This window comes from Cyclopterus lumpus, chromosome 21 (genome assembly GCF_009769545.1).
Source record: "Cyclopterus lumpus isolate fCycLum1 chromosome 21, fCycLum1.pri, whole genome shotgun sequence".
Lineage (NCBI taxonomy): Eukaryota > Metazoa > Chordata > Actinopteri > Perciformes > Cyclopteridae > Cyclopterus > Cyclopterus lumpus.
Genome location: NC_046986.1, coordinates 16,039,927 through 16,328,284, shown reverse-complemented (window position 1 = coordinate 16,328,284; position 288,358 = coordinate 16,039,927). Strand labels below are relative to the sequence as shown.

The 288,358-nt window shown below is 40.1% G+C and overlaps 1 protein-coding gene across 1 annotated transcript; it reads left to right on the top strand.

Annotated features, from left to right (window-relative positions):
* Positions 1-70,820: 70,820 nt before the first annotated feature.
* On the top strand, positions 70,821-243,707 carry lrp1bb (low density lipoprotein receptor-related protein 1Bb). The gene is made up of 91 exons (XM_034561869.1): positions 70,821-70,992; positions 87,449-87,586; positions 114,795-114,914; positions 115,519-115,647; positions 119,703-119,960; positions 120,951-121,113; positions 125,718-125,940; positions 127,752-127,944; positions 128,105-128,248; positions 129,451-129,687; positions 130,005-130,185; positions 134,020-134,239; positions 134,781-134,970; positions 136,837-136,959; positions 137,292-137,435; positions 138,801-138,926; positions 139,665-139,778; positions 143,377-143,457; positions 143,544-143,714; positions 145,041-145,223; positions 148,916-149,116; positions 151,387-151,632; positions 155,124-155,321; positions 155,933-156,137; positions 159,838-160,002; positions 160,337-160,581; positions 164,098-164,229; positions 164,398-164,625; positions 164,974-165,148; positions 165,440-165,534; positions 169,752-169,901; positions 175,171-175,311; positions 175,430-175,555; positions 175,769-175,900; positions 177,809-177,943; positions 178,225-178,354; positions 178,705-178,831; positions 178,990-179,141; positions 179,793-179,917; positions 180,131-180,502; positions 183,011-183,200; positions 184,916-185,120; positions 187,435-187,627; positions 189,700-189,825; positions 190,868-190,996; positions 191,147-191,266; positions 191,889-192,002; positions 192,199-192,348; positions 192,576-192,698; positions 195,668-195,787; positions 196,675-196,803; positions 197,257-197,379; positions 199,012-199,152; positions 199,388-199,575; positions 200,749-200,932; positions 201,025-201,110; positions 203,996-204,118; positions 207,896-208,077; positions 208,321-208,520; positions 208,847-209,035; positions 209,179-209,327; positions 209,582-209,675; positions 209,921-210,037; positions 210,626-210,745; positions 211,563-211,682; positions 213,863-213,979; positions 215,063-215,169; positions 217,019-217,151; positions 217,479-217,585; positions 217,716-217,848; positions 218,162-218,284; positions 218,471-218,593; positions 220,142-220,282; positions 220,571-220,705; positions 221,130-221,249; positions 221,446-221,687; positions 222,054-222,277; positions 222,983-223,089; positions 224,734-224,850; positions 225,107-225,280; positions 226,974-227,099; positions 227,530-227,694; positions 234,241-234,402; positions 234,991-235,165; positions 235,522-235,626; positions 238,205-238,318; positions 240,121-240,197; positions 240,866-240,956; positions 241,269-241,419; positions 242,610-242,684; positions 243,567-243,707. Exons 1-91 carry the CDS (start codon positions 70,821-70,823, stop codon positions 243,705-243,707), a joined length of 13,890 nt encoding a protein of 4,629 aa, XP_034417760.1.
* The last annotated feature ends 44,651 nt before the right edge of the window (positions 243,708-288,358 follow it).

Below are 288,358 nucleotides of genomic sequence, written 5' to 3'. Positions count from 1 at the left end.
GATAACAGCTTTAAAACAGCTGACCCCAATAATGACTGAATCTGGCTCAGGTGATAATTCCAAACAATACTTGATCTTAATGACTTGAACTGAACAAAAAAACACAATCCCAACAATACAAGTTAGACCCATTTCAAACAAAAACATGACCTCTTTAATAAAAGAAAGGGCTTTTTACAATAAATTAAACTCGCGAATTATAATAACTTGAAATATCTATACGTCTCTTCAATATGAATTGGTAACAACCAATATGTGTTTTTTCTATGATTTGATTCATGGCCATTTATTTGCAATGGACGGCGGAGATTGTAAGTAACCCTGAATGACTCTGAGAAGAAGCTTACTTAGTTTAATTACCTCCATGAGCTGTGTGTCACAACCACTGCTAGTGCAATTGGTAAACAGGCCAAGTGGGTGTCATTCCTGCAGCTGCCTGATGGCTCCAGCTATTTCATAAACCCAAAGGTCATAATCATACAAAATGTTGTCTGTACAGTCGGAAAGATTTATTAATCTAACACATTACAGACTCAGCAGAATTGTGGAGCAAAGTGATAATATTTCATACATGAAAGGTTTTATGTCCTAGACTGTTTTATTGGTTTAAAGTGTACCTGGATCCTTTTGTATATGCAATGATGAATTTAATGAAGTGGCATGCCAAATTGTTTCTCAGTGTTTCCTTCATAAGGAAATCCAAATAGAAATGCATTGTGTATACACATTAGTTTCTGCACCAATGAGCAAGAAATAATTGAACAATGTGTTTGTAATTAATATTGCATGGAGCTGTTATCTGAAGATGAGAGAATGACAAAGGGCACTTTGTGATCCTTCTCTATGATTTTCTCTTGTTGACTTGTGTGCACAGCTTCGCGACAGCATGACAAGCATTTTCGCAAGAGCTGTTGTCATAGCCTCAACTGCACTTGTCAAGTCTGATCTGTCCGACCTCAGTCTAAGAGAGAAAAGGGAAATATGAAGAGGAAAAATCACATGTGAAGTGTGCTTACTTTACACAAGCCAGCTTTTCTCTTCCTCTGGTCATGTTTATAGACTGTATAAAACATGGATGTAGTCTCAGTGACGTCACCCATAGGGTTAGTTGTTCCAAAATGAAGATCGAAGTGAGGGGCTCCGACACTGTCGCCATTCTTGGCAATGACAAAACCGACTAATTGAAAAAATTGTCAAAGAGAGAGAGCATGGATGGAGCTGAGGTATGAAGAATGAAGCCTGATTGCTGAAACACACCCACTATAGCTTGAAGCTACCAAGCTAGCTAAGGCTAAAAGATTAAGCTAAACTGTAGGCTACCCTGTGTAACCAGATAACATAAAACCTGTGGTCTTGTGGCTCCTAGTTGCAAGTTGGTACTAACATATAATAAAAATAATGCTAATGTTAGAATTTGAGTCAACAAAAAGAAACTGGAGCCTGTGACTTTACTATTCAATCAATCAATGTGTTTACCAAATGAAAAGCACAAGGTAACATTACAACTTCAGTCAGTCGCAATCCAGTCAGCTCCTTCAATTTGTGCATTAACGGAATAAAGCACACACCTCCTCCTTCTTTCTTGATTCATCTGCTCTGTCAGATCGGTGTGTAGAAGAAGAGTCACGGTTTAATGGCGCTCTTACAGGATTTAGCCCCATTTCACAGACATTACAGTTCTTGAAGTAACTGATAAAAGAAGGAAAGGTCATTATGTGATCCTGGCAGCATTTTAATTTTGACCCACTATAAACCATCATATCGGTGTTGTTTTACTTTGAACAAAAACATTATTCCACCAAATAAGAACCAAAACACAATATGTGATGTTGACTTGACGCACTTTTTCAAAAGGTTTGTTTACCTTGTTATTGGTATCCAAACCGGTCCTCTCTGTCCATCAGTTGCATATAGCTGAACTCAAGATAGCTACATCATGATACATGACCAAACTATTATTGCTGACCAGATGGCAATTATGACCAGATCAATTTATGAATGGCTCTGGTTGGATTTGGCACCAATGTTCCGTGACGCAATGACCCTTCCTTCTTATAGCTTCCTTGATATCCCGTTTAAAACACCTGCACAGTGCCCAGTAGGATGCCGGGGGTAGAATTAACCTCACAGAAAGCCTTATTTGTCTCGTATTTGCATGGAAAATTCTCCAAAAAGCACCAACACCACAAACAAGGCTGAACGCTCAGGGTCAGTGACTCGTATTAGCCGAGGTGACACCTAACAGACAGCTAGTGCCAGTGGTGGCATCCACCTGTCACTCAAAGCGGCTCAGCTTTTATTTATGCATAATTCTGAGTCTATGTATAATACAAACGTGCAATCTTGTGTAACTGGGAAATCATTTTTTGTTTTTTTTACCAGTCTGAAAAACCTGTTTATTTCTGCTGTAATTCGGAGTATTTAAACATGGGGGTCCATTGGGATTGACTCACTTGGCCATTTAACAGACAGCCGGGGTTTTTTGCCTTCATTTTTCAGCCTTGCAGGTTGCCACTTGGTCATATAATGAAATAAGTTCATAAAAGAATACAATATTCATCCAATGTTTTTGATCCATCAACCTTGTTTGGAGAAGAGTTAATGCTGCATAAAGGGTGAGCATGAGGAGAGAGAAAGGGTGGGGAGAGGAAACTCCCCAACATGGTGGACTTTTCCCCCAGCTTTCCATCAATCATATAGGAGTAGGCCATTAGGCAAGGCGGCAAGCCACAACCAAAAACTGTCAGCTTCCATAAATGCTATCAACACAACTCATGCAAGATAAACAACAAAGAGAGCAGCAACGGAGAAGACCGAGCAAAGACAGCTAGACAGGGTCTTGATGGCTAAGCTGAATGCGAAGCGGTCATCTGGAGATAAAGTCTCTACGAATGATCAGCTGCGTATGCCACTGCTGATGTAACATGAAGATCATGTTCCTTATCTCAAGGGTTCCTTTTGACTGACTTTCAAGTTTGGCATGTATGTCAATAAACAGATGGCGCCTGTCTGTGGATGCATCCTGGCTGACAGAAACCATGCAATCCAACTGCAGGTTGTGGGTTTACTTGTACAAACAGAACTGCTGTTGAGGTTGAAACCACCTCATTGTTTGAGTTGAACTCAGTGAAACAAGAAACCACAGAAGAGCTAACCTAAAGCATTTACAGGTTATGGCTGTATCAACTCAAGTGCTTATTGGAAATATTATTTCATTTGAAAACACACTTTGAATGGGTTAAAGTTCTCAGACTAAAATATGGTACTGGATAAAATACATGGAGCATACTTTAGCATTCCCTGCTTTATCCTATATTTTAACTTGGACCATAATTTACAAAACAAGACTCAAAACTAGCGATTGAGACCAGGCCCTTATGTTTGTAATGTTTACTGAGGTAATAAATCAAAAGAGAAGTAAGGTCATTGTCTCGTGGACTTGTATCCAATCAGACTTCTTATTGCAAACAAAGGAGTCGCCCCCTTGCCGGCCATTTGAAAAATTACAAGTTTAAGGCACAGTGAGCATTAACTCATTAATGCAAATATAAATGCTGCACTGCAATTATGCTTTGACGTTATTTGCAGATAACAGAGCTGAAGTTAACACATTGGTACAAAACCATACTAGTGTTCTTTTGCCCGCTCACTAGTACAGTACTGGGGACTATCACAAACCTTATCTGCATATTTTTAATAAAGAGTGCATGTTTTACATCTCAGTCCATCATAATAACACCATTCAATTCCAGTCATTTCTAAAAGGTATAAACAGTAATTCACCCTTGTGATTGAAGCAGCCGTCTGGGTTATTATTGGAATACGACCAAGCCAATAACTTGTTCCCCAACCATCGTAATCCAGAATACAACTGAGAGTCCTACTGTTCATGGGCCACACACATTCATAATGTTTTCACTGTGAAGAACCTCTCCCTTAATCGCTTTCTTTCTTCAGAAGCCTCCTTTTAGCGAGGGCTTGCTTTATCTCATTCATTACACAATACATTCACAATTAATTTCATTCATCTGCCTGTTAGCTTGTCAGAATAATGTAAAGCTACAGTTACACTCTCAGACTCTCTCCTGTCCCGCTGGGCATTTTGCCTCTTACTTGCACGTATGGATGCACAGGAGGAATGTACGAGAGAGAAAATAGCAAAATTAATTACGTTTAAAAATAACCAAACTCAAACCAAGCATGCAGCTATTATGACCTGAGGGAACCTGCATATTATGTTTAGACCCATCAAGCTTCAGCTGTGTTTGTGAGAAAAGCCTCTCCGTCCATGCATTATTTCTGTCTCTGGAGCCAGTATGACTCTGATGTTTGTATAACAGTGAAAACTCCAAACTGCCCATGTAGGAAATAAGGTCATAAACTCAGTGAAACAACTTTACTCACCCATATACTCTAAAGTCACTGCTTTTCAACTTCTCCCTGTCTATTGTAGCATTTCTTTTACTTAAGTCTGATAATACTGCACACACATGATATCATGGAGTTGTGGTAGCAAATTACAGAATTGATCAGGAGCTCAGCAGGCAATTATCAGTGTAAGAACCATGGTGCACAGCATATCAATGAGGCCAGACAGAGAAAGGGGAAACAAATCCTTTTTCCTGCAACACATTGCTAATATTCTACATCGTAGAGCTGTTTTGATGTCAGTACCTGGGAGACATGTCCCGATCACCATTCTATCAGATATCCCCTTCTGATCAGAGGAAACTGATATCTGACCATTCACAAAGGCATGATAAAAAACGTATAACAGATAATTTCCTCCTCTACAGTCACCTCCAAAATCCTCCTCTCTCTATCTCTTTTTCTCTCTCTCTCTCCCCTGCTGTTCTCTTTAGCTCTCCCATGGTACTCTCTCCAAGGTACGACAGACAGAAAACCAATGTTGAACCAGACATAACCACCGACATTATTGGCGTGCTGTTCCCTCCAACGAGGAGACGACAACAATGAGGCTATTCAGTAACCTTGCTGGGAAGTTGGTAGCCGCTGCTTGTTGATATAGGCAACTCTCTCTTTCTCTTTCCCTTACCGCCTGACGACTTGGAAAAGGCAATTAATATTCCATTGCTGAGTAGAGGCTTTCATTTTAGGCTGATCACGTGGCGCATGCTGGCTGCCACCTCCCCACTCTTAGAAGTCCGATAATTACCTATTTAGATGTTGCTGAGGAGATTTGTGTGTGTGTGTGTATGTGTGTGTTCCTGCCCTGCGCGTGTGTTGGCCTGCTGCCACTGCTTGTGAAAAGAAGCACCATGAAGTGGATCTGTCACTATGAGTTAGAGACTAAGGATGGCTGGCAACCAAGTTAGAAGAAAAAAAGGCACAAGACACTTAACTGAACCATCAAAGCCTCAGAAAAAGATTGCGTATATTCGTGCTCTGCAAAAGGATTCACACTCTTTTTTTCGAATGTCATGTTTGCTGTTTTTGAGATCCTCCATATACAGCATCCCACAAATGTCATTAGTGTCTTGGTAATAATGGTGAATTTATTCGTAAGCTGTCATATTTCTGCGGTTAATGGGCTCCACGTGGAAGCTGCTGAGGTGAAGGGCTTTCTGAAAGGTCAGCTGACTCAACACTGCTGCTTACCCCCTTCAGCTCTACCTACCCACACTTCGTAAATCTCAATCAGGGATGGGAACCGTGGCCATTCATTAGCTTGGTATCCAGCGGCTGTCTCTTTCATCTCACCCCTCACGCAACTGCTGCTCGTTTTTCTCCCATCCTTCCTCCCCTTCCTTCGCACGAATACTTTCCATGGACCCATGGAAGTAAAAGGGTCAAACTGCTGGGAAACTGCAATTGAACCCCTCTAGCTCACACAAACACTCACTCCGACCTCCCCTCCTCTCCCCTGCTGCCTCCGTATCACCCTCCGCCATGTTGAAACTATCCCGATCTTTCAATGTCTCCTGGCTCTGCTCCTCTCTCCTCTCATTTTTTTCTCCCCTTTCTCCTCTTCTGCCAATCAGTGGAGCATTTCTCTCTGAGCTACTTGTGGAAGGAAAGATTGACAGCGAGCTGCATTGTGTGAGCATGTGCTTGTTTGTGCGAGCACGCGCATATAGGCAACAAAGCCCTGCACTAAGCTGAGGGCGGCTCCAAGGTCTCCCCCCCTGAGGCACAGCTGAGATTGAGTTCATTATTCAGGAGGAGTGGGTTCCAGCTGTGGAAGGAAAGACATGGCGAGCTGCTCTGTCTGTGCTGTGGCTCCTCCAACCCGGCTGTCCACTGGGAACCAGCACAAAATATTGCAACGGAGAAATGGTTTAACTGTCACGCACAACGGACGGATAGCATTTGGGCTTTTTTTTCCTAATAGTGAAGGCTGGCTCTCTGTTTACTGCACTGTGTTTATCACACTATGTTTACATTTTATTTGTCCTTTTTGGGCTGTAATTGCATTGGTTCAAAGCAGTATGGAGAATTTAGTGCCTACAATGTGAATATGATGTACACAAGGAGCAGCACTTAACCAGAATCCTTATGTATCCCTAGATGGCAGTAGTAAGTCAGTGCATTGCCGTCACAAAGACAAGTGTGTCTTTGAATGTGTGTGTGAGCTTGTGTCTGCTTGTTTGTTTTCCCTTGAGGTTGATAAAGTGTGTTGGTATAATTTTAAAAAATACATTTAAAAAGCAAGTAATGATAGAAGAAAAGAGATATAGTATTTTCAAAATATTCTTGGTGCCATGCTGTTCCTCAGTTACAGGACCAGGGATTCTCCTTCACTCATGAATGAATAGAGATTGCGGAATTTTTTTTTTTCTCCCAGTTTTCACACGAAGGCAATTAGCTTGAAATTGCTTTTTTACAATTGCTCGTCAAACAGCTTAGGACATGCGCAGGACAAGGCATCATAGCTACTCTGTAGTCGTGTGAATTAAATGCACAATGTTCATTTCCTCTTAAATCTGCATGCAATTGCCTTGGGGAACCAGCATCATCAACTCTTGCACAATGACGTATGTTTGTTTACACTGACACTGCTGCTGAGGACTTCTGTGGGATACCAACAAGTAAGAAAGAAATCGGCCATATCTGGTAAAAAAAAAAACCACTCATAAATCAGTTTGATGGCAGTATAACCGGCTGAATCCCACCTACGGCGAACAGCTCTACCCTCACATTATCCTGACAGGGTGCAACAAAGGTGCAGTTTATGAACGCCTTTAAAAAAAGAAAGAAAATGCAAGTCATTTTCAGCATGATGAAAGTGCAGTGATTCATGCAGCAAATGGCCTGTCATCCCACTGCTTGATTAACAAGCACAGAGACCCTGGGGGACACCGATGGATCAACATCACTCTGCGGCCCTGCCGGAGCAGCACTCATCCTCCACAAAAAGACGGAACCAACCTCCATTTAGTGCATTTCCTCCTAATTACTGTCAAACAATATAAAAACACACGTCAGATGACATTTGCCGGCCATTCCTCACTTTAAAACATTGTTTCTGACTTCCGAGGGGGAATCGTGTGGTAACGCAGCTGAGAAGATTGCTGATCCTACAGTACACGCGGAGGCAAAGAACCACAACTGCGAAGCTTTCAGTCTGATAATGAGCATGCAACTATGACAGGGCCAAACAAGTTCAATAGCTTCCGCTAATTTATTTATTTCTTAATTTGTTTTTTTCAGATTGGAGGATACCGCCATCATCCGAAGCAAGAGTAGCTAAGCGCTGCCAAGTGCGGTGTGAGAGCTGGCATGGTGATCACTCACGTCAGTCAGTGAGAAGACCTCCAAGGGTGTGAGAAAACGACTCACTGAGCGTCACTCCGTACTGTATGACCCCGGGGTCACGTGGGTTGTGTATTGCACAGTGTGGACCCATGACAGGTGGACAGGCCCCATCCAGTGCTCTATGTGAGACCCTGTACAGCAAGTGAGTGACACGCAATGCATGAGTGGCCATCAGCCTGCCCTCTATGCAATTCAGTGGTAAGACTGCTGCTAGCTTTTGATTCCCTCTGACACATCTGCACTGAAGCCAAACCCGCTGTATCACATTGAGCATTCATCCTATTAACAGGTGCATGCCTCCTGTGTGCATGGCAACACTCAAATTGACCCAAAGGGAAATGTGAACTGATGTGATTATGGATTGGTGGACGACTTTTGTTAATTAAGGCTAAAGGTGAAAAGAAGAGGCGGATAAGTACACCACTTCCATAGTGTACACATAGTGCATATGACTCATTCATAATATAAGTAGAACACTTTATAATGGTCTGAAAAAAGTTGAGGCAGTACAATCAAAGTGTAGCTACTGTGAATACAATGTAAAAATGCAGTCTGCTCTCAGCATTCAAGGAAAGAAAAAAAAAGAAATCCTCATGAAATTTTTTTAAAGCAGAAAAACAGTACAATCCTGGCAGCGAGAAATAGCAGAGATCCTCAATGTGATACGTCCTTGAAGATGTGGACTACCTCACTCTTTGTGACAACTCAATAATAAAACATGACAGATCGTTCCGCATGAAAGTTAGGCATGATGCCATCTCATCTGAGATACATCTCATTGTCACCGTAAACAATGTTTCCCTTAATGAATTTATGACGGTGTGACAGGACGTGGCTGCTTATATTTGAGTAGCACTAATAGTGTGGTTCATCGGCGGGTAATGAATATGTGTCGTGGTATCGACATGGTATTTCTTTCCGACAGTAATGTAGCGCTTAGTTTACACATGCCATTAGTTCAAGATAGTTATCAACAGGAGCTATACTGAGTGACTTCACTAGCAGTCTTCACCTATTTGTATAATATCTATTACTTGCAACAAGTCTATTCTCATCGCTAAAAGCACTACAGGACATGTAGTAAGCTAATGAAGAGAACAGGCCTTTTAAAGGTTCAGAGTGCTTGCAGAGGTACGTGAGCTGGATTATAGTCTGCCGTGGCCCAACCGTGGGCAGTCTGCTGTATTGGCAATCTGCTAAATGGGCAGTCTTCTGTATGGGCAGTGTGCTGTATGGGCAGTCTTCTGTATGGGCAGTGTGCTGATGGGCAGTCTTCTGTATGGGTAATGTGCTGTATGGGCACTCTGCTGTATGAGTAGTCTGCTGTATGAGCAGTCTGCTGTATGGGTAGTCTGCTGTATGGGCAGTCTGCTGTATGGGCTGTCTGCTGTATGGGTAGTCTGCTGTATGAGCAGTCTGCTGTATGGGCAGTGTGCTGTATGGGCAGTCTGCTGTATGGGTAGTCTGCTGTATGAGCAGTCTGCTGTATGGGCAGTCTGCTGTATGGACAGTCTGCTGTATGAGCAGTCTGCTGTATGGGCAGTCTGCTGTATGGACAGTCTGCTGTATGGGCAGTCTGCTGTATGGGTAGTCTGCTGTATGGGCAGTCGGCTGTATGAGTAGTCTGCTGTATGGGTAGTCTGCTGTATGGGTAGTCTGCTGTATGAGCAGTCTGCTGTATGGGCAGTCTGCTGTATGGGTAGTCTGCTGTATGAGCAGTCTGCTGTATGGGCAGTCTGCTGTATGGACAGTCTGCTGTATGGGCAGTCTGCTGTATGGGTAGTCTGCTGTATGGGCAGTCTGCTGTATGAGCAGTCTGCTGTATGGGCAGTCTGCTGTATGAGCAGTCTGCTGTATGGGCAGTCTGCTGTATGGGTAGTCTGCTGTCTGCTGTATGGACAGTCTGCTGTATGGGCAGTCTGCTGTATGGGTAGTCTGCTGTATGGGCAGTCGGCTGTATGAGTAGTCTGCTGTATGGGTAGTCTGCTGTATGAGCAGTCTGCTGTATGGGCAGTCTGCTGTATGGGTAGTCTGCTGTATGGGCAGTCTGCTGTATGGGCAGTGTGCTGTATGGGCAGTCTGCTGTATGGGCAGTCTGCTGTATGGGCAGTGTGCTGTATGGGCAGTCTGCTGTATGGGCAGTGTGCTGTATGGGCAGTCTGCTGTATGGGCAGTGTGCTGTATGGGCAGTCTGTTGTATGGGCAGTCTGCTGTATGGGCAGTCTGCTGTATGGGCAGTGTGCTGTATGGGCAGTCTGCTGTATGGGCAGTCTGCTGTATGGGCAGTGTGCTGTATGGGCAGTGTGCTGTATGGGCAGTCTGCTGTATGGGCAGTCTGCTGTATGGGCAGTCTGCTGTATGGGCAGTGTGCTGTATTCACTGGGATGCACATTTCCTTACCTTTTACTTCTGATACACTTGAGCAGTACAGGAGAGCATTTGAAAAGCAGCTGACAAAACAATATCACCTGAAAGTTCATTTAGTGGCTGTTCGGGAGCTTTCTATCATAGCAGTTTTTAAAATGTATTTATTGAATATTAACATTTAATTTATTTTCCTAAATACTCTCACAACGTCTTGTTCATGTTACATTAAACATTTTAGTCGACAAAACTATCTCATCTCAAGTCTCTTTACCAGCGGTTCTAGTAAACTCCATTTACTGGTGAAGATCCTGTGATATGATTGTGACACACAGCTGATTTAATTGTCCTCATTGAGTGTGTTGACCTTTTGACCTCACACATCAGCAAACAGAGAAATTATGGCATAGCTTTTGTTTCAGTAAGCTACATTAGTTTATATTTATAGCATGGACATCTATTTAACTTCTGTACTGTCCTACTTGGACTTACCGGTGCTGAGGGTACCGCTTCCGCGACAGGAATAGACTAATCACATTTCACCAATTGCCCAGCACATCTGCTTTTTGTGCTTTTGTTATAATATGTATACTAATAGTTGTAGTTCAGGTGTTAATGTTGGTCTTTTTGTTATCTTTTTTAAATCATGAATGGTCTGATCAGTCATTTGTTATGATCCCTTTCGGCTTAGTTGTGTTTTGTTTTTGTCAGGTCGGTTTAGGCTCTTGAGGTCAGGCTGAGTTCTGTTTATTTGTCCTATTTTATGAGCACAGAGGGTGTTGTTGCATATTTTGGAAATACTTTCCTTCAATTTGGGGTTAATAAAATCTTCTTTTTGACAATAAACCCATGTGTACTCATGCCTGCCAGCGAGGTTCCTCGCAAGACCTTCAGAACCGCTCAACAGACATTGAGGTTTTATCAACTTCTGTTTCCAAGGGCATGCATTTGTGTGGAAACGTGGTAACGGCTTATGGCAGTTGAAAGACATGGATGCTTAAGCTAGTATAATATACACTACTATGACCACAACACCACCAGTGGTCAACAACTCTTATGAAGTATAGTTTGCTGATCCGGCTGGGAATCAGGAAGGTCTGGGATCAGACAACAGCGCTGGGGTTTGGAGCTGCTACAGCTAACCAATAACTGAAGGGCTGTCTCCCGAGCTGCTGCCCACTCTCTTGCTGGCAAAGTTCAATTATTCAAAATAACCAATACAAATGATGTGGTGTAAATATTTAAGTTGAACAATTCAAATACAAATCAGTTTCTAGTGACACATATTTCTAACAATGGAAATGTTCTCTCCTGCGTGAGCGTTATCAAGACACATTTGTTGCGCCTCTATACTAATGTACTCAATGCATACTTCTTCCAATATTTTCATCATTAACCTTTCAGCTAGCTCAACGTGTCTCTGTTGCTGAATTTGACTGCGATGGTTGACCAAAGAGATGTTTATCTCAGGAGACCACATCCACAACGTTTTTTCTTGCTGAGCTTCTGGTTTTTTTCTCCTGTGAAAAAGAACCATCCTTAGAAAGGCAGCAGCAACACAAACACCTGTTTTTCCATGAACTGCTGGTGCATTATAAGCCAAAGAAGCCCTGTTGACCACAGCATCTCACATGGTCTTACATCATTGTCAGGTGATCCGGATTTTTCACATCAATGCTAAATGACACCAGATTGCAGTGTTCTCTGTGTGGTCCGAAGGGTGACAGTTTGAGGTTTCATTAACTGTTAACAGCTCACTCTTTTAACACTTTGCTTTTTCATAAAACATAGACTTATAGGGTGCAAGCTAATTCCCTAGGATAGGGTTTAGTCAAGTAAACAGACGACTGGACTCAACGGTGAGAGCCAATGCTACTCATGCACATCTCATCCTACATTCTCTGACTTTTTCTTCTTTTATGAACCCCCCCCCCCCCCCCCCCCCCCCTCCGAACCACCTCAGACTGACACCCACTGCACTGACTGCACGGCTAACCAATAGGCTATGATGAATTTCAGACGAGCTGCGCCACCTTGACAGCATTAAATCATTGAGAAAAGACAGGGAACGTACTCATTCCGTACCCTCCTACACTCCCACCCCGCCTTCCCTCCGTCCCTGAGCCTCTGACTCTGATTCCCCTGCCGTCTCCGGTGCGTCCGTTCGCTGTTTGGAGCGGCAGTGTGCATGTGTCGCGGAGCGGAGGGAGCGCTGCACTGTTCTGCGCACTGGTTCCGCTGGACATCACCGAAGAACGGCGCCCGACAACCCCCGGGTGGTGGTGGAGGGGGCGACTGGACCCGGACCGGGAGCAGGAGCAGGACCGGGAGCATCACCGTGGCTCTTTATAGCCCGCTCTCCGAAAACATGTCCGAGTTTTTTCTACTCGCATTTCTAGCCCTATTCTCGGGATTATTTCCGTGCGCCGAGCCCTCGGCAGTATCGGGCGAGGAGAGAGGTAAGGAAGAACCGGGCCGTCGGGGCTGCGCAGTCCGGTGAAACTTGGCACCGCGGGCCGTCTTAGAGCGGTCTCGTTCCGGCCGCCAAATGTTGTACGGCTGCTGGATATAATAAAAAAAAATGCTGTTCCACAGCCACAATTCATGAATGATAAAGAGTTGATCATCTACAATTGCCAGTTGTTCTTGTTTTAGTCTCGTGTTGGCTGATGCACTGGAAGTCTGCATTGCCTATTGTCATCCAGGATGTTCAAACGTTGCGTTGCAATGCGTGTCAGCTGATGAGCCACAAACTACGGCATCACCTGTTTTTGTAACATTATTGAACTTGCGGAGCTCTCGCATTTCTGCATTTTCAGGAACCTTGTTGGGGTTGAATAGATTCGGACTGCGGGCGCGCAGCAGCGGCGCATCCTCCGGTGCAGCAGGTGAACATCATCCCGGTGCCAAAGTGTGTTTTGTGCAGCTCGTGTCTCTGCCGATCATCACGACATCGGATGGAGACACACTTGATAGGAATAGTTCTGCACGCTCAACTCTGCATGAGCAGTGTCGCGTGCCACCGTGATGTGGGAAACTCAACATATCGACCATATCGTATTTTAATCTGAATTAAATCAATCTCATTGTGACAGATTTTCTGTCAGTCAAAATGACAGAAGCATGCTGAGTGCTGTCTCACAGTGAGTACCACAATGGGCAGTCTTCCTCTTGGTGTCATGTGGGGTGCAAGGACCGACTCACTTCACCTATTATACTATTTTATTTTTAGAACGGAGTTCAAGCACATCGTCGGTTTATGTAGTCTACATCTTACACATTCGTAGAAGGCTAAGGTTTAAAAAGTACCAGGAAGTTTTATAACCATGTGGATCCACAAAAGAGGAAAACATTGCATACTTAATTATGATGGAAATGGGATTTCTTGCTCATTCTGCTTATGCCTTCACTTATTTTACACTGGCGTTACATTTTTTACCGGGTTGCCATTTGAGGTTAGACATGCTGAATTATGGGCACTGGTCATACTGTACTTACTGTATAGTGTCGGAACAATAGCAGTCATGCACATGAAGCAATTAAATGCACAGTGAAACATAGTTGAGCCATCGATTGCTGGCCTCGGGGCCACAGTTCCCTCACTTCTTCATTCTCCAGCATAGCAATGACCTGCTTGGCTGTTTGTCAGACTGTCCCAAATGTCACCAAATGTCCCCCCTACACAGCGTGGAAAACGGGGACTTTGAGTCTGCCCGGCAATCACCGTAGGCAAGAAAAACACTGTTTACCTCTCTCTGTGCATGAAATGAAAAGCTGAATTTGTCTCCTGCTCTGGGGTGTGGGGGTGGGGAGGGAGAAAACACCCATCTGCATTTTTAAAAGATTGTTGGGGTTTGTGTTTGTCAGCACTGCAGCACTGAGCTTTATTAATTTAGCTTGAATCAAAGTAAAGACGTACGTGCCAATTGGATTGTCTCCTCTGGGCTGGACTGAGAACAGTTAAGGTGAGATATGTTCAGAGACACAGACGCAGATCTGAGAGTACGGTTGCGACCTGCATCTTTCTTCCGTCTGTAAGCCGATGCCATCCTGCTCCTCTGCATCGGGAATAAATGAAAGCTCTCCTAGTTGTGTCTAAATGGACACTAATGATAATAGCGTTTCTTATTTCTTCCAACACCAGAGCTGGTTGTTAGCCCAATTAGTCCAAAATGAATTTCCTTTGTGGTAGCGGCATTGTTACGTTGAATGCCAAGTAGTGAGCCCATGGTTTTCTCTGTGTGAATTTGAAGTTTTTCCAGCACTTTCGCAGAATGGCAATGTCTCTTCAAGATTCCACCAATGTGTCCCACTCCTAATCACTTGCGTCCATCTAACATTGAGCAGGCGGAACTGGCCAGGCCGGCATTACAGCACACTGCTGATATGATACAAAGACTTGAGAAGTTTAGATACAACAGGCTGCTTCCTCTTTATTATACAATGCTGAGGTCACTTACTAAGTGACCTAAGCACCAGATAAGCATCACCTAGCACAAACAGCTCAAGGTTGTTTGAAATGTATACCCCATTTAAAAGATGATAGTGTAGTGGAAGACACAGATTGGTCCATTCACTTATGCAGGAAAGGCCGCCTTTGGAAGCTAATTAGGTGAGATAGTGAGATAGTATCACAGAGGTGTACGTGTACCTGTATGTGTGCAAAGGCCAGCACAAAATGCAGATAAATAGTCCTTACTTGTTTTGGATAGTGTTTTCAAATTCGCATTTATGCAACACACAAGATATGGACTTCATCAACGCGGCATTTTAGGATCATAGCATATGAATATAGCAGAGAGAATTATGTGATATTATCGAAGTGTAGATCTTAATGTGCTCTGTTGCGATCTGGCAGTAAAAAACGCTGATTTGTTCATTGTGTTACCTGGATGATCTTGAAAATGATATACATTTTTTGTAGTATTGTCCTGTTATTTTATTGAGACCAACACAATATTTAGTTTCGTCTGACCCTCCCTAATTAAGACTTCACTTCTGATTTAATGGAGACATTAAAACAAATAATTTATTAGACTATTTTCAAAGTAAGAAACAGTTGAACATGTTAGATTGGTGGGTGGTCTATGCCTTTAAAGATAGTTTAAATCATTTTAGAATTCACACTCTGTGTAGAGGAGGACTCTTCCGTATGTGCTGCTTCGATTTTGACCATTCTTTTTAAAATCTGTCTCTTATGAGTCCTCTAACCTTATGGAAGTGCATCACTGTCCCGCTTAAAGTCAGCAAGTTACTTGGAAAAAAGCCTCAGGCTGTAACTTGTATTTCTTTCTTCTATGTGGTGTATACAATGTTAAAACAATTCTGCAGATAAATAGACGTACACACTGGAAGATACATTTTTTATACATCAGTGTGTCTTGTAATCCAATGTAAAATGGTTTTAAAAACCTTCAGTAACACAACTAATGTTATAGTATTTATAGATATCTCTCAAGCACAAAATGGATTTTGACAAATGTCCCTTATTATATGCACCATGATAGTGTCACATATTCAGTCCGAGTGGGGGTCACGATCAAACTATGCCTCAGTTAGAAGATGGAGTCTTAATTTGATCAACAGATCATTCAAAAACGGGAAGCTGCATTCACCTTCCAAAGCTGTGTAGACACACACAATATATTTTAAGTGGAGATACACAACCGCACCTGAAAGCTCAAAACAGTTGGCACAGTGCTGTTTCATTCCCATTGGTTGCTGCAAGTCTCTGCAAGTCTCTAAATCTTCTGCAGCCCACAAACTGTAGTTTTCTGTCAATGGAGCGCAAGTGTTTTTTTACATATCCCTCAGGGTTCCCCCTGAGGGATATGTAAAAAAACACTTGCGCAAATGTTGCCTCACCTATGACTGACAGGACGATTGTTTCAAAATCATCTCAGAGTCCGGCAGCAACCATTGTGTCTTGAAACGTGCAGCTGCAGGCCACCGGTAAGCTGTTGTCTTTAAAGGGAAGGTTTTGTTTTTCATCCCCTCAGTAGTCGGAGTTGGAAGAAAAAAATACTGTGAGAATCACAGATTCTGCTTTTGACTACAAAATCGAGGGACACATTTATATCGATTTTAGAATCAAACCACGACAGCTCTATTCAGTCTCTACTGTTTAAGAGTTAAACACTGTTCTTATTCCACTGAATCACTGTGTAATCAAAGCCAGAGTGTTGGTGTTACAGCAAGGGGCACCATGCCACGATCCAGGGATTTAGGCATTAATAATCTCTGACATCTGCACAATGACTATCTATAACTCTGCTTCCTTAGTGCTGCTGAGTTAAATAAATGTTCACTCTACTTAATGTCACCATTGTATCCGTACGCATTTAATAGATGGCTTGGAAGCAGGATATTGGTCACTAAATTGCAGTTGGACATGATATATTGCAACGAAATGGAGATTATGTAAATCACTTCTCTTTGGCAACACAAAACCATAAATGCCTACTGTTCTTGATGATCCTGAGGCCTTCCTGTGACATTCAGCCTACACTGACTTGGTGTTGTATAAGGATCAGGGCATCGTCTTTAGAAAGCTGCTGGACAGTGACTAACGGTTAACCTTCAAAGGTTGGACTGATTTCTGTTTTCATAGCTGTTTTACGTCTTTTTCTGGAAAGTATTAACACAAAATGAGCCCGCCAGCTGCGAAGACTCCTTCGGAGCTCGATTTTCTGTCTGCATCCTGTTCTGAAAGTGTATACTTCAGCAATAGGTGAGCCTCAGGACGGAAGGTGGCTCACACTCACCCGGTAAACTTGTGCAGTGTGCCCTTACTGGTGTTGTTGTTGGCATTCACGTCCCATTTTCTGTAGTTCAAGTGCTTTTTGTTGACTTTTGCTCTCTGACTTTGTCTCGTCTGGAAAACCAGACGAGTCGTCATAGCAGTCTGTCAGCCGGTAGCATGTTGAGAAGGTCAGCTGCAGTTTGTACACAAAGCACTTTCATCAAACCTCAATGTTTAGTTTCCTTTCCCAAAGAAGTACTTCAAACATCATGCTAGTCATATCTGGTGACCTGAGGTTTCTATGAGCAAAGTGCTGAGACAGCATTTATGCAAGAACGCATTCAGTCTTTTACAAGCTATGAGAAGACATTAGGACAGCTGACACATCTATGTGGTGATGTCAGCGAAGTGTTGCTGTCACTGATATATCTCAGGGCAGAGGTGAAGTATAGCCTCAAGCTCCAAGAGGCAGCTGTGACGGCCCCCACTCGTTTCATTATGCTATGCAGTGTGCTGGTGGAGCCGGGCGGATTCCTGTAGAACAAAGTTATCGAACGAAGCCATTTTGATAGTGTCACCTTTGTAATATCACCTCTCACAGTTCTAATGGGTTACAATTGAATCCGTAATGGATTGGCTCGGGTTGTGAAAGCCATTGGCTGTAAATTGACTTGTGGCATTGATTACCAATAGCACGAGGAGTTACATTTTTGACCCACATGATCGATTTGTGTGGATGTTCTGGGCAGACCTAATTATGTGGGTGGCATGGGGTTTCGTATTAGATTTTTACGAAATGTTACATCATTTAAAATGATAAAGTCTTTTCTTCAGAGCAGCCCCATATATCAGGAGTTGAATCCAAGAGCCAGGCTCAGCTGTGTACTGAAATGGCTGCTTGATAAAAAAGAAAACAAGTGTAGATACATTATTAATAGAGGAAAGCATAACTGTTTTATTACTAAATATGCTAATGAAATTTGGGGCTCATCAGGATGGTGGCGAGATAAACCGCTCCCCTCACAAGTCGCGATGAGTATGAGATTATTAGTGGGTGATCGGTAAGATATAATGCATCATAAAATTCAATGTAAGGGTGATGTAATGTGCCTGGTGAGAAAGATAAAGAAACAACCTATGCACAAGCAAGACCATCTGCTCAAACTTTAGTTTAGTTCTCCGCTCTACCAGTCCCAGCTGTGGAGACATTGGTACAGCTGTCTATTTATAAGGCATTCGTAGGTCTATGTATTTTACTTGGGATTTTGTATGTATTTTATTCTATTTAATGTTTTGTACTACCTGCACCTTGAGTCTGAAATAAAAGTTTCATTGAAACTATGGAACAACGTCTTTCACTGCATCATTTCTATGGCATAGAGGTGATACTCACCTTTTATTTCAGACTCAAGGTGCAGATAGTACAAAACATTAAATAGAATAAAATACATACAAAATCCCAAGTAAAATACATAGACCTACCTACTCATTTCTATGGCATAGAGGTGAGTATCACCTCTATGCCATAGAAATGATGCAGTGAAAGACGTTGTTCCATTGGAAAGTAAATGTAAAGTTAGTATGCAACTAAGTGTGAAGAGTCATATTCTCGGGAGTGGGGTGAAAGGGTGAAGTGCTCGGTGGATGGAGCCAGTACCCCGAAGAGATGCCCCGTGCATAATGTTGTGTGCTCTGCATGCATCAACGTCCAAAGCGGCAGCAGTGGATCCTTGTGGATTGCACTTTGGCTCCCACCTTGTTCCTCCATTCTGTCTGGACTGGCCTTGAGGAACTGCAACTGTAGCCTTTGATTTGTTTATTTAGCTTTTGACCAGTTGGCTAACATTTGCACTGTGGTGTACACTTCAAAAGTTCACCCCAATACTTTGATAACAGGAGCTTTTTCTCGCAGAGGTTGTGTGGCCATGGGAAGAAGTCGTGTAGAGCACTGTTCAAATATATATAGGGAGCAAGGGAGCAGGAGCATTAAACTCACACTTTTTCTTTTATACTTTAACCTCACATTTAACTGGCTCTTCTTTATCTCTGATGGCCGCCGCCTATCCTTGCAAAAAGGACAGAGCTCCTTTGATTGATAAGCAGACCGGTTGGCATGCAGTTGGCTGACCTAAGTCATTTTATTGGAGGTGCTTTTCCATTGTTCTGTACTTTATTGAAGTCTTCAGACAGAAAAGCATGACACAGAACGTGTTATAGTAGTGTTCACGTTAACTCGATGAAACATACTGTTGATTAAAAAAGAGTTTAGGGGCTCTCCTTTTCCAAGAGGTGGCAAAGAAGTAGCCATCTCTCGCAGGAGCAACTCACCGTGCTTGCAGAGTTTGCTCGCTGTTGTTTGAAGAAGCTGTTATACTTCTTGGCACACTCGCATCGACATATTAAATTGGCAATATGGATATCCCCTGGTTAATGTATGAGGTTGTATGCACTGTGCCTATGGCCCAGCCCCAACAACAAGCATCCCGCTGATTAATACTTTAAGATTTGATTCATCGCTTTGTGCTGGGAGAACATTTCCTTTGAGTGTCCATACAAGACACAGCAGAATTTAATTCAGGTGAATAGTCTGGAGATGGATGCTCTGCTGTGTCGCAGGCCTACTTTGGGATTAAAGTTTCTGCAGAAATTTTTTTTTTTCTAAATGGTAAATGCTCGAACACACCTGACATTGATGGCTGACCAGATCCACAAAAGGCAAATTGCTCGGAAAAACTGGCTACCTCAGGCAGACCATGACCTATCTGCAGGTCAGAAGTGCTGGTGTCGAGCCCCGAGTGGCAACGGTGGTGGCCAGAGGACCAGAGTGAGGGCTGCTGAAGCCTGGCTGGGGACTCTCTCTCCCAGCTGCCACCTGGCACAGACCGAAGGCTCAGAGCTCCATCATGCAGACTTGGCCCAGAAAACCAGAACAGGGGAGGGATTCATCCATCCCCCAACACGCCTCGTTCTGCAGACAAACCTAAGGCCAGTTGGTGATGGTACGCCGTGTCCTTCTTAAAAGAAAAATTGGCACACTGGGCAATATTGAGACATTGAGGTGTATCATTTTAATGTCCACCTGTACTAATCCATCATTTTCCTGTATGCATTCAAACATAAAAAAAATACTTACCCGGTAACCATTAAACTACAGAATGGAAGATATTTTCTCTTTTGCCTGATTTGTTTTGGAGTCTCACAAGCCATTGCCTTTTAAAGACCTGTAAAATAGTTCTGCCATTAACCAGGAGACAAATACAGAGAATGTAATGAAGATGCAGGGCAGTGTAAGGTGTGCAGTATTTACAAGAGGCATAGATCATTAAAGGTTTCTTGGGTATGCTTGCCAAAGGCAGACCTTCTCTCACACAAACATTATATAGATTATTATTATTATTATTATTATTATTATTATTATTATTATTATTATTATTATTATTATTATTATTATTATGATGTAGAGTAGACCAAGGACACACATCCACAAACCAGGCTTTTCTAAAATGGACTGTGTGTGTGCCCTGTGTGTGTCATGCCTGGCTTCCCTGGCAGAGCTCACTGTAGCCCGGTCCAGCTAGATGGAAGATAGAAAGTGAAATCATTGGCATCATTTTCACGCCTGTGTGCAAAGCAACGAGTGGCTACATCAAATGTGCAGCCAGTTTGTTGTCAACTGCTCTGGGCTGCTCTAAGAATATCTACTCGTCGGATTCTTTCAATTTTCAAGTTGGAAGAGCCAGCAAAAGTCCATGTCCAAGCCTGACGGTGCACTAAAAGAGATTTTTTGGGCCTAAAATATTTGTGAGATTGCCACTATGGATGAATAATTTAATGCACTTTCATGGCATAGTGCATGAATTGGAAATAAAAGATGAAACCGCACTGTTGCGCCTACTTACACCTGCATGCGGCAGAAACACAATTCTCTCTCAACAGCTGTGATACTTTTAGCCCGTGAGGGTTTGAGTTCAGTCTTGTGGCGGCACTATCACTGAGTTACTTTGTGTTAAAATTAGATTGCCAAATACATCATCACCAGCTGTCGTCAATCTGATTCAGAATTGTTCCCTAACATGCTTCCGAGCTGCTATTGATCTCTCCCCCCCCTCCCCCCCCCCCTCCCCTTACCCCCTCCCCTTCACCCCCTTTCGCTCTGCGTTGGAGTCCTATTAACTGCGTTCCCATCAATCACAGTTCACCCATGTTTGTTTGTAGTCTTTGATACGATTAGAGCAGTGCTCCAGCACTCATGCTACGTGGTTTTGTGGTTTTCTCCTGTTCCATTTCTCTTGTCGGCTGATTTGAAATGCGTGCAGTCGCTCCTCTCTTGCTTCAGTGATTTGCCTCACTGCTCTGTAGCAGAGACCACAGATTAAGCACTTGGGCCTCAAACATGTCTGCTGTCACAGGTATCTCTCACTGCTCTTTGCCTGATAAGGGACACTTGTTCCCGAAACAGCCCTTTTCCAAGAAGAAAACATCAGAGAAATATATTAAAAAAAACTCTGGACTTAGTGAGATTGCATATGTTTCTCTTAGAGATTACATTTGTATGATTGCTTTTGTGGTCTTGGACATTACAAGGCAACAATTAAAGATTCGTGGCCACATGTTTTTTTATTTATTTTTGTAGAATGATTTATGTTCTTCCTCATTTTTCTTTTTACATTTCTTACTTTTTTTCCATTAAATTATGATTATGCCAATTTGTTCATGCATACAGCATGATTACTCATGTTTTTAAGAAAACATGCACTTGCATCCCTTTTAAGATGTTTTAAGATGGCTATTTTGCTTCTATAATATGTCTTCTGTCATATTAGTGGAAACAAAACTTACAAAATACACATTTCACTGTTTATTTTAATTATTTGTCTATTTGCATCTGTGTATTTACTTTAAATAATAAAAGTTTTACTAATTTTTCCTGTAGTGTCGGGCAAAATGTATTGCATTTTACCTTTTTAAATGCCACTTTCTCAATATTTGTGAGCCAGAATTCTCCACTTCAGTAGCACTGTTTCATCCAATCTATATTCTGAAGTTTTGAGGGGTTTGTTCATACATCATTCATAGCTTTTTTTATTTTTAAGGTTGCTTGGCCTTAGGGTCACGGGGCGATCACTTGCGCCTTCACGGAGCAGGTTACAGACACAAAGTATCAATGTACGCTGAAAAAATCTGCTACAAAATGGAAACATTTAAGGTTAACGTATATGGTGGAGTGGGTTGAGCAGTTCCATCTCCAGAAATCTGCCAGCAGAAACACAGAAGTGGCAACCTCTCTCCTGAGCAATCGGCAACAGGAGGAAGTGGAACAACCGCCCCCCACTCACACACACACACTGCAAGCCCAGTACCGGTAATTAAGTACAATGCCAGCCTGTGATGAAGAAATAAATACGCTAGCTGCGAGTGTACTCTGTCCCACCAAAACCACCTCAGTGTGTGTTAAATTCCGCTATGGAAATGTATGTAAATGAGAAAATATTTATTATGATTATGCCTCATTTGTTTATTTAAACATGACATTTCAGAAAACTTGTAATACAAAAAAATATTTCCTTAGTGTGTCTCCCCTTGAAAACATCATGCCAGACCTCATTCACTCCTATTTCATGTCTACGAGACTTCTAATTATTATTAATTCTGTGATAGTTAAAGCATTATAGCGTTTGTTTCAAGATATTAAACTAAAACGGAGCTTTAAAAGGTCTGAATAGCTCTAGAAAAGCTTGTCAATATTTAATACTCATCCCAAGTCATGAATCAATTAGGTTTAAGTTACTATTTCATAAATGTCTTTTATGTTTTAAAATTAGATCTATTTTTATATTTACTCAATTCTTATTTACCACTGGATCCCTCATAATGTGATGTCTAAAGTATAACAGATTATACCAGCATGCATGAAGCAAAAGGCAGGGAAACATATGGAGATATCGCAGTCAGTCACAGCCTAACACACACTCTCATTCACACTCTCCTTCACACCTAGGGTCACTTTTGGATCTCCACTTCTCCAGATTTGCATATATTGGGTCTTGGCAGGAAACCTGAACCACTTGGAAATATGAAAAGCATTGAAACTTCACACAAAAGAGACCAGAGCCTTTTTTCTTCTTCTGCGAGATGACAGTGCCAGCCTCTTAGCCGCAAAGTTCACATTAGGAACATCCGTGTGAAATATTTAGAGTGTGTTGACCTGAGTGAAGTTAAATTCAAAGAATATAACTTTAATATATCCAAGATTCAAAATCAGTGTGACTGTGTACAAATGTCTGCGACCATCTGTGAGCGTTATTGAGTGGGCAGATATGTGTGTGGAGATCGTATGTTTTCAGGTGTGCAGCAGTAATTAGGTGTAAATTAAACTTCACATGCAGTAGGAGGCGGCCAATCAATGGTAGAAAATGATCAAGTAAAGGTCAATCCAGGATAGCGTTCAATTATTGGAAACTCATTAGCTCATAGTCACCGGCATCATGAGAAATGGCTCAAAATGTTGATTTAATGCCCGAGGTGTTGAAAAAATTGAATAAAGTCCTGCTTGGTTATAGAAAGGAGTTTTTTTAATTTATTGGGGACACGTGGCCCCTGTTGTTTCGTTAAATGCAGTCACATTTAAGCATAAAAATGAATGTAAATTAAATCATTTGTAATTTATTTTTAAAGCTGTGGAACAAACTGCACCTAACAATATTTGCATATTTTAGCGAGCATTTTCAGAAGAAGTGATAGGTATTCCCAATGCAATTATCACCATAATGTGTGACGGTCTTTTTGGCAAAAAACAAAATCCCACAGCAAACATTATGCCGAGTGTTTCTCTTTTCAAACGAAACACTTCCTTTGTTTCAGCAATAACACGTGCGTTGAGTGACCAAACACAATTTAAACTCTGACATGTTTTATGTAATCCAGGCGCGTGCTGCTGACCGGTTTGTGTTTAGCCGGGTGCACTTAGCCGGGTTAATGCTGTGTGACCGATTGTCTGACATTATTGTTTCATCATACTACAGTACAGGCTTCTGTTATTGTTTTAATATGCTATCTCTTTTCTCTGAGTGTCTGTTTTTTCTCTCTCCCTCTCCCTCCCTCTCTCTCTCTCTCCCTCCCTCTCTCATGTTCTGCTCCTCTTTTCTTCCCTGTTCAAGGAATTAATAGCCTTCAGTGGATACAAATCAAAGGCATAATTCTAGGAAAAAGCACATTTTACAGTTTGGTGGGGCCAGCTGAACAGACGGCAGCATAGACAGCACTAGTAACAGTATTTTAGGGTCGGAAGGAAAAGTGGCGGAAAAGTGGCTTGGAAATGTTTAATCGCTGTCGAGTGAAGAAAGCGCCACATCGCTTCAGGCTCTGGTGACATTCACGTTGATGTGCATTATGCTTGCGCACTTGTTCGAGGCAACAGATTGCTCAAGGGTTGTTTGGTGAAATAGGTGTTATTGCAGTGTTTGGGTCTTGATTCATGTTTGTTTGCTGGCAACAGTGTGAAATGCCAGACATTCATGTACAAACAGCAGTTACTGTGCAGTTCTTTCTTTTGAAAAAAAAAAAGTTTGATGTTTGATGAATCGTTGTCAGTTCTGAGTGCTCAAGCCCTTGAAGCCAGAGACTGTGTCGTATACGTCCCAGCAGAGACATAGCTTCTGTTCATTAGAGAACCACTTTATCTTCATTAACCAGGGAATGCCAATAGAGGAAATAGGGAGCATTTTACCATAAAGAGAAGTGAGAAGCATCACAATTAGCCACCCTAAGGTTGACAAAATTGTGTCAGTTTCCTTTGTGGCTTTTGTGGCTTTTCTTTCTTTCTTTTTTTTATTGTCAAATTAAAGGAAATTGCTTTCCAGAGTCAAAAACACAGAAGTAGGGCTTAAAGAAAATCATCTATCAAATGAAAATGCAATTTCAGACTTAAGTTAAATATCCTGCCATTTTACCATTAAATGTTCAAGTCTAGGTTTCCTTAGCATGTGCGTTAGGATTAACTTGAACATGGAAAGACATATGAGAAATTGAGCCCCAGAAACCTGACATCTGTGACGTCTGCACAGAGCAGGGCGGGTGGGCGGGCCTTGTGCAAACTTGATGTGAGAGCCTTGATGTCTGAAGTGCACGCTCACAAACCACACGGTGAAACACACAGAGCCAGCTCATGTCGAAGTTGAAGGGCACACTTTTTACCCGGTTTGAAGCAAAATGTAGACATTAATAATACATTAAAACACAGAAATAATGTTCAACATACGTTACATAAAGGCTACAGCTGAGTTGGCAAACACACATCTTTCATGCCTCGAGCGGCCTCCTCAACATGCATTATGCACAACTAAAACAGAACTGTGCAAAACTAAAGTAAGCATCATGCATGCTTATAGTATTATGCTTAGCATATTGCCTCTCAGACCGTTTATTAAATGACTCTACAAAAGACTAGCATATGTTCAATGACTGTTTTGTATATTTATGATACAGTATTTACTGTAGATTATTTTACAGATTCATGGTCATGATAGTAATGATGTGTAATATAGTGATTGTTTTCTCTCTTAATCGATGAATGGATTTATCTATAAAATATCAGAAAATAGAGAAAAAGCCCTATCATAATTTCCCAGAGCCCACGGTGTTCTACCAGTCCAAAACTCAATGATTCAGATTCCGATCAGAGAAGACAGAGAGAAAAGCAAGAAATCCTCTTATTTGACAAGCTGGGACGTGATAGTTGACATTTTTGCTCTGATGATGAATTGACTACCCGGCTAATTGTTTATAAAAGTGCATTCTTCTCATCAATACCTCAGCTTAGAAGCTGATATAAATCACAAACACCCCGCATTTACATTTTGACTTTAGTTCAGAGCCATAAATTTAAAAAGCCTCGCCTAGTGATGAAGTTGACTAATGTGACAGTGTTGATTTAGTGGTGATTGTTCTTAAAGGGCCTCATCTCGTGGCTCATGAGTTTGGCTCGATCAAACGTAGAGCAATTGCATTTTGCCCCGTGTTATTAACCCCTGAGAACGTACAACAATCAAGACGGATCTGTCGTACGCGCATTAATGTCTTGAGGCATAGGAATGACAGTAATTGGCTATGTGACTCTTCCCCTAATCTCCTACGCAGAGGTAGAAATTACCTGACAAGTGGCTTATGACTGAGCGACCTCTCCGCAGATACGGCTCACCAACGCGGCCTATAAACTGTGTTGACAAGTACGTCGTCTTGTCAGGAGTGTCTTTTCTGTGAAGCTCCTTTCAAAGTGACTACAGTAGATGACACAAAAAGAGGCCAAAAATAAACAGACTTGCAAGAAGAGTGTATTCAAGGGTTGTACTCATCAGTTGTGGCAAGCATGACATGACAGTTCTCATTTTTAGATACTCTCCTTTCTGACCTCAGTCTTGTTCATCTAACCAACATTTTCATGTCTGACTCAAATTTACCTCAGTGCTCTGATTCATCGTTCATAACGGCCGGTCACGACAAGGCACATCAGCTCCCTGAAGTCTTTGGTGTAGTAGCTGCATAAATGAAGTGTGGAGATATTTCCAGGCAGCCTGTGCTTGCATCTGTTTTTTTATTTTTATATATATATACTTTTTTTTTTTCGATTTCTCCGCCATTACTCTAAGCTCCCTGACAAAGTTATCAGAGGTCAGGCTCCAGCATCTGTCTGCCCAAGACACTCCCCACACAGGACATGTTGCTTATCTCCGTGGTTACAGTATCCCTAAGGAGGTCTCAGGGGGATGTCTTTGCCAGAATTGAATTTGACAACAGCTAAATAGAGATTTGAAATGCTAATTATGGTGTCATAAATTAAATATAGTGAATCACTATTGGCAGCAATATGAACCCTATTAAATGGATCATGCATCAATCAGATGTGGAAGAACAACGTTAAATGTACAGTTTCATATTTAGGGAAATGTACTTTCTTGTCAAGAGTTTGATGAGAAGGTCAACATTTTTCCGGTAAATACGAAGCTAGAGCCGTCACTCCAGTTATTGGGCTCCAACCAGAAAAACTTATTTTTCATCACTCTTTTTTTTCTCCCCAAATAAATCAAGTTATAATTTGTATGTAAACTAAGCTAACCATCTCCTGACCATAGCTTAATATTTAGCAGAAACGAGTGTGGTATCAATCTTCTCATCTAACTCACAGCAGGAATAAGTGTATTTCCCAAAGGAACTATTCATTTGAATGATTTTCATCCGCTTTATACAGGTGTGAACACAATGTTCAGGAGTAATTCGTTATTGTGATATATACAGATTTACGGTGCTCAGTATAGGTATATAGTAGGTGTTGTGAGAGAAGAAGCCAGATTGGTGCAACCCTGGTGACAAAGACTAGAATTTTAATGTAACGGTACCCTTTGCAGGTCTGAATGCTTTGATAAGTCGCTGGTATTATTGTTAAAGATATTGAACTGAAAGGAAGAAGAATAATGTTGCTTTCTTATTGTCGAAAAATAAGCATATTGCACAGGTCAGCTGGAGTATGATAGGAGCTTATGAATGTGTCATCTGATAGTCGAGCCCCGTCGCTCACATTGGGACATGAATTTAGTCCTGCGCTAGAGCGGTTCGAGGATGTACAATGTGCCATGCGTGCAACAGCAACCGGAGTTTTTCATTTAAATTGCTATCAAGGCCTAAATTTGGATGTTCATTCAAAGCCTGCGAGTCTTGGGGGGAGGGGTATTTGCATCTGCCCAGTACTCTGGTGTGTACAATTCCTCACTGTTGTATATTCTGCCAATGCAGAAAGTCTCTTATACCGCATGTTGAACTTCTGTTATGTGGCTTGTTTCGGAACATGTTCTTTGTATCTTTTTCAACAATTAATTGTTTTTTTTTGCTAACTTCAGCAGCTTTTCTATAATTAAAATGGACATGAGGTCTTATCTGTATTTTTTATTTTTTTGTCGGTGAGTAATGACAAATATAATTCTGGCTGTGATCCTGTCGGATATTAAAATGCTGTCAACCAAATCAAACAACTATCACTTTAAGGGGTGTTAGCCAGACAGTTTATTTCACGGGACCTTTCTAGCCCTGAAAATCTTTCATTTCCATAGCAGCCAGTGCAAATGTCTGCTTCAGGCAGTGTTTCCCTGTGGAACATGCGCTCTTCATTATTAAAGGCCCCTCGCCAACCATCCTCCACACTTCTCTGACCTAATGACTTTCTGGAGAGTGGAGCCACAGTTTAAAGCTCATCCCCGTTTTGCTCTTTCTCTGTCTTCTTCAGGAACGACAGCCAAAGCACGGCATCCTTATTTTTATGCAAAAATGGGAGGATAAGAAAATGCTATTGCTCTTTTGTGGCATTAAAAATGTATGTGCATTGACAGATCGCAGTCGAAAACTAATTTGAACAAGACAAAAGAAAACCGACGAGTGTGTTTTTCGTGACTTTTACCTAATTTAATTGTTAAATGTAAGTCTTATTTTAAGTGGAAGCTGATAGAAGATTCTTCTTTCAATATATACACTTTCTGCGGTGGCATTGTTTTGCTGCTTCCAAATGAAACCAAAGTCTAATTTGAAGCAACGTTACGTTTGAAATCTATTATTTACTTGTAGTTTGTTCGCGCACTTTAAAATATTAATATAAGGAACGTTATTCTTAAATGTTCAAGTACCTTATTGATAAGAAGGAAATAATTGTTTGTATCGTTCATTAGCAGCTTAACAATATATTACATATCCATCACCTTTCATATCAGCTGTTGTTTGAAGCACAGAGATCATTGCAGTTGCGCTGCACACTAAAGCTAGTTAGCTGTTGCTCGTCTGGATGCATGTACTCCCCAATAGTCAATCTCTAAAGCAATGCTTGTCATTTTCCTCATAATGACTCTCACTGTTTAATGAGGCATGTCTGCATTACATTTTTGCTTGTAATTCTGCACTAATTTACATCATAAGGTACACAGACTAGCAATTGCAGATGGTCGAAGTAGGAAACAAGCTGCACAGAAAAGGGGGTTGTCAGTAACTATTTAATGTGCATTATGTGTATTTCATTTAATAAAAATGTCAGAGCAAATAATAAATATAATGAAAAATGTGTCTTTTTTACACTGGGCATCAGTCTTGCCTGCACACACAGACAAGTAGTAGCATGTAGTAGCTCTACAATAATTACTGATGAAATACCTGATTTACAAAATTAAGTCAACTTAAAAAATAACTGTAGTTGTACCTCCTTATTTCTTCTTTTTCAAATATAGTTTATTATTGTGGTCTGATAATAGTTTTACTTGTAGGAGAGACATCTCAGAGGCCTCCAAAGCTTGTTCAAAAATATTGATCGTTTGTATGTACTACCCCATGATAGCCACCCTAAAAGGAAACAGTACAAGGCAATAAACTAAAGTTTTGTGTCATTGCTTTGAAAATATTATAGTTTTTTTTCAACATCTGTCTCTATGGGTCCTATCTTAATATCCCAGCACCTGCTATTTGCACAATACATTAAATGTTTAAATGAATGAATTATGAAACAGCAGAGGAACAAAAGGTCTCAGCTCACTAATGCGTAGAGCATTGCACTAAATTGCAATGTTTGCTTAAATATTGTGGGTTGTGGCTGTATGTGTAATGGTTATTCACAGCTCACATAGGAGTAACTTATGATTGTTATTTGACAATTGAGCCAATTCTGCAAGTTTTCTTTTTTAATTTACTTACTTTTTGTCATTGTATTATATTTATGTCAAAAACATTGTTGAAATGGATGCATTATTAGACTCTGATTGGTCCACCTTGTGTTTGGGAACTATTTTGTTTTAATTCTTCAAATAATACCACAGGCTGCAAGTGCATATGTTACACTGTTTTGTTTATGTATATCACATTGACTGTATGAAATCAAGAGTGTATAAATCAATATTAAAGCTTTTAGTCTAAATATTAATGTCTGCCACCACGTCCTTGGAGGGTGCTTTTCGCCATGTACATTAATTTTATGTCTGCAGTATACTTGCCATGTTTTACAGTCTGGAAAAGGACATCCTATCCTGTGTATGAAAAAGTTATCATCAAAATATTAGTCAAATTTGACACTGCATTTACCTTTTGTTGGTGTTTTGTTAGCTTTTGTTAAGACCACTACCATTACTAGTTGTGAAGTAATACATGATTTTACTAATTAGACCTTGCGTGTTTGTGTGTGTGTGTGTGTGTGTGTGTGTGTGTGTGTGTGTGTGTGTGTGTGTGTGTGTGTTTGATTGACATTTCCCTCACTCCACTGTTGCACCTGTTGGGGTGGGACACCATGTATCTTTATCACTCTTATTGGTGCATTAACTTTGTCGACCTCATTTACTCAAAGCAGAGGTCTAATCAACCAGTGTGCTGTAGGCTAAATGAAAACACCTGTGTGGGTGGTCGCTTCTAAAGCAAACTAAGATAACTATGCCACGCGATGTAGCTTAACTGTGGCTAACGACTCGTGGCTAACGCGTTGGACATTTGGAGTCATGTTTCTGACCAGCTAGCAAATGTAAGTCACTATTCACTCTCTTTTTTTTGGTCTCCTGCCAAAGATATCTGAGTCTTAAACGTTAGCTGCTAGATGTTTGATGTAACTAATTGTTTACTTTGTTAACCGTTTGGTGCCAGGAAGATAATGTTAGCATACTGTGGGTATACAGAGTGGTAACACTGGAATTTTATTTCTTGAACTTGGACTACCTAAATACGTGATCCACGTTAGAACTTAAGATGTTTTTGGCCAACGTGTTTGTGAACAATTAGCACTTAACGCTAGCTATCTAACACTACTGCACTAACTAGCTAACAGTGTGCGATGTGAAATGTTGCTCAAAGTCCAGATTGAGATAACGTTAGCTAGCTGGATTACTTTGAAGACTTAAAACAAAAAAAGTTCAATTAGGAAACATGGACATGATAACGATTTTTGCTTTCATTTTATTCAATGAAGTGTACTGAACCAGATGGTGCCCAATCCACGTGGCTTACTAGTGTGTGTGGTGATAAATATGGAAGTTCAAATCAAATTATCTTTACTGTCACCATTAGGCCAGGGGGAGGCCTGAAAACGCTACATTTTACTGCTATCGTTCATGAAAATATGAAAGCCGTTCTTACCTGGAGAAAGGAAAGGAAGCTCAGCTGCATTTGTAATTAACGCTAAGGGAGAACGTGAGAGAGTGTAACGTTATGAGGCACCTTGCCCTGTGGGGACCTACACCATTTCATATTTCATTTTAATAGCCGGTTGTATTTTGCAAAGGACCTTCACCTGCCACCTCTGACTGGTAATGTTACTGATCATAAATGGCAGTCCTTTGAGGAGAAAATTAAATTTTGTCACAATGTCTGGTATGCTGTGATCTGCTCTTGGTGCATTTCATTGTAAGAGTAATATTAAACTTTCACATGAAGGATTACGCTGAGTGAGTGTACAAATAAGAGGGATATTTCGTCAGAAATTGTGCTGTAACGTGATCGACCATGTAGAAGCTATTATTCAATGAAAGGTTGCACATTTTCTTTTATATTTGTGTCGTTGTGGCATGTTTGCAATTTAATAAACTCAGGAGAATCTTACCCTCCCTGCATGGTATACTAATTTCCATAGGCTGTGCAGTTACCTGTTAATCTCACAAGTGACTCTGAGGACTACAGGAAGAAGCATTAGTACAGCTGGAATCAAGCTGTAAAATGGGCAAGTAGAAGGTGAAAAATGTCTCCTAATAGAAAGCACTGAGACATTGTGAACCATTTCAATCAGCCTAGAGCAGCAGGAGACGGCAACTTCCACATTCAACATGGTTATAGATTGTTGCAATATGTGCAGCAGTGATAACAACAAACTACATCATGCAAAAAACCTGCTGCAAAAAACCTGCTGCTTGCTTGAAAAGCATGAACTTTTCACATTTCTTTGAATAAGGATAGGTCTGTCAACATGAGCAATACTTATCTACATTTTTATGAAAATCACAAAACAATAGCCAATGCTGAGGAGAGGATGAAGAACCCACTGACTGAAATACCAAACAGCCCTTGTGTATGTATGCATTGTTGGATATTGTATTTCCTTCATGTTAAGGGCATTTCAACAATAAACTCAGTCAGGTCATATATTGAAATGTAGGTTATTTGAGAAAAACAACAGGCTTATACACAGAGTAGCATAGCCATAAAAAACATCTGGATCCTCAGGCTGTACTATTGACATATGAGTCAAATGGCTATCGATACAAGCCTCATTATGGCTATTGAAAATTGACAGTAGGAAGGTCAAAGATGATGGTTTGTAGCTTTGGGCTATATAAGTGAAATCGGAACCATGTTTCAGAGTTCAGGTGCAAAACTTCATTTAAATGGTCAAAGATAAAGTCAACGTTTGGACACGGCTTACATTTTTAGAATCTAGTAATTGCAGCAACTGATTAAAAACTTCAAGCGGTCTTCTTTTTTTTTCGTGTATCTTTTCTTTAAAATGGGCTTCTCGTTGTTGGCTTATGGCATTACATTAATTAATTGTCCAACATATAACTGCATGTTATGGCTTTGCTGATCAGTTGTAATAGTAATGTGTTATAGTATGTGGCGCATTAGTTAAGCCCATCTTGGCTGTAGAAATGTTACAATGGGGCTTTTATGAAAATATAAACCTTTTACATTTGGTTATGCAGTTTAAGAAAACAAAAACATCTAACTATACTATTTTTGAAAGCTGTATCTTACAATTGCAAAAAGATGGCACCTGATTCTGATGTATTGCAACAGCGTACATTATACAGTAAATAAAAAGGTGTTGAACATTTCATCAAGGTTTATATTGTATAAGGAGGAATAGCATTTGGGAAAATAAGGAGCTGTATTGGAAATATCAGACCCTCAGCCTCCAAATTTAACTTTTCTGTCAGTGTGAATGATTTACCAGTTAGGAATTTTGCATGTATTTCAAGTGCAGCAATGCCATACATTTTTCACATTGAGAAACTCTGACATGGAATGATTTCTGCTGCTGTGTTTTACAGCGAGGCACTGTATTTTAAGACTGTGTAGGTGTCACACTATATACTATTGTCACTCTGACTGACTGGAAGACAACATATCATCTGCAGTTGTGCTGTGACACATTCTTTGTGATTTCATCACATCATTTTTGGCTCCGGAAGATGCCAGCGGAGAGCCTAGCTGGGGCCTTGCCACAGCATCCGGCTTACTGCTCTGTGGCTATGATGGGATTTACTGATAATGTTAATGTAGTCCAAGAGCCCCCCTGTACACCAGCGGCCCGTCTCCCACCCCCACCGGTGCCCACCAATGCAAAAGTGGCCCTGGACCAGAAAATAGAAACCTGACACACGAGCCAACACATTTAGTATGAAACATTGTTTACATTTAAACGGTGCCAATTTACTGCTTAAGAGCAACCATTATCAGTTCCATTGAGGCCAAGATAATTGACTGAGAATTAGATTTTCTCAGGCCAAACATGATTATGTTATGCTGGGTGTCTGCAAATGCTGATATGTTGCAGGTTGTTGAGGCTGGAATTCAATCAAAGAGGAACTATTGATGAAGCTTTTGCCACAGCTCTGAGAAACTTGCTCTTTTAACAGAAATTCAAAATGTTTTGACGAACAGATATTTGTCACATTGCACATTTGACATAAGTATAATAAGCGTACAAGTTTCTTTCCTCCCAGTCAGTCTATCCCAGTCTGACCATCCTATTATATCACCAGATATGATAACCTCTCTTCCAAGCACGGGGATGCAGTTTATCATTTGATTAATAAACTGCATTAATACCTACAATATTTGTCCAAGATTTTGTGTCTATGAAAGTGATTCTTAAAGACAAATGTCTTTTTCCTGGTAGTCAAGAATTTGATAACTGCTGATATTGAAAAAAAATAATTCCCCAGCTCTAAATAATTATTGTCCCTGTCCATCATTAGTGTTGTGTGGTGCTCTGAAGGAAACCTGTAGCAGGTGACATTGAAGCCAGGTGTAAGATGTCCCAGGTGGCATTTCATGAGTGCGGAGACAGGTGGCAAGGACTCTTCAACATTGACTTAGAGGAAAGTACATATTATTCGCTGTGCAATAGTTCAGACTGACTTTCACACTTTTACACTACACTAAAATTGTTACCCTCTTTTCCCAATCTCGCCTTATATCTTGGTCCCTGTTTCGTGGCAAATAAAAGATTGAATATCTCCTACTCCACTGCGAACACACTTTCTTATTAGATTGGCAGTTTGTATTTCTTTAACTCTGCTGTAAGCCCCGAAGACACACACTATGCTCTGATTTAATTGGCTAAATATTATGTTCTCCTTGCTTTATAGCCGTGTAAGATTATTCATACTACTTGCAAGAGGTTAACAAATCAGTTGTCACTTTGTGTGTTTACGCTAAATACAACTGCATTGCATTAAAAAGCTACATTTTATTATTGCATTATTTTCTGAAAAACAGTTTTTGGTCAATCTGCTGCTTCGGAAACTTCATATCTGGGACATTGTCAAAAATGAACCATTATAACAGTTTTTAATATAGTTTCTGAATTTAATGTATGTCATATTATTTTTACATAATATTGTAAGGCAGCATTCCCTAGGCCGTAATTAAGGGCAGAAAAATAGCAATTTATGTGATGGATAAGATGATGATGTTCATCCACTATACTGGCTGGCACATTATGTGAGAAGATAATAAGATCATCATTCACTGGATGCAAAGCCTTTAACATGAGTCCAAGGCAAGTCTTAAGTCAACAAAAGTGCTCAAACTTTAGAACATTATGGCTTTTTCTAGAGATTCCACTGCAAATGGGTTTCTACCCTCATTAGAATATTGGCAGTAAGATCTGCGATTGTGTTGCAGATATCATTGTCTTACCAAAGTCTTGAATGGACTGACAGACTGATAACCATCACCACTTATGCTCTGTTGCTAAGCAGATCAAGTTTAACGTCCACCTATGATACATATAGAAGGAATACTGTGATTAGGCTGAAGTATCCTCTTCATCCTGCACCAAAGCATACATTTTTTTCTAGATATGGAAAGGCCCAGTATTGTGTCAAAATAATATAGATTACTGAGTTTGACATTGGTAAAGTTTTTAGATTGTTTTACGTCACGTGTTGCAGTGAAGAATGCACTCACTATCCCTTGGCTGTAATGCTGTGTCATCGAAGGGACAGAGGCATTTCAGTGAATGGTTTCTAATCATGTCTAATGTTCCATGTTAGGCCTCTGTCCTCCCTCATCACAGAGGCCACACTAATGCTGCTGTTAAGTGTGTGTGTATGTGTGTTTGCAAGGCAGGGCTTGACAGCAGCACATTTGGCTTCTCAGTGGACCATGGAACTGCAACTCAGACTTGGAAGTGCTCAGATGTCTCTTCATAGCCAGGTCTCTTGGCGCGTGACCTTATTCCCTGTGACATTTTCAGCCATTAATCTGCAGACGTATTGTGATGGAGTACCTCTCTGGGGTTACATTGTGCTCATGTCGCACCATTTTCTCCATGGCGCAGAGGTTGCGCAACTCTGTGGTACTGATGTTAGGATGAAATGTAGCTTTGATTTGGTTATCTGCAATAGGAAGTTGCTGCTGAGGTCATTTACATTTTTCACGATATTAATATGATTAAATGAATGAATCCTTCATTTAGGCTCTTGATTTTGAAATTTTAGTCATTTGATTAATGTTAGTTTTAGTAAATTAAATGTTGATCTCATTTTTTAGTATAGATTATAGATTACATAGTTGCTCAATCACAATCATTTTTGCGAACGCATTCCTACTTATACACACTGTAAACACAATATAACTGACGCGCAAAGATGATGTTTTGTTCATGTCAGCTTACTTTTCTTAGACATGTGGGTGCATTGTTCTGGCCTGCATGCTTCAGTAGTTTGTTTCAGCTGTATTGTTGCTGCTTCTTGTCTCAATGTCAGGAGGAATGGATGCATTTAACACAGTAAAACAGTAATTTGTCCATTTGTCCACTTATATTTTACTTTTTTATTTAATTTGTGTCCGTTTTTTTTTGTCATGAAAAAAAGGTTGTTACTAAATGAACAATGTGTTAAATATTTTATTAGTATTAGTGAAAATGCAGTATGACCACTTAGCAGGAGCTGTTAATGGATTTATAGAAAATGAACAATATAAATTAAAAAAATATAAAAATATATATATTTCCACACTTTACCATAGCATTATTAGTTGTTTGGATACGTATATTACTAATTGGCTCTTTTAAAAGCAGCGCATTCCCGGAAAAATCGCTTATCAAACACACCATCTTGTTTCTTTAATATTCATTTGTTATTAATAATTTCAAAGAAATTCTTCTTTGTTTGACTTTGTACCTCATAGCTGAGTAGTTTTCAAAAGAGATTAGCTGTTTAGTGAATATTTATGGGATGTGTTTTGACAAAAGCGTCACTTCTGAGTTGTCAAAAGTGTCGTCCTTTTACAAGGACTAATCTTCCCATCACTGATGACTTCTGAATGCCTCTGCAGCAGAACATCTTCGCAGAGCATCGAATAATTATCTTGACAGCTGTGCTGCTTTCCTTTCTACTTACCACAGCTGTATTACAAATTCATATACAATTCATTTATTGTGTACTCTTCTAATTAATGCCAAACAGAGGAATTTACAGTAAAGTCTTATCAAAATGGTTCGTGCAGATTCTCCTAAGGGCCATGCTAGTTAGTGATTTTCTGTCTCTTGCAGGATAACCAGGGGAAGGAGGCAGATTTAGTCTGTCAGGTGTGTTGCAGTGAAAGGTTAGGCCTGTCAGACAGATTGGGGTGTGGAACAAAGCTGACAAATACTTACAGCAGCACATCTGTCCCCTTTCATTGACATTGCTTTATCTTGAGCAGTAATAACACTTTATAGATCTGTTGATGGACCGTCCAAGGCAGTCATTACACACTGCTCCTCTCTTATCACCACGGGCGAAAAGTTGTGTTAATGTTTGCTTTCTGTTCTGTGTGCATTGTGGCCACAGGTTGCAGTGAGCCAGTGTCTTGCAATTCCCGTTGATATGTTTTCCAATCAATGCTGCCAGAGAAAGATTTATAATCCCTACATGGGACATTTATTTTTGTGGTGTCAACTGCTACAGTTTTTCATGACGCTTTGGCACCATACACTCTGGCAGTAGAAAAAAGGGTTCCTCCCGAAGAAACGAACATATCCTAATTGCATGATAATAATGTCTTTCTCTGTCATCGACTCTTAAAGCCATATTGCATTGTTTGTCTTTCCATGAGGCATTTCTTGTGTGTGAGAAATGGTAAATCATAAGATGTCTTAGAGTGAGAGGAAGCTTAGTTGGAACCCCTCCTGAGCTCTGTTTACTCAAGTGACAACTTTGAAAAAAAAGAAGTACTTTTGTACTTTATTTTCATGGCAATAGAAAGCTAATTTGGATTCCAGTGGCACTCTGTCTTGACCCGACATGTGGTCTACAGCCTCCATCGTTTTTTGTGTGGGTATTGACAGGCGGGCCAGAAAGAAAAGCCACAGTATTACACCTCCAGCTGTTCCAATTTCTCATCTCTTTTGAAATGATGCTGCCGCTGCTGTAAGCTTGAAACTGAATTAATAATGAAGAAAGTCAATAGGTCTCGGGATCCTATTCTCCCAGGAATCACCTTGAAGTGACTTTGCTCATGTATGGAAATCCTACAAATGTACTGCTAAAGTTGGAACTATCTTTACCTCATTACAATGTGAAAATATGGTTTCATCATTGTTGTACCTCAAATTTGAGCTCCATAAAAGGGAGTGAAGGGCAGTTTCGAGGACAGTTAAATTCATGTCCAACAGCAAGTGGCCTCTGTGTATTTGTCCCCTTTTTTAAAGCAAACCATTTAAGGGAAACAGCTTCTACTACCCTGTCGCCTTTTTGTCGCATGTTTCCGTTGCATTCATTGTCCAAACCTTTTGCAATCTCTGTTGAGAGACATTTCAATTTCAGTCTGTGTAAGCACTCGGAAATGAGATTATTCTATGTCTGTTCTGTTTTCTACAAACTAATAAAATATGCATCAGCTGGATGCGATTTGGAGACCCGCTGATCAATACAGTGCCTATTTTTATGAGAATTCTCAGAAGAGAAGCCTTGTCAATCTGTCAGAGATCATTAGCAAGGCTGCTGGTGTGATAGATTGTGGCTCTGATGGGAAAGAAAATCAGGTAGGCCTGACATTAACATTACCAATTTTCTTTTACCAATTCATTCTGCAGAGAAACGGATTCAGTAAACACACAGCGGAAGTTTTCACTGCAGTAGCCCAGCAGTTCTGTCTTTGTTAAACACAAGGTTATCCTCGAACAGAATATAAGCCTCTGTGCATAATCCCCTATACATCTCACAGCTGTTTGATGCATTTCCCATTCATTTTATAAATTATTCCTTTATTGCAATAAAAAAGCCAAAACATTAACAGGACACTGGAGAAATACAATGATGAATATAGGACAATTACCAGAGTTTATTCAAAGGAAAGGGTTGTAAGTTATCTGGCTTTGTGTTGATTTGATGTGAGCGTATGTGTGTGTGTGTCTATAAAAGTGCACTCCTCTCCGTTGTCAGCGTTCGGTTCAGTTTGTTGTTTGCAAAGCGATAGCCATACATGCATATATCCATTCATACTGTACAAGTGTCTACCTAACAGTGAAAATCTAGAGAGGACCTATTTAAAAGTAGTCCAAACTGAACCAGGTGTTGATCGCTTGTGGCCCCTAACGGCCATTTAAGAGTAGTAAGGTGAAAGCAATCGAAGACTGTATTAAACAGTCAATAAAAAATGTTTTTAAAAAGTGAATCAGTGCAACCACAAGAGGTTCTTAAACATAGTCATAACAATTAACACAAAACATATTGGCTTATGGGTCCACAAGTATGCGAGATGAGCCACGGACATACGGACAAAGAAGTACACTTAGTACACTTATTGTCGCCTTGGATAAAAGCGTCAGCTAAATGACATGTAATGTAATGTAAAAGTACACACATGGCTGATAAAAAGTAAATGAATATAAACTAACAATACTACCAAAAATGTAAATATTAACACTACTACTATTATTACTAATACTACTGCTGCCACCTAGACCAATGCTCCTATGACACAGCAAGGCCGAGGCTGACAGGACCCCCGGGCCCCTGGCAGTGAAGTGGGATCGGGGTACCATCAAGGAACTCCAGAATGGATCAGCAGGGTCAGACTTGCTGGGTCGTCCGTATTGTTATCGATGCCTTTTGTAATTATTGGTATGAACTTCTCCTCAGCATTACTACCATGTTTCCAATTTAGTTATTTTGTTTTACATTATTGTGTTTTCACATGTGAATGATATCGATCTAGCTGTGGGTCGACCCCAGATCCTTATAGGAGGGAGCTGGCCCACTGGGGGCTTGACAGTTCTCAGACTCTAATGAGGAGGCCTGCTTTTTAGGACTTGGCTGTTGGATTCTGTTGTGGTTTTGGTTGAGGAGTGGCAGAAGGCAACCAAGCCTTCCTTTCCTTTACTCGCTCGAGAGATCCAACAGATTGCCCCAAATCGACACACTCCAGCTGCCACAGCCTTTTTTTACATTTGAAAAAGGAGTCTCCATCAAACTTCTCATGCAACAAGTACATATTAATAGCAAGATAATTGTGTTCTAGAAAAAGTTAGTAGCTGGACACTGAATTGACATGGAGAAATGTTAGGATGTCGAAGTTGCCATTCAATTATAAGTCACTTCCATTTTTACTTTAGTAGTAAAAGCTTCTCCCTCAGCATGACCAAAAGCCTATTTTAACCTTATAAATTGTTTTTCTAGCTGAAACCTGACATTTTCATGTAACCAGCAGGTGGAAATGTCACATCCAATTTGTTTCTCTTTTTATGTAATCCTTGTTTGTAGAATGCTATATTCACTTTTAGCCCAAATCATGACTATGACTAACAGCTGGCCCCGGTTTATTGTTTTTAGGGCGATAAAAGATGAGACCAGACAGCAGAATGAATGTTCAAAATGATGGAAAGTTCACTCTTTTCCACCTACAGAGAAGCAGTGTGGTTTGGAGATCTCACACACCTCTATGTTCATCACAGGGAAAATGCAAATTATTCAAACATATTCTTTGCGAAATAAATGTTTCTTCTAGCAACCCAATATCTCTTGCAATTATATATGCAACCCTAACCCACACCCACCTTTGTAGCATGTATGAAAAACTACATTTGCATTTAGATTTGTATAGCCGATATGAAAAATAATGTAATGTTAATGTATGATAGATCAGAGCAATGCATATAATAATTGAAGTGATATTTATATTCAAGACTTTACTGCAGATCATCTTTTTTTTTATAGGAACAAGCTATTACCATATGTAGAGATGCATGGGTTGCAATATTCTTGGCCGATTATGATTTTCTTTTTCAAGTCTTACCTGCTGATAAGGATTTTTGCTGATTCCAATTTTCTCTCCAAGAACTATAATTGACAGCAAAGCTAGCAAGGCACCTTTTTTTTCTTTTACCATTGTCCCACGACATGATGTCAACCTTCCTTAAGTCAGTGTAAACCGTCAAAAATTCGGAATGTTATCTCTTTGAACAAAAGAGCAGCCATGACATTACGTTACTTTTATATGGAGTTGTGGTCGGAGGCTTCCAGAAGGCCCATGCACTGCATGGTGACTGAAGCCCAATTATTTTTCATGCACCACACACGCTCTGTTTCAGAGACTGTGCTCATGGTATGCTTCTGTGTTGTGGCAGATGTGGATTAGATTACATCCACGTACATGCCATGGTGATTTAGCTCGCTTCTTCCTCCTGTTGAATTAAATCCATCAAACCCATTCACACACTGTCCAATAAAACCACACTCTCTCACATTTGGCCACCGAGCAGCTCCACTGGAGCAGAAGCAGAGTGAGTGTCTTGCTTTAGGGCAGCACCACAGTGGTACCGTAGTATTTCAGAGAGAAGGGAACCGCTATGTCTGTTTTTTATCTGGCACAAACAGAACATAATCTCAATAGCAGAACTGCTTTATACTGTGCCTTCGCACTGTGGAAGTGTGCGTGTGTGTTTGTGTGTGTGTGTGTTTGTGGCTAATGTCATCATTAGACATGGCACAATTCATTTACATATAAGAGGGAACATGTTGGTGAATGGCGGAACTGTTATTTGTCAGTGTCAGTTAAATAGGCCTATTTTAATTGGATAATATCAAACTGTATTTTGTGATCACCTTTTTAGACTTCTTTTTGGAGAAATAAGCAGTAAACATTTGCTCCAAAGTTCACAGTTGTTCTTCATTTACTTTTTTTTGGGATGCTGTACCTCGAGCGTACACCTTCTTGTGTGAAACCTGCTTTTGTTGTTTCCTGACGTAAGGTAACTTTTGATTGTTCGGGGGAGTAGGTGTGAAGCTCTCTCAACATGCCAAAGGCCAGCTGGTATTTTTATTAAATGACCTAGGGGGAATGGAACTTCTAACTTTGCTTTTGGCCGTCAATGTTAATGCTTTGCCCTTTTCTTATTTTGTGACGTGTTTTTGTACTGAGGACCTTGATTAGACTAAGGTGCCTCTTGATTCTCTTTTTTTGTATTTAAAACATTTCTGAAAGATATACTTTATTAAGGATATGCTATATCTTTCTTTTTTCTTTGGCTGGAGGCAGTTAAGTGTGTGTGTCTGAGATAAAACACTGCTCAATTACTGTGTTTGCTGGGTGTCTTTCTCAAAACCAGTGAGGGGGAAAACACATGCTCATTATGCTCTCATTTATGGTCATTGGAGAATCGGCAGAACACAATTCATCAGCTTGGGTCTTTGGTTTATCCCTGTGGTATTTTTCACAATTCTTAAATTTTTAAAGATGATAAACTAACACTTTAAATAACTGGTATTATCACATACTGTTTCCAGCAGGAAAGCTTTCCAACGATCAATGTATTTAAGTAGCATAAATGATGTTCATCAAGGAGCGCATGGACCTCTTCATCTCAATGACATACGATGACATGATGAGTTAAAAGAATGCTGCCAATCTCAATGGACCTTAATGGACCTCGTTCATGGAGGAGTACATTATGGCTGATCAAATGAAATGACTACTACTCACTGAACAATTACAGCATGAATGAAGTATAATCCAGTATGACAGTGAAATAAGTGCCTGATTGAATTTAGAACTTAAATGTCATATATTTTCACTTGTATTTTTCACTTTAGGTTTATAATTGAGAATATAGTGATGATTGTGTGTCCTTTTTAAGGGGCAAACGTTTATGACTACTCAACTGAGAATTCCTACAAAGGCAGAAATAATGGAAGACAGTGTTCCACCAAAGCAGAGAAAATTGCTTTAAATTTGGCATAGCTGGCACTGATGAGAGAGAGACAGACCAAGAGGCAGCTCAATTTTTTCTTTGCTCAGTCTTAAATATCTGAGGAGACGTGGCCAACATGCAGGTTACTGAGGGAGGGAGACTAGACAGCGAGCTTATCATGTCTACGGAGGGAATTGGGTGTGATCGGAAACACCTGAGTAATTTAATAAAGTATTGAGAAACCTTTGAATCTCACAACGCAGCAACAACTTAAAAAGTTGTAATAAACGTTCAACAGTTCTGTCAGAAGCGAGGCTTTTCTTAGTATTGCGGTGCAGTTGAGACTGATGGTTTAGGAGCCAAACCACCGTTAACTGATTTCCTGTGAGATTATCTGATCATTAAGCAGTGATTTAAACGGCCTTCAAAACATTGCTTTTACTCGACCAAGCTGGACTTCACCAAATTGAAGCTTGACTGAATGAAACAGCCGCTGTGTGAGCTGATATGATTGGCTGTCTGCCTTCACAGAGATTAAACAATCTACTGTATCGCCAGACTTGTATATTCCTTTTAGTTAATGTCCTCCACACTCTAATTGCCCAGAAATAAAAGGTTTACATCACATCAAAGTTGACAAACAGAAATGACGTTCAAAATTGTACATTTGTGTACTGGAATTGGTTTAGCACGTGTGTTTCTGTGCCGGGAAAAAAATAATAAGCAGCAGGCATACATCCGTGGGTGCATTAGTCATTGAGATGTCTGGCTTTCGTCCCACAGATTTTTCTCGACCGCAAGGACAAGAAGGAACAAGAGTCTGTGCGCTGCCACTGAATGATTGGCAGAGCTAGTGACAATTAAACTGTAGCTGTTAAGCAAAAGAAAGGCTTTGGATCATGAGAGATGTCCGCTAATGTCCTGCCTTTGTCGGCTGTGCCCCTCCAGGCTTAAACGGACAAGCTTTGCTTGCACCTGTGCCCGACTGTAGTGGGCAATTACGCTATCGCAGCTCCACGTCTGCTGTATTTCACTTCTATCTCTTAATTGGAAGAACTCTGGAGTCATTTTATAGCAACGATGAAGGAAATGTGTTGTACCTGCCTTCAGCTTGTAGAGAATAGAGTGAAAAAGAATAAGAATCTCTAGCTGCCTCTGTAATAAGATTTCACCCCTAGGACACCATTTTAATAGTCAGGGATAGCTCTCCCATTGAGGTTACTTTCATTTCACAGGCATGATGCATCTTTTGTGCTGGCTTTGCACAATGGGGATGTAAGATTTTCAGCTTTGTCATTAACGGCCCTGTATTTAAAAACTGCCATCACATTTCTGGAGGGGTTGCATTCACCGTATGAGCAAACGTGGAGGCCAGCCATATCTGATTTTCTTTTTTTTAATATATGTTTTTGCAGTAAATGAAGAATAACATTTCGGGTGAAGGATAGAATGAGGTTACAAATTCCTATCCTGTCCTTTCACAAGATTTAGCAGCAAATCACCTTCACTTGGATTGTGCAAATTACACGATAAATTATGCATAATGTTTTTTAATTGGCAGGTGGATGGTGGTTGTGGGATTTCATAGAGAATGTGTGATGTGAAAGGTGAGGTCATGTTGTGTCTTGCAGAGGCAGTGCTGGATGATTTACAGAGGGCTACCTGCTGTGCTGCCTCTCCCCTTCCAAACCCCCCCTCTCACCCTGCACTGCCTCCTGATAGCAGCCCGTTTACCCTCAGGCCAATAAGAGGGACATTTACCACATGGTCATGGATCTCTGATTCTCTTTCTGTATAAATAGTCTTAATATAGTTGCCCTTCTTACAATGAAGGTGTTGGAGAAAGGACATGCGTTTGCCCTCAATTGGTTATCCTACAGACACTTGAATGGACAAAGGTTGCCATTGCACCTTTTGAAATGTAAGCAATTTTCATCCAAATTAAAGGGTTTTGTTAATTTCTCCCTTTCAAATAGAAAATGAATACCAGAAACATTCTCATGTATTTCCACACAAAAGGGAGACGCATTGTCGAGAGGAAGTTGATTTTAAAGTTCAAAAGTCGGCAGAACAAAGACCCGAGGATCCGTCATGGAAGATGCGGATGTGACATGCTGACACCCAAATGTGCACCTCCAATCCACTCTCTGATCCTGTTTGACTGAAAGTAGGCTGGCATTTTTTGACTTTTTATGCCACGCTTGATTGTCCTGAATATGTGCATGCTCTCAAATAGACTATATGTATGAATTTATTATTCCAATAAGGGTGAGCGTTTTATATTACAAGTTAGTCAATTAAATACTTACTATAATAGGTAGCAGTGAATCCAATGGTTTTAGGTGACAACAGGGCATTTTTTATTTCATTGGCTCCATCTTTCAACTGAGATAACGGAGCCCTTCTGCTCCTCAGTGTAGCAGACATTTTGACAGTGTGATTAGTGAACTCCCTTTAAGAGTCAGTGGATGTTTACTGAGTATTTGGTATATCATTGTGATGGGCCTCTCTACAAACTACTGCAACACAGTGGTGCCATTGTAAATAATTAGAGCTGATTGAATTGTGAGAAAACAAGAGAGGTTTCTTTAGATAAGACTAAAGTAAATTAGTTTGTCTATTGAAGTTGGGCAGAAAGTGTAATTAAAGCTGATAATCCATGACTAATCAATGAGAAATCATGAATATACAGTTAATGATCATGGCCCAAATAAGTAATTTGTAATAGCCACTATATGACCTAACCTGCCTTGTATATTTTCCATCAAAGGCTCGACAAGGATAGCAACCACTTTCCTTGTAGATCCTTTTTTGGGAAGCTTTAAAAAATACTATAGATAAACTAAGTTGAATGAGAACAAAATGAAAATGAACTCAGCCTAGATAATGTGAGCACATGGGAGCAAATATTCAAAATGGCAGAAATAAATGACTTAGATCTTGTAAAACCCATCTGAACCAGATTTCAATATATGTCAAATTTTCTTTTGAAGATAAATCTGTGATCTGACTTTGAATTGAGACAATTAAGGAACAGAAGCTGCAACATCTGCTCGAGCAGATCCGCCGACATTGAGGGACTAAGCTGGGCTCTCAATGCTGTAAAATTGTTGAAGGGCTATTGCTTTAACAGGGAAGCTCTGAAATTCTTGTTGTCCTCAACTTCCTCTTTGGAAAAGTCTAACAGCCTACGTTTGCATCAATAGGGCCATTAGAGAAGTAATGGTTACCTTTGTTTAATTAGTGTTCCTGCCTCCATGCTGCAGTCAGATAAATAGACACAAATGCTTCCTCTGCACAGCTACACTCCAGTTGTTAACCCCAGACCCAAGCCGTCTCTCGCTGTCTGATGGTGGTGCATTCTTTTGTTTGTTATGTAATAATTGCAGCAGCAATTTGTAAGAGTAGTCTCAAAATAGGAGAAGGTGATTGAACATTGTTTTTTATCATGAATGACTGGAATTTTTTTACATGGCTAAAATGCCCTTCAGTAATGTGTTTCTAATTGGAGTACACCCATCTTGCAGCTTAATCCAACTAGGAGTATAATTACATTAACATAGTCAGAGACTGATGTTTACATGGACTTCATCTTACTCACATCACTGAATTAATCACATTGTGATTGGATTATCTGTGAGTATGTAGACAAATGTCAAGTTCAAAACGGATTGCCAATACTCTCTGACACAACTGCTTTCTTCTTTCGTTTTCTTTTCGGCTCCTTGCTTTGTGTCTGTCACGGCTTTTTTAATATATCTTGTCATCATGAAGATCAAAGATGCATTTGAAAGAAATGTTTCTTTAACAAGGTGTTGCTGGTATGTTGAGTAACTACAGAAGGGACAGCGCTCAACCTTTCTTCCTGTGTTGGGTGCTTTGATGGAAGCGCTGTCCGTGGTGCTGAAGCATAGGTCCTTAGTTTCATTGCACAAGGATGGGAACATTTAGTTTTCTGTGGCAGCAGTTTTTCTATGTGATTTATTTCATGAAATAAATAACAATTCATCCACACAATTTATTACATTGTGTTGGATGAGTTACGTTTTCCAAGCAGGTTAAAATGAATTTCTTTCCACTGTGCCCTGTAAGGCTTTCATAACATCTCAACATGTCAATGTTGAATTGGTTTTTGAATGAATGTTATTTACTACCTTTTTAAACTTACATCCCTAAATCACTGCATTTACTCACAGTCCCCGCAACGACAATTGTAAGATTACATTGACTTTATTAAATGTTGTAAACCAATGTGACCCGGCAGTAAAGTTGTCCTTTCTTCACACACTAGCTGACATTAGGGTCATTTCGCTGCACCTGGTTATTTACAGGTTTCACTGTATTCTGTTTTGAAGTCATGGCTTTGGACCTCATTTCTGTCAATGCTCACAGAACTAATGAGTCTCCTAAGAAGCCAACACATGGCCTGCCCACCTTGCCAACTGCTGAATAAACGGTGTACATGATGAAGGATGTGGTGCCAAAGTGCAACTGTTGCTACCTTCCCACCTGCTAGTGACATAGGTTCCCCTCTCTTTTGAAGCAATGCATGATGCGAAGGCCATCTGATGAGCTTGGAAGAGATGTACAAAGGCACAAGAGAGAGAGAGGGGGAGAGACGGGAGAAGTTGGGTGTTCATTGTGCTTCATACAATAATACCTTCTACCCTTTTGTTGGTCATATGGAAGGACAACGATTTAACGCTGTGAGTTTGAGACCACTTTGTCTCTACACTGTAACATCAAATGATGCTGTTTGTCCACCACTCTCCTAAAAATGGCAAGATAGCCTCCATATTTCATAGAGATTTCAGCCTGTCATTAATTCAGCTAGAATATAATGGTTGTGGGGGATTTTGAAGACTGAGCTGAAAAAACTTGTTTTGCTGCTCTGCTCTCGGATCAAAAAGATTGGTATTCTTAATGCACCAAACATCAAGATTGCATTGTGGCAATTCCGGAGACAAAGTGCCATGAGATTATTAGTAAGCCGAGAGTGTCGGTGCTTGTTTGTGTCTACGTGGAGCAGTGATTAGTGCTGATGCACAGAGGGAGGCCAGGATGAAACGTTTATGCCCAAAGCAGCCTCCGAGACCCAGCTAGCCTGCAGCCACACCCGCAAGGCACCACTGCACTCCTTTCAATATACCCGGGGGACTCGCTCAGAGGTGTGACAACTTTATTCTTCTTACATGCTGCTACAAAGTGACTTTGAGTGCAACCATTGGTCTTCAAAGGAAATGATCCAATCCGGTAATGGAAGGATATATTTTTCAATGACTATTTCTGTCTGCACATTAATCACACCATATGCCAATGCCAAGTGCAGTAAGACTGTGCATTAGGAAATGTGTTACGATATAACTACCTAATCCGATGTATTACACTGTTTATATTGGAGCAATTGAGATCACAAACTGAAGGTTCTTTTCAATATTTCTCAATTTCTTGGAAACTATGAATAGCAGCAACATGGGTAAGGATTGACCACCTTGACCCTCCTCCTTTCTCGTAATAGTATTGGAATTCCTGGATTTTAGTCTGTTATCCACCACTTTCTAGCTTATTTTTTCATTTTTCAAAGAACTCAATTGTAAAACTGTATGTCAAAAAAAGCAAATGTATTGTCGTCAGAGGGTAACTCTTTTTGTCATCGCCACAGAACCCTGTGGCAGGGATTGATTGCGGCATTTCTGATTCCTATGGACCCGCTGGGCTGTGCAAATGCCTTTTGACGTGGGGTGCATTCTTAATGTGTCAATTGAGACCTAAGGCAGAATTACCATGATGTAAATTACAGGCACATTATTCTAGTAGCAGAAAACAACCTGCATTTCAAGGATTTTGGGTGCATCTCTTGATGTTCGGCATGGCTCATTGCCTGAATCCCTAAATGGCAAATGTTGCCTGATGGATGCTGACTGTAAACACAAGTGTGATGTTGTGTTGATAACTTTTTTGTTTAAAAATATGAAACATATTTTTTTTGTCGAGAAAATACAACACAGTCCTGATTCATAGTTAGGATTTTATATAGTATCTTAACGACAAGCAAAAAAAGGTTAATATATCTATTGAAGGCTGTTTTAGGGCTTTTCTTAACTTAGTGAAATAAAAGTGACTACTGGGTTTTAAGAATGTACTTTTAATGATGTACTATTACATCATCTTAAAAGGGTGACATTGAGTTTCATTAAAGGCTGTTGCACTGAATTTCTGAGGAAGATAATTCTACAGAGGACATGGAGCACTGCGTCGGGGAACATAACTCGTCTAGCTCGCCACACCAGGGGTGAGGATGTAAAGAGCTTCTGTTTGAGCTAACGTACTGAGACTGAACCTGCATTCTGCCTGCATCTGATCAGTTTATCCTACACATGGGTTGATCATGCGTAGGGAAGCGACTGTTGCGTCGGCACATCACTTAATTTTGCATTGGCTTGGTGAGCACTGTCGTGCACCACTGTCCGGTGTCCCCGGACCTGTGGACGGCCAGGACAAAGCAAAATCTTCTGAATAGCAACAAAGGCTTCGTATTATGGTGATATAAATTCATTCCATTGTACAATTGCAATCCTCACAGCACCAAAGCTCTGCTTATCAACACGTACTCACGTAATAAAGCCGACCTGCGACATGTCAACAATAATAATCAATGAGAAGCAAACTCAAGTACACAGAAAACCAAAAAGAAACAATGTTTACAAATGCTGTTCTCATTATTTCCCTTTTAGTGTTCTCATAAGCTTAACTGACCTTCAGGTGATACTAATCATCTGTAGCTAATTACTGGTCTACCTGAGTAAACAATGTTGGTTTCCCCATACTGCACTATAAACATTAATCATGGCACACAAGAGGGGAGTTGTAATGAGTTAGATAGCAATAATTAAACTTTTAATTATTGACCATTGGTTGCACTACAAAGGACACTTGCGTTGGTAATTTGCGACGGTGATGTTTTCTAAACAGACAAGGCTGCCTGGAGCTTTCAACATGCCTCCATGGAGTTCTTTCAATAACCTTCAGAGTTGAGATAAACTGATAATACTTATTCAAATCAGACTGGATGCATATCCAAATCTCTGATATGCACGATATTACTGGTTGGAGCCAACTCACCGACTTCACAGGAAAAAAGACTTATAGCCCCAGTTTTTGCCACATGCATTACCGTTACATCATCAATTTGAGTCACAGAGTTAGGCATCCGATTTCCCCCCAAAATAAATACCCAGCAATCTTCAGCAAACCTCAGAAGTTTTTTAATACAACTTTTCCAGAAAGAAATATCCTTTCCTTCAGTTGCCTAATCCAAACAAAGGCGGTACATTCTTTTGTTTGTTATGTAATAATTGCAGCAGCAATTTGTAAGAGTAGTCTCAAAATAGGAGAAGGTGATTGAACATTCTTTTTTATCATGAATGACTGGAATTTTTTTACATGGCTAAAATGCCCTTCAGTAATGTGTTTCTACTTGGAGTACACCCATCTTGGGTAAAACAGTTTTTTAATACAACTTTTCCAGAAAGAAATATCCTTTCCTTCAGTTGCCTAATCCAAACAAAGATAGTAACCAGAAATATCTTTGCTCAATTGGCACAATGTGAGGCATATTCTTTTTGTCTTCAGGGATGTTACTTTACAAACGACATCATCTCCAACAAATTAATGAGTTTTATTGTGTTGTATAAGGAGTAGAAATGCCCCTCAAAACTAAACGAGAATCGGTTCCAAATTAGTGAAATACCAGAGTATCAATAGGATACCGAGTTAATGGTTCTGCTAACGACACTTTAGAAGTTACTGTGTGCATCGTCATAAAGCTCTCTCTGTCTCTATGTCGCTCTCTGCACGAGGGGCGGAGTTGTGCTTTACTCCGACACACAGCGACGGCTGCTCAGTGCAGCTTGAGACGCACATCATGGCAGAGAGAACAAAAAGAGCCAAAGTGTGGCTACATTTTACTCGAGTAGACGCTGAGAACTGTCGTTGTCGCAAATGCAAAAACACCCTCAAAAGTAAAGCAGGACATACCAGCAACAAAGCTCTATCTGTAAGGTAATACCTCCATGCTGTGGCCATCAATGGGCTTTCAATGGATGAACAAATACAAACATTCAGAAGTCTGGAACCAGACTACTTCTTTGTCAGAGACACAGATCTTTCCTATTTTTTTAGAAACCGTGTTTGTGTTCCGGTGGCTTGAGTGCCTTCAGTTTCAGTTATCTGATAGTTGTGACAGGCCAAGGTAACACATAAAATATGTCAGTGAATTGTACTGTGTTATCACCTGTCCATCTCATCCACTTTTCTCCGTTCTCTCCTTACATTCTAACCTTTCAGTCACACAGAGTTGATCAAAGAGAAACAGGCAGGGGGCATTAATAGACTATTTCCCTATGACTTTCAGGGGAAACATGAAAACTATTGTGTAACCTGCAAAGAAAAGGGGGCTCACCAAAACTGAGCCTTGATTGCATCTTGCAGGCTAGAATAAATAATTGATCCTTATGGAGTTTACACACACATTATTTCTAGATATTGACTTTCAAAGTAAATGTTCATGCATTTCAGGGTAGGTCAACTGGAAGCACATGCAACTCATCCTTGAATATATGTTAACAATGAAGAATAAAACTCTTAACGGATTTGTTTACACGTCAGACAACTTTTTCCAAGGAGGCATGTTGTCCAGATTGAAAGGCATCACCAGATGGTGGATGCTAGTGGAGAGGAACGGGCAGGGTGTATGTCACAAATGGGGAGGGGGAGTCTGTATTCAGTATTCAATATTATTAATTATTCCTCCAGCAAAGGTTGAACCATAGAGCTGATGAATCTTTCCTACCCCCCCCCCCTACCTAAACCATTACCTTCAAGGACCCTGGATAAGGCAGGGAATAGCATTGAATGAGCTTCTGCAGATGCTCCAGATGTTTTGTGACAGATGGGCTCTTCATGATCCTCCTGTGGGAGGTGATGCGCAGGCCTACGGTAAAAGACGTGACATGCTCACAAACATGGCGTTTGAAGTACTCTGTGGTCACTTCTGGTCAATACAGCCATATAGTTGCCTGCTAATGGAACATGTGGATTTATTGCAAGTCGCTATTAGTCAGTTTTTGCACATGTGAACGTGTCTGTCTGGTCTTTTATAAACACATATAGCAAAAAGTTACACATTCACAATCTGTATTTTTTTGTTTGTATTTTACACTTGTGTTAACCAAACAAGAGAGACTGGAAAAGACTGCTGTGTAGACTGCTGAGTGTATAGATATTCAATTTGGAGTAGTTTGCTCTAAGTGTTATTAGGTGAGGTCTGTGTGGGGCCGTTTCCATGGAGGACGTCACTTGATTAGAACCATTCATCAAGTCTGTGTGGAGTTTGATGGGGGTGAGGACCGAACTGGGTTTTGTCTCAAAACTTAATTTCATCTTCGCATTTGACAGACCTGCTCTACCCCATCGCTTATGTCGTGCAAAACTGTCCAAATGAGTCACTTTGCCGAGAATTGGAGTCCCTTTAGCTCATGACAAACATTCAGACTAATTTCTTGTTTGGCACCAAAACAATTACTCTCCCATTGTCACTTTCGTCTCAGCTCTTTGAGTTTCTCGCAGGACTAGCGCTGTTATAGATTAACTAAAACATGCAGAATAGATTAATTCTAGACCTCTATCATTCCATTTCCATCCATCCCTCGGAGGATGCTCACAGCTAATTTGCCCTTGAAGTTAAATTTTTTCTTGTTAAGACTGGAGGGCTTTTCTTTCATCTCAGCCTCGTCTGTACTGCATATTTCAAGTATGTAATGTATGTGCAGCGAAAAGGCCAAATGGAGCTTTGCATAGTGAGAAAATTGGATACACTGTCTTATTATTACGCAGGAGAGCATTTTTCTTGTATTCCGTGGACTGCCTGCTATGTTTGGCTAACATCTGCTGTCAGGTAGAGCTACATCCAAGACATTGTGCTTGAGTTTTGTAGCAAATGTCTCTACAAAGGTTACTCTCAGAAGTGCAATCAGAAAGTACAGGGTTCCCTTTCACTCCTGGCCTGAAGGGTAATTAAGAAGAAGTAACGCTGACTGAAGAAACACCTTGAGGATGTTTTGAACCATGAACAAATCTGTAGAAAACCAAATCTGTGGGACACAACTGAGCATCAATAATAAAAAACAAAGCTTTTCAAACCTTATTTTTCATTGTTGCATACATAGTATACACACATGAAATTTGAACTCTGCATTTAACCCTCTAAAAGCTTGAGGAGCAGTGGGGTGGCTGTAAAGCACCCGAGGAGAAACTTGGGATTCAGCGTCAAACTGTAGGACGCTTTGACAGGAAGACGGGATGAGCTGGGGATCAAACCGCCAACCTTGGACGACCCGCTCTACCCACTGAGCCCCACTGAGCTGGCATTACTCTACTACGTCTTTACAAAGCAAATAGTCGTTTGCTGCTGTGACGGCCCCTGACATTGCTATTGTTGCTCAAAATCTCAGAGTCAAGTCAGAGCCAGTGGGCCCCGTTTTGCAAAAGCTCTGTCCCCTTAAATTTTCAACCTTGATCTCAAACTTTGCAATGGTTCATAAGGGATTAAAAGGTCTAAAATATAATCTCAGGTCATTAAGAGCCTTAAAAGTAATCAATAGGTTATTTAAATCAATCCTAAAACAAACAGGGAGGCTAAAACAGGCAAAGAATAGTGGCTGTTTAAATGATCAAGGCACGATGATAATCTCTTTCATCTCCAAGCAATATTTGTATTGTAACTGAAATATCCCCAATCTAATAGATATTGAATCCTGCGTAGGTTGTTAAATCTATCTGAGAATTTCTTCCATTGTCTCTATTTAGGATTTGTATATGCAGTTCACCGATGAACCCCATGAGGGAGCCTGAAAGTTCGTATTGTTCTGACAGTTGGAACCTACTTAAAGCTTTGAATCTAATATGCATGAGTAGTGCAGAATACTTTCGGTTTGTTTTACTGATGAGAGGAAAAGGTTTTAGAAACACTGGTTGAGAGTGATGTAAAGTGTGCACTACGCCCTTGTTTTCCCGTCACCAATTAACACCATGCAACAGTGATTTAACAGCTTGTGAATAAACAATGTCTACCCACGACGCAACTGATCTGTTTCTAGGAATTTTCTTTCTTTCTGGTAAGGGATCAGGGTTTTAGCCAATGTACGATTGTACACATCTGCACGCGCACTGATTTCATGATAGACTTTGTATTTTTTGAACAGTTAACTAGTGGAAGTATATATTACAGACGTATCATTTATCTAATTCAATAGCATCTCACTGCTTAAATAAAAGCGTAGTAAACTCTGGTAAAATACTTCTTGTTTGTTGATACCGGGTGCATTTTATATATATGTTTCAGCTCTATACACAGATGTGATGCTCAAGATTAGCCTGATGGTCACTGTAAAAGCAGTAGAGCTTTCCTTTAAATGCTGGCATTATTCAGGCTCTGTGCCGTGGTCACTCAGAAACTGTGAGAAGTGGCCTCGGCCTCTGCTTCTTGGAGGTGAGGCGACAGGGTGATAGGGTTCAAGATGCCAGGTGGGAACACATTTCAGGCGGGTAGAACGGAAACTAAAGTCACCTTGCCGGGGGGGGGGGGGCAGTATCTGGAGTAACTTAATGTTGGTGCTGAGGACACAGAGCCAGTGACTCATGCTGGCCCAAGGCCACTGGTGTCTATCACCTTCAGATGGCCACTTGCCCATTGGTGAAGGGACACTTTGACTGCTGTTGCTCACAGACTCGGCCTCATGCACAGAACAGGCGGCAGGACATGCTGCCAACAGGGACATCTTTTTTTGCCGTTATTCTTTAATGAAAAATGGAAATCTTATCTCTGCATTGCGGACATTCACTGAACAAATTTTTAAATTGCAGATAGGTGTTTGACATGTGAAGACGCGAGTGGTGATAATATCATGAACTGATTTATTTCAGTAACGGATGGTAATCTGGCTTAGAAGTGACAAATGGACAAAAGAACAGCATGAGCTGCAATGTGCGGCCAGTGTTGTTTGTTTTTGGCTAAATAAATAAGATTGACTTGCCTTGACTTATACACATCCCAAATGTGTATAATGACCAATAATTATAAACGATTCACCAGGCCAATCCAGCATAACATTTAAATGTTCTTTCACTTCACTGTAGATAAGTGTTTGAGGGAAATCCAACGCAATACCTGATAGCTGTTTGTTGAGATACTGCAGTGAGCGGAACGAAGGGCATGTGGATCCTTGATGGTGTGTGGAGTTATTAATTGAGAACATCAATAATAACAGGCCCTGTTCCTCTCTCTCTCCCCCTCTCTCTCTCTCTCTCTCTCTTGAGGGGAACATTCATCATGTGAGGTCAGTGCAACAAGACAAGGGAAAATAGGGCAGATCTGGTCACAGTAAGCAGGGTCCTGCTGAACTGGAAATCTCCCCTCCTCTCACCGGAGTGACAAAGTGCCATAACATCAGCCACGCATTGGTGTGAAATTACTACAGCATGTTTCTGCCTGTGGTCATATGCATGGGTGACAAACCCAATCAGGTATTAGACATGTCTTTTTCTCCCTCTGTGTCCTTTTTTTGTCTTTGCACATTACAAACTAAAACTGGAATTAGGGCACACCTTGAGCACAGGAGTGAATCAAGAGTTTACATTCTGCTGAAAACAAATGAAGTAAGGAATGTGCAGTGAAAGGCCAAATGGAGCACATATTTAGTTGTTATGATTAAGGACAACCCAAACGTGTTTGTGAGTTTAAATAACTGTTTCTCCCAAACTAAAAACTTGAACATGAACACTTTGAGTCAAGTAGTGAGTAATGATTTTGATAGTTGACTAACAATGTTTGTTAATATTGTAATTACTTTTCTTTTAGTTCAAATAGTTAATTTTGCTCGTACCAACAGTCTTACTTTACTTATCATGATGACAATCTAAAATCTGCTGGCATTTACCTAAGGCCCCCTACTTAATGGAACCATTAAATCACCAGTTTTCCCATAGCAGCTATTAAGTTATTAAGTTAAGTTACCAAGTGCTGAATACCACTCCATATTGTCTGCTACAGCATGTAAGGGACATAACCCACCCTGTTTTTCTTGTCGATTAGATGATGAAATCCTCTGTGTGTCTGTGAGTGAGTGAGTGGATGCATCTCTGTGTTTATCAAGGACCTCTTGTGGTTGCGTTATGTCACACGTTCGCAAAACACCTTTTATTAACTGGTCGGTAGGGGCTGCAAGCTAGACACTGGCTGAAAACACTTTGCTCAGTTTTATTGTTTTGGACGGGTGTGTTCGGGTCACGAAACGACACACACAGCTGAGTGCATCGCCGACGCACAGCTCTGACAGCTTGATGAAGTAGCAGTGGGGGGGCGGGGCTTGGCACTTAAATGACTGGTCAAGATATCAGCTATCAATCATGTCTCATTATGATCTATACTACGTGGTTAGATTTTAAGCAGAAGTCCCACGCCACCCAAGAACCAGTATGAAGAGAATGCATGTTTACTATTTAGATAAGTATTCTGGTTTCATCCCTGACAACAATTGTCATTTAAAGCTTCTTCCTCATAGAAGAAGAAGCAGCGGTTGTATTGCCTCAGGAAGTTCAGACTTCTTAGAACGGACAGAACTTTGATTGTTAGGCTTTTGTTTGTCTGTGATGTGTTTGATATCTATAGTTGTAAAAACAAACATGGGAATAACTGCATTATTAACCAGGCCTGTAAGATCAGAGTGACAAGGCAGATATCTCTGCTCAAGCCTTTTCCGACTGAATGTCTGCTCCGTGATGAATTCCTTCCTCTGGTATAGAGTGCCATCTGGTTAAGATAAGGTCATGGAAAGTCCTTTATCCATCAGCCATTAACTTACTTAGCATGACCCGTTGTAAGCTTATATGCATAAGGTTTGTAACGTTGCTCACACCTTGTCTTTCCTTGCTTCTTTTTAGGGATCTTTACCTGTGTTTAATTTTCTGCCGAAAACTAATTGCTCTCTGGAAATAATGAATTGAACAAACTGAACAAAAGTTTTTCTCCCAGTGGTTAAATGACAGTACGGACATTCACTCATTAATAAAATGACCTATGCAGAATAATTAATCTATAGAAATCGTAAAATTTATTAAATATACAACTCCACATTCAGGAGCTCACGTCTGGCCTGATGTCACAGGTGCACAGGCTGTTTGGGCTTGGAGAATTTTTCCATGCTGTCTTGAAAAGATATTTTCGTACCAATGCTGCATAACTTGAGAGAAATCTGTAACGTCATCTGTACTTAAGCAAATAAAACAAAAACACAAACAGCTCAATTATATACAACTTCAGCTTTAAATCTTCTTTCATTCCACGGAAAACTTCATCCTAGGTTTTTAATCTTATTTTGTTTATGCCTCACAAACCTCAGTTGTCTTGAGGACTGAGGCTCATATTTTCATTTTCACTGTAGAGTGTTGTCGTTCATGCTTGTCCAATTGAACATGTTGTGTATCTGATAGCTTTCAAAGAAACGCACCGTTTTCCACTTAACTAAAGCAACACAGCCTACTGCATATTCAACCTATGGGGTACACGGGTCATGGAACTGTGCAGTCATTATTTCCATTCTCGAGTGTTCTCTTTTGATCTAGAATAATAGAGGGTGTCTGCAGGATCCCAACAGCATACAGTACAAAAAGTAATTGGCCTACAGGTTGGAAAGTGGTTGAACCCAAAGTTATTCATTGAATGAAGTCATATGTTGAGTCTGGTGGCACCACACCTGTTTCCTGTGCAGACATTTGGTGAGAGAGGCATGGCTGTACTGCACACTGAACATGATCATATCAACTGTATGGCTCTTTTTACAGGATTTAAGTGAGACAGCTCACTGTGCCAACATCATTTTGATTGTCAGCGTACAAGCTATAACACATTTTTTACTTCTTGTACATAATGAGGTCTTAATCAAAGCAATATTCCCACGGCCTTTCATTAAATATGTGTAAGCTTAAAATCAGGTGTTCAGTTCAGTTCAGTGAAGAATGTGTTTTTTCGTTGAGCCATTTAATATGAAAGTTTCTTCTTAGGCACAAAGAGGATGCAATTGTACTCACAGAAGCATTCCCCTCTTTTTTATTCATTACATGTTTTCTTTAAATGTATTCTTTTACATTGATTCACTTTGAACAACTTACATTTTAAATGACCATCTCATATCTCCTTCCAACACCCCGCTGTGCTGGCAACTGTTTCAAGGCATAATGGCGAACCGCCAATCCTTATTCATCAACCCTTATATAATCTTTATGTTCATGGTTGCATTTTGGATTTCTACTCGAACATGTTTACACGCTTCGATATTCAAAGATATCTCCTCATACAGTCTGCCTGAATTTATCTGATTCCTCCTCTGTCTTAAACACTGTTTTAGCACCTGCAGTTTAATTCCTTATAGATAACCTGATAACAAAATAAATACTTTTACATTCAGACAAGGTTTTTTTCAGCTGCTTTTTCAGGCTCTCAAGGTTTGTTTTCATTGCTTTCTGCTTAAAACAGGAAACTAATTAGAGAAACTTCAGAAAGACCCCCCCCCACCCCCCCACCCCCCATAACACTGTTTTTTTTTCTGCTTGTCACTCAGTCAATACATTGAGTACCCATTCAAAGTACAAAACCCTTTCTTTACCTGTCATCTCTGAAAGCTTGAAAGCCTCTCATCTTTTCAAGGGTATAGGCATTGCTATCATTTGTCTTGAAAAGCTTGAAAGCTTTCAGCTTCTTTTTACAAGAAGGAATCGCTATTATTCATTGAACAATAAGCAAAACAAGGCTGAAACGTCTTTGACGGAGAGGTGCAAGATGTCAGGGAAAATGTATAGCAGAGAAAAATGATGCCTACCTCAGATGCACTGATCAGTCACATTTTTAACAGACAATACACAATTATATTATATGCCATTTACTTCTATGGCAGGCACACTTTGACTGTCTAAAACGGGCTGACACTTTATTTCCAAATGGTTTCAGTTTAAATTGTTATATCCAGTAGGCAAATGGTTAATTTTTAACAGGGGGATGCTTTGCCCCCCCCATCTTCAGGAACACCGACAATGCCATCGATTGATCAACACACAGCCCAGAGAGAGGTTCTGCAGGACTGCTGGAACACAAGACTTTTAACAGATATTAATAAGCAGAGTCTTAAGATGTCAAGCACCTATTTACCTGCATTTTAATACATTTGTATCCACAAATTTATGGTGTAAATGTCTTATCTTTGGAAAGGGAAATACACATGTACCTCAGTAATATCCCATACTAATTAATTAGAGTATAGAGTATGTAAATGATTTTACATACTCCTGGACTTTAATAACTCACATGTGTTTCAGCGAGAAGAAAGTTGTAATATTCTGAGTCGGGTCACCATTTAATTTGAATTAAATAATACAATGTTCCCTCCAGGCTGCTGTGCATGACGGCATTGCTCCGCTGATCTGGTCGTATCCCGTTGACACCGTCAGGCTGACTGAATGTTTAGAGAGGCAGCTGTGCACTGCTCGGAGCTCACTCTTGACTTTATGCATCACGTTAATGGAAATTCAGGTTTTGCTTTTTTATTAAGGGCCATGATATAATCCTATAGCCATCCTTAGATACTATACATATATTTGAATGTTTTAGTGGTGGTAAATGTCTTGATGGAAGTAATTAAATATTGTAAAGTATACTCAAAGTCAATATATGAATGTTATGGGAATATAATACACAACAAACTGAGTTACATACACAAGGAATTAAAAAAAGTGTTAAATAGGCCATGAAATGCTCATATAATGTATTCTGAATCATTTGCACCCATTGGAAAACTTCATTTAATCATCTTGCATTAGATGTCTTGGAGCACATCATTGTTCAACACTTAAATCGGCCACGGATTGCTAATGTCATGTAGTTTTATGAATGAAGCTCCATATTCGGAGTGGCAATGCTCTTTATAGGAGGCGACAGATGCAGAGAGAAAAACAGCTGATTGTGGAAGAGCTTCTCGCTGGTTTTTAAAGCAGTGTTGGCAAAAAGCTGTACGATTAACAATATGTTTTTCTTTTTTGTTAAAGGTGGCAAACAGCATGTTTTATGAACTGTAAGACAAACATTTGGATTATATTGTATTGTTTAAATAACAGCGTGTGTGGTTCACTACTAATCTATGTGGTGATGTTATATGATGTAACTTTGTGTGTGTGTGTGTGTGTGTGTGTGTGTGTGCGTGTGAATTGTGTGATTGTTTTTTATTGACGCACTGCCCCTTAGAGTTTCTCGTTCCTGCATTCCTGCAAAGACATTAACAGAAATATCTGAAGTCTTGGCGCTGATGGATTATCCCTCTCCTTTGGTCATACAACATCAGTTTTAACACACTGCTGCTCCCACAGATCTGTGCTCTATGTTGCCATGACAACTTATTACTGCTATGTGGAAAAACCCCATGGTTCCTATACCCAGGCATCAACATGGTGAAGGTAAAATAACTCAGGCGTGGTGGACTGCTAATTTGTTGTTGCTATGAGTTGAAATAACCTGCTGCACTAACATGATTTGGTCCAATTATTATTTATGTTTTGCATTCATTATTAGACAAACACTAAGGTTGGCATTCAGAAGCACACTTATCTTATCTTTTTGTTGTTTGCTTTTCTCAGGTAAAGCAAAACACTTACATCCCGTTGTTGCTGCTTCGCTTCGGGATAGTTCATAGTTGTGTTTGTGTTGATTCCATGTATGGTGCTCTACATATAACCCAACCCCACACGTTGGCGACAACTTTGTTAATTAGCTGTATAAAGGTCATCCACAGCCAGACACTGGAGCAGTAACGCTGGGTTGTTATTGTCACACTTAATTAGACTGGAGAGCATAAGAAAAATCACTGCTTTCTCCGGACATTATTTAGTATTACGCTTCCTGATACTACTGTATTTCCCGGTCCGGTTCTTAAGGCCAAATCGAATTCAGCACGTATGAATTTGATCATTTTCACGAAGAGTGTAATAAGTCTTGACAGCTCCCTGCATATAACAGTATTATAGTGCTGTTGAAAATGAGTGAAAACATGAAATTGGATTAAGTGAATCAGATTTTGCATGCACAATATGAGGGGTGATTTGTTTTCATGTGAGAGTGATCATTACCAGGCCCTCCAAATAGTCATCTCATAATCTCTGAATCGTAACTGTCTGTTTTGCATGACAGTGCACATCAGATGACCTTTCTATTTTTTTCTCCCCCAGTGCCATATGTCATGAATAGTAGAGTCATGGAGCTGTCGCAGCTCTCTCCCTCACACAGTACTCAGTCCGTAGTGAGAGAGGAGGAGATGCTTAACAATCTCACATTGCTTATTCCATCCCTCCACCTTCGGCATTGGACACACATAATAGATTTTAATCAGGCAATAAATTATATCTGATCTTCCCGCTGTTGACTCACTTTCATGCCCCGAAGAGGCCGACCTGATCGACTTTCCTGATGGATTTCACTCATAACTGCCCGTAGGCCTGTTCAATACGGACAATCTCTTGCATATTAGTCGCATTCAGAGAAGACTGATGCTGTATTGGTGTTTTCTCTGAGGTTTCAACAGTTTATTTATGAAATACTTTGATCCTTTAATCTCTCGGAGCTGCTCATGGGAGTTTGGACAGATACATACAGTGGCACCAAGGAGACACTGGAATAATCAGTCTACCTGCAGGCAGAGACCTATATTCATTTTTATTTCTTTTTTATTTTATTTCTTCTTCTTATACATGTGTAGCTGCCCACAGGATCCTATCACTGGTGGTCTTAGACCGCTTTAGGGACTAGTGCAAATGGAATTAAAGGGCTCATTTTTAAGCTTTAAGTTAATGTCTTCTCCCCCCCTCTCTTTTTTTATTTATTTTTCTCAGCTGTGCATATTAAACAGTTGGATCCGTTAAGTTTAATTTTAACTCTGTATATCAAATCCAAAGAAAAGCCCTGTGACTTATGAACCGTCATTGAAAACAGTGAAAGTAGTGCCACCAGTCATCTCTTCCATTCCATCGCTCTGTTGTTTTACAAAAGCACCAAGTGACAGAATTAAAGGCTTTAGAAAACGTGCATACAGCAAACTGACATTAAATCTCCAAAGCTGTGAAGACTGCAGTCCCTTGTGTAAAAAATATTTCCCTTTTAAAATGTGACCTTTATCCAAAGAGAAAGGGCAGATGCACCCTTCAGGTCCATCATTTGACTGTCCTCTGTCCATCATCGATCACATTTAAGAATTAAGGTCCCATATGAAATGTTTGCCTCACCTGAGCGTTGCAAACTATAATGGGCATTAGCGATACAACTGCTGCAGTGAGCACTGAATCTGGACAACAATAGATTCACATTCAAATCTATTTGAATACATGTTCCCTTGTGTTCAGAATGTCCATGTAGCTCTGTCAAAATTGCAAGAATAGAGCTAACGAGGTCATGATTAAAAACGTCTGGCTTTGCTTTTACATTCTTGGTTCATTCAGAATTCTATAAGTGCTTGCTTGTGTAAGTCTATATTACAAATCACATTATATATCTGCAGGGCAAAAAGGCTGTTCTTCCTGTCTTACAGCTTTGGAAAGAAATGTAGATATTTTCTCTCTTTGGAAGCATTTATGGAGCCATATTAATCTTCGCTGCGGGCCAAGATGTGGAAAACACTCTGTCCTAAGCTTTGTTTAACAAGTAATATGTGTTGCTTATCATTTCCTTACTTTCATCAGCTTTGGGACCTGCGGCTGGTACTAAACACATATATATGTGCATTGGCATGTTGATACATAACAGATGTGTTTTTAGCTGAAATGCAACCCCCATGTCAATGTGTGAGGGACATTACAGTCGGCTTCAACGGTAATCATTGACAATTACCATGTGCCTGAAAGAAAAATAAACTGTTGTTGTCCCATTTTTATAGATGAAATGCCTCTATTTAGTGCTGTGGATCTTCAAATGTAAATGTATGAACACCAACTGAACGTGCTTCAGCTTTATCTCAGCTATATTTCCAGCATGGTTTTATCTATATCTTTTTGTCACTGTAAGTAAAAATACAGTGTATTACAACTGGCCACAGCTGTGGACAAAGATATTATATTTTTGGGTTGCCATCCGTCCGTATCATTCTCATGAATACAATTTATTCAGATTCGGCACCAACGTCCACTTGGACTCAAGGATGAACTGATTTGATTTTGGTAGTCAGAGGTCGAGGTCATTGTGACCTCACATTTGTCTCATTCTTGTGAATGCGATATCTCAGGAGCGCCTGGACTTGTTCACACAGAGTCATTGCTGGGATCTAAAATGAGAGGTATGCCAATTATACACGTTGGAAACAAGCCGATATTTAGATTAGATTAGAAGCCTCCTTTAAAATACAAACCAAAAGTAATGCCCATAATATTTGGAAACAGTAAGTGTGCAGAAGTAAATGTGTCTATCTTTAATTCTCAACTTTTTTGAATAAACATTAGCATTTTATTTGATGATGGCCAAAAAGTTTCACGACGAATGCAACCACAATAAAGGTAAAAAAATAAAACCCAGGTCTAATAAACCAGAGTTAATCCACTTACATGAGCGAGCCCACACTAATGTCACACCACCGTAACCTCAGCTTAGATTTTAAGTTGTCTAAGCGAGCTGTCCATATCTTCATATTCTTCACCCTTAGACATTTCAGGTGTTTTATAACTCCTTGAACTGCATACACTCTGCAATAATGAAAGTATCAAGCCAGTGCATTATATTCTTTTCAACGAAGAATTCAAGCTGAGTGTATCTGCCAATCATTAAGCTGTTTTACACTTTCTGAGATTTAATGATGGACTCAACATGTGAAAGTTATGCTGACACTTTCTGTACTTGCTAATGCCATATTGTGTCATATGCAACACCTGCTGGGAAGCTGTGAACATTGCAGCTGCAAGAAGAAATAATGTACTGCTACAAAATGCTGTTATACAATGGAATGGATTTGTTTTGGAGGACAATAGCTTGTAGATGTTTTTTCTAGTTTCTTCAGGGTAACATCAGAAGAAGAAAATTAATAGATTCAAATTGATTACATATTCGCCAAGTAGTTACTGCACTTGCTTTGTGAAAGTTACACTGAATTGACACTTGTGTTATGTCAAATACCTTGTTACAAGGGCTCTTGTGGCCCAATTGTACTAAAACGAGAGCTGGACATCATTTTTCAAATAAATTCCTTGTGTTGATGGTGCCACAGATAGGATAGGCGCAAATTAATAGGCTAGATTTTAGGGTGTATTCTTAATATACCTCAAAGGTACTAATTCTGTGGAGTTCATGCAAGTCTCAATGTATGTGCTCCATTGTTTGGCTAATCGCCACCGCTCTTTCCTGCGCTCATTTTTTATTTTTTTTTACGGCCTTTACTCCAGTTCAAACAGTTACACTGCTATCACGACTAAGGCTGGTTTGTGTTGTGAGGCACATTGGAAGAGACATGTTTGCCTTTTCTAATGAAACGAAGCTAATCAGATCTGCGTACGCTGACGCCCAGCAGTGCAACTTTGCAGGATTCACTGAGGAGTAAAGTGGAAAAACTTAAATAAAGGGCAAGTCCATCTTGATCACATGCTTTCATGGTTTGGTGGCAGGCAATGAGACAGAAATGTCACATTAGCAACGCCAAGTGGTTTATTGCACCATATAAACAGTTAAATAAAAGTGCCCTTTTGCTGATTTTGGACTATTGCATTTTTGCTGGTTATTCTCTAATCAATAACTTATTTTTTTACATTTGTAGACAGCTTGCATTTAATAAATACGGACTCAGCAAATAGTACAATTTACTGGATGGAAAATCAGGCTTAAATAAAATCCTTCTGTCAGTCCCATTCAGCCATTTATCTCGTATGTTTTAGCTCCTTAATTACTTCTAGTGAAGAGGCTCATGAAGATGTAAACGAGTAGGCCTGCAGCATGATAAATTCACTGTTTATACGCAATACAAATCAACTTCAGTGGATGGTAAGGGGAGAACATACTTTTTTTGTGTGTTAATTTTGTATTTTCTTAACCATTATTTATATGTGGGAGAGCATACTTATTTTGGGGATTTGGGAGATCTCTCTCTAATATACCACCCATTCCTCATTTCATGTCCCTTATTAGACTTTGATTATATTCTAGAAACCCTAATATGTATTTCGATCATTGCCACAATGTTCTTACTTGCAGTTTTCAAATGTTGATGATCTTTAATCAGGGGGGGTAATTTAGTATGTAGATGTTTATTCTGTTCAATTTTGTTTTACCATAGTAATATAATTTTAACCAATGTAATTTTCGGTTTCTGAGAGAGAACTTTTCAAACTGAGGTAAATGAGGTAATCAAGTTTGAGGTTCCAATGTGGATATATATAAGGATGTGGAGTTGTTAGATGATGGACAGCTCCCTTGGTGTCTGCAGTGGTACATTGGGGGCCATGGAGGATGTGATCCCTCACCATAACAACTCTCCCTCCACTCCGATAATGCCGTTTGATCTGGCAGCTACACCCGAAGCACTGACATGACCCACAGAGTATCAGCCGGCATTGGACAAACTCGGTGGAAACCTTGACTGGCACTTCACCCCTCAGTGATGACAAAACCCCCCATCTGCTTAAGCAGCTATTACTCCACCTGATTGGTAATCATGACATGGAGTGAGGCATAAATCCCTCAGACTGCTGCTGGTTAAGATAGAGGTCTTTGAAGGAACACGGTGATTAAGTGACCTTGGATGGAGCATGGAAAGGGGGCAAGGAAAGGGGAGGCTGAGGGGGATTTACTTTTCTATTATTGGCAGTATAATGACACATTCTCATGCAAATTACATTCATACATGTAGGCGGCATTCAAACCGGCGAACAGCTCAGAGCCCTTCAAAATGCGGTGAGTGACTTCTTACAGGAGTATACATTACAACTCACTTGAATGGTCTTATCAGCCTCAATCGTAATGAATTTGCACAAATTGAGATACCACAGGGTTCATTCATCCTATTTACCCAGATTCAGGTATGTGTAAACAAGCTGTCCCCAAGCAGCAGGTTTACTGCAATATCTTGGTAACTTTGATGTATCATAAACATTTATGTTCAAATGTTGGTGTGGTGTACCAACATGAGGACCAAGTGAAACGCTGTCACTCACAGCTACTTGCATGCTGTTCTTCAGAGGAACAGGGTGATGGCAGCCAGCAGGGTAAACAAGGTGGTTTTGAGTAATGTGAAAGAAGCATCAAAAGGTGGTCTTGGTGGAAACATTGCTATTTAAACACATTCAACTGTGTTGCACTGTGGAATCTTATTTCTTTTAAGCAGCTGTACATTGAAGTCTTACAATTGGGGTCTTACCATTTTGGACAATTCATTCAATTACTAAAATGATCCTTTTAAAAGTTATAACATTTCACAAGATTACTTCTCGCTGCCTTTAGTGGCACCAAAGTGCTAATCTACCTGGTAATTGTTTCTGAAATAGCCTCAATAGTGCTGTCTATTAGCCCGGCCCTCAAGACCCACTTGTCCTGCATGTTTTTGCTGCAGACCTCTTCATCTGATCCAATTAAGAGCTACACATTAACCAGACACCGTAATCAGATCAGGTTTGGACAAGCACTAAACACTTTTAAAATCCTTGCATGTGGTGTACCGTAAAAGGGCAGTAAAGAAGGTACAGCTTAAAATAAGTATTATGAATCATTCATTGTTTACTGGTGCAGGGAGTTATGCCAAGGAGCAGGAGGCCATTCTACTTTTGTCTTCATAAGCTTTTCATATGGTGCTGCCGTTTAATATTTTGTTGACATGCCCCTGCTGTTGTCGAGAAAATACAAGTGACCTCGCTCTGTGGTGTAGGTCAGGCAGCGTCTAATGAAGGCCCCAAAGTCTTACGGCATTGATTTCTTACCCATTTCATGCCTAGAATGCAGAGTTGTTCAGCGTTGCCATGGGGGGGATGTCCCCGGGTACTAACTGGCATTTCCCAGAGGCAGTTATACCTCGGATTCCATGAACACAATTACGACTCTCGTAATCATTATCATCATCATTATTTTCTCCCCCTGGTTATATTTTTTCAAAAGCATTGTTATCTTGCCATGACTTAGGGATTTCTAAGAATGATGTTTTTCAAATTTTTTTTAGGATCTAGAGGGAAGAGATGAGTGCAGCAAAGGTGACGTGCATATAGAACTGTGGGCATGCGTCCAGAAGAGCTGTGACATTCTCAAATTGTTCATCAGTCAGCGCAGTCACGGTTCTCTCTCTAGTCTTCATATTCTGATCAGAACTGACGTGGATGGCATTTAAATCTAAATACCACAAGGCACATGTCCATTCTAGAGATACGATTGTGATAACGATTAATTATCCAGGTATTAGGCATCATTGTGATGCATGGCACTGCGTTGGATCTTTTGGCAGATTACATATATGAAGATTAATACTGTTGTTATACTTAATAACTTGCTTAGTTTGGTTCATAGCCCTCTGCTCATACATAATGCATATATGACCTGCTGCTGGCCAGCACACTAAGTCTGCTTTGATAGTGTATGAGGGTTTACAATCACTAATCTATGTGCATGTACATGGATTGAAGTATGGGCTCAGTGTGTGTGTGAGCACATATGCAGACAGAAACTCTCCCAAGTGCATTTAAATACACCAATACACTTGGCCTCAATAACTTGTGAAACATTTATGTGTGATGTATTTTAACCTGTATGTTTGATTTATGTTCCCCAATCCATGTTTCTTTGAGCAGAATATTCCACCCTCATATACTCCGACTAATACATCATCAGTCTGACATCAGTGCTTTCGTCACGTTGTTTTGTTATGAAGTGTTTTTTGGAGCTCCCAGTTTCTCTCTCCACCAGATCTCACGCATTTCTCAAAATACCCCTACAAGTCCCTACTAAGACTATAGTCAATTAAATAATCTCATATTTCTGTCTTCAAAGAAATAGTTTGACATTTTAGGTATAGGATATTTCTTTATAGTTGATGAGGACATGTATCACTCTCAGGTGTGTCAGGGTGACGGAGGGAGCTGCTTTAGCAAACGGTGTGTAACACAAGTGTGATCATCAATATTTCATTAATTTGGTTACTTAGTGAGCGGTCTTTGTGCAAGCTAAGCTAACCTGCCGCTGGTGATTTCATGTGCAGTGTTTGTGTGTGTGTGTGTCTGTGTGCAAGAGTGATATTGATCTTCTCAGCTCATTCTTGCCAAGAGAGTAAATACGTGTATTTTTTATAAATGGTCCATAACACACACCAGAAGTTTAACCACCCGTGTTTGTTGTATTCGGGGTAGGCCTCCATTTGTTCTTGCTACCCCACCCCCCGCCATTATTTGAGAACCGGCGTTTATGACATTTACAAAACCAAGCGCTACCCATTTTTGTCTTAAATTGTGAAAAACTTTGCTGGACATCAGACATCATTGTAGCTGGACTTTGATTGTTTTTCGATATTGTACTCACTTCAAGAGTTTAAATGATCTTTTGTGTGAGAGTTTATACGTCCATCCTTTTCTTGTTTACCCCACACCACACTGGTTATTGGTTGACCTTGATCTCCCTGAATGCTGGCTGTGAACATAGGTGTAATGGACTATCAACGCCCCGACAAGTGCAAACACAGCTTGAGCCGAGCAAGTTAGATGAGCCGCAAATAGCTTCTTCAAGAAGCAGCTCCTTCTCAACCTGCAGCTGAAAGATAGGCCTTACAGCATGAGGAATATTCCTCAGCTCCTCACCACGGCTAACGTTTCATTCGCCACTTTGAGCTGTACACTGCTGCTTTTTTAACACAGGTTTTGTTTGAATAGGCCTGTGGCTTACGACTTATCCACTGTACCATATTGTGAACTGTGGGTCTGATGCAATTCAGGGGATTGTAAGGCCTTAGTGGTTCGTAGCTTACCTCATTGGAATATAACATTGTTTAGAAAGATACATGAAGACCTAAGCTCTCATGTAATTCAGACTTTAATAGAACTGAGCAGATAGGAGAGTGGATGCTATATAGCAAAATGTGAGATGAAGACATCTATAACGTATGTGTTGAGTAATCGGGTTAATACCGCCGAATTCAGAGCTGATCTCAAGCGAAACAAACTTGATCAAAATATGTGCTGCAAGAAGAGCTGGCTGGTCCTCCTTCAGCGGGTTTGCAAACCGTCTTCCCTGTTCCCCCGCCTCCAAATAACTCTTTGTTCCTCTATAAATCTGGCACATTTCAAAGGCTCAATGGCTTTAATGAGCCGCAATGTTGTGCCAGTGTTGGCTGTTGGGTGTCAGGAATGAAGCTCATGATAATGTGCCACTGTGTATTTCCCACTGTTATGGTAATAACCAGTTTTGTTTTTTCCCCCACTCACAGAAGGCGACTGCTGTTTTTTTTGGTCATTTTTATTTTTTTACTATGCTATTCCTGCCATTGCCACTCATTTGATGTTTGTACACACTTATCAGTAAATGACACAACGCTGTGCAATACTGCACCATGATATAGCTTTCTCATGCAAACACAGCAATATGTGGAAGAGAGATAAAAGAACAACGGACCAGTTACTTTCCCTCAGTCGTGTGTAATTGTGTGTTTTTTTGTTGTCCCCCGACAGCTGTGTCAAGAAGAGGCTGTTTGGAGAAGCAGCAGGGAAAGATGAATTGACATAAGAGGTCATTTGGTTGCCTCGTACTTGGCCCTTTAGCTTTCAAGGTGAAGTGGCATGAAAGGAGGTAGAACATCAATAGGTAACTGGCTGCTCCGAGGTCCAGGGGCAGTTTCTTTCATGGCTTCCATTGCAAGCTGAGAAAATGGCCTTCGCGCCACCGACCCTCTGCTTTTCAATGGAAATCAATTCCGCTTTTAAGGCTGTGGAGATATCCCTTTAGAGACTTCAGCAAGCTGAGCATGCCTCCGCAAACCTTGCTATTTTTTGAGAGAAAATGTAAATAATCTCGTCGCCATATTCATACGCTCATATGCAGTTCATCCGGTATGTGCTACAGACGCTATGTCGTTAGAAAAGGGCCAGTGTTTAGACTGAACTACCAGCATGTTTTGATGAAGATCAAACTATTGTGTGTTGCTTGATGATGGTTATGTGAAGCGTTTTTGTCTGCAGCCAAGTATCTTGGCTTAGCATAAAAACAGTCCATGCTATTATGAAGTCAACAGTGTTTTGAGAAATATTTGGCAAGATCCATTCAATATGTTGGTGCTGTTCCACTGTTTAGAAGCAAAATAATGTTCACAAGCCTATTCCTCATGCATTGTCGGGTTACCTTGAGACACCCCTTTCCCTGCTCAACATCACATGCATTTCATTATTTTTTTCTTTTTTCTTTGGTGTGCCCCTTTTTTAAATCCAGAAAAAAAGAGGGCTTTGAATATTTCAAAAGAGACCTTTCTTTAAATTGTAAGATTTCAGATACATTGCATCAGTGGGAATAAGAGGGGCAGAATAGATGAGATGTTTGACCTTTTCAGATTTGTCCCTGGGCAGTGAATTTGCTGGAGGATGCCGGGGCAGCGAGCAGCAGTGCGTTGAATTATCACTCTCACCGTTTAAACGCTGCAGACCTGATCTCCCACTTCTTCCTCCACTCCCACCACTAATGGGTTAAGAACACACTGGGAAAAAGATGGAGATAGAGAGAGCGAGTACGGGGGGGCGTCTGATTGTCTGTGGGTTAAGCTTAGAACAAAATTACAGTTTTTGCTCGTCACTGAGGAGAAGCAGCGGAGGGTCACATTGTGGCGTCAAATCTTTAGCAAAAGCTGGTGTCATTTTGCAGAGTGATCGAGCTGAGTTTCTGACAGCTACGGCCAGGAAACATGTCAACACTTTGACGGATGCTTGCTGTATTGAAAGGCAATGATGACTTTTTAGTTGACTGGGCTTTCACTGAACTCCATCCCCATCAATGAAAGCGCAACACCAAGGAGGCAAAAAGATAAGAACAAACTTGCCAAACTGCTTTGTAATAGTTTGCCGAGGCGCAGAGGACGTCATGTCTTTGTTGGAGGAGAGTGGCTGTCAAAATCACAACGTCTGGGCAGCATCGATGTCTGCCTATTCTGGTAGCGTGTTAAACTTGTGGGGTAGAGAAAGCATGGCAAAGAATTGTGGTTTTGCGAAAAACATACCACGGACAAACAGTCCTCTTTGATTGTCAACTTCTGACACTATTGAGCTGCAGCATCTTGAAAAGCATTGGCTTGTGTTGTTCAGCTTCATGTTTCCATGTATCATATAATAGTGGTCATTTTTGCCTCCTCACCAGACCCATTTACTGCATGTGTCTCTACAGAAAGTTCCTCTCCACTCAGACTCACGTTCAAGTGTACGCGCATCTTTTCTGGGGAAACATGCAATCAACCTGTTCACTCTCATCACCTCATGCTACATCTTCTGTCTCTTTCTCCACCCCTCTCCTCACGCCACCCAGAAGCCATCTTGTGTGATATCGGGGAGTTTCACTGTCACGACCAGGAAACCTGCATCCCTGAGGCCTGGCTCTGTGATGGCGAGCCCGACTGCCCCGACGACTCAGACGAAACTGACAAAACTTGTAAGTCTTTCATTCCATTCATTTCTCTCTAACGCAAAACTATCACATGGAATTCTGCCACATCGCTTCATTTGTCAGCGAGTGTCATTTTTATGGTATAGGCGCTTGTGTGAACATGCTTTAAGTGGTGTTCCAGTATGAACCCACTCCCCTCATTAACAATTCAATGCTAAGCTTTCTTTCACAAGGTGTTCAGCAGGTCACTGATGTTGTGTTTTTACCCCAAATGGTGTTCTAAAAAAAAAAAAAACACCTTATACAATCAGCTGGGGGCTCATTTAATAAACAGACCATAGGTTCCTCACTAAATGTTTGTGTATGTAGAAATGAGGAAATATATGTACATCATGCCTCGTATCCTGCCCTCTACACCCCCACATGCAACCCTAAATGGTCAATGCAAAGCACCTCGTGAGTGTTTGCCAAGAAATCCGCCTGCTGATCAACCAAGAGACCAAGAAAATAACTTTTACGACACAAAAGCTTGCGGACGAGATGGTCCCCGAACATTCGTTCCCTCCTAATTCTTCCATTCACGTAGTCCTCACAATGCCGGTGCATCCATCACCGCAGCATTACGTACGGGTGTCAGCACAGTATTTATATGACTACGTCCATCGGACTGATTGCTTCACACATTGCCAAAATGATCGTTTCAATCAGTGTATCACCCTCCCTGGATATCATTTGAAAATGGAAGTTTGATAGGTTAACACAATTTATTTATTCACCTTAGTTTTGTTATGGTTAAATTGGCCAGCAATATGATTGGCACTCGTACTGATGATATGCAGTGTAATGCAGTGTAATAGTCAGACTTCGATAATGTACACAATCCATAGGTGCAGGCTTAATCTTGTGAATGTGAGACAGCGCTGATGAAATATTGACCACAATTAGATTTTATATTTGACTTTGTTTATATATTTTACAATTGAATGGTGTTCATGTAATAGTTATGTCTCACTCGCTTAAGCATAGATAACAATGCTGGCAATATTAATGATGCCTTTCACATTTCAGTTCCCCAACGCACCATCTCCATCGCCAGTTTGCCCCGCCTCCATAGCGTGCGTACACACGGGTCAGAGTTTCCTTACAGGTGTACATATTTTCCTATCAAGTTTGTTTTTACAGGTCACCACTCTTGGATGGGAAGCGTCGTACACCTCTTTCAGGCCCCGTTTTTGTGCGTATGCAGCGGTTATAAATGAGAACCCTGTTTTACCCATGTTTACATGATGGAGTGTTGGCTTAACGATTGAGTTGCTTATTTTCTTACTGCCACCAGTGGCACATGATACATATTTCAGTGCAGCAAAATGGGGCGTGCCTCCTTTCCAGTGCATTGAACTCATCAAATTTGGTTAAAACCAGGACTGACGCCATGTCTATGATACAACACAACGCTGACTGCTGGGCTCACACGTATAAACTCCAGGACTTGATCCTGCAATTGGGAACTTGTATTATAGTCGAGCGGCTAAAACTGTGGCAGGCATTTTGGTACTAAGTGCATGTTGCCATGGTGTCCTGTCTTAGCCTTATCTTACTCTTTTGCATTTTTGATTCGACTACTTCCTCCAAGGGCAGGAAAGCAAAAAAAACGCTCAGTGTGGTTGCAAATGGGATTTTATTGGGAGTGCTGTATTATGTATTAAGTGGAAATTATGTATTATGCTGCGAGAAATCGGCTTGGCTGGTCTGACTGCAGTCATGTAAACCTTCATTTGTCCTTCACATCAGAATAGGCCGACGCATGCATGCTCATGGGTATTATTTATACACATCTGGGACATAGATTTTCTTTAATGGATAAACAGAAGAGTAATTTGACATTATTATGAGCTGGATTAGCTTCTGTAAATCCCAATGAGACTGTCACTGTCACACAGTGTGTCACTGTCACACAGTGTATAACAGACAGGACTTGAAAACCAAATTATTAACATTCACTCCAGGTTCCTCATAAGTGTGAGTTATTGGCAGTAGTTAGGACCTCATAGTTCTGGTAGTGACATCCAGGCATACATTGAGCACATTGCAGAAAAATGATTAATGCGTTTGCAAGAGTTCATATATTAGGTTGGCAATTCTTGGTGCAGAAAAAGATGGAAGAGTCGCTGCTTATGTCAAAACTATATAATGACCGTCACCAGCTGGTAACATATTCACAGCTGGTAACATGTTACCAGCTGCTTGCTCTGTAATGAAAGAATGCAATAGAGCGGTGGCTTGTTGAGGGAGTTTCTCATGTTGAGATAATGCATCACAACTCTGTGGCCAAGGCTGTACAAGGTTTGAGAAATACAGAGGGCCCAAAACTGAGCTTGCTCGAGGAGTTCATCCTTGATTTCACCTTTGAGACACATTTCTATTATAAAAATCGAAAACTATGCAAACTCAATAACAAACAGTATGTAAACATAAGCACAATGTGTGTTATGCAATCATAAATATATACACTAATGCTGTGTTATTGCATTGCATATTGAGTATGCTAAATTTAACCCAGAGGTTCCACTACTATAATCAACAAAAAAACATATATACAGTCTCTGTGGTAATTACATTGTTTGAACTGGATTACGGGAGTTTTGGTTTGTGCCAAACAGCACAGGGAAATAATGCTGATCCTATGGGCACAGTGGGTGGTACCTCCTCTTCCTCTCTAATCTCATCACCTGTGACACCTCTTCTCATTCTTTTTCTCTCAGTCTTGTTCCGTATGTCTTCCCTTTCCAGTTTTTTTCATTTCCATGTGTCTCAGTGAGGTTAGCACAGTGTCCATTGGTATTTACATTTAAATGTACAATATATTTTTTTCACCAAAATAAAGTTATTTTTTAGCAATTATTTCACAACTTTAATAATATTCACCTGATGGTAGATGTGGCTATATCAAGGCCGTAGCTATGAGTCAGGAGATATAGAAAAGAGATGGAGGGATGGATTTGCTTTCCTCGAGACTTCAAAAGTTTTTGTGCATCTGTTGCATTTTTCCCCTTAAGATCTTTGTGTTGCTGCAAGTTTTACGCATAGCCACGAATATCCGTTCACCTTTACTATCGGGTGCTTCTCTTATTGAATGCTTAATTTTCTTTTGTTGGATTGTGATGTGTGCCAGATGTTTTTCCAATGACAGACTGTCTAGGAGTGTTCAGAGGAGCAAATGCTATTTTTTTTTACTAAAGCCACACAATTTTCACACTCGGCCTGTGCAAATTGTTTGAAGATATTATCAGGGTATTCTTAGCTTGACTTGTGTCTGTATTATAAACTGAAGGTATGAGCTTTGAAAGAAGTGGTACGATGAAAACCTCTATCCAGTTGTGTTACAAGACATGTTTACATTTATTTAAGATTATTATTATTATTTGCATCAACTTCAATAAAACAAGAAATCGATGGAAATGTACAGACCCCACATTTTCTGACTCTAGGGTGAGCAAAACATTAGCAAAACATAATAGTTTATCTGTATATAGGACTGTTTCAAACTGAAAGACAAGGGTGAGTTATGCTATGCTATTACATTCAAAGTAGGTTAATGTCATATTTATTTTTACTGTATGCATAATTGGGTCTACGGGGTCTTTGTTGGCGGTTCCCAGCATATTTCTGATATCCTCTCCGATTGCTTTCTCGCTCACCTTTGATCTGTCACTCTCCCTTGGTGATACACGCTTTAAATATAATAGATATAATATAAACTCTACACGGTTGCTGTGGCCAAGTCATATAATCTCCAGAAGGCAATTCATTTTTACTTTGATTAATGCTGGCTCCATTTTTATTTACAATGCCTGCAGAAAGAAGACCTTGCATATTCATCTAAGAAATTTGGTACAGCTCATTATGATGGATTATATATTGATAGAAATGGAATTAGATCAGCTTTGCCCTGCAAACAGGAGACAGGATTTGAATGTATTCTGCCTTCTTGAGTGATAGCAAGGGCTGCAATAACCTGTGAAAAAAAGATCCTTTATATAGGATGATATGCACTGACCGAAGCCATTGAGGATTAAAAAATAAGCAAAGAAAGTAAAGGTGTAATAGCATCACTACTTTGATGTCAGAGAAATGTATTATCTTAAGTAAAAAGTAGGTTAATACATTACACTCCTTTCTAAAAGTAAAAAAGAAAAGAGTGCCTCTGATGGCCTCCCAGTTCCCTGTACTGGCTCGGTCAGGGAGATGTAATCACTGCATCTTCAAGGCCTGTGGGAATGTGGGAAGGGAAGATGGCCTTGGATTGCAATACCCAGAGACGAGAAGGAGGCAGCGGTTTATCCGTTCAGCCGTTCAGCTGCAGGCCTCGCGGGACTGGACAGCTGACGACTGTTATTCAGGGATGTCCGAAGAAAACCTGTGCGTAGTTCAAGCAAACACATTCTCACAGCAAAAAAAAATAAAGAGTCAAACCATTGTTGTGTTATGGGGCCAGACAGCATCTTTTGTGGTGACAGTTAAAGTGGAAAGATTGAGAAATTGCCTTGGATCATATTCTTAGTTTGTGTATCATACTTACAAGGACGCCTGAATGTCAGGGCTGTCTGGGGACTCACAGATCTGCTGTTTGCTGTGCATTTGAGATAAAGTGGGACAGCCATAATTCACTTTCTGTAAATATCTTCTCCAGTTAATTTCTTTAAAAAAATCTGTTGGTGCTAATGGCTGTCGGCATGCGGCTCTCTCCCTGGATTGATGCCACACGCTTGCAATCACTGTCTTAGAACTTAAATCCTTCATGAATCCTACAGGAGGGGATTTCATGGACTTTTGGCTTGTCTCAGTAGTGCTGCCATGAGGAGCTCTGTGAATCTGGGGGACGGGAAGACCAGTGAATCCTGTGATTGAATTGTCACTCCCAGAGGAAAAGACAATAAAAGGGGTCAGTGGCTGACTTCAAAAACATGGTCACAGAAGCGGTGTTTTATGGCTAGAGCTCGGCTCGACCCAATCAACACCGATGTTGATCTCGGTGTCCTCGAGGCACGGGGGATGAGAACTGTTCAAAGAAGGCTCTCTCTGGGGTTCTTAAACTTATTCCCCTTTGTAGACAAGGGAGGGCATGTCTCGGCGTCCCTTCCTCTAAAATCCTCAGATTCTCTATACTGAGTTCATCAGTATCCTACAGAGAGTTTGAACATATGCAGTAAGGCCCAGCACAGGGGTGCAGCGTGTTTATCTCATGGTTATGCCACTCAATATATTAGGGTTCACCGTTTTGTCTTGACACTTGTTTTATACATCTTATGTGTTCGCAGTGTCTGGATTCCATTGTATTCAAGATATGGTTTCCTGTCCCTGAATGCCACCTTGCTCCATGTTTGCTGATTCTGCATGTGTAGAAAGCTTGCCAACTTGTCACAAATGTATTTGATAACCATATGCCAATGTTGTGTAAAAAGCTTGTTTTGCTGACCCCGAATGGCTAAACACAAATAAACAACATAGCTTTGCTATAATAAAGTTGTTATTATGGAGCCGATATGACTTTATTTCTGAAGCAAATGTGAAATTCAATCATAAATCTGACATATTGTCCAGTACAATATGTTTGGTTGCAGTGTTTGTAAGTCTGGGTGGTGTTGTACCGCATCAAAGTCTTTTAGTTCTCTTATCATTATCATACCTTAATCTTAGATTTTATTTCACATGAACATGATATTTCCTAACTGTAGCCAAGCCGTTGATGTCATGTACAGCATGAATTATAAAAACATTGGTGCAGAATTCATGTTTGTTTGTATTTTCTGGCTCTGGACGCAGTTACAGTGAGACCCTTTTACAATCACAGCCAGATTCCTCTAAATATACCAGATCACTAAACCCAATCCTGATTGTGATGTACATTACTCCAAAATTAAACTCCTATATCCATTTCAACTTTTGGAAGCGGATGATGAAGCCTGCTTTAGGAGTCCAGATGATGTTTGTTCAGTACGTCTGTGATGAAGCTAAAGTGACCACAGTTGGTGTATTCCAGGCTACATATCAAAATCCTGCTGGGTATTTTATCTGGCAACTTCCGTATTGTAATAAATGTATCACAAATGTGTCTGGTTCCCACGAGAATTGGCGGCAGTTGGAGGTAATGTAGCGTAGCACCTTGTTATTGAGCTGAAGGACGGGGCCTTTTGCATTATGTAACGTTTATTTTCGCTCCTCTCCATCTCTCCCTCTCTGCTGATACGTAACCCTTCTGTTGACTCATCAAAAAAAAAAAAGGAAACAAAAAACATGCCATTATCATATACCGACAGTACAAGACTTTCAAAGTCTATAAGTCCTTTTTCATTTGCATGAATCTGATTTCACATTGCTGTCTTCTGTCAAAATTATTAGAAAGCATGCAGGCTATGTTATCACATTCTACAGCATTTAATGTGTAGTGTAATTTGATATCGTATTCAGTCTGACGCCTGATTTGAGATCAAATGCACCACATTGTCCTTCGCTATCAACCTGTTTAACCTGCTACACGTTCCTTGCTTGCAGGCAACGTAATCAGCTATTTGTTCTTTTTTGCAGCAGCAGCAGCAGCAGCAGCAGCAGCAGCAGCAGCAGGCTTTGAAATAAGACTTTTAATTTTCTGTTTCTCTCCCTCTTCCTCTCTACATTTGGAACAGAACTTATGTACACTTCCCCAGGCTTGTGCCATCTGTTTTACCAGTCGTTTCAGTAGGCGGGGAACAGACACAACAAATATTGTGTGTACTTGTGTGTGCGTGTGCTTGGAAACATTTCTTACCATGAAGGCAGTGGATACTTTTAAGTCTCTACAATTCTGTCTTCTGTCAAAAATGTGATCGTTGCATAAAAGAAAAGTCATCCTCTTTGCCCTTAACATGTAATCTAATCATATTCAGTTATGTGCTTGCTGCATCGCTCTGCTTCTGCAGTTTAGCACATTTCCGAATGTTTGAACATTTGTCTTTTGTCGAAACCATTAGTTTAAGAAGGATTGTCGTTGCCTGGTGACAATCGTGCAACCGCGCCATGTCTCATCCATATCAAAAGTGATGCACTGGGAGGAGCACATCTGGGCTTTGTCTTTGCTCTCACAGCCCCCATCTCAACAGCTAAACGGCACTGACACATTTTCCCTCTTGTACATCATCCTCGTAAGAGTATTATAAAGGACAGCGTACCAGTGTGTCACCTGAAGAACCAAAGAAAATAGAGCATATTTTAAAACCTGACATACTTGCCGTCACGGACCCAGTGTGACATTGAAGTACCAAAGTTGACATTATCTCCCCGCTGCTGCAGCAGAAAATAAAGCATCGCTACGATGTGGGCATTAACTCAAGAGCAAACCCAGTGACACATATTTGCCACGACACCCAATGACAATAATAGCCTCTAACAACACTGAGATGAGTGCTGTTCATCTCACAGTTTTACAATCGCCGGGACTTGACTTTTAATGAGCATGCATCAGTAAGATTGGCCTTTTATTTATTTATTAATCATAACTAATGGGTAGTCTATGGATAGTGAAATGCCTTCTCTCATGGCCGCTCTATAAACATGGTCAGAGACCAATAATTATTTCAAGAGAACTGGGTTAGTGCCAGAGAATATTTAGAGTAAAATACATGCCCTCCCACTTGCTGCGTGTAGTACACTCTAACCATGGTCCTCATTAAAGATGCCTTCAAGCCCAAAAAAAGGACTTATTTACTTGTTTATAGTCAATTGATTTACACTATAGTTTGAGCCCTGAGACTCATTACGTGGCGTGAAAGCAAAGTTCAAGGTTTTTCACTGAAACTATTACAACTAAATGGAAGAATCCAGAGCCAAAGGAGGACATAACTGCTCCTCCATTTTATTTGAAAGACATGTGGAGAGTTCGCTTCGTCATGTACATACAAAATTCAAACCGTATTTTAAACTGCTCATTTTACTGCCTTAATCAAAGTTAACTGTTGTACCGATAACAAAACAATTAGTAGCAGTAGTAGTCGTCAAAGAAGCATACTAGGAATACTGTTAAAAAAAATAAAGTGGAGCATTTAGCGATTAAGGAGCCAAATACTTCCCTCAGGAGTTGTTGGAGACCAAAGCAGAGCTAAAAGACGAGTGAACTTTTGACGTAAATGGCAACTAGTGCATAATAAGGTCAATATTGTGGTTAACACTTGTTCACCTGCCCCCAAGTGCTGCTTACATTTAGATGACTTCATGACAATTGTCTATTTATTTTGTCTGTGATAAAAGAATGCCAGCATTAAACACAACACTGTAAATTATCCTCCTAATGAGATCATTCCTCTCTGTGAATATTGGTTTTAGCCTCTCTGACTACAATATACTGTATGTATTATTCATTTGAAGCTGGCCTCAGAACAATTAGATTAGAACATTTGCATAATGGTTGGTCACAAAAGTATCTCTATTGACTAATTATGTCGTTGTTTTCCAAATACTGATAAATTGGCCTTTTTGCTGGTGTTTTTGCGTGGCATTTCTGAAGTGCAGCTTTACATTGTCCCGAGGCGAATCACTCCTCTCTGTGGACTGATCTATTGATTCGTTATTATACAGTAGAGCCAGGATGTCACGGATGCCAACACCTGGCTTCATTCCACCGAACAGTTGCGAGATTCTTCCTCTCTTTTGTATATATATTTTTTTTTGTTATAGATTTGATCGAATACTCCGCATAATTTACAGCAAATAATAGGCTATTGCACACAATACATTAGGAGTCGCAGGTGCTCTGTGATAGTGTTTTTCATGATTTTGCTCTCATTTACTGCAAACGGTGTGTATAACATGTAGCAAATAATACTGATGTGCATTTCTAAGGTAGCGGATCAATTTTGAGGGATACAATTTATTGTGCAATGACAAATCACTCATTTTTAAATGTTAATGCAACAGAGTAAAGGTTCAGGTTTTACATCAAGAGGAAAAGGCGAATATGTTATTTCTCAAATTAGTAACCTTGGATGCTGTCTTTAAGATGGAATACACATACAATGCAAATCTGACATTATGCAATAACATAGTGGTGTATTCACCCAGCAGTCTGCTTTTAATAGAATTGTCTTGTGTGAATATATTGAAGAGGGTTGACGCAACAAAAACCATAACGGCAATCATATCCAATACATTTAGCCTTTTCTTGACTTGATCATATTGATGCAATATATTGGCATAATACAATGATGATGATAATAATAGTAGCAAACATAGCAATAATAATAACAATGATTAAATCAATTAAAAAATATTACAATTAAATAACAATTAGCAAAGGAGCTACATCTGAGAAGAAGTACAATAATAATTAGAAACAATCTACAATAATATATAAAAACAATCAAATCAATAAATTACAAGTTAAGAACATGTTTATTAATGGTTTTAAGATACAAATGAAAATTCAGGCCATGACCCCTTTGAATAATGTTCATTTATAATAATATATACATATTATTTACGGTTGTCCAAATATGTTTTTAAGAAGGATTTAGAAGAGAATGAAGAGTTTGCCAGTCTGATGTCCTCAGGGAGGTGGGGGCCCTTACACAATTATGTCCATATTCTTTTATTTACATTTTGCCAAACATCATGTGGTGTAATCATAAACATAAAATAAACAAGTAAGGATGGGATAATCTCTCCAGACATGCATTTTAAGCTTTTAAGGCTGCAAAGGAACACAAGCTATTGCAAACTAAAGTACCTACTACTGTTCAGTTATTAGTGAAGCAATGCCATTAACTTTCGAAATAAAATATTGGTAAAAGGCAATTGTTTTTCATGTGACTAGACCAACACTGCTAGCAAATTGAATGTGAAATGATTCTTTGTTTTATCCATTAAGGGTATTAACATTTATGACGGCAGTGGTCAACAATGTATGGGACACGAAGCCAATGCAGTACAACACAGAAACGCAATGATCCTCAACATACGGAAAAGGCATATTGAATGTTCTTAATTCTCAGTTTGGCCTCGGTCCAAGTCAGCACGTGTTTTGTGTGCAGAAGACCAGACTGAAGGTGTAAAGCTGCCGAAACAAACACATGTCCTGGCAGAGCTTCACCAAATGCTGACCATGTGTTTTCACAAACATGCAAAGTCAAAACGTGTTTTCCCACCAGAGAGTTGTCCAGGGCCTGCTGTGCCATTGGCTGCTCCTCAGCAGCACCATGTGAGTAGTCAGTCGACTGATTGCTCATTGTCCTGTCGATGCTGAGGAAGTACTATACATAATCATTCATTTATGGCATCCACGTCTTTCTCTATGTGTATTGAAAATCACAACATGTAAACCTGAGGTCATACAGTTAGTTAGTTTCTTTCTCTGTCTGTGTAGAAGCTCAGTCCCGAGAGGTTCCAGCTAGTGGAAAGGTTTGTCTGAGGTCAGACAAATGCAGCGAAAAATAAGCTCTTTTGGTTGAGTACATAATTTCAAATGGCAAGGAGGTAAAGGTCACACAGGAAAATACTTCAATAGCCCTTCATATTTGTGCCTTTTGAATAGCAGAGCATGTCAGGGAACATTTTAGTTTATAACTGTCAAAATGTGCCCCACTGAAACGTAGTTCACTTTGTTGCCATGGAAGTCAGTTCCACATATTTTGGTTGATGCACTCTGTTCATGACAGCAGCAAGATAAGTCGTGCACCACCACATATCAGGAATTTGTCCATGGATTATTTGCCTTTGAGATAGGAACCAAGAGCTGGGTACAAACAGCCCAGGTACTCAAATCAAGCTGAGATACGAGGAAGATGGCTCGACAGCGCTGCTGTTGCATGAAAGTTATAAATATGTCATCCCTTGCCATCAGTTATTCAAAATAAGCCACAACATCACGAAGCTGTGACATCTTATAACCCAAACATCCTCAAGCTTTAAGCCTGAAAATAACAATGACTTCACCGCAGTCAGACGACATACAGAGAGGACGAGTTCACGGTTTTCCATGACTTCTTGATGCTTTAACTCGCATTAACACACACAAGGAGGCAAACAAGCAGAATAAATGAAATATTCATGGCTTGTTCACTTTAAATGTATTCTTCCACACCAGTGACGCGGTTTATCAACCCACAGATTAATGTTAACAACATTGAGCCACTTCTGTCATGGTTTGTTTTTACAAACTGCTGGTCCATGAATTTTGTGAAAGTTAACACTACTGTAGCAACTAATTACTACAATAGTTAACAGTGTGTGTTGGCAAAGTATATCATTCACACATGGTTGAATAATTTTCACTTTATACATATGAGAAACTCTAACGAAACCACACAGACGGTTATAATCACTGCATATGTTCATTGTGGGAAAATGTCTACACTGTTACAGTATAGGGAATAAACGACTCTTCTATCAAACAGTTACATCTAACCCAAACGCAAACAGAGGCTGAGAGTGTGGAGTAAATAAAGGATGTGTTGTGGGAACCAAGGGTGATGAGGATGGTGAAAGGTTGAGAGGAGCTGAGCTGAGCAGGCTGATGAGAGTGAAAACGTGGCGGGTGCGATAGCTCAAGGTTATGGTAACAAGCTGCTGAGGTAGGCTGGCAGGTAGAGGAGTCGTGGGTAATGATTCAGGAGACGCAAGGAAACAAGAGTAAGTTCAAGTAAATCAAACCGCACGAAGAAATAACCCTGATTGCGTCCAAGAACGGCAAACTTCCACCGCGGTCGCAACAACGACAGAACGAGGCCGATGTGCTGCCGAGTGACGAGCTTGATGGAAGGCAGGTGTTTGTAATCAGTGGCAACTGGAGGCCGGGAGAGGAGCGCCGTGCCCTCACGCCCCGAGGACACGCAGCCCGATTCTGATCCCCCACACAATGCCATACAGGCAAGTAAATACATCAAATATACCCTTGTATAGAAATACAGAACACTTTACAATCAAATTCACACAAAAAGACGACGTATTTATAAAATATTTATTATTTTTTACAGCAACTGTAACCCCACAATTTAGTATATCTTGAACTATGTAATAACACCACAATCATTCACTGCAATAATTCAACTGTGCAACACTGTAAATTCAAACTAATATTCTTATTTATTTGTACCATTCTTGCATTTTTACATACATATATGATTTACATATTCCTTATTTATATTATATTCTTATTATATATAGTATTGACATTATATTGTAGTGTAATGCTCATGTTTTTACACGTTTTGCAGATATGTTCTGATAATCTCTGTTATATATGACTTCTCTAAAATGGGAGCCACTGTAATGTAACGCCATTCATATATTCTATAAAGTATTTATATTTCTGATATTCATTTATAATTTTCTTGTGTGACAGAGGGAAGTTTGTCCTGAAGCTTGTAGCTGGTATTTTTATACCTTAGTCCCTAAAGAAGGGTACTTCATTCATCTTTGAGTGTGACTACAAATGGAGTTTATTCTGTCACGAAGGGAGAGGGTGGAGGAGTCAGATTGGAAGTAGGCCGGACTGACATGTCCAGGGGGGAGGGGCAAAACGCATGGGTGACTACTTTTAAAATACTGCACCATTTGGTGTATTGGTGTCATGACCAGATCCAGATGAAACTGCACTGCAACATTTTTTTAAATATTTTTGTCATAATTACTTTTTTGTTATAAAATACATTTTAGATTTTACATGACCATAGGAACAATTTTAGCAGAAATTAATTCTCCCTTCCAGCAAACTTTTTCTCTCAAAGTAAAACTTCTTTGCTGAGGTCATATATTCAACAAGACTTATTTGATATAACTGTGAAATTAATTTGTTCCGAAATGCAAACAGTACCGCAAACAGTACAAATAGACTTCCTCATCAAAGTCCATGCTGCTTGGCTTTACACCGTCATAGAGGTGGTGCTGCTCTGTCTTGTCTGGACGTTGAGTGTTGAAGCGTCAATCGTCTCACGGTCGATGAGAGACAGTTAGCAGACCTGCACAACACATCGATTGTCCCGAGTCTTGTTGTGCATCGGCGCTCGTAGAGCTCAGAATTACAAGCTCAGTTCAAATTCTATGCACCAAATGCACATTTAGTATTTTGAGCACTGCAGCAATTTGTTAAACAGTTGGACGGTACTGGTCAAAGTAGTGCAGCGAGTAAAAGCTACTGCTGTCTCCGCTGTTTCTGACATTTTGGCTTCGGTTCCGATTCACCAGAATGATCATCATCATGTTCATGAGTAGATTAGTGATTTATATCATCATCATAATAATGAGAGTGCATACAACTATGTCAGTGTAATTGTGGGATTGACCACTGTTGTAAAGGCGCTATGGGAAGTCTACATCGCCTCAGATCAGGCATCAGGCTGCTAATTTGATCATTCATTTAAACCGTCAATCAAGAAAATGCAATTGTCATTTCTTAGGGATATGATGAATTCCTCTACATGGAAGTTCAAGAAGCTCCTCATGCTGACAGGTTATTTTCTTGTAGGAAGTCATTATTACGCACAAACTGGCAATGGTTTAGATTAACATGATTATCATAATGAACATAGCTGCTTAAATTCCCCTCTAAAGTCTCTCTTTTGACATTTATTAATAGAGGTATTAGGTTTGCCAAGCAGATTCCTCCTCATTCAATCCTCAGAGTAGACGTACAGCAGCATGATTTTTAATTACGCCCTACAATCTAAAATCTAAATAATTTCTTAGAATTCTTTGCTGAAAATTATGTATTAGGTATGAAACGCATATTCAGTGCAATTACAACACAAATATGGGTTTACCTGCAGCAGTGCCAGTAATATGTGTGCAGTATTTAGACTAGATGGGAATGTAATAAGGCGTTAATAAATATTGATGATGGACTTGAATGTTTCATGCTTTACCTGCATAAGCATATCACGTTGCAATCTTTTCTTGGCTTACATGGGGAACACCTTCTTTTCCACGCAATGTGTTATGATTAAAATGGTATTTAAGTGTGTTTGCCCATTTCATCTCTTGGACATTATTAATTTATCAAACCATTACTGGAACATTGCAATTTTCATCTGAAGTGATTGAAGATTTATACATCAGGAATTGCCTAATACAACCGGGACCTGCAGTTTGTTCTATCTGTCTGTTTACAACTACGACAAATAACCGCAGTGCGACTGTAGTTTTGCTCCGGTATTTTCTTCCTCAACAAGTGAAGAAGTTAAGAAAGACGGGGGCGTCAAGCGTTGAAGATAGCAGGGACAATAGTTGGGCAGACTGTCCGGAGATTTAACGGCCGAAGAGCTGGACATATTCAGCCGCAAATATCTGGACATCCCGGATGAGGTCCGCTGAGATGGGCAAGAGTTTGCTGGCTCAGCTCCCTCCGCAGCGGGCTCTCATCCCGGCTCCCCGTTGGGCGCACTGGAGGCTGATGACGACGAGAGATACAAAGCTGCGCATTTGTGGCTTTCTCCATCTCCACCATGGCCAGGCATCATTCTATTTAGGTCGTGATGTATGGAGGCCAGATGTTTGGTCATTTCTAGCGTGGGTCTGATCTCAACCCGAGATGCCAGTCTAATCAACCAGAATAATGAACTCCTTGGTGGGTTTGCACGCAGGATGTTTGTTTAAAGCGCCATTCAGCACCTTGGATCTGGGAATCTGAGGGGAGAGAAGCTTGAGTCGCTATAGCTGTCTATGGAGGATGGCGTTGTGCTCGTCCCCGTTTGTACGACTTTGTGGCATCATCCAACACACTACAGTAGTCTGGGAATTGACGGAGAAGCTCTGAATACCTCAGCTGTTGAGAGACCATCTGTGTACCCCTGCATGACAGATCAGAGCCACTGAATATTCATGCACCATCCCTCCCCTTATCACATTAGATTAGAACCCATGTGGCGAGATAGCAAGGGGAGAGGCTGACAGCGCTGTTACGTTGTCAGAGACCCTTACAGCTCTGTGTTAAATAGCACATTTGCCAAATGGACATGTACTGTTGTGTGAAACTGGGGGGAATGTTGTGCGTTTACTTTTAGTGCAGTGAGTACAAGTTTCCTACGTGTTTTGAAATGTACGTCAGTTTAACACAAGGACCCACCATGTATTGAGTTTGATTCCAAATATGTGTGAAATGTCAGCAGTTCTTCCCTTTTCAGTTTTATAAAATGAACACTGAAATACAAGTCAAGTGTGTAAATAATACATTGTACACACTTAACATTTCCAAGGCCATTGATGACATGTTGAAGATGGAATCCTCATGTTATACTGTATTTATGTTCGGGTTACAGAGTAAAAATCATTGAGAAAGCTAGTTAACCCTGTATAAACCTTTATATATTTGTATATGCATGCACTGAACTGTATTTTCTAGAGTTAAAATTGTTTTGTATGAAATGTCTGAAAGGAGCACAGCTATCAAATGAAAAGAGTGCTTCAAAGACATTTTGGATCCCAGCAGATGAGGCTGCCAATTTGCTCATTTATGAAATATGAACTCTCAGAGACAAGGTCACTGATATTTGACTTACCTAAATATGGCATAGAAATGGTGTGAATCACTGGGTCTCGAAGAGATGGCCAAGAAATACTCATTAAAGAAGAAGCCTCTCCCGCAACGCTTTCAAAGCAATGAAAATGCTTTGGAGGAGAAACTAATATGAGTCATTATTGTGTCAATACAGATTCACAACTACTTCTACATATCCCGTCCGTAAATCAGCAGTGGATGACAGTCCTCTTTGTAATGGCCACATTAATTGCTGCATCTCTTGCCTTACAAAGTAGAAATGGATGCTCTCAATAAGTAACTGCCCAGTCAAGATGGTCCAAGTGCGCGTGGATGTGAGTTCCTAAGGGGGGGGGGGGGGGGGGGGGGGGGCTCCGGGGATTCGGACAGACCCCATCGCATGGGTGATAAATCTTCCCATTAAGTGGCTGTAGCGGCACATTGGTAATTGATATCAATGTAGTTAAGGTGGAGATATGACACATTTACAGTGCTGGTGCACTGGTCAGCTGTGTTTTATGTGCTCCTGTGGCTGCCATATGAATGAGGGTCACCTATGTGCCTCATGAATCCTTAAACAGCTGCTCTCCGCTGTTTGCCTGGCTGGCAGGGAGAGTTGGCTAGTTTGTTATTGGACTCCACCAGTGCGTCTGCGAAGCAGTGTGGCAAACATCTGTGCAAAGAACAATGCTGTGTGAAATATAAATATATTTGCATATGCATAGGTTCGCCCGCTGCTTTAAAAAGGGGTCTTGAAGTATCAGCACTTTGTATTTTTTGCAGGCAAACAAATTTCCTCCTGCAGGTTTTTTTTGACGACCTTATTAAACGATAATGACAATGAAACATGCAAATGTATTTCACATATGGTCTCCCAATGTAAGTGCAACTCCATATGCTGAGAAAACCTTGTTCAAGCACGTTTAGCTTTGCATTGAACTGATATTGTTCAAATAAATGGAGCTACAGGTTTGTTTTTTACACTTTGTCGTTTGTCTTCTTTAGGTGCGCAGGAGGTGGTGATCAGATGCCCCCTCAATCACAGACAGTGCATCGGGACAAAAAAATGTATTCATTTCAATAAACTCTGCAACGGGGCTAGAGACTGTGAGGATGGCTACGATGAAGGAGTTCACTGTCGAGGTAAGAGTTAATGATGCTTTCACAAACTGATTCCTTTTCGCCTTGGGTTTAGAATTCATAAATTCATACGTATCCTCATTATCATGTTAATTAATCAGTTCACGCTAATTTTATTTGGGTTATTAAGATTGTGGGATTTATTTTACACATTAAATCTGCATTACATTTGTAAAATATATATAGCTGTGGAAAAACGCTCTACTTTTACGCACAGTTAATAAAGATCATTATTATTCCAAACTTTAATCAAGTAAATTTGAGCGTCTGAACGTTTTTTATGATAATAGGAGTTCAGAGACTCTTTTCACATTCACTTAGATATGCATTGCTCAATCTTTCTATCATTGGGAACACATTCAACTCTCAATTCATGATGGTTGATGATTTAGCTAATTCATGAAATGGTGACATGAGCTGGCACTTTCTAACTTCTGTGGTAGAACTGGTTGCCAAGGATAATTCTCATCACCCTTCCTCTCAGAGCATGCAAGAGACTCAGCAGGACAGTAGCACCAGGTGATGTGTTGTACACAAGGTCTGGCGGTTGCTCTCACTCTTAGCAACTATACCAAGCTGCTCCGGACACCTGGCTTCTGTGTGACGGCAGCATCTGCTTTATGATTGCTGTTGCTTTAGCACAACAGTAGCCCCTGTCTTGCAGGGACCGCAACCTTTTTTTGACTGTACGACTCTGTGTGAGTGCTAGGTGCAATGATACACTCTCTGATTCACAGCGATGAAGAGTCCAAGACGGAACTGAAAACTTGTCCTCCAACGTCTCACTCCCTACTCTGTTGCTTGCATTGAAGGAGTTGCTTGGTAGAATGCCTCGGACCAGAGAATGGCATTTAATCGAGCTTGATTAAAGTGGACGCAACATTGTAACAGTATGCAGTTTGATTTAACATTCCCCATTCATGTTTATAGATCACTTAAAAATGGATGTACATACATTGATTCTCTACAACCGTTCTTTGGGCTGCAATAGCTTACATTTGATACCATGTTCTGGCTACTTTCCACATCTGCTGAATTGTTGCTAAGCTACACCAAATGGTCTTCAGGGTTAATACCTCAAGGTCTGCTCATCCAACCAAGCAGGATAGAAGCCTGGTTCAGGTTCTGTGTTCATGTCATGTCAGGTGTAATGAAAACCCCAAACCACACCTGCTGGAGTTGCTCAGGTCAACCGAGCTAGAACGCGCTGGCAGTGTTTGCAGGTTCCACGTGCCGCACCGCAAAAGTGTGCAGCAGTACTAAGTAGCCATAGTGATAATACATTTACAATGCTTGCAAATTGTAAATTAATCTCTCTATTACATATCCCCCAAATGGAAACCAATTAGACACTACTCTAATATAGTTCTAGCATACAATTAAACTAAGCCTCACCTATCTCTATCTTACTGGGAGCACTAAGGAGTCACTGCATTAGCCACTGGCTCTTAGAGAAGGTACAAGGTATGGAGATGGAAAGAAGATCAGACAAAGATGTTTTAATGGAATTTGTTTCAGATTTTTTTAATTTGCAACAGCACGAAGACTTCGCTAATGTAATTCAGTGCAGCTCGCAACCCAAGAGTAAAGAAAGAGGAACTGAGTACAGAAAAATAATAAAGCCAACCATATTTGTATATCTCAAAGACTCGAGACTAAAATAAAATAATAAAATATGTCCTTTAGCTCTTGTAAATTACAGTATGTTCAAATAGTAATAAAGACATATTTGTTGCTAATCAGAAATATAATTAATGTATCTCATAATGTCTTACTTTAAAACTTTTTATTTTGTTATTTGATATTACATTTTGTTGGCTTGAAAAAAATAAATAATTGTAAAGTAATCTGTATGCTGCATTTGTTGGTGTAATAATTTTGGTCTTTTCACAAGAGAAACTGATGCTGTAAAATGATTTCCCCTCTCTGCGACGAGTTAAATGCCACTCTTGAATTACCAATAAATCCAGAAGCACATGTGATTTCCTATGCATCAGCTGGACGTGCTGATGTTTCCAAGCCCACGACTACCAAACAGGAGATCTGCAGCATATTTCATTCTGTCACATTCCATCCTGTCTTTCAGTTTTCGTCTCACTGAAGAAGCCACCGTAAAGCAACCAACATTCATTTGATCTAAATAGGCGGCAAAATCTGTGTAGATATTACATATAAATATAAATACACTTTTTCAAGATTTCTAATGAAATTTGAGTAAATGTTTTTTAGTTTTAATAGATGTGGATTCACTCAAACTTTATAAATCAAGATGCATTTCAGTAAGTGGTGATGCATTTTAGTAAATCACACATTTTTCCAGTCTTTTCGCCCCTTGTTTCCAGTCTTTTCCTCTTGCCCCAAAATAGTATGTATTATCTCATTAGGTGCCAATAGTTTTTTAACCAAACTCTCTATGGCTCCATGGCTGCCATAACTCACATATGCTTTTGTGTTGATTTTCCATAGTCATCCACTTTCCATAACTTTCTCATAATCAACCCTAATAAATAACCTTACTATGGACTTATGTAGACCATAGATTATCTGACATTGCTTTTCACAGATTTATCTACACTATATTGGCCTTATCTTCGTTGTCTGTCCTTTTGTGATACTGCTGTGAGTTCCACACAGCACCTTGCATGGAATAGTTATGGCAACGGTGTATTCTAAATGTCAGCTAATACAATTAGAGTAAGATTGATTCTTTGTCTTGTAAATTTGTTGTCTTTCTATACACATTTTATATTTAGTGTTAAAGATACAGATTATATTAATTCCAGTATATTAGCTCCAACCTTCTGCTCCTTCACTCAGGGACACACACTGTGCAGTAGGCTTTGTCCCACACGGACAGACCAAACTCATTGGGAAGCAGGAGAAATTGAGGTCAGCAAAGAGAAGTTTTAGGCAACCAGCTGGGTCTCTTACAAAACTTTTTTTTCCCCCTCCCGTTCCTGCCCACCTCTTATGAATATACATGCTGAACATCCCGAGAGGCCTTGATATGAAGGTGCCCAGATGGAAAACCACCTAACTCTTTTCGTTCACCTTGAGGAAACTTGCTCATTCTTAATCACATGCTCATGGCTCTGCCGTGGGATCTCTGAAGTGCTTTCATTGAGGAAGACAAATGTCAGACTTAAATATACACAAATTGGCTTCAGAATTTATATGTTATCTTAAGGTCAGTCCCAGAATATGGTCTTCAACAAATATCTTCCAAATGTACCTGGTGAGTAAAATGAAAGACATGGAGCTGCTTGGAAGCGTTGTCAACCCGTATAAATTGGCATTAGGTCTCTTCTAGATATTATGAAATGAAAGCTTAATTCTGATGCCAGGCTCAATCCATCTTTGTTAATATATTTTACTCAATGTTTTCGATTCTTCATAATAGTTCATTCAGTCACCATTTTATTTTTGCCATTGAAAGCAACTCAAAAAATCAGTTTTTGTTGTGGGAACAAAAAGTGATGACAAAACCATTTTGCATTCTGCGTTTTTGAAACTGTGATGGAACTCTGCTGGAGACTGTATCATGACTCAATTACAGCCGAGAAAGATCAGTGATAGACTGAAGCCAACTCAACGCTGTCACACTGCTGCCTCTAAGTGAATGTCAGCAATACAACCGTGACTATAGTATCGGGAAATTACATAAGGTTATGATGAAAACCCAATTATATTTTGCTCAACACTTCATTTACTATTACACTATGCCACAGCAGTTATAGTCTCGGTTTTTGCATAACTGATGCTTCACTAATTCCTGCCGCCCCTTAAACGCGTAATTATAGCGTAGCATCGGATCAGAAATAGGGTCCTAAATTGCCGTCGTTTGTGCCCGTATGCCATATATGGGTTCCCTGGTGAAACAGTCTTCATGTACACTTCACCAATCATTTGTCCATGTTGCTTGTCTGCCTGTTAACGTTAGCCTGCTGCACTGCTAATGCAGCTAGCTTTGATTGGAGGTCCACAGGCTGCAGAAATGTATTATGTAATACACAGAGAGAGACTGCGAGAACATTAAGCCTCATTTGAAGCCATTTATAATATTGACTGTAGAAGATTGGATGCAGGTATCTGTTGTAAAAACAAATCGTTAAACTGTACAGAATTTAGAAAAAGGGTTTTCTTTGCTTGATTGTGTACCTTTTGATACATTAGCACCCAGTCACTACCTGGCTCAGGCAGGCGGTACGGGGAAAGAGACACAAGTTAAAATAACATCATTTATGTTATGTCTTTAGACTTTTGCACTCTTTATTGTTATGCACCAAATCACCAGGACAAATTCCTTGTCTGTGCTATAAACAGATTAATGCAGTGAGCGAGCAAAGAGAGAGGGAGAGAGAGAGACCAGATGAGAAATTGTTAGTAAAGTCCATAAACCCTTTCTCTGTGCCTCCTGACCACATTAAAGCCATTGCCTTTTTCAGTTTTATTATTGTCTTTGGCTAAATAATCCGTTAAGGCGTAATGACGCTGGCTGAAGCGGCCAGCTGGACAGTGTGTATTAAATTATTACAATCGTTATGATTCATAGGATTCACACTCTGGGCAGTTTACATACAAGTTATAGCTCTGCTACTGTTTGCAAACTGTGTACCCAACTTATATTTCACTGTCTGTCTATGAGTAAAGAGCTCTATTTTAAGGAGGGTTTTTGACATTTTGTAATTTACAATGAATTATGTTGTGGTATTAGACAAATATAACATATTCTTTCACGAAGGCTTTATGTAGCAACACTATTTAAACAGGTGATATGATATGATTATGGGAAAATAAACTGCTCTATTTAACACTCTGACTATGGAAATGTAATCCTGTGAACACAACACATGTATCTATTTCACAGTCAAACTTTATTTGAGTGGACAGATGACAATATTAATTATACAATATCAGAATCAGAATCAGCTTTATTGGCCATGTATGTGTGCACATACATGGAATTTGACTCTGGTTTCACGTACGCTCTCATTGTACATACATATTTAAATTACAATAACAGGATAAATATAAAGACATTAAAGACAATATTATATACTGTATTTTGAAAAGTTTGTATCAAACATGATCTGCAGCTTTGACAAACACTTCACAACATAAATATAGCAGTAATTGTCTGACGAGTAAAACCGTCTCACATTGATATCAGTAAATCCACCTTATGTTCTGTTAACATGCTGATTTCCAGGGTAATGTTAATGGCATCGTGTGCAGTGATGATGACACGGGGAGGCTCCTAAAGTAATCAATTTGCCAATTTTAGTATTTTTACATTTTTATCAGGCGTCTTTTCACCAGACGCAACTACCTGTCTGCTGTTTCACATCATCTATTCCACCCCCCCCCCACACATACACAGACACACACACACACACACACACACACTCCGTCTACATCAGCTACATGGACCCTGAATGATATGCAGGAAGAAATTATATGTGTGGCGTATAAATTGTTTTTAACATTTCAGCATGCAAACATAATCCAGTAGAAAATCTAAATACAAATGATTTTGAATAAAGGAATAATATAAGACCGTATCAGATCTGAGCTCCATATATTGCATCTCATCCTCGTAATACTACTTCTGACCTTGCTAACCCCCAGTTGTAATATCACGATGGTGGTGGTGGATACACTGCAACAAATATAACTGAGACTTTTTTCTACAAAAAAGTGCCATCAGATACACTATATACAGCTATATATGTGCCATTAATAGGCTATATTCACATTTACGGGTCTACGTATTGGCTTTAATGACTTGTATGCTGACACTAGTGTATCATAATTGGCACTTTCTCTGCATATTGTGTCATAGCGGAGAATGAATACAGACGATTTTGTGTGAATGCCCAGAAAGATCATCAGCATTAAGTTTTATTAGTCAGTTACATCATGATCTGGGCTCAGTTTTCATGGCAGTGTGGATATTGGCTTAAGCAGGGCTATGCGATTGCAGTCATGACCATGCAATACAGTGCTTTGCCCATTCATAAGGTGCTTGTGTGCCCTTTTCAGTGCACATGGTGGAAAGGAGAACATGCAATTAGATGGGAGTTGCATATAAATTGGAGCGCAACAACCAATAATTAATAAAATAGCTGTTTTTTTCCATCATATTTGTTTGTCACTGCTAGACTGGAATAAGGTGCTTTCAATTACTATAATTGGAAAAAAAAGAAGTAGTAAGTGCTCATATTCACTGAAACTACAGCACAAAGCCTTTTTCAGCAATAATTTGAGTTAATGATTTGGTTGTTTTTTTTAATACTGCCAGAATATACTTCTTATTTTCTCTTTATCTAAACATGAAATGCAGTTATTATTTACTTGCTGTAGATATTGCTCGTTCCAATTGAATGTTTATTTCAAGAACAGAATTGAGTGAGCAGCATTAAAAAGCTGACCGCCAACATGGACACCACAAGCAGCTCACAATGTCTGTAAGTACTCTGGTATTTTTATCCTTGACTGAGCTCGACCCCAACACTTACATTCATCTTCAGCCTCATTTAGTGGCTCATGAAAACTTGACATTATTGCAGAATCAGAAGGCACAATTTGTACATGGTGAAGTTTGGAGCAGGGGAAGACAAAATCCTACACAATATGATATCACAAACAGCCAACAGTGAATGTAATTCATGCTTGGTTAAAGTTCCAGCCTAAAATGAGTGAGGCAAATCACACACATAGAATACACATATCCAGAGCCCTGCTCTAATATAGTGTTCTGTTTAAGCTGTCACGCATGTGCTCACTCTCCCATTGCCAATGAAAGAGCTGCTTCACTGCTCACAATACAACCAGAGCTGCCACAGCTCTTGCTGGCGCTCACTGTTCCAATTCATCCCCTTTGTAGGCTCAGATTCTGAGGTTTTCCCCCACTGGGGAAGTTATGTTCTCCCTGATCGCTCTTTTCTCTCTTTGTGCTCAGCTTCCGAGTGTGATCTCTCAGGGAAAAATGAATCGATGTAGTGCATCAACTATTTAATATCTACGTTGTCTGATATTGAAACGTGGGTCGTCTGAATTAACTTTAATTCTCTGTTTTCTTCTACGATTGTTTTAATTTTAGGATTTGAACCAGAATCAGGCCCTACTGTCAAGGAAGGCTTGCAACAATTGCTAATATCAACCGAGAAATCAGTATGTGGATCTCATGAGCATAATGAATTATAAAGCTTAGATGTAATCTCACCCTCCATGTAAGGAGATCCAAGTCACATGCAAATTGTTGATTTAGATGGATAGATATATACTTTATTCATCCCCAGGGCGAAATGTGTTTGAAGCAGCAGCAAGCATGTTTACAATATATTGTAGTGTCACGGGCTGTCGCTAGGACAGGCTAGCCTGGGGCGGTGCAAAGAGAGAGATGAACACAGGCACGTCCAAGGGTATTTAACAAAAAGTCCAGGTTTATTTCCCATCCCACCAGCAAGGTAACATCCAAAAACAACAAAGTATCAAAAAAAAGGTCCAGTTAGGTAACACAAAACATCCCGGAGGAGAAAGTGGTTAATTAACCAAACAAAAACTCAATCCTGGTGAATCCAGGCTACGAGGTCCTCTCCCTTGTTGTCCTCTTCCAGGTGCTCGTGGGTTCACCTTCCGCTCTCCTTTCTCCTTCCCAGGTGCTCTCCCTTAAGTCTCCCAGCCCTGCCTCAATCAGGTGCCTTAAGCAGCTGCAGCTGGGTGAGCGGTGAGGCAGGCTGGGAGATGTAGTTTTTGCACTGGTGGCCACTCTGTAGCGTCCCTCCACTACCTGTCCCCTTGTGATGCCACATATCCCTCTCCCCGGGCCTGACGTCCTCGGCAGGGTGAATGAGCACCAGAAGGCATCACGGCGGGACAGGGCATCTGCGTTGCCATGGCCTGTGAATGACAGAGAAGTTAAACGGCTGGAGGCTTAAAAACCACCTAGTTACCCTGCTGTTTGTTTCCTTATTTTTTGCCATCCATTGCAAAGGTGAATGATCTGTTACCAGAGTGAACCTCCTTCCAAGCAGGTAATATTTGAGGGTTTCCAGGGCCCATTTCAACGCTAGGCACTCTTTCTCCACTGTGGCATAGTTCTTCTCCCTTGGCAGCAACTTCCGGCTCAAATACAGAACGGGGTGTTCCTCACCTTCCTTCATCTGGGCTAAGACAGCACCCAGGCCCATCTCAGAAGCATCTGCCTGGACCACGAACTCCTTGCTAAAGTCGGGGGCCATCAGGACTGGTTTCGAACACAAGGCCCTCTTCAGGTCGTTAAAGGCCTCTTCTGCGGCCGGGCACCATGTCACCATACGGGAATGTTTCTTGGTCGTCAGTTCGGTGAGAGGGGCCGCTATCACAGAGAAATCCGGGATAAAACGTCTGTAATAATTGGCCAGGCCCAAGAAGGATCTCACCTGTTTTTTGGTCAACGGCTTTGGCCAGTCTTGGATGGCAGCGAGTTTCGCATCCTGGGGTTTCACAAGGCCCCGCCCGATGGTGTACCCCAAGTAGTTGGTCTCCCCAAACGCCAGCCTACACTTTTTGGGGTTGGCGGTCAAGCCTGCCTGTCGGAGGGAGTCGAGGACCTTCTGAACCCGTGGTAGGTGGCTCTCCCAGTCTGGGCTCTGAATTACCACATCATCCAGATAGGCCGCTGCATATTCTCGATGGGGTTTCAGTACTTGGTCCATCAGGCGCTGGAAGGTGGCGGGGGCTCCAAACAGGCCAAAAGGCATCATCCGGTACTGCCAGAGGCCTCCCGGGGTGGCAAAGGCTGTCTTCTCCTTCGACCCTGGAGACAATGGAACCTGCCAATAACCTTTGGTGAGATCCAGGGTGGTTAGGAAACGTGCCTGGCCCAGGCTTTCAATTAGCTCATCGACACGAGGCATGGGATATGCATCAAATTCATAAATGTCATTTACTTTTCTGAAATCATTACAGAACCGGGCTGTTCCGTCCGGTTTGTCAGCCAGGACGATGGGGCTTGACCAGGCACTCTTGGATTCCTCAATCACGTTCAACGCCAGCATCTTCCTTACCTCCTCGTTAATCAGCTTCTTGCGGGCCTCCGGCACCCGATATGGCTTTTGGTTCACCGTTTTTCCCGGCTGGGTGCGTACCTCATGTTCCACCAGGTGGGTGTAGCCTGGGAGGGATGAAAATACCTCCTGATTTCCTTCTACCAGCTCCTTTGCCTGCTGCCGCTGGTGCGGAGAGAGGTCCGGGCCTAACTGCACCTCGTCCCGGGCGGGTTCTCTCGACTCTCTGGGGGAAAGGCCATTGAACAACACCTCTCGCTCATGCCATTTCTTTAGGAGGTTAATATGGTAGATTTGCTCACCTTTCCTCTTCCCTGTTTGTCGTACTTTGTAATTGACTTCCCCAACCTTTTCAATTACTTCAAAGGGCCCCTGCCAAGTAGCCAAGAACTTACATTCCACAGTGGGGACAAGAACTAGGACTCTGTCTCCAGGGTTGAATTCCCTGGGTTGTGCTGCTCGGTTATAGGCGGCCCTTTGATCCCTCTGAGCCTTCTCCATGTGTTCCTTCACAATGGGGAACACAGCTGCCATCCGGTCCCGCATCGCCCCCACGTGTTCAATCATGGTACGATGGGGACAGGGTTGCTCCTCCCACGTCTCCTTGGCGATGTCCAGAAGGCCCCTGGGTTTGTGAGAATACAACAGGTCAAAGGGTGAGAAGCCAGTGGAAGCCTGAGGCACCTCTCTTACCGCAAACAGAAGGTAGGGTAATAGCTGGTCCCAGTTTCTTCCGTCTTTGTCGATGGCCTTCCTCAGCATGGCTTTCAGGGTCTTGTTGAACCTCTCCACTAGCCCATCTGTCTGGGGGTGGTAGACCGAGGTTCTCACCTGTTTCACGTGTAACAGCGCACACAACTCCTTGGTGACCCTCGACATAAAGGGGGTCCCCTGGTCGGTAAGAATCTCCTTTGGAATCCCCACGCGGCTGCTGAAGAGGAACAGTTCTTTTGCTATTTGTTTAGCATTGGCCTTTCTTAAAGGGACGGCTTCCGGATAACGGGTGGCGTAGTCCACTATGACCAAGATGTACTGGTGCCCTCGGACACTTTTGGGCAGGGGACCCACAATATCCATGCCTACTCGTTCAAAGGGGGTTTCTATAATAGGCAAAGGGATAAGGGGGTTCCGGTACGTCGGTTTCGGAGCGGTGACCTGACAATCTGGGCAGCTGCGGCAGTAGTTCTATCTCCTTGTGGACTCCGGGCCAAAAAAACCTCTGTAACACCCTCTCTTTAGTCTTCTCTACGCCCAAGTGCACTCCCAGCAAGTGAGTGTGGGCCAACTGCAGAACTGTGGAGCGGTGAGGCCGGGGCACAAGTAGTTGCTCAACGATTTGGTCCTTACTTCTTGTTACCTGATACAAGAGGCCATTTTTCACTGAAAAATGAGGGTAGGAAGGGGTCAACCGGGTTCCCACCAACGTTCCCTCTAGGACCTGGACGTTTCTTAAGGCATTACCCAGAGTCAGGTCCTGCAACTGTGCGGTTCCATACTGACCTTTAAGGGGCAGTGTTTCTCGAGGGCCATCAGTGTCCTCCTCACTTGGCCCAGGTTGGGGCTCAGCGTCATCAGACTCAGCTCCACTAGAAGCTTCTGCCAAGGCTTGGACTGACACTAGAGGGGACAAGCATGGTTTGGCAACGTTAACCCAGGTTTTACTCAATTGTGGATGGTTCGACTTACGTTTGCGGGGCTCTCGACTAAGCTTCTTTAGGGCTTCCCTCCACAGCTTCCGGAAAGCTGGGAAGTCACGCCCGATCAGGACTGGGACCGGGAGGTCCCGGATTACTCCCACCTCGACATTAAACGTGCCCTTAGTTGTGGTCAGTTTCACTACGGTGGTCGGATACTCTCGGGTATCTCCGTGGACACAAACCACCGGGACGGGATCGCCTTGAGCCGGGGACGTTGCCTCCAAAACTGCCTCCTGGACTAGGGTCCGAGCACTTCCTGAATCGAGCAAGGCTTCTAGGTCCCGTCGATTCACCTTTACGGGGCACGTTGGTCGCCGGTCCCTACTTTCGCCCAGGAGGGCAGCAAAGTGGACATGGGGGCCGCTGGCGGATTCCGCTGTGGGCATGGGCTCGTCTAGCCTTTCACACTGCCAGGAGATGTGGCCGAATTTGCCACAGCGATAGCACTGGCGGGGCTCTGGGTTCCGGAACGCTCGTGGCTGTCCAGGTGAACTACCGCCTCTGCTGGGTGGGTCCGAGTGAGGGTTGGCCAGGGCCGGACCTCTTTGGCGACGCACACTTGGCCGGGCCGGGACAGAAGCCACCGGCGCTTCACAGGGTGATTGGAGCATGTCCGAGGCCGCCTGGAACTGTTCTACGGCTTCTACCAACCCTGTGGCCGTTGTTAACTTTTTTTTTGGTGGCCAATTATTTTTTTTGCCTCGTACGGTAGACCCCGTAGATACTTGTCCATAACCAGGGTTTCTATCATGTCCGCCGGGCTGTGTTTGTCCGGTTCCAACCACCTTTTCGCCACTCGTATCAACTCGTGCATTTGGGACCGGGGCGTCTCTCCGCTTAGGAAAGTCCAGTTATGAAACCGTTGGGCCATGCTAAATTTGGTGAGCCCCTGGCGACTCAAAATCTCCCCCTTTAACTGGTCGTAGTCGTGGGCAATATCAGCCTCTACATCTCGAAATGCTTTAAGGGCCTCACCGGATAGGAACGGCGCCAGAAGTCCAACCCACTGTCTCTTTGGCCACCCTTCTCGAGTCGCCGTAGCTTCAAAGGCATGAAGGTAAGCTTCCACATCGTCGGTCACGCCAAGTTTAGGGATGTAATCAGCAGCCCTGGGCTTCGACTCTGGCCTCTGCCTGTGCTCCTGCTCCTTCAGTTCATTAGCCCTGATTTGCTGTGCCAACAGGGCACCGCTGATTTCCTGCTGCGCCCTCTGGCTCTCCAACAGCATCTGCATCAGTGGCTTCATTTTGGATTGGTGGCCTGGGGTTTGAAGTTCTGAAAAAAAGTTGGGACAAGTCGGCAATATCTCCTCTCTCAATCATCCGCACTTTGGCCCCAGTGCCCGCATTCTCCACCACCTGTAGTGTCACGGGCTGTCGCTAGGACAGGCTAGCCTGGGGCGGTGCAAAGAGAGAGATGAACACAGGCACGTCCAAGGGTATTTAACAAAAAGTCCAGGTTTATTTCCCATCCCACCAGCAAGGTGTTAGGTAACACAAAACATCCCGGAGGAGAAAGTGGTTAATTAACCAAACAAAAACTCAATCCTGGTGAATCCAGGCTACGAGGTCCTCTCCCTTGTTGTCCTCTTCCAGGTGCTCGTGGGTTCACCTTCCGCTCTCCTTTCTCCTTCCCAGGTGCTCTCCCTTAAGTCTCCCAGCCCTGCCTCAATCAGGTGCCTTAAGCAGCTGCAGCTGGGTTGAGCGGTGAGGCAGGCTGGGAGATGTAGTTTTTGCACTGGTGGCCACTCTGTAGCGTCCCTCCACCACCTGTCCCCTTGTGATGCCACAATATACAATACAATCAAATAAAATAGCAGGGCAGGACATATTACATTTAAGAATTTAAAAAATGAAAGGAAATTAAAATTAAAAAAATTAAAATTAAAAAATGTAATTAAATTAAAGTGTATACAGTCCATCTAAGTGTATATAAAGTATATAAAGTGAACGTGGTGCAAGGTTTATTGATGTTGTTCAATTTGGTTGTGTTCGATCCTCCTGATGTGGGGGGAAGAGGTTGTAAAGTACACTACTGCCATTGTACCGTATTTTCCGCACTATAAGCGCACTTAAAAGCCTTTAATTTTCTCAAAAAACGACATTGCGCCTTATAATCCAGAGCGCCTTATATATAGATTAATTCTGGCTGTGCTTACTGACATCGAAGTGATTTTGTGTGGTACACGGCGCTCTGTCAAAATGTTTTAGTACGACTTTGGTAAACTACAAAGCCGCACCGCATGCAGCATTATGGTGCGTTCACACCAAACGCGTTGTGAATATTCACAACGCTTTACTCGCGTCAGTTTATTCGCCAGTCAAGTTGTGTTCATTTGTGGCTTATCTCGGTAAAAACAGTTATAATTTCCTCCATCCACCACGGTCGAAATAACCACTAGTTCTGCTTTATACTTGTTGTGGACATCCCATAAACGTCAGAACATCTAACGCCCTGGTGTTTGGGTTCATAACATCACCCGTAGGCTCACCCAGCTCGGGGAGTTTCACCGACTCCGCCTCGATAACTTCCGCTTCCAGCGATACCAGAGCAGCAGCAGCCCAACGGGCGGAGCATCTCAACGCTGATTAGCTGGCGAGTTGCGAAACTTTCGCGTTGGAAGTTGAAATATTTCAACTCTGGCGAAACGCGTCTATCGAAATGCCCGGCGAATTTCAACCAAACGCGTCTGTGCGTTGACTTTACATGGGATCCAGACGCGCGAAAAATTCTCAACGCGTTTAGTGTGAACGCCCCTTTACGGCTACCTTAGTCAGGAGCGGAGTAATACATACTGTGCTTCACCATAATATTACAGTGTGTGTGTATAAGGACCCCAAAATAAATGGCACCTGTCAAGAGACACGTTTACGACGCGGACTTCAAACTCAAGGCTTCAGTCACGCAGTAGAACATGGGAATAGAGCCGCTGCGAGAGAATTCAACATTAATGAATCAATGGTACGGAAGTGGAGGAAGCAAGAAGATGACCTGCGCCAAGTAAAAAAGACCACACAGAGTTACGCTAGCGTTTGATTTAGCTTTAGCGGTATCAGACTGTTTTTTTTACGTGTTACAACTGAACAACGTTGGGAGTTATTGTGAATACGACTGACTGTTCTGTTTCGCTTAATGCGCCTTATAGTCGGTGCGCTTTATATATGAAAAAAGATCGAAAATAGACCATTCATTGACAGTGCGCCTTATAATCCAGTGCGCCTTATAATCCAGTGCGCCCTAAAGTGCGGAAAATACGGTAATAACAGCTGTTGTTAGTGAGTAAAATAAAAAATGGTTGATGACACAGTTTGAGTTCAAGTTGAGTAAAGTATATAAAGTGAACGCGGTGCAAGGTTTATTGATGTTGTTCAATTTGGTTGTGTTCGATCCTCCTGATGTGGGGGGAAGAGGTTGTAAAGTACACTACTGCCATTGTAATAAGGAGCCTATATTACATATTGGTTATTTTTTTTAAATGTTCCTGTGAAAAATAAAAAATAGTTGATGACACAGTTTGAGTGCAAGTTGAGTGAAGAGTGCAATTCCCGAATCCCAACACCCACAATTAACTTACTGTACATAATTAACAGTATGTTAACAAGCTGTGTAAGTGGAAGTTTACAATCAATCAATGACAGCAGTCTAAGTAAGTAAGTAGCTACGGTAAGTTGATGGAATCTAATAACATTAAATTTGGCCAAACAGAAAAGAAACTGTTGGCTGTCTGGTTCTGTTATGTGCATGCAAAAGGTGGTTTTGTGGAAGAAGAAACAGCGCTCAGTATAATTTTTGTATTTCGAAAGTATGGATTGGGCTTTGTGACTTTATTTATTCATTTTTTATAAAGGAACCAACAGAGTGGTGAGTGTTTGTTTTCTCCCATGAACGGTGTTGTTGATTGCCTAGTGATCCTTCAGAGAGGTAGCTAGCAAGCAGCTTAACAGCTGTTGAGTGTAAAGCGTTGTCAGAATATCTCAGTTAAACTTTTAAGCACATCATATCATCTTTTGAAGCGTATCACATTAAATGCTCTTAATTGAGACATAAAGGATTCAGAGTCGTGAAACTTGAAAGCTCTTCCTGTCAGTGAAGCTAACATCAACATTAGCGTAAGCCGCGACAACATTATCATTAGGTGTTGTCAGTCTGATGTAAAAATATTGTCACGCCTTAATTTGCCAGCATTTTGTCGTGACTGGCCAACTATGCAGCTGTCAAAAATAATGTGATGCCACTTTTAAATGTCATGATTGAATTTGAGTAATGTCCAGTATCACTATCATATCTAAATAAACCACGGCTGCACGGTGGTGTAGTGGCTAGCACTGCCGCCTCACAGCAAGAGGGGCGTGGGTTAAATTCCCGGTCGGAGCGGTCCTTCTGTGTGGAGTTTGCATGTTCTCCCCGTGGCAGCGTGGGTTCTCTCCGGGCTCTCCGGCTTCCTCCCACAGTCCAAAGACATGCTGCAGGTTAATTGATCTCTAAATTGCCCATAGGTGTGAATGTGAGAGTGAATGGTTGTATGTCCCTACATGTGCCCTTGATGGACTGGCGGCCTGTCCAGGGTGTCTCCTGCCTTCGCCCTATGTCAGCTGGGTTAGGCTCCAGCGCCCCCGCGACCCTAATTAGGATAAGCGGTATTGAAAATGGATGGATGGATGGATCTAAATAAACCAGGCAAAGTTGCTTGGAAGTGGATTTTCTTAGTGACTGGTTAAAAACATCGAGTAAGAGAGAGAAACCTGTGAGAGTATCTCAACAGCAGGAAACTTCACTATTTATTCTGATTTTGTTCATGATAGCTTTTTTCATAGTGCTTATTGTTTAACTATAAAGTTACTAAATACAGGCCTTTTTTTAAATTTGCTGAAAATTAAGTGCAATATTAGTCAGGAGAATTGCCTTTTTTCCTCAAATTGTTCATCCTCGTAGTTCGAGTTACACTAAACACCGTACATATTTTACTGAGTATTCGGAGTACGGTTTTGCCCTTGTTAGTGTCCATATTTTAATTTATCCGAGACGCAAAAAAAAGGAACTAGTATAACAACAGGCCTTTTCCCCCACTTGGAATCAGTATTGTTGAACACAGATCCACCGGTAATTTGAAGTCACGGGACACTTTGTTGAAACACATTGTTAGGATTTGTTAAGTTGGGCTGCATCCTGACACCAAAAGCATTAGATGTTAAGCCACTAAATCCGTGTTTCCTCATTGAGGAATTGGATGTTATATATGCACGATACATATTAGCTCTGAGCTGCAAAAAAATAACTGATGCAGAAAGGAAAAGATGAACAAACGAACAAACATCCCTAATTTGCTTCCTAGAGAGCTAGTCGGTTGTGATTAAATATGAGATTGGACTTTCAGACTGAACCTCTGCCAGTCGCACTCCAACAGAAAAGTGTCGACAAAAATAATCCCCTGAATGCCGCTGAATGTTTGTGATGAGGTGCCGCTGCCTCTCCCAGCACTCTGCTTTCACAGGCTCTGCAATTTATTTGATTCGCAAATATATGGATCTATTTTTGCTACGTAAAGGTAATCTGGACTTTTATGCGGCGATCATTTCCGTGTCACAGCACAGCGCAACTTCTCAAAGGCAATGTGTGTTTACTTACCCTCTGCGGAGAACACACTGATTTAAGCTATTTGAGGATTTGAATTATAGTACAGGCTGAAAAGTAAGAAGGGAAAAAATCTCATTACTGACGTGGAAGTAAGAAAGCATCGTCACCCCGGTTCATCCTCTTCGGCAAACACACTGTAATTGTTTTTTCCGACTCTGAAATGATGACACACACACACACACACACACAAAAGAAACAATACAGAAAACATTAATATATGTTTCTCTTTATTTTCTAATGATAAAGCCTCTGAAAACAATATCAAACATGCACCTTCCCTCCCACCCTCTTGTCTCTGAACAACATTCAATTATCTCACTTGATTAACTTTTCAGTAGGACAACCCAAACAAACACTTTCCTCCAGAGTGAAGGAGCCTGTGATAAGTGATGCTCTTGTTACCAAACGACGAGGCACGGATACAGCTCAATCATCTTTCTAGTGCTTCTCAGTAGGTTGAAAATGCGCTGCCAACCAGCCTTGTAGACTGTAACATATTAGCATTTTTATTAAATTTGTGCCCCTCTAATGGATGGAACATTTACAGTAAGTAGTTAGTCAAAGTGATAGCTCTCCTCTCTGCGGTTGTACTCTGCAATGTGCAGGGCTTTTTAATGTGTTACTCCACCTCACCGTGGTCACTTTATAGACAATGAGGTTGTCATTTTTAATGGTGTTTTAATTCCTACTTCTGCTTTCGATTGAGATGCATCTGTTGATTTAAATCGAATTCCCAAAGAATTTGTCAACGGATTACGTATTAAACTCATCTCATTTTAAATGATCTGCCATATTTTGTTTTGCTGTTTGATGAGTAGTGGTTCCAAGTCTTGTTATCTTAGTAACACTGGTTAGGGAGCTGCCAGGCCCCAGTAGACACTATATAAATACCAGCAGACACTGGTGATCAGTATTTCATGCATCTTACTTTGTTGTTCCACAGTCTGGCAAGATATTGTCATTCGTATCAGTACTCGTCCTAATATGAGGAAACAATCTGGTGTCATCAGATCCTATTACAGCGAATTTTCTTCCTCAGGAGTGGTTTGAATTAAAATTTCATTGTTTGCTGGAAGATTTCGACACCCACACCCATGATGTGTCTTCCAATATTTAAGGGCATGTCAGAAGCCTGGCAGTGCACCAGTTCCAAAATCCCTCAGCGAATTGTGTTTTGAGGGATTAACAACATTTACTGTCACACTTGAGCCCTAGTTTGAGCTATGGGATTACATTTCTTGAAAACTGCATGTATATACGCATATATCTCTCAATTTATAGGGAAAATTATACCTTCCAGACCATCCGGACAGCTCCATGTCACATCAAAGCTGACACACTTAAGCTTCTCAGATAACTTTCTGAAGCCTTGTCAATAAATTGTGTCACTGCAATCATTGCTCATCTTATAGAAATGATATTTCCCTGCACACACTTCTGAAAACGGATGAATGATCGATCCCCAGGGAATTTATGACCCAATTTCACATTTGTGGGATCAATCTTGTCACTCTTGCCACCTAGGGCATAGCAACCACAGCTACAGACCTACCGAATGGGTTAAGCCTCTAATATGTGGGTGAGAAATCAACTTATTAAAGGTCCTTGAGCCAGCCATGGGGGCACCTCTGTGTTGGGTTTGCACATATATTTGGTCCCGCATTAATTACAGGCCTTGACCGCCACCAGAGTTTCTGCGAAAGACTGACTATACAGAGACTAAGGCCATCCCCAAATGGAAGCCATGATTAGGCCAGACGGGGCAATCTGACTTTTAGCTTTTGGTTATTCTTTTCTTGCCCAAGATGAGGTTTCTTGTTTGTATGAGTAGAACAACAGTGCCACACTCAACACTCACACTCTACCATCTGGAAGTTCTGAGGATCTTCTACTCAATTAGTCTTGATTGATGTGTGTTTTTAGTTTTAGTTTTTGCGATGCTGTGGAGTAAAATGTTCCCGGAATAAGCAGAGTGCTACTGTAGTTTTGTGAATTACATGAATAATTCTGAAGATTTTAAATTGTATTTCTCCTCACTTTTATGTAAGATCAACTATCAGCTCTCAGTTTCCACTATGATGATACTGCCCTTATTGTGCATATCTTTCAACCATTTTGATATGTATTTGTACACGTAGCATCAACGCTTCAGGCCTCTGGGTGGGAGTTCCCCATATTGACAAGTAAGAACCAGTGTTGCTAGGAGACCTGCTGTCTGGTACTGATGAGAGCACATAGCCCTATACAGCCTACGGAGGTTGATACAAGGCATCACAGAACTGGCTATCTACTGTTAGTGATTTGCTTTTCAACTCATTGTATGGTTAGGTTGGTATTCCACAGGGGAAGTGGAAGCCCTGAAGGTAGACTAACTTCCTGGCAAACAGAGTTAGTCTCGCTTGCTAACATTTTAACTGATTCTTAATAGACTGTGCCTTTAGGTCAGGGTACATCTTCTGCACAGCTCAGTCTAGTTAGCTAGGGTTAGCTGTGTCTCTTTCGTGAATACAAGCCATCACAGTCATAAACCATTTTTTTTTATCATCTCACAATCCACCATGAGTGCAATGACAGATCCGTACATGTTGTAAATGATTTATGATTACTTGCCCTGATTTTAAAATTGTGTTTTCCCCTTAAATTTATCTTTTTGTTATTATATATAATTATTTTAGCCACTTTTAACAACTGAGGTGTCAAACTAATTGTTCAAGGGCTAAATTCCACCCAATTTGGATCATTGAAACCATTGCATAATAACCGATGAGTAACAACACACTTTAAAGGTTTCTTTTGTTTTCATGCAAAGGACTAAAAGTGCCTTCTGAAAATGATAATTAATGAATATTTCATTAACAAAACAGATGATGAACGCCCTGAGATGTCTCGCTGATCTCTCGACTACAATAATATACAGCCGGCTGTTTTTCCTCAAACCTCACAACAACTAATTTACTTGCAAGTTATTGTGTCTTTTGCCATGATGAGTCTGAAAATGAGTTCACATTTTTGCACTTCTGGTTCCCTCATCTCAAGATCAATGGGTTTTTTTAATATATTTTTGGTTAGATGCCTGAAATAAGGTCTGTGGTTAATAAAAGCTTAGTTGATTCATAATATCAAATATGTCAGTTAATATACCACTGCTAAATTTCTAGACTTATGATACTATTAAACATCATTGTGTAGAACACTAGGCCACCTTTTGCTGATTGGTGGTGACATGAAGTCATTTGACTGGTGCAGTTTGTTATTACGTTAGCTTTTTACTTTTATGAAAGTAGTTTTCATTTGTGAAGACCATCTTGCTGAACTGCACATGTAAGGATAAAAAAACAGAACTTCTGTGGCAAACACTTCTACATTAATCCAAAATCCAATAGAAAAATCCCATTAGCTTTTTGTTGAGGGAAGCAGGGCGATTCTAACTTTGGGGTTGCCCTCTAAAAACATGGCTATCTAGCGTATCCAGCATAGAACCCGCTACTCTTATAAGGAAAGCGAGACCCCCAGTGCACCACTAGGAATAGCAGTGCTTTTTATTGATTAAAATTGAATAAATTACTGCTCTGCAATTTTCACACTTTGCAAAGTCATCCAGTGGGCCAAATTTGACCCTTTGGCGAGCCGATTGTCGCCCTCGGGCCGTATGTTTGACGCCCCTGCTCTACATGCTCCCATTGCAGAGCATCTGTGCTCAACATCTGCTGGTTTCTCTCCCTATTGTAAAACTGGACATCACCGTCTGCCAGAGACGTAATAATGTTGTAATTTCCAGGTGATGAGTAGAATTTAAACCAATCATAACTTTCTCAAAATATATAATATTGCAAAAAGAATCTCCTCTGAGCGTCACAGTCTCAACCGTTTCTTTTTACCAATGTGGAAACAGATTGAATTATTTCTTTTAGCAATTGCTAGAATCATTCTTTTGATACAGTAAATCTGATGAAAGCTAATTTGACTGCAAACGATTGCAGATTAGACTGGGTTTGCTGTTTTTAGTGCGTATGCCAGTGAGTAACATTTGACTGCATCTTTCAGTTATTCAAACATTTTACAAAACCAAAATGTCCTACAATGTGAAAGGTTATTGGTTGGCTAGGCTCATATTGCCTACTGTTGTATCAGTTTGCTCAGCAACTCATGCATTTTTCTGCATTTTCTAATTAAGTACGGTGTTTCACGCATCACCGTAGTGGTTACTAATCCTAATTTGAGTGTACTCTCTCCCCTTGCCAGTATGTTTGTCGTGGCTTTATTATTATTCATTTGTATGAGACAGTATACATTAAAATCTTTTTAATGCCAAATATACAGATATTAAGTTAGAAAGAGTATGGATCACAGAAAGAGCTTATTTCTTTCACAAAGTGTATTTGCGGACCATAGTGTCAAGGCCACTACATGTGCTTCACTATTGACTCGGATGCCCTTTATAGCTCGAGATATGGGAAAGGCATCGAGCAGGCTCATTGGCAGGTAAACAATCCCTTCAGCACTCAGTGTTTGCCAAAAGGGAAAGCTGATGATCCGGCGTCTTTGAGTAGATATAAGGATTAGCTTTGAATATCTTCAGCCCGCCATGTAGTCATTTTGCATACTGCCTCACAACAGGGAAGCATGCTAGTTGCCGTGCCACGGGATGAATAATAATGCACAGGTCACGTGGGGTCCACACACAAGCTTGAGAACGAGTAAACAGAGATGGCTGGAAGCAGCGTCAGTTTTTGACCCACCTGTCAAGGGCTGACAAATATTTTTTGGAGTACCTACTACCTCAAAAATATTTTTGCTCGGCAGCATATTAATACACTTTTCATAGTGCTATGTGATTTAGCTTCTTTTTTTTAATTCACTTTTATTCACAGAAATGTGCAAAGGTTTGCTGAAATTTGTGTGGGATATGACCATACAGAGATGCACTAGTTGGCTCTAACGCCGGAAATACAACGGCCGCTGCATGGTGTGTTTTCTTAACCGCAACAATGTAAAAAATGTCAAACTACTACATCACTATTAAACATCCTCTAGTCTACTGTTGCCTACTTCCTGCTAATTCCTGCTTTTGGGCCGCATGGGAATTCAGATAGAAATAGCCGACAGATTGTATTTTAGCAGAGATTAGCAGTGAGGCTACGGTTTCACCTCGCAGCTTTCTTTTTCACACCATTAGGGCCATCGTAGGAGGCAGCCAATCAGGAACCTGATTCATAACAAAACTTTTTAATGACATAAATTACGCTATATTCAAAGTGAATAGCAGTCCGAAAGGGCAGAGAACGTCTGTTTACACTGAGCCATTCAAATGTTAATGTCTCAGAAGGATAGCAGCAAATCACAATGCAACATTTTACCGGCATGTGGCTCTTATTTGGTGTGTGTAATTCTGATTACTTTTAACCTGCACTTTTCCCCCAAACTATTACCACCTGATTGTGGTCAATGTTTTGTCATTTCATTGTAGAGCTTCACTTGGCTCCAATTTGCCAGGAGTGTTGCTCTCTTGTTCACCTCAATATGATTCTCTGTACACATTTCCATCAAAAAAAGCATTCACATCCTCTGAATTAGTTTGACACAAAGGTTTTGCTTTCCCAGCTCGTAGCTCACATTCACAACAAATATGTGGCATCGAGGATGCATCAGGCGGTGCGACCTATGTGACATTTCGTTTACAATTAAAATAGTTTTGCTTTCGTAAAATGGATGTGTTTATCACTTTTAAACTTTGATTCCAGATTGGCCTTGATAACAGGATTGGTTTGGAACTCTTATTGTGAGCTGCAGCTACAGAGTAGCTCAAGAGTTAAAATTTAATTCCTTTTCATTAAAAAAACATTGTGGCCAAGGTTGGAAATACATGTTATTGTTTTCATAATTCATTGTGTATTCTAAACTGGAAGAAATCCATTCGTATGGAGGGTAAAAAAACTGCTTTTTCACTTGTAATCACAAGTTAAACATGAGCAATCCAGAGCTTAGCAAAGCAGGATGAATGCGATGGCATTTTTTCATAATCAGTGTCACGTTATGTCAGTGCTGGCCACATTAAGAAATGTTGTAACGAGGCCAACCAACAGGCTGTTGCATTCATTTTCAGAGGATAGAACTTTAATGGTCTCTTGTTAAATTGAGCTGAAAATGCATTTTGAAATTGTGGATACAGCCACCAAGTCCCAGTTGTGTGAGTGCTTGTTTATTTTTGTATCCATGCACACGTATATGTGCAGTATGTGTAGCTGTGCTTGCTGCTTTCCTTTGCATGTCTTAAAAAAAACTTGTTCACATATTTCTAAACTAAAACTCATTAAACTCATTAAATGAATGTACAGGAACACGTCCGGTGTGCAAAGAAACATAATGAGAGCTGCAATACAGTGTAGATAGACACTCAGTTGGCTGAGCCTATCAACAAAATCACCTTTGACTTGCAAACAGAAGTGATATGTTTAATCCCTCCCATTCATAAAAATGTTTTGTCTTTACTTAGATAAAAAACTTAATCAGAAAGCATTACATTTTAGCCCATTTTGTACGTATACATTATATTTAGGAGACAGTTATATCTCCAGTCAGCTCCCCAATAGGAGCTTTCACATGTAAGAGTTTCTGGCAGACTTTCTTATAGATATGTGTTGATAATATAATATAATAAAAAGCTGTATTCTTAATCAAGATGCATCCGAGTGTGATGTGGGCTCATTTACTTGGTTTTGTGATTTTGTGTCACACTTTAACTTGTCCAGAGTCTTTGTTTGTCCAAGGGTGTTTACACATCACTGGGCAACTTTGGATACATGTTTGCACATTTATAGTTCAGCAAAACCTCTCGGTGATGCCTGGCACTCACAATTTTCTGCTGGTTGTATAAATGGAGTAAAGAATTGTTAGAAAATTATTAATGTCAACAACACATCCTTTAAACACAGAAATGCAATACCATGCCTCGCTGCAGGGAGTTTGTTTCCAGATTATCTTCATAGTTTATTGAGGTCTTGCCCTTTCAATCATTTCACCTCTATGTGCAAGTGAGGAGTATAAATAAATAACCAAACTGCCTCTCTGTGGTCATTGAAGACCAAAGGCTACTGGGCATTTACCATTTTAATACTTCAGTGTTTGCTTGCTCTCTTATCATTTCAAATTCCCCTAAATGAAAATTCAGTTATTTCCCACTCAACCCCCTGTCAGTCTAAAGTCCACTGAGGGCAATATATATATATATATATATATATATATATATATATATATATATATATATATATATATATATATTGCCGTACGTCTTGGACACGCGGGTGAAGAGAGGAGCAGAGCTGTCAACTGATCACCACCTGGTGGTGAGTTGGATCAGATGGCGGGGGACTCGGCTAGAAAGACCTGGCAAGCCCAAACGTGTAGTGAGGGTGAACTGGGAACGAGGCTGGGGGCATGGAATCCGAGTGGATCTTGTTCAAAGCCTCTATTGTGGACGCGGCTGCTCGGGGCTGTGGCCGGAAGGTCATCGGTGCCTGTCGTGGCGGCAACCCGAGAACCCGGTGGTGGACACCGGGGGTGAGGGAAGCCGTCAAACTGAAGAAGGAGGCCTTTCGGGCCTGGCTGGCCCAGGGGTCTCCTGAAGCAGCTGACGGGTACTGGCGGGCCAGAAGGGTTGCAGCGGCGACGGTCGCGGAGGCTAAAACTCGGGCATGGGAGGAGTTCGGGGAGGCCATGGAGAAGGACTTTCGGTTGGCCTCAAGGAAGTTCTGGCAAACCATCCGACGGCTCAGGAAGGGAAAGCAGGGTCTACCCAGGCTGTTCTCAGCAGGGGGGGAACTGCTGACCCGGACTGGGGACATCGTCGGGCGGTGGAAAGAGCACTTTGAGGAACTCCTAAACCCGGCCAACATGTCCCCCGGAGAGGGGGCAGCGCCGGAAGACTTTGGGGTGGTTTCACCCATATCCCTGGCAGAGGTCGCTAAGGTAGTCAAAAAGCTCCTTGGTGGCAAGGCGCCAGGGGTGGATGAGATCCGCCCTGAGATGCTGAAAGCGCTGGACATTGTTGGGCTGTCTTGGTTGACACGCCTTTTCAGTGTCGCATGGGGGTCGGGAACAGTGCCCATGGACTGGCAGACCGGGGTGGTGGTTCCCATCTTCAAGAAGGGGGACCGGAGAGTGTGCTCGAACTATCGTGGTATCACACTGCTCAGCCTCCCGGGAAAAGCTTATGCCAGGGTGCTGGAGAGGAGGCTCCGACCGCTTGTCGAACCTCAGATTCAAGACGAACAGTGCGGATTCCGTCCCGGTTGTGGAACAGTGGACCAGCTCTTTACCCTCGCACGATTACTGGAGGGGTCCTGGGAGTTTGCCCAACCAGTTTACATGTGCTTTGTAGACCTGGAGAAGGCTTTCGACCGGGTCCCTCTGGGTTTTTTGTGGGGGGTGCTGCGGGAGTATGGGGTGCCAGACCCGTTGGCACGGGCCATCCGGTCTCTGTACGCCTGCAGTAGGAGCTGTGTTCGTCTCCTCGGTAGTAAGTCAGACACGTTCCCGGTGGGTGTTGGCCTGCGCAAGGGCTGCCCTTTATCACCGGTCCTGTTCGTGACCTTCATGGACAGGATATCTAGGCGCAGCCAGGGGGGCGGAGAGGATCCGGTTCGGGAGTCTCGGGATCGCCTCTCTGCTGTTTGCGGATGATGTGGTCCTGTTTGCCTCCTCGGACCGTGACCTCCAGCATTCACTGGGGCGTTTTGCAGCCGAGTGCGAAGCGGCAGGGATGAGAGTTAGCACCTCCAAATCTGAGGCCATGGTGCTCTGCCGGAAACCGGCGGATTGCTCCCTCCAGGTGGGGGCAAACTGCCTAGCCCAAGCGAAGGAGTTCAAGTATCTCGGGGTCTTGTTCACGAGTGAGGGTAAGGTGGAGCGGGAGATCGACAGGCGGATCGGTGCGGCTGCAGCAGTAAAACAGGCGCTGTACCGGTCCGTTTTGGTGAAGAGGGAGCTGAGCCGGAAGGCAAAGCGCTCCATTTACTGGTCGGTCTACATTTCAACCCTCACCTATGGTCACGAACTCTGGGTCGTGACCGAAAGAGTTCTCGGATACAAGCGGCCGAAATGAGCTTCCTCCGTAGGGTGGCCGGGCTCAGCCTTAGAGATAGGGTAAGGAGCTCGGACATCAGGGGGGAGCTTGGAGTCGAGTCGCTGCTCCTTCGTGTCGAAAGGAGTCAGCTGAGGTGGTTCGGGCATCTAGTCAGGATGCCTCCTGGACGCCTCCCATTAGAGGTTTTCCGGGCACGTCCAACTGGTAGGAGGCCCCGGGGAAGACCGAGGACACGCTGGAGGGATTAGATCTCCCGGCTGGCCTGGAACGCCTCGGGATCCCCCAGAATGAGCTGGAAAGTGTTGCGGGTGAGAGGGAAGCCTGGGTCGGCCTGCTGAACCTGCTGCCACCGCGACCCGACCCCGGATAAGCGGGTGATAATGGATGGATGGATGTATATATATATATATATATATATATATATATATAATAATATATAATAAACACAAAGTTCACCTCTGTAGTTCCATATCTGCCCTCTGAATATGTGAAAGGTAACAGAGCCATTGTTTCACAGTCTGCATATGTTGTACACACTTCTGGGCTCACTATTTGAGATTGTGTGCGTGTGTGTAAAATGTGTTTGTCCATGCCTCTGGCTTGTTAGTCAACAGTTTGTCACCATATTTCATTGCTAGATGTTATGATTATCAGTTGACATATTGGTCTCTGAGATTTATATTTTTGCTCTTCAAACAATACAACGACACCATTAATCTCAAATGTGTCAAGACACACTAAGAAGACAGTTAGACACTGTAATGAAAAAATGACTTCTGATAGCCCTGTAAGTGTTGAAAAGTGTCTGATCCACTGACATCACTTACGTCCAACTCTTAAAAATCCAAATCAAAGACTGTTTTGTCATTTAGAAAGTCATGATAATTGAGGCTTTGATTGTGGTTCAGTCCCCACTACACTGTTGAATGTAAATACACCCTGTCAAGAAATGATTTGTTCCTCTGCTGCAGCATTTCATAAAGTCTTGAAATGGTTAGCACAGAAAAGAACAAGGACAATCAATGCACGCTTTTATCTTTTGCTCCGTAAATTGACATTAATTTATGTTCCGCTGTGGCATATCAATCTTTGGGCAATTAAAGCCTTGTTTGGAAGGTTATGCTTTCACTTGTGCTATTTATTCTGCTGAACTTTTATCATGCCATAATTGGCTGTTCTTTCTTTCCTTCTGTATGAAGATAAGTGCTGTACAGAGCATCGTTACCAAAAACAACATTCTGAAAATATGGGAAATTACAATGTTGGGACTTCCTGAGGGCTGCTACCTGTCAGTCAGTGTATCAAATGATGACTTTATAATGCAAGGCTGGTAATAAGTCTATGATTGTTGGGTCACTGATTTATATGGGAATTTTTGAAACTAACAGTTTAGTTTTAACATTTATACTTCTATACTAAATCCCTTTTTACTCTCTACCGGTCTACATTTACTTATCAACACAGTGACATTTCTTACTTTTATTACGTCTGCCTATGGGAGACAAGTACACACAAAAATAAACACCATTATCTTTTCATAGGGATTCATAGAAACTATGTTCTAATAAATGTTTAAACTTGTGACAGTCAACCGGAATTCTTTTCGTTAAATCACAGGGGAGCAGTATTGACTGAAAAGGCTACGAATGAGGAAAATAAAGAAAGAATTTCCCATTCCACGTCCCCTTTCATATCCTTTTTTTTCTCCACTTCTCACTTCCTCGCTCTCTTTCTCTTTCCCCCTGCAGAGCTCCTGTCAGCCTGCCACGAGCTCCGGTGTCGCTACGGCTGCGTCATGACGAAAAACGGCACCTTCTGTTTCTGCGCTGATGGCTTTGAGGTCGGGGAGGACGGGACTAGCTGCAGAGGTAGGATTCAGCTGCGCTGGTGGGTGTCTCCTGCAATGGAGCCATTCCCCTTTTCCCTCCCTCTTCCCCTCACCAATCCCTCCTTTTGCTCTGAGCCAGACTTCCTTCCGATGAATAAGCGGGAGGTGTTCTGTATATGCGAACCATCTGTCTGCAGGCAGGGCCTCTTGTACAGTGCATTACACTGCAACACACATGCATGCACGTGTCATATTGTACACATCTTCTCTCCCTTTTTACACTCCACATCTGTGCTACAGGCCTGGTTTCTGACAGCCAGGATGTTCCTGCCAAAGGTGCCTCTAGAGTAGTAGTGTCTTACTTGGACTCTGCACAGACCTTATACCAACGACATGGTACGACAGAGCATGATTATGCTCGAGGAAGGGTTTAACAAAGCAGCATTGTTTGAATTTGATCCTGTTGGGGAAGACATGAGCGAGAGGGGTTTATAGGGTACTCCAGCTTCGAAAAAGGCATTGGTTATAAAAGTAATTATGCCTGAGGTGCCACAGTGAGGCCACATTAAGTATACATTATGTATTTGGGTCACGTTTGAGTACACCTAATTTGTTACAAATGACTCTCTTCCTTTTTCTATAAGATCATGATGAATGTGCCATGTATGGCGAATGCAGCCAAACCTGCACGAACACCTACGGGTCATACAGATGCAGCTGCACAGAAGGATACATCCTGCAGCCTGACAAAAGATCTTGCAAAGCCAAACAAGGTGAGCGGCACACTTGCACTGGGAAATTATCTGCGCAGTATGTATGTTTCATTGCTAATAATAAGCAGGGCGGTTTTGTTCAACCAGAGTTTAATTCTAGCTTAGCATCTCCATGGCGCTCAATAGCTTTTGTGGGGGGCAAGATTAATGTGGTTTAGTAGTGACCACATCTATCACCCACATGAGAATGGTTAGACATGGTCAGCCCAGGATAATGCTAAAATTAATGAGCATGTGATTTTAATAGGGAGAGGTCTGGAGTGTTTTGTGCGGAGACAATGCCCAGCGTCACACTGATTTATGTTAATGCCTGATGCCGGTAACTAATCTGTCCCGATGAGTAAAATACCTTATAAATAAAAAAACGTAAAAATAAAACAACCCAAAGAGGTATTGTGCTTTGGTGGTACGTTGTCTGCAAGTAAACAAGTTCACCTTGTGCTGTATATTTTTGTGCTGTGCAATGAACCGTAAAGTGAATCAGATTTCTTTTAAGGGTGTTACTATGGCATATATGGGTTGGACATAGCTGGAGGCCCAACACACCTAGCTGGGGAGAACACCACTGTTGCAGCTTTTAATCAATGTGACTGGTGTCCTACCAGGAATAAACTGAATATGATTACCCATAAACTTAACTGAACCCAATGCTCACACGCATTAATATTAATTTAGCAGAGAGCAATAGCGGTACAGGGATAACTATGGGGTTACCATTAGTTGTAAAAGCTCATGAATATATATTTCAGATAGAGCTCTCTGACGCTAGAAGATGAGGAGCAACATGGAATGAAAAACATATTAATCTGTGTAAGATTAATCTAAAAACTGCAGCACAAATGTTCTTTTTGGGGTCTTAATCTTGATTTGATCTCATCTCATGTATTCCTTGCATAAATCTGACTCTACAACACACTGATGATTTTCATGTCTACTTAATAATTAAAAGTATATCCTACTGTACCTACTGTTTTTATTGACATATCTTTAATGGTCCTACACACAATAACAGACCCATCTCAGCTCATTTTGATGATGCCCCCTTACTTTGCATTCATTTGTCAATATCACAAGTTCCATACAAATCATTTCTTTTTAAATAATTTGCATAAAGCAGTTATGCAGCTGCTAATATCACTTTGCAGGCTAGCTAGCTAATTACCTGGGACCGTTTTCATAAAGATTTGCTCCTTTTTTTAGAATGATGTCTATTAAGGATTTCCCCTTACAGTTAAGACACAATCCTGGTTGGGATACAAGTTATTCACAAAGCATCTTATCCCTTAAGAGGACTCCTGTAAGGAGTAGGGAGGAGGACCGTTAAGAGGCTTAAGAGTTTCTCAAGCAGAGGAGAATATGCTGGAAAGACAACGAGGTGGGAGAGATGAATGACAGTAAATTAATGAAACACTACGGATTAGATGGTGCAGGGATAACGTTTGTCCTCGATCTCATTAGAGATGTGCTCACATCTCCCACCCAATGCAGTAATGCTATAATACCAGTAAGAGTGATCACAACACTAAGACTAAGACATCTGGTAACTGGACCAACAAAAGGTGTTCGCTGGTTTGTAGATGTACATTTGACCAACGCAGCAGCCACTTAAAAAGACTCGTCAGCTCTCCCGTCAATATCAAGTAGATCAACGACTAAAATTAATTAATAAATACGAAATAAATAGATCAATAGCTTATAAATATGTCAACTAACAGCATGTGAATAGGCTACTGCATAAATAGGCCTGTGTTTTCAAACAATTTGAAGGCTACTTTTAAGGTCGGCCTCTGGCTTAAAAAACTATTCAACAGATATGTTAACTACATAACATACTAGTATTCATAACTACACCATGTACACCAGTAGAGACTAAATTCTATAATCGATTTAACTGTCGATTACATGCATATTGTCACTTAGAGCGCATTCTTTTCTGTTTTTGATCACACTTATATAAAAGAATGAATACGTAGCAATAGGTGTTTCACCTCAATAAGGTAAAGATTTCTGTCCCTCTGAGAGGCTCAGAGTTGCACTGAGAAGTTTCCTGATTCACTCCTAAGCTCGGACTCCTCACTTCACTGTTTGGACTAAGTTGGGAGTTCTTTGAGAGTATCCTCAGAATGTTTGTGAATACGGACCCTGGTCAGCAACGACGCATCCCTCGTTCTTCTGCTGGTTCTCAGCCTTCCAGCTGCTGTCGAACACAAACTCACAAAAAGAGTAATTCTGACATTAGCTTTGAAAGCAAAAAGGAATGATTTATTGTAATTACAGTGAGATGTTAAATGTGTGAGCCAAATAATGCTAGACACAAAGAAAGCCTCATATAATTTGTAAAAAAAAAAAAAAGAATTCATAATGGTCTGTTCTAGAACAGCTTTGCCGTTATTTTTGCATATGCAAACATTTCCACTGATTGAATAAAAGTCAGGGTCGAGGAGAGAGCCTGGTCAAAACCCCATCTACCCATGAAAAATGTGGGACTACTAAAAGCTGATTCAGAGGGATAAGAGGAAGCAGTTATGTGAGCAGGCATTCTGATTTATTACTTATATTAGGAAGGTAGCCCTTGACTTGAACTTTGTGTGAAAGATCGGGATAAATAAGGACCCTTTTTAGGGGGTGAACCTGATGCCAGAGAATGTGCACACTCAATTAAGCCCATAAAGCAGTTTATCTCAGTTTTACCACCACTGACTGTCTTCCCTTGACTTGACTTATTTAACTATAAAGCAAGGAATCTCTGTCTCTCTGTCCTTCTGTGTTTTCTTCGCATATCTCGAGCACCGCTCATTTGATCGACTTGGTGGGTGTATGTCTGGAAACCCATGGAGGGCTTTTAGGAATTTGGTGTAATCTGAACATGCAACACTTTCAATATTAACAATTCAGGGCTGTGCAGACTTGCGATGTCCTTTGCAGCTGGCGAACATCGGTTGGCTCAGGCACAGCAGCCCACTTTTTTTCTTGCTGGATTCTGGATAACGTTAAAACCAAACTTTTCTTCACTCCCTTAAGCGGATATATTACAAAAGAACGGCCAGTTAGCATTGTAACTCAAATTGTGTATGTTTTTTGCCATTGGTCATTGCAGATTTGGCCATTGGTTATTGCAGATTTCCACTTTCCCCAACAAAAACATGTTCAAACATGAGAAAGTGACAAATTAACAACTTAACTTTCGACTCTGAAAACCTCCTGTGGTAAGACTATTCAAATTTATATTTCAAGGGATCAGTGAAAGAGACACAATACTAGCACATACATACAATAACTTGATGTATGTTCAATGTGGAGCTTTCAATGTACAATGCAGAATAGTTAAATTAATAATAATTTGTTATATTTTAGTTATCATATATTTGTTGAGTAAAATCAAAATCTGTAATGTAGTAGGCAACTACAACGTTTTCCTCTGTGGTAGAAGTACACAATAAGTAGTATACAGTTGAGTTGCATACTTTCTACGAACTTCGGTGGTCATTTTAGAAGTTATTTTCATGGTTCAATGAATTAGGATAGTTACATAATCCAATATCTTTAATACATGAACATTAAAAATGAATATATAGGTGTTGGGGGCCCTTTTAAGCAGAGGCCAGAGGCAGTTACCTATCTTGCCTAATGCTTAAGTCTGCCGATGGTATTTCTTTCCTGAACCAGAGTGTATTTCCTTTCAGTAGCATCTATGGCATAGCAGGTGTATTGCTCAGGACCCAAGGAAGTGCAGTATGAGGTAGTTGTTCTTCTCGAGAAAGCTGCAAGCAGCAACACCACAGGCCACGAATTAGCCCGTTCTGGCATGTTATCAACGGGTACTGTGTTTTATGAGTTTAATGAAAAATCAATTAGCTATGAAAAGTAGCTTTTGTGGGATTTTTTGGAGATGGTTTCACATGGTGTTTCTTCTGGCTCTACCTTTAATGGTGAAGTATTCTTTTGTCATTAAGGCATGCTTCCTGTCTTTATATTCTAGTATTCAGTGATTTGGCTGCCATTTAAACCCTTTCCTTGGTCCATGGTAACCATACATAATATCCCCTTCTCTCTAGATCCTGGTGACAGCCGTCCAATGCTTCTCATTGGTGGTTCAGATCGTATTGTCATCACCCATCTAAATGGAACAGGTCTCCAGCCCCTGAGGTCTCTGAGTGTAAATGGAACACTGGCATTGGATTTCCAGCACAACCAGGAAAGTGTATGCTGGGCTCTGTCGACAGAGTCCTCTGGGCAACTCCGCTGTGCTGAAACAAGAAATCTGCGTGGATTCACACGGGAACAAGAAATAAGAACACAACAAAGTTTGCAACGTATGTTTTTAGCTGTTTATAGTTCCCTTCTCTCGCAGCACATACACCTTTTCGTTTCCTTACTTTTCTTTGAGTGATGACCTGCTCTCAAATCGTGAACACTCTCCCCAGAAGCATAGTGGTGAGATGGGATACACAACACCCAATGCTCTCTCACACACATATGCTCACGCCCCTCTCTCTTTATATCGCTCTCCTGTATATTATATATATTCCCTATAACACTCTTACCTGTGAGCTAACTCTATATCTCTTCATTATCTGTCCGGTTGAAGGCAGGTTAGCCTCAGCGGTTTGGGCCACTCACCATCAAACCTGCAGGCTACGCCTGCTCTGATACTTAACAACCTTCATTCAGTGTAGTTGATCTTGTCCAGATTCTCACAAATATCAAACCTGTTGTTAAATGTGTCAGGTTTTGACTGGCAATCTTTTTAGGCTTTGCATCTAACCTCTTTCTGTCATTACCTCCAGTTTAATTTTGGTGCATTCATTTAGAACAACTGCATCTGAGGTGTCAGGTTACACTGTTGTTTGCAAAAGCATCATAGAAATATACCAGCCGATTAGCGTAATCAGTTGCCATGGTTTCATTTAAAGAGGCAATGTAACTGTGCCCCTTGAGGGAGCTTTACTTTTTTTTTTTTAATATATATATATTCATATAAACCCTGAATAACTCTGATGTCATCATGGTTGTCTCAGCCTGTGCTGAAACCTTTGTCAACTTGGTCTACGTAGTATGAAAGGTGTGACTTTTATCAGGTGTTTACAAAACATATTCTTGACTTGTGGAGGAACCAATATCTTGGAGGTGGGCTATTGACCAAAAGATTTGATATCACAACCTCTGCTTCTCCGATATTGATCATTCTTTTTTGAATATGTTTCTTTGTTAGTCATGCAGGTGAAAAATGTATTCAAGCGTTTTATTCTACATTGTTTGTCAACTGTTTTACACAAGAATGTAACCCCATTTTTCCATTGCAGATGTGGAGAACATGGCTATTGACTGGCTGACAGGCAACATCTATTTCGTGGACCGCATCACTGACAAGATATTTGTCTGTAACCATGGTGGGGACACGTGTGTTACTATCCTACAACTAGACCTGCTGAATCCTAAAGGAATAGCTCTGGATCCTCTCATGGGGTGAGTGTCCTGCAGCCTATATAATATACCGTCTCTAAAAGTACAGCGAGGCCCATTTATCATCTTGCATCTTTTGTAAAAAAAATAAAAAATCACAGAAGAGAAAAAAAATCACTGCATAGCAATTGACTTGTCTGGAAGAATGTGAGTGAGTTACCATGAAGGGATTTGAATGATTCCCTGTCTTTCGACTCAGCCCTCCTCTCTTTGAGCTGTGTAATTTGGTGGATAGCTGGTGATGCTTCAGACAGCTTCGACTGTCGAGACATTCATTTGTATTCACTGATTTCACCCCACATCCCTCAGTAAAAAAAGGCCCCTTCAGGAATTTCCATTACAGGTTTTTTTGTCTCTGTGGAGATCACAAAAAAACAGAGCAACTGCAGAGTAAAAAATATCCCCACACTGCTCACAGTGAAAACATTTACAGCATGTGGTTGACAGTCACACGCAACCTATTATGTAGGTTTCATGTGTCATCGGGCGGAAAAACAAAACAAAACAAAAAAATAAATTAAATAAATTGCATCCAGCAGCTGTACCAGAATGTGAACCAGTTTCAGTAGCTCAAAGCCTTTCCTGCCCTCTTCCTTCCAGTGAGCAAGACACGAGCAGGGCAGTTATTTTATGGGGAAAAACATCAAGCTTGGAGCACATTTGAACAAGATTTTAGAAACCGTGATACACTAATAACAGTGATGTGCCTTTTCTTTGCAGTACTAGAGCTTGTTGTGCAGTAACGACCACCTCCAAACAATACAGATCATCAATCATCTCGCTTTGCACCAATTCTATAAAGTGTCATGTCCATCACCCATAAGGCCGAGACAATGTAATCATTGAATCTTAACGTATAATTAATTAGATTGAGGCAGAACTACATTATTTATTATTATTTGTGGATGTCTAGTTTATAAACTGCACTTAATTTAACAGCTTGTTTTACCACTCAAAGCCATTGGGTCTCATCAAAATAATTAGCTGCTGGTTTCTTAATGACAAGGAAGATTTGTATTTGGTTGGCAGCATCTCTGCTTTCTCATTAAATGCTGGTCGGCCATTGTACAGCAATATGGCTTATGGTAAATAACCCAAACCGTATTGTTCCTATTAAAAATTCCTGTAATTAAGGCTGTTTTTTTTTCTTGTTCATTTGTCATAATCACACATGACTCGCACACATGCATGTAAGTGCCCATTCTGTTATGTGTATAAAGGGAGGATTGTATGGCCATAGAGTCTGCTGGCCTACAAGATATCTACACGTGCATGTTGCTGGCTAGAGATTTACTGTATAACAAAGAAGTTGGCCAAGAAGTTCCCTTCCTCTAATTGGTGAGATACATACAGCTGTTTCTAAAGAAGCCCGTCTGAGAGCGGTCTGTCATCCTGGAGCATTGGAGTGAAAACAACATGAATCAGGGAGGTGTTAGAAACCTGCACAGCGCGAGGAATGGTGTTTATAGAATATGCTCTGTTTTGGCACTGTTTTTACTGGTATTTAATAGTCTCTTTGTCTTTATCAGAAAAGGCATTTGTACGTTGCATTAGGAAAGCCTTTTGATTAACAACCCTTTCCTCTTTTTCTTTTCTTTTTTTTTTTTTCATTTTGGTGGATAATTTGTACATCATCTAAAATTCAAGCTACATGAGCTACCTGTGAGTCCCATTTTATTTTAGTGTTTACCATGTACTGTATGTTTCTGTGACTGGAAAGGGTGTACTCTGTATATGAAAACCCAATACAATCATAATTGAAAAGATTAGGGGAGTCTAGACGATATTGTGTTGATCAGTGCCATAATTAATTTACGCACTATGCCACAGAGTCAACCCTGTCCCCTTTAGGGACATTAGGTTTAACTATAGTCATTTGCTTTGCCAAATATATTTTGGGAAGACTTAATTACTGCCTGCATTGTGTTCAGTGGCAATATTTTGTCAATTACATTTTTTTGTCAAGACGAAAATCTCACTGGTATTGCAGATATGTTAAACATAAAGGGATCACTATGACGGTTATGTCATCCTGTGAGGACCATAAATGTCTATCAATGTTCATTGTAATCCATTTAATAATTGTTGAGGATATTTACCTAAAATCTAAATATGTCATTGGTGGCACTATAGGAAAACTCAGCGGATCTGTTTATAGCCACCAATGTCATATTGATTCATTGTGTGGTTGAATTTACAAAATACCATGACCGACACAATCGTAAATCTGTAAAAATAGGCAAAATAATTATTCTTGATTTTTGCAGAATTGTATCTCAAGAAAGTCTCAAGAACAAAATCATTTTACAGGAAGGAACATTTTTTTAATTTTCTTTTACAATTATACCTAAATTCAGATTGCATCCAAAAGCAGATACTTTTAGTTGTGCACAAGGTCAGAGTCCTTGACTATATAATACATGTTTTATTGTAAAGGTGCATTGCAGAATAAAAACTTAAAATCTAAACAAAGCAGCTGAAGGAAATTATGTACCTGCCACTGCATACAATGGACAGAAAAGTAAGAACAATGAAAAATTTGGAGTATGCCTTTCATTGTTGGTGTCTTTTCAGTCTTCTGTTTCACTGTAAGACACATCATTATTGTCTACCGGTCCCATGCATTTTTTAAAATCATTTCCAGAAATCCAACACGGATGTCGTTGTAGCTGCAGAATGCACAAATACAGCATAAGCACCATCGTAATCCCAGAAAGCTATAGTTTGTATGCCACATGGAGGTGCACCTGTTTGGGGAGCTATAGGTTCCTTGCTGACGCTGATGGTTTTTCAGCGCAGCTTGGTCCGGGGTTCAGAGGGCAGCCCATCTCTCCCCTGACTTGACTTGTGCAGATTAAGTCGGCTTCCCGCCGCTCTCCGGCTGTGGCTTGTTATCGCTGGAGGTTGTTGGAGCTCCGTCCTCTGAGAGCCAAAGCAAGACAGCATGGCACACCTTACATGTTAATTATTGTATATGCAGAACTGAGCAGTTTTGAATACTTAAAAACAGTGCATGAATTACAGGGCTACTCATCCACTGGCTCCCTGTGTCTTTAAGAATTGATTTTCAATCCTTCCTCACAGTTTTTGAGGTACTAAATTGTTTGGCTCCTCTGTGTGTCACACATTGTCTATTATTTTATGTCTACTCACATACCCTGAGGTGCTCCGCAGCATGTCTTCTAAATGTCCCCAGAATTACCACAAAGGAAATGGGAAATGCTGCTTTTATTGCATTTGCCTCCAGGTTATTTAGCTTCTATCAGAAAGGCATCCTCACTGGGTATTTTTAAAATAGCATTTGAAAACATTCTGATGCAGTTGTTTTGGAAATCCTACTAATCTAATAATAATTTGAAACTTATTTAATGTTTTGTTTTTCTTTGTTTGTATTTACTCATATAATTTAGCTTTATAGCAGCAGGAAATAGGCTTATTATTACTACTATTAACAAACTTACAGAAACAAAGCCTTGATATTCTACCATATCATCATATTGGTATGGCTAATTTGGTCACAGCTGTTGGAAATAAATAAATAAACATACTGTATTTACTTCTACTCCACAATATTTAAGAGTGAAATATATTATTTTGTTTTGCTCCAACAGCAGTTAATTCTTGTTACTGTACTTTGTAGATTCAGTTTTAATCTTTTTTTAATGTTAAACAAATGTGACATAGCACCATAGCGTATGCTTCAGTTAAGCATACTTACTCCACCACTGCCTGTTTCAACTATACATGTTCTCCATCAAACAAAAACAGAGCACCACTGGAGTACTACCTCATGAATGGTTTGGATCACCACCCACCAACTTAATATGTCATATGCTCCTTCGGTTCTCGTTTAATTTAATTCTCTATCGTGCTGGGCAGGTAGCATAAACATTTATGCTGTATTGTTTATATTATTTACTTACAGTATGCTTTAGTGTAAACCTTCCATTGGAAAAGGCTTTGCAGATGTGGTGGACTAACCAATGTTTCTGGCTAACCAAGCGCTCAGATAAAAACACAGCAGAACCAAAACTGTAATGAAACATGATCAGTCTTGAGAGTAACTATATACACTCAAGATTGGCTCCCACGCAACGTGGCAGATGTAAATTCGAACATAACCTGTAAACCCATTAAGCTAATGCTAACTCTTAGCCTCAGAAGTAACACTAGATTACTAAGTGTGTTAGCCGGGTAAGTTTATTAGGTGGCCATGCTCATGTTTGCATCTCATAGGTTTTTGAAATGTTAATACTGTTCCTTACCCTAGAACTCATTAAATGATCAGTATGAGTCTTTCTACTCTACAGCCCCATGCACACTGCTTCAACATGTGGTCAAATCAATCAAATCAAATGCTGGACAATATACAATATGTTAAGTTAAGTGTCTGTTTTATCAAATGGATGGAGGTACAGTAATTGCACCATCACACTAAACAATCCAGAAAATTGCAAAAATGTTTACTATAAGGGAAACAAAATACTTTTTTTTAATGTGCTTATTATATGTAGAAGAAATAGGTCTTTAAAGCAAAGAATGACACTGCTCTTCCGAAAAACTTATTTTACAGCATTTAATAATTTAAACACTCCCACTCTCCGCAGAATGCTCTTCTTCACTGACTATGGGAACGTGGCCAAGGTGGAGCGCTGCAACATGGACGGCACCAACCGGACCCTTCTGGTGGATTATAAAATTGAGCAGCCCACTGCTTTGTCATTGGACTTGGTCAAGAAGCTGGTGTACTGGGCAGACGCCTACCTGGATTACATCGATGTGGTGGATTACCACGGCAAGAACAGGCACACCATTATCCACGGGAGCCAAGTGAGTGTCATATTTCACTGTGAGCGCTGCTTTTGTCTTTTGTGGGCTCCACATCATAAGGATCCATTGTGGACAAACGTCAGTGGGAATCTGAATAGGCTTCTCTTATCAGTACTGTCTTCCTCTACTTTTGAGTGACTCCAAATTGTTACATGAGAGAGGCTTTCTAACTTTATGATTTAGGGCACCGTGCTTCATTACTGCAAGGCAGGTGGTATATTCACTGCTTGTTGTTGTAATTCACTCTTTATTTTCATATAAAAGGTCTTTTGAATGGGGATGATTATTGAATGGAAGGCACATTTGGGGCTATTGTACACTCTTGAAGCCTTTCATCATAGATTATGACTATTCATTAAAAGGCCTTTTCAAGCAACTTGATACTTAAATACTCACTCTTTATGAGGAAGGAACATTATACATTTAAACACCTTGTTTTTTATGCATGTGTTCTTTGCATAATATGGCCTCCTCCACAAGCTGGTGGCCCTTATTAGAAATTTGATCTTGCATCGACAATGACAAATGGCTTTCAGCTCTTTTCTTCATCTTTTCCATGGACTGTGTAGGTTTTCTTTGTTTTGTTTTGTTTCTGTCGTAGCCTATGGTATCCATGGTCAGAAGTAACAGGTTTGTTCACGGTTTGACTCTCTAGATTACAATTCAATGTCATTTTCCAAATTAAGTTAATTTCAAGTACAAATTCACAAAGACTGGATTGTGGCCGCTAATAGCATCATACATTTTACATCACTTGCAACTGTTATCTGCCCCAACTCAAGGTCTGATTCAGAAAAGATGTTGGGCTTATGATAATACAGTGTAAACACACCCATAGAGTTTTGCAGCAGAGTGTAATTTGCCCTTTTCTTTGGCGACTCATTATTATCCATGTGTATCCAAGTATAAAAGTGAACTTTGCACCAATATACAGTAGTAAGCAGAACAATGTCAGACTGAAACGTAAGCTCTATGCAGAGACATTCCTTAGGGTCAGCTTTAGCTAATGGGGATGAGTGGTTTGATCCCCGCTCTCCCCATAGTTGCATGTTGAATTTTCCTTGAGCAAGACACTGAACCCCCAGTTGCTTCACTGCAGCCCACTGCTCCTTAATAACTAAGGATGGGTCAAATGCAGAGAAGAATTTCCCCATGGGAATCAATAAAAATGTAAATTTCTTTCTTTCATTTTCAATACTTCAAGCAAGGTATTTAAATGTGACACAGAGAAACGGTAGTTGGGATTTAGTATACTATGATACTGACATCTATTATGAATGTGGATCAGTTATCACCAACTCACTGAAGATGCTTATAATTTCACTGCAAGTGTCAGTTTTAGTGATGATCTTTGTGAATTTGATTGTTTTTGCAATTGAGCTCATTTGAAAAGAATGGGGCCAATTGTGTGCCAAATCACCTCATTCGAATATGTCCAAATTGCATAGGAACACCGTTTGCTGGTGCTTTGAGATTGCACATTTTCTTTTTGTCTGTTTCTCATGCCCCTAAAGTAAAGGTGTGACCCAGTGAGCTTATGTGTACTTCCTGTGAACACAGCTCATCCAGGCACGGTAGCATGGGGGCTGCGGTGTCACAGCCAGGGGCCTCCCCAGGGAGTCCATCTTTTGATTCTGTGTGGGTTGTCAAATGTACAGACAGCCCTACCCCGCCACCCTCGTGCTTGCTGCATGATGAAATTAATAAAAAATATTGTTGTTGTTTTCTCTTGTGATTTTACTTATTTTTGGCTTCAGGCTTCATGATGTTAAAAACACAAAACAAACACCATGGATCTTCTTGTTTTGCAGGTGTCATACATTTATGCATTAGCTGTGTTTGAGGACTACCTTTATGCTACCCAATCTGACCCCTCCAAAGGGAATTACCCTGTGGAGCTGCTACGGATCCACCGGTTCAACATCACAGCTGAGAGTAGGACACTAGCCACCCTGGGGAATACTAGAGGACTCCGTGTTTACCACAAACTCACTCAGCCAAAAGGTAAAGGACTTTTCTTTTTTATAGATAGGTTAACATGCGCAAGTGTGTGTCAAAGTCTTTCCCATCTTGTGACTCAGAAGCTGGAGTCTGTGCAGGTACAGAAAGAGGATGCTTCATTGGCTTGTAATGATTTATCTTTCCTTCATGATTATGTCAACAGTCAGGAGTCAAGCATGTGAGATAACTTCATACGGAAAACCGGGTGGATGTTCCCATATCTGCCTTCTGAGTGGCAGCTACAAGTCCAGAACCTGCCGCTGTCGTACTGGCTACAGCCTAGGCTCCGATGGACAGACCTGTAAAAGTCAGTACATATTTTGCTTTGGATTTAAATCTCTTAAAAATGTATATCCTTCATTGGCAGTGCTTCCAATTATTTATAAACAAAAATATTGACTTATACCTGAAAGAAAACGTTTCGCATCAGTGTTCTTTTTGATATTGACATGTGCCTGTAGAGGTCATGTGTCATATTACAGACAAGGGCGTGCCACACATGCCTCAGCCACAGACTGACAGTGATAAAGATGACCGCTGGTGGACATAGACCCATTTGAAAGTGACGTCCCGATATTGATCTGTCCTGAGCCTGATTGATTATTGCCATAATGAGGATTTAAGTTTGTCTGCATTTGTTGGCTGGTCTGATCAATTGCTGGACATTGTGAACTTGACAATAAAAGCAGAAGATCAAATTGATGACACAATCTGTGGGCCCACCACTGTTCGATCGGGGTAACGAAGCATTGGGAGGCTTGCCGTGACACATTTGATTTATTCCCCTCTCATAGATGTTCTGATGACACCAGCTATCTTTCTCTTGCTTGTGCTTTCCGTCTCCCTAAGCATAATGAGATTCGGTGCTAAATGGTAGTGCTTCTTCATACAGCAGTCACCGTGGGGTTTGATATCTGGGTCTCTTGCTATGCTTAATTGTCTGCTGGGTAGTTGGTCTTCCTCTCACAAAATGATAAATTGAAGTGAGGCATGTGTGGTCCTCACCCCCAGCATCCCAGTCTCTTGGGTAGGGGCTGAGAGCGAGGAGAGGTCTGCTTCTCTCACTGGAAGCCCTCTTTCATTTCTCCTCCTGCCTGGATGGATCCCAAAGGGTTCGAGAACATACAGCCCCCTGAGCGGCAGACGGGCCACAGAGGAGCTGCCTCAGCTTTCTAGGCCTTTCTGTTTGCTACACAGACACCATGTTATTTTAGATCAAAAGCTGTGGTTCACAGCCAAGGTAAGTATTGCCATTGTCTGTTTGCTCAAGCATTTTATCTGTCTTACTGTCATGGCAGCTTTGTAGCAGGAGCATGATTGAAGGGGCAGAGTAAAGTCATTGGCTCTGATTACTGGCTCAATTAATGTGAATGGATGGCCTTGGCTCTGGCGCACATATAAGAACAATGTGGCCAGTAAGAGGGTTTAATGCTGGGATCAGCATTGATGAATTAGACCAATTAATTGACAATAACAGTAAAAATTGGTCCGTTCTTTCTTGCCTCGCAGAGCCCAAAAACGATCTCTTCCTGTTCTATGGTAAGGGTCGTCCCGGGGTCATCCGAGGCCTGGATATGAATATTAAGTCCAGCGATGAGCACATCGTGCCAATCGAGGACCTGGTCAACCCTAGAGCAATCGACTACTACGCAGAAACCGGTCACATCTACTTTGCTGACACCACCAGTTTCCTCATTGGACGACAAAAAATAGACGGAAACAGCAGAGAGACAATACTCAAAGATGGTGGGTCTAAATTGCTTTTTTATATTTTAATGCATTTTTCTAATATTAATTAAACTGACATTATGCACTCATTTAAATTAGTAATTATTTCCTGGCTTTAAAATAAGGTTGGAGCCATACTCACATACTCTTAATCTACTCAAAACACAAGCCTACTCAAAATGTAGTATTCCTGCATTGTTGCATCTTTAAAACACAAAAACTGTTTAAACATATTTTAGGAAGACCAATCAAAGTCACAGTACTGCATGAAGAGAACATGTTTGAAAACATATTTAGTGATTATGTTGAATTCTTTGCTGCTGATTTCTTTGTAGAACTTGACAATGTTGAAGGAATCTCAGTGGACTGGATTGGGAATAACTTGTATTGGACCAACGATGGCTACAGGAAGACGATCAGTGTTGCCAGACTGGAGAGAGCCTCCCTGACCAGGAAGACTCTGTTAGAAGGAAATATGTCACATCCCCGGGCCATCGTGGTCGACCCTCTGAACAGGTCAGGAAAAAACACAACACGCACTAAATTGTATATAAAGGACATACAAAAATCCAATAGCCAGTAGTTAGTAAAAAAGGTCAGTGGTGGCTAGGGACTCAACAAATTGGGGAGGACAGGAGGAAAATAACCCATGGTGTCATGCTCTTTGTCACTAAATGGCTACTTATCTCTACTTTCTTGTGCTCAACAAAAAATTAGGCAGTGAACCAAAATGGTTGACAATATATTTTTTAAACTATCACTGCGGGCTCTGGGAGGGAGGGAACCTGTGCCTAATGTGTCACTAGAAGCCTGTCAGACCAACAAGGGGTGAGGGATGATCCTGTCCCGAGTGAGCGGAGTGCAGCAGCACATACCGCCGGTAGTCTTGCCACGGGTCCGGCCCGACCGTTGGTGCAGCGAGGCCCGAGGGTGCACCAGGAGTGCAGAGCTCTCCCCAGCACTGTCCTGCCACTACCGCGCCCTTCAGTCCAAACCTATTCTTCCCGTCAGCTTAACAGTGCGTCAGGCTGCTCCAACAAGCTTACTGTTGCGTTGGCTAATGCAAGTAGCTAGCTACTGCTTGATAAAAAAAAAAGGTAATTTGAATTTAGGACAAGGCCTGACTAAAATAGATTTTTTTTGTTTTTTAAGGAAGATATACACACATCCAAGGTGCAGGTGAATTGGAAAGGAAAACTCCTGTAAAGCATCTTAGTTTGAAGCTGTGGAGCAAAGCTGCAGTATTTGATGTATTGGGGTGAAAATGTGTTGATACTGTTTATACCAGCAGCCAGCTCTAAGATGATGTTTAGGGCGTGTCAGGTGTAAAAGTGATTTAGCATTGTTTCTGGATAATGTATTGGTTCTGCAGTTTACAAGTTTGCAAAACTGACCGATGTATGTGTCGGTGTCCACGTGCCTTTAAAAAAAAAAAAAGGTAATTGGCATATGTTTGATAGAATTGACAATTGTAAATTGCAGTGTCAGTTCTCGTCTTTTTTATTTAGCTCCTTCCTTAAGCTTTTTTACATACCTATTGCAATTTTTCTTTTTTTTCACTGGATCTGAAGTGGCAAACATACATCTGTTTTGATCTCCTTCTTATGTCTTCTTCCTGTGCCTTTTTGTAGATATAAATATCACTTTGCATCAAATGTTAATCCTGGAGATCATCTGTTTTAACAGACATCTGCTTAGACTGAGGATCACATCATGTGTCTTTCAAGAGAAAACATGTAAATGTAAACCAGCATAGTTAAACTGAGAGAATATCTGCTGTTCTAACGAGTAGAGGGCTGTGTTTTATTTATTTGGTGAAAGAAAACGGTAGCTTGTGTTGTTGCTTGAACATAAACCATAGCTGGTTAACCAATTAACCAATCTCATATCTGTTTCTCCATAGATCTTTTTTTTTGCGAATATATATGGAGGACATAAGCAGCAGAGATGGTATTTAACATATTGAGGAGATGCGGCAAAGCTCAAATTCATTGAGCGTCTTAAGGATCTTGAGGATTAACACTTTAAGGCTTAAATCGTATTAACACAAACCAAATCCATAGCAGTCAGAGATTAGTTTTCAAGCCTCGAGGGGGTTGTTCCAAACATTTCGCCATACACAGCCGCTTCACTGCTGTAGGTAAATACACCAAAACCCAAAACTTCTTCACACTTGGTTTTGATTTGCGTCCCTTCCACTTGTCCATTCCTAACTGTGCAAGTCCACGATACCTATTACATTTACTATTTACCTTTATCTCTCATAAAATAATGACACAGATTTAAACATCCAAATACATATTACATCTCACAGTGGTGCAGCCTGTATATGGAAGAAAATAAAACACACAGATTAAAAAACTTAAAATCTATACCTTCATCTTGCGTGAAGGAGAAATCCAATAGAAACAACTGTGGTGAGAACACAACCATACACTTGGGGGACTAATGAGAAAATAGCATGCTGGTCTTGTGTCAGAATTTCAGCCCTGACAGATATGGCGTAGCAGCAGTGTTCAAGGTGGAGAATATTATGTCATTTTATTTTTGTAGAAGGTTTAATAACTTTTGCTCCGACCCTCCCGCTGACAGCACAAATGATTAGAAAAGCTAGTTTTGGGCCTCTGAGGGAGCATTCAGCCTAAACCCGACAGTCTTTTGATCTCTATCTGCTCTGCTGAAAGAGTCTCTTCAGGTAAAATGGATGCACCTCTCCAACTGATTTCTTGCTACCTTATTTTCTGCCCTGTTTGCCGCCTCTAGTCTGTGTTGACAAGATAAGGACTCCTAGTGTCAACTTAACAGTGTCATACTCTCTATCTCAATCTATAGGAATCTCATACATGTATTCACCTAACATGTACAGGACATGTACACACATAGAATAGCAGATTGCATTTGATGAAAATAGGACTGCAACTAACGATTATCTTTATCATTTAATCTGCAGATCATTTTTTGTTGATGAATTGAATATGGTTTGTCTAATGAAATATTAGCAAATTCTGAAAGATTGTCATCACAGGTACCGACGGTACAAGGTCAACGTATTGTGTCATCCAATTAACACTGGATTACTGTCACAGAGGAGTAAGAAAAACAGAAAATATTTCCATTTGAGAAGCTACGACCTTTAAGGTTTTGTAATTTATGCTTGAAAATAACTTTTAATCAATGTGCTAATCAAAATTAATTGACTAACTATTGCAGCTCAACACATGAAAATATGGAATGAATAGTATTCAGTTGACACATTTATTACATTCAAAAGAATGGAAAATGTATTTACTTTCTTATTTGCATGCAAGTGCATAGTGTGTCCATCAGTCCATTTGACATGGTGTCCATGCATGTCTCTGTGCACAGTGTGTGTGTGTGTGTGTGTGTGCTTGTGTCTGTGTGTGAGTGTGGAGCATTGCTGAATAATTCATGAGATCATAAAGATGACTTCAAGACAGAGTCTTCATTTACCTCCATATCCCATTCCGTTTCTCCTGCCCTTAGCCAGCCCTCTATCATTGATGAGAAACAGGGGGCCACATGGCTCAGTCAGCAACACTCAAACAGAGCAAATCCCCTGGGCATGGTTACTAGAGAACAGATCATGTCAAATCGTTGACCCAATCCCGTTTCAAATACAACAGGCCCACTGAGAGTTGCAGTCTTAGCATACACAGACAGGATACCTTGAAAAAAGTTTTTTTTCTTTGTGGGGTGGGGGTGGACTTCTTACTTTGCTTTGTTGTGCAGTCGAGCAGCACTTTAACTTGATAAGTCAGAATAATTTCTTAAGCTACGATGCACTCTCTTTTGATTGCCAAGTGTTTGATTACTTGGTTTTACATATGGGAAATCTGGATTCCAGTTGATTTCCATTTCAGTGGGAACACTCGTCATGATATTAGTTTTCTGAAGGAATGGTTATTAAGCTGTACCGGCAGCACCGGTTGTGTTCTCTGCATGAATCAAAGCAGCATGTGTCAGACTCACCGGGGAGCACAGTCAAGCCTTCCCATGGGTGTACAGAACAGAACCCACAAGGCACATTTAATTGTGATGTTGCATTCATCATTTTGAGAGAAGCCTATAGAAACATGCTGTCACGTGTAGGTTGATTGATAAGGAATCAAAGCAGGAGCAAGCTGATGAAGGGAGCAACCGGCACAACCAACCAACATCAGCGAGACGAGGAGTAAGGGCATTGATGAATGAGGAGACAGCTGAAATAAACTGCCTTAGACTGAATGGGGACTGTGATCAGTGTTAAGCTGGATCACAGGGATGACTTAAAGCGCTGCTTTATTATCAGTTTATTGGTGCAATAATTGTGTGTATCCGTATGTATGACAGCTGGATGTACTGGACGGACTGGGAAGAGGATGAGGTCAATGACAGCATTGGGCGGATAGAGAAAGCCTGGATGGACGGATCCAACCGCCGCATTTTCGTCACCTCCAACATGCTGTGGCCCAATGGTCTGACTCTGGACCACAGCACTGGTACCATGTACTGGTGTGATGCCTACTACGATCACATCGAGAAGATTCATCTCAATGGGACTGAGCGAATGGTGAGTATATGGTAATATGTAATGATCACACGTAGCAGTTTAATGATTCTGAAACTCATTTGCAGTAACCATGTTAGCTGTGATTCTGGTGGACTTCAAGGTTAGGCTACTTGTGTGTGTATATATATATAGTATATATATATATATATATATATATATAAATATATATACTGTATATATGTTTATATAACATATATACAGTATACATATATAATATATGTACTGCCAAAAAGACAGCCCTACATTGCTGACTGCTCCCTTTGACTGTAGTTGCAATGACATATTAAGCAAATTCATTATTTGCAAATGCTATTTAATCAAAGCCAATATTCTAGCAAACATTATTATAAGAACACAGCGTGAATACATGTGTGCAAAGAAATTAAATCACATTCATTGTATACTGTGATCAAATAATTTCTCAGCCCATATTCAAACAGCTAGAACCTTGTTTGAATGATGGATTCTTTTGTTGCCGATGGCATCTTTCCTTCGCCCTCCTAATCTCTTGATTACAATGCTTGTTTGCTTCATATTCCAGGTGGTGTACAATGGAAAAGAGCTGAACCATCCGTTCGGAATCTCTCATTATCGTAATTTCATCTTTTGGACGGAGTACATGAATGCCTCGGTGTTCCAGCTGGACTTGACCACGGGCGATGTCACTCTGCTGCGGAGCGAGAGACCACCACTATTTGGATTACGTGTCTATGATGCAGCAAGTCAGCAAGGTTGGCTGCTTTTCCTTCATTTACTCCTCATCCAGTGCCGCTGAACCACAGCTTCCCTTACAGAGAAAGTGTGGCACTTAAAATAGAACCACTCAGTGCTGTGTGTCCAAGCATTTGTCTACCTTATACATACTCAATAATGGAGAGCACTTAAGGTGAAAGACACACTTGAGATTTCACAAGTATGTCTATTATTGTCAAACAATAGGCATATTATGTCATGGTGTAAACGTGTGCTTTGATCAACAGCGACAGTGACTTTAACATCCCTTGGGGCTCTTCTCTATGACCAAGGCTTGAAGGGGTCTGCTCAATTCTGTAATAAATGATGACGGATTCATGCTGTTAGAAAGCTGAAAGAAAGAGAAAGAAGAGGAGTTGGATGTGGGCACGGAAAGCATATCTTCTGCTATCCTATAATAGCCAAGCAAAAACAATTCTCAGAAACCCACTCCGCAATCAGGAGAGGTTGATGCTATTGCTCTAAATGTAAAGATATATACATTTTGACACAGTCCAGTGAACTGGTTTTAGACTTATGACATGAGTTTCAGTCAAGAACTTTAAAGCCATGGATTATAGGAAAATCCAAAGTAGGAAAGTGCAATATCAAGGATATAATAGAGATGAATGGTTAGCTTCTGCATGCACAGCCTAGTTCACATCATACAGAGAGTTTTCACTGGACATTTCTCCATTGTTCATGTGACTGAATAGATTAATTGTCTGCCCAGTCTTCTGAGTATTAGTGATTGGCTCTTTCAAAACCAAAAGCTTTATCTCATTGGCTCAGGCACTGCCTTTGGCTTGTGTTAAATGAAAGTGGCAAAGGTGTCTTATGACTTAACTTTATATGTGACAGTATTTTTTTCTCTCTTTGTCCAGAGAGACACATTATTCCTCAGAGAAAGATACATATGTCAAATATCTCTCACCTACAGTGTTCCCAATATTTTACTGGGCATGTGGTTATAGATCACGTGGCATACACCTCACATGTCTCTCAAAGACAGGAGATGAGTTGTGTATCAATGAGATGATTTATTTCTGCGAGGTTTAGAGTGACAACTGAAACTTCGCTGTTCACTGTACAAAGCAAAAGTAGACAAAAAAAACAACAGAAATTCGTGGCACTTTAGGCGGGTTTTAGAAAATGGAGCTTTAAATGAGACACATGTTGAGTTGTAGTGGAACTTTATGTTTTAAATTAATACATAAAGAAAGTTATGATAATTAATTTGGGATATTATGAGAAATATTCTGGAGGAATGTATTATGAAACATAAGACAGGATCACTGTTTTATTATTCTGTTTGTTAATGACAAATGTAATGATTAACTGTATGATGCATGAGAATGAATGTTTTATTGTTTAGACAATAGTTAAAATAGATGCCGATTGAAACCTGATATGTTGCTTTTATTCTGAAGGCAGGATAGTAGGTTTTATTCTGACGGGGGAACTTCCGGTCCCTGACCGGATGTGTGCACTTTGACCTCGCCTGTTTACTAATTAGCTTAGCGAACAGAACGGCGGCATCCTTTGAACTGACCAATAGAACTAACCCTTAGGTGTGAATTCATTTGCATGACCATACTAACGACCAAGCTTTTGTGCTGGGGAACATGGTTCTACTGGTCTGGAGGACTCGAGACAGCCCCGGTCTGTTGCTCCTTGGGAGCTGCAGTCCGTCTGTGGGGAGTTCCTCCTTTCTGGCCCCACGATCGTGAATGCTATATGAGTATTATCTTTGCCATTAAATATTGTTAAACTTTAACTCATTGAATCCTGAATTTCCTGCGGCCACGGGACCCGGAGCTTTGAACAAATCTTACACACACCTTTGTTGGGATCTATTTCTCCAGGTGACAACGCATGCAGTGTGAATTATGGGGGCTGCGGTACCCTCTGCCTTGCCATCCCAGGAGGCAGAGTATGTGCCTGCGCTGACAACCAGCTTCTGGAGAACAACAACGTCACCTGTGCAGGTAGGAGGACACAATGAATCAGACGGAGCGAGAGGCCTAAGATCATCCTGTACCAGTCTACTGTAATCCTGGCTTCATCCTATGGGACAAAGATCAAATACTAACCTTATTTTTTTACATGCAAATCAGCTAATAAAATAATAAATACAGATGGGAAATGATCCCAGTGGGTTTCCATAACATGTAAGCCAACTCCCAGTTGTTACACATGGGGTTATGAGACATTATTAACATGTTTATTGTGCTATCATAGCGACGCCTATAATTACCCCTAGACACATACTTCATAGGAAGTCTCTGGTTGATTTTTGTCTCGCCACTTTTTCTCCCAGAAGCTTCTGCCGGTGGCTCGGAGCCACAGAGATGTAAAAACGATGAGTTCCAGTGCCACAATCAACGCTGCATACGGGCGCTGTGGAAGTGTGATGGAGATGATGACTGTCTGGATGGAAGTGATGAGGAGAGCCACAGATGCTGTGAGGATGTTACAATATGTCTGTGCTGCAGGCACTACATGCAAACACACAATCGCATTTCATGTACAGATACTGCTGAAACATGATGCTACACTGACATGCACAACCATGCACCAAGCAAGAAAAGCACAAGCTTTTTTTAGGCTGATCCTCTCCTGCTGTCAACTTCTATGTTCTTAAATGTCACAGGAGCAAGGGTGAATAGTGTTCCTCCTCCACACTGCTGTCTCCCCTTTCGCTCTTGCTGAAGAGATTTTGCTCTTTAACAAATCAGTCGGATAAACACCATGTTAGACGCTTGGATGATGGTTCTTTTTTTTTCTGGAGGCAAAACACCATTATCCAATCCTCTGCCAGAAATATTAGAATTGAAACATCAATTATCTTGTCTCCTGGGATATCATGTACTTTTACAATTAACTAACTTGGTTGGTTTTAGCGGATATGGAGTCTTCCAGAGAATTCATCAGGCCAAAATTGTACTTGAAGATTGATGAATGTGGATGTCAGCTGTATAACGAGAAAGTTGTGTTTTGAATGAGTAATTGCAAATGCTCCATTGCATTTTGATCAGTCTCTCACTGTTATAAGCCAGCCTCATACAACCTCATATTTAATGCTGGGACATAATAAAAATTTAGTTCAGATGGTGGAAATATTGCCTGTGACACAAAATGGTAACTACGTAATTTGACCGAAACACTGGGTAGCACCCTCTTCCTCAAAATCTCAAAATCTAAGGTAATTAATCATGTCGCAATATCTACACATATATTTGTTCACATTTCATTTTATTTATGGGTGGTGAGGATTGAGAATAATGATTTTGAATGCTAAAGTAAAATGACATGACTGAAAAAAGAAACAAGGTGCTTGGTTTGTACAGTGAAGTTATTACGTGAAAGTGGCTTTAAATATAACTAAAATGAAGGCACTAAAGCAGCATTACAAATATACTTAAGACCACTGTAAAAATGTTATGGACATGCCATTAGTCTCAATTAAAGGACAAACCAAGGAGAAACATGAGTGAGATTCTCCTCTGAAACACCCTTCCCTTTATGGTTCCTATGGCTTGTTGGTCTATCAGTTCAAGATTAGTTTAGCTGGAGACTGAATGAAATCCCATTAAGAAGCTGTGAATACATTGTATGTGAACATGGAAGAGTTTCCCCCAGTAGGACGAAGAGAGATCAGGGCTGGAAAGTGGATAAAGATTAATATGAAGGAAAAACACGTCACGTTTTCTTAAGTTATAGCTTTGTGAGATGTTCTTTTTTTGCTGTTTATTTAAATTATATTACATTCAATGTGAGAGTTGCAAGGTCACTGACTGACTTATTTTGCTGTTTGAACTCTTTGCAGATAATCACACCTGTCCTGTTGATCAGTTCAAATGTAGCAACAATCGCTGCATTCCCAAACGATGGCTTTGCGATGGAACGAATGACTGTGGCGACAATGAGGATGAGGCGAACACCACATGCTCAGGTGTGTACTGTGATATCCGAACAACACAGCTCAGTTGAACTTTTGTAACTAGTAAAGTAATAGATTTCTATCAAGATTATGTAGACTGTGATATTAAAAGCTCAAACGTCTCTTTTATCTATACAGTAAGGAAGAAAACATTTATCTCCAACATCTTTTGATACAATTGTGCCCCATTCAATAAATTCTTGACCATAGGGGTCCGATGTTGTCCAGGCCGTTATCATCATAATGCCTTGAGGCTCTCCATTGGCTTCGGTACAGTGCAATCAATCTCAATGTGTGAGAGCACTCTCCGGTATCAAGGAGTTGTAGCACCTATGAGAGTATGTCAGGAACACTTACAGTATATCACATCCCTCCCATGTCCTCAATGGTGCTTCTCAGAAACTTGTTATCCTTAGAGGATCAATCTATGACCATTAGCCAGGGAATGATGAATGTTCCCTCATCGTCAGATTGACATGCATACCCCAAATCACTAAGACATCCCTTGTCTGCTGCCCATGCATGCTCACCATGGCCGTGCAGCGTTTATCTGACAGCCCGTCAAGCAACAGCACATTTCCCATGGCTTTCAGACCTTCCCGGCTCTGCTGTGTGATTGAGTGTTAAAAAGTTTGCACTGGGCGGACATTGACATCCTGGTGATGTAGTGATCATTAGGGTTGTTGTGCACATCCTGCATTGACTTATGCACTTGTGATTGAATTATGTGGCTTCTTTCTTCTCTCTCAGCCCGGCCCTGTCAGGCCGACCAGCTTTCCTGCCAGAACGGACGATGTATACCTCGAGCCTGGAGCTGCGACCGGGAAGACGACTGTGGGGATATGTCTGATGAAATATCGTGCAGTGAGTCACACGTGGTTATTCACCTCATGCCACTCAAGTTTCACTCTGCGTGGATTTAAACGCTACTGCTATTTGTGTTCCTCTGTTTGGTCAAGATGTAATATAGTTCAGCTCTGCGAATGAATGGAATACTAAAAAGCATTTACTAGTTGTTGAAATTGTTATGTTTAATAAGGGTATATTTAAAGCTACAATAAGTATGATGTTTTTCTCCTGACATCTCTGGGGGGAGATAGGGTTGTCAATGCACACCGGCGACTCAATGATTACATCACCAGGCAGTGAAATTTCAAAACTCACTTTGCATTCTACACTTGGAACTCTTAAAAATGTGACTATGATTTATGCACGCGACACTGCCAGAAACTTGTCAACATTCACTGTTTCACCTCCAACGGATACACAGAAAATATGCGCTGAGCAGCAGCGCTGGATAATTTGATGTAATATGTGCATTACAATAAAATCATTTCTTGTTTATTTTACATAATAAACTTAAAAGCACACCGTCAAAAAACAACCAGTTGCAGTCTAAACCAATGGGGTTAATTCGACCACATGTGTCCTTCCCATCTCCTTCCCATTTTACATCAATGTTGCAGTTGTCCACCTATATTGGGATGTGCAAACCATGACACACAAATGAATGTCCTGATATGTGAAGTGGAGGCGAAGGATTTGGGTTTTATCCAACGAGCAGCATGGCTGTAGGGATGGCAGTGTCTGCTGGTTGCTCTTTTCAGTCGGCCAATTGCTTTAGATATTTCAAATATCTCAAAAGCGTTTAGATGGGATTGCCATTGAATTGGTACAGATGTTAATGCTGCCAACTTGTCAAACATTGAATGCTACTTACTCTCTGCTTATAATATTTCTTGAATCCTTGAATATTTTCTAGTCTCTTTCGCGTGCATTACTTCATTAAATTGAGTGAGTTTTAGAATTTGAATTATTGATGCTGTGTTCTCTGGACCAAGAACTCGACATGCCCTCACTGATGGCATCAGCTTAGAGGGGTGGTGCTGAGTAAACTGCATACTTGTGTGCAGTAGTTCACTTTTCTTAAGTTGTGTCTCAGTGGTATTACACAAACTGTCAGCTTCAGTTAGTAAAAGTGCCAGTCTGTGTTTTGAAATAGTCTTAGAAAACATAAATGAGCAAAATACATAGTACGCCATGATTGTCTGAGCTTTTCGGAGTTCTTTGAAGATGTATTTAACCCTTTTCTGTTTAACAGAAAAGAGCACTTTAGGCTGTAAAGTATGTTTTCAGCTGTGAAGTTGAACTGGATGAATTAACAGCAAACATTAAAAGGATGGGGGGGGCAAAGGTTTTAAGAACCCCCTTTAATCACTGTTTGTATTAAAACAGCCTTTTATTGTGATAGATGTTTGCCACTGCGATGTATCGCCTCAGCCTCCCTTTGTGTGTCTTAAGCTGATTCAATACACAGTCACAAACAGTCAGGGTGTAAGCAGTAATTAAAGTTCATGCTTGGCTTCATTCAATCATAATCAAGCTGTGCAGAAAAACATATTCTCTTCCTTGCTGTTGTCTGAGCTTCCTCAGGCATCACTTCTCTATAGGCACTCTACTGTGCAGCTCTGGCAGCTCACTTAGCTCCAGTGGAACTACTGTGGGTTTTGGAACACCTGAAGCTCAGTGGTGGCCGCTTTAGAGATTGATGCTAATTTGGATTTTGTTTGTCAGTAGTTTAGTAGTTGTCACACAGTGTCTCATCTTGGGCTCTCTGTTCACTTGAAGCCGTCATTATTTATGGATGCCGGTGTTCCATTTTTTTGCCAGGCTCAGTGTTTACTTGAAACCCTCATTATTTATGGATGTTCGTGATTCATTTTTAATGAATGTTAAATTCGAACCAGTCATGCGCTGTCAGTGAGACCGAACACATTTGTGGGAAATATAGAAGACACTTGTCCGATAAAGGTACTGAGTGTCTTCTTGACAGCGCCTTAGGTATTCCAGGCAGCAGAAGCAGATGCCATTTCAAATGTAGACTTGCATTTCAGTTTTTTCAGGCATCCTGTAAGAATATTTAAAAGGAATGTATATACAGTGCCCTCGATGGACTGGCGGCCTGTCCAGGGTGTCCCCTGCTTTCGCCCTATGTCAGCTGGGATAGGCTCCAGCGCCCCCGCGACCCTAATGAGGATAAGCGGTATTGAAAATGGATGGATGGATGTATATACAGTATCACACAATTGGTTACAAAATTGGTATCTGATGGGAATACAAATGTCAGTCCTGACAATGTCGCCAGTCCACAACATGCTATAACATAAAACACTATACATGCAGCAGCACTGGCAGAGGATATTGATGCTATAACGTATAGCAATTTAGTTCAATAAATCTCCCTGACTGCAGTGAAGGATGTTGGATCAGCTACGGCATTCACTGACTACAGAAGTGGGGATTTGCTTTCACTAACCTACTTTTTTCAAGAGGAGATTTTATGTATAAGGAGTAGAATTGTAGGTGCAGATTAACAATTACTGAAATTAAAAAGTGTCTGTCACTGCATGGTGATTATAATGTCAACCATGTCATTTTATTTATTTGAGTTTATTGTACTATTCACATCCTCCAGACGAGCCTTTTCAGATGCATCGTTTCTCTTTCCCTCTCTGCCTTGAAATCCCAATGTGCACTCAGTTCATAGTTTGAGAGTCTGTATCCTCTGCTTGTACACAATGTTGACTCAACCGTCATGACGTGACTATTGCAGCTCTTTGTGCAACCCAACACGGGGATGATTTTTTTTAGTTCTGTCCATTTTTTTTCAGGGCTAAGCATATTTTACCTTGTGATTGTAGGCATTGATCAAGAGAGTAGAAACACACTTGTTGTAAATAAAACATGGCTGTGCAAGGCTCCCTTTAGTACAAAGCATTAATCAAAAGAGGAATTTCAGATTATTCTAAACTTTTCTTTTCCTCTTCCACCCAGGGCCACCTATAACACCCACTGAAAGGATTTAGAACAAGGGTTACAAGCAGGTCACAGTCTTGTTCTGTGAAACAGCTACTTGGCACAAAGTGTGCTACGGACATTCAGGGTTCCCTGGTGATGAACTCCAATGACGGCTGATTCTCATTCCTATAGCAGAAAGTAGTTTTGAGTTTTTCTGCGAAATGTCTCAACAACTATTACGTATATTGCCATGAAATTTAGTACAGACATTAAGCGTTGCTGTGTCGACAGAAAGCACAGCCACGCAGAGTCACAAGCATGGCTGTAGACTCTAAATCTTGTTTTATTTATTTATTTCTCCATGCTGGTTTAGAAATCGTATTCATCTGCCATAACCTAAGGTTTGTGGTGAGAGAACAACCTGCATTTTTGCAGTTTTCTATCAGGGTGATTTTTCAGGGTGAAATTATCGCACTGAAATGATCGCACCTTTCTCCACAGTATTAAACAATAGAACTATTACTCACGTCGGCATAGTGTATGTTTTAGGACAAAGATTCGTGGCAGTTTTCCAGTAAACAGAACACATTGACTGATTGCAGATGTATTGGTTTACTGTGGTTGGCATTGTACTTAATGTGTACCTGTACTCAAACCTTTTCAGCCTTCCCCACCTGTGAGCCCCTCACCCAGTTCAGCTGTTCCAACGGCCGGTGCATCAGTGTGACGTGGCATTGTGATTCAGGTGAGGAGAAGAAGCTTTTGAAGATGTTTAACATAGAATTCAAAGCTTGTTTGTGAATTAATTGGTCTGTTGGTGCATGTGTTTAGAGGACGACTGCGGAGATGGCAGCGACGAAGCAGGCTGCATCCAGTCCTGCGCCAACACCCAGTTCCAGTGCACCAGTGGGCGCTGTATCCCGGACCACTGGGCCTGTGATGGCGACAATGACTGTGGAGACTTCAGTGATGAGAACACAACCTGCAGAGGTGGATCAGCACGTAAGAATGCCTGCATTTCCTTTCTAAATGCTTACAAGTGTCAGGTTGGATGAAACGTAGGTGGACTAACTCATCCTAACATAACATAAGATGATCATTGTTATTATTCACGTCTGACATCAAAGTGTTAGTCGTATGAAGACAATGTTTTATTATAAATCCATTATATATTGAGCCATCACTGGGACTTCAAAGATTTTGCCTCACAGCTAAACTGTCTGTTAGCCACTTTATGAGAGTGTAGCTGTCTCCATATCTGTTTTGGTAAGCTAATTATTGTATCTACAATTCCAATCATGTTTTAATTTAGGTGTCGTAATCACAAGTTTCGCAGTGAATCAGCTTGAGTCCAATAACTTTGTTTTCACACTCACGTGCGACTAATCTTGTCTAGTCTCTGTTGTGGGGAATTTTACCATAAGGAGTTGAATCATTTAATCTAATTACCACAGAAAGCTCATGCAAGCTCCTAGAAACTCACAGCTCACTTGCTTGTCACTAGAATGTGTAGACTATTCATCAAACTGTTTCCTGATGGAAACTGCAGGCTTCTCCTCTCCCCCGTGTCTGCTTCTGCTTCTACCCCGGGGGATTGAATCCGTCTTAGCTTTGCCTCAACTGTTGAGGAAATGTTTTTTTAGGGTTTGACTTTTAAGTATCAACCAAATCATCTATACTGAATGCACAATGCACAATTTAAATGCCTGCTTATTGCTGTTAATTATGATCAGATGAAAACGTCAGAAAGTATCACGTGTATTAGATTGCACTGTAGTTCTCGTGGTGTTATTTGGTTTAGAATGTCTTTCTACGATTACAATATACAATATTGTTCCTACGAAAATACTTTAAAATTAATAAGTAAATATTAAAACATGTTATGTATGTATCTCATCAGATGATATGTCCAGTGACTTTAGCTGGGGAAATAAATAGTGATTCATAGTGAGTCACTAGTGAGTCATTAAACACGACAGACACATCTAACAGGCATACAATCTAAAAGTAACTCTATTTTGTTCTCTCTGTAGTGATAAATGGTAATTGCATGCATGTTTTTTAGATCTCACTTCCCAGAGAGCGCCCTCGTTATTTTACTTGGGAATGTCACTGTAGACATTAATACTTCATATGCAAAGGGAAGTGAAAAATAACTTCCCTCTTTGGAACTTACTGCCATTGCTGCCAAGTGCTCCGCTTGCAAAGATGAATATTTTTAAACAGTAAAAGACGTCTTGTGAAATAATATTTCAATGTGGTGCCTTTGCTGGTAACAATGGGCTGTACAGCTGTGAAACAGTAATTGTTGAATTACTTTTGTTTCAGTGCTGCCATCTGTGATCGAGTGCAGTGAAGAGGAATTTCACTGCGTCACAGATGGAACCTGCATCCCAGAACGCTGGAGGTGTGACGGAGACAAGGACTGTGAGGATGGGAGCGACGAGAAAGGCTGCGAGGGCACCAAAAGGATGTGCGACCCCAAGGCCAAGTTTACCTGCAAAGATACAGGTAGTGAATACAGTACACTGCCAAAGAGCACACAGAGGTCAGAAGTGAAAGATATATAACAGCAGCTATTTGTATCTGAAAAGATGCTGAATGTTTTTTTGTTACTGTATTTGAATCGTCACTGTATTGTAGTCAAGACATAGTGCATGGCTCTGAAATAGCTATCATAGGTTTTAAATGAAGTCTGGTATATGCAAACACCGCTGTGAGTGTTCATTTTTTACATTTAATTAGTCATTTGACAATGTTGGTTGATGTGTGGTATAAAACAGATCCCGAGGCATGAAAACTAATGTCAGCTTGCATTTGAGTTCAGTGAGTAAAACTTGCATCATTCGTCTGCGACAGATGTTCTGGTGTTAGCAGCGCAAGGCATCCTGGCTGCACTAATTTGAGCATGAAGGAAAGTAACACACAGCAACAGAGAGAAGGCCAAATCAGCTGACTTAATTGTTGACAACAGAGAGTTGTGGTATAGAACATATGTGAAGACACTGATTTTCCTCATTTTGTTCTTTTGTGTGTGAGTTTCATCATAGAAAATCATAGAAAAATGGTGCGTTTCACTTCTAAATGACGCATGACGTTCTGGAGTTTGAACACAGCCACAATACTTTACTAAGCTTTAATGAACAATATCTCCTCAACATTTTCACGCCAGTCTTTTGCCAGGGTCTTGAAAGAGGAGGAAAATATCTCAGATGTTTCATGACATTTCGTTTTGTGTTTCTATCAGTTATGAATTAAGCTGCCAAATGACTCGCTTCCTTTTCATAAAGGCTTCACTCTCTGACAGGCTCGAGAGGCTTAACGATTCTTCACTTTGGAGCAGTGAAGTGAAATCTACATGTTCTTGTTCAACCAATTAGGACAGACCATTTAAAAGGCCTGTATAAACTCCCCATGTACCCAAACCCTGCATCCACTTTCTTTTCCATAGCTGAAAAGAGAAGGTCAGAGACAGATTCAGTTGCTCTGTCTTTAGCGCCGCAGCTTTCCGCTCATCCCTTGACAGTATTATCAAGAATGGAGGCAATGCTGCGTGGTGAAAGGTTGGTTAGACCACACAATTATTATTCACTGTAATTCTGCAGTGTCACACCCTTGTGCACTGGTGCAGTTCATCCTGTCCTCCTCTGAAGAACAGAGTGCCCTCTCCAGTATTATTCAAAAAGGTTTCTGAAAGGGACCAAAAGTTCTGATGGATTAAAGAAAGGACGAGTTGTATTTCTATTTTTTGTTCTCATCTTCTCAGATAAAACCAAAATGTGAGACTCATACTAGACCTAAGCCAGGTTTGAATGCTGGGAGTATTGCTGCTTTGTATTGATCATTCTACCCTTGGGGATGGATGCATTACTATGCGTGCAAGATAAATCACAAACACTGCTCAATTCAACAATACAACTGAACAAACTCGGTTATTTACAAGTGTGAGAACATTTTGAATATACTTGTTTCTGAACAAAACAGGCGAACAGATATACAATTTAGTATTCGGTACCTGTGATGGGTCAAGAGATATTGCCGTATTATTAGAAAAGAATGATACTATGGCTGTATATTGCTGTATCTTTTGCTTTTGTGGTTGTTTACAAGTGCTACCACCTTGTTTAGGCCTCTAGTCTGGGGGGGACTTGTCTCAGGCAAATGGGACAGTTGGCTGAATGTCAGAACTTGGAGAAGCAGCTCACTTTTCAGGCGCTCAATTATATATTCGATGATCCATCTGGCAATGTCCTTCTCAGTCACAGATCATCAGTGTTCACAGGCTCAGTCCGGGACCACCGCTCAGGCCAAATGGTTGGGAGAATAGTTAGTGTCTCCAGCCCACGACCATCAGTAGTAGTTTGAGTTGGGTCCGTCTTCCCCATGTCCACGTGTACAACTTTGAATATGGTTGCTATGGTTGCTTTAAACTGTGTACAGTAGGACTAGAAACGTTTTTCACATCCATCAATTTTCTTTTTTCAACCATCACTGTATGTGTCGGCAGTGACTCGCTATTTTAGGGCGCTATTTTCTGGATTGGTAGCAGTTTAAGTGTTCCAGAGAAGTAGGTGTTTTGATTGATGATCTAATAGGTACATACATTCTTTAAGTATTTCGCAGATGCATGAACTGGTGATCAAAGCACATTCATACATACTTTAGAGTGCTCTTCTGCAGCGGTGAGTGGTCTAGTGAGTGGTCGAGCCTGTACAGGCTCCTCTGTGCTCATACTCTACAACTAGATTATTTCTGAAATGTAGCAAAATAAAGAAGAATGAAAGTTCAACTAGTGAATGGTACTGTATTAGACGCAATCTTCAGAATCACAAAACCAATAAATATGAATATCTTTATCAATATAAAATACCTTAATGATGAAAAAAACACAATCACCATACATTTAATCATCCATTATTTAAAAATAATCTTCAGCCTTGCGTAGAGGAGGGACCAACATAAATAAAAAAGTGTTATCATCTCTGCAGGAAATCTGTTGATCAGCTGCCTTTCTATTGCATTAAAGACAATACAAGTTTGAAGCTCTTTATATTCGAAAAGAATATAACAAATGCATTTCGTACTCAAAGTAATAAGCAATGGTTATATTAAAATAAACACACTCAGAATTACTCCCTCCCTTTTGTGCCTCCCACCTCCTTTTTCAGTCACATTCTTGTCCCCTCCTTTGCTTTCCACAAATACATGCGCTTATAAAACTCCTCAAATTGAAATTGTGAGATTTTCCTTGTCATTCAAGGTGAAATCGCCAGAATCAAGACTGGTTCATTCATTTGTATAAATGATTAACTTCCTTGTCCATGTGCATTATCACAAACACTCCTCTTGTAATGACAGTTCAAATGGAACATTTCTGTGCCCTAAGTGTCATCCACATTTTACGCATGAAAAGCTTGTGTAATTGAATAACACATATGTTTGCATTTTCACATGCAACTGCACTGGCATCATAATAGGCATTTAGAAAATGAAGAGCTAAATCAAAAGTGTCATCTGATTTTCGTGGGGACAACTGGAGGTGGGAAGTGATCTGAAGCCAAACAGACACACGGACACGCTTGATCTCACACTAAATCCACAAACCCACAGCAGTCCCTTCAGCCTCCCATGTCGGTTTGCATTGATCCAGCACCAAGCATAAACCAGTAAGAACCCCAAACCCTATTGATGGAGCATTGATTTAAACAAATATAACTTTAAATATGCTGCTATCCAGGCTTTACCTGGAGGCATGCAAGGATTATACGTCCCAGTGATTGTAGTATTTTCTTCCTCAGCTCCCTCAGTGATTCCAGCTACCTCTTTCTACAACGAGGGAATTACAAATTATATTGTAGGTATCAGCGTAAGGAATATTGATCTTTCATCAAGTTGAACATTTAGCAGAGAACTGAGAAAGAGTTTGTTGTTGACTGAGGCCCCCCTATCCAATGTTTATACCAACAATTTGATCAAATAACTGAGTAGTGAAACATTTGTCTAATCCAAAGTTGGAAAATACAAGTACTGAAAGCATCAGTTAAATATTAGTTGTTCTTTTGGGAAGCCCATATTATTCAATACTAACTCAAATGAGATTACATCGTCTGAACTGCATTGAAACTTGGAACTGTTAATTCTTAGTTTTTAAGTTCTTAAAAAAAACTTAAAGTCTGCCTCACTCCACATTTGATTCTCTACAGGCAAGTGTATCACAAAGAGCTGGGTGTGTGATGGGGACATCGACTGTGAGGACCACTCAGATGAAGAGTCCTGTGAGTCCGCTGTCTGCAAGCCACCCAAGTACCCTTGTGCAAACGACACCTCTCTCTGCCTCACACCTGATAAGATCTGCAATGGCAAAGTGGACTGTGCCGACCGCTCGGATGAGGGACCCATCTGCGGTACGTTGGTTTTGTCTCTGCATGTCAAGGCTTTGTTTGTTTTGTCCTCCTGCAAGATGCTGAAAATAAAGTTGAGTAGAGAATCAGAACATTCGACTACTGAAAATCTCCTTCCACCACTATTGACATGGATATGCTGCCGTGATAGCTGCTACTCGTCTGGGAAGGCTTTCCACCAGCTCCATGGGATTGGGCACTGACCTGCTGTTCCAGTTCAACCCAGAGGTGTTTGAATAGGTTGAGACCAGGGCTTTGTGCAGGCTCGTCACATTCTTCCCCACCAAGCCCAACAATATAACAAGTTTTGGACCTGCATCCCATCCACCAATCTATTCTCAGCTCTAATTTGGGTCTGGGTCACAGCAAAGTAGCCCATACAAAATGTTCTTCGTTTTGGCCTTTCAGAAACAGTTTCAACAAACTAGGATTGGATACATAAATGAACAGATTATCAAACACTCCTCGGGGATTTGAGAGATCATAAAAAGTTTCTATAGTAGTTATTTGTCAATCAAGCTGTGTCGGTCACAATAGATTCTAATAGTTTAATGGTTACACAGCAGACAAATAGACATAACGACGTCATTCCGTGCATCTGTATGGTCAGTCTGTTTGAGACAGACTGACCATATTGGCTGGATATATAATGCTTCTCCCTGAACTGCTGACCTCCCAGGAGGGTGGCAGACTGACAAGTACGATTTTGAGAAGTTTCAGAAGTTAATATTGATTTTATTACTTTTAAGATGAAAAATGTTGTACCAACAAAATTCATGCTGACCATAGCTGCTGTTCTTCCCAAGGAGCTTTTTATAGCCATGCTTCAAACCTACAGGGGGTCAGTTTTTGATTCTCAAAATATATATTTTGGGTGAAAAATCCCTTTAAAGTGAAAAGACCAACAGAAACTGTCAGAAATAATGACTCCCGGAGACTTTTAGGCATTTTGGATGTTGCAATGCTCCTACTGAGTTTTGAGGCTCTTTGATTGGAATTTCTTTGTTTGTTTTTAGAAAAAAATAAAGCAAAGAAAACCATCACAAATTAACAAACCAAATTTACATTGCAAATGAAAACTGCAGCATATTCCTCTTCTCTTTTCAAATATAGCTCTTTATTCCTCACAATTTACTTTTTTTATCAGCCTTGCAGAGTTGCAGAAAAATTAATTGGAAAAGTTGAAGCACTTGTTACCTGCTGAGGCACGTCACAGGACTCATGCAAACTCTAACTTAAATTCTTCACCTGATGTTATATCATGAGATGGGGAAGAACATCTCCCAGAGGCGCCCTGCTGTATCCTTCACATAGAGCAGCTTAAAGCCTGGCCAGGAGTCAGTGTATTGTTTGTGAAAGGAACACAACATAAATTAATACTGATGGCAAATGTGGAAGAGTTTGTCCAGCAGCCTGAAGGGAGGAGAAACTGATCTCATGTGAATAACTCCAGCCATCTAATCTCTTAAAGTGAGCAGTGTAAACATGGGGGTTCATAGAGTGTCACTAACCAAGCCTCGGGGGGGGGGGGGGCCACCAGGACCTTTGAGTGTCTGTGTTATCGAAGCTGAGAAGAGGGCTTTGTCCTCCTTACAGACAATTATGTGTTCAGAGAGACCTTGAGAGTCTGATTGAGTTGAACCAGCTCAACAGGACTCACATCCGGCATTAACAATTGTGACCACATAGTCCAACACCCCCTCCTGTTGGGAAAAAAGACACTGGAGCAGTTTCATTTACACCAATATAGCGGCTTGACCTGGCAGGTGCAAACAAAAATCAAGATAATAGAACACAAAGTAAAACTGTGTCTGTCTTTAGATCACTTTGGAAAGGAACAGTGCACAAATACTCCTTTTTGAAGAAGTGATGGAAATACAAACCTTTCAGCCCGAGGTGAAACCTTAAAGAATATGCTTCCTCATTATGCACCATCGTTATGTTCATTAAGATTGTGAACACACTACTTGTCTTTGGCTCACGATCTCTTCCTCTGAGTTAAAGTTATGTTATCCTTGTGACAAAATGTCGAACATAAAAACTTAAATATTGCATGCAATTATTGGCAATACATGTGTCCGTAAGATACGGATTCAAATGCTCCTATCTTTCAAAGCCACCACACACGCACACACACACGCACACACATGCACACACACGCACACAAACACGTACACACGCACGCACTGTTTTTCAAATGCTCTTTCAAATCCCAGCCTCTCCTCCAATGTCTGCACAATTCTCTGAGAAAGTTTGTCCTTTCTTGACCCCAGATATGTGTCTTGTAGCCAGAGGGGGCTGCAGTCACCAGTGCACCGTGGCACCAGGAAAAGGGGTTGTGTGTTTTTGTCCCCCTGGGCTCCACCTGGACTCCAGTAACAAGACATGTGAAGTGGTGGACTACTGCAGCAGTCACCTGAAGTGCAGCCAGGTGTGTGAGCAGTACAAGACCACGGTGAAGTGCTCCTGTTATCCAGGATGGACGCTCGACCAAGACGGAGACAGCTGTCACAGCACAGGTAACAGACCATAGCTTTTTTAACGTTTGTTTTTAGTGACACTCTCGGCAGCTGTGATGGTGTGCGGGCTGCGGGACTGTGAGTGCAGTAATTCAGGTTTATCGCAGGGCATAACTCTTCACATCTTTGATTCTTTACCGTGTTCATGGAGAGTTGGTACCCTTAAGGAAAAAGAGTTTTAAGTATCAATTATTAATCAAGATTCACATTATGGATAAAAGGAAACTTAATAAAAGTAAAACGACAGAATTGTAAGGTTCTTGTGTTATTGTTGAGAAATAGGAGAGGTAGTCTGAAGACGAGTATTAGGTGTTGATATAGAGTGCTGTCGGGTCAAATTCAATCAGTTTCAAATCTAAAGAGACATCCGGGCGTTGAGTCCTGTCTGTTCCTATCTGTACTGATGCTGAGTGAAAGAAGCGTGTACTCCCCTCATTCAGCTGTGCACAAGTTCACCTCAGAACTAATCCCATACAGACACAACTGTTTCGCCCATGTAGTTCACATTTTGAATTCAAACTATCAGCTACTAGTTATTGAATGATGTATTTCATTAGAGCGCTCTTGAAATACAATAGTTACACACACACATGCTGTTGCTTGTCACATTCAGATTTATGGACCTTGTTTTGATTACTTGCTTCTCTATTTCACTCCCAAGATTGATGGCAGTTGCAGGTTTAATCTTACATTAACGCAGGAAAAGAATACACAATTTATTGTGGAACCCGATCAAAATTGTAAAGCTTCATCATAAATCAAATTGTGTATACAAACACAAACTTTCCCATTTAAAAAGAGAGGTGTTATTGGATTCTTTGTGAAGACCCTAGCACAAATCCACTCCTCCTTTTCCTTTGCACATCTCAGGAATGAAAGATTTGCAACTACATATCTTCACACCAGTAACATTGTAGCTAGCAATACCGAAATGTGTCCTTGAAGCAAGGACACCACTTTAATTGCATTTTTGCAGTTCTATTCCCGAAAGTATTGTTTAGTCTAGAATGCTGTGAAGAGAGTTTCAGTTGTACAAACATTTCTCAGAAGCAGAAATAATCTTGCTGATTGAACTAAACCCCAGTGGGCAAGGCCGGAGCAGTTCAGTATACAAGCTCTGTTGCCAGCTTTAGGACTTGTGACTAGATTTAGCAACTTCTTAGAGACCACTTTCAAATGTATCCACTTTTTCAGGAAATGGAAAAATGTAATGTGTTGATTCCCAGAGTGTTTGGCAACAAATTGATTGGGCTGCATCTGATGCATATAAATGTGCACTACATGGTGGTAGAAACCAGTGAGATGTGTTTGAAAGTATGTCCTGTGCACATTGGATCAACACACACACATAGATATACATATATATATATATATATATATAGAGAGAGAGAGAGAGAGAGAGAATTGTCCTGCAGAATTTACTTAATTTAAACACCATATGTTAATGTAAAATATATTGCATCTCAGTGACAGTTATTCAATGTAACCCTGTTGCAATTCTACCTCATGTTACAACAAATAGAGTGGGCACCAGTTTATATAGTGTCACAAAGAAACAGGAGGTCTTTTTCACAGCAGACATTTTGACTTCTTGTGCAGCAGGAGCAGCACAGCTTTCACTGACCACGTGAACATGGTTCTGTTCTCTTCAAGAGTCTTAGGAAGCTGTGAGTCAGCATGCACAGCATGAGGACCTGCCGTTTTTCCGGCATGGCAACATTTATTCTGTAAAAAAGGCCCATAATACATATGTACTATAGTTCCCTTTGTACCTGGTGGTCAGTAACAATAAAATACAATAAAGTGTAACGCTTCTTTTAGATTTGTTTATTCTAAAAGACACAAAAAACGTTTTCTTTATAGCATTAGGGAGATCTTTGATGGTTGCTAGGTTAATAAGCTGATGCATTTTAATAATAAAAGCATATGCTTTCTTTGATCCCTTGCCTTGACAGAGCACACTGTTGTGAAACAACAAACGCTGACCAAAGCACTAATGTTAAAAACACTTGTCGGTTATTTATGAAAAGTAAACAATTAACTTTAAAAAAAGAAAGGCACAGCAGAGAACATTTTTAATATAGCTGAACATTTTAAGTGCACTCGTATTGTAGGATAATTGGGAATGACTGAAGATTAAAAGAGACATATAATGCTCATTTTCAGGTGTATGTAACATTTCCTTTTTATATATATTCCTTAACTGCAACAAGGAAATAAACTGAGACGAATTTAGGATGTTCGCATGTAAAACGGTAAAATGGTCCATTGTATAGTTGAGACATTAAACCTATGCGGAAAACCTGAAGGTTTGTCTAAAGCACAGTTTCCCCATCGATTGAGCGTTGTGATACTTTTGCAGCATTTAAAATAGGACTTAGACCTGTTTATCTTTCTTCCCAATCCTGGACAACCCTTTCGGATTTCAGTTTTACCCTGAGAATTGTGGACTGGATTGGGCGACGATCGTCCCGACATCTTCCCGACATCTTCATTCATAATAATTTTTTTTTTTTACAATTTGGAACCTTTAAGGGGCCTGGAAGTGAACCAGAAAGCAGGAGCTCATATGCTGTATAAAGGCTTGTGTCCAGCGGGAGGGAGCACTGGGGCAGCGCTTCATTCCAGTGTTTCAATGAAACGGCACTCCAACTGTTTTTTATTATCTATTTGGGCTACTATCTATTTGTTTGACGTTTTTTCTCCATGAGCATCAACCGGAGGATGCTTGCCCTCATAATTTGTAGAGCATGGAAGTCACCACTTAATAGGACAGCCGTAAAGTGAAAAGTAGGATGATCTGTCGGAAAAGCAGACACTCACCGGCAACAATTTGTGTCCGCCCGGCCGATCTGCTCTTAGAAATGGGCTTTTCGGTCTTAGTTATGATAGTGCCTGACATAAAAAACCTCAGGATAGAAAGACACGGCGGCCTAAACCAGCTTCTCTATTTTCTGAAAAAAAGAAGCTTGGTGCAGCACTTTTACTCTCACCTTCCTTTTAAAGTTCTGACTCTCACAAATATTTTTCCAAACTGAGCAATAAATATATGTGAGTGAATCTATGTGCAGATTTGTGTGCGTATGGTCATGTGACATTGCACAGGCCATGTCATGTTTTCAATTGTTACTTTGATTTCACAAAAAGAAAAGTGTAAAAAATGTTTTAATGCAATAACATTCACAAGTATGCCATTGTTGATTTTGAGGTGACGGTTTCTTGGTGCTATTTTTTTTACGTTTGACAATGTGATTCCTCAGATAATATACCAGAGCTTTATGTGCCGTTGTCATTGACACATTCCAGTGGCGCTCTTTTTAAAGAAAGAGAGCGCCCTCTCTGCTCACTAGCTAACACTATCCCATGATGTCCAATGCTGTACATGACGTCATGCATTGTGAATTAACAATTTACTCAAAACATCGCTCAGCCCTCTGGTGGCACTCTTAAAAACAATACTGTGCTTGTTTCCTGTCTCTCTCCTTGACCAGACCCCTTTGAGGCTTTCATCATTTTCTCCATCCGGCATGAGATAAGACGAATAGACCTTCACAAGCGGGACTACAGCCTGCTGGTGCCGGGACTGAGGAACACCATTGCGCTAGACTTCCACTTTAATCACAGCCTCCTTTACTGGACAGATGTGGTGGAGGATAAGATCTACAGAGGAAGGCTCTCCGAGTCTGGCGGTATTTGCACACACAAATACATACACTCCCACAAACATGTTCTATCTAAAGACTGCAGTGATGTATCGGCTAAAGAGAGTCGTGTCTTGCTCATCTTTGCTGCTTCCGCTGTAATGGAGGTCTGAGACACTGGCGATTATAACACTCTGGGTTTACTCTACTGTTGTTACGCGTACTCAGGGCTGATGCCGTGAGTTGATATTGTCTGTTTGTCTCTCGCTGCAAATTTATCACAGGTAGTCCAAAGTTGAAAAATACTGCAGGACCAGAAGTCTTGAACTGATGTAGTACAGTATCTCCACCTCATGAAATGATAAATCAGAACTTCTCCTTTGCTACATTCATCGTGTTCACTTGCCTTTATTTCCTCTGCGGAGCCGTAGAATAATTGCAAACAGCTAGATTATAGATATTCTTGGAAAAGCCTTTAACAATTGTTAATGTAATGTAAGAAAGCAATCTTCTTTATTCAGAAGACCTATATGCCCTTTTGCCTCGAGCACTGTAAAGATACACCAACCACCAGCTCTGCTCCTTGACTACAGAGTATATCTGTGCTACATAGTCATGCTTCTGTGTTGTTGTTGTTGTTGTTGTTATTGTTGTTTCAGGGGTGACAGGGATTGAGGTGGTCGTGCAGCATGGTCTGGCCACCCCAGAGGGCCTGGCTGTGGACTGGATTACTGGGAAACTCTACTGGATTGACAGCAATCTGGACCAGATTGAAGTGGCCAAACTTAACGGAGAGATGCGCACCACACTGATTGCTGGAGGCATGGAGCATCCACGGGCCATCGCTCTCGACCCGGGGCAGGGGTATGTTACGCACTACCTCCCACATACAGAGCCTGCTGGTAGCTGCGCTATCCATCAGGCACTGATATTATTGGAATAAAGTAACATTACAACCTCCTTGTATTTCTGACATCTGCATCTGCCTTGATGTATGAAGATGTCTGCTGTGTTAAGGTCCATTAAAGCAGCAGACAGTGTACATCAATAGCAGTGCTGTACGATCCATTCCAATAATGACAACTGATGTAGTCAACCATTGCTCCCACTTTACACACCTTACTGGCCATTCATTCTTGTTCCCCAGCAATGCTTTTCTTTTAAACAATTTAAGCAAGAACTTAAAAATACAAATCCCAAAATATGCTTTTTCTATTTGCACAATATTCGCCTCAGGGCTATTTTAAAAACATGGTTGTTTATCCTGCTGAGATGCATGTGGAGAGTGTTTGTAGACTGATCTTGGAATCTGAAATGGTAGCCTTCCCTTTGCCCCAGTCTGCAAGCAAGACTTTAAAATATCTGTTCACAGTGCATCGATTACACTTTCTTTTTCTCGATACAACAAGTGTTATGATATGGTGTGTTATGATACGGCTTTTGAATGGTGAAATTAGGTTTTTGGACGTCACACTGGGTGTATCAGGCAGGTTATTACGCATTAATGCAACACACCTGGGAGGCTTTGATAGTTGTTGTTTGGAACTTCACCATCCGCCCTTTTGAAATGAACTGAACTACCCAAAGAGGAAACACTCAGGAGGGACGATACATGTTTGTCATGTCATGATACCATTTGTTCATGCTATCATGACACGCCAATTTGTGTATTTCCTCACAACAAAAAGCATATTTTATTGTACAAGCATATTGCATGTTTGAGAGTGTGTGGCGTGCATGTGTGTTTGGCAGGTGCTCTCTAATCTTCATTTGTCTGTATGTGTGAGTTTTTTTATTTGACTATTCTTTTTTTTTCTTACTTTTCAATCTGTAAATGAGATTTACTGAGCAGTGAAAGGTTTTAGTGCATCATAATTGTTAGTGCATTTCATAATTATAGTTAACGGAAAATAAACATTTGCGAGTATTTCCCTGTTGGCATGGCCTTCAATTTTCAAAGATTTCATGATGGGTTGTGTCGGGATACAATTTAATTTCCTTATGAATCAGTTTTTCCGTGGTATGCAAGCTCTCTTTTAGTTTTCCGATCACAGATCAGCACTGAAGGTGCTTTAATCCACCGTTAGGATCATAGACATGGGGATGATGGAAATAACTCTGATGGCATGATTTGGACAACGTAAGATTAGCTGCAGCAGTAAACATAATAAATACATCCATTTAGGAAATGTTTTCTTAGATCACATCGATCAGTATACTGACTCACAGTTTTCTCTTGGAAATGCTGGTTAAGTTAATTTTGTCAACTGAATCGTTATTCCTTATGTGAGAACAAGCAGCCATCGATCCACTGTCCACTTGTGCAAGGCACAGATAAAACAAACGTGCAGCAAAAGCACTGACTGATGCTGATTTGCAGACGGATAAGATGGGCATGATGGATATAGTACTGACAGTATTGTATGAATGGTGCATCAGTATTAACATGTTGAATGAACCGCCACAAAGTATGCTCTTATTTGCATGCTCTTATTTGAGGTTTTGACCAAATAGGTTAGACAAATATTCTCAGTCCTTAAATGTTAAAATTATTTTTTTAAGAAAAGGAACATAGGAATCATGCCTCACTGAAAACCTGTTCCAGTTTGCATGGCCCTCCATGTCCTTCCAGCTGATCAATTAGAAATGACATGGTGTTGTTTTCTTAATTTGTATAAAATTATTTTAGCGGTGGATTGCAGTCAACATAAAATGAGTTTATTAAAGGCATGGAGATATTGCTGAGAAGTCTTATCATGTGATTTCAAATATAGTTATTTAAATACAATTGTATTTCAGGTGTGCCTTCACTCTTATTTCTGGGAGGGGTTCTTTTTAGAATTTAGAAAAGAAAGTAAAACGCCTAAAAGTTAATAGAATTAGTTATATTCCTTTTCTTGTATTGAATATTGTTTTAATATATCATGCATGGATAACACATTCCTGGCAAGCAGTAACTGCTGTAAGTTGGGGAAATTAGTTCTGCAAGGAGAAATACTGATTAAAAATTCAGGGGCATCTGAGTGTGGTAGAGGAAAAAAAACACCCACAAATGCAGAGACCCAGGTTCCCTTCCCAACAGCTATGCCTCGTCTTGGCCGGGTGCCCCTTCAAACACAGCTGCACAGCTGTCAGTGTTTGCCGGTGCAAACAGGTGATAAAGCTGGTGAAGGATCATGTCGCTGTGCTGTGACTCTGCTGGTTGGTCAAATAGTCTGGGGTAGAGGAGGGTGGGATCCGGGTCGATTAGCCTATGCACCTAAATGTACGATTACATTAAGCTGTGCATTGCAATTGTCACAATAACAGCTGCACTCGTTATGTCCCCGAGATGTGTTGCATCATATGTAGCCTGTTGTAAAACTATGATTATTGCCGAGTGGATTTCTTAAAATACATTTGATATAATTTTATCACAGAGTAATAAAGTGATTATCTATTAATTCAATTTAATTAATTTCTGAGTGCTATGAAAACAGTGCAATATTGTATCCCATGTATTTCCCTATCTAAAGAATAGAATATGATAATATAATATTTAAAATGATAAACACTGGTACAAAGGATCAATAAAAGTGTAAATTTCTTTATTTTCTTTCTTTCTTAAAAAAACAACAACAAAAAAGATTATATTTTCTCTGTTGTAGGTGTGTTGCTTGTATTTCATTAAGTACTTTGGGTGAATGCATCTAAGAAGTAGCCAGCCGTTGTAGACTTTAGCCAGTATATTTCAGATTAAAGCAAAATCCAGACCTTCTTAAAAATCAATTTAACGCCCCTAAGAAATGAGTAATCTGCTCATGCACTCTCCCCTATAGCACTCTTTCACATTTGTGAGGATGACTGCATTTCATGGTTGTACAGAGTAGGATTAATGGGTGCTTTTGGTGCCTAAAGGCGCATTTCCATTTCAGGGCAATAATTCTAATCTAATTACTTGAATCCACTCAAAGGAGTGGGCCATCGATCAGGGAGGCCTTATCAAGTGAATAAGGCTATTGATCTGGACAAGGATATTTCTTCCTAACACTGTTTCGTTGTCGTCACTATGTGATTTAAGCTTAAGCACCCATTTTCTCCTTCATTCTAACTGACTTTTTGGACCGAGGGAGGACAGAGGTGTTATTTGCTGAGTTGGAGTATGACTCAGGATTCTGCCGATGTTCACATCAATGACAGTGTTCATTTTCAGGCCTCATTGAGCAGTGGAAAGTCATAATAAAACAGATGGCCTCCCATTTCAAGGCATGTTGCAGATGCTGAGGGTTGTACTGGATCTCTGGTGCTGTTCTTAGACAGTCATCACTGCCACCGTCTGTGTTAATGCATACAGCTTCAACAACATTTGTAGATGCATTTCCTGTGTTTTTCAGTTCACAGTTGTAACACTGACGATTGCATGTGGCTGAGGAATTGTTCTTAGCTGGTTTTATGGTCCAAAAGCCCTTTTTAGTGGATTTATAAAAGAATATAAATTGTGCATTTTGTATATTGTTGCTTTTCCTCATAAAAACAAAACGCCAGTGATCAATACTAAATGTTGCCTTTGGGTTCCTGCTCAAAGGATCCTCTTCTGGACTGACTGGGATGCTACTTTCCCCCGAATCGAGGCTGCATCCATGAGTGGAGGAGGTCGACACATTGTGTTCAAGGATATGGAAATCGGCGCCTGGCCTAATGGACTGACTCTGGATCATTTGGAAAAGAGGATTGTTTGGACAGATGCACGGTATACCATCTGAATTTTCACGCTGTGTGGAGAAGCATTTTAACACCTTTTAAGACTTTCAATGTATGACGTTCTATACTCAGAACGTTTGTCCAGTCCCTGAGTAGAAATTTAACTTGAAGCTCCATTCTCCCAGTGTGCATTCAATAATGGAGGATGTTTCATATTTAGAGATCACAATGCCCATATTTGGTTTTAAGTGGGTCTTAACAATTTAGTAGTTCCATCAGTGGACTGGTGTGTTACACTTTATTTTCTACGGCTCCCTTTCAATGCATTTGAAGAGCAGTTTCAGACTTTAACATGGCTGTTTGTGTCGGTCTCTTTTGAACAGCTCCGACGCCATTTTCTCTGCACTCTATGACGGAAGTGGGGTCATTGAGATCCTCAAGGGCCACGAATACCTGTCCCATCCTTTTGCTGTGTCACTCTTTGGAGGCAGTGTCTACTGGACAGACTGGAGGACGAACACTTTAGCGAGAGCCAATAAGTGGACTGGGCGAAATGTCACAGTCATCCAGAAGACGAGTGCTCAGCCCTTTGACTTGCAGATCTTCCACCCCAGCAGGCAGCCACAAGGTGAGAGGAGGTTTATTTTTCTAGGGGAGAGGGTCATTTAATTGTTTAGTCAGAACCAGGTTTATATATAATTTGTCAGGTTTGCTCTCCTAGGATATAAGCAGTAGGGACTTTGAACCCCTTAAGCATTGCAGTCAATGCAGACCTCATAGGTGGGGCTTTTTATATTGTTTAGCAGGGCAACTCTGGATAATTTAGACTAAATCTGACCTTCTGATTGTAAATTCCAAAGAATTATCATTCAAATGAGACCAGGACCAGAGCAGCAATTAAAACGGTTCAGTAGGTTCAAGAGCAGTAACAATTCTCCTTTGGGTCTGTCATATTCAGGCTTGTGCACAAAAAGGGGTGTTTGTTAAGGCTTTTAAAGTACAAACTCATCCCTTCCTAAAATCAAAATCCCAAAATGATTCATATTGAATTTATCTATAATCCTTCACTAATACAGGATGTTGACTGAAGATACATTATCTTTTAAAACACAATTTTTTCCCACGTTGCAAAAAGGGAATTAATTTGGCCTGTCAATCAATGATAATGTGTCTGAGTGAAAAGGGTACTCATGCATAAAGTTAACTGGCTTGAGTTAATGGTACCCCTGTATGTGTTTTTCTCACCATCCAAATTATTCCATTTTAATTGGTTCATACCACTTTATTAAGGCTTTTTTTTCAACTGAATGTGAATGAAGATGGCTACAGAATGGGAGCCACATCTGCCAGTGAATAATTGTGGCATATCCAATTATCCAATTAATTAGTTATGTGAATAATGTCTTGTGGTGAGAGGAAATGTACAAAATAGTTTTGAAACCACGTTGATGTTGCCAGCATTTCTTTCCAGTGAATGCCACTAAATCTGTATCTCGTCACAGTGGGCGATCAATTTTGTGAGAAGCCAAGTAAGCCAAGATTCTGAGCACAAAAGTGGTCTTCCATGTCTGACAGAAGGCCTGCATATGTTATTTGATATGCAGATCAGCTTGCGAGATATATTACTGAGCTCAAATTAATAACATGAAATCTGTTTTCAATTTCCTTGAATTTTTTTTTTTTTTAATGTTTTTGCTTAGACAGGTTGTTTTGAAATTGATTCTTTATTAATTTGTGAAAGCAGAACCAATATTAAAAACACTGGATTGAGGAACATGTTGGTCCATGTGTGCCAAGATTTTGCAATGGCCTTTTTCAGCATTGCCAAGCTTCAAATGTATCTGCCTACGCTTTCTCCATATTTAAGCCACCATCCTTAAATGGGGATTATTACTGTGGTAATCGGGTTTGCATCTATTCAGTGATTCCTCTGCTTCTCCAGTGTGTCACGAGTTAATTTGCTTGTTTCCTTCCTGTTTCTGCATTCTCATGACTGTTCACCATAGATGAGTGTGAGCAAATGGGACTGCTTTAGCGAAGAAGACAGAAAGCGTGCCTAATCCTATTTTAGAAAAGCTCAACGGGGGGTGGGGGTGGGTTATCATCCACTCTAGCCAGAACCGAGGCCTAGGGATCTGATGCTCCACTAGACCACAAACATCATGACCAGAGAAAAAGCAAAAGGGGGATGGATAAAAAAGGGATAACTGAACATCAGTATGTAGATCTATTCAGCAGGTGCCACAGTGGAGCTCCACTGGAGGCATAAGCAGCCTTTAAATACATTACGTGTCAGTTCAAAAGCCAAGACTGTGTTTTTACATTAGAATGGGTAACAAGCATTTTTTAAATCAGGAGCCAGTCCCAAGACCTCAAGTTGTTGATTACAGACAGAGCATTGCAAACAAAGCTACATGTATGTTCATTACACCATAATACACAACGGAATGTGGAGGAAATTACTTTTTCGGATGCTTCCATAATAATTAATTGCTCCACTTGTTTCTCGTCTCAGCTTTTGATTTAGATGCTGAGAATACAGTAGCCTGAAATTGGTGTGCAATTTTCAACACAAATTATAACTATGAAGTTGTCAATACTGCTAGCAGTATTGTACAGTGCTAGTACATAAACCTCCCATTTTCTCCTTCTATTTATCCTTTTCGCTTAAGTGAATGAGGGAGAAAAAGATTGCTGAGGTTAATTCAGTTTTTTTACAGCGTGAATTGTTATTCTCAATGTGTGCAACGCTTTACACAAGCAATATAATATTCATGCCATTTAGAACACACAGTTGTTATTATTTGCAGGCAGACAAACCACACTGTAATTGTGTCTGCAGTATTATCATGACAAATAAGATAGGCTTTGAAACAAATAAGCACAACAAATATGAGTCTCTCTGGAAAGAAGCACTAGCATACTAAATTGAATTGTATTGTTCTTACCACATGCAAGCCTTTTTCTGAATATGACTTTTCTTCAGTTTTCTGTATTTATAGGGAGTAACACCTTCTTCACTTCCTTAGTATAGCAGTGGGCTCATTTCTTCATGTATTTGTTGCAAATACATCCGGCAGTTTAGAGAAAACTAGCACCGTGGCTCTGTTGTTGCCTGTTATCCATCATTCAGGTGAATGCAGCGCAGTTCAGATGACACCCTATTAGCATACTGAGTCAGCTGGGTGCTGTTTACAGCTTTAATATTTTTTTTGGTCTTAAATAAGCCACATTTGTGACACAATGGGACTCTCCAATGTCTTGTTGAAGGAGTCCAGGAAATGAAATTTGAACGAGCTTGTTTGATATGAATCATCCAGGGTTGTAGGAGAAATGGATGTGTAGGATGCATGAACTGTGATTGCAGCATGATGGAAAATAATTTGTGTGGTTTACTTTCCTTAGTTCTGCTGTGGTGATTTATTCTGAAAAGGGCACAGTAAGAAATGCATGGCAACTCGACTACAAGTGTATTGTTCCTATAAGATACCTGCTCAGTTGAAAGCTGTGCAAAGTGAACTTGCTGTGCTTGTCGAGTCGATACTGTCGGGCATCTTCAGGTCTTAAGCTTGATATTCTGCTAACCTACAGTAACGGGGTGACTGAGATAATGTCACACTTAATTTAATTTCTGAGAAGTGACAAAGAGCTATCTTTTGCATTTCATAATTTATTCATAATTTATTTACATTATATTTCTTATGACCAAATTGCAACAAGAGACCAATCTAAAAACGCAATAACATAAGTGAAGATACATTTTCCTAATTCAAAATGTTCTCCTTGGGCATAAAAAAAGACCTTAGAAAAACATCCAACATATCTTAGTGCCATTTCTCTTACCCAGACGTGTGTTAATGCCTGTGTTAATGACCGTATGTATTCTAAGAATTGTCATGCTTTAAAGTTGTATCTCCTTTTGCTAATGTACACCAAGACAAATATCAAATAGCATTTTTTTTTAAAAGTCAATTTTAAAGTGTGCAGTCAGTGGCACAATCAAACAAGCATGTAAATGTCATGCTGCAAAGGCAGTTGGTGATTGTGACATCCAGTATTTATCCTGGCCCTATCTCTTTGATTGCCATCTCAACTTCTCATGCTGAGTGTTCTGATATGTTCCCCTTTCCTTGCTTCCCATCAGTCTCAAACCCATGTGAAGAGAATGATGGACGTGGCCCCTGCTCACATCTGTGTCTCATCAATTACAACCGCACCTCGTCCTGCACCTGTCCACACCTTATGAAGCTTTCCCCCAACAAACAATCCTGCTTTGGTGAGTGACAACATCTTCCTAATGTGTTCTGCTCTCTCCTGTTGCTTTGTTTAACGTATGAACTTCTGAACTTTTGATTGACATCAGCATTCAAATCCATCTGTTCTGCACACACTCTTGCCTGGATCTGACAGTATGGAATGATTGATTTCTTAATCATCTCACCAGCGTTGAAAAGATTCCTTCTGTATGTGCGGCGGTCTGAAATCCGCGGTGTCGACATCGACAACCCTTACATGAACGTCATGACGGCGCTCACGGTGCCAGACATTGATGATGTCACAGTGGTGGACTATGACGCCCAGGAGGAGAGGATCTACTGGGCTGACATCAAAACCCAAACCATCAAGCGGTCCTTCATCAATGGCACCCAGCTAGAGACCATCATTTCTGCAGGTGGGTGCATTCTCGACATCCATATGTAAATACAAAGTTAAAGCTGCGTACAACAGTGTATGTGTGCACCAAATAATATTGATTAGTTGGTGCACACATACTCTTGTTGCTAATATAGTACTGTTCGTTGTCATGTAGTAGTAGTTATTATTATTTAATAGTAATCATTGGAATTAATAACTAACTTTAATATGTAATTGTTGTTTTTTTCCTCTCTTTGACACGATCGCAAGGTACAAAAGTAAAAGCAGTCAGTTGTTGAAGACTATTCATGTAGCCGGAGCTTATTTACATAAGACTTTCGCAAAGCACAAAGGCGTGATGGCTTTTTTATGCTCTCCCTGACAGACATAGTGAACTGCCGCGGTCTGGCTTTAGACTGGCTTTCCAGGAACTTATACTGGCTCAGCTCGGAAAATGACGAGTCGCAGATCAATGCGGTTCGCTTTGATGGCTCCCTGAAGACCTCCATCATCCACGGCATTGATAAACCAAGGTGCCTTGTAGTGCACCCCGCCAAGGGGTAAGTAGATTAGAGCAGCATGTGCACTTCATCAGCACCTCACCTCCAATGCAGAGCACCAAGACACGTGCCCACAGACTTCACCAAGCTTGCTGGTGTAAAGACAACATTTTCACAAGCTCGAAACATTGGTGCAGAGCTTTTCAAGGTTGTCAGGTGGAACTAAATCTACTGGGTTACATTCAATTTTAAATTAATAACAAGGTAACATTCATTGACTATGTTTTAAACCTCATTATATATTGTGTCTAACTGGACCACTATCTATTCACCTCACACCTTCCCACACAGAAAGATCTATTGGACAGATGGCAACACCATTAACATGGCCAACATGGACGGCAGTAACAGCAAGGTCCTCCACCAGAATCAGAGGGATCCTGTAGGTCAGTACAGAGCTTTATGTCGCATACTGAGTGAGACCTCCTATCCAGCTGTAGCTCAAGGGTGACCAAGCCAAGAAGATTGTTTCCCACATACGTGAAATTACATTTATTTACAAATTACATCTGTTCAGTTTACATAAACTTAGTATGTTGACATGCATGTTGTAATCTGATTTGATCTGCATATAAATAACCAGATGAAAGCAATTACATGGATAACTCGGTTTCACCAATAATCCAAAAGCACTTGATTTGTTTGATTATTGGGCTACAGTCTGGAAAGACTTGTGGGCGCCCACTGCAAACATTCAACAGAACAAGATGAAATTGAGGGAGTGTGTCAGTATTATTTGCTTGTGGATTCAATTTATGGTAATTTAATTTAATTAAATTTACCAGCATCAACAGCTGTGCTGCTGCATGCGCCAGTTTAAATCTGTGTTCACCTCATTACAAATTCATTTGAAGTAATTCCCCTATTTTAACCTTAATTTGAAAAAGATTTCCTGATAAAGGACTTCTCATGAAAGTTATTGTAATAATAAAAGTTAAGTTTTGCATGAATCTGTTTCTAATAAATGTATTTCAATGCTTGTACATGCCCTGACTGTTGCGAATAGAATCATTAATGTTTGTACCTGGTGAGATTTTCTCCATTTTGACAATGTCAACAAGAATCAGACAGCGTAACCTCCTCCTCAGTGGTGATGTTATCTCAACAGGCAACCTCAAAGAATGTCTCGTAAAGCTATCGAAGTGGCAATTTCTTTGAAACCTAAACAAACACTAACACAAGGCTACACTGGAAGAAGAAAAAAAACATGTACACTTGTATCCTTTGCTAATTGATTCCCAAAATAAATAATTAACTTTAAAATCCGTTGGCAGCAAAAAAAAAGAAAAAAGGCTTCTTTATCTTTGTCTTCTTCCCATGGGAGTTCATTTCACATAAGATTAGGATGTCAAGATCCTTTATGTTATGATCATAGAACCAGTTGTGGGTGAATACAACACTATGACAGAAAGGAGTATCTAAAATAGAAAGTGAATATCCATATGGGTGAATAAGATAGCTATAAACGATGGACCTGGTTTCCTCCTGACACTGGCGTCCCCCCAAAAACAAACAGACCCACAGGTCAAACAAGCACAGGACTGTGACCCAGGAGTACGCTGTTCATCTCCCCAGATGTTTTAACTTACTTATGCGAGTTCACTTATTTTACGTTGTTGAGATTGTTTCTTTTTGAAAGGCTGAACAAATCTACAATCAGCCCCGCCCTCCTGGCTCCAAGGATTTTGACTCTCACTGATCGTTTGATCATCTTTTAAAGGGACCGTATATAACATTCGGAGGGCTTTATTAGCAGAAATTAGCAGTGTATATTCACCCGGAACTAAGAACCATTGTGTGTCCTTAGCTTAGCAAAAGCAGGTCGTCTTCCACGGAGTCCGCCATGTTTGTGCAGCAGCCCAGAAGAACACTGGCTCTAGGAAGAGCCTTTTGTGTTTTATGTGATCTGAAGTTAGGGATGCGCTCCGATTCCCGGGATTAAACGGACCGACTAAATAATTAAAGATAAATAATTAAAGATTGTAGTATTGATAAGCCTCGATGTTACTGGTGCTTTTTATTAGTACTTTTAAATGTCCTGATGTCATTTATACTTTATCAATACATCTGTGAACCTAATTCAATCCGCCACCACCTCTACATTTACACAAGCACGATCCGCCAAAAGCTTTTGTTTTTAAACTTCTCTGCTGGCTTAGACAAAGCAGCCAGGAGGAATCAATTATACTGACAGATGTCTGTGTTCTTAATTTCTTTATAAACTTAACTCTAGAAACAATATTTAGTTATGTCTAAATTATTAAAAGAAAATTGTTCTGAATGTATTTGTTTTTTAAAATCGTGTAAATCCTTTTAAAAACAATGATGTAGTCATGTAGAAGAACAGAGTATTGATAAGAGTAGCCGCTAGTTGCACTAAAATCAAATGTGCAAATAGAAACTGAAGGTTCACTTCCCCTGAAAGGGTCGGCTCTTTGCATAACGCGCTGGAATCAGACGCAGTTCGATGCAATAGAGTGTGTTCTTCAAGCAAAGCACACAACCCAAGTCATTCTCCGGACAATGACGGACTCATTCCGTTCTGACATCTTCCTTTATAGTCTTATATGGTGTGGCTGACATCGCATTTCCCTTTTAAGCTCTTCCTCTGTTTCCCTTTGAAATTGACATGTGTGTCTTTCTTCCTTTCGTGTGGGTGTGAGTTATGTTGGTATGGTTTCTAATGTGTGTATTGCATGTACCAATGTGTCATGGTCAGCTTTATCTTTATAGTGGGAGTTGAAAGCCCTTTTTCCTGATACCGCAGAGCATAACGCAACTCTTTTCTATCACCGCTCGGCCGTTGTTATCAAAGCCCGAGCGGCCATCGCTTGCCTTTTCCCTGAAAGGCTCACCAGACACCCGCTATGCCTGTCTGGTAGTAAAGCCAGCCTTACCACGCACCTGCTACAGGCTGTATGTCAACCCAGGCAGACCACACTATATTCACACTAGTTCTCAATATGTGGATGTCATATATGTGAGTTTAGATATAATTAAACCAATAGATATAATCGATGGTGCGAAAGCATATGTTTACTATGTATGATTGTCAGTTCATTCAAAACACCATTTACAACTAACTATTACGAGAATAAAAACTACAATTGTTGACTAATTCAAATTGAGACAGGAATACATTTAATTCTATGCAAACGAGAGGGGCAAGAAGAGAAACCACGTATGTAAAATCAAGTTTAATAAATATATCCATGGCAGTGATTAGAATGATTGTCTACACACATTCCTCCAATCAGCTGGAGAGACTAGGATCAGCCTTTTGGTGTCTAACTGTCTGAAATGTGCAGAAGGAATCATTGAGGAAAGCTTGTGGATGACCTCTGCTGTGAGGGAGGTGAGCAATGTCAGATGTTTCTGTTGAATTTCCTCCAGCATCTATATCTGACAATATTCAGAGTAATAGGGTAACTGTGCATAATCTTAGATTAAAGATACAGGTACGTACATCTTGTTTGGCAACTTAGTTCTCGCTGATATATTTTTCCATAGCAATCTTGCTGAACAAGCACAACACTGATTCATACTTTGAGCATAATCATTTAGATTAATTGGGAACAATAAATAGTTACTGGTTCCTGATATTTCAAATGCTCTACGTGTTTATGTGACTAATATTTATATTATTGCACTCTAAGTAAACTCTCTCCCTACACGATGCATTCATAAGTGAACAATTGTAGCTTGATTTAGCAATAACATTCAGCTGGTAGATGTTTTCACACAGCTCAAAGTTAAACTCCCACTTTGTCACACAAGCAGCACCATTGTCTTCGCTGTATTTCTTTATTCTCCTCTGCCTGCCAGCATTACAGATTGTAGGGCGCACCCATATTTCAATGGCTTCATTCATGATTATGGTGTAGACCTGGGGACAAGTGTAAATTAATGACGCATTGTGACTGGGAATCTGCCAGATATAAATCCAACACATGGTGTGAAGACAGTGAGTTGTCCAGAGGTCCACAATTGGAATTGCTTTCATTTTCCACCATTAACAGTGGTTAAAAAAAGAACATCATGTCAGGAAATGGATTTAAAAGCACCCACTCACTCTCTTCACACCAGCTGAAGCTCTTACAAAGAGATCCCCCACAAATATGTGCCAGTGAAGACATAACTCTTTATATTAGCCCTAACCTAGCAAATTGCATAGAAACTACAATATGCAAAAGTTAAGGTAAGGTAATGGGGTTGTGAAATGTACTGTTGTAATAATGTTGAAGTATAGTCGTAAAGAATCCTATATTTCTTGGGCACCTCTCGATGCTGCAGATTGAAGGTAGTCAGGATTTTAAACTGAACTCAATACAGCACAAAGGATTGTTGCTATTGGTTTCAGTTCAGTAATCTTTGTTTGCTGTAATGTCTCAGATTTCATAACAATGTAAATCAAAATGTCCCATGTAAGAATATACATGTCTAATCTACTCTTTTTTCCCAGTTAATTTACTATTTTGTGATTTTGGGGTTTTCCATTCATTACTTATTTTGTTTGTCCCCGATTAGTGTTTTGCTTGTGTCTCAATGACTCCTCACACAATGACTGCTAACCTGGTGTCCCCTCTTGCACTTGTATTCTCAGGTCTCTCAATAGACCACACTGCCAACAAGCTGTACTGGATAAGCTCAGCCAATGGCACTATCAACAGGTGCAATCTGGACGGCAATGGGCTGGAGGTGCTGGAGACTCTAAAGAGGGAGTTAGCCAAAGGCACGGCTCTGGCGGTGATGGGTGAGTGGAGCTTGTCACAAGTGCATCAGATTGCCATTGGGGATTAGTCAGAGAGTGTGGAGGGATTACATGTTTAACCGGTTAAGTGGCTGGAGAATAGAGCTATTTAGTCAGCCTTGCAACAGTTGTGCTTCACTTTGTGTGAAGGAGCAGGGGCATTGGATAATTAAAACCCAGTGCAGCAGTGATTGATGATTGATTTTCTCACCCCATTCGTAATGAAAAGGGAGGAGGGTGTTCATTATGTGTTGATATCTGGTATCAAGTGTTGAATCCAATGTGTCACGTAATCCATCAACTCATAGGTTAATTTAGAAATCTCCCAAAATCGACGTGCAATTTCTGGAAAGACATTGGGGAGAATGGGTATGGTAGTATTAACTTGTGTTGGAGCAAATAATGAATCAGACCCACACTATTCAATTCATGGAAGACCTTTATCAAAGGATAAAGAATACTTTTTTTTAATTATTAATTTTTTTATTTAATGAACAATTTAAAGGATCATTTATCTTAAAAATAAAATGTAGGTCAAACAATGCTGTGTTTGGATTGTATTTCTGTAAGTGCATGTGTCACATGGGCCTTGAGGTTCGGTCCCTGCCACAGCTGTGGCAAATGTACAGCCCTGGGGTCCAAGCCCTGTGTGCCCCAAACTGACTTTTTAATGAACTGTGACAACTACCCTCACCCCAAGCAGCTATTACAAAACATGTTTTAGCATGTGGATATGAAGTTACCATGAATACAAAACGTCAAATTACACCTAAACTGCTTGTTTAGGTTGTGCATGTCAAATCATTGTATCTACAATACAGTGAATGCGAGGCAAAAAACTATCTTGATTAAAAAAATACTTTCTTACCTGAAAACCACTTTTTGGGTTGTATTATACACAGTTTTGCTCAAGAAGAAATATTTCAACAAAGAAATGGGAGTATTGATGACGTCGTCGTAAGCTCCTTTCTGATTGGTCAAACTGACCGTGTTACAACTAACCCAGTGTTACCAAACTCCCCGGTCTCCCCTAGTACCTGTAGCTCGCATCACTTTAGCCTTTTAGTCTCCAGCCCACACGGTTTGGCTCCAACATAAAGGCTTCCAATTAGCACCGTATGTCAGTTTTAACTGAAACACATGCTACTACTGCCACAGCTATAGAAAGGGTACAACACTGCAGACATTCATTGACAGTATTGTACAGTAACAGTAATACTCAGAAACTGGTATTTGGGCGAGACCTCTATACTTCAAATGGGTGACGAATTCTTTCTTCTTTTTTTTTAAACAAATCAGAATTTTTAAATTGTCTGTGCTGCAATTGGGAAGCTTCCCAGTGAGCTATGCAAATGTGTTTTCTTTGCCAAGATTGGTAATGAGAAGGGAGAAAACATACTGAACAGAGAGAGATAGAGAGTGTGTGTGTGCACGTGTGTGTGTGTTTGCATGCAAGTGTGTGTATGTCTGTGTGTGCGAGAGTCATTTTTATTTTTTAAGGAATAGATCAAATCAATAGTGTTGTTCATGAAGCTTGTTACTTATCGTGTCAGGCCTTCAGTTTATGTGTGGAGGATTTCTGTCAGTGTGTGCTGAGAGCATTAACACACACAGAAAAACACAGCAGTGTCAGTAGGAATCCAACTGTGTGTTAGCTGCTAGCATTCTGCAACCCCGAGCCACATCTTTTTGGTTAATTTTAAAAGGCATTTCTTACAGTCAAAACTTTGACGAAGGAGGACTGTTTCTTATATGGATGATAGAGACTTCATTACTGCGTTACTGCAGGAGATAAAACTGGAGGTGACATAGACTAATGGCTTGGTTCCTGCACAGTAGCAGGTACAGCAAAACAGTGAAATGGTGTTTGCAAGTCTTCATCAATCACAATTAATGACATTTTCTTATGTTGAGGAAATTGTTTTGAATGGTGGAATGAGCAGCACCGTATTGCTATTATACTTTGTTGAAAAGAGAAATTTCACAGTGCAGCACATTTTTTTGCATTGGAATGAATCAGTATGTATAGAACAGAGCAATCTAGTGGATTTGAACATTTACATTTGGATTCATGTGAGCATTAAAGTATATTTTATCCACATGAGACCTTGTTTAATGGGATTTGACATCCTTTCATGAGATGATTGGATTTGCCCACTGCTAGGTGTAGATATTAATATTAAGTTCGTAACGTTAGGTTTAGTATTTAATAACGCATAAAATAACTCATCTCATTTTCACCCTTTACCAGATTATACGTCAGCTATGATACAGCGATTTTCTTTAAAGTATGCGGCAGAGATGCCTCATTTAGTGTTTGAACAGGACAGCTCATTATGTGTTTATATGCATTTGAAACTAATTGTACCGATTCAAAACTTTAATGCTGACTGTAAATGCTGCTGCTAAGCAAATAGCACATTTAAAAGTCCTCCTTGCCTGTGATTAGTATTTTGCGTCTGGTGTGAGACATTCAGTTTCTCATAGTGAACCAAGATGCCTCTCTCCTTTGCTGCAGACCATTGAGCCGTTTGTAAAATGTGTAAGGTCAGCTGAAAATGAGGCTAGGAGATGACAGCAGCCAGACATGTCATTTTCCAGACCTGAGCCTCTTTAGTTGACAAGCAAATAGTCTATTGGCAATGCCCATTACTGAGAAATGTCCCTTCTGCAGATGTTGTTGTTTTGTCTCCTGGTGAAAGATGCAATTAAGTGAATTTGCTGACCATTCACTCGTTTTACCCAACGTTTTCTTTCTTCTTTGTCTTACGAGCTCAGCCAACTGATTAGATTCCTAATGGAATAGTACAACGTCTTAGAATTACAATATTGATATACAGATAACTACATGTACAACCATTGCTCGGGAAATAACATGTTAGGTATTGACAAGTATTTATGACTAAGTAAAGCCTCTTGTGCGGATTTAGTCAATCAACATTAATTAGCACCAATCTAGCAATTGTTCCGACTCTCTCTTCTGGTCTGTGATAGCTTGATCGATCTGTTGGTTGTGTTTCAAGGGGTGGCGGTCACTCGACAATGTCATGTGTGAATGAAGAAAGCTTGAGTTCTACCAGGATCTGTTTCTCCCTTCATGCATTCTGTAAAGGTGTTGAGATAATACATCCACAATTGACCGGCTAAATGAAACCCTGACCGTCAGATTCAGAGAGCAAAATAACTATAATTGATCAAACTGACAATCCTTTCAGCAGTGTGTTGAAACAAACACGATGTGGTGCTCATGTTTCCTTTTCACTTTTTAATTTTGCACGCATGTCTTCGTGCTTGTTCAAGCTGGTTGTGAAAAGATGTAATGAAGGCACTGTTGGTGACACAAGGTCGATCGACTTAGATCTTTGGGCTCCGCAATAATTGGATTGGCTTGAGAGAAAGGTGAGGGCTTCTATTCAGAAGGTGCAGGTGATCCATCAGCCTGGGCTTGCCTGCAATCAAACTAGCGGTTGATGTGGAAATTGAATATGATGTGCCACAAGCGAGCAATCACAGCTAGCCAGCAGTCCCTACGGCATCAAATTAACACCAGGTGCAAAGCTAATCTAGGCTAGCATGCCCTCCAGGGTCAAATGTTTTGTAAACTCCATGTAGACTGTCATTCTCACTCGTGGGAATTTGTGTGATTTGTGAAAACAAGTTTTGCTTTCCCTTCAGGGATGACATTGAGCCCAGAGCTATTAATGCAAGTGGGAATTGTTTCTGTGTGTGTTTTTTATTCTAAATAAATCAAAAAGGGTTAGATAACAAAACAATATCTTACCTTCAAGGGATTTGTAGATTGAAAACCAAAGTAGAAATTCTTATTTATTTTTTTGAAATGCTGTATGCCGTATGGCATATTGACTGTCTACATATAAGGTTTCTATATAGTGTAGTTGTACTGTAATATAATGTAGCCCAAGAGATTAATAAACTGCACCAGATTGTGTGCACCATCAATGTAGCTCAGAAGGGTTTATTAACCTGTAAGTCATTTCATATGTGGTTGCCGCTGCTGCTTAGCAGATAATTCCTGTGTGAGGTAGGAAGTGTGTCTCTAAGCTGCTAAAACATTTTTTTTTATTGTTTTAATCTTTAAGAAAGATGATCTTTTTCAATAACCAATTTGTATGTTACTTTTGCCATTATGCTGCCTATTTTAAAACACGCCTTCTCTGAGTATTTTGTTCTTTTTTTTAAATTGTGGCCCTTTCAAAGTCCATCTCCACCCCATTTACAGTGTCTATTTTGAAGCGAGAGGAGCCACCTGACTCTTCTCCACTTTGCACTTCAGTGGGATTTTAAAAATTGAGAGTTCCTGTCACGTCTGTAGAGTCTGTGGCAAAGTGCCTGGACTGTGCATCACTGATTTCGGCTGAGGACAGAACTGGGGGTTGGAGGATAGTGTGTTGGTGGCTGGGTGTGCCAGGAGCCCATTGTGCATGTGCTTCTTTACAAAGACACACTCATCACTTATGCTCACGACGGCAGCATTACTGAAGCCTGGAGGTTCACTGTCACACAGAACCAGACAGACCAGCGAGTCCGTCAGGGAGTGGACATTGAAACATCATGATACATAACAAAGACAGTACATGTGGTCATTTCCTTGGTCTCAAACCCAGCATTTTGGTTTTAAACTCAAAGACTGGCTCATGAGAGAGAATTGTCTCTCATGGGATATGCTCTTATGAAAAGAGAAAGATGAGGCCGTGCTATCTCTGAATCGACAAATCTTTGTTCATGTTCCATGACCAAAATTAGTGAAGTATTACTGCTGTTCATGCATGAGGAGTGGGCATCTGCTGAATAGCAATGATCCTAAATTGAATGTGCATCTCATAGTCATCAAAATCTGAATTATGTGTAAATCCTCCCCAATTTACAAATGTGCTATAATGGTTAGGCAGTGCATGGAAGTGTCTTTGTTGGTGTGAAACCTTTCCCAAAGGCTGCGAGATGCATGCATCATCATCAGCAAGTGGGCAGAGCGGAAAACGGGGTATCCCAGTCTTTAATCTCAAAGAATGCCTCAATTAATAATCTGGCATAGGTGCGACTTGGAATTTGGTATTTGTGTATTTGTATTTGCATGTCTGAATATTTGTTTAAATGTGAATGTGATTTGCCTATAATAAAGAAGACATACAGTAATGCTGAGGGCAAAATCTACAATGTGTCCTTGCATTGCAGTTTCACTGAATCTGCATCTGTGACCATATACATATATATGTTGTATATCCATATCAGCAAATGACATTGATGGTTTCAGGTGGCAAGCTCTGGTGGGCAGATGAGGAATCGGCACAGCTGGGAACGGTCACAAAGAGAGACGGACGGAACCCTGTGGTTCTGAGAAACAAGACGAGTGGGGTGATTCACATGAAAGTGTACGACAGGGAGGGCCAGAAAGGTAAGCATGCTCATGTTACAAACACACAGCTAGAGACGCAGAAACACACACGCTACCCTGAAGCACTTATTTATGTTGCCTTATATCTTGCCTTTTGCTGGTTGTGCTTAACATTCAGGAAGAAACCAGTGCCAGATAAACAACGGAGGATGCTCACAGCTCTGCTTCCCCACTTCTGAGAACACCCGTAGCTGTTCCTGCACGGTTGGCTACAACTTGCGTAGCGACCGCATGTCTTGTGAGGGTATGTTCCCCAAATGATGTGCTGAAGAGCTGCCTACACACTTGTATCAGCATTTCTTTTACATACACTTTTGAACACATTTTTGGATTCATTAATCTAAATAATAATGATCAGTGCATGTGAATGATCTATACATAGATCATAATGCATTCATTATTTACAATGCTTTAATACCGTTGTTTAGGGTGTAATAGGTCAATTGTCATTCTTTAGGTGTTGACTCATTTCTGATGTACTCCATCCATGAGGGAATCCGGGGAATCGCTCTTGACCCAAATGACAACAGTGAAGCTCTAATGCCCATTACAGGAACACTGTTTGCTGTGGGAGTTGACTTTCACGCAGGTATGGTATGATGCAACACACGGAGGGATTTTTTATATTGAGTATAAGGCAGCAGATATATCAGAGCAATATATATATATATATATATATTGAGATATATATATATTGATATCTAACATGCATTACTCAAAAGAAACCAATACTTAAGTTACTAGTTAATTGTAACTGAATTTGCAAGATTACATTATATTGCACAACATGCCACTCTTTTCCTCCGTTATATCCTACCGTGCACACCTTTCCTTCTCAATCTTAAACCAATGAGGGGGGAAAGTATTTTGTTATATACCATATGAATGCATGTCTATGTGCTTGTGAAAGTGCAGCGTAGATGAATGAGTAAAAAATTCACATTACATAGGAACCTCTGTATGAATGACTATTTCCTCACAATCCTAATACAAAGCAATTCCCAAGATATTGTATAAAAATGATGGTACGGTAACGTGCATTGCAAAACATGAACCCAGTAGCTTGTGATGTCATTTGTTACATCCCTGCTTCCTATCACATTATATATATATGATAGAAATGATAGATTTATTACACCAACAAATGCTATGAATATCCTATAGGCCGGTAGCGTTCCATATATATAATTGGTTGCCACTGATGCATGATAACAAAAGCTGTGTAAAGGAAATTGCATACACCCAACTGAAAACATAAACAAACTGCACACACAAAAGGGTTTGTATACTAAGCATTTTGTAACAATTCTTTTTAGAAAATCAGCACCAGATTTAAAAAACAAAATGCATGCTTGGGTGATTCCACATGTTTTCAATGAATTTCCCATGTAGGTTTGCAAAAAAATAGAGTAGAAAATGTAAATGTGGCAATAGGTCATGGAATCTAATATAATGTTCCCAGCTGACTGACTGTGGCTTAGTCGGAGATCAACAGTCCTACGCTGTCACACTACTATACAGGGAATTATTTACTCCTGACTATTATCTAATAAAGGGAGGACACAGCACAAAGTCTGGGGATTACATTGTCTTACTGGGACATAGTTTTTTTCAATTTCTATAAATATTTTTCTTTAATGCAATTTAAATTCTAATTAAATTCCATTAACTTGTCAACAGAAGTGTATTCAGTTGTAGGTATTCAAATGATCTAAACCGCAAGGAATATGTAATTAACGATTCAAATTGATGGTAGTCTCTATAAAACAACTCCAAGGTGTGTACACTCCCACTGTAATTAAATATATAAACACATGTAATTACTGCACTTTACTCGACTAGGACTTTCCAGATAGACGTTTCCTCTGTCATGGATTACTAAGCCCATCCAAGAGCAGAAGCTGATAGCTCACGTACATCACTGACTTGTCATTACAGAAGCCGGGCTGCCAGAGCAGAACAGATGAAAGCCCCTCGCACCTGTTTTCTGTTGTATGTGTGCTATGTGTTAACAGCGTGTGAAGGCACCGGCAACAAGAAAGTGCAAACAAACATGTTAAACCATCTCACCTCCTAAAAACCTTTACAGAGCCAAACTGACATGGGACGCATTGAGATGCACTTAAACAATGCATCATGAACACAAGACATGCTATTTTATTTGCCACTGCGATAAGGCTGTAAAATCAAAAAAGGGGCGATAACAAGTTTTACCAACACCATGTTTTGCATAAAGCTATAAACTGCTCTGTAAAATTTTGGCTGACAATTGCCTTTGCTGTTCAGGCACTGTATGTCGACAAAGAGCTGTGAATGAACAGTGTGGGCATTTTTGCCATCATATTTTATAGTCCCACACAACATTTGGTGAAATGGGCCATGCTGCAATAAAATGCAGTTTCAGGAGCTGCTTTGTTTGAGGGCATAAATACCTTCGCGGCAACCGCATTCATCATCCCATTTTCTCCTGTCATTAACTCCATTGTATGTTTTGCAGGAAATGACACGGTGTACTGGACAGACATGGGCCTGAACCGAATATCCCGGGCTAAACGTGACCAGACCTGGAGGGAAGACATCATAACTACCGGCATCAGCCGGGTGGAAGGCATCGCTGTTGACTGGATCGCTGGTTAGTGTCCCCGGACACGAGGAGTTTATTACCGTATGCTGTCGAGTTGGTATTGATTGGTGAAGATTCCCACTTCATGTACAGTGCTTCTGGTTATGGTGTTAAGTACATTTGTTTTGATTTGAAATTATGAATGATAAAGCACAGGGCGAATGCATGTGCAGGATTAGTTATTAATAGTTTATGTGTAAGTAAGGTGACCTGTACCATGTACCTTGTGTCCATTAGGCTCAATAAACCACTGCTGCATTTACACCTGCCTATTGTTTTTTTCTACACAGGAAACCTGTATTGGACGGACCACGGTTTCAATCTCATAGAAATCTCTCGTCTGAATGGCGCGTACCGCTCAGTGGTCATATCTGAAGGACTTGATCAGCCCAGGGCCATCGCTGTACATCCACAGAAGGGGTAGGCCATGTCTGTGCTTTACCTATTTGAGTGCATTATTTGGGAAACTAAACCAGATGATGACCACAGACACTGGTTATTGATGTCATGAAGCTCTTAGATGGACAATTGATGTGACTGTGAAACTTCCTGTCTCTTGATTAAAGTCCATAGGGCTAACCCTTTATTGTTTAATTTTAAATAATCTACCCCATTAGAAATGTTTGTCACACCATTGAGCAAAGAAATTTGAAGGAACATTGCAGAAAGCATTTGTTAATATTAGCCAACAGAATCAGATATAACTTTGTAATCCTCTTTTTTTATGTATAGAAATAAGTGTGTTTGTGTGATGCTACTCTGCTTGCCAGGTATCTCTTCTGGACTGAATGGGGCCAGAACCCCTGCATCGGCCGCTCCCGTCTGGACGGTTCAGACCAGGTCACCTTAGTCAACTCAGGCATCATGTGGCCCAATGGAATTTCCATAGACTACGAGGTACACTTGCACACATATGCAAAAAAAAACTATCACAAAGCTTCTCCCTCTCCACTGTACTGCTACTGAATACTGTCCTTCCTACCTCATCTATTTTAAATATATGACTTTGCCTAAGAGGTTCAGTTTGTGATATGCATTTTAAAATGACATTCCAGGAAAATACATTATACTGGTGCGATGCTCGCACAGATAAGATCGAGAGGATAAACCTTGAGACAGGGGAGAGCCGGGAGATTGTACTGTCGGTGGCCAACGTAGACCTCTTCTCGGTGGCTGTGTTTGGGCCTTACATCTACTGGTCTGACAGGTAATTTATTATTTTCATAAATAAACACACATGCAGGGTCCTGCAAAGCCCACCATATTAACCTGACTAAAACCCTTCCCTTCAAAGGTTTCGCAAGATATTAAGATCAGCAGTTCCTCATAGTGACAATCACTGACCTATTTTCATAAATACTCTCGGTAGAATTCACCATCACCATAGAGGGTGAATCCTTCCTCTGCCTTTGTGAACTCAAGTGCACAGTTCAATTTGATGACGCCTTATTTATTTTCAAGAAATTGGTCGCTTTATACATTTACATACACTTGCGGTTCTTTGTAGCAACAGACTGAGACATTTTAAATTATTGGTTCACAAATGGTTAAATATTGAATTGCGTGTCTCTTTTGTTTGTTTTACATGTTTTTTAACCTCTCATGCATGACTAGAAGATCAATAATGTCTCCTTACCAGAAGGCCCACAATGGAAAGAAGCTGTTAGCTTTATTGTGTTTTGATCATCAACACCTTGAATTCTATGTCAGTACTGGGTGACAGCAGTCTTTGATTTTGCTTTAATATTGTCAAATGAATTAGCAGTCTTTATATCTATCTCACTTTGTCATTAACTTGTACCGAGTGAATACAGTATGCTTTATTCTCTGAAACCACTCATTTATTGGTGCCCTTCAGGGCTCACTCCAACGGTTCAATCCGACGTGGCTTCAAGACTGACACCAGTGAGGCTGTGACCATGAGGAGTGGGCTCGGAGTAAATTTGAAGGATTTGACGGTCTTCAATAGAGGCAGAGAAAAAGGTAAAGGTTTCAACTTGCAAGTTAAACAATGTCGCTTTCTATTGCAGTCTTTCACTATACTTAATGTTTCAGGGTTTTTACAAAATTCACCTTGCAAAAATATGTGGCTACTACAATGATTCTCATCTGTAATGTAAAGTCACATACAATTTAAACATGATTGCAAGGGGGCATAAACTGAAACAAATCAATACCTGTGTTTGTGTTTTGAAGGCACAAACCCGTGTGCCAGGAGTAACGGAGGCTGCCAGCAGCTGTGCTTCCACCTGGGCAGTGGTCGCCGGACCTGCTCCTGCGCACATGGTCGCCTGGCAGAGGGCGGCTTTGCCTGTGAGCGCTATGAAGGTTATCTGCTCTTCTCTGAGAGGACCATACTGAAAAGCATCCACCTTTCTGATGAGAATGACCTCAACTCACCTGTCCAGCCTTTTGAAAATCCTGCTTTTTTCAAGAATGTCATCGCCATGGCCTTTGACTACAGTCAGGAGACGGCTCGGACCAACCGCATCTTTTTCAGTGACGTCCATTTTGGAAACATCCAGATAATTAACGATGACTGGACAGGGAGATCTGTTATTGCAGAAAGTAAGTATTTCGCAATCACACAGTGTTTTAACATTGCTAACTTCCCCACCACGGATACACACTTCTTATGCTACTGCATTGGAGTGCACAAGTATATTACCAATTTTAATCAATCAGCCTCTCTGAAGTTTTGCCGAGTAACATGTGCGCTTTAAGCATGTAAATTGTACGAGAAGTGCATGTTTTACGTTTAGATTTACAAGTCTGTTTTCTTTTGACTTATATGTAGGTCAACAATTATTGATTGTGTATTGGAATGAGAGTGATGCTTCCTTAGTGTACAGACACTGACATTTGACTGCAGCTGTTTTCTATTGTGATGTGCTGCTCTAAATACATCAATGCTCTAGATATGGTTTTATATATATTTTCATTATAGTCATATAGGACTATCTTGAACACAATATTCACATATAATTAATAGCATGTAGGTAAGTAGCATAGCATTATTATCATTATCGTAGCATTTATCTCGACATTTATCTCCACCACTTTTACCCCAGTACTCCTCTGAAAAGACCATTTAATACTAAATCAGTAGGGCATAATACCTTTGTTTGAAAGGTTTCTGCTTACTGACTGTCACAGATTGAATGATGGAACCAATCCTTCTCTATTTCTTCACTAAATCCCAGTCAGTCCTTCCTCGATAAGCTTGGCTGGAGTCAGATGAACAGTAAAACCCTCTGTTCTGCTCGGCTAGCATCCTCAGCCATTCTGTGAAGTTTCCACTGGGAGCAGAGCTCAGCACCTTCCCACCCACCCTTCACACTGGGAACCTGGCAGAGTGTTCCCACTCCCACTCATCCACCCGTCCCATCTCCCACACCCTTGCCGAGGGAGCTTTCTGCTTATTTATTTATCTTCCAGAAATGAACAAGCGTTATTAAGAACCCTCGTTGGGATCTGTAAGTGTCCTTCACACTTACGCTTTTGCAAAAAGGCTTGAATCCATAATAAATCCACCCCATGTAGTTTATATAAGGGAAAGGCATGTACGCAGTTAAATTGCATTAGGATACTACGATCATCCTTGTTTCAAATTATCTTATTTGGTGTTATGCAGCTTATCCTGCACTGTATGTAAATGCAGGTTCTATTCTATTTCCCTCAAAAAGATTCTGTCTGCATCACGTCTTTGAAGGAAGGTGAAGATGTTAATCATCCATATTTCCCTAATTAAACTCCATGTGCCCCATTAATTAATCCCTCGCCCGGCCAACAATTTGTAAAAAACTCCAAACTGCCAGACATCGTTTATTGCAAACTATTAATTCATGATTGGCTGACTCAGGTAGTATCTTAAGTATTCTAGAGTACAGTTTATGGGTTTTAGATAAGGGGACACATAGATAATATCTAGCATTGGCTACATGTTCACCATTAAGACAAATTAGGGGCTGCATTCACAGATTAATCAGAACCCAGATATTTGCCAAAAGGTGGACACTTGTTGTGTTGTTATGAGAATATTTAGGTATAGTGAAATGTATTTAAATTCTTAATGAATTTTTTTGTATTGATATTGTTGCTTTCATTGAGTTGAGAAGATAGGAGAAGCCTAAATTGGTCCATGGGAAGAAGTAGTCATATTCATGTACAAGAGTGCATGAAAACTCAGTGACACAGTTAATATCGGTCACATTCATTAATTCTATGAAACCACAAAATCTACTGTACACGATCAAACGATATGGCCAGGCTTTCTGTTTGTGATCACGGTCTCTCTCTGAAGTCAGTCACATTATTGCATCCGAGCTGGGAGGCTGCGACAACCTTATCATATTCTCTGTTTAGGAAATTGGTTCACAGTGAAAACATATTCAGTCGCTGAGTGACTGTTGCATCGACAAATAGCTGTCTGTAGTGAGACATGAAGTCATTTCCCTGTCAATCACCAAGGACACGGACCAATTCTAACACAATTGGAACCTGACATCTGTCAATATTTTACCTAAATCTGCAATAGGAAACTTTACAGTTTAATGGCCCCAGATGGCAGTGGGAGATAACTTAAATGTTTTAATTTGGGTAGATTTTTTGGGCCCCGCAACATGATATCAATATGTGCTCCTCATGGAAAAACATTTATAGAACAAAAAAAAAAAAACATATATGTTTTGCTAACAATTTTCAGTTGGTATCTTACTCTACAATACGAATATTGTTTTACTTGTACGACACTTTGTTACAGCCATTACTCGTACTGATAAGACAGATATATATTTAACATTTATGTTTTTCCAAATACAGCTTTAAACATGAGCTTTCTTTCCAGGCCTGTGTTTTGTTAAACTAAGCAAGATGTGACCCGAATTAATTTACTCGGTTTGGAATTTGTGCCCTCGATGGACTGGCGGCCTGTCCAGGGTGTCCCCTGCCTTCGCCCTATGTCAGCTGGGATAGGCTCCAGCGCCCCCGCGACCCTAATGAGGATAAGCGGTATTGAAAATGGATGGATGGATGGTTTGGAATTTGAGCAGAGATCTTATGTGTCTGTTATTTTAGATGTGGGTTCAGTGGAGGGCCTGGCCTACCACCAAGCCTGGGACACATTGTACTGGACCAGCTCCACCACATCCACCATCACCAGACAAACTGTGGACCAGAAACGAGTCGGGGCCTTCAGTCGACAGGCCGTGGTCACTCTCTCGGAGGAAGACCATCCACACGTCCTGGCCTTGGATGAGTGTCAAAAGTCAGTAGCTCTGCAAGTAACTCAAACACATATCACAAACGTCCACATGCACTCAAGATTGATCTATTTCAAATTTAGTGGTCAAAGGTCACTGTTACCTTAAGAAAATATATATTGTAAAATTATAAACATTTTGAAAGACACAGATGTAAATTACATCATGACCACCACGTGCTCAAGGTACGCCTCTAGTGTTAGTTTTGGATGAGGGAGCGTCAATTTCTACCCGTTACATGTGTGGTGTTTTTTCAAAAATAAATGTACGTCTTCACAGGAAGTTTGGTCGAGGTAAAAACACGTAGTTAGGTTTAGGAAAAGAGTGTGGTTGGTGTTAACTTGACTAACACCTCGCATGACTACCACATGATGAATGACGTGACTAGAGAGTGACAAAAGAATCACGTGACTAACGTGACAATATGTCTACGTTTATTTTGAATTTTGCCAGTGGTCTCCTGGACAAAAGCCTCTATGTAAAGTATTTGCTATAAATGTGATTATATTTGCTTTTCAACAACATGTTGCCGACCTTATAGCCTAGATCTACTCAGAACCAAACTTTGGAGCAAAAGATCTGAAGTATAAAATGTGTTTTGGTTTGCATTTTCACACTTCAGGTGTAAGTGTTTTTATCTGTTCTGAGCTGTACCCTCGGCTTTTTGAATACTTGATTTAACAGTTTCATTTGTGTGCCAGTACAAAAAAAAATCTCAGAGAAGGTGATGTCTGTTGTTCAAAAAGTAACACCTCAGTCTTCCTGTCACTTCTTTTAGATTTAACACTTGCATATTCATGAAGATAAAAATGTTTCTGTGAGCAGTCTGAAAGGAGTGAGTAGTATCTTGTACTCCTCCGAACTAAATTAATTCCTTGACCTCAGACTATATCCTTGGTTGGCAATTTGGCAGTATATCCATCCCACCACAGAAGCAGTGTCTGATAATTAGAATTCAAACTCAAGTGATTAATTAGCAGTCCCTGGTTGTGACTTCTGACCGGAATCCTTATTATCACACTAGATTGGACTTCTGTGAGTTCATCATAGTATGAACTGAGAACCCAGGAGCTGAAAATGTGTTTTTAATACAATTTGAAATGTATCCACCTTATTTCTTTATGGTTTATCTGCATCACTGTGGATTTAAAACCGTCCATCTTGTAAACCCATATAAACCAAGATATACATCTGTCATTTATTTACTCCGTTGCTATCATGTGTGTTTTTCATATTCTTAGAAGTCCTCACACGGGGGAATATGAATAAATGACCTCTATCTCACACTGTGTGATGCTAATCCATTTTATCAAATAGAAACTGAGCTTCACTTTATCGGTGATGAGCTCCTTCAGGGCAAATAGGGGAAGCTGATGACAGGCCATGGAGGTCTTGGCAACATGTTGATAACTGACTGACACAAATGCATAAACCCCCAGCAATTGAATTCAGGGGAGAAACATTTTCTTGTCCATTAGGGTTTGTTATGCCCGCATGGCAGAGAGTTTCCTGGTGGTTTGTACAGCATCCTGCTCCCTGATTTAATTTAGGACTGCACATATTAGTTTTGTGTTTCTTGTTCAGGGCTTAATAATTTACAGAAGTACTGAGGCGAAATCGTGCTTCTTTTGTTTCTGGTGGCAGCTGCACATTAAGACGAAAAAACCAGACTGCTCACGAGTTAATGATATGTTTGTTTGGTTGTCCTCTCACATGTTAGCCTGATGTTTTGGACCAACTGGAATGAGCAGAGACCCAGCATCATGAGATCCACCTTAGCGGGCAAGAACATGAGGATCATTATTGGTGCTGATATCCTGACGCCCAATGGACTGACTATAGACCACAGAGCAGAGAAGCTCTACTTTTCAGATGGAAGCCTTGGCAAAATTGAGAGATGTGACTTTGATGGTTCCAGCAGATATGTGAGTATGAAAATAAGGTAAAGGATATTAATTAAAACCATCTCCCCCCCATGACACCTCCTCACCTTTAACCCCTCAACGTCATTCTGTTGCCATGGTTACGATACCAGCTCTTAAAGGGACCCTGTCACCTATATCGTAAGCCACCCCACTAGTCCTGTGAATTATGTGCTCCAAGCCGAGTCCCCTACAGTTGCTTAATTTCAAGCAATATATTTATTTCCTTGTCATTATCAGGGTTTTATTTAATGTTCCACTTTTTTTTGTATCCTTTGTATCCCCTTTGAAATTCCCATGAATCAAAGTTCATGTTTTTTCTTTTCTTTTTGGCATTTCTGTCTTTAATTTGACCGTTTTAGAGACAGAGAATCTGGAAATGTGAATAAAAAGGTATGACATGCAAGAAAGGTCCTGACGCTGGAATTGAACCTGGGACATCGTGATAATGTAAATAATAAAGACGTTTTTTCTCCCATTCCTCTGAAACATGATGCTCTATACAGCAGATAGGATCAGAAATACCTCTTGATGTTCTTTCTGATATTTCAGCTCTGAGGGGACAGATGGTTTCCTTAATCACAAAAGCCATTCCCTGCTAAAGTAAAGAAGCTCAGTCAGGGGAGTTTTTATTTTGTCCATGAAACGTTGCATGTATAATGTATAAAATCACAGCTGGACGAATAAATAATATATATAATAAAAAATAAGTGGACATATAAAAGATTACAGAACAAAATGTACTTTTTTGCTATGGATTTCAGTTTAAGCTTGACATGACCTCAGCAGCTCGGCACCTTGGCCCATCTCAATTAGTGACCCATATGCTTTCTGAGCCGGGTCAGACCTTTGGGTCCCCACCTGCCCTTGCTGTAGTGGAGACCTGCTAATGAAGGCTTTGCAGTGAGATCGCTCTGGGTGCAAATTCACCATTCCAATTAAAATGTGTAAATTAAACAGAGGTAGCTGATTGTCAGCACTTCAGCACTTATCCAAACTGTGATTGTGAACTCGTGATCTTAAGACAATACAAAAAAATTCAATACAATAACTTACTGTGGAGATGGAAGCTTAAGGCTTCTTGTTGTTTTTCATTTTGGAAAAAAAATAAAAATGGGTTGGAACCCGAGATTAGACACATAAAACCACCCATTATAAAACACCAATTACGTATTGAGGCATTTGAATGTAGACTTGGATGGTGGTGGAGTGCCCTCGAGGGCCCAGCTACCCCTCTTCTCTGCAGCAGTGACATGACATGATGTCAGTCTGGTTGGAGGCAGAAAAGAACAAGAGCTGTGGCAGGGCTCACTCCACCATGCTATTTTGAGAGTGGACAACCCATGTTGTTAATGAATACAGTGGTTCAGAAAGGGCAGCGGAGTTCATTATAGGAGGAAGACGTCAGCATGTTTAAGGGGGGAAAGAGGCTCTTTTTACCATGAATAGATTGAATATAAATTGAGAGCTATCTGGGAATGCTTAGTGTCAGCAGTGTGCTCTTCGAGCATTTTAATGTTTCAATGTAAAACCGAGGTCATCTCATTGAGTTGGTTGGCGATTGAAGCACCTTAATTCAAGAGTGAAAGAGGAGAATGTTTAAAATATGTTCACATTCATCCAAAACACAGGTTCAGTGCAAAAGTAATATGTAACTGGCTGTAAACTTAATGTTTCCCAAATCTAATTTTCCCATCAATATGTTCCATCCAATCCCATCTGGTGTTGTAGCTGTCCCTCTCTTTCTCTCTCCTCCTCTTTTTCTGTCTCTCACTTGCCTGATGGCCAGTTGTTGCTTCCACACGCTGGGCTCCTTTAATCAACACCTGTCCTATTAATCCCAGTATGGCACAGGGCTAATGTGATGCTGCTTACAAGCCTGTCCCACTAATGTCTGAGACTACAGAGCTGCTGGTGGCCCTCATCCTCCCCCCCCCCCCCCCCCCCCCCCACACACACACACACACACACACACACACACACAAACCTGGAGGCATCTGATGGATTCCTGTGTCTCTGCCAATGACACTGTAATTTACTCCCCCAACATCTGGGTTAAGTAGTCATGTGGGCAGCGGGGGTGATGTGTTGATTAATGAGTCAAAACGTTATCTTCCGCATTTATTTCTAGAGTTGCACTCAACATTCTGCCAATGCTTTTTCCAGCCAGATCAAATATTGACTGTGTGAAATATATGTATTTTCATGTACTGTATATGTGCTGGCACCAGAGGGGCATTTGACAGCACCGGCCTTGAATCTGAAAATCGTGATGGAAAGCAGTTCTAACATGGGCCCTTTGCGCTACAATATTTAGGTCATAGTTAAATCGGGACCTGGGAACTTCTACGGGCTCGCCATCTATGCAGACTTCATCTACTGGTCAGACTGGGCTCGCAGGTCTGTGCTGCGGTCAAACAAGTACACGGGCGGTGACACCAAGGTGCTTCGAGCAGACATGCCTCATCAACCAATGGGAATTATAGCTGTGGCCAGGGATACTAACAACTGTGAGTATTTGAACACCTGAAGATAAGCTTCATTTAATGACTATTTGATATAGTGTTTGCAAATGTTTGTGTATTATGTGTGTACAGGTGCCTGGGTGATAAAGTGTGCTTATTGGCAGGAGTAAGTTAATGAATAAGCATGTGCATATTCATTAACTTACTGTAGTGTCGGACAATATACCAAAATATTTATGTTGCCGTATGTACTTTTAACTTTAGTAATGTGAAAATATTACAGTTTAAATGCACTTGTAGTTTAGTTTGTTTTTTGATGCATGCGTACAGTCCACATTGGCTTGATATTTTTTAATTGTAGAAATAATAAAGCCAGACCGATTCTGGTTACTCATGGCCAATCTCAATATCAACATGTTCAAAGTGTCAAAGTGCTTTATTTCCCCACAATTGACTGTTATCTTTTATTTCATAAACATGTACATCAATGGTGTCCTCTGTCCAGGGACTACAGATGAAAATGAGCTTATAGCTTAACTGGTGCAGTTTATAGTGCAGTGTTCCTGTTAATTAGACAATAAACTCTAAAATTCAAATAAATAAATCTGAGAACCACATTTTAGCTGATATTCATTATATTACGAGCATAGCCTTAAATAACGAGTTTAGTTTTTGTGACAGGGATATACATTGAGGCAGGATATTTATCTGATCTTTATTTACCTGTCCTTTATGTTATTTACAACGAAAAGCTTTCTTGTTAAAGATAAAATATTCTAGTTAATATTGGCGGATAATATCTGACTGCTATGTCATATAGCCTGTACTAATTAGAAGCAAATATTTAAAAAAGTTATTCAGATTGTGAAAACAGCGGGTTTGACAAATGAACATAGTCTTATTTAGAATTGCCTGAAACTTAAGTTTCAGAGGTAATTAATTTAAAAAGTAGCCTACGTTGTAAAGGGAGTCTCAAACGTGCCGTATAAAGTTTTATTTTCAAGTAGGACAAAGGGAAGTGGGCTTGATTGTGTCCCACTGGTTGGACTTAGATGCCTAGAGCCACGCTGTTCCTCGTTTATCTCGTTATGAGAAATAATCCTCTGACCTGCATGGCCACAGCTGCAAGTCGACAGCATAATATGCAGTGACCAACAATGGTGGATCTGATAATCTGTTTCTACTTTTTTGTTCTGTACATTGTTAACCTCTTGCATTTTCCTTGACATGAATATCCTGAACATAAATAATCATGCAAATGATTTACAGAGGAACAATTTCTTACCTCATGAATAAAATACTCATGGCTGGAGGCAAGGTAATAACTGAGGGTCTCCAACGGACACATGTGTCTCTGGACACGTGCTCTTGATACAATGTCTCTTGTTGCTAAGCTTCTTTTTCTCAGGACTCGACAAGCACTGAATCTTTCTTTCAGGGGTTATGTCTGCAGTTTGGTCATGCGATTTAAAGCAATGCATGATTCCCACAGAGCTACATGAAGCTTTTTTCACATAGCGCCGCAGGCAGAGAAGGACCAAGAATTTGCTACCTGTCAGTGAGGATAGTGGTTGCCTTTTATTCATATGTTGACCCCTTCTGAGCCCTTAAATGAAAACAAAATGTAAGGGCAGCATTTCACACTGAAAGCAGATCCATGCTTAATATAAATAACAAATAAATAAAAATACCAGTGCTAGAAATTTGATTTTGAATAACAATGATTCATTTGTTTATTTTTGGTTTAGTGGCGTTGGCTGGTATCTGTGATAACAGACAATTTAATACTATAGACGTTTCCATCTCAGCTGCAGTTGAATTTTATAGGAAAAAAATCTATATCTCATGCATTAACATTATTGATTAGGTTTTGTGTCAGGCCCTCAGATGAATAAAAAAACAAGAGCTTCTTTCTTAATTTACCAACCATTTAGGAAGCACAGAATACAATTTTTAAGATTTATTTGAATATCACTCGACGAGGACGACTAAGATGATAACTCCATGAAGAATTGAACATCTTACACTGATGACATCTTACAGACTGTGCCCAAGGGGAGATATTTCCTTTGACTGCATCTGACCGCTCAATCGATTCTTTTTGATTGTTATTAAAGGTGAGCTTTCCCCATGCCGACACCTGAACGGAGGGTGCGGTGACCTTTGTCTCCTGACACCGTATGGGAGGGTCAACTGCACCTGCCGGGGAGAACGTGTGCTGTTAGACGACAACAGATGCGTGTGTAAGTCATGACGACTTAAGATTCAATTATACCACAAATGCTAACTCTTGGAACATTCTCAGAACCAGATATTGATTGCCACTTTTTACGGATGAATTTAAATACATAGTTTAACCTGGCTTCCGTCCACACTCGGGTTAAGCTCTCATTTGTGCTGTTTACAAGAACCTTTGATATCTTGAATGTGATTTATTTTCAGCCTAACACAAACAGGAAAGGGTGAATTGTCAGGAACAGAAAGTTGTCTCCTCCTCTCCAAGTTTGTGATGGTTCCAGTAGTTGTAGTCAATAGCACTCTGGAAAATAACACTTCTAATGTTTTCTGTCAGCAGATAGCAGAAAAATACTTTGAAAGTATTGGCTGTCACAGTTACCTGCCTAAAGTCAAAGGACGAAAGCATTTCAATGGTATCTGGCTTCATAATTTGACAGATTGTTGGTTGAATTGGAAATGCAATGTAGGATAGACCATAAGGTGGGAGGAGCTGTTCAAACGACGGAGGTTTAGCCAGACTAAACATGGCAAGTGACTCAGAAGAGCTGGATGGTAGCCTGGATGTCACGGTAGAGGACGACAGGCTTTTTCTTCCACACACCGATTCCGCTCACTACTAGAGCAAGTTGTTTTATTTTTAGATTGTGAAGCTGCAGGAATTGAGCTAAAACAGAGACTTGTCAATGTCTGTGAAGGTGTTTATTGTTGGAATTGGAATTCATAGGTGAAATAACTAAAAGTACAATGTCGACATGTTTTATTAAATCTGTGTACTAGATGGACAATGTTCTATACAACTGAATATCAGAATATGCCAGGGTTTCAAAGTCGTATTTCCCTCAAGCTGAAGTATCCTATCAGGGCAATGGGGTTGTTTTGAATGCTGTTATGACATTTACAAATGTTGACCCAAAACTGGGTTGTTGGAGTAAATGTGGAGTTCACGACAGTAGGCAGTGAAATGTGGCCTCTAGGTTAACCTTCATGTAGGAGGTTTCTTCAGATTTTGATTGTCATAGTTCATCAACCTCTTGTCTTCCTCTGCAGCAGAAAATTCCTCCTGCAACATTCACACTGAATTTGAGTGTGGGAATGGTGAGTGCATAAACTACCAGCTAACATGTGATGGAGTAGCCCACTGCAAAGACAAATCAGATGAGAAGATGCAATACTGTGGTAAGAAAACACTTGATAATAATGTAGTGTCAGATGAAATATGTTGGTTTGATTTAGCATTCTTGGAGAAATAGCTGAAATCTGATGGATGCCTGTCATTAACATTTGTCTTCGGTTATATCCAATTATTTATGAATTTTCCTCTTTCAGACAACAGGAGCTGCCGGAAGGGTTTCAGACCCTGCTACAACCAACGGTGTGTGGCCAGCAGTCGTTTCTGTGACAGGATCGATGACTGTGGGGATAACTCTGATGAAGCTTTCTGCAGCAGTGAGTCACAGCCGTTTGATCTCCTGTTCAATCCTTTCTGCCTCTGAGGGCAGGATCCAGCGGCACTAATGCTTATATTAATACGGCATGTGAGGCCACATGCTGTGCTAAACCTTCAATGCCTAATGAGCCCCAAGATCATAAAGAGTGCACAGATTTCAAAGAGGCTCCAAACCGCCAACCTTAAAAGCTGCCCGGACAGTATTGTTATGTCTTACGTCAATATGGCCAGACTGGTTTTGTTTTTGCCTTGATGGTGAAATAGTGTCCAGTGAAACAGTACAGTTGTGTTCAGCCACTTGCTGTAATTGGACTACAGTCATATACAACTAATCTCATGGTGTATATGAACTCTTCATACTGTTGCAAGCTGATTGAGTTTATTCCACTATGGAGTGTCATCTATAGCTTAGCATTTTCTTTTTTAATTTGACATCAACAATAACATTCTCTATTGCCATTATGAAATGTCATTATTGTATTATTATCTGCCAGTTTTCAACTGGGACAAATTTCAACCACCCCCCAGAAAGAAGTTCAAAGTATTGTTGTCAGCTGTACCTGTAATTGCCTCTGAGTGCTGTTTCCATTACCTTTTTGAAATGCTAATTCTCTCCCCTAGATGTCACGTGTGGCTCATCCGAATCATCGTGCAAGGATGGGAGCTGTGTACCCAGCTCAGCCTGGTGTAACCAGGTCATTGACTGTGCCGATGCCTCAGATGAAAAAAGCTGCAGTAAGTCCTTTAGCCTGCGATTTGCATTGCAATTATGGGAAAATTAAAATGTAAACGCACAGTGGATGAGATGGATCCAGTAACCTAAATCTGTACTCGTCTCTTGGATCAGATTGAAACATTGCCCATCGTCCCCTTACTCCACCACCTTCCATTGTGATAAGACACTTATTTTGGTGCTGTGTTTTGTATTCAGACCACACAGACTGCTCTCACTTTTACAAGCTGGGGGTGATGGAAAAGGATTTTATCGGCTGCAACTCCACCTCACTGTGCATCCACCCAACATGGATCTGTGATGGTGCAAACGACTGCGGAGACTACGCTGACGAGACCAACTGCCAGGGTGAGCGCCACACACCAGCACACACAGTGACGCGCACTATATTGCATGTGCATTCAGGGACAGATTAAGAAAGCCAGCTTCAATTAGAAAAGACTTAAAGACAGATCTCATTTTCAGAGGTAATTATGACAGTGGAATAAGATATTCAGAGAGAGCTTAGAAAAAGATAATGGCCTCAATCATTGGTAAGGCCCAGAGGACTGACTTGGTTGTGTTGTTCCTCCCAGTTTCCCATGGGCAGAAGTGCGAGGAGGGCCACTTTGCTTGTCCGAGTGGGAACTGCATCTCCAGCGTGTGGCTGTGCGACGGCCAAAAGGACTGTGAAGACGGAGCAGATGAATTCCAGTGTGGTAAACCAACATATCTTACCTCTCATGGGAGAGCTTCTGCACAATAAACTCAAATTATGTTTTGCTCTCTAACAGGTAGAAATAGATGAGGGATTTGTCATTTTGAATAGATCCAGGCCGGCAACTCTTATTACATACAGGACATAAGGAGGAGACAGAAATATAGAGACAACTGTATATCATGCCAAAAGGCAATTTCTCTTTACTTTGTTTTGCCACCCCGTCTTAATGTGTTTTTGAGATCTTTCAAGTGTGTGTTGCTGCTTCTTTGAAAATCTAATTTCCACCCTGAATTGAGAGTGAGGACACCATTAATTTTTTTCGCTTCTCTCTTTAAATAATGATATACAGCACTTCCTGCGTTGCAATTAATTAATTGAGGTATCAGTCAGTGAAACCGAAGATGGAAGTGTGGGTTCAACAGAAAGCAGGGACATATGAAAGGATTACGAATTACAATACCACTCCTCCACTTCCTTCACCAGAAGCAGCAAGAGCATTCTTACCTATGCTTTGATCCGTGCAAATGAATGCAGAGCTAACTGGGACAGTCAAGATCCGTCCAATTAAACTGGGGGGGACCATAATTAAGTCATGGTATGGATTAATATAATTTGCCCTCAAAACCAATAGCTTACACACGCAACCATTCACGTGTTATTGCTTTTGGCACCGTAGCACAATGCACGGGGTGCTTTATATTATATGCTTTATTGGTTATAGGTAGCTGTTGAGCTTCCTCACCATCACATACATGTGCAAGGTAATTTGATCTGATAGAGTAGTCCACACACACAATGTCAAACCACTGTATTTGAGTTGTCAGCCTAATATATTGCCTTTCTAGCACATAGACTATCTGGACAGCCAGACACAAGTTTGATATGATGTGTTATTAAAGATATTCTTAAAATACTTTATAAATGAGACCAAATATATGCATTGAGGCAAGGTTGACAGGCTATTTAATTATTTGTATTTCCTCGCACCAGTAAAGAAACAACATATGCTTGCCTATTATATTCAATGTTATAAGTAGACTACAATTATCAGAACAATTAAAACACTAAGTATCCCTCTTGTGGCTCAAATGTGTACTGCAGATACACATTTTTAAGGACTATGGAAGAAGTTCAGCAAATTCTTTTGGCGACCCTAATGAAATCTCCTGCCACCTCTCTGTGAGTCCCGACCGCTGGTCAAGTCTATTAAAGTGTGAGAAGTCATGCAGCACACATGAAGCAGTTAGTGCTGCCATCTGTGTACAAACCTGGTATTGCACTCTCTGTGAGGTGAGAGTGATGTAGGTATTGCAATTTGCAATTATCGACACCAAACACATCGGATTCTTCTCACTCAATGAGGAACAATGAGGAATTTAGTTGCTTCCCTTTTCAACGGTGTTTTTACTCTGTGTACCACCCAGACTCGAGTTGTTTGGGACTAGTGACGTCAGGGACTAATAACACACATCACATGTGACCAGAGAACTTAGATGTCTTTGCCTTTGAGAGTGTTTGACTGAATGTTGCTGATTTCTTACTTGCTTTGCTCTTCCTGGATAATTCACCAGCACCTTTTCACTTGCAACAGATAGAGGAAGGCAGTTCAGTGCAATCCAGTTTTTTATATTTAATGCTCTTCGAGTTATCAGATTTATTTTGTAACTTGGCCATGAATGTTGTTAGAGAGATGCATAACACATGAACAGCATTTCCATTCCTTTATATAAAATGTAATTTGTGCCTGTGTGAAATTATAACATCCCATGCTTCAAATGCGCTTATATCAGAGCTGATATGAATTATGCCACGATTCTTTGAGAAGTTCTGAATAGCTTTTCAGGACGAATAGACAATATTCCCATTCCTCTTAGTTAATTACCATATAAAAAGCTCCAGCCACTGATAATCTGACTGCACAGTCAAAGTGGTTTTGAGGAAAATGTCATTACATTTCAGAAATTTAAAATTCCACAGCTGATTAGATGAAATAGTCATTTGTCACTTTGTCACTTTTCAACTGTGTGAAACACTATTGAAAATGAGACATTAAAGACTTTCTTTGATACATTTAATTTGCTGTAGACCTGCTATTTTGTTTTACACTTGAAACAGCTGTGGAAGCAGGATTTGAAGTGCAAATTCCGTATCACCGACAGAAAGACTGGATAATAATGATTTCCAGATTTAGCCATTTAATGTTTATCTTATCCCTATCTTACATCTTTGTATCTCGGCATGTAAATCTTCTGTGATGTACAAAGTCTGACAGGAAGCACAGCAACACATTGTGAGAAACACTCCATCCCTATCCCCCCACCCCACCCCAACTCTCTGTACTGTGGAGTGACCTGGAGCACCCCCCCCCCCTCTTTCTTCTCTCAACATCTCATCAAAGCGCTGGCAGAGTTTGTCAGGCCTGACATCTGAGGGAACGAGACCACAGAACGATTCCCCAGGGAGAGTGGGCGGCTCAGTGACACAAAGTCATCACAGATTATGAATATATCCACATTTCACACAATAGCTTTTACACAGTGATCAGCAGAGTGCTCTCTTAGTTGACATCCAACTGTTTCTTCTTACCATAGCAGCCTAGTTAATACTTCAATAATTAATACTTAAAAGCTTTGATATCGATAAGATATTCAGTCTAGACACTTGGGTTGGGTTCAGTTGATGTTTTTTATTCCCTGCAAAGAAACCGGAAGTATTCGTCAAAATGTCTTTCTACTGTTAGATAAAAGGACATTATTTATATTATATTTACAGTCTTTTGTGGGCCAACTACACTCGTGTTTGCTGTGAAGCAGAAAAACAGGCGTAGCAGGCGGCAAATAATAGCCAGCCAACTTGTTGTGTTCTGATTAAAACAAGCTGCCCCTTCTATAGGGTATGCCACTTTTTGTTGTTGTTTCCTCCTCACTTTGTTTGATTTATGGCATTGAAACTTGTTTCCCTCTGCAGACTCATCGTGCTTGTGGAACCAGTTTGCCTGCTCGAAGAACAAGTGCATTGCCAAACAATGGCTGTGTGATGGAGAGAACGACTGCGAGGACGGCCTTGACGAGAGTGTGCAGATCTGTGGTTAGTGCCCTTTCAGATGTCATGAGGAATCTGCTGTTGGTGTAAAAAGGTCACATCCGCTGTATCGCGTGCGATAGCTCCATGTGTTCCCCTAGCAGAGCTGGAAATGAATGGACGGAAAGAAACAATCTTAACGAGACAACAAATGAGACCGCAGGCCTTTCTGACGATTCAAATGGGCACTGAGGCAAATAGATTTTTCATCACCGAGGCCCAAGAGGCACAGCTTCTTCAATGGGCAAATGAGATGTGTGTAATGCATTGTAGAGTAAAATAAAAAGAACCCAACCGCAATAAAGAGACAAGAATTGCTGTGAACATTGGTTGTGTAATTGGATTGTAATGGAGTGTCATGGAAATATTAATGAAAAGGCCCCAAAGGTTTCCCAGAGATAGTTCCGGTCAAAAACAAGATATGCATTTTAGCTATACATGCCTAATTGATCTTCTGTATTTACCTTTGTTTCTCATTGCAGACAATTTTTTACTACTGCTCTCTTTTGTCTCAAAGGGCAACCCTAAAATAAAGGAGAGTATTGATGACATTACAGAATCCACAAAAGTAATTAATTGTTTCTCACAACAGCACTGTCATTATTTATTAGCTTGCAAAAGGGGAACTGCTGTCCGAAGTAAATTAAGACTTCGGTCAGGTTATAACGGGGTATCAGTTCAAAACCATGGTCTGATATTTCCATGAAAGGGCAGAACAAGAGCTTCGCTTTGCTGGTGAATGTGCACTGATAACAGAAGGTACCATCCCAACAACACAAAATACATCTGCTTCAGTTCAGTGTCCCTTGTACTCATTCTCCTGTGTGGGGCATTTGACCCATTGTATTCTTTGGCTTGTGAAAATGGAGCATGTGGTCCTGTTTTCCTCTCAGGCTCAGTGACATGTGCTCCAGGGCTGTTCAGCTGCCCGGGGTCGTATGCCTGTGTTCCGAAACGCTGGCTTTGTGATGGTGAACGGGACTGCCCTGATGGGAGTGATGAGCTTTCTGCAGCTGGCTGTGGTAAACACTGGCTCAACACATTGAATAGCTCCCTAAATGTAGAAAAGACACTTTATGTAAACCCTGAATTAAGAAAGTATTGCTTGTTTACACTACACAACATAGAATATTACATTGTATTGTATAAAACAATAGGCATACAACATGAAACCCACTAAACACCTAATGTAAATCCCTTTGCAAAGTGTATTTCAGGCATAAAAAAGAAAACAAGCATATAGTGGGAAGTAAGTAGTGTACAATGGATGTTTTTGCCCATTGGTATTCTTCTCTAAGTGATGTAATCTGGATTTCCTTCCACCAATGAGTTCAAACTTCATTTGTCTTACTTTGATTCAAGCCTAAATATTTTCATTGTAAATGTTTTACACATATGTCATGCCATGCCATGTTTAGGAAATGTGTCTGTCCATTGATTAGCCTTTGAATTGACCATTTGTTTTCATGCCCTAGCACCCAACAACACGTGTGATGACAACGCGTTCCACTGCCGCAACAAAGCGTGCATCGCCCAGAGATTCGTCTGCGACCACGATGACGACTGTGGAGACGGGTCTGATGAGTCAGTGGAATGTGGCAAGTACATTTATTTTGCTCTCTTGCTTTTAATATTCAACAACGTATTCACCAATACTATATTGATATGAATTAATATAATTCATTGAAAGGTGCTCTAGGCAAGTAGAACAAAAACAAAAAAAGTTTTTCAACATAGCAATGCTGGACTTACATATACCATTTGAACTTTGCACAGGGGTTCCCCACGGTAGTGGACAGGGGTTCCCCACGGTAGTGGACAGGCATTTAAGCGAATGAAGTTGAAGTGAATAAAAGTCAAAGTCACCATGCAAGCAAATGAAGCCCAGAATAAAGTCCAGTTAGATCTGCCAAATTCTAAATTCAGACCATTATTTTAGCAGCAAACAACTATTTACTATGAAAAGATTATGGGTGTCGTGATGTACTGGTATTGACGATAGCTGTGATATTTTGAACATGTTATGTTAATAATAATACATATATAGGATGATATTGTGTAAATCATCCAGCACTTTATAAATTGCCCCTTTGTACAGTTTGAGTAAGAGATTCTCTCTCGACCCCCCAACACATGCATTTTGAATGTAATTAATTAGTCGAAAACAGAGACAAATCGCACAATAAATAAAGTTAAAAATGATTTGACTGATATAAGTCTTTTGGCCAAGATAATCTTGTTATGAAACTGATATCATGACGGACCAAAACATAATGGAGTATTGAGGCCCTGTGCAAAGAATGGAGTCCGAGCAGTAATCTGAGCTTCTCTGTCCTTAGTTCACGTAGCTGGTTTGGCTATGTGTGCATGTTAGAGCTTGTTAATGCATGTTAAAGCTTGTTAATGCATGTCAGTGCATGTCAGTGCATGTTAAAGCATGTTGGTGCATCTAAGTCCCAGCATATGGGACACACCGTCCCGCTCATCATTGCTACTCTGCACTGCAGTCATATGGCGGTTGCCGCAGGCCCATCCATCATAGATATGCTCTGAATTTGGAATTAAGCACCATTACAACATACCATAATGTGGTAAAAACCCTAAACACTTGCCATGTAAAAATTATTTATAAGAACATTAAAGAAGAAAAAAAACTGTGTTTATATACTCACTGCATTCTCTGGATCGTAGCCTGTTTTTTATGCAGAATTACGAGTTACAGTAATATATTTTGTAATGATAGAATGATTATCTATGTAATGGGATTTATATTGATACATATTCTTATTTGTTATGCTTTTAAAATATTACAATTCTTATATTAGGTATTTTAGGCCTGAGTTATTGAGGGTTTAAATAAAGTAAAAAGATGTGATACTACGGTATTTATAAACATATGGACACCCAGGTTATTATTTGGGTATATACAATTTTTGGTGTCTCGACTCGAAGAAATTCTCTGTCACAGCCTTGATTTGTGATGACTGGTGCTTATGAAACATTTTTTATTGAAATATTGGCCAATGCAGCTGTGCACACCATTAAGCCTCCAGATGGCTTGATGTGTTAATCAGGAATGGTTGCTTCAATTAAATGAGCAATGGCTGTAGAAAGCTTTGTTTTTCACTATTTGCTCTTAATTCTGGTAAAATCCCACCCTAAACTGAAGCTGGGTCACTGCTGAGCCCAAGTATAGCTTGATGAAAAAGTGTCTGTCTCTCTTTCTTCAGTCTATCGCTCCTGTGGATCGGAGGAGTTTCGCTGCGGGGATGGCCGGTGTCTTCTCAGCTCTCAGTGGGAGTGTGACGGCTATGCAGACTGTCCCGACCACTCTGACGAACTACCTCTCAACCTAAAATGTCTGGCCGCAGGTAAGACTGCTGTTTGGCTCGCTACCGGAATCTCTTCATCAGTGTCACCAGCTGCACCGCTCACACAGGAAACTGGTGGGGACATATGAGAGAAACAAAAGGCCCTACAACCAGGAGAGATTTCTTGAAAGGAATTAATCTGTCGAGATCCATTGTCTAGTCAAAGACATTCCCCAACTTTGTTGACAAATTAAAGAGCGTCTTGCCAGTGACATTCATGTCTTGCTCTTTTCAGGAAGCTTGTGCAACGGCTCCTTCTTCATGTGCGCCAATGGACGCTGCATCTCTGAGGGGAATCTCTGTGATGGGAGAGATGATTGTGGAGACCAGTCAGATGAGAGGAACTGTAATGTGAACGAATGCTTGAACCGCAGAGTCAGCGGGTGCACGCAGGACTGCCAAGACCTTCCTGTGGGCTTCAAGGTAAGTGACCAGTGGACTAGTCCCGGTTCAGTAGCTTGGAAGGGCACTCCTCTTCAGAATTACTTGCTGCCTACAGTTAGGCCCTAAAGCCTAATTCTTCGAGTAAAATCTTAAACCAGATGGAAATTGAACCATATTTCTTTTGACATTGCAGTACAAAACATTGCAGTACAAAACACACTATCCGTGTGTTAGTCTGCAGGTAACAACATCCACAGACGGAGGACTGAACTTAGTATGTTTGGTGACTAAATATAACCCCATCTAGAACAACCTAGTCACCGTGGTTTGGTGCTAAAGTAAACTGTGCTTGTTTGTATACAGGAGTCACAGCTAACACTTAACATTCAAACATTTTAATTCACAGGCTTGATCTAGTTCTAAGCAGCAGGTGAAATTTAGAGGCTATATTTGTAATACCGTGGACATTAATGATTAATGACCAAAGGGGAATTAACCCTAACTTTTCACATAATCAAACAGATAAAAATGCATCGTAGCATACACACTTTTTTAATAACCTTGAATGCTGTGAGGAGAGTCCAACAACTGTCTGCGCTCCAATGGTGGCATGTGATATCAGGGTTGAATCCAGTTCACGGTCATGTCCGCTGGACTACTCGGGTGGTCATCACTGTTGTCAGACTGCTGCAGTTTACGCCTTCGTCCCTGGATTTCCGATTCCTACTCTTCCATGAAACGGTGATAACTGCATACAAAAACTGGCTGAAAGCACAGAAAACCTCTCTTCCCTGTCATGTCAGGGGCAGAGCTGGACAAAGAGCACATCAATGCAACCCTTGGCTCATCCATTTGTGGCCTGAACAGGGAAATCGGCACTAAGGCCCTCAAGGTTATAACTGGATAAAAAAGGGATTTGCTGTGGGTCCATAGCAGCTGATTCAGGCACTACAGTCATTTTGGGGCGTGAAGTACAACTGGCGTATGATGGATTTTTTTCTTTTTGAGCCATGGTACAGGATGTCTATTTCACAGCTTTGATGTCATCATATATGTTGGATGCCAGATTTTGAGACATTTTCATTGCTTACCTGCTTTTTTTTTTTAGTCTGTCGTTGCGGATTGATTGAATATATTGATTGAAATAGTTAGATGGCTTAATGACAACAATGAGACTCTAATCTTAACAATTGTTGTGCTTTTTGTCATTAGTGTAAATGCTGGCCTGGTTTCCACCTGAAGGATGATGGGAAGACGTGTGTGGACATTGACGAATGCTCCACGACCCTTCCTTGTAGCCAGCGCTGCATCAACACTTACGGCTCCTACAAGTGTCTGTGTGTGGACGGCTATGAAGCCTTGGAGCGAAACCCCAATACATGCAAGGCTCTGTCAGGTCAGTCTGGTTTTTCCTCCCACATTTTACAGAATATCGGCGCGTAACTGTAATCCCACTTGTCCTCTAACGCCGTATGTTCCTCATTTCAGTTGAAGAGCCTTTTCTCATTATGGCAGACCACCACGAGATCCGAAAGTTGAGTGTGGATGGTTCAAATTACACCATCTTGAAACAGGTAGGTAATATACATTACCCCCATTGTGCCTGAAGGGACGTTTGTACCATTATCAGATTGACATTCTGCAAAGAGCCATCAACAGATTGTCAATCAAATTGCCATCTTATCCGCTCCCCTGCCCTGTCTATCAGCTATATATTGAAGAATTGTGGGATTAGATGTCTACCTGCTAAATGTGTGGAGGAAACGGTACCTTTGCAGATAGCAGCTCAAGATTTTGCAAGTGATTACTTATTGAATAGTGAACACAATGTTTTGTGTTGCAGAAATGGTGGACAATAACATAATGCCAAATAAAATTATTTCAAAAAGGACACATTAACTATGAAAAATGTGCCCCGTCAGTGTGCTCCAGTCTACTTAACCACTGATGTTTGCTATTCTTGATCTCAGAAACACCTGATTCAGCTGCACATTCTTGAACGCTGAAAAATAATGTATTACCTCACATTTAGTAATACCCGACAAAAACAATCTGCTTCAAGGAGTTATATTCACCAGCCAGTTTTAGGATCCAACCTGACATTTGTATTGTTCTGTTTAAATGAGATGTTCACCGTCCAACATATTTCCTAAACCTCCCCACATGGGCAGAGGGAACTGAATCACCCTGTGAAGGACCCCATGGAAAAGCTATTTCAATTATGACGAGGTGTCATCTCAGCTGCTCCGGGCGATGCTTGAATCTGACTGCTGATAATCACAAATGGTTGGCTGTGATTTACTGTCAATCAACCTATGGGTATCCTACAGTCTCCTCTCAAATAGTCATATTAACCTCTTGACTGCATGTACTCTACTGTCTGTATCGGACTTCTCATCAGCCACAACTCACTTTAATTGCTGCATGTTAATGGAAGCTAGAGAGGGAAATATGCACATTGCTTTACTAAGTGGTGGTGGATACTTGACTGACCTCATATCACTTTACCACACCGTTACATAGCCGTTCAGAATATCTGTTAATGATATTATTTAAATTTCCAATGAGCCAAATCATTACCCTTATGTATTGCTTTTGCTGTTTGCATAAATGTGTCTTCCCTCGACGAACACAACTCACTTTAAATATAATGGTATCACTCTAACACATTGTTCAAAGACATGTGTTTCAGAGCTGCTCTGTTTTAGTTCTCCTTTGTAGATTTACTTTCCATGAGCTGCTAATGGAAAGCAATCCATAAATTCAGGCGACAAAATATATTGTATAATATAAATGTATTTGACAAATACGCAACTGTAGTGTTGAAAAATGACTTAATGCCAGAGTTGTACTTAAAGTACAATACGTTTTACAAAGTAGTACAGTTGGGAAATAAACTTTGTTTCCCACCGCCCTAAGGTTTTACTGACAAATATGTCTTGAATCTGAAAGAAAAATAGTTGAATTTGTGGAACAGGAAATCAATGGTATGTTGACAGTGATGTTGATTTGAGTACTTTCACTATTTTACAACGAATAAAAAAATCTATTTTCAGAATCTATTGTTACAAGCTTGTGATTCATTTTGTGGTTGGTTGGTCTATAGAGCGTCTACTGGGAAAATGAATGGGAGATGTATTTCTGGATAGAGCCACTGATAAAAAGGCCATGCGGGTTTCATCTTTCTAGCTGATATAAGAGTGAAGAAGGGTTCCCCCAGGACACGTTGGCACCTGTCTGTGAGGGTGCTGATGATCCGATGAAGATGTCTCATTTTGCCTGTCAGATTATCTGACACCCATTGTCAGCACCCATAGTGTGAGACAACAGGGTGGGGGCACTTGTTTGGTGAGCAGCTCAGTCTGACTGACAGGGGGGTCGTGGGAGCATGACAAAGTAGGGGATTAGCTCACCATTCTGCTTTTATAGGACTTCAACTTCACAGAGCATTTGATACTTCACTGGCTCTTCAAATGCTCTATATAGCTGCAAGCATTGGGACCTATGGGAAAACCTCCTGAATCAATATTGCCTGTACAGTACATATCACATCACACACAGATGCTTGTTTGCTATGTTTCTCATCCTGTTGGTACTCCCACCTGTAGGCATTTGAAATAATGCATTACACTTAACCTCACTGGGTTGGATTGGATTGGCTTTTTTTGACAGAGAAAAAAACAAAATATTATATTAGCTTTGCAGCAGCTCCAGTCCTTCACAGGATTCATGGAGGTAATGTTGAGTATTGGTTACCTGGGTTTTTGGTCTCATACTTTAAACGGAAGAAAATGGCCTTGAAACATAAAAATACACTTTGAGTGTAGTGAGCCGCCTGTTGTATTGTTTAAATGAGAGTGTGTCTTATTGTATCTATTAGTTTTATTTATATTCAGCACTTCCAATTATTTATATCCCTGCTTTCTTGATTATTCACACATTTAAATAACTATATTGTATTAATGTTTATATTGTAGGCCTAACTTACACTATTTAATGTTCAAGACTTTTTTTAAATATTTTTACCTGTGTGATTTTTTTATTTCTCTCTCTCTCTCTCTCTCTCTCTCTCTCTCTATATATATATATATATATATATATATATATATATATATATATAATGTGCATCTTTTAAGGGAGCCTGAGATCCAAGACTTTCATTGCCAATTACTTCTCTAATGGTCATGGATATGATAATAAAGCATATTAAGATGCATATTAAGAAAACCAACATATGCTATAAAGAAGGATCTTTAGACCTGGATATTAATATAACTTTTGGGGTTGTACGGTGAGAAAATAAATATATATTTGTTGTTCAACTCTGTTGCCAATAAAAGTGTCTCCTAATAATCTTTTCACCCTCACACAGAACTCAAGATATCTTATTGTTTGATAGCCACTGAAAGGAAACATGACATTTTAATTTCCTTGTGCTCTCTCTCCTCTGTATCCTCAGGGCCTCAACAACATCATCCACATAGACTTTGACTACAAGAAAGAATTCATCTATTGGGTGGACTCAACCAGGCCAAGTGGTCGAAAGATCAACAGAATGCGCCTCAATGGGAGCGACCTCAAGGTACCACAGGATTTAGTTGCTGTGACTGCATGCTATAAGGTGCCTTGTGCCACTTTACCCAAGATTCATTCGCTTTTCTCTGCTTGGTACCTGTCCAACTTGTATTTATGACTCTTTCCTTGCTCTATCCACTTGTATTGTTTATTGTTTACACTTTTTTTTAACTTGCATTCTATTCTATGAAATAGTGTTGTCTCTTTGAGTTTAAGAAAAAATGAGCCTGTTGCTTTAAGTGGTTCATTGTCGATGCGCAGCCGATGATGGACGCCTTTTTACAAAGTCAACAAAATGGATTTGTTCTGTCGGCAGCCAACGGCCTGTTATCTTGACAACAATGAATGTGTGTTTGTAATCATAGGAATAGCATCAGTGGCTTTCAGATAAATGTAATAAGCCTAATGACACAGTGGTTCTGTCTGGTATTATCACCAAGGTTCGTCAGGGTCGTGGGATGGATGCCCAGACACTGGGGACACTCGGACGTCAGCAGGACACCTGCTGGGCCCACATCTCATTAACATTGGTGTATTAGCTCATTCAGCTCAATTACGAGCGCAGTGTCTGTTTGAGCCACAGCTTAGCAAGAGGAGAAACTGTCTGAGACACAGATCGAGGAGCTTTTCACATTGGGTTAATTAAAAGAGCCACTGATATCCTGTGCTACTGGTATGGGCTTGCCATATGGGGAAGAAAAGATTGGTGGGCAGAGAGTATTTCTGAGGATTATTTTCTCTTCCAGTTTCATCTGACCAAGGCAGAGATTAATTAAATGCTACGGTTTAATTAAAACAATGTAGTTTAATTATATCATGTATTTTGTTTATCTCAAGTACACTTAAGTTGCACTGTCCTGTGGGTTGAAACTTTGAAGGATGTTGCTGTTATCTTCCGGCTAATCAGTGATGTTCCAGCAGGTGTGATTTTTATAGCTGAAAGAAACCAGTGTTTCATACTTTCGTCCCATGAAGTGAGACGCTGTCATTGTTGAAACAGTCAATGTTGCCATAGTGACAAAAGAATTGCCTTTTACATGTGAAAACTATTTAGATTGGTCAAATAATGGAGATGAGTGATGATGAGTCTTCTCAGGAACATGTTCTACTTTTAATGGCAAAAGGTTTGTGAGACGGCATAGACCAACGTAAATGTTCTCTTGATTCATTGTGTTTTGATGAGCCTCATCTCAATGTTGACATTCCTCACAAGTTAACCTTCAGTGCAACATAAAGCAACCCTTTTGATCAATAGTGAAATATTATGAATTAAGTCAACCAGAAGAAATTTATGTAATGAGAATCAACTCCTTTTTGCCAGACGAAGCAGTTTGGATGTATCCTGCAGAAGGAGTAATGTTTTAAGCTCAGTTCTGTCTAAATGACTGCTTTAGTCTTTTGCCAAAATCATATACTTTCTTGCAAATGGTGACAGAAAAGGCGTCAAAGCACATCGTTTTACTTAATGACAAATTGCATGGCTGGCATTTCCATTTCATATTTTTGTAAAAGGGGGGTTTTAAAGGCATTGGCTGAATCTGCCAGCTGGCACAATGATTGTTTATTCTAAACAACAGACTCAAAGGCCAGACATGTTTGGGGATATTGATGCAGTTCCTAGATTTAGTTATATAAAATATCTTCACATATATTTTAACCAATTGTCTCACAGTGATTAGCGCAATGAAATGAACAGAATCAATAATGTCTCTCCACTCTCCTTGCTTTAATCACACTAGTTACATTTACACCGTTAACACATACTCATACAAAGGGGAACTTTTTAGCAAATCAACTAATGTTTTCTGATTAAACATACAGTACAGAGTTCTGCATTACCATCCATTTGCATGACATAGATCAGGCAATGCAATGCATTTTTAGTAAAAGAAAAAGGGTTTTTATGCATATTGACTCAAGCTTTTCACCGTCGCTGTATTAGCAGCTAGTACAGCTGTGAATGCAAATATAAATATGTTTTTATGTGATTAAAAGTCACAACAGGTTTGTACTGATTGAGATAAATGATATTCATACTAATGTCGCCACTGTAGCTACAGCAGAAGGAATGATGTGTGCACTCTGTCTGTAGTCTCTATTATGAGAAATGTGTTATGCATAATTATGCATGGGTCAAACAACATTGGTAGCTTCATTAATAAGTCTTACATATAACTGCTAGATCTGGCTAAATATTGCACATACTTCTTGCTTAACACCAAACTATTACATTCCATTCACAATGAGTGAAATAATTTGGGTCATAGAGGACATCACAGGAATCCTGCCGTCAACAAAGATGTCATGATATTTTTTAACATTCAGCAAAACTCTGAGCTGTCAGTTAATGCAATATGTAAGGAGCTCGTAATTTATTTCTCCATAATGTTGCCTGGCAAATATTGTGCACACATAAACATACCTAAATATGACTAAGTACAAGAAGCACAGACGGTAGACACATGTCATAGTCATGTTAGTTACTAAAGATATCCTAATTGTACACATATGAAATTAATGATATATTTAATCACAGCTGACTCTCTAGAACTTTCACCAGGGACTAGAAACATAGAATCCAGGGTCTAAATACATTTTCCAGGGACATATTACCCCCCAAGAAATTCCCTGCTGGGGGATAGTACTGTCTGACAGCACACAAAGTGTTGTCGCTGCTTCAGCATGCGTAGCACTTTATTCATAAAACAACTTACTCTAACATCAATTTTGGAAATTTTTTGGATGACGGGACAGCATTTGTCTTTGTTTGATACCATTAAAAGTGAAGTTAGGCTTTGATGTCGACTAATTTAAAAGAAGACGGAGAGAAAATTGTACGGTAGATAGAGAGCGAGCTCAGTGGGCGAGGATTAGAAGAAAGAGACTGTGCTGAGAATGAGAGAATAAAAAGTTATTTTCTGATTGTTTCACAGCAGATACACTGTCGAGCACAAATGCATATCCATCCAACACACAACATATTATTTACTGTCGAGACACTCTCCCTCTGCATTTCATTTATTACATCCAACATGTATCGGTAAATGCCATGCAGCAGTAAACAGAACTGTATGAGATGGGTATGCACACTGAACTGCAGGCTACAGGGCTGCTGCTACCACCATCAGCCCTGTCCTCATGTCATGTTGCTTTTTCAGACATCAGCAGACTCATTTGCTAAGTCTTTGCAGGTTTTTTAATCGCTATGGAAACGCTGAAGGAACCTTTTGTTCCTTGAACAGTAGTCCTGCGACTAAAATTAGCAGGAGGTTCTTGGTTGAAAGGCAGCTTATGTGACACATTTACTAAGAAAAAAAATAAAACTCAGTTTCTGCATGTGCATCTAGAGCCATTACAATGGCAACACATGTATATCAGATCTAAAACAAATCACAAGAATGTTCCTTTCAGCTGTGGATGTGGGTGTGATGCGGTTGAAAAAAATGTATTGTATTTGGCTTGATGGAGGAGAAAATAATGTCGCACTGAGAGCATACTTGGAGGCCATAGATTGTTGTTTGTTCAACAAAAAGTTGATTTTGATTCCTGTCAGGGTTGAAATAAGTTGCTCCTACCTGACAGAGGAAGAACCTTCCATTGTACATGCTCTTTTGTTTGACAGTGGCAAACTAATGCAGGAGACACTTTTGACAATATGTCTTTATATGTGTTATTTATATCAGTTTTATTTTTTTTATAGTTCTTGACAATCATCCATGGAAGAATTTAGAGCAATAGACAAGGCTTCATACTGAAACTGACCTTCCTCTCCCTGCATTACTAGATAGTTCACAGAACAGCAGTGCCCAGCGCCTTAGCAGTGGATTGGATCGGAAAGAATCTGTACTGGTGTGATGCGGAAAAGAAAACATTAGAAGTGTCCAAGGCCAATGGCCTCTACCCTACCGCCCTGATCACTTCTAGCCTCAAGAACCCCACAGATCTAGCCCTGGACCCCCAGACAGGGTACGTTTATTATCATTACTGTAAAGCTCACCATAATGCTTGAGTGTTTTCTTAATAAGGCTTGATTTCTCAGCTTGAGGGACAGCGGGATGGAGTTGCTCCTTTCAGATTATTAATCTGGAAACTGTTAGATCCAGCTTTCATTAGAGGAGTTTCATTTTGTGTCGGTACTAATTCTTTATTCCCATCACGTTTGTCTGCTAAAGTATATAACTCTTTGAACTGTGCTATACTTCTGACTAGGTACGTGTTCTGGGTAGACTGCTGTGAACCCCCTCACATTGGGCGTATAGGCATGGATGGCCGAGGGCAAACGGTTATCATTGACACAGAGATCTATAGCCCCACTGCTCTCACTATCGATTACACCAACAAAAGGCTCTACTGGGCAGACGACAACCACATCCTGCTTGCCAACATGGATGGCACCCAAAGACACAAAGGTGGGACTAAGGTGTTGTCCATGTTTAAAGAAGAGTTTAACATTTTATCTGTTTAATGAGAAGAGCCATCAGTTGGTTAGCTGAGCATAAAGAGCTCTACTTGCTCCAAATCTGACTTTTAAATTATGTTGTTATGTTAGTAAATATGCTATAGGGGTATTAGCAATGCAAAGAAATATATCATTGTCCGTTAACCTGATAGATGAGGCTGTTGTGGCTGTGAATTATTGGAAATGTCAACCCCTATTGCAAAGGAAGTTGTTAAATTGAATTAAGAAATAATAATTTAATTGAAGCTTATAACGGACATTTTTTCCCCTCTTCAGTGTCTTACGATCACATCCAAGGGGTAATGGCTCTGACTTTGTTTGAGGACTTTGTCTATTGGACGGATGGGAAGTCCAAATCACTACGACGTGCTCATAAGACTTCTGGCGCTCAAGGGACGGAGCTCCTCAACTCCTGGCAAGCCATCAAATCCATCAAGGTCTACCACTCCCTGCGCCAGCCGGAAGGTACGAAGTCCATCTGCCATCTCGTGTTCATTCGGCCCTCTCATGCCGAGCAGTTGTTGCGGGCCTCATATTTAGTTTTAAGAAGGAAATTATTCATGTTTCACAGTTTGAACTCAGTTATGTCCTTCTGCCTTTCTGTACAGTACCCAAGCACCAGTGTCAGATTGCAAACGGAGGATGCAGCCACCTGTGTCTTCTATCCCCCGGCGGAGAACACAAATGTGCCTGTCCCACTAATTTTTACTTGGCAGCTGACAACAAAACCTGCCTCTCCAACTGCACTTCTAGTCAGGTCAGCCATCTCTCCTCCCACAGTTTAGTTGTACCATGGTGATGCTTTTCTATTCTGACCAGTACTTTCCCCCCCACGGGCAAATTGCTTTACTCTCATGCACTCTCCTTTTCTGGCGTGTGCTGTCGGGCTGAGGAAATGGTTGTGTATTGATTTTGGCTTTGAAGAAAGTTTAACCTTAAAAAGAGAATACAATATTCATGTTGACTCAAATTCTGTGTTTGTTTTGTTATATTTGTCTGGGTTACTAATAGTTTCGCTGCGGGACAGATGAGTGTATCCCTTTCTGGTGGAAGTGTGACACGGTGGACGACTGTGGGGATGGATCAGATGAACCTACTGACTGCCGTGAGTGCCATGTTGTTCAAAGGCTGGCTTTAAAATAGTCCTATTTTTGGTCAGCTTTGAGGGATGTACAAATTGCATTGAGTCTTTCCTTCTTTCAATTGAATGCAGGTTTGTTGCCATTGTTGTTTATATTTTTAGCATTCAACGGCATTTACACAATGCTCCGTAATGATTTATATGTTCTCTGAGGGAACTTTTTTAGTGCATAAACCCGAACATATAGTTATGATTTGTTTTTCCAACAGCTGAGTTCAAATGTCAACCTGGCCGTTTTCAGTGTGGGACTGGCCTTTGTGCTCTTCCCCCATTCATCTGTGATGGTGAGAACGACTGTGGAGACAACTCAGATGAAGCTAACTGTGGTAAGGATGGAACATCTAAGAGGAGGATTTTAACTGTTTGTTACTGGTCCATTCTCACTTATTAATCTATTAAACCGCGTGTCCAGTGTGGTACTATGTGATTTTCTTCTGTCGATTGGTAGCTACTATTTAGTGCTGAAACAATTAGCAAATTAATTAATTTGGTATGCACCAGAAAATTAATCAAGATCATTTTTTTTAATTAATTAATTATTCATTGTTCAATCAATCAATTGTATGAAAAATGAATTATGCAAAATCATGTAAATTCAACCTGGCAATTTTTAAATGTCACTTTGGGTTCTTACTACATGATGGCTGTCACATTTTTACTGTTTGTTAATATTTCATAGTCTAGATTAAATAGTCCCAACCAGTTTTTTTCATTTGCATTCACTTTTATTTTTCAATACAAACTTTCATTAGCAGACACTGCATTTACTAAACCTTAGACAGTAAATTTAAGGGTTTTGTACTGTAGGTTGAATCACAGTCAGTAGTAATAGTTTAGAGGCTTCGCTTGGTTTGTCGTCCGAACATTTCTTATTGATGCAAGCTCCCGCTGCTCCTTCCCTTTTTCTCTTTCAGAGACATACATCTGTCTGTCGGGCCAGTTCAAATGCACCAGGAAACAGAAATGCATCCCTCTTAACCTGCGCTGCAACGGTCAGGACGACTGTGGAGATGGAGAGGATGAGACAGACTGCCGTAAGACACTGCATTGTTACTTTAAGAATCATTGTCTTAAAAATGGCTTTACTGAGCTTATATCCCGCTTAGTTTATGAACGTATCCCCCGTTTGATCATTCTGCCTCAACATTGCAGACAAATAACTAGATAATAAGATAAGATATTGTTTGGAGCTGTAATCTAGTGGATTCTGATAAATTACCTAAATTGTCTTATTTTGATATAGTCATTTTATTAATGTGTTTGGACAGACCATATGGCGACATTAACATTACGTTGTAATGCAGTCATTAGGAAATTCCAAATTGTTATTGGCTGTGCCTGTGAAATAGGATTAGATACTAATCGCACAGAGGATAAGAAAAGATTTGCTTTGCCGTGATGTAACTCGCCGGAATATCACACCCCATATCACACCCAGTCTTTGAGACTGCTGCATTTGTCTTGCATGTGATTGCAAGAGGGATCAGAGTGGGGGGAGAGAATGCAAGACAGTAAGGAGGAGAAAGAGACTTAGAAAAAAAAGGCTTTAATTAAAGTGAAGCTAATCACTTCACCCCTTCTTAGACTTCCACAATGATTGGATGTGGTTTTGAATGCACTTGTGTAATGAGCACTGCACCACTGAAATTAAAACGCTATCTAAAACAATGTGAGTTTTTTTACCAAGCAACTACTTGCTATAATAACGCAGTGAAAAGGTATGCAAGGCTTCTGCAGAAATGAATGACTGCCTCACTGGTTCTTATATCACTGTAGTTTTTATGAACACTCGGATTACTCTGGTCATTACTTCCACCATCCCAAACATGCTGCCCGTCTCTCTGCCTCCAGCTGAAAGCACCTGCTCCCCAGACCAGTTCCAGTGCAAGGCCTCAATGCACTGCATCTCCAAACTCTGGGTTTGTGATGAGGACCCTGACTGCGCAGACGGGTCAGACGAGGCTAATTGCGGTGAGTTGTTGAACCCCACTTCACCATAAATCACACCACTTCACTTAGAAGAATCTGATTTAATCTGAATTAATTTTACACTTGGCTTCACTTTGGTACTTCTATGTGTTCTATCCCCCAATCTGATGATATACTGAGGGAGAATGCCCTGAAGGACAGCTGTCCCTCTCAGAGTAAGAGCTCAGCATTATGATCTCAGTTTGCCTGGCATTTCTAGCAGCTGTCAGTCTTAAATGCTGACCTCACACACACACAAAGGCCATTATTACTGGGGCAGGGCACCTTGGGAACTTTTCCGGCACTATGCACCAGGATATTATATCTGCTTGACATGCCTCTGTGGAGAGCCAGAGTTCGATCAGGACGACTCCACAATAATGCAAAGCTCTGTAAAGTTTTATCACATAGAATTTTACAATTTTCCTGTCAAATAGATCAAATATATAATATCTCGAGTCATGAAGTCAGTCATAATTTACTGTATCATATTTTTGACATACATTATTTTAATAGTGAAGTATAGTTTCACAATGGGACTTTATCCACAATGTACGGTATGCCTTCACAGGCAGGGGACCGATCTGCCTGTGTGCGTGGACCAGGTGTTTTCTATTCATTTGAAGAATAAGAACATTGCAATTTGAGAATATTCATGCTTTAATGTTTGATAAGTCACACCTGCTCTCAATGGAGTCCTTTGTGGTTTGAGGTTGGTTTCATGTGGAGATTTTCCTGCTGCTTTTGCGTACCTTACTGATGTTTGACTTTAGCCCCTCAAACTGCATTATCTTCAGTGTTTGTGTCATCCGATAGTCTTCATCACTTAAAGTTCTAAACACTTAAGATCACTCAAAGGAGATGCTGCCCCTCTATAGCTATCTATTTTTTGTACTTTGCATTACCTCAGACTGTTTAAGGAAGTTTTGCTTGTTAGCACCATAATGAGCTCTGACTTCGAAGGGAAATATTGTTTTTCTTTTCCTGCTTCGCATCTTGTATAAGCTGTTAGTGACTGACTGAGCTGCTTCCTAATGAATTGTTGCCTTGTGTCCTCCGCTGCTGCTCTCAGCTTTCCCTCCTGATTCTCTCCTCCTGCTGTCATGTTGGAGAGAGATCCAGGCGGAATCTGCCACCCTCCTCTTTTGACGCATCTCTTCCCTAACTGATAACAACGTTACCTTGGCCATTATCCATGATGATGTCTGCACTGAAATGACTGAAACTCTCAGTTTGACTTTGAAAACCCATTCTGAGGAAGTGTTGCTGGAGCAAATATCAAAGCATCTGTTCCCTGTGAAATAAATACAAATATGTTGGATAATTCTGGCCATTAATGTTTAACACTGCAATGCCCAATTTAAGACTGCAATACTTCAGGACCATAATTGGCTCTGAAATGCCATTTATTGAATTGTGTGATTGACATTTTGTAGCCTGGATCGGGGACCTCTGTCCACATCTTTGAATTCTTCAGTCTGATTAGCAGGCTCGGTATTTTGACTAGGAAACATTATTAAACGTAAGTCCTGTGACCAATTTACTTTAAGTGTGTATGTTAAAGGAGTCCACTATTTTCACACATTGTGCACAAGATGATTAGAGCTCATCATTTTTGTTTTTCTCTATTAAACGTTTTATGAGCTGTTCTCATCACAATAAGAAATATGTGAACATCAGTGTCACTTTTGGCATTTTAAATATTACTTACTAAAATCAATAACATTACAGACAAAGAAGTGACAAGCTGATATCCAGACAATGTATCGCAGCTGCTGTCAACACATCACTGTCAATTGCACTGGTACTTGTTGGCACTGACAGGACACTGAAACAGAAACCGAGTTTGGGTGCGGGTATCAAAAGCCAAAATCAAATGCTTCAGCTTTTGTTGTGTTCTGTAATTCTCTTGGATGTTTTCTTGAAGAAAGTTCAATTTTGCCAACTTCCTGTCATAGATTCTGTTGAAGATGATTGGTAGCACAGTCAGGTATTTCATCTTACGGTGCGTTAGCCTCCAGGGTTGCATACTGTGTTTTGAACTCAGTGTCAGACTTGCTTAGGGAAACCCTGAGGAAATGATGATTACTACACATAGAAAATATGATAGCTAGCACACTATTAATATTCATGCTCTTTGAAGCCATTTTCATCTTCATGTTTGTTTGCTCCTGATGAAAAAGATGAAAAGACCTGTGGACCTCATGAATTCCGCTGCGAGAATAACAACTGCATCCCAGACCACTGGAGGTGTGACAGCCAGAATGACTGTGGAGACAACTCAGACGAGGAGCACTGCAGTGAGTACCTGACTCCTCACTTTCTGTCAGCTCAGTTTGGTCGTTTGTATTCACTGTTGTAGTTTTTACACACACTTAGGCAGTGAAGAATTTAACTTATCTGAAGACACCCAGGTGCCCCTCCCACCACCACACCACCTCTCTTACCCTCTCTCACACAAAGACACACACCCTCCCTTGTATCCGTACACATTGGGTGATCCTTCCCACTATTGACTCAGTTGGGCTCAACGCGTTCTTATCCATGCTGTTTCTCTGACAATAGAGTCTCAGACTCCTGAGCTCTTGATATCATCTCTTCTCTGTACCAAGCTCATATTCCCCTTCGTTGGTATATTCATCATCACTTTTAGAAGAAAACCTTTGTTTACTCATGAAATGACACTGGTAACTCACACACCTCGTTAAATTGCATTTCTGTTGTGCATGAGAGAGAGAGAGAGAGAGAGAGAGAGAGAGATTGTTTGCCTGTACATCATGACTTTGTGCATGCCTTCTGTGTTTTTTGCTGAGTGTGCATCATTTGCGTGGTTTATACGATGCATATTCCTCTAACCTATTAATGTAACTTAAGATGCAAATAAAAGCCAGTCAAGTGTTGCATGGCAAAGTATTAAACAGGTGGACCAGCAGACAGTGGAGAGGCTACAAATCAGATTTTGCTGCAATGCCTGCTGGGAGTCTTTTTTACAGCTCATGACACACACATACACACACTGCATTAGCTAGCAGTCCATGATAACAAGGGGAGGGCCCAGACACTGGATCTGATGCAGCTGTTTAGCTGCGTCCTAATATTGTCCTTGGGACTGACTTGCACTAAATGGCAGATACAAGCTTTTTGGCTCCAGGAAGTATGTCGCCCCCTCCATTGTGAGAGCTGCAATGAATGTATTTACATCTTGATCAGCTTTGCCAGTTTCTTCACTTCTAATACAAAATGACTCTAATTAGCAAAAATGATGGTTTTGCTAATTAAAAGATTTGGCCGATTACTGCATCTGGGGATGCACGGTTGCTATGTATACTGCTGGAAAAATAAACAGTCTGGCAAAATGGTTGTATCTGTTTTTCTCTACGTAGAGCCAGTCACCTGCAACCACAAGGACTTTGCCTGCGCTAACGGAGACTGCATCTCCTCCCGATTCCGCTGTGATGGAGACTATGACTGCCTGGATAATTCAGATGAGGCCAGTGTTTGAGATATGTGTACCACTTACTTATAAATCAAAGAGGAAGGTAAACCCACATGAGTGCTGCTAATGAGGCACAGATATTAGCAAGACGCTATATTAAGAATAAGTTACTGCACTCTGGAAATTATCTCCAAAAGTAGAACCCTTTTAAATCAGCCATGAGCATTTTGGACAAGTTCCCTTTTTCCTTTGAACAATGTGAAGAGGAATCATTCCAAGCACTTTGCTTATTTAACCATGTGGTAACCATTCTGTTATGAACTATTATATATTATACTGGCTACTAAAAAATACATTTGCAAATTACAAAATAACAGTATTTACTGATGAATACTATGAAGGGTTAGGGTTAGGGTTTTGCTCTGGTCTTTAATTGATCTCTTGAAAACATGTGGTAGTATCTAAGCTTGCAGCCCAAGCACAGACTAAGTATCCTACTCCCAAAGGGATATCAAATTGGACAAGCATATTGCCTCTTGCAAGGTAAATAATTCCATTATCTACATACATCATTGTGTTGATCCAAATCTACTCATACTGGTTGCTATATTCCAACAATGCTGGACAGAAAATATCTCTGTGATTGTGCGTGAGTCATTGTACCATCAAGTGCATTAGTGAAAGAGTGAAATTCATTTTGTTTATTTGCCTCTGAAAATCCTAATCCCCCAAGCTTCTCAGCAAAACAAAGAGTGCTTGTTTTGTTCATAAATATAATTAAATATCCAAATTTACGAACCTTCAAATTGCCATTGTAATTCTACGCTCTTGTAATATGTGAAGAAATTACCTTAAATGTGCCTTTATCAAGCATTGCATGGTGTAAAGAGATGTTTCCAGTATTCATACAAAAACTGCTCAATCAGTGGTAATGATGCAGTGCAATGCATAATTCAAGGACAATGGCTTATTATTACTATTCATCATTCTTGTTAATGTATTTCTATGTTCAACATTTGCACAGCATTTTGTACATGTACTCCTAGTCCATGCAAAGCAGTGCAACCCTAATCAACCCTTTATTATGTGTCTCCCCACTGCAAACTTTCTGGGTCAGTGCAGGCAAATAGTCTCAGGAAAGAAAGTCACCTTTCAATCAGCATTAGCATACCCAGTAATTATTGAATGTAGTTATTCATAGTGGCCATCATGGAGTAGATTGTCCACCTTGTTATAGTGTGAACTGCTCATATGTATTTGAGCATGGAAGATTACTGCAATGAATAATTTTTGAATTATTTTAAACCTCTATTCTACTATCATAAACAGATGCAACGTACATTATTCCCTTAGCTTTCGAAGATACTCACAAGTTTATATATTCTAAACATGTTTTGTTTTTACAGTAGTTATTTTCTTGCTGATTTATTCAGTTACCAAAAGTCTGAATGTTAAAGTCAAAACATTTAAGGTATCACAGCAGTTTTCTTCATCTATATAAAAGTGGTCCATGTTGTATTCACACTAAACCCAACATGTTGTAAACCTCCTTTATATGTTGAGTGGCTCGGAAAGTGCATTATAAATGTAATATTCTCTGAGAGGCTACTGGCCAAGGTCCTAAAGCAATTCAACTCTAAAATGAGGATTACAGTACATCACTGAGAGCACAAGGGCCTCTTCACCTATTTAACCTTTTTCAAGCCCTGAAGTCCTAAAACAATGAGCAGTGAACCCTGCCTTGAGGATAGAACGGTTACATCATCAGTGGTACTTTCAGTGATATCTCTCAGATGTAAAGTGTTTGTTTTTTCCGAACAAACGTACACCGCAATTTAATTTCATTGTGACGTTGATCGTCTACTATATAGTTATGTTATTTCTTTACTGTATGCGTTAACAGAAAGGCTGTGAGGCCCGCTGTGCAGATGACCAGTTTCGTTGTCATAACAACCTCTGCATCTCGCTCAAGTGGCTGTGTGATGGTCAAGAAGACTGCAAGATGGGGGAAGATGAGAAAAACTGCCAGGAAACAGGTGCAAAACGATTTCCTCTAGTTTTTTAAGGGAGTTGTATTTGGTGTACAGACTTGTACTTCTGTGCACCAATTGCATTTTCTATTGTGCTTATCACAGACCTTGAAAATACACCTTTCTGCAATTCAATATGAGATGATTTGAAGTGAAGTGTCTTTTTACTGGCCACAAACTGTGAAGCCCTTTTTTTATTGCAGAAAGTAGCATGACCTCTTTGACCTGCAGGACATTGTTCATGTGGAGTTTTCAACTTGAACATGTCTCAGCTTAGGGATTTCTAGTTGAGGAAAGGCCCAATGCTGACTGATACACTTTGCCCTTCTCCAGTAGCTCCTTCATGTTCCGTAAACGAGTATGTGTGTGCCAGCGGAGGGTGCGTGTCAGCCAGCCTGCGGTGTGATGGACATGACAACTGTCTGGATGGCTCAGATGAGGTCAGTGCAGCTTCACATGATTTTTATAAAAGCAACCAAAAGATTATTTGTTTTGGTGTCCTCTGATTGCAGCTGACAACATTACTAGAATGGACATTTGTGATGATTTACTATGATTCTGTGCTGACAGACTGGCTGCGTAAAGGAGTGCAGAGAAGATGAGTTTCTCTGCCTGAATCGTGCCCACTGCATCCCTCGGCGCTGGCACTGCGATGACGTGTTGGACTGCATGGACCACAGTGATGAGGAAAACTGCAGCCAGGGTCGGTATGAGTGTGACCTTGCGTCAGTGTGTTTATGTGTTGTGGTGTGGTGGAGACATAGCAATAGAGAATAATATCTGGCAGGTAAGTTGAGAGCATGTGGCAGAGGTAAGGTTTTTGAATACAATGAGAATGAAAGATTTGTGGTGAGATTAATCGATTTCGATTTTTTAGCGAAAATTATTCAGGGCTCTCTGGATCATTATGTCATTCAATCTTGTCATAGACAGTTTTTTAAATATATCTTTTTCCACCTTGAATGCACTTTTCTACCCAAGGTCGAGGGTTGAAAGACTTGTTTGTGTAATTACAGGTGCTTTCTTCTGCCGGACTGATGAGTTCATTTGCAACAACACCTTATGCAAACTCCACACATGGGTGTGTGACGGCAAAGACGATTGTGGAGATAACTCTGACGAAGACGTAGACATGTGTGGTGGGTTGAAAGTGTCACTCACAAGGCTTTCCTTTGAGGACAGTTTTAGTATATTTTATAAACCACTACTATTTTATTTTCCAAAAGGGAAAATGACATTGTCTTTTGATAAATGAATGCACGCAGTTGTTTTTTTTGTTTTTTGAAAGACATATCTATTAACTTTTCGTGTCTTTTCATTTCCAGCAAAGCTTCTCTGCCCTCCTACGAGGCCGTTCCGTTGCCGAAATGATCACGTGTGTCTGCGCACAGACCAAGTCTGCAACAAAGTGGATGACTGTGGTGACAACTCGGATGAAGACGAGTGTGGTGAGCACAAAATGCACCAATAGAGATCTGATTTTAAATGTGCACCAAGCAAGCTTTTTATGTGAAAATACAATGAAAGTGCAGAAGTATGCTTGTATTATTTGATAACAATACTTCCCTGATGCACTTGTCATTGAACCCACAGAAGTACAGACAGAACAGCTTAAAATATTAATTGGGGCTGGGACAGAACTGGGCAACCCACAACATACAAAGCCTAATAGTGAACTCTAAACTGTTCTACAAATCAGTGGCTCCCAATGTTGTTAACTTATGAACCCTGAAAAGCAGCTGTGTTTACGTGAGACCCCATATCACATTTTCTATGAGTTGAAATTTAGAATAAGAGAGTGATTTTTCTTTATCATCTTGTTTAACTAACAAAGCACACATTATTGCTTGTTTATCACTCAGATTTATCGTATGACCTTCTAAGTTAAAACCCTTTGGTATATAATATAAAATACTGACCCGGTCGATAAATGTGAGCAAGCCCAGCAGCTTTTTCTGATGACATTTTAAATAGGGTCAAAGGTTAGGCCCGATTTCTAATGCATGAGAGGATTATTGGCCTCGCACTGAATGAACTGTGTGTACTATATATGTGAAAGTCATGCAATTATACAATCCAGCACGGTTGGAAATTATGGAAAAAGATTTGTGATTTAACATTTTTTAAAATGCAAATATTTTTTGAGACCACATTATCACCTCACATTTGGTGTACTCGACATTGTTTAGTCTTTTGGTAGTTTTTTTTTGTGCTGAAAATGGCTTTTTGTCTTTTCTGGTATGCCCGACAACATAACAGCTGCCGACCCTTTTTAGTCTCCTGACTCGTTTCCCCGACACAAGTCTGGTGTGACGATCACACCGAGCAGACAGGAAAGGAAGGGACAAATCACTTCCCTCATCCTTCACTCTTTTATTCCTTCTGTCCTCCATTCATCTTCCTCTCTGATTCCATGGATACATCATCCATCTCTCACCTCACTCCATTACCTCTCACTATTGTGTGCTTCATCCCACCATCCATCCTTTCAATCTCCCCTTAATCCCACTGTTCCCTCCATCCACCTCTGTGTCACCGCATTTTGTTCTTTCACTTCCTTCAAACTCTCATTTGTCTTTGGAATCATTTGCTTCGATAGAGGAAAACTGTACAGTTAATTCAAGTAGACTAATGATCAAAAACTAAATATGCAAAGTAACTCAAACATGTTTTGGTTAAATAATTTAACAAATAACAGCTGTCTCATTCTTTACTTTACAAATGGACTGACCCTTTATAGAATAAGTCATTCAGAAACAAGTATTGTTTAACTTTAACTTTATTTTCATAATGCAGTGAAGTAAAAGGGAAAGTAATATAGGTAAAGAATTGTCAATAAGCTCCGTCCCTCATTGTTGCACATTTCAGAATTTTCATCTTCTACTAAATCTTTTGAAACTGAAAGCAGCATATTCACATTTGAATACTTGGTACCACATGAGTTAGGTTTTCGAGTTTTTGTGTCTCATCAACCAAACCTGTGTGTACTAAAGCAGAGGTGGTGGCCGGAAGACCTCGGCCTTGTGGGAAGACAGAGTTCACCTGCAGTAACCAGCGCTGCATCCCAGTCCAGCTGCAGTGCGATCTCTTCAGTGACTGCGGTGATGGCGGATCAGATGAGCAAGACTGCAAGGCCTGTAAGTACAGAACCAGTTGAGTAAACAGATCAAGGGAGAGCGCGGAAGAGATGAAACGTGCCAAATGTCACCAATGATGTAACCAAGAAGCAAAGAAATGTTCTCATTGTAAATGAGATGTTTTGTTATTTATGGTAATGCACTGTATGTATGCTAACGTTTGACGTGTGCTGTTCACTGTATGAAAGAAGATGCTGCCCTCTCTGCTTTTGGACATCAAACGAGACGCACAGCAGGTATCTAAGAAGCAGAGGAATGGTGTAATCAAAGTCCTGTCTTTATTTGCAGCTTCCAGTGGAGATGTATGTGAAAAGAAAACAAATCCATGTGGAGAGGATGCAATTTGCAACAAAACAAATGCTAATGCTATCTGTCAGTGCAAACCTGGCTTTAAGAGGAACCAACAGACAGGCCAATGTGAAGGTAATGTAGGATCAGTTGTATTATTGTGTTCCTCCCATTGGAACATGTAATGCTACAGCAATTGTTAACATTTTCCACTGGATTGTTGAGTTAACAATTTATTTTCCTTAGATCAGCCAGGTTAAGTCCTGTAACAACAAATCAAACTAGGGCCTCTAGTTTCATGACAATAAACTGCCAGTCTTCCCCATTATGTGGAGAACAAGTAGGACAAAGACCCACAATCCCCATAGCATTAAGTAAATATAAATTAATGAAATATATATTGCTACATAATATGACTCTTGTGCCGGAAAGTATTCGTCATTTATTACCCATCATCTCTCAATGTGTTGAAAGTGTCTCATCAATAATGAAAAGTATAAATTGTTTTCCGAAGCAACCTGTTTCTAATTAAATCAGTCATATCTTTTTTTTTCTCCAGAGATAAATGAATGCCTACAGTTCGACACATGTTCTCATTACTGCACAAACACTAAAGGATCTTTTAAGTGCACATGTGACCGAAATTATAAGGATATCAATGGCAACTGCATAGCAAAAGGTATGAGCCTAAAGTGTAATATCAAACATCCTTTGATGTGCTCTGCATACATGCTAATTTGGTGATATGATCGCATTGTAAAATGATATACTGTATTTTTATGCACTGTGTTTTTACTGTTGTCTAATAACCGAGATGGAATTTAGCCAATTTTCTTTTCTTTTCTTTTTCTACATATTAATAACTCACCGGGCAGGACCAGAAGATCGTGTGCTCTACATTTCTAATGACACTGAAATCAGAAGTTTTGTGTATCCATTTAACCAGAGCCACGGACACAAACTGCTCACTCACATTGAGGACAATGCCCGCATTATCGGGATGGATGCTTTGTTTCACCACCAAAACTTTATCTGGGCTACCCAATTTAACCCCGGTGGAATTTTTTACAAAGACAATCTAGAAAGAAGTCAAACTAAAACAAATGTCAGAAACATTGTAAGTATATCGAGTGTGTCTTTCTTGTTTTTTCAAGCATCACAGCACAATTTTCACGTCTGTTGCATATTTTCTCAACTCAATGATTGAGTGAATCAAAAAGCATGCAAGTATATGTTCATACAAATCTATTCCAAAAAAATCTTGAATATGTCTCGTTATGTCTTCTTACCACAGATATTATAAGCAATAGGGTAATTATTGCTAATAATTTTCTGTGAATTCACAGGAAGGGGATACATCTACTGTTGAGAGCCTGCACTCAAAATGTGTCTCTGCTATGTCTCTTATGCGACAAACCTCTAGATGAATGTATGCACAAATGTTGAATAGAGCGCCTGACTTTGCGCTTATTATTGGTTGCAGTGTTCAGATTTCCGTCGACCGAGAGACATTTCTGCTGACTGGATCACAGGAAACATCTATTGGACTGATCACTCTCGGATGCATTGGTTCAGCTATTACACAGCCCACTGGACTAAATTACGATATTCCATAAATGTGGGGCAACTGAAGGGACCAAATTGCACCCGCTTGATTACTGACATAGCAGGAGAGCCATACGCCATCGCTGTGAACCCGGCCAGAGGGTAAGTTGTGCACAGCAGGGTTGTATCATAAACATTCTGATTAATCTGGTATGTAGTTTTTCCTCCCGACCATGGAGATTATCACTCCAATCAACAATTAGGCCACATGTCTTGCCAAACGTAGCCCGCTGTTGCCTCACAATAAATGCCTTTTATTACATGAGAGATGTGAGTGAGATGCTAAATCAAAGATTGACAAAAACATTAAGGCGTCAACCTTTTTCTGTACACTTGTTAAAGCACTGTTAAAATGTCCTAATGTAACCATTTCTCAATGGTCTTTGGAAATGTAAGCATTTCATTAATTACTCAGCTGCAGCAGAAGAAGCTTAATCAGTTACCAATTATATCGCTTAATGTCATTCACAGTAGCTCCATCAAAGGTGCCCTCCAACGATAACGAGGCTGCCACACCCACATTTTGTTCTGATACATCACTCCCATAATTAATATTGAGGCTTTCCAAATGTTCTCATCTGCCGTACCACCATATACTACTTCATTATTTGGCAAATAAAGAGGGACAGAAGGATTCATAAGAATCTGCACTGAGAAACAACAAATGTGTTGCAACAGCAGCGACACAATTGGACATTGTCAGGCTATATGAATGTTATTTTAGGTGCATTTCTATGCATACTGTCTGCAATATTTTACAAGATGGTGAAAATGGGAGGTCCAACATTTCTCTTGTGTCTGTTGCAGTATGATGTACTGGAGCGTAATAAGTGATCACTCTCATATAGAGGAATCAGCCATGGATGGCTCCTTGCGCAGAGTGCTCTTGGAAAAAAACCTCAGCAGGCCCACCGGTAGGTATTTTTAATTGTCTATAATTTATTTACATTGCTACATATCTATTTCCTCTCATTACTTTGGTGTCTTTAAGGATGCCTGTGGAGTTTTCATGAAAACAAAGAACGTAATATTAACATTCAGTGTTCCTCGTCACTCGTCATGTGTTGCTTGAGGCTGAATACTCATTCGGCATTTCGTTTCTCGTCCACATAAACTAACACCAGTTGTCTTCACTGCCTTTGCATGCGTATTTGAAAGTGTCTTGGTGTTACCGCCACCAGCCAATAAATCAGTGGACTTGTGTTCAACCATTGGCAGGAACGAGTGTTGTGTCATTAAAGGTCCGTGCACACGCATACGTTTGCTTGTCCTGGCCAAAACGGGGACCTGGCCACTAAAACATTGTTAGATAATGCTACTGGTCATCAAAACTCCTCAGGATACTTTCATTATTGGACAGCTACAGTTGAACATGCTGCTTTGACTCCCATTCAAGTCAATATATTGTTTGATCCTATCTTTCATACTTTGTCATTTTAGACACTTTGACTCTTTCAGGTCGTTAAGTTATTGTACATGATCATACATGTAATTAATAAGCTGAAGGTTCTGTCACCGTTGAGAATGTTAGAATGATGAAGGAGCGATAGTTTGTGAGTAACACAAGAAATTCAATTCTTAAAGATAGTGTATGGAAAAAAGGATAATTAGATAAACAAAAAAGATGTATACATATATAAACACACACACGCAGACGTTATTCCATCACAAGTACATAATGAAACAAAGATGTGATGCACTATATGCATATCTCTGTAATTCATAACGAGTCACTGAATATACAATGCATTGTGAGATGTTGACTTGGCCCATTGGCTCATTAGCTAATACTTGAACCTCAAGAGCAAATTCACACTTTCAACTAAAGAAATGTAACAGAAAGATGTAACTTGCTTGTTAATTGAATGTCTCATTAAGTGACATTACTGTAGATGTGTTTGTAGTAGAGCTGGATGTATACCCACAGGAACAAGTGTTTGGACAACAAATATGGAGTATGTTATGACCTATATACTAATGTGTAAGTACAGAGGATATTCACATGTTTAGACGTACCATATATGCACAGAACATATATTGTTCAGCCAGTGCAGTCACAGCTTTAAAATGTATAAGAAGAAATGCTCTCCAGCAACTCAGAATGTGTTGGTGTGTCTGCAGGGAGACACTTAGTGCTGATCTAGTTTTGAAGAGCTGCTTTGGCCTCCTTTAATTCAAGGGACCCGTGCTCTGTCTTGGTCACAGAAAGAGGAATTAATCATCTGAGGAAAAACGCAAACCTATTTAAACGCCCCAGCTAGGTGCTCGATTATAGTCAGACTTTTGGGAGAAAGTAAAAGTGAGTCACTGATTTTAAATTGTAATGTGAGCATTCGGAGATGGTAGATCTACTATGCTATTTTGACACAAGCAAAACGAATGTTGAATGCAAACAGCCGGAGGGAGATGGAAACAAGAGAGACTCTGTCTTCACATCCTGTTCATCTGCTACACACATATATATCTTGACCTGAAGGTCTCCTGCTTCAAGGGACTCCGTGATGAGCCCTGTGTAATGTTTTCAGGTAAATACATTTCTTTCCTTCATCCTCCCACAGGGCTGGCCATTGATTATTTCAACCAGCGATTATACTGGGCAGACCCTGAGCTCTCACAGATAGGGAGCATGAGATTGGATGGCTCGGACCCTTTGGTGACAATCAGTGACAGACACGGTAAAGACAACTGGAAAACAAAGCACAACTTCTTCTTTTTGACACATAACATTATTGCTGCACTTTGGTCTCCTCAACTTTTCATCAAATAATTGCAACAATAGGAGTGCTTGTGGGTAAGCTTCAAAGCAATGTGTGTTGCGAACACTGTGCCCACATGCACGTTCCTGCTTTCTTGTATCTGCCACTGGATGAAAACTGTCATTCTTCCAAGTGTTTTGAAAGTGTTTCTTGATGGTCTCTGCTGGATTTACAGGGATTTCCCAACCATACAGAATTGATATATTTGAAGACTACATCTACGGAACCGGACTAAAACATGAGGTCTTCAAAATTCACAAGTACGGCAAACAGCCGGTGGAATATCTCAATTTAGGGATGGAGAAGCCCACTAATGCTTTGATCTCCCATCGTTACAAACAGCAAGACGGTAAGCTGTTTTGACAATCTCTTTTTGTTTCTTATGTAATATGTAAAAAGTATTCATTCTATATTCAAAAAGCTCCCTATTATCCAACACACTGTAGAGTATCAGCAAAAGAAAGCCATGGTAGATTCATTTATTAACAGTCATGCACCTTACTGTCAATATATCATTCTTTATAAAGTGCATGTAGAGAGAGTTTAGAGAAGGTGATCATAAAAGATTGCTGGGCCGACGTTAGGAAACATGTTGTACATGATTCATGGACTGAGTGACGGCCGGTCTGCGTGTCTGGATGTAAATTAATGATTGTGGATGTCTGGACCTAAGTTACATATAAACAAAGCTAAATGAAAATAGAGAATATTGTACAAATGGAATTGTCAACCAATCAATCAAACACTAAACAGAGCTGCAGTTTAGTAAATAACAAGTATAGCTCCAAAGGCAATCCACTATATAATGTTGAGTTAAACTCTATAGGTGCATGATTAGTTATGAACAATCTGTTTACTGTGCAAAAATGTTATGATGAATGCATTAATTAAAAGGGAAATAATTTGAACAAAATTCATTTGTGGTGTTCAATGAATAAAATTATATAATATTTAAATGATAAGTGATACCTATTGGATAAATATGACATAAAGAAACAGCACAAGCTCTTATGGTTGATTGAAGCTCTCTTTGAGGCGTGTTACTGTTTCAGGTGTGCAACATAAAGAAACATACCCATCTGTTTCCTGAGACTCAGTTAATCAATACCACCATATCCTCTTCCTTCCTTCATGTACTAGACCCACTTGAGTTATTTGTTACATCTCTGGTGTTAATGGTTATAGAACATCAGACAGCTCAGTCTTGTTCAGTTTTTCACTTAAAGGGCAGCTGTTCCCTTCCCCAGAGACTCATTAGGCCAGCCGTGTAGTGTGAAGTCTGTGGGCAGAAGATGTGCACAGCCTGCAAAAAGATATGACATGGCGGCCTGATGTCTTCAGCAAAACTCCTAACAGCCATTTAGATTGGATCTGGGCTTTCATCGTTGAAATCTGACCACTGATTATCTCTAGTATATACTGTATACTGTGTCACCATTAATAACTAGTCAGAGACATAAAGTGGAGGGACATAATTATACCATTTCATTACATAACTTTACAAAACTTTACCTCTGAATATTTATAAAGTTTTCAAACATGTCAGTGTCATGACATACAGAGCACCTGCAGTATGGACATATGTATTGTGTTGCTTTAAATCCAAACATTAATTGTAAAGTGTGATCTTTCATAGGTTACAGCTGCTGAGTAAGTGTATTTAATCTAATACAACCCAACTTTGTGGAAGTGTGTGTTGTTTTAATTCAGTTTGAGTACTTTTTCACGACATTTACATTGTTTTCTACAAGAGCCCTTCAGAGAGCTGATCATCAATTAGACAATGGGAAATTCTTTACACGCTTCACAATCGTTGATTATTCAATCTGGAGGAGAAGCTAGTGTGATGTTATTCATACGCTTTAGCCTTGGGCCTCTCTGGGCTTCGAGAAAATAACACTCTTGAAAACTTGAATTAAAACACTTGAAATATTAATAGCTTTACTCTGAGACAGAACAAACACACTTTTCACAAACAAAGCTCAGGCCAAATGAAGAGATTTATCTTCTTGGCACTTTTTTAAAATTATTTTTCTCCACAGGATCAAATCCATGCCTGAGAATGTCTTGTGATTTCATGTGTCTGCTCAACCCGACTGGTGCCAGATGTACCTGTCCAGAGGGTAAGGTGCTGGTCAACGGCACCTGTAGTGATGCCATGGTCTCAGGTAGGACTACTCTTGCATCTTTAAGCCATAAAAGATGACTTATTGTAGGATTTAGCAGCACCTATAGTGGTGGATGATGGAAACCCTGGCGTGATGATCAGAAACAACTCTCACTTTGACAAAATGTTGATATGCACTGAACAGCATTGGAAACGGATTAAAACACAGCACTGACATTCAATTTAAACAGAGATCCATAGTTGTTCATAGCTGGGACCAAAACACAGCACATTGTGACTATTTGATGTGTGTTGAGGGGGATTAAAGCCACCTCCTGCATGTGGTTTCTGTGGATGCTCATCTATTTGAAAACCCTGCTTCTCACCTGTATGGTTACTTCTGACTGACATTAGCAGGATAGCACTGGTTGATGTGACTGAGTGTTACACACTGCAGCACAGTAAACATTATGGGCTTTGCTGTTGTTAAGGTGAACTGTGTCGTCCCCCCTGCGAGAATGGAGGCCGATGCTTAGCCAATGAGAAAGGAGATTGGAGGTGTTACTGCTGGCCTGACTTTTCAGGGGAGCGCTGCGAGGTCAACCACTGCACAGACTACTGCCTAAATGGAGGCAGCTGCATGGGCTCACCCCTGGGTAAGTCTACTTCTAAATAAACTCTGTCGAACAACATCTGTAGCACGATTCTTCCCTGCAATTGCATTACATTTCACAGGTGTTCCTATCTTTGTGTCCACCTCGTGGTGATTCATTTCTATGTTTACATGTATTCATAAATACATTGTACTATTATCCTGACTACAGTCTAAGCATCCAGTATGTATGAATATATGGTTCATGTGTTACATCCCTTTATATTCAGCTGATTAAATTTGCTGAGAAAACATGTCGCTGTCACAGACAGACAATTTCAATTCAAAGTTGCCTACCCATTTCCTTTTTCATGCTGACCGAGTGATGGCATTCAATTTGTCTTCCTTTAAACTTCTATGTCTTTCTCACTTCAGCTCACATTCGCCACATTACATCTGCCGGTTGAGCAGTTTCTTTTCAATGATGCTCCCGTCGAATAAGCCTCAAATATCAACCTTCTTCCATGTCAAGGTCTTCTTTTATGCTCTCATGGTTTCCGGATCAGGTTCTACCCCACAATTTAGAAAATGTATATGAATATGCTGAGATGTCAGCGGTGGAATTGAATCAGGATGTACAGCCCTAATAAAAATGTTATCATTGATTTACAAGCCTGTACATCATCTTCCAATCATCCCACAATATCTCCATTTCCATTCGTCGTCATTAAAAAAAGAGCACAGCGATTTCCCTGATACAAAAAAATGTGGTTTGTAGAGCCTTATCCAATGGGTTTAAAAGTATTAAAGATGTATTCATTGAATGACATCCAGTCAATAAAAGGAGAAACCAAGCAGTATGTTTAAATGTGTGAGTCATAGCAGTTACAGTGGGGAGAAGCTTTTTATTAGAATAGTTTTTGATTAAACGTGTGTTCCTTCAAATAGGTCGTATTTTACTCTCGACTGGCCTTTTTAAAGCATAAAATAAAAAATATAATCTATTTATTTTTCCTCCAGAAAACACTCCCCCACGCCCAACCCCCCCCCCCCCCCCCCCCCCCCCCCTCGAACAGGAAGTACACTATTTATCAAGATAGCATAAGATTCATGTTACGTGCTGTGAGATGTCATCCGGACTGAATAAGAGGAAGCACTATTTGTGACAAGCAGTCGTTTTTTGTCCAACATGCAACACTGAATGATGAACTGTATTCCTATTTATGGTGGTGGACAGCTGCGAGGGAAGTAAAAGTGTTTTAATACCGTATGTATTGTGCTGAAGGGGACATTCTCTTTAGTTAATGTCCGGCAATTTGTTTTTTCTCATGACAAAGAGGTCTTACTGCATTGAACACATGTCTTTGAAGCATTACAATATTTGTCTAGATGAGCGAGGAAGCAGATATGATCAAATGGGTTTCCTAATGTCCCTGCTTTGGTGATAAAACAGGACTGAAGGCAACTTCACAATCAATTAGTAGCTGGACAGTTTCCAGTTGTATCTATAAAAACACACGGTGTCATTGAATCCTGCTCTCCCATCCTGTTAACTGGTTTACCTACACTAATGGGACTTTTGGCAACAAAACAGAAACTTGAAACAAAGACACACAACGATTATTTTTTAATGCTTTTACGACTTGTATTAATGGCAAAAAATAAATAATGCTTTGTACTATTTCCTCAGAAAATTATGAAACACATCGTCTTAGTGTCACAACATTACTTTTTTTTGCTGTCAATTGCTACTTTTATACATCTGTACATCCAGCAGGTGTGGTCTAGGGACCTGGGGCTACCGCAGAACTATGTTCTGCTGGAAAAGGATTTGGGACACTATTGATGACTCATTTAGGAACCCAAATCATCCACAAACACACTTACCTTGATTCAAAGAACTCATCTTACACCCAAAAAACAAGTTGCCCAGTTTTTCAGGCACGTTCGCTTTACACCAACATTTAAAGGCACTAAATGTTGGTGTCCCTTGTTCTCTTGTTATTTAGCGCTGACATACCTACAAAGACAAATAAAGTCAACTGTCCAGACTGCTGCCATGTTGGCCCTGCATATGCAACAACAACCACATGCACTTATAATGTTGCAGTGTATTAATATTTACCTTGAGATAATTAATATAGAGCTTTCTGAAGCCAAAATGTATAGCGCCAATAGTTAAATTATTACAAATGAACTGTTTGTAAAGATGTTGAATCTACACTGACCAACAATTGAATGCTAGCTCTTAGCAAAACCCCTTAATTACCAGATGATGTGACCACATTTTTATAATGATCTCAATACAAGATTTATTTCCAACTCATATTCGTGTGTCCTTTAGCTGTGAGTTGTCCTCCAAAATGATGAAATACACAATCCAATCCAGAAATATTGTTGGTAATCTCTTCTTCCACAGCATACTGCAGTGGCTGTTTGTCAAGAAAATTAAATTAAAGGACAGAGAGAGATTACTTCTATTCAGATTGATGTAATTTTAAGTTTGTAACCATCCCAAAAAGTATGCTCAAGCTAAAACAAATATGTAAATGTTTAGGGGTGACATATTTGCCCATTTGAAAGATTAGAAAAAACAAACAGATACAACTTACTTGAGTGTTTTTAAATTGTACGTAACATGACACCAATTAGGATCTACTGCATCTGATGGTAGCTGGTTTCTTTGATGAAAAATATGTGCATAAAGCATGTAAACATATGTATGTATACTGTACATTAATATTGGCCATACAGTATGTGTATAAATGTAAAATATAACTTGTAACTCAGTGAAGATGGCACTGATGGAACATTATCTGAACCAGCAAATGCATGCATTATTTGTCATCTTGGCTTCCTACAGCTACATTTCTTTCTTGTTTTAGATTAAAAGTAGTGCCTGGTTAGAGAGCTTAAACCCCAGCAGCTATAGACTTAATAGAGACGTGACTGGAGGCAGAATGATTGTCACTTTGACATTTCTAACCCAGATTATCCCAGCTACAGAGTTGTGGAGTGTGAAATTACCAAGTAGCGTAGTGTGAAAGACCAGCCTTGATACTCCTGCCGCTTGTTCATTATGAAAGTGTCTTTAAATTGAGGTGAGTGCACTGTTTTTGGAGGGAATATGAAGAAGACACTCTCCACCTGCTGATAATGTGTTACTACTGCCAAAGATGCATCACACTCATTCCACTTTAACAGTGCAGAGGGGCGCAGCACAAAGCTCGTATGGAAGTAGTTTGTATCGTGCTCATTACTGCAGTCACCAAAACGGCAACGAATACGACCACTCTCGACCCGTCTGAAGTCAATAACTACAGACCTGTCTCTCTCCTCCCCTTCCTTTCCAAAACTCTAGAGCGAGCTATCTTTAACCAAGTCTCCTCCTATCTCCACAGCAACAACCTTCTAGACCCTCACCAGTCTGGATTCAAGGCAGGCCACTCAACAGAGACTGCCCTCCTTGCTGTCTCTGAGCAGCTTCACATTGCTAGAGCAGCCTCTCTCTCCTCTGTCCTTATCCTTCTAGACCTTTCCGCTGCCTTTGACACAGTGAACCACCAGATTCTCATGTCCTCCCTCCAGGACCTGGGTATCTCAGGCACTGCGCTATCCCTCTTCTCATCCTACCTCACCGACCGCACTTACCGGGTAACCTGGAGAGGATCTGTGTCTGAGCCTTGTCCTCTGACTACTGGGGTCCCTCAGGGCTCAGTCCTGGGTCCTCTTCTCTTCTCTCTGTACACCAACTCTCTCGGCTCTGTCATTCGCTCGCATGGCTTCTACTACCACAGCTATGCTGACGACACCCAACTGATCCTCTCGTTTCCCCAATCTGAAACACAGGTAGCAGCACAAATTTCTGCCTGTCTGACTGACATCTCTCAGTGGATGTCCGCACACCACCTGAAAATTAACCCAGACAAGACTGAACTTATCCTCCTTCCAGGAAAAGGCTCTCCCACCCACGACCTAACTATTAACTTCAACAACTCAGTGTTGGCTCCGACTCCGACTGCCAGGAACCTCGGTGTGACACTCGACAGTCAACTCTCCCTGACTGCCAACATTACAGCGACAACACGCTCCTGTAGGTACATGCTGTACAACATCAGGAGAATACGACCTCTTCTCACTCAGAAGGCGGCACAGGTCCTGGTCCAGGCTCTGATCATCTCGTGTCTACACTATTGCAACTCCCTCCTGGCAGGTCTACCTGCTAATGTTATTCGACCTCTGCAGCTCATCCAGAATGCAGCAGCTCGACTGGTCTTCAACCTCCCGAAATTTACCCACACTACTCCGCGACCTTCACTGGTAACCGGTGGCCGCCCGCATCCGCTTCAAAACATTGGTACTTGCGTACCGTGCTGCAAACAGATCGGGTCCGGTCTACATCCAGGACATGGTCAAACCATACACCGAGCTAAACACTAAACAAAGTCACGACTGTTTGCTGTGCTGGCTCCTCATTGGTGGAACAAGCTCCACATTGACATCAGGAGAGCAGAAAGTCTCTACATCTTCCGTTGCAAACTAAAAACACATCTTTTTCGACTATACCTTGAATAGGGAAGGTAGCGCCGTAGTTTCTCCACTCCTTGGCACTTTTTAACCCTGTTATTTATTTATTTTCCTCTCCATTCCCTCAAGAGGTTTCGCCTCTTGTCAGGCCACAGTTGAAAATAAGAATTTGTTCTTAATCTGTTTCGCCTGGCTAAATAAAGGTTAACATTTTTTTTTTAAAAGCACCGTAGTAGCACTTTGGTAGCACTTAAATGTCTCTTACTGATAGCACTTTGTAGTTTAACACTTTAGTAGCACTTAAATGGCTCTTACTGATAGCACTTTGTAGTTTAACTTTATTGAAGAAATTGTTCTTGTTGTTCCGATTTTGGACTCATGGTTTAATGCACTTATTGTAAGTCGCTTTGAATAAAAGCGTCAGCTAAATGACATGTAATGTAATGTAATCTATTTCAGTACATGTTCCGACTCACTTTTAGGTATGAGCTCTGTGACAACAAAACTGCTATTTTAACAGTGTGTCCAGTGGATATAGTATAATAGTGTCATTAATATGGGGTCAGATCAGTCTCAATAATTGCAAATGCACACAGAGAGACTCACAAATGCTAACACAAAGATTCACAAATGCGCACAGAACAATTTACAAATATGTTTGATTTACAAATCACTGCTCTCATCAACCTCATTTTCAGATGCAGCACGTGTTCTGATAAACCCCTGGTTCCCCACAAGCCCAGCACCAAATAGTGCATAGACACATTTCCGATTGATTCCCTCTTGCGTAATCGGGGGCCGGAGCCAAGTATTAAGGCCAAACAGACTACAGCTTGTGAGCGGGGAAAGTCAAAGTTAAATCTTCTCCGGCGTTCCTACTCTACGTACAATTTCAGAGCAGCTTTCATTCACAGCTGTCAATCATGGCGTTGCACATCTTTATTATAGCATCAAATAACCAATTATAATAATTTACTACTTAAAATTACAGGATCCGTTGTGTTCTTTTTAAAGATGCCTGGTCACAACGCTGGAACCTTGAATGTAAACCTTTTGGCATGTGGGCTTTAGCACGGTCATCAAACATTTAAAAATGTAAATAGTAGTAAAGACAGTATTCGCATATAAATCACATGTGCCCATGAATTATTTTTATTAAATTGTCAAGTGGATTTAGACCAATCAAGTTGTTGGACTGGCAATAACTTGAGGGTTGTTAGTGGTTCGGATGTCTTTGATCCACAAGTCTTATTTATGTCGAGGTAGATTGGGTGTGGAAGATAGGAATATGTATGATCGAAAAGGCTATTAAAACTTGGGGAATTAAATGTATATTAAAAGAAACACAAAGTAGAACACCACTCACTCATATTGAAGCCACTTGAGGTCCTTTGGACATTTGATTAGAATGATCCCTGCTTCCCTGTTAGAGATATTCCAGACATGTCTGACAAGGAAGAAACTGGTGGGCAGAGCCAGAACACACTGGAGGAATTATATGCATATTATTTCTGGCCTGTGGATGATTGGGGATCCCCTAGATCGACTTGGAGGACATGACTGAGTAAAAGGGCACCCTTGCCCCATCCATGAATATGTCTTAAAATGATGGATGGAAAGATGTATCTTTGCCTTTACTCTCATCAAAGTACTGGATGTTTTTTACTGCTTCTATTAAGAGCCTGTCATAGTGTCTATCGGAGTATCATTTATATACAACTATTATTGACATGCATAAGCATATAAGCTAATATTACTTTTGGAAGTTTAAACAAAAGAGAAAAACAGGTCACAACCTTTTAATTAATGAAGAAAGAAAAAAATGTATTCAAATGTTACAAGGCTACTCAAACAGGAAGTGCATTTGATGGGTACTATTTTCATACAAAAGTGCTGGAAGTTACTTACAGCAGCAGGACACAAAATGGATTATGTTATCCAGTGCAACACCACCGGTGGTTTATGCCACAGAGGAATAAACTATATAAGGAGTTGGATACGCAGGCAATACTTGTGAGTAGGATGAATGCGTTGTTGCTTTTGTTCTTTACATGCTCTCTTAATCTTCCCTTTTCTTGTCCAGGTAAGCCCACATGCCGCTGTTCTGTCGGTTTCTCAGGGCCTTTCTGTGAGAAGAGGATTTGTGACAACTACTGTTTAAATGGGGGAACATGCGACATCACTCAGGGGAACCAGCCAGTGTGCCGCTGTATGGCAGAATATACTGGGGAGCGCTGTCTTTACCGTGAGTCCTGCACCCATTCCTTGGTGGCGGCAAACACAACAAACAGACTATGCAGGTCATGACCTTGGCCTCAATATGATTGACATTCAAGTCTAACCGCAAGAACAGTCACAACAGAGCATTTATTTTAATTAATTTATGCTGCATAAAATCTATAGAAGTAAACGTTTCAAAGTTCACACGCACCAAAACACAAATACTTCAGGGGGTTGTTTTTGTGGACCCCCTGAAGTATTTGCTTTCCACAAACATCGCATTCGCCTCTATTTTGCAGATAAACAAAATCAAAACCATCAAAAGAACCTTTGGGTGTTTCTGTGCTGACGTGATAATGTATTGCATTGCTTTGACATAATGGGTTGTGGGAAAACAATTTGAACCGCACCTCATTAGTATTTTCCTAACGTTGCTTGCCCGAGGGGTGATATGTTTTCATCTGTGGCTAAGATGTCATTTGATGTGGGTAATTGAGTTCCATTAAAGCCCTGTACAATTACAATCAGACCAGATTAAACTATGTTCCAAGTTTTTCTCATTACACACTACCCTCTCTCTCTCTCTTCTTTTATCCCTATGTCTGTGGAACAGACATCTGTCATCACTACTGTGTGAACTCCAAGGCCTGCACGCTATCCAGTAGCGGCTATGTGGAGTGTGTGTGTCCTGCGAGGTTTGAGGGAAACAAGTGCGAGGTGGACAAGTGTCTTCGATGCCATGGAGCTCCCTGCCTCATTAACGAGGAGACGGGAGATGTGGTTTGCAAGTGAGTGCTTGGTATCTGCTCACTTTGTCCCTCATCCATTTTACTAATCCTAGGGCTGTGTGGTCCTCTCCATTTATGGAAACGCATCAGTTCTACAGCGTGTCCTCGGCTCAGTTGCTGTATCCGCAGGTTGCAGGCAGAATTAATTGATTTGATAAAATCTGAAAAATGTATTGGGCCACACACCCTACAGCAATTAATGCTGTGGTAATGTCAATGAATTATAATCCAGGTGAACTCTTCTGCTTTGTATGAATAATGAATATGTTTGACAAAACCACCACTGACTCATTTTCTTCTTGTAAAAGTCTAGTTTTCTGCTTGTCGCTAGCATCCATTATTTCTTCATCCCCCAGTTGCACAAATGGCAGAATAGCACCGAGCTGTCAGCTGTGTGACGGATATTGCTACAATGGAGGCACCTGTCACCTGGACCCCGACACCAACCTGCCTTTCTGTCAGTAAGTCACTGCTTAATGGGTGAAGAAAAGTGGGGGAGAAAAAAATAAATGTTCTCCACTATTATTCAAACTCTGTCTGTTTCCATTCAAATGCTGGCTCTCAGAGCCTGGCCTTAGAAGCAACACTAAAAATCACCAAGGGGTACCATTCCACTGCTTGGAGAACAAGATAGATGTCTTCCTCTGGAAAGAAATCCTTAAGTTGAGGGAAGGTTTGATGTCACTATGTGGAGGCCATGGCACAGCAGGGAGTGAGTGCCAGTGCACCATCTTATGCTGTGTGACACCTTACTGTGGCTTAAGGTTTTTAGGCAGATAAAAAAGGGTTTCAAAGCCCCTTCAAAGCTTGCCATTCTCAACATATCACACTGTTCCTCCTTGCAGTTAAGAGCTGATGTCAGGCCTCTCTGACTCTCTTCAGTAGTAGGTTTTAGAAGTTCTAAAAAAAGAAGTTGAGGTATAAGTTGAGGTATATGTCACGCCATGAAATCCAATGCCAAAAATGTGTAACAGACAAAAGCTTGACTGGCAGACGCGAGGGAATTATTGTGAAAGACGAAGCGCTGCCCGTAGATTAATACCACCTCAACTATAATCACATGCAGTACTGTGTTAAAAATCTCTCCGAGGAGGAAATTGGAAATCCTTTTCAAAAGCCAAACTCTTTCTTTTTAACTGCCCATTGTCCACTGTAGTTAAATTGAAATTTGCGGTCATCACTCACAAATTCCAGGAGATAGAATCAATTTCTATGCAAATGATTTTATTCGAGGAGGTTAATCGATCTTGAAAATGTGGTTTATTATTTGCTGCGCAGAACAGAGATTATGTGAGATGATGGATACGTCTGTGTCAAGAAATCATAATGTTTGCCCTTAATGCTCTGAGTAAATGCATATTTCATCAAGCCTTCCCGAAGCAAAACACCTTGCTGAACTGCATCAGTTGCAACGATGATTCTTGTATTAAATACTGAAACAATATCGAATAGAATTTAAAATGTACGATTCAAGACATCCATTGTTAAACATCCTAGCTCTCACGGTTATTCACTGAGATTTATTAATAAATTATTCTTGGAAAGCACTAGGAAAGTTTTTTTTCCCCCAAAATGCAGAAAATCTCACCTACTTCAACAACTGCGTTGTCAGTCAGTCCATAACTACAACAGTATTTTCATCTGAAGTAGAACTTATCGCTGATTATGTAGCTGAGAAGCTGGCTTTGGAATATGTACAATAGCATTACTTTCTTTCAGATGAAAAGATGTTCTGATGTGGCACAATGTTGATGTGGCACTTTGAATGTTCATTTTATTTCTGAATAACAGTCTTTCCAGACCAACCGTGATAGAACGTTTTAAGGATGTCTTTACAGGATTGGCAAACAGGATCCAATGGACCTCGGTTTGAACAGGTCCCCATATTCTTCTCAAATGAAACAACATCAAATGGTTTTATTACGAGAGTTTAGTTTAGAAAGTTATCTGGATGCAAACGACTTAGCTCACTCTCTCGCTGTATGGATTATGTTTCATAATATATCCTATTTTAAGTCTTCAAACATTTAGGTGCAAAAAAAATTCCTATTACACTTTGTTTTTTTTCAATCCTGAACTTTGAAATATTGCAACGCTTTTATAAACTGATATGTTTGCACAGGGTTGAATCTATTCAAAAAGTCGTAACAATTTTCTATATTGTTTATTTTATGAAACAGCTAAATTATAGAGAGCTGAAATCATAACCTCCTCTATCCATTCCTTCATTCAATATTTCTTTCATTGGTCTTTTGAAGAAGAAAAAAAGAACATCGCTTTACTTTCTTTATGCCAAAACAAACAGAAGAGCTGAATTAATAAATAAAGATTTTCATAAAGCTAAATTATCATCTAAATAAATGAGACAAGCCTCGTAAGGTTCTGTTTTTAAGGTTAGTATCACAAATGTGAATAGGCTTTTCTTACAGGAACCGTGAGTTCCGGTTTCATTTCAGCTCTCTATATAAACATATATTGTATTTATTTTAAAGGCCTGTGTTTGTGTTTGTGTAATATATTATGTACAGGGTAGTAATAGACTGTTGACTGACAGTCGACATTACAGCATGGTTGTGTTTTCTGTGTATGTGGTAGGATGTGATATTCACAATACAGTTTATTCCCTATAATTGTATTTTTAATACATCTTGTACATTTAGATATTTATTTTAAATTTGGTTTGCCTTCCTCAGCTGAAATTGAGTGAAAATAACATTTAATTTTTGCATTGTTACATTTATTTTAATTTTTTGGTAATGAATTGATACACATAAATACCTTATTTCTCAAGAAAAGTACACGCCTCTGAGGTGTGACCTCTGTAAAAGATACTTCTCTTGCAGATGTTACCCTCACTTTGTGAGCAGTAAAGTTGACTTGTGTTCATATTATTTACTTTGCTAATTTGCTTGATGCAGACACAACATTGACTTACTAAATTTTTTTGACTGAAGCTGCTGAAAGTGTCGGTCTCCATTCATCAAGCAGCAATATACATTCTCTGGGCCCTTTTATCACTCCCAAAACAATGTTTTGCAGCTGCACGTCAGGTTTCAAGAACCAACGTTGTGATGAGCTGGCCAACCCCTGCGATTACTTCTGTCAGAATGAGGGGATGTGCACATTAACAGCTCTTAACAAACCACGCTGCAAGTAGGTCCTTCTCACCTCTCCAGCTGTATTCAGAGCCCAATCACCCCTTTTGTCCACACCCCCACTCCGACTCCATCCGGCTCCATTCCAGCCTCAGTCCAGTATTTGGGCTCTTTGTCACAGTGCCGCCTTGTAGCAACTCATCATGCAATAAGTGTAATAAGGTAATGACTTGTCAAAAAGTAAGCCAAATTAGGTTTAAAATAGTGAACTAAAAGACAGTATAATGACATCATTATTTCACTAGATTATGATCACATTTAATTATTTTTGGAAAGCTCTTTATTGAAATTATGTTCAGCCATTTGGATGTAAATGTAGTTTGTTTTATAGATTATTACTATCTGGCTTTCTATTTTGAATGAAATGCGTTTTGTCACACTGCTCTGGCTCAAAGGAGGTCATCTTATTAGCTGTATTTAGTACGCCTGTAAAGTTGTTGTCAAACACTGTGTGCAACCTTTTATCAGCAACACACAGCATTGCAATTGAACTGGAAAGAAAAGGTTTCCTCATTGACACATTTTGTCAATTCTAATAATATTGACTTCAAACTAAATTACTTATTACCCTTAGATTACTTTATTAATGAATTGATGATTAGTAGCATATTTATTTAGTGCATAAGCACCCAACAGGTGAAACTATTACTTGTATATCACTGTGTATTATTTGTTTTAATATCAATGTTATTGTTATGATTAATTATATTATTATTAATTATATTAATAACAACAGTTTAGCCTCAGTAGTAAGACATTTATTTTTATTTCATTTATAATAAACTAACATCCTTTAAATTAAAGCTACATTTTTACTAACAGTGTTACATTCTGCGCAGGTATTATAATTTGTGGCACTTATTACATTATCAGTTGCTGCATGACTCTGTATCTTCGCTGCCCCTCACTGCCACCCATCTCATGCAGTCATCACCCACACAGGAATCTGGAGGGGATGAACTAAAACTCGACACCGTCTGTGTAATGTGGGCATCATTCTGTGCATTTGCAACCTTTGCATGATGGAAAGTTAAAGATGTTATTGACCAGTCATCACATCTGCGTATAACTTGCTCGGCTGAACATCTCATCGGTAATCTGTGTTTATCTTTTATGCCTTCAACCCAGGTTGAGAGGATTTATTCATTTCTTACGGAATTAGTCTTTTCATGGTTTAAGCCTCCCACAGGAGGTTCAGACTTCCCATTGCTCCCACTTTCTCATTAAAATTCATGTAGCTGTGACATTTCGTTCAACAAGGGTGTAATTCATTTCCTGTATGTATGGGGCTGCATTCTTATTTTTGATAGCCTGATGTTCTGATTCTTAGAGTGCATGTAATTTAGAGTCATTTATTTCCGTCATCATACAGTTGCACCCACCAGATCACTCATGCTTTACAAACCCATCTGCGTCAGTTGTGTGAAATTAGATATCAACTCCTCTAACAAGGGTCATACATCACGCCCATCGGATCCCATTGGAACACAAATGAGATGACGACTTGTTGTCCCGCTGTCATCCTTTGATATTTTCCACACTGAATATTTAACATGTAAATTCACACACACTGTTTATGGACACAACATGTATATACATAGTGCTCTCTCTCCAGGTGGTGTTTTGTTTGTGTTGGATCAAAGCACTTCATAGCCAGACTGAATCATAATGTGTTTGTATCTGTAAGCCACGGTCACATCATAATGTAATTCATTTTGTTACGGTGTTTTCACAGCAGTTTTCTGCGAGGCTCCATATTCTAACGGTAGTTTATTTTTACTCTCTTTTGACCTCCTTCAGATGTTCAGCCAATTGGGCAGGAACACAGTGTGAGAGACCCGCCCCTAAAAGCAGCAGATCAGACAATACCAGAGGAGGTGTGTATTCCAAGACTAATTATAAAAACTCACAGTTTCCTGTATGAATGAATACATGTATTTCACTACCACAGTGGCATTTTTGTACATCTAGAATTATCGTACTTTATAAGCGTCCACACATTTTTACATGGAGGTTTGTACTTACTCCAAACCGTACCGCACAATTGTACTTGGTCCTGATTGGCAACCGAACTAAAGAATTCCTAAACTCCATCCAACCTTTCCAGTTTGCAGTATTTGAAAAGAAAAGCCTTCACTCAGCAGGTTTTCCTTGTATGAATTAGAGGAGCTGCTGGTGTGAACCCATCACAGTTCAGTCATGTGACTGTTCTGTCTGCAAATTAATTAGAGGTCAAACATTGAAACGTTCTAAATACACCTTTGGGACTTCTGCTCGTCCTGAATTCCTTACGAAGATATTTGCAGGTATTCAAAAAATATTATAACCTATATTATTATAGAATATATTCATTCACATCAATATTACTGCATAGCCCTTATGTACTGGACAGCAGTTGACCGAGTCCAAGGAAAAAAAAGGAGGCTTTTTTTTAAAGCCACCGTCTGGCATGCTTACACCCAATGTGTCACTATCTGAGCCCATCGCAGCTCTTTTCAGTCGTTACTCATCTCTCCACGCCATCTCTCCTCTGTCCGTCTCTTAGGGAGCATAGCTATCATTGTGCCTCTGGTCCTGCTGGTAATCTTGATTGTGATGGTGGTAGCAGGTGTTTTCATCTGCAGACGGAAGCAAAGGTAAGAAAATAAATAAAGAAATACAATTTAAATAGGGAAGAGGCTTCTAAGCAACAACAGATGATGAGAGATCCAACTCAATGCAGCTTTGAAGATGAATGGACATCTTTGCTTTACAAACGAAAAGGTTGTTGTTTGCTTTGACATGTTCAGCAGAACACCTGACTTCTGCACTAAGCCTCTGATTATAATTCGGCTTTGTAGTACTGCCCAGAAAAGTTCTGTAGTTAGTAGTATGATGGAAGTTGTTAACAGCCCATTGACCTGCATGTTGTGTACCATGTTATTGATTCCTGGCTCTGCACACTTCAGGGGGAAACGTGTCCAGAGGCAGCCCATGACAAACGGGGGGATAAACGTGGAGATCGGGAACCCTTCATACAACATGTATGAAGTAGACCATGACAACCATGCGGATGCAGGCAGCCTGCTGCGACCTAACTTCACGCTGGACCCTCACAAGGTTGGCTTCATGAGCTCAATGTTAAACTAAATATGCTCAGTTTCTCATTTTAACTAAGAATTCATGACATTTTCCATGTTGTTTTCATTATCACTACGTGTCCAATTATTAAGTTTTAACAAGAAACTTTTCTTGTTAAACAACATTTTATTTCATCCTGTAATATTATAAAAATGGACAGACTTATACCATGTCATGTGTACTTTTTTACGGGGTGGAGCTAAAACAAGAGATGTTCATGTTATAAGAAATATTTGTTTCCCATAGTGTCAGCAATATGTTGCTGTCCAACATAACCAATGCACAAAATAAATATGGCAGTTTATTGAGTTGGAAACAAGTTTCTCAGTATGCTCAGAACTCATTTGACAAGAATTCCTCTATTTCCAGAAATGTAATTTATGCATTTATGAAAAGTGCTTTACATTACTTTTTTAAGAATGTGAGTACCCATATTCAATCATGTCCTCTTACACCTTGACAAAGGGAGAAGAGAGGAGCAGATTGATACCAATCTTTAGCACACTAATGATGAAACTTGTTCAGGAGCATCATTGGTGCACCCGCATCTCTAGCCATGAAACAAGTGACACCCTGTTGATCACTCCCAACTGAACAGAGTTGCCGGTGCATCGGCTCCTTACATCTGCAGCCCAGAATGAAATTTGTGTAACCTGAATAAACTATCTTATTTCTCAGTTTAATTGCTCGATATCTGTGATAATGTGATATGTAGTGTTGGGAAGAATCAAAAGGAATTACATCTCGTTTTCTTGATTTATTCTGTTCGTGGCCCTCAACCCCACACTAATACTCAGCATATCAAATGAATCATAACACCTTCGCTGATGTTGTTATCTAGCTTTCCAGCTAGAGCTTCAAGCCTAATGCTATTGCTTCTTGCCCTGCCAACTCTGACATCTGCTATTCTCAGTCCAATCTGGCTGTACTTTCCACAAAGGCATGCTGGCTCGAATCTAAACCAGTTTCTGTATTCCACTACACTCTCTTGGCCCACGACAAATTGCTACTCCTTTAACTCAGTGCAGTTTTACCGATTATGGAAAGATTGTCGATGGATTAAAAGTAGATGGCCATGCATCGTCATATGCGACAAACTGTTTGGTGTTAGCTGTGTTAGTGAATTTAACTTTGCAATGTAAACAGAGGTGGTGCCTGTTGTGTTGCAGGGCTGGTGTGTAAAATCCACTGACCCTCACACCTTGGGCATCAATTCTGTGCCCAAGGAGGTAATCCCCGGACAGGTGAATGTTCCAAACTTTACTTTGTGTTTGCCCTCCAGAAAACAAATTCACCTCATGTAGGCAAGCAGTGTGCACTGTGCAGTTACCTGGCAAACAATTTAATTACCTGTACCAAATAAAAGCTCAAAGTGAGTCAAGGTAACATCCACAGTCCTCTATATCTGTTTCCTACATCATTTGTGAGATCAGCGTTTCATTTCCAAACAACCAAAAATGTTTTTAAAGCTACGACTGTACTGTAATTCAGAATGTAGACAGCAGGCTTGCGTGGATTTATGTTTAAATTGGCTTCCTCCTGCATGTTGCTGTCTGTTACTGTACTAGTGCATGCTGAATAACAATCCACCAATAGCATCTAGGAGTCTTGTCTTGTGCTTTTCTTTGTACTGCTTCAGATAGAAAACCTTGATGATCACGCGGACTTTACCTAAAACTGCACGGATCAACCTTTTATAAATATAAACATTAGCTAAAATGGCCCTTGTGTTATGTGAAACAGGAGGTTGTATGAACTCACACACAATTATATCTACTGAGTTAGTTAAACTCTTATCAACCACAAGCTGTTACACTGACTGTGAGCTGCCTGACCAGCACTCTGATAAAGTGAGCAACTAAAGTAGTGAACATAGTGAGCCAGATGAGTCGGTGGAGACCAAAACAGAGCAAAAAGAGTTCACCAAGTGTACAAAACACGACTCCAGATGATTGATGATGCTGTTGACAACAAGATGATCTGTCAGATATTGTTTTCAGCAAAACAACAACAACAACAACAACAACAATAATGTTGTTGTATTAATGCAGCTTTAAGAATCTCACTGTTCTAAAGGGATTTATATAAATGCATATGTTTTCCCATCTTCTTTCCTTCCTTTACAGCCCATGAACTACTCCAACCCGGTGTATGCAAAGATCTATATCGACGGGCAAAACTGCCGGAAGCCAGTCATCAGTATTGATGAGAGGAGAGAGCTACTCCCAAAGAAACTAGAGGGGACAATTCATGAAACCGCCGCATAGCCTAACTTTACACTTTGTACTTCTTTTTTACCACATTGTAAAATGTATAATATAAAGGAGGAAACAATAATTTTTCTCTTTCCTATGATGCTCTTAGGTTTTACTGGTTTAGCATCAGCATACTGTCATTGTTGGTGTGCTGAAGAGATTCATTTTCCATTTACTGTTCTAATGTTTGTCAAACATAAATTATGACACTGAAGTTAAGCTGCTGATTTGCAAAAACTTTATTAACACCATAAGCCACACTTGTGCACAGTTTAAACCTTGAAATGCAGCGCTATAAATTTGTACCCATAACTGTTTGTAGCTTAAGTGGAATCCGGACACCGTGTCGTTTTGTGAAGGTAACGGAAGGAAGGTTGGCTCAATTTTTCTGAACAAATGTAAGTATCGTTGAGAAGAGTTAAGTGGGAAGGCTAAATTATTTGTCATATGACGTATGGACCACAAAGCTTCTCCACTAAGCACTGAAGCTTGATATTTTTAAGGATTTGTATTTTTTTTATTTTTCCTGAAGGATCTGCTTACTGGATTTCCAGTGAAGGCCATACTATCTTGGCCTTCTTTTCTCACACATTATGTTATCCTGTATTTTCCATATCCGTGGATTTCCAGCTCCATCTGCCCTGTTTCTAACACATGGACTTATCTTTTGGTGAAAGAGATTGAAGCCGCCCTTGAATGTTCTCCGATCAGATTCCCAGATCCTGTACTGTACACTGAAAGGACAGATGCTGAATACCATATTTTTCTAGGTCTCATATATCAACAGATGAATAACAGATTTAGACAAGAGATTTACCACAGCTACGAAAAGTTATAAGGAGTTATTATCAACACATCTGATGCTACAGAAAAGGAAGATGATAAATATAAGAAATTTTATAATTTTGTATTTGATTTGTATGTTGTTTGGCTGCTTGTATTTTGAAGAAATGTATTAAATGTAAGTAATTTTTATATAAAAATGTAAATCGATATTGAATAAAGGGGGCTTATTTCCACGTCGTGTCCCTTTCATAGGCAACAGCAGATACCTCACACTGGCAGAGTTATTATATTTCCGTGGTACACATGGCCTCTGACCTGACAAGTCAATCAACAGCGTGAGGTCTTTTACTTGCTGCGCAGAGGAAGGTGGCTGATGGGAGATTATTGCCCACCCTGTGTGTGCAAGAAGGCCAACACAATTCATTACCTGTGGGTGGGGACACCACGTCAGCTCCTCATGCTGAATGATAATTCAGTCTCCTTTCACTTTACCTACAATGTCCGTCTCGCCACACTTCACCATGGCAACCAGAGGAGGCAGTGAAACTCCTTAATCTCCCATCTCTTTGAGAATAGTGGTTTATGGGGCTGCGAGGCATTATTTAATTTTACAAAAGAGACAAAGGGACAACCACTTGACTCTGCTTTCCCATGTTCACTTTTCTTAATATAGTTGTGTAAAATACGTTCAGGGTTTTGGAAACATTCTTCCATGGGACAACCAATGTTGGGTCACTTGTATTTGGTGCATTCCCAATGCTTGATGGACAAGAAACTGTCCTAGTTGAATCGTCGGTACAAAAGATGAGCTACTCCATTGTTGCTCTATATCTAGTCCTTTTTTCCAAAAAGTAAAAGGTCCAAGCCACAGGCGAAAAGTCAACTAACTTCCAAAGAGCTTTTCTATGAGAAATATCCACTCACTGAGCTTGAAATCCAGGTGTATGGATAGCACTGAAGCCGAGAACGCCCATGCTCGCTTTTTTTGTTATCTCGAGATAACCAACTCATTATTTCAAGAAAACAAAAGGTTGTTTCCTCTTATTACTTATCATGTTTATCAGAGATCAGGAGTACAATCCCAACATGTATTGAGTGCATCCATACACTGACTGTTTTTATTATAATGTACGTTTTACATACAGACTTTAAAATCTATGGTCAGCTGGATTTGCCAAGAGTGTCATTATATGGTACATAAGTGTCATATGGTACTATGAGTGTCATTTGGTACTATGGGTGTCATTATATGGTACATAAGTGTCATTATATGGTACTATGGGTGTCATTATATGGTACTATGGCTGTCATTATATGGTACTATGGGTGTCATTATATGGTACTATGGCTGTCATTATATGGTACTATGGCTGTCATTATATGGTACTATGAGTGTCAATCAATCAAACTTGTATTTCAGACTCAAGGACCAGATAGTACAAAACATTAAATAGAATCTCTTTAAAACAGTTTCCAGCCAACGAAGACCTCCAGCTCTGCAGTGATAGCGCTCAGCTTCACTGTGAAAGTGCTGCTGCCCACTTACTCGGCCCTTAAAGTGTATCAAAAGAAAACAAAAAACAGAAATTTGAAAACTCGTCCTGAAGTAAGAGATGCCTGGCTCTCCCCTCCCCTCACCTTGCCTATTGATTTATTGTCTCTTTTCCACTTAGCAAGCATCACCATTCTCCTGCATAAACATCAGAAAAACCCAGAGGGCTCATCTCTCGGACAGAATCAATAACAGCAGGAGTCGTATTCACATTATAAACAACAGCTCCTGCATACTCATGCTACAGCCTGCACTAAGGAAAAATGCTCAAAAAAACAAAAACAGACTTAATATTAGAACACGACTAAGAATCTATTTCATTAAGCCCTCATTAATTCTTGGGTTCGACGTCAATAAACATGACACACCCTACTGTTCAGAGCATTTTGTTCCAGTTTACCAGACATGGATTTAGTGTAAACTATCTAAACAACCTTCAATGGAGATATTATTTGAACACATTCTTAGTCTAGATTTACGCTTAATCCTGGGTGTCTATAATGTCAGTCAACAATCATCAAATCTTTCATGTTTTATTATACAAAATAATCATTACTTCTACTGAGCATTTATTACATCCTTCATAATATTAAATATTAGACCATGCTGCAAACAGTGGGAACCAAGAGTTACATTTATCTTAGATCGTATATTAGGAGGTTTGGTGTGGAATGTAGACGCGCTGACCTTGTAGAAAATAATTTTAAAATCACAGGTTACAAATGATATCATCGACCTGGTTCATGAATCTGTTTTATCATCAAACGTTATGGAACGAGTCCTAAAAAGACCTGTAAAGTACATTCTGAAGCTTTTCACTACCAGCTATCTAATTTCTAAAGGCTCTTTACTAAAGAATGGATCTTTTGTTCTAAAAGTGTTGGTCAACAAGTCGTCGTATTTACATGCAGCAGAGAAGCCTGAAGTGGAGGATGTTCCGTGTCCTCGGAAAGCTTGACTAATGACCGGATTAAGGGGGGAAATGGGGCAGAGTTGTAATCCCCACAGTGAAAGCTGCACTGTCACCAACATTGACCAATAAATCTGTGGGAGAGTCCACGCTTTTGTGTTCCTGCAACAATTCTGCTCTCAGTCCTTGACCACAGCAGCATGAAGGCCACATGCTGATTGGGTACTTCACATTTATTTCCCCTTTTTTCTGACACTTGGACACATGTATTGATTATGGGGCACTTTTCTATAAAGAGATTACAAAGTGCTTTTTAGAGAGCTAAAGTAGGGAACAAAAGACAAAGTAGCAAAAAACAAACGAGACAAGATGAGACGAGACAAAACAAGACTTCCCCTCTCTTACCCAACTTTGTTTCTGTGCATGAGGAATCCACTCCAGTAACTCCTTCTTTAATGGTACCTCTCATATTTCACTGATACTGTGGACTTGTACAGAGCTGTGTATTCACACTATTTTTACATGAAAGAAATGTTGGCAAACAGTGCTCCTTATTTAGTTCAATACTAGAAAGATCATCAATTCTTGCATGTACAGAGTACGTGAATCTCGACCACAGACTCAACAGTTCCTCATTACCCGAAGACCAGCACAGAGAAACATTGACGGTTGCAGAACCAGTGTCGGGTGCACTGGACGTAAAGCTGAAGCTCATTTCCAACACCACAGGTAATCTGACAGAATGTATGCAGAGAACGCATAATGTATTCCACATGCAGACACTTGGTAGGATACTTACACACACACATGCATATGCATGCACACAGTATAAATGTACACATACCGTGGTCCTCAAAAGAAAAGTATGAATCTTTACTAAAGTAAATTTTCAACACAAATATTCCCACCTGCTCTGAATACAGACTCTGTGGTGTCGGAGAATAATGAAATAAACATGCGCATAAGTCATAAGTAACTTGAATTTGTTTCCAAGCATATGATGATATACATACTAAACATACCAGAAGTATACATAAACGTATAGGCATGCACACAGATGATACAGCATGCTTAGCAGTTAAGCTGTTACAACAACTGACTGTGTCCCGACCCGACAATATTTAATCAAGCCAGACGCTCTGCTTCCATGGAGCCTGAATCCTGGATATTCAGTGCAGACTCCCGACCATAATGAACAACTCCAACATCGGCACCGTGATCATCTGCATCGGAACAACAGTCGTCAGTTTTTATAGTCAACTTTCTTTTAAACAAGATGTTCAGTCAATCGTCACTTCACTGCTGGACACCGGTACCAAAATCCTCATCTCAGGATACCCACCCACCCACAACGAGAGAGTCGAGAGATGATCCAGACTTTGCCCTCCACACCTGGCTTTTAGATCACCGTACCGCCACTGGGAACCCCTCCATCAAGAACTTTGACCTGTTCTGCGTGATGGCCTCCACCCAAACAGGAGGGGATCCAAGATGAGAACATGGATTCTGACCTGAAGGAATGCCACAGCAGGTCATGTTAAGTCCCCTCCACCACCCCGTTCTTCTGCACCCTACTCAGCTCAGTATCTTTTTCAACTAAAATATTTTCCTATTATGGACCCAGAGCAGCACTCCGCTGTTGCAAAAAGTATAACAATTGTATTCAAATCCCTCTGCAACCTCTGTTATCCACTGCCCTTAATGGCAATCCTGTATATGTTGGTGTTTTAAATATTCAATCCCACAATAATAAATATGTTTTATGCCATGATTTAATTACTTTGAAGATCTTTCATTTATACATGTGTGTATCATCACTGAGACAGGGTTATCTCAGCCCCCCGGTTACATTTATTTTAAACTTCTGTGTTTACACAGTGATCAATTTTAATAAACTGAAGACCACCCAGGCCAAACAATGCTTTTATCAAAGTACTTGAATTATTATCCCATTGTAAATCAAAGCAAGCCCTTCTCAGACTATTGTCTCTGACTTTACGGATACTTTGGAAACTTTTAACCTCTCTCAGCCCATGGAGGCCAGCAATAACTAAATATGAGCAATGATGACCAAATTAAATTATTTTAACTACAAAATTAAACATTGTATTAATTGATGCTTTAATAAAATGTAGCTGGTTTCTCTTTTGTTTGGTGTGTTGGGCGGCCTGCAAAATGAATTAAGGTGCCGATGTTTACAACTTCGATGAGAGGATGAAGCTGAACTATCTCCCACAAAAGGACAAAAGTTTGAGGCCAGCGAATAACAGAAACGGTATGTCGATGTGCTATCTGGGGAGGGCATCTCTTGGTCTCCCTTTAAGTTTTCCTTCAGGGCTTTCTGCGAGAATCATAGAGTGTATGCCCAGAATAAGTTTCTTTGAACCCAACTGTGATCTTAAACCGAAAGAGATCTCTGGAGAGCTTTGAGGCCAACTCCTCTCACAAGCTTCTCCCCATGTCCGGCTTGCTTGCAGGGCCGTGTGCTGTGACTTTTTGCATGACAAAAGTGGAATACAACTATTTATTACGTTTGATAAACGCCGACGGGCAAAAGTGTTTATGCAGCTTGGACAAAAGCATGTTACCCCCATAAATGAGCAAGTGTCTCTCGGTGTTTAGTTCAGTGCGTTTGGTACATATGAGTGTCATTATTTGGTACTATGAGTGTCATTATATGGTACTATGGGTGTCATTATATGGTACTATGAGTGTCATTATTTAGTACTATGAGTGTCATTATATGGTACTATAAGTGTCATTATATGGTACATATGAGTGTCATTCTTTGGTACTATGAGTGTCATTATATGGTACTATGAGTGTCATTATATGGTACATATGAGTGGCATTCTTTGGTACGAGTGTCATCATATGGTACATATGAGTGTCATTATATGGTACTATGAGTGTCATTATATGGTACATATGAGTGTCATTATATGGTACTATGAGTGTCATTATATGGTACATATGAGTGGCATTCTTTGGTACGAGTGTCATTATATGGTACATATGAGTATCATTATATGGTACATATGAGTGTCATTATATGGTACATATGAGTCTCATTATATGGTACATATGAGTATCATTATAAGGTACATATGAGTGTCATTATATGGTACATATGAGTGTCCTTATAAGGTACATATGAGTGTCATTATATGGTACATATGAGTATCATTATAAGGTACATATGAGTGTCATTATATGGTACATATGAGTGTCCTTATATGGTACATATGAGTGTCATTATATGGTACATATGAGTATCATTATAAGGTACATATGAGTGTCATTATATGGTACATATGAGTGTCATTCTTTGGTACTATGAGTGTCATTATATGGTACTATGAGTGTCATTATATGGTACATATGAGTATCATTATAAGGTACATATGAGTGTCATTATATGGTACATATGAGTGTCCTTATATGGTACATATGAGTGTCATTATATGGTACATATGAGTATCATTATAAGGTACATATGAGTGTCATTATATGGTACATATGAGTGTCATTATATGGTACTATGGGTGTCATTATATGGTACTATGGGTGTCATTATATGGTACTATGAGTGTCATTATATGGTACATATGAGTGTCATTATTTAGTACTATGAGTGTCATTATATGGTACTATGAGTGTCATTATATGGTACATATAAGTGTCATTATTTAGTACTATGAGTGTCATTATATGGTACTATGAGTGTCATTATATGGTACATATGAGTGTCATTATTTAGTACTATGAGTGTCATTATATGGTACTATAAGTGTCATTATATGGTACATATGAGTGTCATTCTTTGGTACTATGAGTGTCATTATATGGTACTATGAGTGTCATTATATGGTACATATGAGTGTCAGTCTTTGGTACTATGAGTGTCATCATATGGTACATATGAGTATCATTATATGGTACATATGAGTCTCATTATATGGTACATATGAGTATCATTATAAGGTACATATGAGTGTCATTATATGGTACATATGAGTGTCCTTATAAGGTACATATGAGTGTCATTATATGGTACATATGAGTATCATTATAAGGTACATATGAGTGTCATTATATGGTACATATGAGTGTCATTCTTTGGTACTATGAGTGTCATTATTTAGTACTATGAGTGTCATTATATGGTACTATGAGTGTCATTATATGCTACTATGAGTGTCATTATATGGTACATATGAGTGTCATTATATGGTACATATGAGTGTCATTATATGGTACTATGAGTGTCATTATATGCTACTATGAGTGTCATTATATGGTACATATGAGTGTCAATCAATCAAACTTGTATTTCAGACTCAAGGACCAGATAGTATAAAACATTAAATAGAATCCCTTTAAAACATTTTCCAGCCAATGAAGACCTCCAGCTCTGCAGTGATAGCGCTCAGCTTCACTGTGAAAGTGCTGCTGCCCACTTACTCGGCCCTTAAAGTGTATCAAAAGAAAACAAAAAACAGAAATTTGAAAACTCGTCCTGAAGTAAGAGATGCCTGGCTCTCCCCACGAGTAAATGAGATAATGGAAGGGCCTATTCAAAGGATCTTTTCAGTGGTCCAGACATTAAATCCTAAACTTAAACGTGCTGACCCCAAAAGCATAGCTGCTGTTTTAGTATGATGTGCAAACTGACCCTGTCTCCGCCTCTCTATTCACTCTCTTCCTCCCTGTAAACTGCCTCATAGATGTACTGAATTAGAGAGAGAAGGTGCAGAGCGCGAGGTATGCAGCAGAACAATCGTTCCCTACCTCAGCAATATAGTCTATGGGTGGGAAATGAAAGAGGTGGACTGGAACAGAGGAATCTGTTTTCCCTTATTTGTTCTGATACGGCCAGATATGCATGGCTGGAGGGATTGCACTCATACACATCTGACCTATTAGTCACAGACTGACCACTTCCATGGACCATTACGCATGATGGATATACTTGCAGACTAGTGTGTGGTGTACTCCTCTATGCAAACACATTTATCCAAACAAAGAAAACAATGTTAACACTCCAAAAGTAGCTCAGGGCTCGCCTTCATCTCTCCATTCCTCAGTGCCAAAGTGGCCGTTTTCTGTCTGCCTGTCTGTGGTCTGATCTGGAACCTTGTAAGGTGGCCGAAAGTAGGAGAGCATTTGAAGCGTTGGGTTGAACCTCAACAGCATCCCGCCCCATAGTCAAAGTTGGCAAGTCCGAGCTCTGTCTGGCTGCAGCAATAATCACGCTATTGGTTTAAATCCTCTTCATGTCAGTTGCACAAGGCCCTGCCAGCTTACGGGAGGCAAAAACCTGCTGTGGTAGCAGATGTTGAGGAAATGATATGTTAGCTTTTTTTTCCCATGGATTCTCTGTGCCATTTGAGCCCCACAACATGGCAGGAAGCACCTGAGCTCATGACCCAGTCTGCTGTGAAAGGAATGAGGGGTGACGGTCAGAGGAAGTTCAGTTTAATTTTGTGGATACTAGATAATTGTGATTCCTGCCCATGAATCCTCAAATTCACAGAACTCGATGCACAAATCTGTTCCTGGAGCTGTTTGCTTAAATGAACAGGTACAACTCAGGATTCTACTTCTGATATTTTAGGATGTGTCGATGCGAATGTGAACATTTTCATTTGAAAGCCCACTGAGTTTAGATGTCTGTCTTGCTGGGGGTTGTTCAATGTGTAGTTTCCTGCATAATGCTGCCGTTGCTGTCACGACTGGAATCTTGAAAGAGATATCCTTTATTTGCTCCCCTCAACGAAAGAAAGAAAGAAAAAAGGAAGGAAGGAAGGAGGAAAAATATGTAAAGCACTCGAGCCCAGACAACAAGCAGAGGCTACAAACGGGCGGAAAACTCACCTTGGCCTTTCTTCCTGCTTTGCAATCTACTTGAGAGACAGCAGCTGAGTCCAGCTTTTGCTTGCTGCTTGGTTCAGAGATGGAATTTGGACCAAAGCGTTCCCCTTGCGTCAATTCTACTCGGACTACAAACAGAAGCCGGAGTGCCTCCGATGCCAAAATTGTGTATCCTGTTGCCTAAAAATTCTACATGTGAATCCAGAATCTGCTGATAGAGATCAGCAAAACCTGCTGTGTGCAGGAAAATTCTTGAGTGGTGTATTGAAAATATTCATTTATTTCACTGTGTATTGTGGGACAAATACTCTTCTGCAAACATATGTACATATCGGTCCCTATTTTGTTTTGCTTTTTTGTCGAGCCCCGAATCTTTCTGACAGAAGAGAAAAATGTAATCATCATAATATGTATATAATGACATTCCCGACTACACCAACCCGTGCTGCTGCTTGTGTGTGTGGATGTAGAGAGACTGAGGGAGGTGGGTAACGTGTAGCCTCTGGTAGCCTACAAGCTCAGTCAGTCCATCAGCCGTGCTGTTTCTTCTCAGCTGTCGGGCTCACACAGCAGAAGTCCTGCTTCTTGACCGCTGAGTGTTCATATAGTGTGTTTTATGGAAGACAGTGCAGGCATAAAACACACTATACAAAATGCTATAGGGACACTTACTAAGACTTAAGATAACTATTCAACATGGGTATTTTTCAACAGACTTGGGAGGGTTTTCAGATAATGAGGACCTGTTTTCACAAGATAAAACAACTTCCCTAAGTGATCCAAAAGATATGCAAGCTATATCTTTGAAATATCCACAAGATTAATTGGTTTCTGAATATGAAGGAAGTGTTATGGGAACAATATTGAAAGGTATAATATGATTATTTCATGAGTTAAATGATATAAGATACTTTTGGAGTTGTTGGCAACATAATTTGGAGAAAGGTGAGATGGTTTAAACACCTGAACACCAGGCAGAACATCAGGGACCACCCAAAAGAATATACCCCGCACACACAAACACACACACACACACACACACACTTAAACTTAAGTCAGCCCCAGATGGTCAGAGTGTCGCACCAGACCGGGTCAACTCATAGAAACGCTCCTGCGAGGGTTTACATGCACACATACCAGCAACACACAATATTGTAAAGGTGTAGCATTTGCTAGCACTATTGTCATTCACTGGTTGATGTATGAACAGTATAGATGAATGTGTGAAAAGGACATCGTTGAAGTCAATTCACAGCATATGGCAACTGTTTTGGCATGTAGGGTTAATTTAAACATGGTTAAAACTAATCAGATTTTTTGTTTTTAGATGCCAGAGAAAAAAGAAAGTGAAGGGATTATAGTTCATACTTATTTGTGCATTTTCCCAAAAATATTGTAAAATTATGCAGAACCTGTCCATCAAAATGTGTCATTTTAAATTGGCTCAAGCTAATTATATGTTCTTTAAATAGTTGTTCATTGTTGCAGTGCATGTTGACATTCAGTAGGAGGCGAGATACATGTTTGACTGCTGGTGGGATGTGAGCTACACCAGACTTTTAGTGTTGTGTACTAGAAAATATGTCCTTGGGCAAGACACTAAACCCCAAATTGCTCCCGAAGGCTGAGCCTCGAAATCTGCTATACAAGACCATTTACCATCTATCACCATTTACTTATGGAGCAGACCAAATATGCTCATACCATTGAATCCTGTATTTGCATTTCATTTGTGTGAGAACAAGACTGTTGTTAAAAGACACTTTTGGTGGGACTTGGTTTTCACTTCAGATTCAACATCTTTAAAACAGATCTTCTGTGGGTGGTCAGGTCTGGATGGAGGCTTTGGAGAAATGTGTCTGCACGGCATTAGAAGCAGAGATACAATAAAATATATATATATATATATATATATATATATATATATATTAAAGAAAGATAAATCTATGCAAGTGTTAATGGAAAGTAAATGTGCAGCGACCATATTCATCATGGTGTCATCTGTACCCATGTCTGCCTTAAATGCTAATTTTTAGATTTTGCTGATCTGCTGTGGATGACGCGCTGGAAACTGAACACATAGGTATTACACAGAGAGAACAGTGTACACACACGGTGCCTTTTCAATACGCCTTTAAAAAAAGCCTGCAGGAACACTCTGTTCAGTCCGAGGCTAGACATTGAAACCATTGCACAGCTGTACTATGGGCACATTTTACATCAACATCATCGACAATAAATGAATTGATGAAATGTTCAACATGATTCAACAATCCATGTGATGGCAGAAGCAACCTGATTTGTTTGGAAAGAAACATATGTTGAAGCTCAAAGGAACATCTTTCCATGAAGATGATTTTCTATTAGACTTTAACCTTTAATTATGTCTGAGTTTAACCTTTTACTCCCTAATTATTCATAAGTTAATACACAACTCCACTTTGGGACCAAAAAAATCCACGTTCAACCCAAACTTAACATCCTGTCGAGCAAAAGCATACAAGACTTGTTGCAATAAATTCAGAAACCATGACAACCAATCCATACGGTAGCTAAGAGATGTTAGTCGCTGATTTGAATAAATGGCACATTTCATCTCACTGCAGGCATGTTTCCAACACAGGCCCTGCAGTGTGTGTTTTTGTTTGTTTTTTGTTGTGCAGTTTTATTTTACTGGCACTATATTTGACTCTAGCACAAGTCAGTAGGATCTATAATCTGGATATGAATATGAATTTATGAACTGGAATATTAACTAAAATATAAATGATAGAAAGAAAAGCCGCCAGTGACCTGAATAATTAAAAGTATGTTTCATTGGTCATTTCCTCAGTCAGTGTAAAGAGTTCATTAATCACGAGTACAGCAACTTACCATTTCCAGCCGGGAAAGATGCTCTGATGCACCAGGCTGGATTTTAATGACCAATAGATTCATAGATTCAGCACAGTGGTATCTATATATATAGTGAAGTCCACCTTTTTTAAAGGTTGACCTAGTGAGAAATCCAAAGCAGCATCTAATGAATATAATATTAATTATTTAAAGAGATGTTATTTAGGTCGGCATCATGAAAAACATAAAAAAACATACTTATCAACAAAAATAATAATAGACCAGAAATACAGTTACAGTTCAGAAATAAGCTGTTACTTGCCTCAAATGTGAAAAAGGAAATGAAAGTGCAGTAGATTAACTAATTAATCAGAGATCTTTTATTTTAGATTTGGGGTGCATTGAGTTTATGAGGAAGATGATTCCATCTGTGTGAATAGGAGCTGGAAGCAGCTTCATCCTGATTGGTTACCACCAGTTGACTTAAACATCTGAGGGCCCTTCTGGGTTAATATAAAGAAGTTAGTTTACAAACTATTCCATTGCTTGATTAAGATTGTGTCAGTTGCTTTTGAAGCTGTCGTGAAATACTCACATTACAATTTCAGTATTACTGGGCCAATTAGTCACTTGTTTTCAAAATGTGAATTTTGATTTTCTGTGTAAGCTAAGCATAGGTAAGTGGTTGAAAGAGATTGACAGGAGAGTGGAGGAACATAAAAAAGAACGTAGATACGCTGAAATTAATTAGAGAAATTCAAGAGCTTGAAAAGTCAATAAAAAGAAGCAGGAACTGTGATGCAGGTTATGTAGTCAAACCTGGTGTGCCGAGAAAGGTTATTGAATTTAAAACAATCACAAAAATGTAGCTAAACTAGGCTCTTTTATGCCACTGTGAAACACGGGAAAGGTTAACACTATAGTTTCAGCAGTAGTGTTGACCTAGAAGTCAATAGAACGTCAAGGATTCACCCTTCAGCCTTTCTTGGTGTCTGTTGATAGAGTTCAATTTATCGCCTTTGTTGAAGTGGAAAACACTTTGCAGAGAAGGCCACGACAAAACATCCCACCACCAAGCGTTTAACGGATGGAGACCTTCAGAAAACCAAGTACTCTCAGGCCCTGAACCAAAACACACCTGAGGATCTGGTCATTATTCTGGTTCAATGTGAAGCTGCATAAGGGACGCAGAGCTAAGGAGGACAACCACCAACCGCAGCCTGAATCCGTAGAGAGCTCCAGGGATTTATGTTTGACAGCCAGAGACACCACTCAGTCCACCAGCATCTCATCTCCATCCGAAGCAGACAAACTACAACGACCTATGGTAAGTCAACAATATAACTTCATTGCTAGCTTGCATTGTAAACGAGTATGCTTATTTTTCTTGCCCCATATTGTGAATTGCTAGCAATTTAATTTAACGGTGACGTTAGAACAGGTTCATCATTTGTAAAGCACGTCCTCTCAGTCCTTATAGGCCTACTGTTTAATTATTTATGCTAGAAGAATCATGCGATCGCTTGAGCGTGCGTGTATGAGTGAGTGAGTTTGAGTGTGACAGTGAAATAAACGGCTGATACACTTGCAGACAGGGTTAACTATATTGTGGGTTGTATTCATTCAGTCACAATACAGCGGCGACTGGAAGTCGCCAGTGTAAATATTTAAGAACAGGACAGCTCTTGTTAGAGTTCTGATTGAGCTCAATTTGTTTAGCAAACCAGACGAGAGACACAATAGTCCACCCGTTTAGAAAAAAGAAGACACTAATAAATAAGTGTGGTCCTCCTTTTGGCAAAAAAGTAATCAGGACATTGTTGTTTAGGCTTTGAAACTATATAGCAAGGTGAGAACTGTTATGTTTGTTTAAATCTGATCCAAAGTGTGTGTGTGTGTGTGTGTGTGTGTGTGTGTGTGTGTGTGTGCGTGTGTGTGTGTGTGTGTGTGTGTGTGTGAGAGAACTGCACCACTGCATGTATAACCAAACAAATAATGTAGCCCTCCGTTTGAAAAATGTAACCCGTAAACTGCCAGAACCGACTTTATATTAAGCTATATTATACCCAACATATGGTACATTACATACTTAAGGTTCATCCAAATGGAGTCAGCTTTGTACATTAACAATGATCCATCAACCATTAGCTAGAACTGTTATGTATTGCTGATTAGCTAAAGTGAACCCTAACATCGCCTTCGTCCAATGTCAGCCTGGATCGTCTCCGACCTCCCCGCGTTCCTGCATAGGATAAGTTTGGATAGAGGAAAGGAACCCTAAACTCAGTTGGTAAACACAACATATTTTAATGTTAGTACAACTATGTAAAAAAGCACATGAAGGAAATTACGTTGTCGTTCCCAGTGACCTTAGTTCCCTTTATTTCCTTTACTAAACTATTTAAATCTTACTATTAGGGAGAAATGACTGAGTGTCAAATCATATTAAAGTAAAACCAAGCAGATGAAGGAGGCAACGAGCCAGTCAGGCAATTCAGATCATTTATCCTAGGTAATGTGTCCATTTCTTTAAACAAAAGCTCTCCTCAATAAAGTGCTCAAAAAGGAATAACGTTCCTTCACTTCTTTGCAGATTTAAAATGAATTAAGAAAGAACAAAGCGCCAGTGACGTGAAGATGTTTTTGTGTGATTCATGAATCTGAGATACAAGCTAATGATCAAGATACCTGTCTGTTTCAAGGCAACGCAGAAGCCTCGAAATATACCGCTTCTCGGCTTTGCAAGGAGCTTCTCCCGTTCTATTAAAAGTACAGAAAATACAACATGTCTTTTTTGCTCAGTGGATAAAGGTGGCAGATTCAAGTAAATAGGTCAGACCTGAGGTGTTTTAGGCCTGCATTCTCTGCTCACATATATTACTGTATTGAATTACCTTTTTAGAAAATAAGCTACATGAATGTCTAATCCCCTGTGTACATGGGATACAATGACAGCATTAATATTATGACTAGATGAAGCTCTTGTTGATTTTGACATAGCATATGTTGCCATCTGTAAGATTCTGTAATTAATACCTTTCAAATATGCCCAAACACACTTAATTATACCCTTCTTTTTTTCCTTGGAACAATAAGTTCCAGAATTGCCACAAAGACAAAAGGTGTAATTAATTATTGAGTCTCCAACTTGCAGACTTTGTGTGGAGACTTCAGGTTTTTCCTTCCTATGTCAATACAGTCTGTATGCTTTTCAGTTTGTTTCTGTTGCATTTCATTACTTCTTAAGCCCAGCCAATTTCATATATTTCTTCCAATAGTTGAAGTTTTTATTCATATTTCTGGTGTTTCCAAATGCACAGAGAAAGTGCAGATTTGGCACTTCCACAATGGTTTTCACACAGGTCATAATTGCTTAAAAAAAAACATCGGTTTCAACAAGCAACCCTAACATTTAGAGCATACTCTCCTTTGAGCATTAACACTGCATGTCCAATTCACACATCAGCCCACTTCAGAGTCATCTCGCCATGAGATTAAACTCAAACTTAAAAGCCCATTAGTATTTAGAAATCCAACCAGTAGAATGTTCCGTCTCAAAAGAATAATAATTATCAAGGGTGTTTCAGTACCTCAGAGTGCAAAGCACTGAAAAGGTATAATTTGCAGGAAGGCGATGACTATCCAGAAAATGCATTGTTGTAAAGTAAAAAAAAATGTCTGTGACAATAACCTTGAAAATTAGGTTCTTGGTAAAACAGATGAATCTCATCCCATCACCCTTTGAAGAACAGTGGACCACCACGTTATTATCGAGGCATTTGAGAAATATGATGGCAGTTTACACATTTAAAGGCAGGAGAGTAACACCTACTAAAAATAAGAAATCCTAACAGGTTCATAGCTTGATCTTTGATGGCAAAAGATGCAAACTTTTGCATTTTACTGTCACTTGACAGAAACCAAACTCTTGTCAGTGATCGCTCTTCATGTGAAGAAATAGCATAGAAATTGACCATTGTATACATGCATTGTATTGTGTATGTCTTGTCACTTTCTTGCATCTATGGTTTTTTTATTGAGGTAACTAAATGTATTTTAAGGTCAATGTTAAAATAAAATTGTGAATCTGGCACATTTTTTTATATTTGTATGTTTAGTTAACACACAGCCATTCATCATAGATGTGTGATCATGGTAGAGTTATCTCAATTCCTTTGACCCTTCTAATACTGCTAATGTATTAACACTATGCAAATGTTTTATTAAAGAAAAAAAAACATTTAAAAAGTACAGTAACAGTTTAGGGATGCAGTATTATTAGAAACAAAATCATTGTATCAAACACTTATAATTCATACTGTATGTGTGCCATGAGCCACGGAAAGAAAAACTTGTTTTAGTTAGTTACAATAGTTGTCAGCTATCCACATAAATACATAATAATACAATGCCTTTGGTAATCATGTTGTCATTATAGTGCATGTGTTATCTTCAGTGGTTATGCTGTAGAAAATACATGCAGAAAAAAGTATTTACTTGACTCTCTTTAGTTAAACCAATTTGTGTCAAAAAACATCATTTTATATAAAGTTTTGACAGATAGATGTCTTCTTAGCCTTGTGGGCATTACACTTGTTCCACTTCAGCCATCTGAGAATTGTAGTATTTCAAATGAAGTTGAACCAGTGATGGTGCTGCATTCTTTTTTCCGTATTAAAAATCCCAAAGTGTCTTATTGCCTGTAGCTAGCTACATTCAACCCGACATCAAACCAATTAGGAATGTTGCTTGGAAAGAGTTTGAATATCTTCATGTCAGTGAGACATATTGTGATTTTCACTCTTACTGTGTAATCTGTCTGAAATGTTTCTGTAGTTTATAAATAATGCACAGAGAGAGCAAACATTACACTGACGGCAACTAAACTTGCATAACGGCAAAGCTGTACATTTCAGTTTTGAAGCTGCTAATCATTTCATGTTTCTTGTTTGTAATATTATACACATATAGGAAATTGTATGTCTGGAGGGAGAATGTATTTGCTATGCAGGCAACCCTCCACAAAAACATATGATTGGTTCACTCTTCACAGTCATTGGAGATCAGCTCAACTGATTTGTAGCTCGTCACACAGCGACAAGTGGATAACAAACTATTGTTGTTTTCAATATCTGAACACCACCGTATCTGAGGGAGTACAAGCCATGATTTGTTTTGTAAAAAGAAAGGTGAAAGTGAAATACTATATCAATTAATTTGGGAATTCAATTAAAAAAGCTGCAAATGATCAAAAAAGGCAAGAAGATACATTTATATATGAACACACATATCTGATGAATATTTATGTCATAGACCAGAAGTCTTGTTAGAGTCTGAGAAAGTTGTCAGTCTTAACACAATGTGTGCTGCAAATGTTTAAACCAAATAGGAATAAATCATGGGATGATATAACATTTCTAAACAAAAAACAGCTATGCAGCTTCATGGTTTGCTGATAATCCCCACTGACTTCAGTTTTGTATCAAATAAAATGTAAATGTTTTTTGCGTTTTTTCCTATTTTTATTTCTCCATCATCTGAGACCGAGATATCTCTTTGGTGTTTGTTGGATTCCCCTGTGAATGACTTGGTGTGCTCCTGAGTATTCCTCAACAGCTCCACCAGCTGCTTGAAATGTTTGGTTTGAAGTGAAATACTCCCAAAGCTACTTGATGGACTGCCATGAAATGTAGTTCAGACAACAATGGTTCTCCTCCCGATGTATAGCAATAACTTCATCATCACGCAACATGGAAGTCATAAATATGAGAAATCATCTAAAATGTTTCTTATAAAATACAGAAATGCCATGTGCTACTTGTGCTTGAGAAAGTATGTGTTAAGTCATATTATTACCAGCCATAGAGTAATTTCAAGATGCTCGATTGAATGTGCAGATGATTTGATAAAGTGATTGGCTGCCTGTTGATTGGCTACGTGTTGATTTTAATTTCAATGTATCCATCTCTTAACAATAGCAAGAGCGATTGTTTGTGATTAGCTGGCTGATAATTGTATTAAATTATAGAAACTGCTTCATGTCGTTCAGATTACGTCTGGAAAATAATCATATTGAGTGGTTCAACATCACACAAATTATCAATTGGCATTTGTTTGGTACATTTTTTCTGTGAAGACACCTTTTTGCTGGAGGCTGTATTAATTAAATTTGACAATGCCATTCAAACACATTTAAACAAATGCTGAAATACAATATGTGTTTGCTGTTTAAAACCTACATTTTCTGCTTGTGACTGAGTTAGAGCAAATTATTTTAATTCTCCATTATGATTGACAAGTTCTAATGAAAATGTACTATTGGATTCAGCATTTTTAGAGCCTGATCCACCCTACAGTTAACCAACTTCACTCGTGGTGGCGGATTTAAACACAACACTGTTATAGCCACATGGAATAGCACTCTTTCAACAGCATTGAAACAACACAATTATTGCAGCAACAACACAACAGTAATTTTAGACAACACTAACGGAAGTCGGCGGTCCGTAAAAATACACAATGACATTAACATTACAGTTAAACTTAAAACAAACAAGGTTACAATAACACTCTGGCCTACGTATGTCTGCCCAAGCCTCTTACTTTGAGATTGCTCACTAATTCGGTGCGCTATGCGGCGGTAAATCTTCTGTATGGCAGCAGGAATTCTTCAGAAGTTCAGAAAATTTTCTCCCTTACAAATGTCGACTTGAATAGGAAGAAAGGGGGGCTTAGTAGTTTGTTGGAAAAAAATGCTTTTGGCCTATATTGCTTGCTGTGCTTGTGTAAACATGGCATGAAACAATGAAACATGATTGACTAGACAGAGGCGTATTTATGAAGTAGTAGCTTTTTACTCGTAACAGCATAGTTACGATCATAGTTGCTGTTGCTGTCAACAAGTAATCTTCACTTCACCTGGTTCAGTCACCACTGATGCATCACGCGTGTATGCGAGTGTGTCTATATGTGTGTGTAGTTGGAGGAGCACAGCGCGACAAAGAAAGCCGTGGGAATTAATCAGCGTGAAAATAAATAACAAAACATAAAAAGTACTAATAAAAAGCCCCAGTCCTGTTGGAGCTTATTGACACTCCAATCTTTTAGAATGTAGCACCGAGCACATTTATAACAGTGTCGTAGCCATCCTTAACCTTTAGGTTATGCAAAAACACAACGGCACTCGCTAGAGCCAGTGTCTGTTCTGGGCTGCTGTAGAAACATGGCGGAGCAACATGGCGGACTCCAAAGAGGACCAACTCCCTATGTAGATGTACATTTGTTTGTATAAGCTAAATAAAACATTAAGATTCTTAGTCTCAGATAATTATACAATAATAAAACATAGTTTTCCATATTATATTGCATTCCTGCCAAATCCCCCCAAATGTTACACACCATTAATATCTTGCATGTGCTGTGCAATCCCTTTTATTGACTTTTGTTTAGTCATGCACATAGCTAATATACACTGTGGATACAGAAACGGTTGTGATTATATTGTTACTTGTATATGTGGTTTTTATTGTTCATTGTTGTAAATATGCTATGTTAATAACAGCTTTTGACTTTGAATATGTCTAATTTAATCAAACAGTTGTGCTCCTATTGAAACAGGGACCGTTTTATTTCCATGTTTATTTGAATATTTTTCAATATCAACCTTAACAATAACTGGGATAGGATTAGATAATCAATTAAATCGCATGAATGACTATACACAATGCCAGTAGAAATAATGTTGCAGATCCACTCTTATGTGGGGCTTCTACAATAGTGTCACTATAATGAGGATCAATTCAGATTCAGATCACACTCCCAACATTAAATAGAAACAGACAATTGTAATCTCATTACCATATCAGCTTCAGGGTACAATATCTGGGGAGACAGTAATTAATATGAAATTAATACTGGAATCTTGCACCAATTTTCCAACAGGAGTTTTTGTCTGCCACTTCATATATTCATCCACAGGTGACCAAAACACACCACTCTACTATTCATATTGTGCATGTCCCCTGCCTTCTAACCGGGCTTTACTATTGTCTGGAGGCAACGATCAAACGTAACGGGTGGTGGAAGGACCCAAACGCAATACAACAGAATGGTGCGTCGAAAGCAGAGGAAGGGAAACAGACAAGGAAGAAGGCAGGAAGCTTGGGGTCGGGGAAAGAATATGATGGTGTTTACCAAGACAGAGGCAAGGTGGAGCAGTTGTACTGGGGGCAGAATTGCTGGATGGTCTGGGAGAACACGGAGACCACGTAGAACGATCTGGCAGTGAGTGAAGCTGGGGCTTATATACTGGATGGAGTAGGTGCAGCAGAGTGGGCAGGTGAGTGTGATAGAGCTGATGAGGTGATACAGAAGGGAGTGAGTGCAGTAGGGTGGGGAGCTGACAAGATGTCACCAACAGGTGTACAGAATAGGCTAATGAGATGGATGTGACAAACGGGTGCACTGAATGAACTAATTAAGTGTGTGAGAGACAGAGTGGCAGGAGAAAATGGAAGCTGAACTGTGACATAAAAATAAAATGTGGGAATTTTTTTTTAGCAAAAGCTGAGACAGATGAGACACTCCCTAAGCATACTGTCAGCTTGGCAGCTACATGAAGGGAGCCAGTATTGAAAATCACACTCGCTGTCTCTTCCCTCTACAGTTAGCTACTGTATGTTTGTAACTTAGGTCATCTCAAAATTTATTTTTCAGTCGGGGAGATTTTCTAGGTTGGCGCTTACATTATCGTTATCTAGTGAATTACACAGATCATAATGCTAACTAGCAAATGTCCCATAATGGCAAGTTGGGTTTCCCACGGCAGACGTCGCAGAACAGATGTATCGTGATTCAAAATGTGTTTGTCCTTCCTACTTCTTGTGTGACCGACAATCACGAACACACAAGCAAGCAGTGCATGATAGCTTTTGCTTTCATGAATTAGACTGTTACGCGTATGCAGATTTTCAATGAGTGAATGCATGCTCGTGATTGGAGGAGAGGATTACCCAAGGAGTCCAGAAGAGGGCTCCATCTGCGCTTATGGCACTAGTGTTACATTATTTGTACCTTCATTATTGGAGACTCATCATGATTTTAGCCTCCCATGCAAAATATACTTTTAGTACATGTTATGAGCTTTGCCACAACATACTGTAAAAATATAAATGTTGGGGGTGTGATACATACTTTATTATGTAGGTAAGCCATTTTTATTTTTTTGCAATGAAAACACGTTCTAGTTTCCTCCAGCACACATTTATCCCCATTTCAATCTTTCTATGTATGCACATTTAGATACATTGATGAGCTAGTTGTTGACAGCAATGATGGATGAGGTGTTTTTGATTCTGCTGAAAATCTGCCACTTTCACAGCATAGCAGCCTGTATTGAAATAGGAGTGTTTGTCGCCATAGGTCCAAGAATTATCCCTTTACTTTTAAGCAGAAGCTGTATATGGGGCCTGTCACCATTCTAGGCACAGTTACTCACATATTTGACAGCTGACACAGATCCATATAGCAACAGCAGGTGTTTTCTGTCAGATATTGTCATTTACTGCAGTTATCTCTGACACCAAGGCAGACGACTGCGCTAGTGATGCTGATGGTTGACCAATGTACTTCATAGTTTTACAGTTTTTGTAAAGGGCACATTTTTTCTGAGCCCAAGGACACAACACGACCTGCTATTAATTGTCCTAATTGTGGCCACTACGTAAACATAATTACTGCACCTAACCCTCAAGAATGAGCTGTTCTTATGGCATCCTTGTCTGCTTGTCAGAATCTGTGAACATTTTGCATTGTGCTACTGCCAACAACTTATGATGATGAATCCGGGTGTGCTCGAGGGCGTGGCTACCTTGTAATTGACTATACCAGGGTGTTGCTATCACGTTGTAGTTCAGCATTCGATTGTACTAAAAGACACTATAAGAAGTCGGCTGTTCATTTTTTTACGGTAAATAGCTAAATTATAAACAAGCCATGACAATGTGATTAAGTACATCAGGTTAGAAGCGTAAAGAACTGAAATATCTCTTAAGAGCCTGGTAGTTAGCGCTTGAAAATATTAAATACTATTTTATGGTTCCATCTTGAGTTAGAATTGGAATTTGCATCAAACTCAACTGCTTCAAAGGTGATTTCTGGGAACTATATCACTTCTTTCAATCTTGTTTGGTTTGCATTTGTTTAGTGACTATTTGTATTGTGTTGCAATCACAGAGTGCACTCAATACCTATGTTGACATGCACATTAGTTTCTAGTTTTGATTTTTATCCAAAGGTTATTGACCAGGCCTGTGCTTAGATCACTGTTCACCTACACAAACAGAGATTGTAAACCTAAATAATGCCACAGTGTAGTAGAATACTTCAGCATAATTGGGTTTCTTGAAACTGGGATTAGGATTTATCAAGGGTACAGAATCTAGGCTGTTTTACTTGCAATAAACGGGGATGCACAACAGATTTTGATATCAATGTGACCAAAGCTGTGTGTAAATGTATGATGCTGTACCCCCTGTATCTTCTGCTACATTTGGTGGAATATTGGTGCAATCAATGACTAGTATTGTTTATAATGTTCATCAGTACTTTCCTGGTACATTCTTGAAACAACAACACTGTCTGAGAATGTGATGTTGTTCAAAGATGTCTTGATAAAAAAGGGGAGATGTGGTTTTCTGGAGCTGAAGGAAACCCTTGGAGTCAGTGTGTTTTTGCAGGGATAAGCTTTGGATTGAGTCAAGGATTTATGTTCTCCTTCCAAAAAATCTGATACACCTGCTCAGTTCCCTGGGTTTTAATTACAACATGTATGCCTTTGACCAGAAAGTGTGCAGGAAAGAACATCTAGTTGAAGGTAGATTATTTCAATCTATTCCAGAGTGTTCATGGGTGTATGGTCTTTGTGGTATCGTTGGCTTTGGACGGAGAACATCCCTTTGTTGTGGGTTTGAAAGAAAACCCAGACAGAATTAAGTATGGAAATAAGTTATTCACATGCATGCAGTCTCTTTTTCCTGTGGCTTTGACATTTTAACATATAAGATATTGTTTAGTGAGGTACTGCAGGTATGTACTTTGTTAATATACAATATATTGCAGATATTAATAGGGTTGCGTGCTAGAAACAGCAGTGTATAGCAATTTCTGCCAGCAAAAGGCAGCATTATTACTACTGTTAGATGTAATATTCCAAATGTGATGTTGCTGATTAGCAAGCCATAAAAAGTAAATCCAATGTCTAATGAAAACATATGACCTTACACCAATGTGTTTTCTATAACTGTGTTTGCTGTATCTAATAATCATCATAATATTTCTAAAATGGGCTGCACGGTGGCGGCTAGTACTGTCACCTCACAGCAAAAGGGGCCCGTGATCAGTTCCGGTTCTGGGCAGTCGTTCTTGGTGGCGTTTGCATGTTCTCTCGCCGGCTTCCTCCCACAGTCCAAAGACACGCAGTTCAGGTTAATGGGACTCTAAATTGCCCGTAGGTCTGAATGTGAGCGTGAATGGTTTTCTGTCTCTATATGAGCCCTGCGATAGACTGGCGACCTGTGAAGTGTGAACCCTACCTTCGCCCAATGTAAGCTGGGATCGGCTCCAGCGGAGAATAATGGAATGGAATATTTCTAAAACATAATAAAGTGCAAGCCAAATATAATATTGCTCAATAGAAACTTTTGTATTTTTCATTATATATATATATATATATATATATATATATTTTTTTTTTTTTTAATTGTATGGGACTGATTATCAATACAGGGAGTAGACTAAAGAAAACAGAATATTTAAGATCGACTGCTCTTAAATATCTTATGTCGTTTACAGTCTATAGACTTTTAACATTAATTTGTATTCAGAATTTTTTTTAATGGGTGTGTAAATGAGGAGGATATAGCAGATTCTCTGATTTTCTCAAGAAATATATGAAGTATTGGAAATATCTACCTTTTGGTGGTGGAAATAAATCTAAACTTACTTAGCATTACACAATCATCATCCTCTTATGAATCCACTGTAATGGGTGGATCCTAATGTGACTTCATAGTATACCAAGTTCAGATGAATCTGTGCCTGTTTTGACAGAGCAATCATGTTGAAGACCCAGAAATACATTTCTTCTGAGCTCGCTGGTGATGTTTTAAAATTCAACACAGTACACAGTTGAGTGTCAAAACTTCAGTAATGAGCTGGGAGCAAATCCGGGGATCGTAAGGTTCTTCTGGGTGCTATAAGATATTGAGCTAGTACTTCATATGGTAGAGATGCAGCCAGGAGGAAAAGATGAAAATAGTTCAACACTGTTGGAACGAATGAGTGATAGAATAATCAAAGAAGATTTTGACATCTGTTGATTTAATTCACTGGCTTATTGTAAATGCAGTTATGATGACTAATTATTTTAATAAAAGGAAATAATATTGTGAAGGTTATTTATGTTGTATTGTAAGGATTTTGTGACTTCTGTAGATAAGATTTCAGCAGTTAAAACTTCATTAAAGAAGATTTTTGGTGACAGATTGTAACACCACAATACTGCTTCAGGCAGCTTTAAATAAGGGAGATGGAATTCACATCCATAGAGTCACTTCTTATATCACATAGCCTACATACATAGAACAACCTTTTAGTAATACCAATCTTCAACGCAAACATTTAAGACAGTTAGGATCCTCTTATAAAGGGTGTCAATTAATCATCTGTAGTTCATTTTTAATCAACGGAGGCATCTCTCGATCATTTGAAAATGGTCCAAATTACTGTCTTGGGATGGACTCTCCAGGGCAGCAGGTTTAAATTATCACAGCGAGAGTCTGTTTCATCTTTGAACTGGTGTCAGCACGACTGGAGAATTTCAAGACCTATCAAACATAATCTCCAATGTGTTTGGACAAGAACTTCCCCTGAAGGTATATGCATTATGAAAGAAAATGGTAAGCTCTGGTTAATAAAGGAAAACATAAAATAAGTACATTTAAATATCCTAACAGAACAGACATATTAAACGATACATATGTGGAATGAATTAAAAATGTTAACCAAAGGATTGACCAATTAAGGAATATAAATCGCTCTTTTGACTTAAGGATGTGCATTATTAGAACACAAAAACAGCTGGATGGTACCATTCTGGTGTTTTTTACAGCAGATGTTTCTGTAAATGCAATGTTTTCATGCTGAAGAATATCTTACACAAGCCTTTTATACTTGCACATCAAATACATTGGTTACTGAGTGCAAAATGTGGGCAAGTGTCTTTACTACATAATCCACATTTAATTGACCATTGTAAGTCTTAGACAATATATCACTGGGATTTATAGCAAGATATATACCATTTGTATACTGCCTTTACTGCTTTCAGTTTTTGAATGAAAAACATTTCATAATTGCACATCAAATGGCAGTGAATCGGTTGTATGCCATTCAGTGCCATTATTTCATAATAGGAATATTTTCAAGCGCTAACTACCAGGCTCTTAAGAGATATTTCAGTTCTTTACGCTTCTAACCTGATGTACTTTCTTCAATATAAGAGTCTTCATTCTGCCATGAGGCTGCTTTGCATGCTGTTCACAAAGGCTTCACCCTCTAACAGGTTTTAATAGGGCTATACCAATTATCATCTTTTTGTTGGAGGCTTTGTGTAGCGCTTGTACTAGTTAACAATGGGAAGATATATTTTAAGTACCCAGTCTCTGAAAATGTAGATAAATCAAACATTTAAGCAATAGTTGGCAAGTTTATGATGCTTATCAGTGCAATCAACACCCTGTTTTTAAAAATGTACACAATGATTAAAAGCTAAATAAGATGTGGTCTTTATTAGACAAAATGAATTGAAATACAATTAAAATGCATTAATTTCTTAGGATTATTCATATTTAATGGTTTTCCCTTATGTTGAAGTCTTCTGCTAATAAATTGTGTCAGCATGGAGTTAACTCCAGTTTAAAATCCAGTCAGCTCAGTATATTATACAACATTTTTTCCCCAAATGACTTCTTATATACGTTAATAGCCCACAGTTACTTTCTCTATTACGTATTCTTATATTGTGAGATTCTTAGATAAAGATTAAAAAAACTTAACAGCGACACATTGCTCTTGTGAAGGAAATCGTCACACACTCAAGGACAAAGTATATTTACTCGGACACAATTCATACAGCATAGGTTTATCTTAAAAATCCACAAATAAATACATGTTTACATTCCATTGAGTCCGAGCTGGTTTTTGCCCGCTTTCCTGATAGGTCCACAGGTTTAGGCATGTCTCACTTTCAGATTTTAAATGCTTCAGAGCTCTTTTGTAGACTTTTTTTCTCCATACTGTCCTTACGTTTGCAGTTCTGCAAACTTTCTTCTGGGAATTACCCACAATTCATAGAGTTTAAGTGTGAAATGGCAGCAGAAATGGATTGCAAGTGCAATGTCCCTGTCCGCATTGTGTTGTGCTGTTTATTAGAAATGTACAAGTTGTTTGTGTTTGAATTCACGCCATGTTACCGGTCCTCTCACATGTGACAGCATCCAGCTGCAAGGCCTTCGTCTGCCTCACACTCCAGTAACCTGCCACTCATCAACATGCAAATAGTGCCTGTGTAATCTGGAGCTCATTCTCACTCACCTGTTGCTAATACGGCAAATCTGCAGCATTGGGGACTGAATTGGGGCAGCTCAGTCCATCTGGAAGTTTGGCTTCCAATTAATAGCCAACAATTTATTTTTATATTTGCTGGGGAATTGAAATCTTTATGTTGAGTTGGTAAATAGAAATGAGTCCTAATATATTAAATATTTCAGGTTTGAGCATTGTTCTAAATGAAGTACCTTTTGGGCCATAGAGTGCAAGACACACAAATAGTGTGTGCTTGAGAAAAGGAAAGCTTTAGGATTCATCGCTATCCAATTAGATTTAGTTTGACACAAAGTTTGTCACAAATTAATTATACGTTTAGAATTGTGTCTATTTAACTTTTCTTTATTTGTTCTCCTCAACCCTTGACTAAATGATTAAGTATGCTTCAAATTAAGCTCGAAGTGTCTGAGCACATATAAAGGACATAGGTATCCTGAAGCCTAAAGTGTTAACAGCTTGAAAAGCACAGTATTTAGAGCTGCTTGAAAAAAAATGTTTGAGGGCATGAAGATGTTCTTGATGTTGAGACTGACTTCAGAATCTTTGCTGTGTATGTGCTAGCCATGTCTGATTTGAGGCAAAGGGGTCAAGACCCCTTTTAATTTAGATTTCATGAGATATCTCAGTCAACAGTCAATACAACACCGATTTAGTTGCACACGCCTGAATTTGATCAGGCGTGTGCAACTTCTATTTACACGATTGATTCTTCACAGCAATGCTGACACATCGATATAGTTAGAAAACATGAGTGAAAGGTCATCAGTGTAATGAGATTAAAATCCTTGAATGTCAACTACAATATCTTTCAAGACTTTTTAGTATCACAGTGTGCATAGTGAAGGACATAGTGCTAGGTTGTCAATCAATAAGATCCCCAACAATATCAAGAACTTTTCAGAACTGAAAACATTGTTTGCAATATACTGGTATTCACAATAACCATTCTATTTAAAAAATAAAATATTGATATCATGTTATTAATACATATAATATATGATATACAAGATGATATAATGAATAATTGTTTCAACACACATATTTTGAGTGTAATTCATTTTTTCAAAACAAGAAAAAACGATGAATTTGGCTGATAGCATTATCATTTCCCAAATTCTCTGTAGATATCGCAAAAATCTTGTGAATTTGTTTGGCAACTATCTTCGTTTAGAGGAAATCTGATATTGTAACATCTTGATTTCGGTTTGTTTTCCACAATCAAACTAGTCATAAGTAGCTCTGTAAACCCCTGGTTTTGTGTACTAGCTGCCTCCACCATATGGGCTGTCGATTTTAGAGTAGGCGGACAGGAAGCCAGGCCTACTGGAGCAGTTTAGTTTGTGCCCAGTTCTTATAAAGTGACACTGCTGCCAGCTGCCCAAAAAGTCCTGATAAAATATACACACAGGCCTAGTTTTCTGTTCATCTCCTACATCTTATATGCTCCCAAGTAACTTTGAATACAGCCGTTAAGACATTGAGGGCAAAGTGACATAATTTAATTTGTCCATTACATTTCTTTAAGCTAACACGATACATGAAAGACCACATACAAGACATTATAATAAGATTATGCTGGTACATGGCAATTATACAAGATTTTCCTTTAGGCTTGGTCATCACTTTGAATGGAACAGGGTCTCTGCTTTGTGGCCACTCACACTATTAACCCCTCCCCCCGGTGTGAACAATTACAATGGTGTAACGGGGGGGTGAATTAATCACCATTGGAGCTTCCTCTGAGGTTAAACTGTTCAAGTTATTTCATGAAGTTTCAAGCAGGTTGTTTAATCAGACCCAGTTCAGTTTGATGTCTCTCGGTGGGTAGCAAATGGAACTCGTCAGCTCAGTTAGAAACCAGAGCTCATGGGAGACGCATACTGACTTCAATAATACAGAATGAGCAGCCCATTAAATAATAAAAGTAGAAGCTTTCATTATTATTTCCTTGAGTATTTATCACTCAGGTACACCCCCCATAATGAATGAGGGGAGCACATGATTAATGTCAGCCAATGAAGCCTAGTGGGCAATTTCAATGACAGATAGTCACAGAGGTTCTGGACCCTTGTGTCATGTGTGCATACAGTAAATCAGAAACACTTGAAGTGTGGCATATTAAACAAAGATTGATTGAAGCCTAACCAAAGTATTTCTTCAAAAACAGAAACTTTGAGAAATAAGCCATTTTAATCCTAATTTGTTATTACTATTCATTGAGCATTGTATGTAGGGGCTGATTTATTGATGTTTTTTTTTTTATTACTATTACTATTACTAATTCAAACACGTCCGAAATACACACATGCACAAAGGGAACCTAAACGCAAGACATCAGAGCTTAGGGGCTGCCTCAAAGGATGGTGTCCCGGGCAGTTTGTTTTTGGACCTTGCTCAAGGGCATCTGACCAGGACACAAATTGGCACCTCTACAGCTACCAGTCCACACTCTGCTTGGTGCGAGCTGAACCTGAACTAGCCACCCTCAGGTTCCCTACCCAAGTCCTCATTGACATTTGAGGTCCTCTGAGGTTTATCTTCACCACAAGGTTGATTTGTGTTCTCTACATTAATATGGCATATAATGGGAACATGACAAAGGGTCCTATGTTCACACCTTTCTACGTTCCACAGTTCTACATATGTGCTCTCCCAAAGTCCTATGTTCCCAGGGTCCCGGTTTCCCCCAACCCATTCTCAGTCCCAACTCGTTACATACTTGGTCAGGACCCCATGGCATTACTTAAGTTTAGGCAAGGGCTTGGTTAGGTTTAGGAAAAGTTTGTGGGTGGGTTAAAGTAGTTACATGTTTGACAAATATAATGGGCTGGTTCATGATAGGAACCTGAAAAAGATGTTCCCTAGCTTTTCGTTCCATATGACATGGGCTATTGTGGAAACTCATCAAAGGGAGCATGTCAGCAAATGAGCATAGCGCTCCAGGCGCCTGTAACAGCAGGGGAGCCGAACATTGTTCATTTGCACATACTATACCACCAACATTGCAATAATACAAATCAACAAAGTATACCAGCTATGTCTTGTCTTGTGTACTTACAGATTGGGGTGTGTATGGCTATGGTTATAGCATAAATGTAAGACAATAATCAAGCACTGGATTCAGAAACAGTGTTTGATAGTTTGATGTTTTGAACACAGTTCTTCATCTGACTCAGGCATGTAAAGGGAGCTGCTGAACTTGTTATTCTCTCAAGAGCATTTGAAATAAGAGTGAACAGACTTCTAACCTCTCTCTGGGGTCCCTGGGGCCCGCTCAAGCGACAGTCACTGTGCCTTACAGCGCTAGATTGCCCGTGGATCTGGCGATGCATTCACAAACCACATTGGTGTGAACACCAATGTCACTTTTTCGTCTGGAACCGATTGCTATGCATTTCTGTGCTTGTGTTTTCATTAAAAGAATGAGCAGGTCACAAGACACCTCCTGAATATTGCTTGCATACTACAGTTGAATGACAATTTAAAGAGCTCAGAGCAATACTCTGAATTATTTCGGAAGAGGTTATCGCTATGGGAAAGAACACATTTAGATAGTGAAGGACACAGTGGAAGACAAAGTCAGGAATAAACCCTTAATTTAAATACCATGTTTTAATTGTGTTTCAATTAGTGTGCTGGGATCTTTCAGGTTTTGGCACAAGGTGTGAACGCACAACAATAAATAAATAAAGTGAAAAGGGACACACTTTTGGGGGTTGCACACCAGTACCACACGCTATAAAAAACACGAGTGATTGTCTGACCACTGCTGCATCTGCTACTTTGAGCTAATGGAGCTGATGGCATGACTAAAGATAACATGTCCTCTAGCCTCCTCCAGCTCAGTCCCCTCATCAATGTTTTACACATCAGGTTGATAGGGAGGGATCCAGGTCAAAGCCTTGTTAGATCTCAATCTCAGTCAATTTACACAAGATGACGGCTTAAAACGATACAATCAACAACCTCCTGGCACTGCGGCATGGATTGTTAATTAATTAACTTAGCTCAGGCCTGACAAAGGAGAGCTTATGTGTCACCATTGTTTCATCAGCATTTAATAAATGACTCGGGAGATAGAGCAATATGCTGTTGACTATAGATGCAAAAACAGGAGGAGCTGTTGAAAATGTAAATGGACATGACAAAGGATAGCCACAATTTTCCCAAATACCATCTTTAAGTGCCGGTGTAAATTTGCATCTCAAATCTGCAGATATGAAGACAAAAGGTCTGTTCAATCGTGAGTGGCACCCCGCCATAGATCCACATTAGAAGCATGACTGACAGAAAGGATGTAAATCCTCGGCGTCGTTGCCACAGAGACCATCTTCCCTCATTGTAATTCATAGAGCAGTTGCCAATAAGAGGAGCACATTTATTTAATTTCCATGCACTCAATTCTATTCATTTCCACCGTCTCTGGTGTATCTAGCCATAACATGTACCTTTTCTCAGTTTAACAATCAAACGCTGTGCTTGGGGAGAACCACTGCTGTGGAGAGCCTGAACCAGGAAATCAGCTTACAGTGGTAATTAGTTTGCGCATTTGGTTGCTAACGGGTGAATTCATCAAAATACCACAGGCTGAGGTGCCTCTCGTTGCCAGCAGTAACACTAACCTTCATGACTGGTGATTGTTAGCTCCTCTGAGAGAAACAAGTCCTCATACCTGTTTCGCCCTAACCATCTATGTCACCTATTAGCAGTGGATGAAATTCCACCTCCTGTGCAGATTTTCGCTCCAAAGAAAACAATCTTTCGGTGACAGATATGTCAAACATCCTGATTATACGTGTAACGGTTCTTCGTCTGCAAGCCAAGGCAAATATTGTGAGTAATAAGGAAAAAAAGGCCTTTGAACAATGTCAGCTTGTTTCCGCAGGTGTCCACAGGTTTTTTTATAACTCTGAAAGACTCATTAAATTTATGCAAATGACATTGTCACCCCTTGAAACATGCAAATGCAGTCCTTGCATTGTGTTATGAGATGAGTGCTCTGCAGAAAGTAACATTTTTTGTACTCCTTGCAGCATGAATAGTGGTAGCATTTTGGTAGCTGACAGGGTCTGTAAATATTGTTCCTGTTTTCTCAACACCAGTGGGTATTGATTTCCTTATATCCCTAATGGAAAGAAGAAAATATAGCGCGCCCGTTAGTGCGTTATACAGATGCATGGGTAGTGTGCATGTGTATGCATACAGTATACGTGCTGTTATCTTCTTCACCAATCCAAACATTTTTATCTCCAAACTTGGAGTTATTTGCTGCACTATCTCCGTAATGCTCTTGAGCGGGGACATTTAGGGAGGCATTTGGAGTGGAAAAAAATCGATCATGAACTGCGTAAGACATTTCAGGTCCAGAGATATATATATAAGGCAGTTAATGTAGTAGAAAACTAGTTGATGCCTTCTGGGTCAATGTGTAGCACAATACAGTCACACATTTTATGTTCGATAGTTATTAAATATTTCCATGGGTTTAAATAGTCATTTGAACTTTTGTTATTATATGAATATTAATAAATGCTGCTTTAACATAAGTCTCCATTTATAATACTGTGTATATTATTTTTCTCGTGGCAGTTTATTTTTCATGCTTTGTTACGTGTGCATTGTAATAAGCAATTGCTTAATATCTATTTGTAAGTAGTGATGCAGTTTTTCCATAACTGCAGTATTTTAGGATTAGACTGGTGCAATGATGGATGCGAAGCAGAACCAACCTCAAACTTTCTTACCAGCCATCAAGTGTCTTAGTTTAATTTGCCCTGGCTGTTAGTCCTTCCTTTCATGCCTGAAGTGCAGTTTATCATTTTTTTTCACCCCGTCTGTGTCATGCCACGATTCCATCCTTGCCTTCAGTGTCGGCCATAATGTATTTACAACTACACTGTTGATGCCTCCAGTGAGGCTCCACTGTGGCACCCGCTGAATTGCTCGTGAGACCATCTGCAGATTGCCATTCAGCTACTCTTCGTCCCTCTGGTCCAGATCTGCAGGGTCTAGTGGAGCATCAGCATCTCCAGGCTTTGGTTATGGCTGGAGTGGATATTAACCATCTCCCCCCCCAATGGAGCTCTTTTTAAAAGGATTAGGCCTGCTTGCTGGCTTCTGTAGAAACACAGTTTCATTGGCTCACACTTATCTGTCATGAACTGATGGTCGAGGAATGTGGAACACAATTTGCCTTAAGAAAACAGTTCAAATAGTATATAGCCTGGTGTAGCTGAACTGACTCACAGCATAACCTTGATTCACCTGATTGCTTGTCAAATAGGACATTCTGGTTCCAATGCACAGTTAATATAATATTGTTTTAATCAGTCAACTATTAATTAAGTCATTTAAGTGGCCATCTGAGTTGTGTACGGTTGTGATGCAAAAGATAATTGCATTAAATATAATATTTTCACTATAGTTAATGTGACAGCAGATAACAGATACAGATTTAAGATGTTTTACAGTGGGTGAATGATTCCCTTATTTCTATGCTGAAATTATTTGAAAAAGACCTAGTGTAATCCATGTATCATTTGCTCTCAGATTTTCCATTTCAAAACTGAATTTGAAAAAAACCTTTTTATGTTTCTCTTAAAAAAACAAAACTTAAACAATTCAAAACAACACAGAAAAACAAGGAGCAGTGTTTTTTTTTCTACATGACCGGAAATGTAGGGAGGCAGAACACAATTTAGGTTGAGTGAGACATGGCGAGATTCTGCAGCTATGGAGCACAGTCAATGATATTGTGTTGTATTGGATCTGTGTACAGTAAGAAACACCGATGGCATTGCCGGCTGCAATTTGGGGTTCAATATCTTGTTCGGGGACAGTTTGACATGTGTAATTTGAGAAGCAGGGGGTTGAACCGCTGATCTTCCAATTAGTTTTTCCCATTCATTATGGCCCCTACATTTCCCTGATAAACAGACAATATTTGTACACTTCTCAATAGGTGGAGTCAGTGGCCCGGCAGCCTCACTGCAGTGTGCTGAGACTGTCTGCAGGTTTTTTTTCTTTTTTCACTAGCTTAATGTCTCTTTATTGGCCAGACAACATAATTAAACTTGTGGGGTGTTTGGGAGCGCAGTGTATTCTCTGTATACCATGGTGCCATATTTACCTTGTACCTACCTTGTTTTGTAAGAAATATTTTAAGGAGCACATCTACTGTTTCCCATAGAATTTCTTTGGTGCTTTGATGTCCTGAATATAAACGTGGATCAATATGAAGGATTCTCAAAATGACATTTGTCTTTTCACAAAGTCGTACTTGGATGAAAATATTTCAGTGATATTAATGTCAAGCTAGACTAGATGGCATGCTTTGTGTGAAAAGGAAAATGTCTGACATTTCATATGTGCGTTTATATATGTGGGCAAAAATACATTTATAGTCTATCAATAAAACCCTACAAACTTCTATCAGATGATCCAAAGTCAAGAAAGATTCTCTGTTTTGCTCGCTTGATGACATCATCTTAAAGTTATTGTTCAAACTGGAATGATGACCTGCAGTTGTATTGTCTACCAGCAGCCCCTATTGTTGTTCACACCGGCAAATTCGCAGCATGACAACATGATTATTTGATCAGAATATCTAGAGAAATTGTTGTGACCTACGTCTGTTGTCGCTATAAAGAAAGACAACATCACTGAAAAACATGTTCAACAATATTAGTCCCATACTGTAAAGTATTGAGCAAAATGTAAGAATTTAAGATCAGGAAACCTGAAGATCAATAGTGTTGAGATTCACTCTGTGTGACCTTAGTCTTACACATTGTGGCAGATTAACTCAATTGAATACATCTTATGAAAGAGAATCACAGGCAGCATTATGCACTTTGGTGTGAACACTGACCCAACAGATGTTAATGTCATTTTCAGTGCTCGATCCTTGGAATAAATTACTGCGATTATCAAGGACAGGTAAATTCCGCATGAAAATCCCTTCAGTATCTTATCCATTGCCATGGGGACCCCTTGAAGAATGGCCTTGGTCTCTGTGGCTTGATTGCAGTGACAGTCACATACATATATAAAACTAGGGCTCTGCATTGGTATGACATTCTTTGTTGCCGTGTTGTTTGATTGCTCATATATGAAAAATGTTCTGCAAGGCAGATGCATTTTTAAATGTTGCATACATTAATTATACTATTGTAAAATATGTCAACTCTAACTATGATATCTAACCCAGTGTTTTCTTGCCTTTTTTCCTTGGAACACAGCCATGCTCTTGCAAGTAACCTTTCCATTTTTGAAACGCATTTTTGATTGCATAATTGAAGCGAATGAAAGAATGATGTCAAGGCTTAGTTTTGATTTACTGTTCAATTTTATTACTTGAGTCATGTTTGCCAAGCGCCTTCTTTTGATCATACTTTTATTTATTTACAGGCCTGCTGTAATAAATCCATAGAGCTCTGTAGATCAGGACATCAGTTAAATAGAGTTCATTGTTCTATAGCTCTGCGGTTTGTGGAAAAAACATGTTGGTATTTCGAGCTAAAATACTAACGTGAGCATAATAACACCCTCACAATGGCATAATGTCATATTGTCAATAATTACCACCTAATATTGACATGTTCACCATCTTGGTATCGCATGCTAAAGTTAGCTAATTAGCAGACACAAGGTACAGCTGAGGATGATGGAAATGCCTTTAGTCTATTGGTCGTCAACCAAAATATTAGACAAATTACATATTTTGACCTGATGATGGGTCTACAGAAAAAAGTCATGTGATCACCAAAGGTATTTGAATTTATGTTGATGGTGTTTGTATGAACCAAATTTTATCACAATCCATTCGGTAGTTGTTTTGAGTGGACTAAGTTTTCAGCCATTTCAGCTCTATGCAGCCGGGCATTCAGAAATCCTTCTTTGCATAGGATGACATTTTTGATATGGCCCAAAGGGAGACTGAATATTGAGTAAGGAAAGCCATTGCTTCTCCTGAGAACACTGTTAAGCCCCAAATGAGAAGCAATGACATTATTCCTGCCAAAATGTTATGGTGAATGTAGAGCTTTGTGTGAAATTGTGGGCTGGATCAATACTGCCTCTCCTAGGATTTCTTCCATTCAAGATAACCTTATCCCAGCAGAGAGGACGCCCCCACCCAAAGCACTTGATATGAATGACAAGGAGCTAAAGCCTTTTTCCCGAAGAGCCTTGAATCTTTTTGTCATTATCGTTACAAGATAAGAGAAGAATTTATGTGGAAAAACACTTAAGCTTTTTGTCAACATGTGCTGCTCCTAATTTCTCTTCTCTTACTTTTTTATTTACCAAGGTCATTACATGCGCAAGTATTCAGCGCTAGAATCATATCATAATAATGACATTTTTGGTTTGCTGACGGCTGGAACCTGAGACAAATGAACAGCGTCATGTCTTAATTGATGCCACAATCCAATGCTTCCTTTTGATTATGATCTTGACTGATTGACAGGATTAACACCGTGTGCCATTAAGTTTTTGCTGCGAGAGCTCCCACATTATTTTATTATTTTTTTGTGTTAGTATTTTGTCATTTGCTATTTGTGAATTATCAATATATATGATCCTGATTTCCCTACGCATTGCAATCCTAGTTACTGCGAACCCCAAAGTTGGCCAGAGGAGGGCTGCAGACAGACGTGCGAATGCTATGACACAAGTCACCAGCTTCTTCCTTTCACCTGCCAGCAATGAGCTTCACAGGGGATAATGTATGAGAGGGTCAGACTACCACCCCCCCGCGCCCCAGTTCCACCCCCAATTGCGCAGGCCCCCAAGCTAACCATCCAGTAGTGAGATCCATCACTGGCTTCCCACTAGCGAGCACAGTCAAGTGTGTTTATTTTGTATTTATGTCATTCATCTTTCATTTAATGAATGGACTTACATTAACGTTAAAGCAGTTAAAAAAAAATGGTGTGGTAAAAGTTTAATACAGTGTCCATTTCAAAACAACATATAGCCCATTTACTTATTTGTTTCAATAACAGATCACAAAAGTATTTTGTTTTATTATGCCATCACTGACGGAGGTTTGTAGACCGGATTAACTTGAAATCCTTTCTAATGACTTCTGCATTGTACCTGCGAGAATGCCTTGGAGAGATGTGTGATCTTTTTGTGATGTCAACAGATGCCCTGTCGGTGAACCCACTCACATAAGGCCTATCTTCTAATCAAGTGCAATCTCCATCAAATAGGGAGGTTGATGGTTTTCATCCAGGAGCCTGATCATCAATAACGATTGCCATTCACGGCTCTTATCTGGACTCCCCCCACCTCCTATTGCAAAGGGAAGATTTCTGCACACTCCATCAGCTGATGAACATTTAACGGCTGTGGTAACAAAGTCTTCATTATGGTTTATTGTCGAGCTCTGATGGTGAGGGCTGACATTTCAATCTCCTAGTGTGACTTTCACAATGTGGAGGTCAATACCTGCTACATTCCCGTGGCTCTTGTGAATGGAGATACTTGGCACATAGACATGTCTGGTTCGCTCCCTCTCACAGACAACTTGATGATAAATCCAACAAAGAAGGTGCAAACCAATATACATACTATACATCCAATCAACAGGCAACCAGGTCATGCTGTTTTTTAGATGTGCCTGTGGTTTAAGGTCTGCAGAACCACTGTGCAATGACAAGCTTCTGCAATCAGTCATATATAACCCAAAGCATGTTGCAACCCAAGCACCCCACCCATATTTGATTTAAGATCATGGTCCAAAATTATGGTTATTAATATGACCATGTGCATCCACATACTTTTGGCCATATTGTGTCAGTTGAAAAATATACAAAGAAAATATAAAAAACAAGGTTTATTTAGCTGAATTCTGGTCATCTACTTCTAAGCGAAGATAATAGACAATAAAGAATAAATCTAAGCAGTCCTAATTAGTAAGGAGATAACGGGAGATTTATTCATCGGAGATACTGTATAATCAAAACAACTTTTTAACATATGCTTGATTGTTGAATGTGATTAATGTAAAATCTGTTGAAACATCATTTATAACAATGTTCTCATGATAAGAACATTATCCTGAACTATGCTATATTTGAAAACAAAACCATTAACACTAAATAAGAAGCGTTATCATTCAGACTGATTATGTGCATGCCAGTTATTGCATTATTCATTGCCATTTTAATTATTCATAGTCCAGCTGGTAGTGACACATTACTTCCCATAATAAGACATAGAAAGATACGGATATGCAGCGCAGTTTCTATAAGCAGTTCAACAATAGCATACCTTCTTCATAGTTTAAAAATGCCCTGTGGAGTGTTTGACCTCAAGTGCTGCGGAGCAGTTTTTGATGTGTTTAATTATCTTGTGCAGGTAACACTATATACATTCTGCCAGTGGTTTTATACTGGTCCACTTGTCTGCAGGTGGTGGTAACATGGCAAGATATGCAACAATAAAGAATTGAAGAAGAAGACTGCAAGCTAGTAAACATGGATGTAAACAATTTAGGATCGAAAGACAACATAAAACAATGTTAAATGAGGAAAGAATTGCATTCACCAAATGTTAGAGCTGAATGATACCCTTAATGTGAGTTTAATAAGTAACACCTGAAAAAAAGACATAATACTAGAATGTAAATAGACTATAGAATAGTCTATACATTGTTGGGAAATGTTTTCAAAAAAGCCCCAATCCTTCAGGCTATAACCTTATATGATGACATTAAATTCTCCGTTGTCTTTTCTTGTTCATAAATTACTTCCTGACTTGTTCTTTCTTAATATTATTGATGATCAATATCATACTTTTTTGTGACTTCTGGTGATTATTGAATTACTGGTCTGTTTCCAAACGAGTAAACTGATATGCACTGATATTTATCAGCATGTTAGTTGGTCATGACTGTCTCGTGACCCTAATCAGCAAGATGTTAAGTCATTCTTAATCGAAACTAATTAAGCATTACTCCTTGGACTGTTAAGTGTTACAAGTTCAATAGAAATGTAAAAAAAGGTAATTATTAGAGAATATGTCAAAGAGGTTAAATTAGCTGGTTGCACTAGATGACTTGCAGTTATATGCAAAACGGTGCTTAAGGAATCTGTGTCTTGGCAAATAAGCTCCAAATCAAATCATAGCATTTCCCCTCAAAGACACTAACAAAGCAATAGACAAACTAGGAGGGACATGTAGACTGTCAGATATTAAGTTGGACTTTGAGACTGCTGATAGGTCCAAGTCTTTAAGGCAGTGCCTGAGCCAATGAGATAAAGGCCTCTGTGTTTGTGAGAGCCAATCAGTAATACTCTGAAGAAGACCGAGCCAATTAATCTCTTTGGTGACATGAGCTTTGGAGGAATGCCCATGTTAACTCCTGGTGGCATGCTGAGTCTGGATCGAAACCCTGCTGTTTTCCTTTCATCTCAGAGCAGACAAAACCATGACGTTCCCTGCAGCATAGATAACTTTCTAGAGGTTTTGTCTCTGTTTGAAACTGTACCTGCTCTTTCAAGCACGGAAAAGACAAGCTCGATCCTGGAATCACTTCAACTATCTTTTGAAGAATTTGCTGTCAGAATAATTTATGCAAGAGGAGTATGCAAACACTTACAGCATCTTTCTAGACCTTTTTTTTATTCCTCTGTAGTGACATACTAGACTAACTGGCAGACCAACATGTCAACTCTCCTGTAGATCAAAGCTAAGGAGACAGTTGGGTGTTCCACATTCTCTTCCAGGTCTGACTGCCTGACAGCAACCAGACTAAGTCTAACATTTTTAGTATGCCTGAGGGGAATGCACATTTTTAGCATATACCGTAAATTACAGATACAGAATCATTGGTGATTTGGTGTTAAATAGCATGGGTAAAACTACTATGCTTCAATGAAAATAAGGACATCACATTGCTAATCCACTACTAAGCATCATCCTCACTCTGCCGAATACCAACAGTGTTGTTGTGGGTTTTTTAAATTGTGTGATTTGATTAAAATACAATTTAATTTCGAGAATGGAGCCAATCGCCTACTTGAACTTGAAACCGCACATTGAATGCATCTCTTTTCTGGCACAGCTGTGTTCCAGCCCATATTGCAGCCGAGATTAATGCTGTGAACATACGGTCATGCACACAGTGTTATTCAAGGTGTTTTCTGTCACAATTGCAGGGAGATAGAGGAATAATATATCATTAAGGCTTGCGGTTCGATACGAGACAACAGTGGTCTATTTGGAAGAGGAGTGACTTTCACGTTGAATACTAATACATCAAGCAGCTTTCTACAAATGACTCTGTTGCTGAAAGCAACACAGCAAACACTGCTGATGTTTTTGTTGAATTTTAAATATTGCTGCTATCTATCAAGACCAAGTACTTGGGCTGCATTACTTCTAAAAACACTAACTGTGCCAGAATCCCAGGGGGTCTCAATTAGTATCGAGAAAATTATGTTACATAATTTTGAAGTTCAATAAGTAATCAGGAGTGCCCAAGAGCTTTCAATGTCATCCCTCCAGGGCGAAAGTTAAATGGGTCAAATATTAATGGGTAAATCATTTATTCATCACTATTCATAAGAAGTTAACAACTCCGATGAGAATACTTGATTATTCTGTTCAACAAACATGAACCTGGTTCACGGTTTCTGAGCAAAAGAGCAAGTCTTTTGGGACTGTCATTCAGAATTTGGAGGACAAGGGCTCTTTAACAAGACAACAAACAATGCACGAAAATATGCACTCGAATTGGCCACTGGTTTTCTTAGGCAGAACCCATGTGTTCTTTGTTAATTTAAAGACTAAACAACGGCCAGTGGTAACTAACAGTAGTCTGGAGGAGTTCATAAGCGGATGAGGCAATGTTTTGACAGGACCTGAGCCCCCTGATAACCAAGCATAACAGATCTGTCCGCTCTATTTGTCCATCTTTGCCAAGTGCATAATTCTACATGTCTCATAGCCAAACGAGACTCACTTTCAGTTTGATTTATGAAACAGAATGTGACAGAGGGGGGTAATGGAGCAGGCGTGTTGTCTTCATGCATTCAGGCCGCATACCCGAACACTTTGACGCCACTTGCTACCCATCAGCCCCTCTCCGCCTACACGCCATGCTGGACAAGACCTGAATCAAAGAGGGGTCAGGAGGATTGAAGATAATCTTGTGTCTTATCATGTTGACTATGATATGATGTGACACTTGTCAAGGAAGTTGTGGGGGTGATGTTGGTGGTGGGTGGGTGAGTAGAAGAAAGATAGAGAGATAGAGAAAGATACGTAAATGGTGTTTAAACAGGAGTAGAAGTGTGTAGCTAACTGTGGAAGTTCCATCCACAGGGGACAGATCTGCTCATGAACGATGCACGTAGTTGGAGAGGTGTGTGTTGGATTGGTTTCGAGGTAGGTGTCGGGGGGGGGGGGTCTGCATATCACATAGCCATGCTTCACAGTATCTCCATTTTCTAAGCCTTACCTCCTCGGAGCAGATAAGTTGCATGCTTGCTCTTCACATTAAACCGGTTTCTGTCTAACTCAGCACCCATTTAAGTCATAGTTTGTTTTCTAAAGCTCTACATTGTACTGCTGGTAGACTATTGTGTCAGCATATATACATTATGGAAAGGGATCATATTAATCTAAATTAATATTTGCACATTCCAAAATAGTGTAGAGAGCATTATTAAAATCAACACACTGAATGGTGTATTTCTTCTAATCATAAATGTGGTATCAAAGATCCTTATCGGAATAAGGATCTTTGATACCACATAAAAGGCAAGCAATAAAAGGCAACCACTGTGTATAGAAAATTGTGTGCATTTTCAATATGTCAAACTTCTAGTGGGCAGAAGCAATAATAGAACAATACTCAACCACAAACCCACTTAGAAAGGATCAGTATATTACAATATGTTTTCACCTCCCAGATATTGTACATGCGATATGTTCAATAACATTCAAGCCCCCACTTTGTCATCTGTGCCCCCAGAAGGCTAATCGTTGGGTAAACAAACAACTCCAAATGTGTTGTAATAGGAGCTCAGCTCTCTGCTGAGGTGAGATTATGAAGACAGTGAATCAATGGGCTTCAATAACAAGGCTCTGATTTAAATCCTGTGTATGGGCAGAAATCCCTGCTGTCTAAATGTAGGAAACCCTTTTTGTTTCTTGACAATGAGTGATGCAAAAGGATTAGAAGCTACCGGGGTGCTCTTATGCTCACCGCGCTGTCAAATTGAAGTATTCAAACTGCTATGATGGAGATGTGTAAGGTCAACTGTATGGCGAGGTTGAAGCCCAGACATGCAAATTGGTTGGCATGGTTTCATGAAATTATCACAGTATACTGTGTTTGTGGCAGGTTGTCGATCCAATCCAATAATGATTTTGTCAGGTGTTGAGATTTTGTGTTCTTTAACAGCGTTAGTTGATATTCAGTTGTTGATACCTTCAAATCTCCCCCAGATTGTATCAGCCACATTTTAAATGAATGTTGTAATTGCAAAGTTAGGAAAGAGAATCAAATGCTCCTTGCCTTCCTCCAAAGTATTATCAATATGTTTATTCATATATACATTTTGCTAAATATCCATGGTAGTAGAACACAAAAAAATTACATAAAAACCCAAAACACTTTACTGTATTTACTTAAGTTATTAAATTGAACTATATATATTTATATAATTTATCGTTGACAGGTCGCATGACCTGGGAGTTGTCACGGTGTAGCCACCAGGAACAGGACCCAAATGCCAACAACGTTGAAAAAAGCAACTTTATTCCTCACTCTGTCAATTATTTAAGCAGAGGAATCACAAAAAGACAGGACTCACACACAGGGATGGTGCAGGTGATTGGACACAGGTGATTGGACACAGGTGATTGGACACAATCAGGGACATGGCAGACAATCACAGGGACAGGAAGTGCAGGAAAACAGAGGACACGAGAGACGGGGACTTCAAAATAAAACAGGAAACAAGACACACAACTCCAGATCCTGACAGGAGTTGTCTGTTTTGTCATCCATCCATCCATCCATTTTCAATACCGCTTATCCTCATTAGGGTCGCGGGGGCGCTGGAGCCTATCCCAGCTGACATAGGGCGAAGGCAGGGGACACCCTGGACAGGCCGCCAGTCCATCGAGGGCACATGTAGGACATACAACCATTCACTCTCACATTCACACCTATGGGCAATTTAGAGATCAATTAAACTGCAGCATGTCTTTGGACATAACTTTAACCCTTTCACAGTGTGTTTTCAGTTGATGAAAGTTAACTTTAGCATTTTGGTCGCCTAAAAAGGCCTTATTCAGTGTTTTGTTGCACTAAGCTCCACCTTCTTGTGTCACCTCTGGATACAAAATGTCAAAAACTAAGATGGCGACAACCATAAACCAACATGGCAACGGACAAAATACTGAACTCAAGGCTTCAAAACTTGTATACAGAAGACATAGTGGTAACAAAAGTAAACAAAACAACCGAGGGGTTTAAGTTGTGCAAATCTTTCGTCTCTGTCCTCTTCCTGTTCCTCTGCTGTAATGGTCACTGGAGCTGCTGCTGCAGGTTTGACTCTTTAGTTCCATCACCACAGCATGTAAACTCAACTTTGTCAAATGTGTATCCTCCATGGTACAAGGGTCAAGGAGGAAACTTGCATTCAGCATTACTTTTGAATATAGCCTCCAGCCTGTTTTGCTTTTATTTCCTTGGTTAACTGAATATCCTTGTCTGACACAAGTCCTCTGGATAAAACTCTCATAACAAAATATCTGTGAACAGCTGGTAGGAAAGCAATATCCTGCTATTTAATGGAAAGGTTGCTTCCTCTGACATCACACATAATATGTCTGACTGTTTGCGCTTGCTCAAGGATGCGCTTTGCTATTTCAATCAGGAGAGACTTGTTTTTTGGGTTTAACAATAATTTATTACAATTGCATATATTTGATTAGTGCAAAGTCTTTGGCAATTGGACTCCATCCTAAAGTAGTTATTTAAAAATATATGATGTAACAATTAAGAGAAAATATATTGGATTAGTTGTAAGGCCATTTGTTATCTTCATTACAATATTAGCAACATTGGAATGCCATGCTCTCTCTTTTGGTCGTAATTGTCAGCGTATAATAGCTGTATCACATAAAAATACAATGTTCTGTTCATTGACTTGAAATAAATAATTCACTGCAATGAGTCCAACTGCCCCGCATGAACCACAGATCTGTCAGTGGCAAGTAGTTAATCTGTAGGAGTTGGTACATGTAGCACTATACACCATGAAGCACTTTTTTAAGAAAGATGTACTGCAGATGTGGGAAGAGGCTGTGGAAAAGAAATTGTGTTTTGTTGAAAACAAATTCTAATTATGTATTTGTTGAGTAACACACCACATCTGAACTCGCAATAGACACAATAAAGAAAGAACCACACTTACACAAGAAAAAATAATAAGATACTAGGAGTAACAAATGACATTCAAGCATCTCTGGCAGAGATATATGGAACAACAACTCATGGGGATTGGTGGGTGGGCAATAATGTTGTCCCAGAGGCCCCACTGAGCCCAGCACCCCGACTCCCCCCAGGAGAGAAGATTGGTTCAATACACACACACAAACAGAATAGAGTTATTCACCCAAGAGACTCTTGAGCCGTGCAGGTGAGACCACACATGTATCACTTCAATTTATCATTCTCATAGGACACGCTTTGCAAACAAACCGTAGCTGTGCTAGATCAACTGATATGAAACATGGCCAGACGCTGGCGTCCTGGCAGCTTGCTGTCCTAAGGTGGCAAGGGCGCAAACCAGGGATTCATTGCAGTTTGCTGCAAGTATAAACAAATATTGTATCGTATCCTGGTCCAGTTGTCCATCCTGGTTCACAGTTGAGCTGAAAACGGTGCTCCCAGTCACCAATGATCTCATTTTAAAATGCGGAATCATTCATTGGACAAGTAAAACCAGGAAATATGATGGGAAAATGTAATTTTCTTCCAGCTCTTGTCATCAAAAAATTATAGGGAAAACT

What these genes read in the sequence shown, in the direction of transcription:
- lrp1bb (XM_034561869.1), top strand. Translation starts at nt 70,821, where the DNA reads ATGCTACATCTTCTGTCTCTTTCTCCACCCCTCTCCTCACGCCACCCA. An exon ending in GTGGTCGACCCTCTGAACAG is followed by an intron (nt 130,186 to 134,019) that starts GTCAGGAAAAAA and finishes TATGTATGACAG; the next exon opens with CTGGATGTACTGGACGGACT. An exon ending in AGAGACCATCATTTCTGCAG is followed by an intron (nt 164,626 to 164,973) that starts GTGGGTGCATTC and finishes TCTCCCTGACAG; the next exon opens with ACATAGTGAACTGCCGCGGT.